Source organism: Hypanus sabinus, unplaced genomic scaffold, assembly GCF_030144855.1.
Source record: "Hypanus sabinus isolate sHypSab1 unplaced genomic scaffold, sHypSab1.hap1 scaffold_131, whole genome shotgun sequence".
NCBI lineage: Eukaryota > Metazoa > Chordata > Chondrichthyes > Myliobatiformes > Dasyatidae > Hypanus > Hypanus sabinus.
This window is the reverse complement of record NW_026779378.1, coordinates 440621-728978: the sequence shown is the minus strand read 5'-3', so window position 1 is coordinate 728978 and position 288358 is coordinate 440621. Positions and strand designations below refer to the sequence as shown.

Genomic DNA, 288358 nt, shown 5'->3' with positions numbered 1-288358 from the left:
ATGATAATATTTGTATACGCCTGCTATGTATTTTATTGGTCAGTAGTATGCTAAACATGATTACCATATATGTACTGTCTCTCATACTGTAATTTGCAGTTAAAAGTTTTCTCTTTTAGATCAAAATTTCCCTTTTTGGAGGGAAGTGTTACGATCCTGCGGTCGTTACTGAGACTGTTTCTTTCAGAGCGCTTGAGTGAGGCTGGACTATGACGTCAGTTACAAGAGGTCTGTGCAGATTAAGCAGAGAGAGGGGGGGGGGGGAGAGAGAGAGGGACTGTGGAAGCCGGTAGATTCAGCTTGTCGCAGCTGGGGTTTGTAACTCTCTCAAGCCCACAAGCGTGGGTTGATCATCGGCACGCAGTGCATAAAATAGAAGTGACTGTCTCTTCGTATAATCCATAAAATGGGATTCTTTGGGATATCCTGTGGGACGACTAATGTCTTGTCACTTGCCTGTGTATGTTGTGTGGTAACCCCGCGAAGACGATATTCCTCTTACAGATTGCTTTTGGTGATAAGTCCTCTGGAGATTCGGAGCGACTCGACAGACATGATCTTTGGTGACTCGTTTAACCAGCGTGGAACCTGTGGAATTCAACATGAACTGACCACTGTCTACATTCCACTCTGAATTACAAAGTCTTTCTACAATCATCAGTTATTATGTGCATTACTGAACCTTATTAACTTGCTATTTGAATCTTAAGACTTTAATAACTATTATTAAGCTTGATAGTTACACGTATATACACATAACGCTGTTAACTTTTGATTATCTAGTTAAGTAACTATTATATGAGCAGGTACTAATAAACATAGTAGTTTTAATTTTGAAATCTGTCTCAGTGTATGATCTCTTGCTGCTGATTCGCTTCTAAACCTTTACAATTCGTAACAGTAACTATGTTGTTCTGTGCAGCACCGAGAGAGTTTTGGAGTAGGATTGTCAGGGAAGCTCAAGTTTGACATTTGGAATCATCCAAAGTTCCACATTGCAGCAGGCGGTTTTCTGATGAACTCTGAGAAATTGCCGACACGGCTTACGTCACTGCACAGCCGGAAACATCCCGCTCCTCAAGGGCATGGCTGGTGGGAGAGCTTGTTCCGGTAATGGAAGACATCGCCTCCTATATTACACCCGTCAGTGCAGAAGACACAGATGATTGTAGGAAAATGGACAGAAGATGGTGAAGAGATTGATATTAAGATGTGAACACATCACCTGGACATATTAGGTTCATGGAACAGCAGAGCACAGGACCAAGTCCTGTGGCTCACTTTTCCTGCGCTGAACAAGATACCGAATGAGACTAAACTCTGATGGCTGTACATGACCCATCTCCCTTCATTCTCTGGATGCTCATGTGCTTTGACTGAATATTTACCGTTATGAGAAGCTAGAGGTTATATCCCAGTAGAGACAAACCATTGTCATCATCTCCCTTGTTGAAGTAAAAATTTGAGAAGGCAAGAGGAAAAACTGATGGATTAAAAAGGTGGTGGTTCACTTAAAACCATGCCCAGAAAGGAGCAGGAAGGCTGGTGAGTTATTCATAACTGGAATCAACTGGGTGATTAAAGTGAGTGCAGATGTAGAGGTAGGGATGACAGCAAAACCAGCAAACTCTACACATATAGACTTAGTCACGACACTGCAACAGGATCAGGACTTAGAAAAGGTACAAACAGGAGAGGATTCTGAAGATTATGGGAAATATCGATGGATACAGGCAAGGATTTGGATTATCCTTGATAGTGGTAAATTGTAGGTGCGGAATTGTGAAAGAAACCAAATGATGCTTTGACACCATAACATTTGTGGGCATCAAGGAGCAGATAGATCATAGAAACAGTTGCGGAATCTGTGTTGGTGGCCAAATCTGCGAGGATATGAACATTATTGCAAGAATTGTTTGATTTGTGCCCAGTGAGAAACCAGATAAATCGGCTAAGAAAGCCGTTTCAGGATACGCTCCATAGAGGGACCATGTGTAAATTTACTGGTTAATTTTGTTCGATCTTCACCTCCACCCTCTGGAGGACTGAACTATGTCTTCGAGATAGTGGATGCGTTCACTAAATGGGGAGAGACTTTCCCATCTAGATAATGAAAACCGCTGACGTAAAGAGACAGGATTTTGTTGGACAGAGTTTCTACCCGTTGGGGATTGCAAAGCGCTCTAGAATCAGTCATGGTCCCTCTACATCCATATGTGAGACTGTCTGGGGTAAAACTCAAGTTGGTATCTCTTATCGACCACAATAGAGTGCATTTGCTGAACGGATGAACAGAACTTTAAAGACAATGTTATCTAAAATGACATAGTTAGAATCCCTCTTTGGGCTAGATTTGTTACACACCGTGTATGATGTTATTGGAAAGGACAAATGCAAGCAGCGATTAATTGGCTCTATTAAGGAGGCTCATTATGATACCGTCCATAATAAGGGATGGAAGGAACAGCAAAGCTAAGCTTGTTTCCAGGGGTGAACAAAACAGCTGTTGTCGGAAATTGGACAGATGGTTAGGAACTCAGTGCATCAGCCAAGGCTCTTTAGAGCATCGCGACTTGCAGGGACATATGATGTCGCTGACAAAGCAAGTCCATCAGTATATCAAATCCAGACCCCCTCCAAACAAGTAGGAGTGATACCATATTAACCAACTCAAACCCCTTAGAGATAGTCAATGTCCTGTAGTAAGTAGCTGAGTTCCAGAAAACATATTGTCAATGGGAGGCCTGGACCGAGATGAGATGATGCTCTTGGATTTACGTTTCAGGCCATCGACGGTGATGTGGATGAAGGAGTTGGGTAACCACTACCAGATTACCCCCGGAGGGTGAGGATAATTCACATCTTTACACTCGCCCGAGCGAAGGCGGAGACTAAAAGAGAGAAACAGATGGGAGAACGTGTTTGTTCCGTCGTCTTCCGGAAATAACGTGGGGGATACATGATCTGATATGAATGGATTTTAACATGGCGTTAAGATTAGCCATGGTAGGACCGTTCATAACGTCAGAAGGTTTGGTATCCAGGGAAACTTGGCTTGTGGATTCAGGACTGACGCCCACAGAAGGCAGAAGATAGTTGTGGATGAAGCGTTTTCTCCCTGGCCTTTGGTGACAGGTGTCCTGCAGAGATTTATTCTGAACCCAGGGCTATTTGTCTTTTTATCAATGACTTGGATGAGGAGGTGGAAGGATGGCTTATTGTGTTTTCGATGACGTGGAGGTTGGTGAAATTATGGACAGTATAGAAGATTCTCACAGATTAGAACAGGACAGTGACAGGACACAGGACAGCGCTGAGAAGTTACAGAGGGAGTTCAACCCGGAAAATTACGGAGAGATTCATTTTGGAAGGGTGAATTTGAAGGCAGAGGTGATACTTTCTCGAGTCAACCGAGGGCCGCATATTGGTACGAGTTCCACAATGGAAACTGAGTGTCGGGACGTTCTTCAATAAGCCGAGGGCCGTTCATCGGTACGCGAACCACAATCGGCACGGAGCGGTGCACGGCAGGAGCAGAAAGAAGTGTGATTGACAGGTCAGCTTCACCACATCCGCTGTTCTGCACATACTTACAGTGACGCTCGGAAGGCAATATACCTGACAGTAAATCAGGAGAAAGAAAATACAACTTCCTGGCAAATATAAAACAGCCTGGGAATCTACGGATTTTGATCACAGGTCTCTGGAATATCGCTTTGGATCTTTTACAGTGTTTGCAGAAATACTTGCAGTGTATTTCATTGTAACATATGTCAGCTGTCACTGTGGTTTGCATCACTCAAACCGCCCGGAATTACTGAAACGAACGAACGAAAAGAAAGAGCGAATGTTCCCATTTAACAAAGAATTGTTCTCCATTACACCTGTCAGAACAAACTCCTTTCCTTTATTTCAGAAGCGAATATACTCCGTCAACTGTTACAAAATAAATCGACTTCAACATGAATGCCTAATTTAAAAGCAACACAGATTTAAAGAAATACCCTATCTAAATAGTTTAAATTGTTTTAAAGTAAATAGATTGCAATATCCCTTGAGGAGTCAAGTAAATGACACGGGAACAGTGAATAAAAATAGTTTAACGTAAGTGTTTGTGCATTTGGTTGTCAATAATGGCCCTGACGTGATCGCCACGCTAATTGTCTTAGTGGAATTGCTCTCACCTCAATAAAAATCTGCTAAACCGATCACCAGTCCATCTGAGCAGCTGAAACACTCCGTACAACTGAACGCTGCTTCTGACGGAATATGGGATATTCGACGATTTACTACATCGCGGCTATTTTCTATCCCACACTTGTGGCGGTTGGTGTCCCCGGTAAGATGCCGGAGCTGGTCACTTTATGTATGGTGCCGTCGTTACTCTGCTGCGGTATCCGCACTGTTACTAAGCACAGATGCCACCATCGGCTGAAACGTGTTTCCGGAATGGAGGATTTAAGCTTCTCATTGTTTTATTTTTATTTTCGTACTTTGATGGAAGTGACTTTTCTTTTGTTAGTTAGGTTCGTGCCGATATTGACATTGTTTCATAATTTCACCTCGCTAGGATTTCTGAAGACATGCCGGTCTCTGCTTTTCTAGGGCCGAGTCTCTATCAGTGCAGACACTTCCAACATATGACAATGTTGCAGCTGGTTTAAATGACGGTCCAGTCTATTTTCGACAAGTAGATGTGTTCTTACATAAGTCAGTAAATGATAAATTGTGTTTTGTATCTTTTCATTCCTCTTTCTCACCGCTGCAAACAATCCCTTCAAATGTTTCTCCCCTAATAATGGGAATGATGTTGTTTACAATCTTCCATTCACCGGTCCGTGAGTCGTTGAACGCGGATGCCTCGCTTTAAACTGTGGGAAGGTCGCCAATCCACTGACACTCACATCCGTCATTGTCCTCCAGCCGGAGTGCAGCGACCGAGACCGCACACACTGGATTCCCGCTTTCCACTTCCAAACAGACCATACCCTGCATAGCATCGGTAAAATGGGGACATTCAGGGAACTGACCATATTTCTACTATGTTTCCAAATTTCATGCAGTTAATTTAACGGCGATTGTGATCCTTTCTCGGGGAAAATGCGGACTCTCCAAATGCATCACCCGTTACCTGGTTGGAATGGCAACAGCGGATCTGATGGTGGTTATCGTTGCTGCTTTAGTGGAACAGACCAACAATATCTACATTTATTCTAGATTCCTGCTCATCACTCCTGTATGCGCTCTGACACTTGTATTTAAGGTTGTAACGACGGACTGTTCTGTTTGGTTTACGGTCAGTTTTACCTTCGATCGCTTCATCGCAATATGTTGCCGAAAGCTGCGGGAGCGATATTGCACAGAGAGGACAGCAACGGTTGTTATCGTGACCGTGGTTATAGTGAGCTGCGGGAAATGTGTCCCGTTATACTTTGCCCTTGAACCTTACGTCATCATTGACAACACGCCGTGGCGGTGCATCCGCACACAGGAATACGTTACTTCACCCTCGTGGAGAGGGTACACATTACTGCAGAGCATTTTAACACCATTGCTACCAATCGGCTTAATCCTGGTATTTAACGGGTTAACCGTAAGACATATCGTTGTGGCAAATAGAGTCCGCAGAAGGCTTCGGCACAGCAGTGACATTCAGAAAGATGCCGAGGTAGAAAAACGCAGAAAATCGATGATTTTGTTGTTTTCTATATCAGCTAATTTTATATTATTTTGGATGCCCTATGTAGCCCATTCCCTGAAATGGCAAACTCAAAACTATTTTTACCAGGACAGATATTTGAGTTCCCCGGTATACATCCTACAACAATTTGGGTTCATGTTACAATTTCTCAGCATGTGCACCAATACTTGTATCTATACACTGACACAGAGGAAATTCAGAGAGGAGCTGAGAAATGGAATGAAGTATGTGTTTACATTAAATGGCCATCTGTGTAGATAACGCCCGTGTCTAATGAAAATTCAGCGGAGTTTTCAAATAAAGTCGTTTTACAATGAACAGATTTGGCAAATATGCCATAAATTCAAATAATCATATACCTGCTCAACCGGAAATTGCAAAGTTGGCGGAAGATTGTTTGCTTCCTACACTTCAGGTAGGTAGCAATATAAACGTTCAATGCGCCAGGCGTGATTGTCACTTTGGTTGAAGTATGTTCCAAACTATCACAGACACTCGACTGACGCAAGGACAGAGATGGCTTCAGGAATTTCTGGGTTTTACTTTCTTCAAAATGGACAGGGTCGGGTAACAGAGTGTAAAGTGAGTGCGATGGGAAACCAGGGATAGTATCGCAGCTGCAGAAAGGGAGGACAACGTGGAGCGTTCGTTTTTAAATAGACTGGGAGACGAACACTGTTTCTGTTCTTCCTTTTGAAATGGGCGCGATCTCCCCATTTGGAGTATCCTGTACAGCCGCCCACAAGATTAACAAAAAAAAAACGCAACGGCAACAGTGAGAAACCGACCGGGAAGCGGAAACTGGAAATGAGCCGTTATTGGCACAGCAACTGCAACTTCCCTAATAGTCTTCGGCACATACCCAAGGTAAAATTTTTAGGAATGGCATAAATTCTCAGTTGTGTTCAGGAAGGATTCATGTCACTATAAGAAGAAAGGCTGACTGGCGAACATTCCATACCAGATCTAATATTAGAAAAGGAAACGGGTCAGGTGACAGATCTTTCCGCGGGTCCGCATTTCAGAACAACAGGGAGAATTCACCGACATTTACCTTGCACAGAGTTAGGACCAGGGAGCATGGGATCTATTTAATTGGGGGACAGCGATGTGTGGTGACTCCTGGCAGGAGCTCAGGAACGTACATTGGGAAATGATGCACTCGGGGTATTGCGCAACACATATGTGAGGATTGTTTAGGGAGCACTGACACGGGGTTCAGTAAGGCTTGTCTCAGTGACGCAGGGAAAGGACGATAGCGTAAAGTAACCCTGGGAGACAAGAAAGTTGGAACAACACATCAAGAGGAAGAAAGAACGATACTTACAGAAACGGAAGAAAGGATCAGGTAAGGCTACAGCAAGTCACAATGTAGACAGGAAGGAATTTAACAATGGACTTAAAAGACTTCCAGGGGATTTGAGAAATCCTTGACAAGTTGCACTGTGAAGAACAGGAGGAGGCTGGAGAGAGAGTGGATAGATCAGAGGTAAAAGAGGAATACTTGTATCTGGAGTCCAAAGAGGAGGGGAAGCTCCTCACTGAATACATTGATCAATGTGAACACAGCGTCAAAAGGCAGATATGCTAGAACATGCCGAAACTAAGAAAGGATGCGCTGGAAATTTGGAAAACATTATGATAGATGATTCCCCGATGCCGGAAGGGATATAGTCCAGGTAATTCTGGAAGGCGATCTCGGATATTGCTGCGCTTTTGGACAGGATATTTGTGTCTTCGCTGGCCACGGAAGTAGACCTAGTTGTTGGAGTGTGGAAAATGTTGTTCATTTGTTGACGAAAGATAATAGGGATAGTTTTTGGAATTATAGACCAGGGAGTCTTACATCGGTTGTGTGTAAACTACTGGAGGGGATTATTGAAGGAGGAACTTATGAGTATTTGGAGAGATGTAGTCTGGCTGCGGAGAGAAAACATGGCATGTTGTCCTTTATGAGTCAGATTGAATTATTTGAAAATGAAAATAAAACTAACAGATGAATCCGAACAGTCGATGTGGCTGCATTAATTATGGTCAGGAGTTTGATCAGTTCCCTATAGTAGACTCAATCAGAAAGTCAGGAGGCATGGGACCGAGGGAAACCTGGCTACGTTGATTCAGTATTGGCTTCCTAACAGAAGGCAGATGATGTAGTAGATAGAGTGAATTCTGGCTGGAAGATAGAGCGCAGCCGTGTTCCTCATGCAGAGTCGAAATTCTGCTGCAGTTTACAACTCTATTGCGAGTCTGCAGTTACAGTGCTCCAATAAATAGGGCTGAGGAAATAATCGATTTAATCTGATCACACAGCAGCACCTGGATAATTAATGGAATTAAGGGGGACGACGTCAGCAAATCGCTGAGTGATTGACTGCACCAGCGGGTTTTCTAAACTGACCTACCACTTACATATTACAGGGCAAATGCTACAATGACTTCAAAGCATCTTTTCCAATGGAGCCCTACAACGAGAAACCAGAATTTCAAAGTGTTCAGCAGCAGCTACTGGTGCTCACTACAAGAACCAGCCGTCCAGAATGGCAATCCGAATTCCCAATTCAAGTACACACCAATTTATCCAAATGCCAATTTACCTCTGAATCGTGGTTTTATCGTATCGGGTGTAGATACGCTCATATTTCGATCCTTTTAACCCTGAATCCACATGGCCGGTGTGGAATCCGTGTCTCCCTCTGAAATCAATAATAAATGAAACACGCAAAACTACACAAACTAAAAACGCAGCGAAGGCAAAGCAATAATCAGGCTCGCACTTGTCTCCCTTCAAACCCATCGCAGGCAATTGGAGAATACAGAATAACCATCCAAATTACCTCAGTGTTGCAAGGACAGAGGGATCGAACAGTATCAACGACTTTCTAGATCGGTCGGTGCTGTGTGACGCTGAAGCTCTAACCCAGATACACAGTCAGACAGCCATAGGAAACTACAGCACAGAAACAGGGTCTCCAGCCCGTCAGGTCAGTGAGGAATTATTTAAATTGCCTACTGCCATCGACCTCTCCCGGACCGTGGCCATCCATATCCCTCTCATCCATGTACCTATCCAAACATCTCTTAAAGATTGGCATCGGAATCTCAATTACCATTTGTGTTGGCAGCTCTGTCTACACTCTGACCACTCTCAGGCAGAAGAATTTCCCCCTCATGTTTCCCTTAAACATTTCACATTTCACACTTCACCCATGATCGTCAGTTGTATTCTCGTCCGATATCAGTGGAGAAAGCCCGCTTGCATTTACACTCTCTATACGCCACATAATGTTGTATATCTCTATCAAATCTCCCCTCAGTCTTCTACCCGCTCGGGAATAAACTGCTAACATGTGTAATCTTTCCTTTTAATTAAAAACATTCAGTCCGTCCCGGCATTAGCCGTGTAATTTTTTCTGCATTATTTTAATCATATTTTAATCTTTCTTGCACACACTATTCCAAATTAGGCCCCAATAAAGCCTTAAACAGCAGCAAAATATCGTCCCAACTCCTGTACTCAGTACTTTGGTCTATGACGGCCAATGTACGAAAAGTTTCTTTTATGACCTTGTGTAACAGTGCCGCAACTTTCGTTGAATTATGGACCTGCATTCCCAGATTCGTTTGCTCTGTCGTACTCCTCAGTGCCCTATTTCTCATTGTGTCAGACCCACCCTGGCTGGTCCGCCCAAAGGGCAACATCTAACACTTGTCTGATCTAAATCCCATCTGCCATTTTTCAGGCCATTTTTCCATTGGTCCAGATCCCGCCTCATGCTCCGGTAGTCTTCCACGCTGTCAACTACATCCGTAATGTTGGTGTCATCGACAAATTTGCTGATCCAGTTAACGACATTATTATCGAGATCGTGGATATAGATTACAAGTAACAACGGGCACAGCAACGATTCCTGCGGATCTCCTCTCTCCATTAGCCTCCAATCAGAGAGACAACCATCCATTACCACACTCTAGTTTCCCCAACATAGCCAATGGCTAATCCAATTTACTACTTCATCGTGAAAGCCAAGCGACTGAACCGTCCCGACCATCCTTCCGTGTAAATCTTGCAAATTCCTTGCTGAAGTCCCTGCAGACGCATCCAGTGCCTTGCTGTCAACACCATTCCTGGTTACTACGTCCTAAAGCTCTGTGAGATTGGTTAGACATGACCTACTACGCACTGGCCCATACTGACTATCGTTAATGTTCCTGTTTGTCCAGATACTTCCCTTCATACCCCATGACCAGCATAGTCTCAACACCGAGGAAAATTCATCATTACATAATACTTGGCAAGTCCCTTCCAAGCAAAGCTATCGAGATCATCCAGCGGTCGGTACTAATATATATATGGTCTGTTGTTTTTTTTTTATTCTCCTGCACTTTATTATCCAGCGCATTGAGAGAAGTCTGGAAAAGCAAGGTGTAATTAATTAATAATTAATTTAAATAATTTTAAATAATTAATCGACTTACTTAACTATAGCAAGATACGGTACTCTCGATCGAGCACAGTACATAGAATATTACAGCACAGTACATGAGGTTCTCATAGGCTTTCGACTAATGTAAGTTCGATCTAACACATCCCTCCTGTATCTGAATCAGAATCAAAGGTTTCAAAGGTACATTTAAAGAATCAGAACCAGATTTAATATCACAGACATACGTCGCAAAATTGTTAACTTTACGGCAACAGTACAATGAAATACAGGATAAATAAATATAGAGAAAACAAAACTGAGATACAGGTGGCAGCGGGGAAAAACGCTGTTCCTGAATCGCTGAGCCTGAGCTTTCAGGCTTCTGTATCTCCTTCCCGATGGTAACACTGTGTAGAGGGCACGTCCTGTTAGTGGGCAATGTTAATGATGGATGCCACCGTGACAAGAATCATTCCTTGTAACAATGATCAATGAAATACAGAGAATCTGTATTTACCAACAAGTATATTTTATTATTTCTACTAAAATCACGTAGATTTGCACACTATCTTCCTGTGTGCACACTACTGGAAACCCAGACACTCCATGAACAGTCAATTAAGAGAAAAGTTTTTACCCGGTAAAGAGTCTACGTTTATGTTTCCATAGAAACATAAAAAGCATAGAAAATCTACAGCACAATACAGGGCTTTCGGCTCACAACGTTGTGCCGAACATGTCCCTACCTTAGGAATGACTAGGCATACCTATAGCCCTCTATTTTTCTAAGCTTCATGTACCTATCCAAAAGTCTCGTAAAAAGACCCAATCGAATCCGCCTCCACTACTGTTGCCGGCAGCCTATTTCACGTACTCACCACTCTCTGAGTTAAAAAAAAACTTACCCCTCCGCTGTACTGACTCCCCAGCACCTTCAACATGTGTCCTCCTGTGGCAACCATTTCAGCCCTGGGAAAAAGCCTCTGAATATCCACACGGTCAATGCCTCTCATCATATTCCGATCCCCATGTATCCGATCTCCACGTGTCCGTGTGGTACTACTTTTCGACAATGGTTGGTCTCTGGCCGCTGGAGAATTATCACCCCGGCATATTTGAAGCTCCGGAATCTTATATTGTTCCTCATTAATTGAACCATTGGATTTCCAAACCATTGGCTCAAGGTCACCTGACCTACCTGGGTCACATGGTTACTGATCATTGTACAGAGCTACAACCAACATATTGTACCTGGCTCTGCCCACCCCAGCCTTGTGTATTCGTATCTTTACACCCTGACTGGTCCAAACCAGTTAAATGATGCAACCTAGACAGAGTCTAACGAGACTACCGATTGCTTCTTTGATATGTCTGGCATTTTACATAACAAGTAGCTGCTCCTCTGAGCATGGTCTCTGGTTTATTGCTCTGATTAGATTGTCCCTGGGTCAGGAATCAGTTCAGAGTCCAAGCCCTTCACATAACAAATGGCGACTTGTTTGAGAATGGTCTCAGGTTTAGCAGATCATTACCTGAAGCTCCCTGTGTCCACATTCAGTTCCTCTGATTAAATTATTCCAGTGTAAGAATCAATTCATAGTCCACAAAATGGGTCGGGGCGAGGCAGAGAGAACTGGCTTGTCTGCTTCCCCGGTGCTTGGTCAGTCTGTAGTTTCTATTGGTCAACAGTGTTTTATGAGCCATTCAATCTGACACGACTTTATCTTTCTCGGGTCTGCTGTCGTCGGAATGAACCAGGCTGGATGATAGAGGTTTTGCGGAAATGCCGAGGGCTGTAAGGGTCGAAGGGGTTTACAGAAATGCGGTATGATGTAGGGGTTGGAACGGTTTTGTTACGTACCCCGTAACGGGTTAAAAGAACCAGCATAAATAGAACACACCTGGAGTCTGTTATTGTTACAAACAAAACACTACTTATCAGTATCCACGTAATCTCGTAATATAAAACCAGATAAACCAAACAGATTAGCAGAGTTTATGCATAGGTAAGCGTGTAAATATAAAACCCCAAACATCTTCAGCTTAGGTGGTAAATGATACAGTCTTACGATGGTATAGGAATGACGTCAGTTCATTTCGTGATATTAAGAGGAGTAGAATTGAGGAGAGAGAGAGTGAGAGAGGTGATTTGTTTTCCAAGTAAGCTGATGTCGTTGATCGTTCCGTTGCGTTCCGAAGCCCTGTTAAAGTTTTGTGATCACACAAAAGAGTACCGCCTTCACGCAGTAAAGTTATCAAAGGTTAAACACACCGATAACATTCCACCGGCCACACCTTTCCGACACTGCGATCAAAACTCACCCTTTCGTGGGCACTGAAAGTTCATCCAGTGTCTATTTCTTCTGTATTTCTGTCCGTGTCTTCCGTGTGTCTGTCTGAAAAGCCAGCTGACCTTGAATATATCCCAAACATGCTGAACGCCAGCTGCCCATTATATAGCCCCGCCCTTACGTAGCCATGGCGACTCACGAGCTGCTCCGTGCTCTCTCTCTCTCTCTCTCTCTCTGAATCGATGTACACCAACTCTCTCTCTTTTTAAAGGCACAGTCCATATTGAATACACCTCAGCATCTCGTCACAGCTTTTACAGACAGCGAGGGGTGTCAGCACACTTCTCCACCGATGTGGAAATGCAATTTACTTGTAGTACCAAACCGGCATTTCTGTCTGTAATAAAATGAAACCCGTCTTGTGTCGGAGTGTTTTGCTAATAATGTTCGTGCAACATTATGCTGAGTGATCCTGAGTACCTGACTGCAGACCGCAGTCCCTGCACTATCATGGCAGAATATGGCATTAAAGGCAAAACTTTTGGCAGTGCGGAGGATCAGAGGGATCTGGTTCCGAGTCCACAGAACACACAAAGCTGCTACACAAGTTGACTCTGTGGTTAAGTTGGCATATAGAGCATTGGCCTTCACCAATTGTGGGATTGAGTATAAGAGCTGAGTGGCAATGTTGCAGCTATATAGGACCCTGGTCGGATCCCACTTGGAGTACTGTGCTCAGTTATAGTTGCCTCACTACAGGAAGGACATGGAAACCATAGAAAGGGTGCAGGGGAGATTTACAAGGATGTTGTCTGAATTGGGGAGCATGCCTTATGAGAATAGGTTGAGTGAACTCGGCCTTTTCTCGGAGCGATGGAGGATGAGAGGTCGCCTGATAGAGGCCTTGATAGTGTGGACAGTCAGAGACTTCCCCAGGGCTGAAATGGCTAGAATGAGAGTGCATAGTTTAAGGTGCTTGGAAGTAATACAGAGGAGATTTCAGGGGTAAGATTTTTTTTTACACAGAGAGAGGTGAGTGCGTGGAATGAGCTGCCGGCGGTGCTGGAGGCGGAAAAGATACGGTCTTTTAAGAGACTCCTGGGTGTCACATGCTTTGAAAAAGAGGGCTGTGGGTAAAGCCGAGGTAGTTCTAAGGTAGGGACATGTTCGGCACAGTTCTGAGGGCCGAGAGGCCCATATTGTGCTGTAGGTTTTCTATGCTTCTACTCAGAAGACGGCCACTGGGTTTTTCCCACCTTCCTTTAATTTGCTCTTACTAATCAATCCCAAATGCCGATTGGCCGCTAGTTGATTGGTCACCGATTGCCCTCGGACAGTGAGCCTTATTGAAGTTCCCTCCTCTCCAGATTTCCGATGTCCAGGTTGCCACTAGTGAAAGCTACCGGACTTACCTCTCAGTGATGACCGTCTCAATACCAGCAACATGACACTGGCAACCGAGTACATTGTCTTAGACATGACACCTGCCAAATCTAATGCCACTCCCCTTCGCACTACATATGGACTGCCGTCTATGTATGCATATTGATCTGTTGTCCCCACATGTTCATTGATCTCTTTCCCTCTCTGCAATGTAAATACTCCAGTTCAAGCCATCTCCTGCGTGTGTGCTTTTATTTGATATGTAGTTACACAGACACAGTGCAGGCTGACATTTGAGTACAGAAGTGATGACCATAAGTTTCTCCATTCCTCCAACCCTGAGACAATTTCAGATCTAGATTCTTTGTTGTTCTCACAGTTCCAGTCCAAGAAATACATTTGTCTCTTTCACATTTTGCAAGTGTCATGTAAGAAACGGCAAGAAGAAAATACACAAAAATAACTGTTACTAAAAATTTTATTGGTGGCTTATTATACAAATGCCCCAAGTGAACATGCTGTACCTATCTGCACGCAATGCAACAAGGACTGATCGCTTGGAATAACTTTACAATTGACTTAAATTGTGGTGCTCCTGGCAATATTGTAATGTCATTATGGCTGCAGTAATAATTAGGCTGAGTGATGACACCTAACAGCTTTTCAAACATTTGTAGAATGTAGAAAGGCACCAACTCTATGAATTAATGTATACTCCAACAGAATTTAGGAATTAAACCTCTTACATTGCACAAACAACTGATTAACACGTGCACAAACTGCATTACATTCCAACAGTTGCTACATTCTCTCATGACTCATGTGGTCCTTTCCGTGGATGCAGACTCCTGGGGAGCACGAGCACACTTCAGATTGGCATCATGCACCGCATCCCACATCAGTAGCAGTTCGAAAGGCCGAAAACGGTGCACTAGCAGCAACTCACGGTAATAGCAAGGATTGAAAGATTCATCTTGGGTTGAAGGAACCCTGACTCCAGCTGTCCTAAATCCGCTATGGGAGTGTGGGGCTAGTCCAGCCTTGGCCAGACACATCCCCAAAAATACATCATCAATGGGGTATAGTTCAAGGTCTTGGGCTATGTGGAAAATGATGTGAGCTGTATACACAGACATAAGTATGCCCGCTCCACCAATGTATGGTGGGTACGACTTGATGGTGGTCACTATTTCTGGCACATAATACTTGCTCGTCTTCTGGCGTTTGGGTCCAAACCCATAAATGAGACGGCCCACAAACAGGTGTTGGTGAACCTTCATGTCTAGCAAGTAATCAACCATGTTATCGGTATTGGCAAAGACATCATCATCTCCATTGAAGATGAATTTAGCACTGGGGCAAAATTCACTGACCCACTGCAGCAACTTGTATTGTTTGAGGGTGAGGTTGAAAAAGGTATCCAAGAAATCCCATTGTAGGATATCTCTGTGTTCTCTGTTTTCCATGGCTAACAGCTGATTCAATTTCCTACTTTCTTTTTGGTCAGGAGAGACACCAGAAATAAAGACTCTCTTAATTAGGACCCCATTGAATTCGCGTTCTCTGCCCCAGGTCTTCCTTATCATTTCCCGCCGATCCTGGTTGAAAGGGTGAGATTTGATGACCAGGAGCAGGAAGACATTCTGAGATTCTTCTCGACCACCACATTTGTCTGGAACATTTTGAATCATGTCAAATTCTCGACAGTGTTTATACATCAATAAGTTTTTTATGTGCTCTTTCTCTTGATGAAATGAGGACAGGTGCAGCAATGTCGTGTTCGCGTGGCACTTTGGCTTGAGCACTGATTCAGTTGCATCAGCTGTAACAACCTTGGGCAGGTCATTGCGATGAACAGATTCTGCAACATCAATCTCTCGACGTTGGTCATTATCCCAGAACACGAATAACAATCTCAGAGTAATAACAACACCCAGCACTACTTTCTCATAGAATCGCCAATGTCCGCTCATCTTTCACCTGAAGTAGAGAAAAATATGGATTAATTCAAAGTACTTTACATTTACATGATGCTTTAGAAGAATGGGAAGTATAAACGATAATGAGGTTCACTAATGCTTTGTAATATTGACCCCAAAATGGTGGTGAGGTAAGGAATAGGCAGAGCCCTACACGCTGCTGAAAGTTTAATTGACCTGAAGCATTCCATCCCAGCAGAAAAACAAATCTACCTATAGGATACCATCTCTGTCATTAAAATGAAAATCGCATAGTTTATTTCTGGGCCTTAAAGGTATATGATTCCAAAGGGTTTATTGAACCTCGCTTCACAGCTCTCGTCACTCCTCTCAGGGCTTAAACTGAGCTGGGCAAGACATAGAGCAATATAACAGAATGCAGGGATTTTGGCCCATGATGTTGCACTGAACTTTTAATCTGCTCCAAGATCAATTGATCCTTACTCTCTCAAATAGCTGTCCATTTTTCTCATCCATGTGTCTATCTAAAAGCCTCTTAAATCTCACTGATTCATCTGCCCTTATCACTACCCAGGCTGCGCATTCCATACAACCACCATTTTCTTTTTGTTAAAAAAAATACTTCTGACAAACCCCTATACATTTCTCTAATCACCTTAACATTATGCCCCCTCATATTAGTCATTTCCACCCTGGGAAAATGTTGTTGCCTCTCCATTCTATCTATGCCTCTTACCAGCTTATACGCCTCTATCAAATCACCTCTCCCCAATTCCCCACCCCCACCTTTACTCTGAAGAGTAAGTTCCCAGCTTGCTCACCATTCAGATTGAGTTCACAGGTTACTGATACTATGGAAGATGATGTATTATTGACCATTGATTAGTAACTGAATATATGGCAGTGCAGGGAAGGTAACGTGTTAGCATAGCTACTGCAAACATCTGATTTTCATTGTATTTTAACTCACAGCAGAACAGGGCAGATAGTTAGCATGATCCACAATGTGTATGTGTAAAACCTTGGATGCCAGGAGCCCTGAAAAGACACCAGTGTCTGATAGCAGAACGATGTGTACAAGTAAAAGTATTTGCACAGGGATGAAACTTGTGTCACTTTAGAATTAAGGAATACTAGAGTAATGCAGGCTAAACAGGCCATTCGGCTCAAATGGTCCATACCAACCACAGCATCCTCCCTGCTAGTCGCACATGTCTAGTTTGGTCCATAACTCTCCAAGCCTCTCCCTTCCATGTACATGTCCAAATGCCGGTTAAATGTTGCAGTTCAACCCACTTCAACCACTTCCTCTGGTACCATCTTCCGGGTACTCACTGTCCTCAGTGTACAGAGGTTGTTCCCAAGGTCTCTTTTCAATTTTTCCCCTCCTCTCCTATCTCTGTGACTTTTCATTTCGTGCTCTCCAACTCTCCAATAATGACGATCTACCTTATCAATAACCCTTATGATTTTAAACTTCTGAGGTCACCACTCATTCTCCAAGGAATAAAGGTCCAGCATGGCCAGCCTCACTGTAACCCAGACCCTCTAGTCCAGAAAGCATCCTCGTAAATTTCTTCTGCACCCTCTCCAACTTGACAGCGTCCTTCCTATAACAGGGTAAGCAAAATTGTAGATAATATTCCAAAAGTGGTCTCACAACAAATTATATTACTGCAAATAATCCCCCGCTCCTACACTCTACGCCATAGCTGATAAAGGCATGCATGCTAAACGCTTTTTTTTTTCTCACAATCCTGTCTTTTAGTGAACTATGCACTTGTCAGTGCCTTGCCATTCACTGTACAAGTTCTACTTCATCTGAATGTCCATCACCTCACATATAACCATATAACAATTACAGCACGGAAACAGGCCATCTCAGCCCTTCTAGTCCGTGTCAAATGCATACTCTCACGTAGTCCCACCGATCGGCACTTAGCCCATAACCCCCCATTCCTTTCCTGTCCATGTTCCTGTCCAATGTTTTTTTAAATGACAATATCGAACCTGCCTCTACCACTTCTACTGCCACCTTGTTCCACACAGCTACTACTCTCCGAGTAAAGAAGTGCCCCGGCGTGTTAAACCTAAACTTTTACCCCCAAACTCTCAACTCATGTTCTCTTGTTTGAATCTCCACTACTCTCAATGGGAAAAAATCCTATCCACGTCAACTCTATCTACCCCCCTCATAATTTTATATACCTCTATCAAGTCCTCATTCAACCTTCTAAGCTCCAAAGAGTAAAGATATAACTTGTTCAACCTTTCTCTGTAACTTTGGTGCTGAAACCCAGGTAACATTCTAGTAAATCTTCTCTGTATTCTATTTTGTTGACTGCTTTCCTATAATTCGGTGACCAGAACTGTACACAATACTCTAAATTTGGACTCAGCAATGCCTTGTACAATTTTAGCATTAAGCCCAACTCCTATACTCAATGCTGTGATTTATAAAGGCCAGCATACCAAAAGCTTTCTTCACCGCCCGATCCATGAGATTCCACCTTCAGGGAACTATGCACCATTGTTCCTAGATCACCCTGTTCTACTGCATTCCTCAATGCCCTAACATTTAACATGATTGTCCTATTTTGAATAGTCCTAACAAAATGTAGCACCTCACACTTATCAGTATTAAACTCCATTTGCCATCTTTCAGTCTACTCTTCTAACTGGCCTAAATCTCTCTGTCAGCTTTGAAAACCTACGTCATTATCCACAACGCCACCTATCTTAGTATCATCAGCATACTTACTAATCCAATTTACCACCCCATCATCCAGGTCATTTATGTATATGACAAACAACACTGGACCCAGTACATATCCCTGCCGCACACCACTAGTCACCGGCCTCCAACCTGACAAAGAATTATCCACCACTACTTTCTGGCATCTCCCATCCAGCCACTGTTGAATCCATTTTACTACTTCAATATTAATACCTAACGATTGAACCTTCCTAACTAACCATCCGTGTAGAACCTTGTCAAAGACCTTAGTGAACTCCATATAGACAACCTCCACTGCTTTACCCTCATCAACTTTCCTCGTAACCTCTTCAAAAATTCAATAAGATCTGCGGACGTCGCGTGCTGCCGTAGGATCAAGACGTTGGGAATCCAGCTCCCTCGTAAAAAGTAATGAAATAAGGTTTAAATGAAGAAGAGTTAACAAATATCTACTAGAAACTATTTATAAATAACTCAGTATTATCTTCTGATATGGCTCCAAAACCGAAACAGAAGAAAGCTACTACTTCGAAGACTGCGCAAATCGGCGTGGGAAAAGGCCTAACCGTATCGGCGAAGCCTCGGACTCAAGTTGGATCTCCTCCCGGCGAAGTGCATGGCACTTCTGTTGATGCGGGACAGGAATTTGCAGCAACGTCGGCGGTCTCTAAATGAAACGGCAAGAACAATGCATGCGCGAAGAAACAAGTGTGCATGAACAGATATCAGCAAAAGTAACAAAACTACAAATCCCAACTACGGCTAGAAGCGAACCTGGAAGTATATCGGAAGTGGAGTCAGACTCTGTGGGAGATTCAGAGGAAGAAGAAGAGGAAAAGATAATGGAGATTAAAGGAGTCATAAAAGATATCCTGATATATATATATATATATTATAAATGAATTAAAAGCTATAAGAAGGATGAAGAACACACTCGATAATGTGGTGGAAAAACAAAAGAAGATGGATAATAAAGTTGAAGAAAAGGAAGTAAAAGTGGAAGAAAATACTGAAAGAATAGATAAGATACAAGACAATAATCTAGCCTGGACAATAAAAAGAAAACGGATGTTGGAAAAAATAGTTGCGCTTGAAAACTCAAGTGCACGAAATAATATCAAAATTGTTGGTCTTATGGAGGGTACAGAGGAAGAAAATCCAATAAAATTCTTTCAAGAATGGATTCCGAAAATTTTGGAAATGAAAGAAGGAAGCCAAGTAATTGAAATTGAAAGAGCACAAAGAGCTTTAAGACCAAGACCTCAGCAAGATCAAAATCCGAGATCAATTTTGATAAAATGCTTAAGGGAGCAAGGTAAAGAAGTGATCTTGAAGGCAGCTACTCAAGGTGCTAAAAAGAGAAATGGGTCATTGATAATAGAAGATAAAATTTTTTTGTTTTATCCGGACATAAGTTACGATCTTCTGAAGAGGCGGAAGGAATTTAATCCAGTGCAAAAATATTTCTGGGAAAAGGGCTATAAATTTTTATTGAGCTACCCAGCAAAATTGATAATTTTCCTGGATAACAAAGAAAGAAGATTTTTCGTTGACTACCGGAAAGCAGAGAAACTTGTATAAGAATTACCTGATGTCCACGAAGAGGAGTAAAGAATTATAGAAATGAAGTGGACTAATGATGAAGAATGAAACAAGGTTGGACTTGACAGACATTTATAAGGGAAAAAATAGTTGAGTATGAATTGGGAGCAGAGACATTAATTATTTTCTTTTGTTTCTTCACTAATATATTTTCTTTTTTTTGCTGGGGAGGTGGAGGAGCTCCTGATCGATGGCTGCGAGTTTCACTTGTACAATCATGGCGATTGCCATGACCCGTAAGTGGGGGGGGGGGGGAAGTAATGTTGTGTTCGTTTTATTCGCAACATTAGTGAGGGAGTATTTTGGTTTTTTTTTCCTTATATATAAGTTACCTTTCTTCTATTTGTCTTCTTTTTTGCCTGGTTGGTTGGGGAGAGACTCATAGCAACATGGAGAATTAAAGAGTTCCCAATGTATTATGAATGATTAATTTACTTAATTTTTTAAGTTTTAATGTTAATGCACTTAATGGACCAGTGAAAAGAAAAAGAGTATTAACATATATCAAGAAAATGCAAGGATGTATAGCTTTTTTACAAGAAACACTTTTAATAGAAACAGAACAGAAGAAATTAAAGAGAGATTGGGTTGCAAATGTCATTGCAGCTTCATTTAATTCAAAATCGAGAGGAGTTGCAATTTTGGTTAATAAATCTTTACCAATTAAAATACAAAATTTAGTAATTGATTCTGTGGGGAGATATGTGATTATACATTGTAAATTTTTTTCAGAATTATGGACTTGTATAAACATTTATGCCCCCAATGAAAATGATGTAAAATTCATACAAGAAGTTTTTTTTTGAACTTGGCTCATGCACATGATAAAATATTAATAGGTGGAGCTTTTAATTTTTGTTTAGATCCAGTTTTGGATAGGTCAACTAAAGTTGCTACAAAATCAAACGTAATAAAACTAACTTTATTATAAATGAAAGATTTAAACCTGATTGATATATGGAGAAAAAATAATCCAAGAGAAAGAGATTATTCATTTTATTCAAACAGACATAAAACTTACTAAAGGGTTGATTTTTTTTATTTTCAAAAAATCTTCAAGATAGAGTGAAAAGTGTGGAATATAAAGCAATAATTCCCCTTGATAATAATGATAATGATGGATAAGGAGAAATCGATCTCTTGATGAAGATTTAATTCAATTTTATTAAAACGTCAAGACTTTTGTGATTTTATGAGAAAACAGAGTCAATTTTTTTTAATACAAATTTACATTCAGTTCAGGATAAAATTGTATTATGGGAAGCGATGAAAGCATATTTAAGGTGTCAGATTATAAGTTATACCTCTAAAATTAAGAAGGAATATTTGGCAGAAATAGATCAATTAGAAAAAGATATCATAAAGTTAGAAAAAGAATCTCAAAGATATATGACTGAAGAAAAACGAAGACAATTTTAAATAAAAAAAACTACAATATAATACACCAGACATATCGTACAGAAAAAGTAATTATCAGAACTAAACAGAAATATTATGAATTTGGTGAAAGATCTCATAAGATTTTTGCTTGGCAGTTGAAAACAGAACAGGCTTCTAAAACAATAAATGCAATTAGAACAAGTGTGTATATGGTCACTTACAAATTAATGAAACTAAAAAAAAATATATTGAACTATATCAATCAGAATCACAAAATACGATTACTGAGATAGATACATTTTTATCATAAATAACCCTTCCAAAATTAAATTTGGAAGAACAGAAAGGATTAGATATGCCCTTTACATTAAAAGAGGTTGAAGAAGCTTTAGGATCACTTCAGAGTAATAAATCCCCAGGAGAAGATGGTTTTCCTCCTGAATTTTATAAAAGGTTTAAAGATTGATTAATTCCTCCTTTTATGGAAGAAATATATCAAGTGGAAAGAATGCAGTTTTAACAGCGACTATAACTGTTCTGCCAAAAAAAGATAGAGATCTTTTAAACCCAACATCATATAGGCCTATGTTGAATACAGATTATAAAATAATAGCAAAATTTTATCTAAAGGAATATCTAAATATTTACCAAAATTATATATGGATAAACAGGTTTTATTAAAAACAGACAATCAATGGATAATATAAGCCATTTACTTAGTATAATTCATTTGGCACAAAAAAGAGAGAAAATGAGTGTGGCAGTTGCTTTGGATGCAGAAAAAGCATTTAATAGATTGGAATGGGATTTTTTATTTAAGGTATTGGAAAAATATGAGTTAGGAAAATCTTTTATACAATGCATTTAAACCTGAAATACTAATCCTCAAGCTAAAGTAGTTACAAATGGTCAGATTTCAACACCATTTTGCTTAACGAGGTCAACTAGGCTGCCCATTATCACCTGCTTTATTTGGATTGGCAATAGTACCATTAGCTGAATTAATTAGAACAGATTCAGACATTGGGGGCTTTAGAGTTAATCAAGAAGAATATAAGATTAATTTATTTGCTAATGATGTTTTGATTTATTTAACAAACCCATTGCAATCTTTGCAAAGATTATCTTTTAGATTGGAAGAATATGGGTATCAGGGTAGAAAGTAAATTGGGATAAAAGTGAAATTTTACCCCTTACCAAAGGAAATTATAATCAATGTCGATTAGTAACTCAATTTCGATGGTAATAAATGGGATAAAATATATAGGTATTAGAGTTGATAATGATGTTAAAAATTATATGAACAAAATTATTTGCCATTATTAAAAAAATAAAAGAGGATCTTGATAAATGGATTATGTTACCAATAACGTTAATAGGTAGAGTTAATGCTGTAAAAATGAATATATTTCCTAGATTGCAATATTTATTCCAAACTTTACCAATACAATTACCTCAGAAGTTTTTCAAGAACTGAATAGATATGTAAGGAAATTTCTTTGGAAAGGAAAGAAGTCAAGAATATCGTTGGAAAAATTGACATGTAAATTTGATTTAGGAGGGTTACAAATTGCAAGTTTTAAGAATTATTGTAAAGCAAATCAACTTAGATTTATTGCGTCTTTTTTTGATGAAGAAAAGCCAGCATGGATTAGAATAGAATTAGATAAGATAGGAGAAAACATACCAGATGATTTTAAATATAAATGGGAATCCAAATGGATAAGGGAAAAAATCTCCTATATTAAGACACTTGATTGATTTATGGAATAAGGTAAATATGGACGATGAGATAAAGAAATCTTTATTAGCAAAAAGAACTTTAATTCAAAATAGGCTTATTCCTTTTACAATGGATAATAAACTTTTATATAATTGGTTCCAAAAGGGGATTAAATATATAGGTGATTGTTTTGAACGAGGTATATTGATGTCGGTTGATCAATTAAAAAATAAATATAAAATATCAAAGAACACTCTTTTATGTTATTTTCAATTAAAGGATTATTTACGAGAAAATCTGGTCAAACAATGTTCATGCCAAAACCTAGTGAAATAGAAATATTAATTCAAAAAGTAAAAATTAAAAATACATCTTGTATGTACAATTTGATTAAAAAACAGACAATTAAATCAGGAATTCATAAATCAAGACAAAAATGGGAATCTGATTTGAATGTTAAAATTGATGGAAAAAACTGGTCAAGATTATGTTCTGATAGTATGATAAATACAATAAATGTTCGACTTAGATTAATACAATATAATTTTACATCAATGATATATAACACCACAGAAAATAAATAGATTAAATTCAAATATGTCTGACCAATGTTTTCGCTGTAATCAAGAAATTGGTACTTTTTTACATACTACTTGGTCATGTTTTAAAATTCAACCATTTTGGATAAATCTGAGACTTTTATTGGAACAAATTATTGGAGTACAACTCCCACATAGTCCAGTATTATTTTTATTAGGATACATTGAAGGGACAATACCGAAACTTAAATTGAATAAGTATCAGAAAAAAATTATAAAAATTGCATTGGCAGTAGCCAAAAAAGTTATCACAGTTACATGGAAATCTGATTATATTTAACTATGGATCGTTGGAATAATGAAATGCGTAGTTGTATTCCACTTGAAAAAATTACATACAATCTAAGAAATGAATATGATATATTTTTGAAAATTTGGCTCCCATACCTACAAAGGATGGGATTAAATACATAGGTCCTTTGGAGATAAAATTATAAAGTAATTGGGGAAAGTAAAAATAAAGATTAAAATTATTTTGAACTTCATGGAGCATGTGGGGATCCACCGGTATCCACGCAATCTTTCTCTTCTTCTTTCTTTTTTATCTTTCTTTAGACAAGCGTTAAGGGGGAAGGATTAAGGGGAGGGGAGAGGGTTAATATTATTTTTCTTTTTCTTATTATTTTATAACCTCATTTATTCTTTGTAAATTTCTAAAAATGTAATAAATGCTTTTTAATTTTTAAAAAATTCAATAAGATCTGTCAAACATGGCCTTCTACGCACCAATCCATGTTGACTGTTCCTAACCAGACACTGTCTGTCCAGATAATTATATATACCATCTCTAAGAATACTTTCCATTAATTTACCCATCATTGATGTCATAATTACAGGCCTAGAATTGCTAGGTTTACTTTCAGAACCCTTTTTAAACAATGGAACCACATGAGCAATACGCAATTCCTCCGGCACCATCCCCGTTTATAATGACATTTGAAACATTTCCGTCAGAGCACCTGCTATTTCTGCACTAACTTCCCTCAAATTCCCAGGAAATATCCTATCAGGTCCTGGAGACTTATCCACTATCCTTAATAGCGCCAGCACTTCCTCTTCTTTAAACAGCTCGGGTGTTTGCAAAGTAATGGTGATAGCGGGGTAACACACCGACGGGAGTAACGTAAATAGAACCGGTAGTCATGAAAGTCATCTGATTGATAAGGTTATTTATTTCCAGTAAGTGAACACTAATCTGATGGTGAAATATGTTGTACTCTTTTGGCTGTGGCTATGTCCAGTTTGCAATCTCCACTTAGCTGCTGCCTTGCCCATCATTGTAATGGCCCCATTGTGGACAAATATTTAAGTTTGCTTTATAAAGTTGTTGAGTGAGATCGGTGATGCTGCACGTTACCGGGACACGGTTAAATCTGGCGAAAGTGAATGGCCAGTGTTCAAAATAAAAGATTGTTCCAAAATCATAACTTTTTACCAGAGTTCACATGGCCCATCCTGCTGCTATGTCTTTCCTATAACCATATAACATATAACAATCACAGCACGGACACAGGCCATCTCGGCCCACAGCGATAAGTCCACAGCAATTTCTGCCCTCAGCTGTCACTGAAGTTTACAGTCTGACAGTACATTGGTCCCAAAGTAAACAATAAATTAATGCGAAATGACACCACCCGATCTGAACCAGGATGCGGGTCGCGGTTGCTCCCTGGAGCTGATCGATTTGTCGTGAGATACAGGTGCTCGGATTCGCTGGAAACAGAACCAGGAGCTCAGCACAGAGTAAACACGGAGACTGTACTGGGTGGGCAACTTTACGATGAGTTAATGCGTCCACTTGTGATGGCAGGAATTCTAGTTTTTCTGCCATTTCATTACTGTCTTTAAAATTATGTGGCTTTGCGGATCCGCCTGATTTTTCTGCAGGAGTGAGTGTGCTATTCTAGCAAAGACAGCAAGTATCTGTCAGTGATATTTAAAATAAAACTTGCTGATTTAAATGTCATTGGCTGTTGACAACAAATGTCTGTGTGCACTGTATTGTGTTCCTCCGGTACCCAGTAATACAGCCACTGACTCTATGTCCGTGGTCTCCTATTGCCGGAGCCCATTCGGTTCAATGTTCGACACGTTACGCGTCCAGTGATGCCTCTCCGCACAGTGCAGGAGTAACGTGCTTATTTGAGTTACTGTTGTCTTCCTGGCAGATTGAATCAATCCCGCCTTTCTCCACCGACCTCTCTCATTACTAAGACATTTTTGCTCTCAGAATTGCCGCAACCTGATTCATTTCCCAGCACCATTCTCCGCAAAATCTGGACTGTTGAACTTGACAATGCCAGGATTTCAGCAGTTCCTGCGATATTCAAACTGAACCGTCTGAAACAACAAACATTCCACCCTAAAATCATCCAGATCACATTTCATCTCCATTGTGATGTTTGCTGGAGACAGAACGGACCCTTTACGAAAGAACATGATAGGGAGAGACCGGCTGATAAAGCTGTGGGTTTAGTTAATGATTATCACCAGGAACTGACTGAATATTAACCAGGGTGTGTTCATTACTTACAGAACCCGTAACACAGCCTTACAGGGACAGGGTGGTAACAGAACCTGGAGCCGCGGTACAAGGTAAGAAGCGCTATATACTGAAATATAAACATCATAAAGATATTTAGACACTTTTATGAACACGAATGGGATTGATAACATATTGTGTTCACCGACATTAGAACTGTAGCGAATCTCTTTTAAATGAGTTAATAATTCCCTTCATCTAATTGAATGCATTGACTTGCTGTGGGGGGAGGCGATGTGAGGAGTTGATGGTTCCATTATATAGTCGGTTGCTGAGAACTGTTGTGGATCACAGCTGCAGTGTTGATTCGCTTCTGTCAGAAGTCAGTGGCGAGGTGGGAAATCAAGAGAAGGTTTACCAGACAGATATTTGTCCCTGCGAGTTTTTGTATGAGGAATCTGTTGTGATCTTGACTTGTGGTGTGACATAAAACAGGGGCTTGCACACATTACAGTTTTTTTTTAAACAACAATATACTTCATTGTATCCGCGGTAATTTGGTATAATGAGTGGGAACTTCGATGGGACAAAGTATCCCGCGGAGTTTGACAGGGATGTGTACAAAATAGTTCCTGTTGTGTGAGGATCTGAAACCAGGCACCGCCAGTTGAAGACAGTTGAGATGTTTTCCCTCTCTCTGTGGGTCCAGCGTGTCATGGCAATGTCCGTCCTCAATATTCAGGAGACAGAATATTCATCTCACAGTAAGGAGAAACGGCTCCGGTATCTGTAAATGTGCGGGCGGGGAAGCGCACCAGCGGGAGGAAAGTAAACAGACACATTCGTCATATTTTTATCTGATTAATAATTTTATCTATTTCCAGTAAGTGAACACTGATCTGTGGAAATATATTCTTATCTTGCTGTACTCTTTAGGGCGTGGTTATCTCCAGACCGTTGCTGCCTTGCCCATTATTATAGTGGCCCCATTGTGGACAAATATTGAAGGTTGCTTTATAAACGGTCCGACTCTGATGTCAGTGCAGCTGCAGCAGATGGGGTACAGTCACACCTGGCGAAAGCGACTGTCCACTGTTCACAAGGAAGAGTATTCCCAACCAGAGTTGACAGAGTCCGTCCTGCTGGTCTCTCTCTAATAAACCCATATTGAACTTTGCCCTCAGCTGTCACTGGGCTTTCCAGTCTGAGAATAAACTGGTCCAGAACTAAACAATAAATTAATTCGATCAGACCAACCGAAAGGAAACAGGAACCCTGGAGCAGACTGAATTGGAAAGAGATTCTGGATGTAATCTTTGTCACTGTGCACCGAAGTACAATCGTAAGCCGGTACCGAACGACACAATACAACCATTTGCCTGACTGAGGTTTGGTGTCCTTCAGTTCAAGCACTGGGGAGCGGGGTGTGGAGTTACATCCCGATCAGTGTGAGGTCCGGGTTGCTGAGTGTGATCTCAACTGAACGTTCCGCAGGGCGTACTCACTCACTGTTTGGGCCCAGGGAATTCACTGGGAACGGAATCAAGAGCTCGGCACTTGTTTATTTGTTTCGCTCTGTATGTTTTTGTGCTACCTTGCGCAAAGATAGAGTCTATCTTAAGACTATCTGAAATAAAACTTTCTGAAGTACATCTCACGGTCACCTCCTGTACCTAATAGTGTGGCCGCTGAGTGTATGTCCGTGGTCTTCTACAGCTGTAAGCCGCCCAGTTCAGTCTTCGCCATGTTACACGTTCAGTGATGCCTCTCTGCACGCTATTGTTGTAGCGTGGTTATTTGAGATACTGTCGTCTTCCTGACATATAGAATCAGTCTGGCCTTTTCCCTTCGATCTCTCTCATTCATAAGGAGTCTTTGCTCACGGAACTGCCGCAGCCTTACTTCTTTTCTGTGCTGTTCTCCGCAAACTGAAACTGTTGAAGGTGACAATCCCAGAAAATCAGCAGTTTCTGCGATATTATAAACTGCGCCGTCCGGCATTAACAACCATTCCACGTTCTAAGTCACTGAGATCACATTTCATCCCAATCCTGATGTTTTTGAGAGACCGAACGTACCCTGTTCCAAGGACTAGGAGAAGGAGAGACCCGCTGATGAAGCTCTGAGTTTAGTTAATGATTATCAACAGGAGCAGACTGAACATTAACCTGGGTGTGTTCATTGCTTACAGAACCCGTAACACAGCCTCACTGGGACAGGGTGGTAACAGAACCTGGAGCCGCGGTACACGGTAAGAAGCTCTGTATACTGAAATATAAACATCATAAAGCCCGTTAGCCACTTCTGTGAACACTTAAATGAGATTGAGAACGTATTGGTGGATTGAACAGTAGAACTGTAGGTGAATCGCTTTTGAAAGAAATAATAATTCCCTTCGACTAATTAGATCAACTTCCTGTGCATGCCCGGCAGGAAACTGGTGTAGTTGGAAGTGTTAATGGAAACGTCGCACTTTCAATGCAGTTGCGAATGAACAGCAAAGGCGAGGAAGGAGCTAGCTTCCAGATGTTGGGAACTGTCCCCGGGCTACAGTTTCCAGCAGGAGGCCGGCCTCTCCACACCCGGGGCTTTACTGATCGCTGACTGACGGAACCGAGGATTCGCTTTGTTTATTCCTTCGCTGGCGGGATCGACACTGTTACGAATGTGCCACACCTCTGAGGGGCAAAGGGTACAAAGTCGCCCCCTCCTTTTTGAGAATCGCAAGATCGCTATTAGTTCGGGTCTGGGACCCAGGAAATGAGTGAGAATCGACAAGGTTTGGAATGTGTCCTGGCCTCAGCGAGACAAAGCCACGGATAACGGCCATTGTCTCTGGGAGACGGAATTGTGTATTGAGTGCTGTACTATTCATTGAAGCCCTCAGGGGATGACCAGAGTGGGCTGGTTGAGGGATTGCATCATCCCAACCTGATGGACATCTGAGACCCCGTGAATAAGGATAAAAGAGGGTCTGGGGAACAACCCCTTCAGACGCACCAGGAGAAACGCTAGGAATCCCGTGACAGCCTTTAATAGCGTCAGCCGGTGGGGCTCGTGTGCGTCCTTTCCCTTGCCTGGGATTGGCGGCCTTACCATGGAAGAACGGCTTAGCTAAAGGAGAGGGCACAAGTGAACGGCCACACCAACGAGACTCTGACGGATCGAAATCATAAAAGGAATTGGCAAGGTTCTCCAAATATCTCTCTCTCTCTCTCTCTCTCTCTCTCTCTCTCTCTCTCTCTCTCTCTCTCTCTCTCTCTCTCTCTCTCTCTCTCTCTCTCTCTCTCTCTCTCTCTCTCTCTCTCTCTCTCTCTCTCTCCAACCAAAGGCTGCAGCCTGAGTGACTTTTATATTTCCATCGGACAATACATTATCCCCTGGACAACGATACAGCCACTTCTTATTGATTATTATTATACCCGCACTTTTAGATTTAGTATTGACGACGTATATTATCTGTATGTTTGCATTGATATTATTTTTGTGTATTTTTACCAATAAATACTGTTAAAAATCCTATCATCAGATTTCAAAGGACCTCTCTGTCTTTGCTGGTAAGTGACCCAGTTACGGGGTTCGTAACAACACTATCTGTCCATCCTAGGCGTCATTTCGGTCGGCAGCTACAGGGAGAGGGTGAATTTATGAGAACTACCCACAGTGCAGATTATAGCGAGGGGACGGGGGATTTAAAGAGCTGATGGTCCCATTATATAATCGGTTGTAGAGACCTGTAGTGGATCACCGCCGGCAGTGTTGATGCCCTTCTGTCAGAAGTGTGTGGGTAGGTGAGAGATCTAAAGAAGGTTTAACAGAGAGTTATCTGCATCTTGTGAGTTGTCCTGTGATGAAGCCTTTGTGATCTTGGCTTTTTTCAGTGATTGAGAAGAATTCGACATGACCTAAGTTTACAGGGTGGTCTATACATCGCAGTCTTTTTTTAAAAAAACAAGGTACTTGATTGCATCCATAGCAGTTTGGTAAAATCAGTGGGGTCTTTGATGAGAAATAAAGTATCCCGCGGCGTCTTGACAGGGACGTGAACAAAATAGTCTCTGTTGTGGGAGAACTGAAACTGGCTATCGCCAGTTGTAGACAGTTGAGTTGTTTTTTTTTCTCTCTGGGTCTAGTGTCTCATTGGAATGACCTCCTCAATATTCAGGAGAAGCACATTATTGCAAATAATTCAGTAATCTCTGCAGTGTAATGGTCCTTGAAGGACATGTGAGTGACATGTTACAGGTGAGAGGCAGGATTAAGGCGCTGAGATCCCAAATTGAACTAGGTCGGTCACAGTAAATTCAGCATATGAATTTTATTAAATCTCGTTTCAACATCCTCTGGCTGACAAAAACACATCCAGTGAATTTAATGTTAAAGGGATTTTCATCATTCAGTAAACATAGCACCCCCCCATAAACCCCCGCATCCCCGTGAGGCAACTTTCAGGGATCTGAACGGGAGGAACGCAAATAGACCCATTAGTGATAATTTTATCTGCTTGATCAGGTCACTTATCTCCAGCAAGTGAACGCTCATCTGAAGGTGAAATATATTTTTATCTTCTTGTACTTTTTAGGGCGAGGTTATCTCCAGATTGTAATCTCGACACAGTTGCCGCCTTGCGCATTATTTTACTGGCCCCATTGTTGACAATTGTTGAAATTTGCTTTATAAAAGGGCTGACTCTGAGATCAGTGGAGCTCCAGGCAGTGGAAGCACAGTTAAATCTGGTGAAATTGAAGGTCCAGAGTTCAAAAGAAAATATTATTCCAAAAGCATAACTTTTCACCCGACTTCACATTGCCCGTCCTGCTGCTGTGCCTTTCCAATAAGCCCACAGCGTTCTTTGCCTTTGGCTGTCACTACCGTTTTTAGTCTGAAAATAAATTGATCCTCAAGTATACAATAAATTAATGCCAAGAGAAAGTCTGCAGTACCTGGGAATCCAAACAACAAACACAAAATGCTGGAGGAACTCAGCAAGCCAAGAAGCATCTACAGAAAGGAGTACAGTCGAAGTTTCGGGCCCAAACCCTTCAGCAGGACTGGAGAAAACCAAAAAAAGAAAGATGTTTGTTCAGAGCTAGAAGGAGAGGGAAGGGGTTGGAGGAAGAAGCAGAAAGTGGTAGGTGAAACAGGGAGGGGGAGGTATGACATAAAATGCTGGGAAATTGATTGGTGAAAGTGATACACGGCCGGAGAAGTGGGAAAGGAAAGGACAGAATGCCAGGGGAAAAGAAAAGTACACCGGAGAGAGGCAATAGGCAGGTAAAGAGTTAAGGCCAGAGAGGGAAAGGGGAATGGGGAATGATGAAGTGAGGGGAGCTATTACCTGAAGTTTGTGAAATTAGTGTTGATGCTATCAGTTTAGAGGCTACCTAGACGTAATATAAGGTGTTGCTCCTCCAGTCTGAATGTCGCCTCACCACAACAGTGGTGGAGACCAGGGACTGACATGTCGGAATATGCATGGGAAATGGAATTAAAATGGCTGGCCACTGGGAGCTTCTGCTTTTTTCTGGCAGACAAAGTGCAGCTGTTCCACAACGCGGTTCTGCCGTAGGGTCTCGGCCCAAAATGTCGACTGCCCTGTTTTCCATAGATGCTGCCTAGCCCGCTGAGTTCCTCCAGCATTCAGAGCGTGTTGCAATGAATTAGTGTGATGACACCGACTGAACGGAGCCGGGTTGTGGGTCGCGGTTGCTCCCTGGAGCAGATCGAGTTGTGGACAGATACTGGATGTAATCTGTGTCACCGTGCACTGAGGCAGAATAGGAAGCCTGGACCGAACAGAACAATGGAATCATTTGCTTGAATCAGCTTTTGTGTCATATACTTAATGCGTTGTGGATCAGGGTGTGGAATTACATGCTGACTGATGTGAAGCCCAGGTTTACATGTGTGTATTCAACTGAATCTTGCTCACGGTGTGCTCACTTACTGTTTGCACCCACTAAGTTCAGGGACTCGGATTCGCTGGAACAGAAAGAGAAGCTCAGCACCAAGTACACACAGAGACCGTACTGGGTGGGGAACGTTGTGGTGTTTCAATACGTCCCTCGTCAGGAGAGGATTTCCATGTTTTTCCTGTTCGATATCGTCTTCAAAACTGTGTGGCATTACGGACATGGATGCTTTTTACTGTGTGTGTGTTTTTAAGGAAAACAGACATGCACCTGGCAGTGATATTTACAATGCAGAGATTACAGAATTAATGGTAATAATCTGCTTCTGCTGAATATTGAGGAGGGCATTCCAGAGACGGGAGTAGAGAGAGGGGGAGAAGAGGGAAGGGGGGACAGAGATATGGGGAGAGAGGGGCAGAGGGGAGAGAGGGGGGAGAGGGAGAAGGGGGGGGAGAGCTGGAGAGGCGGGGAGATGGGGAGAGAGGAGGGGAGATGTGGAGAGAGGAGAGGGGGGAAAGAGCGTAGAGTGGGAGAGAGGGGTGAGAGTGGAGAGTGGGGGCGAGTGCGGGGTGTTAGAAAGGGGGAGAGGGCGGAGAGAGGGGTGAAAAGCGTGGAGGGAGAAGAGGAGGGAGACTGTCTTCAACTGCTTTCAGTTCCTGCCAGAACAGGAACTATTCTGTCGACGTCCCCGTCAAGGCGCCTCGGGATACTTTATTTCTCATCAAATACCCCACTGATTTTTTCAAACTACAACGGATACAATCAAGTACATTGTTATTAAAAAAAAACTGCAACGTATACACCATCCGGTAAGCTTAGGTCATATCGAATTCTTCTGAATCACTGAAAAAAGCCAAGAGCACAGAGGTTTCCTCACAGGACAACACACACGGTGCAGATGTCTCTCTGTTAAAACATCTTTTGATCCACACATCTCTGAAAGAAGGGAATCAAGACTGCAGGCAGTGATCCACAAGAGGTCCCACCAACCGACTAGACAATAGAACCATCACCTCTTTACACCCCTCCCCACCGTCCCCTCCCCCGCTATAACCTGCAGTGTGAGTAGTTCTCATAATTTCTTGTCATTTAGCACAGGATACGTTCTGTCTCAAACAAACATCGCAATGGAGGGGACATGTGATCTCAATGATTTTGAGAGTGGAATGTTTGTTCACGCCGGACGGTACAGTTTTATAGACAATAGGTGCAGAAGGAGGTCGTTCGGCCCTTCAAGCCATCACCGCCATTCAATGTGATCATGGCTGATCATCCACAATCAGTACCTCGCTCCTGCCCTCTTCCCATATCCCTTGACTACGCTGTCTTTAAAATCTCTATCTAATTCTTAGTTGAAAGCATCCAGAGAACTGGCCTCCACTGCATTCTGAGGCAGAACATTCCGTAGTTCCACAAGTGTCTGGGTGAAAAAGTTTTTCCTCAACTCTGTTCTAAATGGCCTACCGCCCTACCCCTTATTCTTAATCTGTGGCCTCTGATTTGGACTTCCCCAACATCGGGAACATTTTTCCTGCCTCTAGCGTGTCCAATCCCTTAATAATCTTATATGTTTCAATCCGATCCCCTCTCGTCCTCCTAAATTCCAGTGTTCCAGTGAAAACACTGTCATTCAGGCGTGAAGAAAGTTTAACTCTCTGTGGTACAGGGAAGACCGATAGAACCAATGACGCGATGTAAACTCCATTAGCTGGGGTCTCGAAGGTCGACTGTTCTTTTCTCCATAGACGCTGCCTGGCCTGCAGAGTTCCTTCAGCATTTTGTTTGTCTTGCTCAGATTTCCAGCATCTGCTGATATACCTTGTTTCAGAGAGATCGGTGACGGGTCACTGCTCCGTTGGATATTTCATATGTCACTACCGGGGTGAAAAATGCTTTCTGTTCACATTCACTAGAAATCAGCCAGGAGAGTATTTCTGGTTGACGGCAAATACATCGTTTCTCTTAATCCATTTGGACAGTAATTGCCTCGTTAACATTAACGTGTCAGAACTCCCTTCTCCCACTAAATTCACTCCCGGTTTTGACCAAATCCGAGCCTCGCTCTAAATCCTGAATAGCTGTGCAGAATCATAGACAACACTTACCTCTGATGCTGTAACCGGCCGGCGTTCAGTGTGGTCCCGGGAAATCACAGCCCACTTCCCCGGTGACCAACAATGGCCCTGCACCAGTGTGCTCACTCTGTACGGAGAGTTGAGTCTGAGCTGCTGCTCCCGAGGCCGCTGGGCTGTGATGTGTCCGCCGCTCATTACAGATGGACAGGGCCGGGTGAGCCGGGGTAGAGCGGGACTGCCGCAGTCCGGGTCACACTAACTCTCACCGGCTCAGGACGGGTCTGACAGCGGGAGGAGGCGGGAGTGGTCACTCATTACAGATGGACATGGCCGGGTGAGCCGGGGTAGAGCGGGACTGCCGCAGTCCGGGTCACACTAACTCTCACCGGCTCAGGACGTGTCTGACAGCGGGAGGGGGTGGGAGTGGTCACTCATTACAGATGGACAGGGCCGGGTGAGCCGGGGTAGAGCGGGACTGCCGCAGTCCGGGTCACACTAACTCTCACCGGCTCAGGACGGGTCTGACAGTGGGAGGAGGCGGGAGTGGGGTCAATGTCGCAACCCTAAAGAGGAAAACAAACAGGCTGCGTTAACCTTTCTGTCCGGGTTTCCGTGTGGATCTCTCCTTTTTCTTTCATCGCAACCAGTGGGAAGGTCTGAACTCCGCCCTCTGTGTAAGAAAGTCTGCCTGACATGGATAGAGTTTCAGCTCAAACCTCCCTCGCCTGTTCAGGTACAGGGGCTGCATTTCTGCTGAAGTTAAAGCAAACACGTTCGACTATATATTTCTACGAACTGGAAAAAAACTGGTAGAGATGTTTGCATTTCCATCTGGACAACTATTGTCACAAGAACTCTCCCCGCCCACGGTTTCATTCCACACCGCGCTGGAAATACTTGCCGAATTTAATTCTCTTAAAAGTCATTTATTCCAAATGGCCAGAAGTTTTACCGAGGGAGGGAGTGACGCACTCACTGACAATCGTCACATACGTTAAAATGGTCGACAGGGAGGGAAGGACGCACTGATTGAAATGAGCATGGGGGAGGGGGGGAGCTGTTTGCCGATTAAAAATGGGAGCCTCACTCCCCTCTGTCCCCTGAACTAATTCTCACTAGCCTCATCCCTCAACCCCATCTACCCTGTCTATACCCCTCATGATTTTGTAGACCTCCATAAAATCTCCCCCAAATCGTCTGCGTTCCAAGGAACAAAGTCGTAACATATCCAATCTTCCCTTATAACTCAGGTCCCCCAATCGCAGCAACATCCTTGTAAATTTTCCTTGTATTCTGTCAACCTTATTTACTTCTGTCCTGTGGGTAGGTGACATAAACTGCAAACATACTCCAAATTAGGCCTCATAACTGTCTTATATCATGCAGTCACCTGTACTGAATACTTTAATTTATGAAGGCGAATGTGCCATAGATTTCTTTACTAACTTACCTGGGTGTGCTGCCACTTTTAATGAGTTATGGATCCGTATTCCCGAATGCCTTTGTCCTACCGCACCCCTCAGTGCCGAACCCTTCATTGTCTAAGACCCACCCTGGTTGATCCTACTGAAGCATAACAGCTCACAAGCCTGCATTAAACTCCATCTGCCATTGTCAGACATTTTTACTCCTGGCGCAGATCTCGCTGTCAGCTCTGTTAGTCTTCCTCGTTGTCAAATACACCCCGAACCCTGGTGCCATCTGCAAATTTGCTGATCCGGATAATCTAATTATCATCGAGATCATTGATAAAGTTGACAAACAACAACGGATATCAGCACCGATCCCTCTGGAAATCCACAAGTCACGGGTCTCCAGTCAGAGAGGCAACCATCTGCCACCACTCTCTGCCTTCCTCCTCTATGCTAATGTCTACTCCCATTTACTAAATCAACTTGAATGCCAAGACAATGAAATTTATAGGTCAACACCCTATGCGGGACCTTGCCAAATGCCTTGCTAAAGTCCATGTAGACAATATCCAGAGCCTTGCCTTCATCAACTTTCCTGGTAACATTCCTTGTAACCTCTTTGAAAAACTCAATAGATTGTCTAGAACACACAAAGTCATGTTGGATGTCCGTAATCAGTCTGATGACGGATGCTGCCCGACCTGCTGAGTTCATCCAGCTTGTTTGTACGTTTTTTTTTTCTTTACCAGGGCTTCAATACCACGGAGCAGAGCTATCGTTCGCCATAATTCCTTTGAATCTGATGGCATTGTGATCACCGGATGCAAACAGTTTCCCTACACAGACTTCTATTACCTCTGTCCTGTCTCAGTCCCCAATGGGAGATCAAGTATCACACTTGAGTCTTTGGGACTTCAATGTACTGATTAATGAAACTTCTGTGAGACATTTGTCAACTACATGAGTACATCTACAGTATGAGAGTTCCAGTCTGTATGTGGAGGGTTAAAATCATATTATAACAAATTATGTTTCTTGCAAAATTCTCTGACGTCTACTAATTTGATCCTCTAAATCCCTCAGACTCTTGGGTGGTCTATAAGATAGACCCATTAACATGTTCAAACAAATTTTATTTCTCCGATCTACCCATAAAACCTCACTAGATGAGTTCTCCCATCTGCCCTTTCTGCACACTGCCGTGACAGTTTCCCTGAGTGAAACCACCCCTACCCCTTTAATCCCTCACGCTCTGTCCTGTCCAAAACAACAGAACCCCAGAATATTGATCTGCCAGTTCTCTGCAAGCCAGTCTCATTAATGGTGACAATATCATAATGTCATGTGTTAATCCATGACCTAAGCTCATCTGCCTTTCCTTCAATAAAATACATCGTGGGAATGTTTTGGGTGTTTCCGCCAATTTCAGGACAGTGAGGAAATGGTGGGTGCTGTCTTCACACAGATTTACAAGGGATTTCAGCCACCCCAGAGAAACAGGAGTTGTATTCTGTGAATGCTTCAGAGATGGGGTCATTTTTGCTGCAGTTGGAAGTTTGAACATCCCTTAGAAGGCTAACAATTATACCAGTGCCCAGGAAGAGCAACTTCATGTCCCTGTGTGTCAGCATCTCTGAGGATCTCCAGGGCCCAGCATACCGATGCAGTTACAAAGAATGCACGGCAGCTATTACAAAACAGTGGCATCAACCATTAGGGATCTGCTTCACCAAGGAGATGCCCTCTTCTCGTTGGTATCACCAGGAAGGTGGTACAAGAGATTGAGGGCACACACTCAACTAGTCAGGCACCGCTTCCTTCCCTCTGCCATCCCATTTCGGAGTTGGCATGGAACACCGAACGTACTTCACTGTATTCATTTTTGCAATACTTATTTAATTTAACTTTTAGTAACAGATACTTATTGTAACTCGGTTCTGTTTTCTATTATTAGAAGCCGTGTTGGCTAAACAACTTTTCTCCCGCTTGCTTTCGAATCGTAACCCCTGATTCGGGAACTGTTTTTAACCTTGACATAAACTGTAGAGAATCTCAACCGTGCAGACAGGATAATGCAAGAACACAAATACCACGACCGACAGAGGAGACTTGAAATAGAGCGAATAACTTTTTGCGAAACACACTAAATGCCGGAGGAACTCAGCAGGCCAGGCAACATCTCGGAAAGGAGTCCTATCGAAGGATTTTGGCCCAAAACGTCGTCCGTTCACTTTTTTCCTAGATGCTGTCTGGCCTGCTGAGTTTCTCCAACATTTCGTGTGTGTTGCTCCGGAAACTGTAAATTTTCTCTTGTTTGCAAGTAACTTCTTGATCACTAATCCAAAACACAGGTAACGTGTCGGTTGGAAATAAAGATCGGAAATAAATATCAGATGCTGAATTATTCTCACCTTAAGAATGTTCAGTTTCCGTGTGGGTAGATTCTAACTTTACAGCGGACAGTCAGGCGAGGGTCATTTAGTAGCTTCGGGGGAGGAGGGGAGGTGGGGGTGCTAATCTGTGAAAACTCACAGCACGATTCTCTGTACCATACAAACCAGTTCGACTTTCCGCACTCACCTTCAACTTGAACAAAGCTAATTTAACACTGTTCAAATATTTCTATTACAGGGAAAAACAATAAAAACACCGATGATATAGAAAAGAAAGTTCAGCAGTGTATGCAATCTAAATTTCGACTTGTCTGAATTCCGATCGGACTTTAAGAGTGTTTACATATCTATTAAAAATACACAATTTAATTAAATAAATATATCTGCGGCATTGTCCACTGCGACGATCCGAACGGCAACATCTTAGGGTCGCTCTGTTTTCCGAATAGTTTTTCGTGTGTATGTGAGTGAGTGAGTGAGTGAGTGACAGGGAGTGAGAGGGGTGAGAGGGAGAAGAGGGACAGAGACGATTTCCCTGCCCCATGGGGACATTGCGCATATCACTGTCGGTGCGAAAGGCTTTTCTGCAGCGACGAGAACAACTGGAGAAGGTTTGCAATTGAAGGTAATCGTTTCTTTTAATCCATTTGGTCAATAATTAATTCGTTAATTTGAAGATTTCAGATTCCCCTTCTCCCACTGAATTCCCTCCCGGTCCCGACAGAAGCCGAATCCCGTTGAAAACGTTCCCTGATTCTGTAGAATCGGAGACAACACTTACTGTGATGTTGAAACCGGACCGAGTTCAGTGCGGTCCCGGGTGAACGGTGCTCACCGTGCACGCAGATTTCAGTCTGAGCCGCTACACCCGAGATCATTTGGTTATACAGTGTCAGTCGCTCATTACAAAAACACTCACTCGCCTCCCACCCGCCCCTCCCCGTTGTGCTCTCCTCCCAATCCCACACCCCGTCTACTTTTCCTCCCGCGCTCTCTTCCCCACCTACCCCGTTCACTCCTCCCCCTCCCGCTCTCTCCTCATCCCATGCTCTCTACTCCCCGCTAGACGCTCCTTCCCCTTTCCCCACTCTCCCCTTCCTTCTTTCCCTACACTCTACCCCGCTCTCTCGCGCCTTCGCCCCTCGTCCTCTCTTTCCTCTCCAGTTACGGCCTGTCTATCCCCTTCGCACCCCTCTTCTCTTTCCCCACTTTATACCCGCCCCTCCGGGTGGGGGGGGGTGTGAGAGGGAGGGGAAGAGTAGGGAGTGGGACGGCAGGGGTAATTAGTAGAGCAACTTTTGCAGGGGGATGCTGCGTAGCAGAGGGAGATGGATGGTGTTGAGGGAAGTGTTGAGAGAGGGGGATGTGTTGAGAGAGGGGGTGTGTGCTGAGACAGGGGAGTGCGGAGAGAGGGGATGCGCAGGGAATGCGGTGTGCGCGGGTACAGAGGGTGGAAGGAGGGGTGGGGTGTTGAAGGAGAGGGTGTGCTGAGAGAGGCGGTGTGCTTATGGAAGGAGGTGCTGAGAAGGGGTGGAGGGAAAGGTGGGGTGTTGAGGGAAGGGGTGTGTGCTGAGAGGAGTGCGTGGGGAGGGAGGTGCTGAGAGGGGAGTGTTGAGAAAGGGTGGAGGGAGGGGGTGTGTTGAGAGGGGGTATGTGTTGAGAGAGGGGGTGTGCTTGAGGACGGAGGTGCTGAGAGGAGGGTGTTGAGATTTATTCCCAGGGTGAGGATTTTCACTTCAGGACATCACAGATGTTCTTCTTCAAAGAATGTCGTTTCCTGTCTTCTACCACTGATGCTGCTGTCACCCGAATCTCCTCCATTTCCTTCTGCCTTAACAGTGATGGTCTTCCTCTTGTCATAAACTACCACCCAGTCAGGTTCTGCATCAACACAACATTCTCCACAACTTCAGTCATCTCAAAAAAGGATCCTAACACTAACGCTAACTCACCTACACTTCCGCAGTGATCCGTCCCCACTAATCTGCCTCCTGGCACTTATCTCTGTAGGCGGCCAGAATGCTACACCTGCCAGACTTTCCAAGAGAGGCAACACTTCACCTGCAGATCTGTTGGACTGAAAGATTGCAAATGTCACTCCGCTCTTTAAGATGCGAGGACCGTAAATAAAAGGAAATTATAGGCCAGTTGTCCTTATGTTAGTGGTTGGGGAGGAGTTGGAGTCTATTATTAAGAATGAGGTTTCGGGGTACTTGGAGACAAATGATAAAATAAGTCAAAGTCATCATGGTTTTTGTGGAGAGAAATCTTGCCCGATAAACCTACTAGAGTTCTTTGAGGAAGTAGCCAGCAGGGTGGACAAAGGGAAGACAGTGGGTATACTTTGCTTACATTTTCAGAAGACATTTGGTAAGGTGCCACACATGAGGCTGCTTAAAAAGCTAAAATCCTGTGGCATTACTGCAATAGAGGAATGGCTGGGAGGCAGAAGGCTGTCAGTGGGAATAAAAGAGGCCTTTTCTCGTTGGCTGCCGGTGACTAGTGGTGATCCTCAGGGGTCAGCATTGGGACCACAGTTCCACACATTATTTGTCAGTGATTTAGATAATGGAATGTATGGCTTTGTGGCAAAGTTTGTGGATGATACGAAGATAGGTGGAGCAATAGGTAGTGCGGATGAAGCAATGACTCAGACAAATTGGAAGAATGGACAAAAAGTGTCAAAGGGAATACAGTGTTGGGAAAAGTATGATAACACATTCTGGGAGAAGGAACAATAGTGCAGACTATCATCTAAATGAGGAGAAGGTTCAAACATCACAAGTGCAGAAAGGATCATGAGTACTCGTGCAAAGTTAATTTCCTTGAAGGTTCATTTAAAGGTTGAGTCTGTAGTGAAGAAGGCAAATGCAATGCTGTTCTTTATTTCAAAGGGAATAGAATATAAAAGCAAGGAGAAAATTCTAAGTCTTTATGAGACACTAATCGGGCCATACTTTCAGTATTGTCAACAGATTTGTGTCCAATATCTCAGAAACGATGTGTTGTCATCGTTGAGTGACCGCAGGAGGTTCATGAGGATGATTCCAGCAATGAAGGGGTTCACATATGAGGAGCATGTGGCAGCTTTGGGCCTGTACTGACTGGAATTAGAGGAATGCTGGGGGATCTCATTGAAACCTACCGAATGTTGAAAGGACCGGCGAGGGTTGATATGGAGAGGATGGTGGGTGTATCCAAACCTAAAGGAAACAGCCTCAAAATTGAGGGGTAACTGTTTCGAAAAGATGAAAAAATGATTTTTCTCTTTCGACAGAGAGTAGTGAATCTGTGGAATGCTCTGCCACATACTGTAGTGGAGGCCAAGTCTGTGGGATTATTTAAGGCAGAGGTTGATAGTCTCCTGATCGGTTAGGGCATCAAAGGTTATGGTGAGAAGGCAGCTGTATGGGGTTGAGTGGGATCAGGGGTCAGCCATGATGGAGTGGCGGAGCTGAATCGATAGGCTGAATTCTGCTCCAAGTCATATGGTCTGGTAAATGTCACAACCTGATTTTTTTTTTAAGAATCATGAAATAATTTTTTTAGAGACAACTGTAGATAATGTGAGTCTGAAAGAAAATGTTGTACAATTCTGGAAACTCACAGCAAGCAGGTAATTGATAAAGTTGCAGTTTCGAGACCATTGGTACTGTTCTTTATATCAGTTTTCAGATTCACTGACCTTCCCTGCAGCAGAGATAGCTTAGCAGAATACTAATATGAATGCTTTCACATCGGAATGAGATTGAAATGTTGAACCGGTTGGGTTTCGTTTTCGCAGAGTGACCACTCACTGGAATGTGGAATGTGCAAGGCCAGACAGCCGCTTACACCAGACCCTGGTGAAACTCCTGGTGTGGAATACAGAGACCAAAAACTGGAATCTCACCCTGGATTTGCTCAGTGATTTGTGATTAGCCACGTCTAACAACCTTTGGACTGTGGATGATTAAACAGTTAGTCTAATTATTCCGCCCAGTCACAGCACCTCTCTCACTCATCCACACCTCCTCACTGTCGTTCTCTTTCATTGAAACAAAGAAAGTCAACAGCACAATACAGGCCCTTCGGCCCACAAAGCTGAGTCGAACATGTCCTTACTTTGGAAATCACCTAGGTTTACACATAACCCCCTATTTTACTCAGCTCCATGTACCTATCTAGGAGCCTCTTAAAGGACCCTGTCATATCCACCTCCACCACTGTCACCAACAGCCCATTCCACGCACTCGCCACTCTTTGTACCTACTCCTGTCATCTCCTCTGCAGCTACTTCCAAGCACTTTAAAACTGTGCCCTCTCGTGTTAGCCATTTCTGCCCTGGGGAAAAAGCCTCTGACAATCCGCAGGATCAATGCCTCTCATCATCTTGTACACCTCTACCAGGCCACCTCTCCTCCTCCGACGCTCCAAGGAGCAAAGGCCGAGTTCACTCAAACTGTTTTCAAAACGCATGCTCCCCAATCCAGGCAAAATCCTTGTAAATCTCCTCTCACTCTTTCTATGGTTTCCAGACCCTTCCTGTAGTGAGCCGATGCTTTCTTCTACATCTCTTTCCTCCAATCCCTGCACTTACCTCATTCTGTTCCGCACACATCACCCTCACTCATCCTTTCCCAACAACCCTCGTGCTCACTCCACACTCGAAACCACTTCTGCCTGAAACCCGTTTCCCTCACCCCTCCCTCATTGATTACATTCTCACTCTCCATTTTGCTCCGCACATTTAAACTTACATCAGCAAAATTAAAGGGGTATTTAGCATGTTTCCTTTAACAGGGAAACATACACGTTTCATACACTGTGTCATGTCTTTGTATTAAAGTATTTCACATTTGTGAATAATGTCATGGAGTGATTTTTCTTAAAAGCATTGTGGAAAAAATACTTTTAAAACAACTGCAGATATTTGGGTTTGAAGTAAAAATAGTCAAATTCTGCAATCTCACAGCAACTAGGGCAGCAACTCTAATTGGTTACGTAGCTGGTTCAAGCCCATCCTTTAAGATAAATTACATATTCATTGGTTTATTGCTCTTCCCGGCAGAAGAAATAGTTAATAGTTAAACTATTAACTATTAACAGTTTAGCATCTTTGCATGTACAGAAATAGACAATAGACAATAGGTGCAGAAGTAGACCATTCGGCCCCTCGAGTCTGCACCGCCATTCTGAGATCATGGCTGATCATTCATTATCAATACCCAGTCCCTGCCTTGTCCCCATATCCCTTGATTCCCCTATCCATCAGATACCTATCTAGCTCCTTCTTGAAAGCATCCAGAGAATTAGACTCCATTGCCTTCTGAGGCAGTGCATTCCACATCCCCACAACTCTCTGGGAGAAGACGTTTTTCCTTAACTCTGTTCTAAATCACTTACCCTTTATTCGTAAACCATGCCCTCTGGTACTGGACTCTCCCAGCATCTGGAAAATATTTCCTGCCTCTATCTCGTCAAATCCCTTAATAATCTTATATATTGCAATCAGAACCCCTCTCAATCTCCTTAATTCCAGCGTATACAAGCCCAGTCTCTCTAACCGCTCTGTGTAAAACAGTCCGGACATCCCAGGAATTAACCTTGTGAATATACGCTGCACTTCCTCGACAGCCAGGTTGTCCTTCCTTAACCCTGGAGACCTGAACTGTGCACAAATCTCCAAGTGTGGTCTCACCAGGGCCCTGTACAAATGCAAAAGGATTTACTTGCTCTTGTACTCAATTCCCTTTGTAATAAAGGCCAACATTCCATTAGCCTTCTTCACTGCCTGTTGCTGTTGCTCATTCACCTTCAGTGACTGATGAACAAGGACTCCTAGATTTCTTGGTATTTCTCCTTTACCTAACTTTACATCGTCCATATCATAATCTGCCTTCCTGTTCTTACTCCCAAAGTGAATAACCTCACACTTATTCACATTAACTTCATCTGCCAAGTATCTGCCCACTCACCCAGCCTATCCAAGCCACCCTGAATTCTCCTAACATCCTCATCACATGTCACACTGCCACCCAGCTTAGTATCATCAGGAAACTTGCTGATGTTATTCGCAATGCATTTATCTAAATCGTTGATGTAATTCGTAAACAGCTGTGGTCCCAATACCGAGCCCTGTGGCACCCCACTAGTCACCACATGCCATTCCGAGAAACACCCATTCACCACTACCCTTTGCTTTCTATCTGCCAACCAGTTTTCTATTCATGTCAATATCCTATCCCCAATGCCATGAGCTGTGATTTTACCCACCAATCTCCTATGTGGGCCCTTATCAAATGCCTTCTGAAAATCGAGGTACACTACATCTTCTGGATCTCCCTTGTCCAACATCCTGGTTACATCATCGAAAAACTCCAACAGATTAGTCAAGCATGATTTGCCCTTGGTAAATCCATGCTGGCTCGGCGCAATCCTATCACTGCTATCTAGATATGCCACTATTTCATCTTTAGTAATGGACCATTGCATCTTCCCCACTACTATTGTTAGGCTGACAGGACGATAGTTCTCTGTTTCCCCCCTCCTTCCTTTCTTAAAAAGTGGGATAACATTAGTCATTCTCCAATCCTCAGGAACTGATCCTGAATCTAAGGAACATTTTAAAATGACTACCAATGCATCCGCAATTTCCAGTGCCACCTCCTTTAGTACCCTTGGATGCAGACCATCTGGAGCTTGGGGATTTGTCAGCCTTCAGTCCCATCAGTCTACTCATCACCGTTTCCTTCCTAATGTCAATCTGTTTCCTTTCCTCTGTTACCCTATGTCCTTGGCCCACCCATACATCTGGGAGATTGCTTGTGTCTTCACCAGAGAAGACAGATCTAAAGTACTTATTAAATTCTTCTGCCATTTCTCTGTTTCCCATAACAATTTCACCCAATTCATTCTTCAAGGGCCCAGTATTGTACTTAACTAACTTCTTTCTCTTCACATACCTAAAAAAAGCTTTTGCTATCCTCTTTTATATTATTGGCTAGCTTGCGTTTGTAACTCATTTTTTCTCCGCGTATTGCCTTTTCCGTTAAGTTCTGTCGTTCCTTAAAAAAATTCCCAATCATTTGTTTCCCCACTCTGTCATACTCCTCTTTTTTTTAATGCTATGCAATCTCTGACTTCCTTTGTCAACCACTGTGGCCCCTTTCCTCCCTTTCAATCCTTCCTTCTCCGGGGGATGAACTGATTTTGCACCTTGTGCATTATTCCCAAGAATACCTGTCATTGCTCTTCTACTGTCTTTTCTGCTAGGATATCTGTCCATTTTACGTTGGCCAGCTCCTCCCTCATGGCTTCATAGTCTCCTTTGTTCAACTGCAACACTGACACCTCCGATCCGCCCTTAACCTTCTCAAATTGCAGATAAAAACTTATATTAAGGTCACTACCTCCTAATGGCTCCTTTTCTTCAAGATCGCTTATCAAATCCTGTTCATTACATAACACTAAATCCAGAATATCCTTGTCCCTGGTCGACTCTCGTACAAGCTGTTCCAAGAATGCATCCCGTAGGCACTCTACAAACTCCCTATCCTGGGGTCCAGCACCAACCTGATTCTCCCAGTTCACCTGCATGTTGAAATCCCCCATAACTACTGCGACATTACCTTTGCCAGATGTCAATGTTAACTTCCTATTCAACTTGCACCCAATATCCATGCTACTGTTTGAGGGCCTATAGACAAGACCCATTAGGGTCTTTTTGCCCTTACTGTTCGTCAGTTCTATCTACACAGACTCTACTTCTCCTGATCCTATGTACCCCCTTGCAAAGTACTGAATCTCATTCCTCACCAACAGGGCCACCCTACCCCCTCTGCCCACATTTCTGTCCCTACGATAGCACGTATACCCTTGTACATTCATTTCATTGTACATTATACCCTTGTACATTAAATAGTTGAATAGAATTCTAAAGTGACTTTGTTTGCGTGACTGAGAGTGAAACTTCGAACCGGTTGGATTTGGTTTCAGCAGAAAATCCGCTCCCTGTTCTGAGGAATGTGCTGTTTAAAGACAGACCCTCACAGAAAAGCAACCCACACATTCTAACTCACTCAATGGTATTGCCTCTTCCCTCTTCCTTTCCAGTTCTACTGAAGGGTCTCGGCCCGAAACGTTCCCTTTGTATTCAGTTCCATACATACTGCCCGGATCTGCTGAGTTAATCCGGTTAGTAGCAGAGTGGAGCAGCGGAAGCGTGGTGGGTCCATAATCCAGGGGTCGATGGATCGAAACCATCCTCTGCCATATTCTCTACTTGCGCATCCTTGTGTTTCTGAACACCCACGCTCAGTCCGTCAGAGAAAGCAGGACCTCCCACTGGCCACACATTTTAATTCCACGTCCCATTCCCATTCTGATATGTCTGTCCATGGCCTCCTCTACTTCAAGATGAAGCCACACTCAGGTTGGAGGAACAACACCTGATATTACAACCTGATGGTATGACTATTGATTACTCTTTTTATTGAAACTGAATATTGATTACTATTGATTAACTTCTGTTAATGCCCCTCCTCTCCTTCTTTCCCCATACTTTATCTATCTAACATTTAGTTATTTAAGACGTGAGGGTACGCGAGGGCAGATCCAGGTGTGGGGGAGCACATGCGTGACGTTAGGCGCAAAGGTGAGTCTGTGTGACGTCCCCTGTAAGGGAACGCTCGCATTTAAAAGCACCTTAATTGGCATTCCTTATGATTTCAGTGGGACAACAACATTAATCACGGGTTTCATCACTGAATCCAGTGTTGTGGGATGTAAAGTCCCCTGTTATGTGTCCGGCTGTGCCGTGTTGTTGGTGGAGTGGGCAGCGTGGTGTTTGTCACGATTCGGGTCACAACACCAGAATTCCTAGCGGGGTCCACACACAGTGTATTAGTCAACAGAAATCTTCCCGTCCCTGCAGTCTTTGTCTCCCGGTTAACTCAACACCCTGACAGTGTGGACCATAGACACCCCTTCCTCTCAGAGTCAAGGGATCATTCAGACAGCTGATCGCTGAGAGGAATTATATTTATTGGTCATTAAAGTTGGCCCAGATTCGTTTGGACGGATTTGATGTGGAGTTCGGGGTGTCACAGTGAAAGGGCCGGACGGCCGAAATCTTTCCATTGTCCAAACATCCTTACAGGTGAGGCGACACTTCACCTGTGAATCTTCCGGGGTCCCCTGTTGTGTCCGCTGCTCCCGATGCGGCCGCCTCGACACTGGTGACACCGGCTCCTCCGCAGTTGTGCGGGGTAGGAGTGTTTTTTTTTTATCGGGGGTCGATATTATTGTTCACTTTTGTGCGGAGGGTTGGGTTTTGGGGTTTGATTATTGGGGTCCCGCTCTTCTTGATCCGGTGGGTGGGGTAGAAGTTTGATTTTTCTCTGTGAACGACTTTCATTCTCTTTCTTTGATTCGTGGTTCTCTGGAGAAAGAAAAAACTAAGCGTTATTTAGGGATACCTGCTTTAATAATAAACTAACCTTTGAACTATCCACTCCGAGCGGGACTTCCCGGTGTCCAAACATATTCATTCTGCTTTCCATTCCCTTTGCTACCCGGCCTGCTGTGTTCGGCCAGCATTTTGTTTGTGTTGCTTTGGATTTCCAGAATCTGCAGACTTTGTCGTGTTTGTGATTTACCTCTCCGTTGTCCCTCCCGCCTCCGGCCACTGATGGCGCTGTAAGGATCTCCGGCCACTGGTGGCGCTGTATGGATCTCCGGCCACTGGTGGCGCTATATGGATCTCCGGCCACTGGTGGCGCTGTGCGGACCACCGGCCGTCGGCGACGATGTGCAGACCTCCGGCCGCCGGTGGCGCTGGGGAGAAACGCTGCTGAACGCATGCGCGGTGCCGAGTGCCGTTGTTGTTGGCGGTTCTCCGATTCGAGCAGGGGTAAGTAGGGAATGATCCCGGTGTTGTGTAACTCGGGGGCCGGTTGCATTGGGAAAGGGCCGGGCCCGAGCTCTGCCGGACGGCTGGAGCAGGGGTGCAGTGGTAATGTTTTAGCTGTGGGGGTGGGGGGTGCGGGAGATTGCTTGATTGATAAGTTCGTGGCCTAAGTTGGAAGGCCTGAAGTTATACAGCTCTCGGTGCCTGCACGTGTAGTTCAATTCTTTGAGTGATTATGCAGAAAGTTTGAAGTTAATAACTTTTGTGGTATTTCTGTTTCAGATAATTGAAAATTGCTAGGTTTTGTAAAATTGACTCCTTCCACCTTAGGCCATGAACTTATCAATCACTTCCAGTTTGTGATATCCAATTTGTGTACATGCTCATTTCATTTACTGTGCAACTGCCTTGCCACATTCGTGCAATGAGCAGGTGCACAAATTTGATGTGACATACATAGGGCTTCCTATAATGGCAAGCAGTAAACCAAGGTGAAAGAAATATATGAATTCCAGAGCTCCACAGAAATATAGTGATAGCTAAGACATTAACAAGATTACAGCCTATCATTACATTTCAGTGTATAACTGGTAAAATTAACCATATAATACTTAATTTAATAATATGACAAAGTATTGCATGGTTGCACTTAACCGATTATCATAACATATAATTATCAAGCAAGTAAAATAACTTTGCTTTGAAGCCCAAGTGTTGTTAGTGAGAAAAATTTACTTTAGGATTACTGAGTAATCCACGGACCACCATAGATGTAGCCTTACTAATACGAGTGATTCGGAGCAGACGGCAGGGCCCGCAGCACTTAGCAGTGTTCCTCAGAGGTATGAAAATGACAGAAATAAAGCAATTCATTTTTTACACCTTTAGCCACCTAAATTGGAACCAAGTAATCAAGTATGAAAAAATAAACTCTGATGAACTATTGCAAAAGCCACGAATATTGCTGAATACTAGTCTCAAAAGTGGTAGGTTGGCAACTCTGCCTCGTACCATTTCTCTCGCAGAAATGGTTGGATGGGAAGTGTACCTGTGAGTGTCGATACAATATCCTCACACGTCGGGTGTTATGTGGTTCGACCTTTACAGGTCCTGTTTAGTCTTTAAATATATAAAAAGTTAAAGAAGTTTGAATCTTTACATAAATTATTATCACATTTATACAAATAGAAAATATCGTAGTTTGGAAGTGACAAATGTTAACGGGAGGGCAGCAACCATTTGGGAGTTTTGGAAATGCATTTCATCTCATTCATTGCCTCACTAAATTACTCTTTTTCCTATCAACACAAAGAGAAAAAGAGCCTCTTTCCCATCAGCTACAGTTGGTGGAGCGAGGCCAAGGGGTTGATCCGCTATTAATGATAGTTGAAATGACGTAAAACTACCTTATAGCCCAGAAATGTTTTTTTTTTCCATTTAGCTTGTAAAACAAAACTAAATTTATCCAGGTGTAGAAGAGGATTTTGGATGATTAGCTTGTGTATTTGATCAAAATCAGGAAGAAGATGAGCGAGCAGTGAATTTTTCTTTCATTGTTTTCAACTTCTAAACTTGGGTTTCTATGTTCATTCCTTGCTTAATATAGCTCCTTCCTGGAATCCAATGGTACCCGTTGGAAAGAGCAGGAAAATGCTTACACTTCTGTGCAGGTATTTCCCAGCTTCCTTGGACAATGGGTCGAGCGAGAAGGAATTTCACAAATACCTAAATAAAAAACAGTCACAGCTCCAGGATTTCACCAAAAACGATCAAATATCCTAATGTTATTACTGGTACTTTTCCCCACCAGCCAACACCCCAACTTCCCAACCCCCTGCTTCAGTAGAATTCCCTCTATTTAATATGTGGCTGCTGTTAAATTACCCACATGTTTATTTTGACTTTTTTACAGAGGTGTTGGAGCGGTGGTCCGGTGAGCTCTGGTAGCACTGCACCCCTGAATGTATGATCCCTTCTCCCACCTGGTTCCCTCTGCTCATCTCTGCTCATCTTGTTCAATCTCTGTGCAGTCTCCTAATCCCATCTTCCTGCTTCAGTGATTTACATCTCCCATCTGGGTCATCTTCGGTCCACCCTGTATCCCACCAGCTCAATGTTATATATCAGCAATCTTTCCTCCAACCTCTGTCTTCATTGTGAAGTGTTCTTTTGATCCTTTGGCCTCGCTGAGTCATTTCCAGAATCAGTTATTGTTAGCTGGAATGCCGGAGGGTCATCAGGTCCCGGTTCTGTTGTGCATTGCTGTGGAGGTGCTCGTTTATGAACAGTGACGGGCTGACACACTGCAGCATTTTGCTGGCAGCAAAGAGTACTGGGAGAGTTGGTGCTTGGGCTCTAATCCAGTTATCGGCTGTCCAGGCAGATGGAACTGCTGGTGTTTTAGCTTTGACTTTGGTTTGAGCTTCTTCAGATGAGGCTGAATGCTCGTCCTGCAATGAAGCAGAAATTGCGAGCAGCTGGTCATTGTTTGTGGGGAAATCCCAGATTGCACTACCCAGTGTGAGATGTGGGGACGATGTGTGAGACTCTCAGGGTCGGTGAGTGGCAGATTAAGCTCTGTGAGTCTGTGAGGTTGGGTCCTGGGATATCATAGTTTTTAATCCAGCTAAAGTGGAATCAGGGATCGATCTGTTTGGGCTTGTGAGGTGTTGATCGAGTATTTCTGGTCTGGGATCAGATGTTTGTTTCTGGAGTTCCTTTGGAAGCAATGGCTGCCAATCTGAGGAGAGGATGAGTTCCCATTCCATCCTCACAGGGAGAGGCTGTGAGTAAATGGGCTGTTCCATGTTTACAACGGTAGAAATAGACCCTGAGTCTGGTGTTCAAACTGTGTTTGGAAATCACCCCTCACTGTTACACAGTGGAAATCAGGCAGCTGCGCTGGAGATCTGCACTAAAAACTGAAAATGTTTGAACTCAATCTGATGAAATGTTATTAATTGAATTGTATTGTAAGCTGTTCCTTACCTGCAGAGTCTTTCTGGTAATTCCAGTTTCTTTTTATTTCTTGGTTTATATTTCATGAAATGGACCTGTTTTAACCTGGAAATGAAAATGGCTGTGATAGTTTGTAGGCCTCCGTTGGAGTCTCTGCAGGTCTCCCCTCTCCACGCCAACGATGTTGTCCAAGGGAAGGGCATTAGGACCCATACAGCTTGGCACCAGTGTCGTCGCTCAAGGACACACATGCAGCCTCTGCCAAGGCTCGAACTAGCAACCTTCAGATCACTGGACCAACGCCTTAACCACTTGGCCACGCGCCAGCACATGTGATAGTAGAACAGTAATGAAAGCACAACTTTTCCCTGTCAATTATCCTGGAACCAATTTTTCTGTTTTTCCTGGAAATGTGTTCAGTACAGTGTTCCTAACAAGGTTTACATGAATAATCTCAGGAACGATCGGTGTTATGAATGAGGAGCATTTGATGGTTCTGGACCTGTGCTCAATGGTGTTGAGAGGGACGGTGGGGGTGGTGGAGGGATGTATGGTTAATAAACCTACCGAATGCTGAAAAGCCTGGATACAGTGGACATGGAGAGGATGTTTCCATTAGACACAGAGTCTGTGATCTGACAACACAGTCTCAGAATAAAGATGCTTCCCGTTAAAACTCAGATGAGAAACATTTTATGGCCAAAAGATGTCTGATCTGTGGAATTTGTTGCCACAGAGGTTGGTTGAGGCTGCCATTTGGGTATATTTGTGACAGATTAATATATTGGTAATTGCTGAGTAGCTTCAGGGTTACAGGAGGAAGGCAGGAATGTGGTGTTGGAATAAAAATCAGCCCTGGTTGTGTGGTGGGCAGACCAGATGGATCGAATCACCTAATTCTGTTCCTGTGTCGTATGTCTTACCGTGACTGAATGATGGCTCCTTCTTATCCCATATCGTCTGTGTCATGTGAGGGACAATAAAAGATTGTTTACTGAGGTCATTACGTCTGCCTTCAGTGTTTAAATTTCAGTGAGTTTTGTTCTTAGTAACATTACACAGAAATGTTTAGTTCTCCTTTTCATTATTAATGTGCTTCATTGTCTCTCTGTTTAAAGTTCGACCAGTGGTGAGAGATTTATTTGAAGAAAATCCCCAACTGGACGCAAACCACGACTGAAGACGAGGGAACAGCAACAAGTGAACCAGCCCGAGGACTGAGAGCACCGACTGGAGAGAACCCATCTGACTCGCAGATTCCAGTGATTCAGTCAGGAGAAAGTTTGGTGAGTCTCATTTACTCAAACACTGGTCCTTTAGACATTACATACCTGTACAAAGGAAGGGAGGAAGTAGTTGGGAGTGAGACTGAATGTGCCCAGCAGAACCAGTTGTGCCTCTGTCAGACCCAGTTGCAATCAATCCAGGTCTGGTAATGTGCTTCCAGCAGCCCAGCCCTTTGAAACCACTCCCATTCCCTCACAGTGGTTACTCAGTAAAAGATCTTGCATCCTGTGAAGTCGCTTTTGGTCAGATCTGAGTGGGGAGAGGGAAAGAGAGGGGAGTGTTTTTACTGACTGTCTTTCAAAAACAGTATTTGTTTCAACTTGCTGCAAACTCTCTCCCCATACCCTGTACTTTCTCAACCAAAGTATTGACATAGATTACAAGTAGCAATGGGTGTAACCCCAGGGAACGTCACTAAGCATGGAACTCGAGTCCAAGAAACAGCCTCTCACCATCACCCTCTGCCTCCTACCACCCAGCCATTCCCAGACTCTGGGGCTCTGTAACAAACTCAATGTTAACAGCAAGATTAGTCAGTGATTAAGATGATGAGAGAATTGTGGCCTCCTGAAAGGACATGCGAGCTGAGCTGTCTGATTCATTGGACCAGATCCACCCTCGTTGACAACGTAATTTACCCCTTGCCCATCCACCCAGGTCATGTTACTTCCGATCACCCACAGTACCTCAACCACCCTCCGTTCCGCCAGTGGCCCCACACCCTTCTGACCATTCACCCCACACCGACACATAGACAGGCCCCCTTCACCCACGTCCACCCTCCCAGCTTGGGGAACCAGAGCAGACTGATCCTGTGATCCCGACACAGTGCAAAACTAACACCAGGGATGCAAGACTGGAGAGCCCGGAGCCTCCAGCTGTCCGGCTCGGTCTCGGCCCTTTCCCACTGCAACCGGCCCTGGATTTACACAAACCCGAGATTAACACCTTCCTCACCGCCACCTGAACAGAGGAAACACCCGCATCAGCTGGGGTTGAGCTGCAGTTGGTCCCCATATGAGTTAAAACTCCCCGCTGTCGGATCTGGAGACCAGAATCGTACGCGGTAAAACCATATAACAAATACAGCACAGAAACAGGCCATCTCGGCATTCCTAGTGCGTGCCGAACGCTTACTCTCAACTAGTCCCACTGACCTGCACTCAGCCCATAATCCTCCATTCCTTTCCTGTCCATATACCTATACAATTTTTTTTTAAATGAAAAAATCGAACCTGCCTCTACCACTTCCACTGGAGGCTCGTTCCACACAGTTACCACTCTCTGAGTAAAGAAGTTACCCCTCATGTTACCCCTAACCTTTTGCCCCTTAACTCTCAACTCATGTCCTCTTGTTTGAATCTCCCCTACACTCAATGGAAAAAGCCTATCCACATCAACTCTATCAATCCCCGCATAATTTTAAATACTTCCATCAAGTCCCCCCTCAACCTTCTATGCTCCAAAGAATAAAGACCTAACTTGTTCAACCTTTCTCTGTAAATTAGGTGCTGAAACCCAGGTAACATTCTAGTAAATCTCTGTTCTCTGTTGACATCTTACGTATAATTTGGTGACCAGAACTGTATATAGTGCTCCAAATCTGGCCTCACCAATGCCTTGTACAATTTTAACATTACATCCCAACTCCTGTACTCAATGCTCAAAGGTCAGCATACCAAAAGCTTTCTTCATCACCACATGAGCTTCCTCCTTCAGGGAAATATGCACCATTATTCCTAGATTTCCTCACACTGTCTACAAGCTTTCTCTATTTGTGAACTAACCTCTTCTCTCCTAGTCTCTTCAATCTGATTCCCATCCCCCCAACCATTCTAGTTTAAAGTCTCCCCAGTAGCCTCCACAGATCTCCCCGCCAGGATATTGGTCCCCCTAGCTTTCAAGTGCAACCCATTCTTTTTGTACAGGTCACACCTGTCCCAAAAGAGGTCCCAAAGATCCAAAAACTTAAATCCCTGCCCCCTGCTTCAATCCCTCAGCCACACATTTATCCTCCACCTCATTCCATGACTACTGTCACTACCACGTGGCACAGGCAGTAATCCCGAGATTACTACTTTGCGGACCTTCTTCTCAAATCCCTTCCTAACTCCCTATATTCTCCTTTCAGGACCTCTTCCCTTTTCCTACCTATGTCATTGGTACCTATTTCTACCACGACCTCTGGCTCCTCACCCTCCCACTTCAGGATATCTTGGACGCGATCAGAAGTTTCCCGGACCCTGGCACCAGGGAGGCAAACTACCATCCAGATCTCCTGACTGCATCCACAGAATCACCTATCTGACTCCCTAACTATCGAGTCCCCTATTACTACTGCCTTCCTCTTCCTTTCCCTCCCCTTCTGAGCCACAGGGCTGGACTCTGTGCCAGAGGCACGGCCACAGTTGCTTCCCCCAGGTAGGCTGTTCACCCCCCCCACCCCCCGCAACAGTATTCAAACAGGAGTACTTATTGTCAAGGGGTACAGCCACTGGGGTACTCTCTAGTACCTGACTCTTCCCCTTCCCCTCCTAACCGTGACCCACTTGTCTACCTCCCATGGCCCCGGTGTGACCACCTGCCTGTAACTCCTCTCTATCAACTCCTCGCTCTCCCTGACCAGACGAAGGTCATCGAGCTGCAGCTCCAGTTCCCTGGTACAGACCCTTAGGAACTGCAGCTCGGCGCAGATGTGAATGTCCGGGAGGCTAGGAGACTCCGGGACCTCCCACATCCGACACCGAAAACAGCAAGCTGCCCTCACACTCATAATTCCCAGCATGGAACCGTAATCCCACGGTGGATTTGTTCGGTGAGTTGTGAACATACGTGATTAATGACTCTGCAACTGGGGACTGGATAAATAGTTAATCTAACAATTCTAATCAGACACACAGTCTCCTTGCCTTTCTCCCTCACCCCTAGCTACTTACCCCACTTCCCTCACCACACCCTCCTCACAGTCTTCCTCATTGGGGCCCTCTACTCCAGCCCTCCCTTCTTGCTCCCTCTCTCCCACACTCTCAACTCTCCCTCACCCCTTCCTTATCATCGCCCCCTCAATCATCCTTGCTTCCTCACCGCCTCTCTCCCTCCCGCTTCTCTCTTCCCTATCCCTCTCAGTTGCACTGCTACTTGACCAGTCTCCCACTCTCTTTCACCCCTTTCCTCGCGCTTTCGTTTTTTGCCACTCTCTCTACCCTCTAGTAATAAATCGTACTCCTCTCTCTTGTTTCTCTTCATCTCCTCACTCTGTCATGCCTCTCTTCATTTCTCTCTCCCTCTCTCCCCTATCCATGTTTCTCTTACTCTTCCATTCTCTCTTCCATCCCACAATCCTTGTCCCTACCCCTATCACCCACCAACTCGATCTCAGTCACCCTCTGTCTTCCCCTCTCCATCTCCTCCTCTCTCATGCACCTCAATCAAACTCGTCTCTCTCACTCAGTCGCCTCCACCACTCTGTAACCTCTTCCATTTCTAGCTCTCTCCCTCTCTGTCTCTCTCCCTACATCCCACCCTCCCCCCTCTCTCAAACACTCTCCCTGCTGGCTCCCGTATCCCATAGTGTCTTCCCCTCTTTCTCACCCTCCAAATCTACCACTCACCCCACGCATTCTCCCTCTTCGCTCCTTGTCAGTCCCACTCCTCCTCCTCCTCCCCCTCTCCCCCGTCACACCCCGCGCTCTCCACCCCAGTATGCAAACGCCTGGGCACCACTGGTCAAACTTCCTGTTACTATGAATAGTTCAGTGAGTAGAAGGTGAACTGGTCTCCAAAAGTCATAAAACTGACCAGTCTTATAGAGTCTCTCGAGGAAGTTATCAGGAAAGTGGATGAAGACAAGGCAGTGGATGTTGTCTACATGGATGTTAGCATGGATGTCCCTCATATGGGAGGTTGGTCAAGAATGTTCAGTCATTCAGCATTCAAGATTAGACAGGAAATCGGATGAGACAATGTCTTTGGGAGAAGCCAGAGTGTGGTAGCAGATGGTTGCCTCTCTGACTGGAGGACTGTGACTAGTGGTTGCCACAGAGATCAGTGCTGGATCTGTTGTTGTTTGTCATCTATATCAGTAATCTGGATGATAGTGTGGTTAACTGGATCAGCAGATTTGTGGATGACACCAAGACTGGTGGTGTAGTGGACAGCGAGGAAGACTATCAAGGCTTGCAGTGCGATCTGGACCCCCTGGGAAAATGGTTTGAGAAATGGAAAATAGGTGTTCCACTTTGGTCTGACCTACCAAGGGAGGCCTTTCACAATGACTGATCGGGCACGGAGGAGTGTTGTGTAAGAAAGGGACCTGGGAATACAAGTCCTTAATTCACTGGAAGTGGTCTCACAGTTAGATAGTGATGGAAAGAAAGATTTTAGCCCACTGGCCTTCATGAACCAAATATTGACAATATATAGATGTTATGTTGACTTGTAGAAGACATTGGTGAGGCTTAATTTAGAGTATTGTGTGTAGTTTTGGTCACCTGCCTACAGGAAAGCTGTAAAAGAGGTTCAGAGATTTCAGAGAAAATTCACAATAAAGTTGCCAGGTCTGGAGGACTTGGGTTATAAGGCAAGATTGAACAGGTCAGAACTTTATTCCTTCGAATGTAGCAGATTGAGGGGAGATTTGATTGTGATAGAGAGGAATAGATAGTGGAAATGCAAGCTGGCTTTCTCCACTGAGATTGGGTGGGACTACAACCAGAGGCCAGGGGTTAAGGGTGAAAGGTGAAATGTTAAGGAGAACATGAGGGGAAACTTCTTCGTACAGACGGTCATCCGGGTGTGGAATGAGCAGCCATCAGGAGTGGTGCATGCGAGCTGGATTTCAACATTTAAGAGGTTTGTGTAGATACCTGGATGGTAGAGGTGTGGGAGTGGGCAGTTTAAATAGTTCAGCACAAACTAGATGGCCCAAAGGACCTGTTTCTGTGTTCAACACGAGTGAATCTGCAGATGCTGGAAATAAATAAAAAAACACGAAATGCTGGCAAAACTCAGCAGGTCAGACAGCATCTATGGGAGGAGGTAATAATGACATTTTGGGCCGAAAAACTTCATCAGGAGTGGAGTAACATGGAATGGTCGATGGGGGATAAGAAGTGGGGGGAGGGTTAAAGTAGAGAGCTAGGAAGTGATAGGCTGGAGGGAAATGGGCTGGGGGAAGGTGGAGAATTATGAGAAATAAAAGAAAAAGAAAGGTAGGTCTGGGGGGAGAGATTATAGGGAGGGGGGACAAAGAGAGAGAAAGAGAACCAGACTAAAATAATCGATAGGGATGGGGGTAAGGGTGGGGGGCAGGGGTATCAACGGATGTCTGTGAGTTGGATGTTCATGCCGGCAGGAAGGAGGCTACCTAGGCGGGAGATAAGGTATTGCTCCATCGAACTGTGTCTCCATCTTGATGGCAGAGGAGGCCAAGGACAGACATGTCGGAGTGTGAGTGGTCTATGGAATTGAAGTGTGTGGCCACAGGGAGATCCCGCCACTGCTGGAGGAATGAGCGCCGGTGTTCGGCGAAACGGTCTCGCAGTATGAGGCGGGTCTCCCCAATGAATAAATGTCCACATCGGGAGCACCGGATACAGTATATCACCCCGGTTGACTCGCAGGTGAAGTGGTGCCTCACCTGAAAGGACTGCCTGGGGCCTAGGACTTCATTAACTTCGCCTCCAACTTTCACCTCAAATTCACCTGGTCTATTTCCAACACCTCCCTCCCCTTTCTAGATCTTTCTGTTTCAATCTCTGGAGACACCCGATCCACTGACGTCTACTACAAACCTACTAACTCCCTCAGCTACCTAGACTATTCCTCCTCCCACCCTGTCTCCTGCAAAAATGCTATCCCTTTCACTCAATTCCTCCGCCGCATCTGCTCTCAGCATGAGGCCTTTCATTCTCGGGCAAAAGAGATGTCTTCCTTTTTTAAAGAAAGTGGCTTCCGTTCGTCCACTATCAATTCTGCCCTCCATTGTTCCTCCCATATTTCACGCACCTCTGCCCTCACCCATCCCCCACCAGCCCACCAGGGATAGAGTCCCCCCCAGTCCTCACCTATCACCCTACCAGCGTACAGATCCAACGCATAATCCTCTGTAACTTCCGCCACCTCCTACATGATCCCACCACCAACCACATCTTCCTCTCCCCCCCCCCCCCCCTCGGCTTTCAGCAGGGAACACTCCCTACGCGACTCCCTTGTCCATTCATTCCCCCCCAACCCTCCCCACCGACCTCCCTCCGGGCACTCTTCCCTGCAAACGGAATAAGTGCTACACATGCCCCCACACTTCTTCCTTCACCACTATCTCAGGCCCCAGACAGTCCTTTCAGGTGAGGCACCACTTCACCTGAAAGTCAACTGGGGTGATATACTGTATCCGGTGCTCCCGATGTGGCCATTTATTCTTTGGGGAGACCCGCCACAGACTGGAAGACCATTTCGCCGAACACCAGCCATCGGTCCTCCAGCAGTGGCGGGATCTCCCTGTGGCCACACACTTCAATTCCACAGACCACTCCCACTCCGACATGTCTGTCCTTGGCCTCCTCTGCCATCAAGATGGAGACACAGGTCGATGGAGCAATACCTTATCTCCCGCCTAGGTAGCCTCCTTCCTGCCGGCCTACCCTTACCCCCATCCCTATTGATTATTTTAGTCTGTTTCTGTGTTGTACATTTCTAGAAGAACCTGAAATATTACAACAATTCACTCTGAGCCCTTTTAACAGCTGTGCGAACCAACCATTCACCTCAGCAGGAATTTTTATATGGCGTTAAAACTGTGGCACTTTATGTTAATAACACATAAAAGAAAATCCCAGCTGCACATCAAGAAAAACTATTTGTGTGAGAGTGTTTCAGTTACTGTGGGGCCAGGCACCCATGCAGCTCAGTGGGAACAGGGAATAATACCAATGGAGAGAGTCAGACTGAGCCAAGGCACAAATTTGAGACGGCAGAAATGCCCCATTCTTATAGAGACAGGAAGAGCATCAGGGAATTGATGGTCATTCCAGATACCAGCACTCTGCCCAGTCAGAAGATGATTTCTCTCTCCAGCTTGGGATGTACCTCACTGTAACAGTGTGATACCAGATCAAACCTTGGCAACTCAAGTAATCTCAACTGAAATGTTGTCCTAAACCCACTGATGGATTTTGAAAATCTTTTTACAGGTTAAAAATGAGAAGGAATTTGTCTCCAGGAATCTCAAACTTGGTACGCCAGTTTTGCTGTCTCTGTCTAGATATTTAAGAAGTGGAGCAAGAGATTCAATCAACCATCCTTCCAGCTCAGACTGTGGGGAGGGATTCACTCGTGCATTTGACGAACTTGCATGCCCGTCATTTTACACAGGAGAAAGGCCGTTCACCCGCTCAGACAGTGGGAATGGATTCACTTGCTTATCACAATTGAATGTACATCAGCAAGCTCACACAGGGCAAGGCCAATCACCTGTTCTGTGTGTGAGAAGGGATTCAGTCGGTCTTCCCACCTGTGGTCATACCAGTCAGTTCACACTGGGCAGAGGCTGGTCATCTGCTGAATTTGTGGGGAAAGGTTCACTCGGTCATCTGATCTAATGGCTCACCAGCGAGTTCACATGAGGGAGCAGCCGTTCACCTGCTCAGACTGTGGGAAGAGATTCACTCACTCTTCCACCTTGTGGAAACACCAGCGAGTTCACACTGGGGAGAAGCCGTACATCTGCTCAATCTGTGGGAAGAGATTCACTGAGTCATCCACCCTACTGGTACATCAGCGAGTTCACACTGGGGAGAAGCCATTCACCTGCTCAGTCTGTGGGAAGAGATTCACTCAGTTAACCCACCTACAGAGTCATCAGCGAGTTCACACTGGGGAGAGGCCATTCACCTGCTCAGAATGTGGAAAAGGATTCACTGAGTTATCCAGCCTACAGAGACATCAGCGAGTTCACACTGGGGAGAAGCCGTTCACCTGCTCAGAATGTGGGAAGAGATTCACTCAGTCATCCACCCTACAGAGTCACCAGCGAGTTCACACTGGGGAGAGGCCGTTCAACTGCTCAGAATGTGGGAAGAGATTCACTCGCTCTTCCAGCCTACAGAGACATCGGCAAGTTCACTCCGGGGAGAAGCCGTTCATCTGCTGAGAATGTGGGACAGGATTCACTTAGTCATCCCAACTGCTGGTACACCAGTCGGATCACAATGAGGAGTGGCCATTCTTATGAATCTCTAGGTTTCGTTTGCTGTGGACTATCATTTTATGAGAGAGAAATGAAGAAGATGAATCAGTCTGACTTGCAGCTATTTTACATTGCTCGCAGCTTGTTTAGTTTAACCGAGGACATAGACACTCAGAGTCAGATGGGGATGAAGGAGGAAAAATGGAAGGATCGAACCCAGGGAACTAGTGGACAAGGGTCACTGTTTGGAATTTTTCTATGCCCACAATGGTGGGTTAATTATCAATTCAGCATACATCGAATGTGTGGTTGTTACCTTGTTTGATCCATAGGAGTGGATCTGTTTTGGGGTATCCTGTGAAGACCACTGATGTGTTAACCCTTGCCTAGATGTGGTGTGGTAATTCACTTGACTATACCTCTTGTGACAAGTCACTTTCGGTGATAATTCATATGTGGATTTGGAATGATGACAGATAAAATCTACAGCAACTATTCTCTCATTTTACAACCATGGAACCTGTGGAATTCAACATAATTGCCTTCTCTCGACATTTACCCTAGATTACAAATATCTCTCTCTCATCACCTATTCTGTGGATGAATTGAACATTCATACTTTACCATCTCAAGACTCCAAGCCTTGTTTCCCCCGAGAATAGTTTGGGAGCTATATTTACACACATGCCACTTAACTTTTGTTTATCTTCCTTAAGTTATTGTATAAGTAGATTCTATTAAAGATTGTTTTAACATCAAAAACAGACTCCAGGTGTAGTCCATTGCTGCTGGTTCATTTCTAAAGCATAACAATTCAGAGTAAAATTGGGGCCTGCAACGGGAATATGAACAGATTTGGGGGTGTATTGATTAGTTATCGATTTCATTGGGGAAATTCCTTTTGATTTATTTGTGTGTGGAAAATCAGCAGCAATGGATGTTGATAGATGTCAGGAAGCACTAGCCTCTGAGGCATTAGAGGACGCCGGTAGGATTGAGTTGTTGAGTCTTGCTAGAAGGTTAAAACTTGCTAAGGTGAAATCGACAATGAGGAGGGCTCAGATGCAGAGGATAATAGCTGAACATTATGTATCTGAGGGAGTGTTTAAAGTGGCAGAGTTGGAGTTTTTTCCTGAAAGTAAACCTCGTGAGCTTGAGCTCCAGTAGAAGTGAGAAAAATTAAAGATGGAGGCTGCGGAAAGGCAGTGGGAGCTTGAGACTAGACAGACAGAAAAACAGGGAGGAAGCAGAAAGACCGGCTGTTTGAGTTGGAAAAGATAGAGAGATTGCAGAAAAGGGGTCTAGCGTTAGACTCTAGTGTTAAGTTGAGGCCAGTCAAGAAGTTAAATTGGTTCCTCCATTTGACGAGGTAGAGGTTGATAAATACTTTCGGCTTTTTGAGAAGTTTGCTCAGAGTTTAAAATGGCCAAGAGAGGGTTGGCATATTCTCTTACAAAGTATAATTCAGGGGAATGCTTAGCAAGCCGATTCTGCTTTGACAGTTGATGAAGCAGCTGATTATAGAACATAGAATAGTACAGAACAATACAGGCCCTTTGGCCCACAATGTTGTGCCAACCCTTAAGCCCTGCCTCCCATATATCCCCCCACACCTTAAATTTCTCCATATACCTGTCTAGTAGCCTTTTGAATTTCACTATATCTGCTTCCACCACTGACTCAGGCAGTGCATTCCACACACCAACCACCCTCTGAGTGAAAAAACCTTTCTCTGATATCCCCCTTGAACTTCCCACCCCTTACCTTAAAGCTATGTCCTCTTGTATTGAGCAGTGGTGCCCTGGGGAAGAGGTGCTGGCTGTCCACTCTATCTATGCCTCTTAATATCTTGTATACCTCTATCATGTCTCCTTTCATTCTCCTTCTTTCCAGAGAGTAAAGCCCTAGCTCCCTTAATCTCTGATCATAATGCATGCTGACTAAACCAGGCAGTATCCTGGTAAATCTCCTCTGTACGCTTTGCAATGCTTCCACATACTTCCTATAGTGAGGCGACCAGAACTGGACACAATACTCCAAATGTGGCCTAATCAGAGTTTTATAGAGCTGCATCATTACATCGCGTCTCTTAAACTCTATCCCTCGACATATGAAGGCTAACACCCAATAAGCTTTCTTAACTACCCTATCTACCTGTGAGGCAACTTTCAGAGATCTGTGGACATGTATCCCAGACACCTCTGCTCCTCCACACTACCAATTATCCTGCCATTTACTTTGTACTTTGCCTTGGAGATTTCAGCTTCCAAAGTGCACCACCTCACACTTCTGAAGGTAGAAGCAAAAAGTAGTAAGGTGAAAAGTAAAAGTGGCAGGCAGGCAAATCCGGGGCAAAAATCAAAAAGGGCCAGTTTTCAACATAATTGTATAAGGGCTAAGAGTGTTTAAAAACAAGGCTGAAGGCATTGTGGGTCAATGCATGGAGCATTTGTAACAAGGTGAATGATTGAATGTGCAGATAGTTATTAATGAATATGATATAGTTGGGATCCCAGAGTCATGGCTCCAGGGTGACCAAGGATGCGAGGTCAACATCCAGGGATATTCAATATTCAGGAGGGATAGACAAGAAAGAAAAGGAGGTGGGGTAGCATTGCTGGTTAGAGAGGAGATTAATGCAATAGAAAGAAAGGAAATTGGCCTGGAGGATGTGGAATCAATATCAGTACAGCTGCATAACACTCCGGGGTAGAAAACGCTGGTGGGAGTTGTGTACAGGCCACATAACAGTACTAGTGTGGTTTCGGATGGCATTAAACAGGAAATCAGAAATGCATGCAACAAAGGTACAACAGTTGTAATGGGTGAGTTCATTCTACATATAGATTGGGTGGACCAAGTTGGTAAGGGTGCTGAGGAAGAAGATTTCTTGGAATGTATGCAAAATGGTTTTCTGAACCAAAATGTCGAGGAACCAACTCGACAGCAAGCCATTCTAGACCGGGTATTATTGTGTGATGAGAAAGGGTTAGTTAGCAATCTTGTCGTGCGAGGCCCCTTGGGTAAGAGTGACCATAATATGGTGGAATTCTTCATTGAGATGGGGAGTGACGTAGTTAATTCAGAAAAAAAAGTTTCTGAACTTAAAGAAGGGCAACTTTGAAGGTATGAGATAGGAATTAGCTAAGATAGACTGGCAAATGATACTTAAAGGGATGATGGTGGATATGCAATGGCAAGCATTTAAAGATCGCGTGGATGAACTACAACAAATGTTCATCCCAGTTTGGCAAAAGAATAAACCAGGGAAGGTAGTGCACCCATGGCTGACATCGGAAATTAGGGATAGTATCAATTCCAAAGAAGAAACATACAAATTAGCCAGAAAAGGCAACACACCTGAGGACTGGGAGAAATTCAGAGTCCAGCAGAGGAGGACAAAGGGATTAATTCGGAAAGGGACAAAAGATTATGAGAGAAAGCTGGCAGGGAACATAAAAACTGACTGTAAAATCTTTTATAGCCTTTTAAAGAAAACGATTGGTTGACAAATGTCAACCCTTACAGTCAGAAACAGGTGAATTGTTCATGGGGAACAAGGACATGGCAGACCATTTGAATAACAACTTTGGTTCTGTCTTCACTAAGGAGGACATAAATAATCTTCTGGAAATAGTAGGGGACCGAGGGTCTAGTTAGATTGAGGAACTGAGGGAAATGCATGTTCGTAGAGAAGTGGTGTTAGGTAAATTGAAGGGATTAAAAGCAGATAACTCCTCAGGGCCAGATGGCCTGCATCCCAGAGTGCTTAAGGAAGTAGCCTAAGAAACAGTGGATGCATTAGCGATAATTTTTCAAAACTCTTTAGATTCTGGATTAATTCCTGAGGATTGGAGGGTGGCTAATGTAACCCCACTTCTTACAAAAGGAGGGAGAGAGAAACTGGGGAATTGTAGATTGGTTAGCCTGACATCAGTGGTGGGGACAATGCTAGACAGTTATCGAAGATGTGAAAGCAGCACATTTGGAAAGAGGTGAAATCATCGGAAAAAGTCAGCATGGATTTGTGAAAGGTAAATCATGTCTGACAAATCTTATAGAAGTTTTTGAGGATGTAACTAGTAGAGTGGATGGGGAGATCCAGTGGATCTGGTATATTTGGATTTTCAAAAGGCTTTTGACAAGGTCCCACACAGTAGATTAGTGTGCAAACTTACAGCACACGGTATTGGGGGTATGGTACAGATGTGGATAGAGAATTGTTTGCCAGACAGGAAGCAAAGTGTGGGAATAAATGGGACCATTTTATATTGGCAAGCAGTGACTAGTGGGGTATTGCAAGGCTCATTGCTGGGACCCCAGCTGTTTACAATATTTATTAATGATTTAGACCAGGGAATTAAATGCAGTATCTCCAAGTTTGTGGAAGACATGAAGCTGGGAGGCAGTGTTAGCTATGAGGAGGATGCAAAGTGGATGCAGGCTGACTTGGATAGGTTAGATGAGTGGGCAGATTCATGGCAGATGCAAATTAATGTGGATAAATGTGAGGTTCTCCACCTTGGTGGCAAGAGCAGGAAAACATGGTGGCCAATTAGGAAAAGGGGAGGTACAACGAGACCTGGGTGTAATTGTACACCAGTCATTGAAAGTTGGTATGCAGGTACAGCAGGCGGTGAAAAAGGCAAATGGTATGTTGGCATTCATAGCACGAGGATTCCAGTATAGGAGCAGGAATGTTCTACTGCAGTTGTACAAGGCCTTAGTGAGACCACACCTGGAGTATTGTGTTCAGTTTTGGTCCCCTAATCTGAGGACAGACACTCTTGCCGTTGAGGGAGTACAAAGAACGTTCATCAGATTGATTCCTGGGATGGCAGGACTTTCATATGAGGAAAGACTAGGCTTATACTCGCTGGAATTTAGAAGATTGAGGGGGATCTTATTGAAATGTATAAAATTCTAAAGGGATTGGACCGGCTAGATGCAGGAAGATTGTTCCCGATGTTGGAGAAGTCTGGAACGAGGGGTCACAGTTTAAAGAGATAGGGGAAGCATTTTGGGACCAAGATGAAGAAAAAGTTCTTCACACAGAGAGTGGAGAATCTGTGGAATTCTCCGCCACAGGAAACAGTTGAGGCCAGTTCATTGGCTATATTTAAGAGGGAGTTAGATATGGCCCTTGTGGCTAAAGCGACCGGGAGTATGGAGAGAAAGTAGGTACAGGGTTCTGAGTTGGATGATTCGCCATGACCATGCTGAATAGCGGTGCAGGCTCAAAGGGCTGAATGACCTACCCCTGAACCTATTTTCTATGCTTCTATCATCCGAACATCAACTCCCTAATCATTCTGCATCACTTATTAATTCTTTTTTTAATTGATTATGGCTTAATTGAAATTTGGAGGCATATGCATCCTAGTGATAGAGAATACTCTTTTTTTTCCCCTCACATGTTCATAATAAATATTCGAGAATCGACTATTTTATAGTCAACCCTCGATTTATATTTAATGTTCAGAAATGTGAATATGATGCAATTGTTGTCTCTGATCATACTCCTTTAAACCTAATAATTGAACTGAAAGATGATGCTTCTACTGGACCACTTTGTTTTCCAGAACATTGTCAATGAAGTTCTGAATTTGTTGAGTTTATTGAAACTCAGAGTTTTTTTTATCTTTAATAATACAGGAAACGTCTCAAAGTTAGTAATTTCGGATACATTAAAAGACTATTTAGGTGGTCAGATTATTTCATATATAGCTAAGCTGAAGAAACAGACAAGAATGGAATTAGATAAAATCTCTAAACAAAGAATTAGATAACATCAGTGCTAACTCTCCAAATGTTGCTTTGTTTAAAAGAAGAGTTAAATTACAATCACAGTATAATTTATTACTAACATATCCTATTGAAGGATATTTGCTTAAATTGTAAAGTCAGTTTTATATTTTTGGGGATAAAAATACTATGCACTTAGCTTCCCAATTAATGGCAGCTGTAGCTAAGACAAATTTTAAAGATTCGTAAAAATATTGGAGATATATCATGTAACGATAAAGACATCAATAATATTTTTCAGGATATTTATTCTTTTCTTTATAGATCTCAACTTTCTGCAGATTCCTCCAAAGTGAAGGCTTTTTTTTACATAAGATTAAATTTCCTCAAATTACTGTTGAAGATCAACAGATGCCTGATGCACCAGTTATTGAGCATTTAATTCAGAAAACTATGTTGTTAATGCAGTCAGGTCAAGCTCCTGGACTTGATGTGTATTTGGTAGGATTTTACATAAAAATTGAAAGGTTACTTTCTCGTTACCTGTTGGAAATATTTCATGAATCCTTTGAGAAGGGTAGTTTACCTTTTTATGAAGCTTCTATTTCTTTAATCCTTAAGAAAGATAAAAATCCTACTGAACGTTCATCATATAGACCTATTTCGTTATTAAATGTGGATTTGAAAACTCTAAGATAATGGCTAACCACTTGGAAAATATTTCAACTAAAATTATCTCGATGGAGCCAACAGGCTTTATTAAAGGTCGTTACTGTTTCTCCAGTGTTCGGAGATTGATGAACATTATATATTCATCACTATCTAAGGAACCCCAATGTGTTATCTCTTTCGATGCAGGACAGGCATTTGATAGAGTTGAGTGGTCATATTTGTTTAAAATTTTAGGAAAAAATTGGTTTTGGTAATAATTTCAACAGGTGGATTCAAATGATTTATGAGAATCCTATTGCCACAGTTATTACTAATAATTTCAGGTCCTTTTTTTTCCCACTTTCAGTGGCACAAGACAGGGTTTTCCATTAAGCCCTTCATTATTTAATCTTGTACTGGAGCCTTTGGCCATAAAACTCCGTGAAGCTAAAAATATTCATGGTATTTCTATGAATTGAACCATACATAAGATTTCTCTTTACACAGATGATCTTTTGGTAAAAGATTTTGGTAAATTTTCAGGATATAAACTTAACTTCAATAAAAAGGGGATTGTTTCCATGAAATGCCACTGTGTTTAAATATAATGATATTCCATTTAGAATTGTTCATTCTTTTAAATCTTTAGGTATTATAATTACTAAATATATATCTTTATAAAGATAATGTAGTTCCTTTAATGGACTCCATGAAACAACTATTTTCTGGATGGAATCCACTTACTCTTGCTTTAATAGGTCGTATCCATGCCGTGAAAATGATGATTTTACTTAGATTTTTATATATTTTTCAAAATATTCCTATCTTTTTAAATAAAAAAATTGATCAAACTGACTCACTTATTTTGTACTTTATTTAGAAGAATAATTTAGAACAATGGTTTTTTATATTGAATTTTTTTATTTAAACCTTCAATAACTCATCCGATTTTTCTCCTGTGGAGAAATAAGGGGATCTGGTCTTGTGCAGATTTACTTTGTGATGGCCGATTGATGACTTTTGAAGAGTTAATTAGCAAATATTCTCTCTCATACACACTTACTGCAATATTTTCAGGTTTGACATTTTTTTACAACAATACTTATCTAAGTTTCTATATATGGCAGAATCTGATTTGTTGGATACAATTTTGAATTTGAATCCATTAGTAAGAGGTTCCATTGGTAGAATTTATAATTTATGTTTACTATAAAAAGATATCCTCTTACTAAAGATTAAACAAGATTGTGAGAGAGTACTTAATATGACCTTTGTTAATGAAGATTGGTTGCGAGTTCTGAAAATAGTAAATTCTTCTTTGATATGTGCCAATCACGGTTTAATTAAGTTTAAAATTGTTCACCGTTATAATTTAACAAAGGTGAGATATTCAAGATATTTCCTGACATAGACAATTACTGTGATAGGTGTAAAACTAAAATAGCCACTTTGTCACATATATTCTGGTCATGTTCTTCATTAAAATCTTTTTGGAAATCTTTGTTTTCTACAATTTCTAAAGCTCTGAAAATTAATTTACAACCTATTACATTGACTGTACTAATTGGAATAGTTCCACATCATATTCAGGGTATTGCATCTTCACATCAATGTGTAATTGCATTTGTTACATTGTTTGCAAGAAGGGCTATTTTATTAAAGTGGAAAGATACCTCTGTCCCTACATTAATTCAATGGTTTTCTCAAGTAATGTTATATGTCGGTTTTGGAAAAAAAAATGGAAGTAGAACTTTTGATCCTTGATTGGACTTTGAGAGAAGATGGGGCTGTTTTGCCAAATTATTTAATTTGTATTATATTATATGGTTTCCTTCCAATTTTATTTTATACAAGGATGAATTAGCAGTTAATGATTCTTTTTCTTTTTTTGTGAGAGAGAGAGAGAGAGAGAGAAAATATGAATATATGATGGTAAGATGTATTGTTGTGGGAGTTGATTCCTAATGTTTGTTTTCCTTTTTTCCTTTTTTGGTAGTTAGTGGGGTTCCTTTTTTTTAGTTAGTTGGGGTACTCCTTTTTTCCTTCATATATTTTGATAAGCTTTTTTTCTTCAGCTTTATTAATTGTATATATATGAACTTGTTGAAGTTTTGTATCATTTTATAGCTGTAGAAGATTATGCATCAATAAAAAGTTTCTAAAAATGAAGATTCATTATTTTTGTTAAAGGATTTATGATTTAATCATGATGGCATGAAGTCGATCTGGTGTTGAATTGAGAAGCGGCAAGACCTTTCCTGAAATGGAACAGCAGAACAAATAAATCGGAGAAATCTGTTACTTTCGCAAAAATACATGATATGAAACTTGAATTTGGTTCGCTTACAGATGACGGATGCTAACAGAAAGCTTGACATATCTATCTCTACTGTTCAAGAATCTCTGAAGAATTTGGACTTTCAATTTCATTATTTTTGTTAAAGGATTTAAGATTTAATCATGATGCAGGAAATCGATCTGGTTTTGAATTGAGAAGCGGCAAGACCTTTCCTGAAACACTTTTCAGATGCTCAGACAGACTACCCATCGAATTGAGAAGGAACAATAACAGTTAACAAACAAGAATTGAAGATGTCATCTATGGAAAAGAAACTTAATGAAGTCACATTGGAATTATCAAGAACAAAGAGAAATAAATGATTGATTTAGACAGCAAAGCGCGCCGGAAGAATTTTCGGGTTTGCCTGAAAATACTGAAACTGGTGACCTGTTAAATTTCTTCTGAGATATGCTGCATTCACTTTTTAGTGGGATCCTTGAAGTGAACCCTTTTCTCGACAGAGCACATAGAATTCCAAGATTTCGGCGTTTATCTGAATTACGTCCACGACCACTCATACTTTTCTTGCATTGTTATACAAGCAAAAAAGCTATAATCCGAGAGGCTAGAAAAGAGGACAACTAATCTACAATTCAACTGAAATTGGTATAGTGGAAGATTTTGCTCCTGAGATTTTTGCCGAAAGAAGGAAATACTGGGAAGTGATGCTTTTTTCTTTCTCAATAATAGAAGTTTTGAGACTTTTTTCTATGAATTGTTAAGAGGAGTCGTGGTTCCTTTTTTATATTAGCTGAGTGGTATACTCTACACGATTTTGACAGTGCATATTCCTTTTTTTGTACTTTTATTGAAATATACATTTGATAGATCTTCTCTGACTCTCAAGTGATCTCATCTGAAATGTTGTCCTTCACCCACTGATGGATTTTGTATATCTTTTTACAGTTTAAATCTGACCAGGAATTTTTCTGTGGGAATTAAAACACAACAAACCAATTGTGCTGCCTCTGTCTGGATATTTAAGAAGTGGAGCAAGGGATCCAATCAACCATCCTTCCTGCTCAGGCTATGGGGAGAGATTCACTAGGTCATCTGACTGACTGGCACGCACATCATTTTACATAGAGGAGAGGCCATTAACCTGCTCAGAAAATAGGAATTAATTCACTCGGTCATCTCATCTGAAGGTACATCAGCGAGTTCACACTGGGGCAAACCCATTCACCTGTGCTGTGTGTGGGAAGGGATTCAGTCTGTCCTCCCACCTGTGGACACACCAGTCAGTTACACTGCACGGAGGCTGGTCATCTGCTGAACTTGTGGAGAAAGATTTATTCGGTCATCTAACGTAATGCCTCACCAGCAAGTTCAAACTGGGGAGCGGCCGTTCACCTGCTCGGTCTGTGAGAAGAGATTCACTCACTGTTCCACCCTATGGAGACACCAGCCAGTTCACACCGGGGAGAAGCCGTTCACCTGCTCAGTCTGTGGGAAGGGATTCACTCTGTCATCCTCCCTATTACGCACCAGACAGTTCAAACTGGGGAGCGGCCGTTCACCTGCTCAGACTGTGGGAAGGAATTCAGTCAATCATCCAATCTACAGAGTCATCAGAGAGTTCACACTGGGGAGAAGCTGTTCACTTGCTCTGAATGTGAGGAGGCATTCACATGGTCATCTCACCTACTGAAACACCAGCGATTTCACACTGGTTCGAGGCCGATCACCTGCTCAGACTTTGGGAAGAGTTTCTCTCAGTCATCTCCACCAAATGTGCATCACTGAGTTCACACTGGGGAGTGATTGTTCACCTGCTGTGAGTGTGAAAGGGATTCTCTCAGTAATTAACCTTATGGCACCATTAACCTTGTGGTTCACAATAGGAAGAAGTTTCAGTAAGCTGTATACTGGATATTTGTCCATCCCCTTTGCTGAATGCAACTTTGAGACTGACTGTCGGTGCTGAACTCCGCAATTATTGCTGCGGCTCACCACACCCAGTTCTGCACCCTGGTCACTGGGCATGGGAAGAGTTTCTTCTGCTGCACATTCACCTTTAATGGAACTGGAGATTAATATTCTGGCTCTGAGACAAATAAATCAGTTCTATTTTGAACTCTATGTCTTCGGATTCTGTTGAATTTATAACACTGCTAATGTACAGTAGATGGTCAAGTCAGGCCAGCTGGACCCTGCCAGTGATTCTGTTCCAGGTGAGTCCTTTTAAATCCTCCCCTGTTGTTCACCTCTCGCTCTGCCTGTGGTGATGGTTTCCAAGCAGTCACCACTCTGTGGGTGAAGTGGTTTCCTTTGAAGTTCCTGCAGACTGAAGAAGTCGAGCTGACTGCAGTTCTGTCTGAGATGTTCTTCGCCCCTCAAATCTCTGGGTTGAGGAGGAATAACATTGGTAGTTAACCTCCTTATCCATGGCTCATTTCCACATTATGGGTCATTTTTCCTGCTTCTAAAGGGTTGTTGAAAGCGCACTTTCCTCTAAAGACTGAAAGCGGAATGGGGAACCATCTGTCGGATTTTCAACGGAGCAGGGTCAGAAACCAGAGGCAATTCTGCACAGGGAAGAGTTTGGGGCTCGGCGATAATCAGGGTAAAAACGTATGATGAGGAGAAGGGAATCAGCAGCAGGCGTGGCACCGAATGACAGATTAGTAACATTTGGAAGCTGATTGACAGAGAAAATAATTTGGTTGTCTGACTGATGACACAAACAGTACCTGTGGTGAGGTGCTCCAGTGGTCGAGTAACACGTGTGTGTTGGGAACGGTTTTATCTATTGGGGGAGTTGTTCCTGCTTGTTTATCCTGTAATGTTATATCTGGATGGTTATTATGGGTTGTCCTGTCTGAAATAATGTATTGATTATCATGTAATTTGTAAGATTTTGACTCTAAAACTGGTTCACGCTTGAATTTATGATGGCTTTTTGAAGTGATGGAGGTCATTCATCAGTACTTTAAAGCAATATTTTGGTGAATGATATTTGCCACTTGATTGTACTTTTGTAAGTAATCCGATTGAGTTACTGCTGCAGGATCCTGGTTTGTGTTGGATTGTGTCTGGTTTCTCTTGGCATTTTGTGCACTTACTGCCTTGTTTGTTTGTATTTCATGTATTTTTTTGATTTTTTTTTACATTTTAACCACCTTGTCCTGTATTTCTGCAAGGAATGTCTCTCTTTCTGGGAACAGTTTTCCAACTCTCAGTCAGGTGCACGATGCTTCCTTGTCACCATCCAGTCTGCTCAGATCGTTGGGATGTCTCCCATGGAGGGTCATACTCATTCCACTGGTTAATGTTTTCTTCGATAGTGATGATTCATTTTTCTGAGTTGGCTTCTCATGTACGTTTTCTGGTCTATATTTCTTATAACGATTGCATATACACACATGGAGTGCTGAATCCAGTTCATGTTTGTTGTCAGTTCACGTTGTTGGAAGTTTCATCTGACGGTTGTGTGATTGTTTTCATATGTATGATTTCTCTTCCTCCTTCTGTCCAAAGTCTAAGTGGGTTTGTGTGTAAATAGTCTTTTCTAAAGTTGCTATTTATCTTTTAACTTTGCTGATTGAAATGGGTCCAGGATATTTTTATTAAAGAAAAATCAATGTCGGTATTGATGAAGGTGTTTATTGCATTTGTTGTATTTGATAACTATTGTGCTCTGTTTGACAGGGTTTTTTTTAAGCCTTGAACTAAATTTTGCCAAAGTTTTCCCAGATACATGGGAATCAAGAGTCCCGATAAAGGGTCTTGGCCCGAAATGGTGATTCCCATCCTCAGATGCTGTCTGATATGCTGAGACCCTCCAGCACTTTGTGTGTAGTTCTCTAGCGTTTGCAGGTCCTCTTGTTTCCCAGATACTTATATATTTCTTGAAAGAATAAGCCAAAAACAAGCTGCTATCGGGGCTGTGTGGCTCTGTTGGTAAAATATTAAATAAAATCATTGGAAGGAGTTGGCATGGGGTTGGAAGGTGTAGAATCTCCTTGGGTTGAATTAACGAGCAGCAAGTGTAAATTAACTCCCTGATGGGGATTCTACAGAGACCTCCAAACAACAGTAAGTATGTGGTCCACAAGTTGCATTGGGAGATAGAAAATGCGTGCCAAAAGGGCAATGTTACAATGGTCATGGAGGATTGTCATGCAGGTGACTAGGAAAATTAGGATGGTGTTCAAGATGTTTTTTTAGAGCAGCTCGTGGTTGAGCCCACTTGGGGATCAGCTGTTCTGGATTGTGTGTTGTAATGAACCTAAATTAATTCGGTCACTTAAGTTCAAGGAACTCTTAAAGACAAGTGATCTTAATATGATCATATTCATCCTGATATTAGAGAAGGAGAAACTAAAGTCAGATGTGGAATAAAGAGAATTAGAGATGCACGAGAGAAAAAATGGTCAAAATTGATTTGAAAAGAACACTTGCAGGGTAAAAACGGAACAGCAATGGCTGGAATTTCTGGAAGAAATTGGGAAGGCACAGGATGTATACATCCGAAGGAGGAAGTGGAATTCTGAAGGTAAGGTGACCAAACTCTGGCTGATAAGAGTAATCAAACACAACATGAAAACCAAAGAGAGGGCATAGAGCAAAAATTACTCGGAAGTTAGATGATTGGGAAGCATTTAAAAACCAACAGAATGGAACTAAAATAATTAAGAAGGAAATGATGGAATACATAGGTGAGCTAGCTAGTAATATTCAAGAGGATGCCATATTTTTCTTCAGGTACATATAGTGTTAAAGAGAGGCGGAAGTGGACATCAGACCACTGAAAAATGATGCTGGAGAGGTAGTAATGTGGTGGGGGTGCACGGGAATGGCAGATGAACTGAATAAGTATTGTACATCACTCTTATCACTCTGCCAGGAATACCGAAGTCCCAGATGTCAGTGGGCAGAATGTGTAAAGTAACGTTACTCAGGGGAAGGTTTTTGGGAAACACAAAGGTCTGAAGTTAAATAGTTCATCTGGAACGGATAGCGTACACTCCAGAGATCTGAAAGAGGTGGCTGAGGAGATGTGGAGGTATTATCAATGAACTTTTGAGAATCGTTAAGGAAATTATATCCTGAGAAGATTCTTCCTTCATTACTCCCATTCTCCCAGTTTCACCTGTCATCTACCGCTTCTTTCATCCCTCTCAGCCCCACACTTCTTCCACTGACGGCTCATCTTTTTTTTCCCAGTCCTGATGAAGGGTCTCGGCCCGAAACGTCGACTGTTTACGATTTCCCATATATGCTGCCTGGCCACCTCGGTTCCTCCAGCATTTTGTGTTTGTGTTGCTTGGATTTCCAGCATCCACAGATTTTCTCCTGTTTTTGATAAAATAAAGGCGGGATCACGTAATATAGCAAGAAAACAGTCAGAAGTGAGAGGATTGGAAATTACGTAACCAACAGGAGACAACGAAAAAAAAGACACACAGGAGAGACAAGATGAAAAATTAAAGTAAGTGAGCCAATAATAGCAGTTATCAAGAGCTGTTCATACATATAAATAGTAAAAGAGGGCGAGTTGATATTGTACCGCTGGAAGATGATGCTGCCGATCGAGCAAAGAAATAGCAGCTGAACGTAACAAGTATTTTGTGTCATTCTTCACTGTATAAGACAATAAGACATAGGAGCAGAATTAGGCCATTCAGCCCATCAAGTCTGTTCTGCCGTTCTATCATGGATGATCCCGGTTCTCACTCAACCCTATGCACCTGCCTCCTCGGCATATCCTGTAATGCCCTGACTGATCAGCAAGCTTCTGGATTCTGCCTTAAATGTACCCACAGACGTGTCCCTCACCGCCGTCAGAGAATTCCACAGATTCACTGCTCTCTGACTGAATAAGATTCTTTTTAACGAAACTGAAAGGTCGCTCCTCAGTGTTGAGGCTGTGTCCTCTGTTATCGCAACCCCCACCATACGAAAAGTCCAGTCCTCATCCACCCTTTCTAGACTTTTCCCTCATTCGGTGAGTTTGAGTGCGATTTGCCACCCCACCACCCGCATTCATTAAACTTAGGTCAGTGCAGGAGTACAGGCCCAAGGATGGCAAACGCTCCTCATATCTTAACCCCTTCATTCCCGGAATCATCATCTTGAACATCCTCTGGATTCTCTCCAAAGACAGCACACGTTTTCAGAGAAATGGGTCTCAAATGCTCTGTGCGGCCTACAAGGGTCTCAAAAATACTAGCATCATCTCCTTGCTTATATAGACAATGGACAATAGGTGCAGAAGTAGACCATTCGGCCCTTCGAGTCTGCACCGCCATTTTGAGATGATTATCTACTATCAATACCCTGTTCCTGCCTTGTCCCCATATCCCTTGATTCCCCTATCCATAAGATACCTATCTAGCTCCTTCTTGAAAGCATCCAGAGAATTTGCCTCCACTATCTTCCGAGGCAGTGCATTCCAGACCCCTACAACTCTCTGGGAGAAGTTTTTCCTTAACTCTGTCCTAAATAGCCTACCCCTAATTCTCCAACCATGCCATCTGGTACTGGACTCTCCCAGCATCTGGAACATATTTCCTGCCTCTATCTTGTCCAATCCCTTAATAATCTTATATGTTTCAATTAGATACCCTCTCAATCTCCTTAATTCCAGCGTGTACAAGCCATCTTCCACTTTACTCTAAATAATTGCCAAGTTTGCATTTGCCTTCTTTACACAGGCTCGTCCCGTAAATTAACCTTCTGTGAGTTTTGCCCGATGATTCATATTCATATGTTGTTTGAACCTTCTTCCCCATCAGATAATAGTTCAGTATTGTTCCTTTTGCTAAAAAGCACTATCGTCCAATTACCAATATTGTATTCCATCTGCCACATTTTTGCTCATTCTTCAAATTTGCCTGTGTCCTGCTGCAATCACATTGCTTCCTCAGCCCTACCAACGCCTCCACCTATCTTTCACAAATCTGTCCCATAGCCCGAGCTTCGGACGGGGTCCACGTCCGGATTACCTCGGTTGTGTCGATCATAATTTTTCAACAGTGCAAACCAGGATCTAATTCTGACTTCGCTTGTTGTTTGTTTCTCCGATTCGTCTAACCACACAAGTTACTGGTAAAAAGAATCACATATCTAGCATATCCACTTTCCAAACAGACCTGATCATCCGGTGAGACTGACGGCACCAGCGGATCCCCCAAGAGTTTATTTACTCATTCAATCTTCTGATTTTTAATGGGGAATCCTGCCGGACAGATCTTCTGGAAAATTTTGAAGAAGTTACACGCAGGTTAGATTCAGGAGAATCGTTGGATGTTGTGTACTTGGATTTTCAGAAGGCCTTTGAGAAGGTGCCGCTCATGAGGCTGTTTAACCAGTTAATATTCAATGGCATAAGACCATGAGACCATAATATGTAGGAGTGGAACTAAACCATTTGTTACATCGAGTGTGCTTCGCCATTCCATCGTGGCTGATCCAATTTTCCTTTCAGCTCCAGTCTTCTGTCTTCAACCCACATCTACTCATGTCCTGAACAATCAGGAATCTGTCACACTGTGTATTAAATATACACATTAAATATTTGTCTGCACTGATGACTGTGGTAAAGAACTCCACTGATTCACCACTCTTTGGCTGAAGGAACTATTCCTCATCTCTATTTTAAAAGGATTGCCTTCCGTAAAATCCTCTGCACATCCACTCTATCAAGGCCTTTCACTATTGGATAGTTTTCAATGAGGCCACTCCTAATTTTTCTGAATTCCAGTGAATACAGACCCAAAGTGATCAAACATTCTTCAGATGGCTCGTCATCCAATCCTGGAATTACTTTCGTGAAACTGATTTGAGCCATCTCCAGTCAAACAAGGGGCCGGAAACAGCACATAACACTCCAGGTGTGGCCCCACCAGTTATATAACCATATAACAATCACAGCACGGAAACAGGCCATCTCGGCCCTCCTGGTCCGTGCCGAACCCTTAATCTCACCTAGTCCCACCTACCCGCACTCAGCCCATAGCCCTCCTTTATAAAGTTCTTTATAAAGTGTCCGCATTATCTTCTTGCTTTTATATTCTGGTTCTCTGGAAATCCACGCTGACACTGCACGCCTTCTTCACCCAGACTCAACCTGTAAATTCCCCTTTATGGACTGTCACACAGGACCTCCCGGGTCTCTTTCCCCCTGAGATTTGTGTTTGCATTTTCCCTCCGTTTAGAAAAGAATCAATGATTTCATTTCCCCTACCAATGTGCATGACCAGAGACGGTTCTACCTTCCACCTGCCATTTCCTTACCCATTTTCCTAATCTATGTAGGTGCTTCTGTATCCTCTCTACTTACACAACGCTCCCTGCCCATCCACCTCTCTTCATATCGTCTGCAAACATTGCAAATAAAAGCGATAAATTCCATCATTGAGATCATTGGCACAAAACGTAAGAAGAATCGGTTTCAACATGGAGCCTTGTGGAACCCCACTCTTCACCGGCAATCATCGTTTCGATTATTTGACAGTTTACCCAGGTTCATGGAAACGTAGTCGTTGTGTATGTTCACGTGCTGATTTAGTTCAGACAATAAAGGCACTTATCAATAAATACAAACTCCTTCTGTACCTAACTGATCATTATTGATGATGGGAAATCCTTGTAACACATTGTCTCAATTGTGACAGCTACATCTGCATCATCCGAAAGTCAGCACACAGTAGCATTAAACAATTAGGCTTACACAGCAATATTGATGTCAGTCTCCAGAACGCCATGATAGTTCACACGAACAGAGTGGCTAGAAAGTTCACACGAATTGAGAAGTAGGTGTGTGCGGTTTGCTCGTGCCTCAGGATTTAGCGGCTGGAGCTGATAGCAAGAGGAAAAAAAAACGTGCGGCTGCAATAATACCATTGATAATAATTTACCTGTTTACAAACGGTATAAAATTGTAGCATCATGCATCCCATAGCTATTCGACACTCACTTAGGTAATCACAATATAATTACAAAAGAGCAGAAAGTATGCCGTGAGGGTGTGAAAATATGTAAAGATAACTGATAATAGATTCTGTAATTCTGAATCAAGCCCGAATGAATATCTGAAAGCTTTCATGTTGTTATGTTGACTACCAAAGGTTATTTAGTTCTGCCCCACCCTAGAGAAACATGTCATTTGGACTGGATAACCGCAGAACATTAAACATAATGAAAGGTGCAATAGAGCGAGTAGAGCAGCAAGTTCCGATACTCCCCATGGATGGATATGAAAGATATAAACACCTGGGATATCAAAATGCAAGCAAATTAGATCATGGCGTAATAAATGGAAATAAACCACTTCAGGTCTTAAGAAAATGCGCCAGAAAGAGCTCAATAGTGAAAATATTACAAAGGCAACACACAGGTTTGCTGCAAATACATTATATTTGTTTATCAAAGCCTATCTGGAAAACTGATAAAGAAAAATAATAACTGAAATGAAAATTTTAGAAAACACTACATGCACTTGAAAGCAGGTACCTCGGACAGAGGCGGAAGAGAAATAACAGACGCAATAAGTTTACACACTACCCAGATGAAACTTAGAAAGTTAACTTTTCAGCAAGGAAGACAAGCTTTAGTAATCAACGCGAACATGTGGAATTCTGATATGGAGGCAACACCATTAAACTTAAATGAAAGTACAATATAGAAAAAATAATAATATTGTCACTTCAGAACAGAAAGTTATCCGATGGAAGAACATGACCCTCTGTGGAGAACATCCCGACGATCTGAACAGAGTCGATGTCGACAAGGAAACGGCGAAGGTTTGGCTCAGAGTTGGAGTCCTTTTCCCAGGAACGGTGCAACACAAGGTGGTGAACTCTGAACCAATATAAAATACAGAAGAACAACAAATTCAAGCCGACAATGTCACGAGAAAGCAGAAACAATCGACCGCAGCACAGGATCCTGCAGCAGATTAACTCAGTTTCATTACTGATACAGGTGAAATCAGGTGGCCAGCATCATTCACCAAATTCTTGCTTTAAAATGCTAACCCATAAAAGGCAGTAACGTTACTATAGATAGAACCTGATCCAGTTTTCAGCGTCGGAGTCCTACAATTACATTAAGGCCGGTTCATTATTACAAATAGGGCCAATACATGGCGCCCGTCCGTCAATCACCCCTCGTACCTCATCCTCAGCACGAACGACCCGGGTCCCACCCACGGCAAATTAGTTTAAACCCTCCCGAACAGCTCTAGCATACATTGTCTAGTATACATTGTCCCAATATGAATATTCACAACTGGTCTCATCCCAAACACACTATACAGTATTTTGAAACAGTTAGGCCTTCACAGCAATATTTATGTAAGTCTCCAGAAAGCCGCAACAATAAACAGCTCTAGACTGCTCCTAAAACTCCCCGCAATTAAGAAAATAAGTGCCCTCGGCTGTGCACATGCCGCAAGTTTGACCAGCTTGAGCTGAGAAAAAACAAACTTAAATAGTCATCAGACTGAAAAGCTTCATTAGGCGTGTTGTAGACGGGGTTGGTAATGCTGATTAACTCCCACTACACAAAACATCTCTCAATGGCGTGTTTCTCACACAACCTCTGGGTTGTCTACCCCGTCTGAACAAGCCCAGCTCCTGACCTTCACATGAGGTTTAACTGCTGAGCCCGGCGGAACCATTTCTATTGACAGGATGAGGAGCAGAGGCGGCTCACCATGGCTTCGGACGGATGGGGCTTGTCAGCCGGGGTTGGCACTCATCATGTGATGGAAAATTCTGTTCTCAAACCTACAACAAAACCCAGTCCTGGAGAAAGCTTCGGTAGCAAACTACGAGGAAATGTTGTGAACAACAACTACGTGGCAACAACGTGCTCTCTGTATACTGTTGCAATAGCTTTACATATTGGCTTGTGTACCAGGGAGACAACCCGGTCGCACCGTCCATGGTTAACACTGGCCAACGGAGGGTGTGAATAATAATGCAAAACAGTAAATAAATAAATAAACAAACTAATAGATAGATAGATAGATAGATAGATAGATAGATAGATAGATAGATAGATAGATAGATAGATAGATAGATAGATAGATAGATAGATAGATAGATAGATAGGTAAATAGAGGTCGATAGGACAGAAAATTAGATAACTTGATCAATGAATACATCGCAACAATATTAGGAGACCATGACTTTCGGAGCCATTCAAACTGTGTCCATGGTTGGGGAATCTGTTCAGTTTTGCGGTGAGTGAAGTAATCCGCGTTGTTTCAGGTGCCTGAAGGTAGGAGTGAAGAACTGTTCCTAAACCTGGTCTTGCGTCTCTTTCCAATGGCATCCGGGATAAAAGGGAATCAACTGGAAGGTGGTCGCTCTTGTTTGTGCCTTCTGCTTCCTTGTGACGTCACACGTTGTAGCTGTGTCGCTAGTTTCCTGTGTTTTCACCTGTCGGGTGTGCGGGGCTTTTCCTGTGATGGGATGGGATGCATCCATTACCTTGTGCAGGTGTTTCCGTTCTGCGGTATTGGTGTTCCCTTACAGGGTCGCCATGCCACCGAATCAATACTGCACTCCGTGCTGACATTTACAGCGCAGTCCAAGACCAGATTAGCAAACCAGAATCAGAAACAGGTTTATTAATGCCTTTGTCAATGTCGGGCCTGAGAGGTTGTGCCGGAGTGTCCCGTCTTTTGTCACTGTGAATGCGGTAGTAAATTGGATGCAACGCTGGCTTACTGCAAGTGTTCCCTTTCTTGTATCCACGGACCCCTCGGTTAACCGTAGGGCTCCATGCAATAAAAATATTGGAAACCCTGTCCTAGAGGCAGAATCCTGAGGGTGGTAGTAGGTAGTGGCCTCTCTAACTGGAGGCCTGAAGTTACCGGTGTACCGCAGGGGTTGGACTGGGTCCACTGTTGTGTGTTATATAGATCAACGATCTGACCGACAGTCTGATAGGCTGAATCTGCAGAGTTGCGTGTGATCCCGATATTGGATGAGTGGTAGACAGCGAGAGTGGCTGATGGTCTTGAATACAGGTCAGTGTGTGGTGTATCACTTGGAGGACAAACCGTGGTAGGATTTACTCTGTAAAAGGGAGCGCGTTGAGTACTGCGGTGTTACAGAGGGACCTGGGAAGACTGATCCATAATCCGTTGCAACTGGCGTCGCAGGCAGATAGGGTTGTAAAGAGAACTATAGGCTCATCGGCCTTCAGACATCGGAGCAACGAGTACAGGGGTTGCGATGCTATGCTGAAGTTGTATAGTTGGTGATGCCTAATGTCGAGTATTGTATGTGTTCTGGTCACCAACCTGCATGAACAATATCAATATCTTGACTGAGTACATAGAAAAATTAGAAGGATGATGCGGGGACATGAGGAGGGGAGTTGGAGGGAAGGATTGAGTAGGTTAGGAATAGGTTCGCATTCCCCCAAGCTTTGGAGTGAGAGGGAAGGTTTTTACGAGATGTTCCAGTTGATGAAGGGTATAGGTAGCGTAAATACAATCAGGTATTTTCCACTGAGGTTTGACTAGAGTAGTGAGCTACGGGTGAAAGGTGAAATATATCTGGGCAATATGCGGCGGAACATCTTCTTGAGGCAGCGAGAGTGTGGAACGGGCTTCCAAAGGAAATGGCGGAAGCAGGACCGATTTCAACATTGAAGAGGAGATTGGATCCGACACGAATGGGAGGGTTATGGACGACATGGTCCAGGTGCAGTGTCCACGGGACTAGGGGGAGGATCAGTTCGGCGCTGGAGGATGAGCAGAAGAGCCTGTTTCAGTGCCGGACTGCTCGATGACTCTGTGACCAGATGCCACTGCGGGATGTTCCCCAGCGGGGTAAGGGTACTTCCATCAGGCCGGGTGTGGCGTGGTATCAGTGTGGGACACTAACCATTTCTCTCATAGTCTGCTGTAGGCAGAAATAATTACCTCATTTTTTTTCTGCAATTCTTGTCAGTGAATTAAGCAATGAATGAGCAAAATTACATTTTATTCCACAAAGCTACTTGGAATTAACATTTGAATTCCGCGGCTCCAGTCTTGGCCTTGAACACGCTGAGAAACTCCTGTAAAAGAATCTATGAGGAGCCTGCACGATGCTGGAGGAACAAGTCATGTAGGCAGCGTCAGTGGAGGAAAATGGACAGATGACCTTTTGGGTGGAGGCACCTTATCTTCGCTTTCATAGAATCCATAGTATGCCTGTCCTCGAGGAGGAGAGCGCTGCACACAATTAACCATTTCATTCTCATGCATACACAAAGGGGTTCGACCGTTAGTGCCAGAATGCTCCCTGACATACCATTAATCCCCTTTCCCCGGCACCCAGATATAGAAACAGCTGTAATTCCAAGCTACTGTACGGCCAAAATCTCAGTTATTGATGCTGGTTTCAGAATGTTGCTTTCTTTCGAAAGCGTCTCCCTGGATGTTCCTAATGTCCACTGGCTGAATTGACGCAGAATTTTATTCTCATGCACATAGAAAGGGGTTCGACAATTAGTCCCAGGATCCTCCCTGATTTACCATCAATCCGCTTTCCCCGGCACTCAGATATTTGCGCGGCTCTAATCTGAAGCCAGTGCACGCCCGGAAGCTCAGTTACTGATGCTGGTTCATAATGCTGCGTTCTTTCCAATGCGTCTCTCCTTGGACCGTCATTCTGTTCCTGATGTGCTGTGGCTGAAGTGACGCAACTGGCCTGTTATGTTTCATGAAATGTCAAAGAACCCCTGTCCCCTGGTTCTCCATATTTCTCTGTCTAAACACGAGAACAGCGTGTTTCAGGAACAGCTCTCTTTCTATATCCTGATACCTCGCTGTGCACGCGTATTGATGTTCCACTGCGCTGTTCACCTCTGGTTAGCACCTTAATATGTACTTTTTCTGAAATCTAACTTCGAAAATCATCTGGTGCCTCTGTAATATCGTTACTGCTACATTTGCATTAAGACCGGTGTTGATACAATATTTTCTGTTTTTCACTGTCTGGTACAGCAGCGGACAATGTCTGTAATGCTGGGGTCATTGGTTTGCATTTCGCGCCGCATATCTGCCAACATCTGTGTTTGCGACTGACTCCGGTAACAGTGCAAACAGTGAGGGTTTGCGCCAGAAATCATTCATGTTAATGACCAGTAAAAAATAAATCACCGCAAGCAAAGTGACAGTGAATCACATGAAAGGTGCGTCATCACGGGGAATTAACGAGACAGAGACTCCACTCGCAATGTGAGTGTGGAATCAGCGCTGATGAGGTGGACTCACCCACAGGATTACAGACTACTGTCGTCACCATCGATGGTCAGATAATGTCCTGTCATTACACGGAGTAGCTTGACAACATCACATTTGGTGTTGCGAGCCCAGCATCGGCCGTCTCTTGAGGCTTCATGACAGGTGTTGAGTTCAGTTGAATGAAATAAGGCATGTTATTTCCCCACTGGCATTACGGTTCGTTAGAGCAGAGATATTTTTGCTAATTAGCGGTAATTAGCACCAGTCACTGTGCAAGTTGTTTTCATTGTTGGTGACCGATTTTTCTATAAAAGTACGTCATTCTGTGCTTCAGCTACATTGAAGACGGAAACATCCAGACGCGGTGGACTCTCAACAATGTGTGATCCGTGAAGAGTTTTACTCAGTAGCCGCAAAGGAAATTTGCTCTCTGGCTTTTGTTATAACTGTTTGAGTTTATTTACTGGCTATTTACAACATTTAAGAAATTTAGAAATTGACAACATTCCAAACAGAGCAGCCTTGGATCAACAATGTTTCCAGACAGGGAGATTTGTTACACAGTCATTATAATTGTCGGTATCCCGGGTAAGTACCTTTCGATTACTGATACGGAAGCAGAGACCTCACGCCTCGCTCAGCTACTGATGAGTGAGTGAGTGTGTGTGCCTGTCTGTCAGCTGCTGATTGTGCATCGGTGAACAGTGGCAGGCATGCCACGATGTTTGTCCAAAGGAGCAAATTATAGGAGACTAGCGCGATGTGCTGGGGAATTAGCTCAAATGGTAGAGCGCTCGCTTTGCATGCGAGAGGTAGCGAGATCGATGCTCGCATTCTCCATCGACATTTTGTATTCAGAGGATTCGTCGCATCAAATCCCTGAACTTGGATTTCACAAAAGATGTGGTTGGCACAGAGCGGGCGGAAAGTGCCTCTGTCAAAGGGCAGCGAGAAAATGTCGTAGGTTTGCTGATTGAAAGCAGGTAGGAGGAAAAGCTGGCTGGCACCTGTTGTTTCAGTAATGGATGAGCTGCAGGCGACGATTCAGGCATAAATCGGGTGAGTGGTTAGAAGGACATTGCCCTGGTTACTGGGTGAAAAGAGAAAGCTGAGTAACCTTTGATTTGAACGGGCGAGGACGATCAAAGAGCTGTGTTGGAATCGCAGTGTCCCTAGAATTGTCAGAAGCGCGGTGATAGGCGTCATCCCGTGGCCTGTGGCCCCCAGTGCTGGAAGGACGAGATAGTTGCCATAGGCAGGCTTTTGCCATCGGTCGACAGATGCCAGGCTGAAATCTGCATAATGATTGTCGGTAGGAGCCAACGTGGAGAAACTTGGTGTCGCTTTTCCTTCGATAGCTCAGTTGGTAGAGCGGAGGACTGTAGAGGAAACAGAGTCATCTTTAAGTCCTGATCCTCGATGGATCAGGACTTATTTTACGGCGCCCATCATCAATTCCATACCACAGCCTCGCCATGATTGAAACTCCCCCGCGAACGTGGCATTTGTGGACAAGGAGCTGGAATTTCTTTTACACCATGTTAACATCATTTTAAAATTATGCTAAAATGTTTCGACATCTTTGGTAATATAATAATGAAATAAACTGAATTTATCTGTATTAATGAATACAAACCATAAATGTGCTAAGCACTAATCGTACAACAGTTACATTGAAAAATTTTAGCTTCAACGTATGTGCATTGTCATTGTTTGAAGTTACAACACTGTCAAAGATGGTCACAATAAAGACAGAATAGAAGTCTTACTTTTAAGAAACCACCAACGTCGTCCCGTCAGGACATTTCACTGTTGCATCCTCCCTGTCAATTGTGACTGCCTGACAGTGTCTACGTGTGTTGTGTGTTATGTTTGGTCATCGTTTGACTTGCATATTACAGATTTAAAAAACATTACATGTGCCGAGCACTTTAAGACCGGGTAACAATGTTCTGCTCAGAGCAATGGTTTGTCCCCGAAGCAGTAAAATAAAACAGAGGGAAGGTTGCTGAGGTGCAAGATCTTGGTTTCAGAATCTGACCTTGCAATCGAATAGTAACTCAGACTTTCGGAAAAAAGCGTAGATGCGCACTTCAATTACACTACCCCTCTCCTTGGAGATACCGCGCTTGGAGTTCTGTGAACAGTCTTGGTCGCCCTGTGATAGGAAAGGCAGAAGTCCGCTGAAAAGAGTGCAGTCAGTATTTACAAAGATTTGCAGGGACTCGCGGGATTGAGTTACAGGGAGAGGTTCGGCCGAGTGGCATTTTATTGCAAAAGGCAGAAATGTAGTTGGATTCCGAGCGACGTTTCCTCACATAGAAGTTGCTGTGTGCATTGAACAGCCTGACAAAGGAAATGGGCCTTACAGAGTCGTTACTAATATTTGAAGTACACATGAATAGTTTGACGAATCTGATCCAATCACGGAAAACGGTATCAGATGTCCACGTCGGTCAGTATGGAGATATTGGACCGAAGGACCCGTTTCTGTGCTCCATCATTCTTGGACTCTACTCCTCGCTGCTGCATCGGTGAACGTGAAGAGATTAATGTGAGCATGCGCTACTGTCAAACGCTTTGTGCTGCGGTCACGTGTTGAAACAAGCAAAGCATTTTTTTACTTCCACTGATAACGTCCAGCAGAGATGAAAGATGGATTTTACCTCAATCGAACAAATGATTGCTGTATTTCTACAAAAAAAAATGCTTTTGATTTTCTTTAATCTTATTTTTGGTCTTTTTTCATTCACTGCAGTTAACCTTGTGGCCATCATCATTCTCAGCCGAGGAAACTGCGGTCTCTTCAAATGTGTGACGCGGTACCTGGTGGCGATGGCTGCGGCGGATCTAATGGTGGTGATTATCGAAGTCCTGTTCTACCAGATGGGTCGAGTATACAGATTTCCTTAAAGAGTCCTGGACAACGCTCCGTTCTGCCTTGTCCACTACGCCCTGTGTCACGTGACCGTTGACTGTTCCGTGTGGTTGACTGTCGTTTTCACTTTCGATCGCTTTGTGGCCATTTGCTCCGCTAATTTTAAAACGAAATACTGCATCCCAAAAATTGCGGGTTTGGTGATTGGCGCAATATCGATCGGTTTCTGTTTAAAAAACATACCATTTTATTTCGTATACATGGAATGGGCATCGTTGTTGGTGAGGGGTCACTGGGACTGTTTCGATAGGTCCGTACTTCTTTTCTCGGGATCGTTTGAGGGGTTTTATTGGGTGGACCGTCTGTTGAATCCGCTACTTCCTTTCTTCCTCATTTTGACCCTCAATGCTCTGACGGTCAGACAGATACTGGCGGTGAGCAGAGTCCGCAGGGGGCTGAAGGGACGGGGAAATTGTGGGAAACAGCGAGATCCGGAGATGGAGAGTCGGAGACAATCCATCATTCTGCTCTTCAGCCTGTCGGCGAGTTTCTTTCTCTGTTGGGCGACAACCACTCTGGTCTTCATTTTCATGCGATGCCTCTGCACAGACCTGGAAATGTCCATTCGGTTTTTTCAGGCACAGATTTGGGGATCTGTGATTCAGAATTTCAGCAGCTGCACAAATACTTTTATCTACGGAGTAACCCAGACAAAATTTAGAGAACAACTGAAAGGTCTTCTGCTCTCGCCGGCTACTTTAGTTTTGAAATATTTTAGGTCTGTACCGCTCAGATGATAGGATCAAATAATTTACAAATTTTGAAATAAAAAAACCTGCAGTGAAAGCATATTAGTGAATTGAACTGCCTGAAAGTGTTGCTGTTCCCAGCAGTTATGCCTTTATTTCTGAGGGAAAAAAATCCAAGTATAGATTGGATTGCTTGGTAATTTCCGTCCTGTAAAATATATTTTACCTTGCACGTTATATCACCCTGATGCCCGGTATTGAAAACACAAAGATCCACCGTCGAAGTGTCCATTTTCTAAACCTTCCTAGTGACCTGGCCGTGTCTGCCAATCCCGACGTCCATTTTCTTTCCTTCTCGTTCGGCGTTTTCCCTTTATTTAAAGTTCAGGTTTCTCTCGTATACCGGTATGTTGCTGGGAGAATAATTGCCCTTTCTCTGTCTGGCTGAAGCTTTCCAGTTTCAGCAAACATCGAATCCTACAGTACAGATGCGATGTAGTTCTTCATCGGCCCAACTTGTCTCTAATCTGACAACATATCGGGACACATTTCCTATTGGCCTGAGAGTATTTTCAAACTGTAAATATAAGTTAACCTTGCTAAAGCAGGTTTGCAGCACGGCCGTTTACAGTAATGATGAGGAAAACATGGGGAAAACAAGAAACAAGTTAAAAGAATTTTCGTTTTATAATTTCAATAATGTTAAAATGTATAACTTCACAATTCACAAGAGTGGGCTCCATCATCTCCACCCCTCTGACTCTCAACACATGAGCCCCTTAGGGCTGTGTACTAAGCCCCCTCCTTTACTCCCCATATACCCATGATTGTTTCGCTACCCACTGATCTAATCTGCTAATTAAATTTGCTGACGACGCTAAATGGATTGGACTTAAACAATAACGAGGTGGCCTCCAGGGAAGAAGTCATCTCCCTGACAGTGTGGTTGCAAGGAAACTAGCTCACCCTCAATGTTGCAAAAGCAAAGAAGCTGGTTGAGGATTACAGGAGGAATGGAGGCGGGATAATCCCTGTTGACATTATTGGATCTGGGGTCGAGAGGGTTAACAGCTTTAAGTTCCTCGGCATCCACATCACCGGGGAACTCACGTGGTCTGTGCACACCAGGTGTGTTGTGAAAAAGGCACAACGGCGCTTTTTTTTTAGCTCAGACGGTTGTGGAAATTTGGTATGGGCCCCTAAATCCTAAGAAATTTCGAAAGGGGCAAAATTGAGAGCATCTTGACTGGCTGCATCACTACCTGGCATGCGAACTGTACCTCCCTTACTCGCAGGATTCTGCAGAGTGTGGTGCGGACAGCCCGGCACATCTGTAGTTGTGAACTTGGCGTGACTCAGGACATTTACAAACACAGGTGAAAAAACGCGTCCAAAGGATCATTGGGGAACAGAGGCACCCCAACCACAAACTGTTCCGGCTGCTACCATTCGGCAGCATCAAAGCCCAGACCAACAGGCTCCGGGGCAGCTTCTTCCACCAGGCCATCACACTGATTAACTCACGGTGAGTTTAGCAGTATGAAGTGAGATCTCGTGGCAAACTACCGAACATTGAAACCTCTCAATACAGAGGATTTGAAAGGACGTTTCCTACAGTGGGATAGTCTAGGACCAGAGATCAACGCCTCAGAATCGAAGGACATCCAATTAGAACACAGATGGAGAAAATTTCTTCAGCCAGAACGCAGTGAATCTGTGGAATTCTTTGGCTGTGCAGCCCAGGATATTAGTTATACTTCAGGCGCAGTTTGCACGATTAAAGACGACGAGGAGAATCCAGGAAAACAGTCTTGAAATGGATAATAAACGAGTCATAATGGAATGGCGGAGCGGTCCAGATTGGTAGAATGGCCAATGTCTGTATCGCGAATATTTTCGTGTTATTTTGCTCATCGTTGAGGAGACTGTAATAATGGATTCGAAAGTAGGAAATACGGGGCATTGCCAGCTAAGTGCGGAATGTAAATGGAAAAGCCCACATGAGGGGGCAGAAGTGGGGTCAGTAACAGAGTCTGTTGGGATTTCAACTTCTCGCAAAGGCACTGCGTGTTCCTGATCAGGTTAAATGAAATAATTCAAAATCAGAGTCATGATTTGTACCCCGTGACTGCCATTGCCACACACAAGAACGACCTTGATGAGGCTTGGAACTGTTTGGGGAATCCTGTGGAGATCACTTATGTATTAAACCTTGCTTGGGTATGTGGTGTGGTGATTCACTAGAAGAAGATTTCCCTAAAAGCAAACACGAGGAAATCTGAACTTCAAACAACAACACACACAAAATGCTGGTAGAACACAACAGGCCAGGCAGCATCTATAGGGAGAAGCGATGTCAACGTTTCGGGCCGAGACACTTCGTCAGGACTAACCGAAAGGAAAGATATTAAGAGATTTGAAACTAGTTGGGGGGAGGGGAAATGCGAAATGATCGAAGAAGACCAGAGGTGGTGGGATGAAGCTAAGAGCTGGAAAGGTGATTGGCGAAAGTGATACAGAGATGGAGAAGGGAAAGGATCATGGGACGGTCGGCCTCAGGAGAAAGGAAGGACGGGGGTAGATGGAGAACAGGTAAAGAACTAAGTATGACAGGGATGTAAGAAGGGGAGAAGGGACATTAACGGAAGTTAGACATTTTAATTACACGTCCCATTCCCATTCTGATATGTCTATCCATGGCTTCCTATATTGTCAAAATGAATCCAAACTCAGGTTGAAGGAATAATACTTTATCTACCGGCTGGGTAGCCTCCAACCTGATGGCAGGAATATTGTCTTCTCTAACTTCCGTTAATGCTCCTCCTCCCCTTCTTACCCCATCCCGGACATACTTAGTTGTTTGCCTGTTTTCCATCTCCCTCTGGTGATACCCCCTCCTTTCCTACTCCCGAGGCCTCCCGTCCCATGATCCTTTCCCTTCTCCAGCTCCGTATCAGTTTCGCCAGTCACCTTTCCAGCTTTTAGCTTCATCCCACCCCCTCCGGTCTTCCATCATTTCGCATTTCCCCCTCTCCCCCACTACTTTCAAATCTCTTTTCTTTCGGTTAGTCCTGACGAAGGGTCTCGGCCCGAACCATCGAGAGCGCTTCTCCCTATAGATGCTGCCTGGACTACTGTGTTCTACCAGTATTTTGTGTGTGTTGTTGATCCCTGTGACAAGTCACTTTCGGTGATAATTCGTACGTGGATTTGGAACGGCGACGGGTAAAATCTACGGCGACTGTTATCTCATTTTACCACCGTGGTACCTATGGAATTCAATGTAATTGCCTTCTCTCTGTATTTGCCCTGGATTACAAATATCTCTCTCCCATCCCTTATTCCGTGAATGAACTTAACTTTCACACTTTGCCATCTCAAGATTCTAAGCATTGATCCAAACAACCCCCCACCCCACCATCCAAAACCGAGCTCAATATTTTGGGAGTTCTATGTACACATACATATACACACTTATCTTGCTTAAGTTATTATATTGTAAGTAGATACGAATAAAGATAGTGGTTTTAGACAATAGACTATAGACAATAGGTGCAGAAGTAGACCATTCGGCCCCTCGATTCTGCACCGCCATTCTGAGATCATGGCTGATCATTCACTATCAATACCCAGTCGCTGCCTTGTCCTCATATCCTTTGATTCCCCTATCAATCAGATATCTATCTAGCTCCTTCTTGAAAGCATCCAGAGAATTGGCCTCCACCGTCTTCCGAGGCAGTGCATTCCACACCTCCACAACTCTGGGACAAGAAGCTCTTCCTCAACTCTGTTTTAAATAACTGACCTCTTATTCTCAATCCATGCCCTCTGGTACTGGACTCTCCCAACATCTGGAACATATTTCCTGCCTCAATCCTATCAAATCCTTTAATTATCTTAAACGTTTCAATCAGATCCCCTCTCAATCTCCTCAATTCCAGCGTGTACAAGCCCAATCTCTCCAATCTCTCTGCGTAAGACAGCCCTGCCATCTCAGGAATCACCCTAGTGAATCTACGCTGCACTTCCGCAATTGCCAGAATGTCCTTCCTTAAACCTGGAGACCAAAACTGTACACAATATTCCAGGTGTGGTCTCACCAGGGCCCTGTACAAATGCAAAAGGATATCCTTGCTCTTGTACTCAATTCCCCTTGTAACAAAGACCAAGATTCCATTTGCCCTCTTCACTGCCTGTTGCACTTGCACATTCATCTTCATTGACTGTTGAACTAGGACTCCTAGGTCTCTTTGCATTTCTCCCTTACCTAACTCTACACTGTTCGGACAATACTCTGCCCTCTTGTTCCTGCTTCCAAAGTGGATAACTTCACATTTATTCACATTGAATCGCATCTGCCAAGTATCTGCCCACTCACCCAGCCTATCCAAGTCTCCCTGTATTCTCCTAACGTCCTCTTCGCATGTCACACTGCCACCCAGTTTCGTATCGTCAGCAAACTTGCTGATATAGTTTTCAATGCCCTCATCTAAATCGTTGACATAAATCGTAAAGAGCTGTGGCCCCAATACAGAGCCCTGTGGTACCCCACTAGTCACCTCCAGCCAGTCCGAGAAACACCCATTCACAGCTACCCTTTGCTTTCTATCTGCCAACCAGTTTTCTATCCATGTTGAAACCCTGCCCTCAATGCCATGAGCTCTGATTTTACTCACCAGTCTCCTAGGTGGCACTTTATCGAATGCCTTCTGAAAATCTAGGTACACTACATCCACTGGCTTACCCTCGTCTAACATCCTTGTTACACCCTCAAAAAACTCCAACAGATTAGTCAAGCATGATTTGCCCTTGATAACATCAAAAACCTGTTCGTCAGAGTAGAAATAGGAGGATATTCCAGATGAATACGTGGCTTGAAAACTGGTGCAAGGGGGAGGGATTCAAATTTCTGGGGCATTGGAACCTGATTTGGGGGAGGTGGGACCGGTATGTCTGCGCCAGGGTTGGACTGGAACCAATGTCATAGGGGGAGCATTTGCTACTGCTGTTCACGAGGATTTAAACTAATGTGGCAGGGGTATGGGAACAAGTGCCGAGAGACAGAGGGGTGTAAAATGAGGGTAGAAGAAAAAGTAGTAAGGTGAAATGTAAAAGTGGCAGGCAGGCAAATCCAGGGCAAAAAGCAAAAAAGGCCACTTTTCAACATAATTGTATAAGGGCTAAGAGTGTTGTGAAAACAACCCTGAAGGGTTTGTGTGTGAATGTGAGGAGCATTCGGAACAGGACAGATGAATTGAATGTGCTGATAGTTATTAATGAATCTGATATAGTTGGGCTCACAGTGACATGGCTCCAGGGTGACCAAGGATGGGAGCTCAACATCCAGGGATATTCAATATTCAGGAGGGATAGACAGGAAAGAAAAGGAGGCGGGGTAGCATTGCTGGTTAGAGAGAGGATTAATGCAATATAAGGGAAGGTCATTATCCTGGATGATGTGGAATCGATATGGGTAGAGCTGCATAACACTAAGGGGTAGAATACGCTGGTGGGAGTTGTGTACAGGCCACCTAACAGTAGTAGTGAAGATGGAGATGGCATCAAACAGGAAATTAGAAATGCGTGCAATAAAGGAACAGTAGTTATAATAGGTGACTTCAATCTACATATAGATTGGGTGAACCAAATTGATAAAGGTGCTGAGGAAGAGGATTTCTTGGAATGTATGCGGGATGGTTTTCTGAACCAGCATGTCGAGGAACCAACCAGAGAGCAGGCCATTCCAGATTGGGTATTGAGCAATGAGGAAGGGTTAGTTAGCAATCTTGTCGTGCGAGGCCCCTTAGGTCTTGTCGTGCATGACCATTGTTACGAAGGATGAACAGCTTTGATGGACAGAAGGGTGCAGGGTTGCCCATGTCCCCTCCTCTGGGAAAAAATCACAAACTGTTACTGTTACCACGCTGCTCATGAGAGGGAATGAGAGAGAGACACAGATAAGAGGAAAACAATTTGGAACTTCTGCTGCTGATAACACCGGGGGAGTGAGACCATATTATGACTCCTGTAAGACTCACGGCTCCGGAAAGGGCTGTTTACTTGGTACTATTCTGTTCATTAGAATTCCTCAGTGGTCAGCCGGAGTGGGCTGGTTTGATGGGCTAAGCCATTCAAAACTGATTGACACCTGAGACCCCGTGAGAAGGGATAAAAGTGAGGTCTGGGCAGACACCCCTCAGACGCACCAAGAGACACACTAGTGAGCACTGCTTAAGTGTTGGAACTCAAGAGAAAAGTGGGGGCATCTGAGACCGAACGGAAGATCGGTCAATTTTAACTCACAGTGTTTATATCGAGGCTGGTGGGGGCTTGTGTGTGTGTGTCCACTCTTGCCTGGGTGACGAGTCAACCATAGAAGAACGGTCTAGCTAAAGGACAGAGGGATCATACCTGAATGGCCATAACAACACATCAACGGATCAAGAAAATAAAGGAAGGTTTGAATGACTGCAGCTGCCACTTCTCTCTGTCTGTCTCTCTCTCTCTCTCTCTCTCTCCCCCCCCTCTCTCTCTCTCCCTCCCCAACGATTATGACAACACATCGAACACAAGAACCAACAACTACCTCAGCCTACATGAACTGAACTGAACGTTATACTCACATATGATAATTCCTTATCCCCTCGACAACGATAGAGCTTGTTTATTATTGATTATTATTATACCCACACTTTTAGGTTTAGTATTGCTAACGTGCATTATCTGTATATTTGCATTGTTGATATTTATTCATACATTTTACTAATAAACCCTGTTTTGAAAATAGTGCCAGACTCCAACGGATACTTTTATCTTTGCTGTTAAGGCACCCAGTTACGGGGTACGTAACTCCATAATATGGTGGAATTCTTCATTCAGATGGGGAGTGACATTGTTAATTCTGAAACAAAGGTTCTGAACTTAAAGAAGGGTAACTTTGAAGGTATGAGACGTGAATTAGCTAAGATAGACTGGCAAATGATACTTAAAGGGTTGACGGTGAATATGCAATGGCAAGCATTTAAAGATCGCATGAGTGAACTACAACAATTGTTCGTCCCAGTTTGGCAAAAAAAAACAGGGAAGGTAGTCCACCCGTGGCTGACAAGGGAAATTAGGGATAGTATCAAGTCCAAAGAAGGATCATATAAATTAGCAGAAAGAAGCGGCACATCTGAGGACTGGGAGAAATTCAATGACCAGCAGAGGAGGACAAAGGGCTTAATTAGGAAAGGGAAAAAAGATTATAAGAGAAAGCTAGAAGGGAGCATAAAAAACTGTCTGTAAAAGCTTTTATAGATATGTGAAAAGAAAAAGATTGGTCAAGACAAATGTAGTTCCCTTACAGTCAGAAACAGGTGAGTTATCATATGGAACAAAGATATGGCAGACCAATTGAATAACGACTTTAGTTCTATCTTCACTAAGGAGGACATAAATAATCTTCCGGAAATAGTAGGGGACCGAGGGTCTAGTGAGATGGAGGAAGTAAGGGAAACACATGTTAGTAGGGAAGTGGTGTTAGGTAAATTGAAGGGATTAAAGGCAGATGAATCTCCAGGGCCAGATGGTCTACATCCCAGAGTGCTTAAGGAAGTAGCCCAAGAAATAGTGGATGCATTAGTGATAATTTTTCAAAACTCCTTAGATACTGGATTAGTTCCTGAAGTTTGGAGGGTGGCTAATGTAACTCCACTTTTTAAAAAAGGAGGGAGAGAAAAACCAGGGAGTTATAGACCTGTTCGTCTGATGTCGGCTTTGGGGTAATGCTAGACTCGTTTATCAAAGATGTGAAAGCAGCACATTTGGAAAAAGGTGAAATCATCAGATAAAGTCAGCATGGATTTGTGAAAGGAAAATCATGTCTGACAAATCTTACAGAATTTTTTGAAGATGTAGCTAGTAGACTGGATAAGGGAGAGCCAGTGGATGTGGTATATTTAGATTTTCAAAAGGCTTTTGACAAGGTCCCACACAGGAGATTAGTGTGCAAGCTTAAAGCACACGGTATTGGGTGTACGGTATTGATGTGGATGGAGAATTGGCTGGCAGACAGGAAGCAAACAGTGGGAGTAAGGACCTTTTACAGGATGGCAGACAGTGACTAGTGGGGTACCACAAGGCTCAGTGCTGGGACCCTCGTTGCTTACAATATATATTAATGATTTAGATGAGGGAATGAAATGCAGCATCTCCAAGTTTGTGGATGACATGAAGCTGGGCGGCGGTGTTAGCTGTGAGGAGGATGATAAGAGGTTGCAGGGTGACTTGGATAGGTTAGGTGAGTGGGCAAATTCATGGCATATGCAATATAATGTGTATAAATGTGAGGTTATCCACTTTGGTTGCAAGAACAGGAAAACAGTTTATTATCTGAACGGTGGCCGATTAGGAAAAGGGGAGGTGCAACGAAACCTGGGTGTCATTGTACACCAGTCATTGAAGGTGGGCATGCAGGTACAGCAGGTGGTGAAAAAGGCAAATGGCATGTTGGCATTCATAGCAAAAGGATCTGAGTACAGGAGCAGGGAGGTTCTACTGCAGTTGTACAAGGCCTTGGTGAGACCGCACCTAGAATATTGTGTGCAGTTTTGGTCACCTAATCTGAGGAAAGATATTTTTGCCATAGAGCGAGTACAGAGAATGTTCATCAGATTGATTCCTGGATGGCAGGACTTTCATACGAAGAAAGACTGGATCGACTAGGTCACTAGGCTAATATTCACTGGAACTTAGAAGATTGAGGGGGGATCTTATTGAAATGTATAAAATTCTAAAGGGATGTTGGGGAAGTGCTAGATGCAGGAACATTGTTTCCGATGTTAGCGAAGTCCAGAACGGTGTCATAGTTTAAGGATAAAGGGGAAGCCTTTTAGGACCCAGATGAGGAAAAACGTCTTCACATAGTTAGTGGTAAATCTGTGGAATTAACTGCCACATGAAACAGTTGAGGCTGGTTCATTGGCTATAGTTGAGGAAGTTAGATATGGCCCTTTTGTCTAAAGGGATCAGGGGGTATGGAGAGAAAGCAGGTACAGGGTTCTGAGATGGATGATCAGCCATGATCGTACTGAATGGCGGTGCAGGCTCGAAGGGCCGAAGGGCCTACTCCTACACCTATTTTCTCTGTTTCTATAACCAGACTCTAGGTTCAGTCTGTTCCTGCTGTTGCGTTTCTAAAGTGTTATTTTTCCTAACAAAATGCTAGAATCTATCCTGCCATACCCTGTGATCGGAGCGTATAACTCTTACCCCACCAGGTGCTGTATTCAACTAAACCTCTTGTCATGCCAGCTAACAAAAACTGATTCTTGGAAAACTCAGTGAGTTAGAAGGTGCAAGATAATACTTTATAATGAAGTCAAATGTTACAGGAAACTTTACTGATACACTGTACATCTTTGACTGAGTCAAAGTAAGAATGATAAAGCTCAATTGTTTAAGCACATATAGTGTACCGTTTTTTTTTTTTATTTTCGGGTGCAGTACTGCTTTGTAACCGGGAACACACACGCAGCATCCACCCAAATGTGATTTCTTAAGTTTGGCCGGGTGGGCAGGAGTGGGGGGTAAAGCTTTCAACTCCTAGTTTAAGCTGATAGCCGAAGCAAGAGTTACATAAGGTTAGATGAATAAGCGAATCGCTTCCCAAATTCACAGTAGGTGAACAGTCTCTCCCCGGTATCAAGTCAGTGATGCACATTTGGTTGATTTGGCTGAGAGAATCTCTTCCCAAAGTCCGAGCCTCTCCCCAGTGTGAATTCGCTGGTGTCTCAGTAGTTGAGACGACCAAGTGAATCCATTCCCACAGTCTGAGCAGGTGAACGGCTTCTCCCCAGTGTGAACTCTCTGATGTACCTTCAGTTGAGATGGCCAAGTGAATCGCTTCCCGCACACGGAGCAGGAGAACGGCCTCTCCCTGGTGTGAACTGCGTACCAGAGGGAAATGGAGTACATTCAAACAACTAAATATATCAGGGATGGGGTAAGAAGGGGAGGAGGGGCATTAACGGAAGTTAGAGAAGTCAATGTTCATGGCATCAGGTTGGAGGCTACCCAGCCGGCATATAAGGCGTTGTTCCTTCAAACTGAGTTTGGATTCATTTTGACAATAGAGGAGTTTATGGATAGACATATCAGAATGGGAATGAGACGTGTAATTAAAATGTCTAACTTCCGTTCATGCTCCTCCTCCCCTTCTTACCCCAATCCTGACATATTTAGTTGATTACCTGTTCTCCATCTGCCCCGCCACCTTTCTTTTTCCCGAGGCCTCCTGCCCCATGATCCTTTCCCTTCTCCAGCTCTGCATCACTTTCACCAATCACCTTTACAGCTTTTAGCTTCATCGAACCACCTCCGGTCTTCTCCTATCATTTCGCATTTCCCCCTCTCCCCACTACTTTCAAATCTCTTACTATCTTTCCTTTCGTTTAGTCCTGTCGAAGGGTCTTGGCCCGAAAAGTCGACAGAGCTTCTCCCTATAGATGCTGCCTGGCCTGCTGTGTTCCACCAGCATTTTGTGTGTGTTGTTGTTTGAATTTCAGAGGACCTCGTGTTTGTCACAGGGATATCGTCTTCAAGTGAATCACCACACCACATACCCAGGCAAGGGTTAACACAAAAGTGGTCTCCACAGGATTCAGCAAACAAAATCCACTCCTGTGGATTATTCCTGTTGACAGGCACCCATTCGGTGTGCACTGGATCGATAATCAAACCACCCTTGTGGGCACAGGAGAGTTCCAAACAGTGACCCTTGGCCATTAGTTTCCTTGTCTAAATCCTTTTGTTCTCTTTCTTTGTCTCCTTCTGACTGTGTCTGTGTCCTCGCTTAAAACTAAACAAACTGGGAGTAATGAAAACAATCTGCAAGTCAGACCGTCCCGCCTCCTTGATCTCTCTCTCTGTAAAAATCAAAAGTCAGCTGAGAAAGTCAGCGGCTGACGTCATTGTTAGTCCCCACCTCACTCAGGCTCTCTCTTAAAGTGACAGTCCACAGCAAACGAAACTTAGGGATTCATAACACATCCCCTCCCCCCAAATAATTTATTTTTGTTCTAAAAGCGAAAAGTTTTAACTGCAAGCTGCAGTATGTAAAATAATGAATGTACGGTTACCATGGAACACATTGCAGAATCGTATACAAATACCAGATTCTGCTTCACTATTAAAATTGTAAGGTCAGCATCTGGAAAGACAATCGGCAATGATATTGTCCGTGCTTTTCATATGCATTATCACAATACCATATTCTTGTAAAATCAGACACTAGTTTAACAATCATCTGGTTTTGCCCTTCACCTGAATCAAAAACACCAACATATTATGCTCAGTATAAACTACCAGAGGTTTCTTCTCAGGACAAACATCGACATCAAAATGCCCCTAAGTCAAGGTGAGTGACAACAACTCTTTATCTAAGAACCATAGAACATTACAGCACAGAAACAGGCCTTTTGGCCCTTCGTGGCTGTGCCGAACCATTTCTCTGCCTAATCCCACTGACCTGAACCTGGGCCATATCAACCCAAACCCCTCTCATCCATATATCTGTCCAAGTGTTTCTTATATGTCAAAAGTGAGCCCGCTAAGGTGGAATAATTTATTTGCTGCTCGTTGAATTTTCGCGAAAAGTAAGCTACAGGATGTTCAACATCTTCATCATCTTTCTGTAATAACACTGTCCCGGCAGCTTCATCACTGGCATCCACAGCTATAGAAAACGGCTTTGTAAAGTCAGGTGCCCTGAGCACAGATTGATGACATAAAAATGGCTTTCAATCGATCAAATGCCTCCTGACAAGGCTCGGTCTAAGCAAACTTTCACCCTTCTTCAGGAGATTAGTCAGAGGAAGGGCGATATCAGCAAAGTTCTTGCAGAACGTACGATAATATCCATCCATTCCCAAAAACCTTCGAAGAGCCTTCTTACCAGTCAGAATAGGAACTTGAGAAATTGCCTGGACTTTTGCCTGAACAGGGGCCCACTTGCCTTGACCTCCAACAACACCAAGATAGGTCACAGTGTCATGGCCAAATTCACTCTTTGCCAAGTTAACTGTAAGGCTGGCCTGGGAAAGCCTGTCAAACAGCTTCTCCACTGGAGTGATATGTTCTTCCCAAGTGTCACTCCCTGTGACTAGGCATCAATATAGGCATCTGTGTGTTCTAACCCTCGAATTACAGAATCAAACATACCCTGGAATGATCCTGTACTATTTTCCATTCCAAACAGCAAAACATTGTATTAATACGACCCAAAAGGTGTCACAAATGCAGAAATTTCTCTCCCTCTGTCCATCAATGGAACACACCAATAACCTGTCAACAGATCAATCTTTGTAAGAAATTCAGCCTTTCCAACCTTATCAATGTAATCATCCACCCTAGGGATAGGATAGGCATCTGTTTTTGTTACTGCATTTACCTTCCTACAATCAGTGCAAAATCTAACACTACATCAGGTTTGGGCACAATATCGCAAGGTGAGCTCCAATCTGATGCTGAAGGATTGATAATACCATTTTCCAGCATATAGTCAATTCCTTGCTCCAGCAATTTACACTTTTCTATGTTCATGCGATATGGGTGTTGTTTAATCGGTTTGGCTTGACCAATATCTACATCATGTACTGCGAAGGTGGTTTGCTTGGGAACATCGGGAAATCAATCTTTAAACTTCAGAATTAATTTCTTCAGCTGTTGTTGCTTTGGCTGCAGATGAGCCAACTTGTTATCAATGTTTTCTGGAACAACCGAGTTCATTAGCCTAACTGGGACCATGTTTGGCTTGTGAAAAGTCTCAGACGAGTCAATCGTTCCATTCTCAGGGTTGCCAGATTCATATGTTTTGACAACAACACTCACAGATGGTGCCTGCTTATCAAAACAAGGCTTTATCATATTTACGTGTACCAGCTGTGTTAGCTTACGTCGGTCGTGTGTTGTAATAACATAATTCACATCATTAAATTGAGAGACTATTTCATACAGTCTATTGAATTTCACCTGAAGTGGATTCGTCAACATAAGGCAAGCACCTTATTCCCCACCCGGTATTTTCTTTCACAACCCTGCTTATCAAACCAACACTTCATTTTGTTTTGAGAAACCTTTAAGTTTTGTCTCGCTAGACTACAGGATTGTTGTAGTTTATTTTTGAACTTCAAAACACAGTCACAAGTTAACATGTACATCCCCAGCAATCCACCGCTCCTTTAACAAGGTCAAAGGTCACCTCACTCTGCGACCAAATACGAGTTCAAATGGAGTAAAGCCCAATGATTCCCGAACCGACTCTCTTCCTGCGAACGAACACAAATGTATTCCTTCATCCTAGTCGTTTCCATTTTCAACACAGTATGTCTTAATCATTGTTTTGAGGGTAGAGTGAAATCTTTCTAAAGCCTCTTGTGATTCCGGATGGTATGTAGATGATGTAATTTGTTTTGCTCCCAGTACATAAACTACCTGCTGGAATAACCCAGATGTAAAATTACTTCGTTGATCAGACTGGATTTCTTGAGGCAAATCAAATAAAGTAAAAAAAAACTCGGTAAGAGCCTTCGCCACAGTTTTAGCTTTAATATTTCTGAGAGGTATTGCCTCTGGGAATCTGGATGCAGTACACATAACACTTTGTAGTTACTGATGGCCAGCTTTAGTCATTGGCAATGGGCCAACACAATCCACTATAACATTGGAAAAGGGTTCACCGAATGCAGGTATAGGCCGCAGTGGGGCCACTGGGATGACCTGATTAGGTTTACCAACAACTTGACAAGTGTGACAAATCCCAGCATTAATTTCTGGTTTACCCTGGTTATCCCTGCTACTCTGTTGGAAACTCTTATTCGGGGTAAAATTAACCTTATGAGTTAAAGCAAACTGATCTGCTAATCTAGCAGACTCCTGCATAGTGGCAGCATCATTTCCATCTAAATACGTCTTTATGTCATTAGGGATGCATTTTTTGAATTCTTCAATTAAAACCAACTCTTTCAAGCTGTTAAAATCATCATTTACATTTTTATATGTGCAACAGTTTGCAATACACACAAATTTCTCATAAGCAAATTCCATATAAGTCTGGTTCACAGATTTCCTCAAATTTCTAAACTTTTGCCTGTCTGCTTCTGCGATCAACTCGTAAGCTTTGAGCACAGCCTGCTTCATGAGGTCATAATGTGTGGTGTGTGGCCAGCTGGTTAAGTTGTTGAACTCGCGATCTGAAGGTCATGAGTTCGAGCCTCAGCCGAGGCAGCGTGTGTGTCCTTGAACAAAGCACTGAACCACACACTGCTCCGGCACGTTTATAGCCCAGTGGCGATGATTGGGGGGTGGGGGTGGGGGGGGGGCGGCGCATAAATAAATAAATAATCAGCTGCTGCAGCAACTGTCAAAGCTGTATAGACTTGTTAAATAAATAATCAGCTGCTGCAGCAACTGTCAAAGCTGTATAGACTTGTTAACCCTTCCCCTTAATTACACTTTGTAAGAGAATTTTCTGTCTGCTTTTCTGCCTCTCTAGCCTGAATCTGCCTCTGCCTTTCCGCAGACACCATCTTGAATTTTTCTAACTTCTACTGGAGCTCAAGCTCACGAGGTTTACTTTCAGGAAACACCTCCAACTCCTTCACTTTAAACACTCCCTCAGACACATAATGTTCAGCTATTATCCTCTGCATCAGTGCCCCCCTCAAAGTCAATTTCACCTTTGCAAGTTTTAACGTTTTAGCAATACTCAACAACTCAATCCTTCTAGTGTCTTCTAATGCCTGAGAGATTGACCCTTCCAGATATCTATGAAAATCCATTGCTGCTGATTTTCCAGACACAAATAAATCAAAAGGGATTTCCAAATGATATCAATAATAAATCAATCCTTAAATTTGTTCATTTCCCAGACGTAGCCCCATTTTGTTACAAACCGTAACACTTATAAATGAACCACCAGCAACAGATTACTCCCAGTGGCCACATATTTTAATTCCACATCCCATTCCCATTCTGATATGTCAATCCATGGCCTCCTCTGTCAAAACGAATCCATACTCAGGTTGGACGAACAGCTAGGTAGCCTCCAACCTGATGGCATGAACATTGACTTCTCTAACTTCTGTTATTGCCCCTCCTCCCCTTCTTACCCCATACCTGACATATTTAGTTGTCTGCCTGTTCTCCATCTCCCTCTGGGGCTTCCCCCCCCCCCCAACACTTTTCTTTCTCCCGAGGCGTCCCGTCCCATGATCCTTTCCCTTCTCCAGCTCTGTATCCCATTCGCCAATCACCTTTCCAGCTCTTAGCTTCATCCCACTCTCTCAGGTCTTCTCTTATCATTTCGCATTTCACCCTCCCCCAACTACTTTCAAATCTCTTACTATCTTTCCTTTCAGTTAGTCCTAATGAAGGGTCTTGGCCCGAAACGTCGACAGTGCTTCTCCTTATAGATGCTGCCTGGTCTGCAGTTTCCCATCAGCATTTTGTGTGTGTTGTTTGAATTTCCAGCATCTGCATATTTCCTCGTGAGTGTTATGTGTATATATGTGTGTAAATATAACTCCCAAACTATTGAGCTCAGGGCTTGGAGTCTTGAGATGGTAAAGTATTTAAGTTCAGTTCAACCATAGAATACGTGATGAGAGAGAGATATTTGTATTTCCAGGGTAAATGTTGAGAGAAGGCAATTCTTTCGGATTCATGGTGGGAAAATGAGAGAACAGTTGCTGTAGATTTTATCCATCATCTTTACAAATGTACATAAGAATTATCACCTAAAGTGACCTGTCATAAGGGGTATCATCTTCAAATGAATGACCACACCACAGCCAGGCAAGGGTTAACACATAAGTGGTCTCCACAGGATATCCCAAATCAGATCCACTCCTATGCATCAAATGAGGGGACAACAACACATTCGCTGTATGGTGAACTGATAATTAACCCATCCTTATGAGCATAGGAAACTTACAAACAGTGACCCTTGGCCACTGGTTTACTGGTTTTGAACCTTCCATTTTTCCTCCTTCATCTCCTTCTGACTCTGAGTGTCTGTGTCCTCGGTTAAAACTAAACAGGCTGCGAGCGATGTAAACAAGCTGCAAGTCAGACTGATTCACCTTCTTAATCTCTCTCTCCCTCTTGAAATGAGTCCACAGCAAACAAAACCCAGGGATTCATTACAATGGCCACTCCCCATTGTCAACTGACAGGTGTGCCAGTAGGTGCAATGACTGAGTGAATCCCTTCCCACATTCTCAGCAGGTGAATGGCCTCTCTCTAGTGTGAACTCCCTGGTGTCTCTGTAGGTTGTAAGAGTGAGTGAATCTCTTCCCACATTCTGAGCAGGTGAACGGCTTCTCCCCAGTGTGAACTCGCTGGTGACTCTGTAGGGTGTATGACTGAGTGAATCCCCTCCGACAGACTGAGCAGGTGAACGGCTTCTCCCCAGTGTGAACTCGTTGGTGACTCTGTAGGGTGGATGACTGAGTGAATCTCTTCCGACAGACTGAGCAGGTGAACGGCTTCTCCCCAGTGTGTACTGGATGGTGTTTCTGCAGGTCAGATGACTGAGTGAATCCTCTCCCACATTCTGAGCAGGTGAATGGCTTCTCCCCAGTGTGAACTCGCTGATGTCTCTGTAGTGTGGAAGAGTCAGTGAATCTCTTCCCACATTCTGAACAGGTGAACGGCTTCTCCCCAGTGTGAATTCGCTGGTGTCTCTGTAGGGTGGAAGAGTCAGTGAATCTCTTCCCACATTCTGAACAGGTGAACGGCTTCTCCCCAGTGTGAATTCGCTGGTGTCTCTGTAGGTGGGATAACAGAGTGAATCTCTTCCCACATTCTGAACAGGTGAACGGCTTCTCCCCAGTGTGAACTCGCTGGTGACTCTGTAGGTTTGATAACTGAGTGAATCTCTTCCCACAGACTGAGCAGGTGAACGGCCTCTCCCCAATGTGAACTCGCTGATGACTCTGTAGGGTGGAAGAGTCAGTGTATCTCTTCCCACATTCTGAGCAGGTGAATGGCTTCTCCCCAGTGTGAACTCGCTGATGTCTCTGTAGGGTGGATAAATGAGTGAATCTCTTCCCACAGACTGAGCATGTGAATGGCTTCTCCCCAGTGTGAACTCGCTGGTGTCTCTGAAGGGTGGAAGAGTCAGTGAATCTCTTCCCACAGACTGAGCATGTGAACGGCTTCTCCCCAGTGTGAACTCGCTGGTGTCTCTGAAGGGTGGAAGAGTCAGTGAATCTCTTCCCACAGACTGAGCATGTGAACGGCTTCTCCCCAGTGTGAACTCGCTGGTGTCTCTGTAGGAGGGAAAACTGAGTGAATCTCTTCCCACAGACTGAGCAGATGAACGGTTTCTCCCCAGTGTGAACTCGCTGGTGAATATGTAGGTGGGATAACTGAGTGAATGTCTTCCCACAGACTGAGCAGATGAACGGTTTCTCCCCAGTGTGAACTCGCTGGTGAATATGTAGGTGGGATAACTGAGTGAATGTCTTCCCACAGACTGAGCAGGTCAATGGCTTCTCCTCAGTGTGAACTCGCTGGTGTCTCTGTAGGGTGGATGAGTGAGTGAATCTCTTCCCACAGTCTGAGCAGTTGAACGGCTTCTCCCCAGTGTGTACTGGATGGTGTTTCTGCAGTTCGGATGACTGAGTGAATCCTTTCCCACATTCTGAGCAGGTGAATGGCTTCTCCCCAGTGTGAACTCGCTGATGTCTCTGTAGGGTGGAAGAGTCAGTGAATCTCTTCCCACATTCTGAGCAGGTGAACGGCTTCTCCCCAGTGTGAACTCGCTGGTGACTTTGTAGTTGGGATAAATGTGTGAATCTCTTTCCACAGACTGAGCAGGTGAACGGCTTCTCCCCAGTGTGAATTTGCTGATGTACCAGTAGGCGGGATGACAGTGTGAATCCCTTTCCACAGTCTGAGCAAGTGAACAGCTTCTCCCCAGTGTGAACTCGCTGATGTACCAGCAGGGTGGATGACAGAGTGAATCCTTTCCCACAGACTGAGCAGGTGAATGGCTTCTCCCCAGTGTGAACTCGCTGGTGACTCTGTAGATTGGATAACTGAGTAAATCTCTTCTCACAGACTGAGCAGGTGAACGGCCGCTCCCTGGTGTGAACTTTCTGGTGAGCCATTAAGTCAGATGACTGAGTGAATCCTTTCCCAGAAATTCAGCAGATGACCTGCCTCTGCCCGGTGTGCTGTGAACTGATTGGTGTGTTCGCAGGTGTGATGTCCGACAGAATCCCTTCTGACACACAGAACGTGAATGGCCTTGCCCAGTGTGAACTTGCTGATGAACCTTCAATTGTGATAACCGAATGAATCCATTCCCACTGAGTAGGTGAACGGCCTTTCTCCTGTGCAAAATGATGTTCTTGCCAGTTGGTCAAATGATCAAGTGAATCCTTCCCCACAGTTTGAGCAGGAAGGATGGTCAATTGAATCCCTTGCTCATAAATATCTAGACAGAGACAACCAAACTGGTGTGCTGTGTTTGAGCTTCCTGGAAACGAATTTCTTCTCGTTTCTAACCTGTAAAAAGATTTACAAAATCCATCAATGGGTTTAGGACAACATTACAGGTGAGATAACTTGAGTTGCCAAGCTTTGATCCGGTACCACACTGTTACAATGAGGTTCAACCCAAGTTGGACAGAGAAATCATCTTCTGACTGGGCAGAGTGCTGGTATCTGGAATGACCATCAAACTCTCTGATGCTCTTCCTGCCTGTATAAGAAGGGGGCATTTCTGCCATCTCCAATTTGTTACCGGCTCAGTTTGACTCTCTCCATTGGTATTATTCCCTGTTCCTGGTGAGCAGCATGGGTGCCTGGCCCCACAGTAACTGAAACACTCTCACACAAATAGGTTTTCTTGACGTGCAACTGGGATCTTCTTTTATGTATTATTAACTTAAAGTGCCACAGTTTTAATGCCACATAAAAAATTCCTGCTGAAGTGACTGGTTAGTCCACACAGCTGTTAAAAGTACTTAAGAGTGAATTTTTGTATTATTTCAGGTTGTTGTCACAATCATAGAAAATTTCAACACAGAAACAGGCCCTTTGGGCCATCTAGTTTGTGCTGAACTATTTAAACAGCCCACTCTCACACTTCTGCCATCCAGGTACCAATACAAACCTCTTAAATGTTGAAATTGAGCTCGCATGCACCACTTGTGCTGGCTGCTCATTCCACAGCCAGATGACATCTGTGTGAAGAAGTTTCCCCTCATGTTCCCCTTAACATTTCACCTTTCACCCTTAACCCATGGCCTCTGGTTGTTGTCCCACCCAATCTTCGTGGAAAAAGCCAGCTTGCATTAACAGTATCTATGCCTCTCTATCACAATCAAATCTCCCCTCAATCTTCTGCATTCCAAGGAATAAAGTCCTGATTTGTTCAATCTTTCCTCATATCCCAAATCCTCCAGACATGGCAACATCCTTCTTGAACTGAACCTTCTTGACCAACCTCCCATATGAGACATTGTCAAGTGCCTTGCTAACGTCCATGTAGACAACATCCACTGCCTTGCCTTCATCCACTTCCCTGATAACTTCCTCGAGAGACTCTATAAGATTGGCTAGAGCCATGCTGTCTATCCTTTATCAGTCCACACCTATCCAAATACTTACAGTATATACTTGGTTGCTGCACACACATTCCAATAACTTTCCCAGTTCTGATGTCAAGCCCACCAACGTATAATTTCCTAGTTTATTTTTACAGCCTTTCTTGAACAACAGAACAACATTGTCTGTCCTCCAATCCTCCAGTACCTCACCTGTCACTAAGAATGATTTAAATATCTGTGCTAAGGCCCCAATAATTTCTGCACTTGTCTTCCGCAGGGTCCAAGTGAACAACTTGTCAGGCCCTGGGGATTGATCCACACTAATTTGCCTCAAACCCCTCCACCTCTGTAATCTGTACAGGGTCCATGAAGTTGATGCGGCTTTGCCTCACTTCTATAGACTCTGTGTCCATCTCTTGAGTAAATACGGATGCAAAAAAAATCTCCCCAAGTCTATGCTATCCTTTCACATGGATTACCATTCTGATTTTCCAGAGAATTAATTTTTTTCCCAATCTTTTTGCTCTTAACATATCTGCAGAATCCCTAAGGATTCTCCTTCACCTTGTCTGCTGGGGCAACCTCATGTCTTCTTTTATTTCTTTCATGAGTGTTCACTTGAATTTCCTGTATTTCATAAGTACCCCATTTGTTCCTATCTGCCTGTACCTGGTATGCACCTCATTTTTATTGATCTGGGAGAGGAAAGCCAAAGGGGTGATAGATCTGCATGGTGGGAGGTGGGGGTAAGGAGGGTTAAACTAAAGTTGCAGGTGAAATGGGAGGCTGAATAACAGAACAGATTGTAGAGAGGTTGTGGAGACAGATGTTGTTCAGGCCTCAGACAAATTTCAGGAATGAAAAAGTTGAGCATGGTGCAGTGAATATGCTGAGCCCTGTATATTTCAATACAGGGAGCAGTGCAGGAAAGGTGGATGAGTTCAGTGCATGGATCAACACCTAGATTCAACACTAGGACCTGGCAACTGTGTATTGGGACAGGCTGCTTTATGGCAAAGGTGTGCTTGGTAAATGGGAGGCTTCAAAGCAAAATTTTGAAAGTAGTAATTAGGTATGTCAGAATAAAAGGTAAAGATAGAAACTGAAGGGAAACTTGGATTGCACGAGATATTGAGACCCTGGTAAAGCACAAAATGGAATTGCATAACAGGGATAGGCAGTCAGTTTCTTATGGAGTATAAGAAATGCAAGAGAACACATAAGAAATCAATCAGGATGGCTAAAAGATGGCATGAGGTTGCTGACACAGAAAAGGTGAAGGATAATCCTCAGAGATTCTAGTGATAGATTAAGAGCAAAAGGATTGCAAGGCACAAAGTTGGTCCTCTGGAAGACCAGAATGGCAATCCACGTGTGGAACCAAAGCAGATGGGGGAGATCTTAAATATTTTTTCCATCTCTCTTAACTCAAGAGATGGACAAAGGGTCTTTGGGAGTGTGGAAACTCGGCATTAACCATTTGAACCCTGGGGAAAAAACACTCCTCTGGCCACTCACACGCTCAATACCCCTCATCATTTTATACACCAAAAAATGTCTCTAAATATAAACAAGGAAATTATACATTGCACAATCTACTTTCCACGATTCAGTACATTTACACAGGTGTGTAAAAAGGGCCCAACGAATATCAGTGACAAAAAGGCCCAATTCACCAGAACCACAAACTGTTCCTGCTGCTATCATCCGGGAAACGGTATCACAGCAAAAGGGCCAACAGGCTCCGGGACATCATCTTCTACCAGGCCATCAGACTGATTAATTCATGCTGATACAATTGCATTTCGATGTTATATTGACTGTCCTATGCACAAACTATCTATTATAAATTACTATAAATTACACATTGCCCATTTAGATGATGTAAGGTAAATATTTCTACTCCTCATGTTAATGAAATATGTAACTAATAAAGTCAATTCAATTCACCCTCTCCACTATCTGTTCTGTCATTCTGGCTCCCATTCCCCCTACAACTTATTTTAACCACATCACCCCCTCCCCTGATCACTACCACTAGCAAGTCTTACCACTAGGATATTCGTCCCCTCTTGTTCTGTTCCTCTAACTAACGAATCCCCTATCAGTCTTTTGACTTTCCTCTGCCAGGTAATTCCCCCCACAGCTTCTGAAGTGGTCCACCTGTTGTTGTGTAAAATGGCCACAAGAGTACTCTGCGATGCCTATTTAACCTCATTCCCCTTCCTGACTCTCACCCAGTTTCCTGTGTCCTGCACCTTGGGAGTAACTCACCTCCCTTCATGTCATATCTATCACCCCCTCCAACTGCTGGATGATATGGAATTCACCCATTTCAAGCAGCTCATTGAAGTGCAGGGTTACAAGTTGCAGCTGGATGCACATCTTGTAGGGGAGGGCATCAGGGACACTGCAGGTCTCCCCTCCTTCCCTCGATTAACCCTCTAATTTGTAATAACCAGTCTGCAGATAAATCTTGTACTGTGTATTTTTTACCCAGTGACAAGATGTGCACAGTGAATTTTATATAGAGAGGTATTCATTTTCACAGCTAGCAAATCACTGTCAATAGGAACTTTGATCTCCTCTGGGTTTGATCGAGTTCATCTGCATTCTCACACAACCTATGTAGCAGGCCTGTAACAGGAAATGCAGGAGTTTCTCACCAAAGCTTTTACACATTGTCCATATATGGTTTGCTTGCTAAATTACACTTTAAGAGGTCAGATTTCCAAATATCACTCCACTTCTTCCCACTTGCAAATTCTCCAGCAACTTTTGCATCACCAAAATGCAAACAGGCATCACTAGTTTCTGTGTTCTACATAAATATTCCCCCTGAACCCGTCCCCAATGACTGACGGTGGTGAACTCAGTGAATGAAATCCCAATGAATACGAAGGGAAGGGCAGTAGTCTTTCTGTCTCACCGGAATATGGCACATTTGTGATGTGAAAGCTACTTGTTGCCCAGGGCAAAGGTGTTTGATATCATTATGTACCCAGAGAGAATGGGACAAAACATGTTCTCACCGGTAGAAAAGTCCAGAGCAAGAGGAGGTAGAGGAAGCAACACACACAAAATACTGGAGGAGCTCAGCAGGCCAGGCAGCATCTACGGAAAAGAGTACTAATGCTGAGTTCCTCCGGCATTTTGTGCGTGTTGCTTGGAATTCCAGCATCTGCAGATTTTCTCTTGTTAGTGATTGGAGGTAGAACAAAGGTGATTTTCTCAACTGCTGATGTAAAAGATTTTGTTCCCTTTCTCCGAGTTCCTAATCCTTGCGTTTAGATAGCTGGAGCTCAGCTCTGGCTGAGAGATCCATCGGTTCCCATTCCATCATCAGCCGGAAGCTCCCCGGGGCCCGTGTACGGATCGTGGAGCTGAGAGAGAGGGAAGAGAGCAGGACTGTCCCTGGATTGCTGCCCACGGTGTCCGAAATTCTGAGGAATTATCCCGAAGTCGGTATTTAAGATAAAACACGGTTAATCGCTCTTACCTGCAACCGACATTTTCAAATCCTTCTGTGCACTGCGCGCATGCGTGAAACTCGGGGACGTCCTCAGCCTGACGCCTGCGCATTTCATCGGCGCTTCAGCGCCGGCGAAATTCTGAACGAATTGCCCTATGGGTAATCACGGTGCCATTAAACATTTCTGCAAGCACCCGTTCAACGTCCATACCTCATTTTTTTTTTATCTTGGGTATAGAAAAAATCTGCAGCTGTTTTAACGCAGAAAGCAGCTCCCATAAGCAATATACTCAATATCAACGTGTATCTAATGCCAAAGTAAAATGCAGATATAAAACACAGGAGATTCTGCAGTTGCTGGAAATACTGAGAAAACATTTTCTATGTATTCCTCTCCAAAATTTCTGCCTTATCTGTTGATTTCCACCTGTGTTTTGCAGAAATTAACCACCTTTTTTTTCGATCAACCAGTTTCCAAATGCTTCTAATCTTTCACTTTTAACCACATCGTGCTGGTCTTATTCGTCCTCCTCCTCTGGACACCATCTCTGCCTGGAGCCCCTGACTCAGGCTGGCAACTCTTCGGTTTCTGACTCTGCACCATCGAAGATTCACTCGCTAGTCTGCTGTCAGACTTTCGAGGTGCATTGCTTTGCGAGACCACAGGTTCGTTTACTGTGAGTGTCGCTTTATGTGGCTGAGTGAGGCGGGGCTGTGACGTCAGACACAAGCTGCGGCAGCCTGAGGGAGCGGGAGCGGGAGAGGGAGAGGGAGACAAGCTGTTGGAACTTCAGCGTGTGACTGCTATAGACTGCAACTCTTCCATGCCCAAAAGGTTGGGTTGATCTGATCATCGGCACGCAGTGCACAACGGAAGTGTGACTGTCACTTCGTATCATCCATCTGTGTGGATTTGCTGGAGTATCCTGTGGTATCACTTTTGTTGGCCCTTACCTGGAATCGGGGTGTTCTGTGGTAACCACTTGAAGACGATATTCCTGTGACTGTCACCTGTTGATATTTCTAAGTGGATTTCGGAGCTAATCGACGGATAAGATCTTTGGCGACTGTTATTTCGTTTACCCAGCGTGGAATGTGTGTGGAATTCTTCGTAATTGCCTTCTCTCTACATTCCCTTTATTAGTAACTACGCTATACAGCAATATAAATGCAGATATATCAAACAGGTTAGCAATGATTGTGTGTGTGTGTGTGTGTGTGTGTGTGTGTGTGTGTGTGTATGTATGTGTGTGTATCTGTGTGTGTGGAAATAGGAAAGCCAAGCTTCTTCACGCCTCGGGGTGAATGGATACCGTCTTCCGGTGATGAGTGAAGTTCGGTTCAGTTCGTGGGATTGAGTCGAGTAGTGCTGGAGAGAGAGAGAGGGAGAGGTTTGAGTCTTCAGGTAAGCTGACGCCGTCGATAGTCCCTTCGTCCTCCGAAATCCTTTGGAAGTTACCGACTGTGACACTACAAACGGGACCGTTCTTCTGTGGTGGAGTTATTAACCCAGGCGAGGGATGGACACACGAATAACTCCCCACCGGCCACAGCCTTTTCACACTGCGAGAGCCACTGATCGATGCTCCGGATCGATCTTCCAAAGCCCAACTTTTTCTGTGGACACAACAAAGCTCATTCAGTGTCCAAAACCATGTGTCTGGAGGTCTATCAGCGGACCTCCTACTTATCTCATCGTGCTGAGCCCCAGCTGTCCATCAAACAGTTCCTCCCTTCTCTCTCTGTAAGAACACAGAAGCTGACAGTGTCCTTGTAAAAGTGTCAACAAGCTTGCAGAGAAAGCATAACACCATCTCCGAGCACTCACTCACTCTCTCTCTCTCTCTCTCTCTCTCTCTCTCTCTCTCTCTCACTCTCTCACTCTCTCACTCTCTCTCTCTCGCTCTCTCGCTCTCTCTCTCTCGCTCTCTCTCCCTCCCTCCCTCCCTCTCTCTAACAAGGTGTTCGGTATTGAACAACTCCCTCTCTCTTTTCAAAAACACAGTTCATAGGGGTAATTCAGGACCCCGTCACAATACTAATAAAGATAATTGTTTTAACATCGAAACCAGACTCCGTTAGTGATCTATTGCTGCTGGTATGTAACAATTGCAACAACCCAGCTGTCTGAGGCATAGTCCTTTAAAATTGGTGAAAATGACCCAAAACGTTGAAAAGAGCAGGGAAGAAGGAGTTTAACCAACTTCGTCGGGAGCCCTGAACAACGTCACAGCCACAGTGAGCTCATCGTCTTGTTCAGCCCGGAGAAAATCATGCAGGAAATTCATGCAGGTGGATAAGATGATGAGAGGCATTGGTCGTGTGGATAGCCAGAGGCTTTCCCCAGGGCAGAAACGGCTAACACGAGGGGGAATAGGGTTAAGCTGCTAGGAAGTAGGTACACAGGAGATATCAGAGCAAAGTTTTTTAAGCAAAGAATGGTGTGTGTGTGGAATGCACCGCCAGCAACGGTGGTGGAGGCGGATACAATAGGGTCTTTTAAGAGACTCTCAGATAGGTACATGGAGCTTAGGAAAATAGGTGGCTATGTGGTAGGGTAATTCTAACCAATTTCTAGAGCAAGTTAAATGGTCGGTACAACATTGTGGGCCAAAGCATCGGTAAAATGTAGATTTCTGTGATTCTATGAAATTCAAGGGAAATCTCCTATCCCACTGAGTGGTGACTAGTTGCAACCTGTCATCTCAGGGAGGGTGAGAGGAGAACAGCAGGGGTAGATTTTTCACATACTGATATGGAACAGAAACATAGGTAGGGACCAGCTGGGCCGAGTGGCCTCTCAAGCGAGACACGGGATTTGATACAAACTGATTTATCATTCACAGATCCACAATATTAAACACCAGTCTAGTTTAAGGCTAACATCAGCAGAACAGACTCCTCCAATGCTCAGTGACCAGGGTTCAGTCCTGGGTGCGATGAGCAGCCGCAAGAACTGCAGAATCTGACAGTAACAGTCCCTCAGGAACCTGCAGCTGCCTTCAGTCACCGTGATGGTTAAACATTTAACACGGAGCTGATTTGAACTTCCTCCCTGATGTGAAGTTTCTGGTGTTGCAGCAGCTGGGATGATTGAGTAAAACTCTTTGCTCACTCCGGACAGAAATGTGGCCTCTATTTATTGTGAACTCACCGGAGCATCACAAGGTGGGTTAACTGAATGAGTCTCTTCGCACACACGGAGCAGGTGAACGGCCGCTTCCCAGAGCGAAGCTGTTGGTGTATCTGCGATGGCCGACTGAATCCCTTCCAAAATGAGAGCCAGTGAATGACGTCACACTGCTATAACGTCATGGCGATGTATCCAATCACATCACGGACATGGACACGTGTTCGGGCTCTCCTTGTCGCGAGTGGGGCGCTGTCTTCTCCAGCATCTCCGTCTCCACATTCAAGGATCGGCGGCAATCAAGCGCTGGTGAACTGACAGATACAGCGGCATTAACGAGCTGTTGTGTTTGTGAGTCCCAGCATGAAAGTCGTTCAGAGAGAAAAATCAAACTCCCACCCCAACCCCAGCTTAAAAAAAGAACGGCATCCCGATCATCAATCTACAAACCCCACCCCTCTGGACAAAAGGGAACAATAACATCGAGCCCCCCCCCCCCCAAAGGAAACAACCCTACCCCGCACAACAGCGGAGGAGCCGGTGTCACCAGGGTAGCTGAAATCTGGAACTCACTGCCCGAGGTGGTGGTCCCTTCACAACATTTACGAAGAGAATGAACATTGAAACTGCCGAGATACAGTCGGCTGTGAACCAAGTGCTGATAAATGGGACCAGTGTAGACAGTGAGTGGATGGTCAGAACAGGTATGGCCGACCAAAGGCCTGTTTCCGTGCTGTGTGATCCACCGCTCCGGACATGGTAAATTAACGATTTATTAACAATCACCGCAAGGATGGTTTTCTGATTCAGTCTGAAGGTTATGGTACATTCAGCTCGTCATCAGACCTGAAAAATCATGTCTTCCCGCAGCTGGTTCCTCCTGTTGGTGTGTCCTCTTTCGTCCACCTCCAGGGAAGCTGCATCACCACACAAACTCCTCACTTGAGAATACACACAGTGTTTTCTGTTGACTAATATGTGTGTGGACCCCGCTGGCAATTCTGGTGTTGTGACCCGAATCGAGACAAACACCACGCTGTCCACTCCACCAACAACACGGCACAGCCGGACACATAACAGGGGACTTTACATCCCACAACACTGGATTCAGTGATGAAACCCGTCATTAATGTTGTTGTCCCACTGAAAAGTCCATTAAGGTGCTTTTGAATGCCAGCGCTCGCCCACAGGTGACGTCAGACACAGTTCCCACGCGCCTGACGTCACACATGGGCTCCCCACACCGGGATCTGCCCTCACGTGCGCGGTGTCTTACGTCACCCACGCGCTGCTGTGCTCGAGCTTTATCGGTTTAACGGCTGGGACCAGCCCCTCCCCCACCGCTGTCAACAGAGGATTCAGGAGCTGCGCTATTCCTATTGGTGCGAAGCGATGTCAATCACAGGTTACAACCAATCCCGGAGGCGGACAAGCCGAGTGGGCGTTACCCCGCTGAGTCCGTCACCCGCTCAAGCGCCGACCGCCTCCTCAGAGCGGAGAAAACCTCAAAGTAAATGTCCGCTTTCTGATTTATTTCCATTTCCCTCCGAGGGAAGTTGGGGCGTTTGTGAAGCGTCTCCTGCGGCCGGAGTCTGATGTATCGCTGAGGTAGGAGGAGACCCCTCGGCCCGTCGGTTCGATGCCGGTTCCCCGGGGAGGGATTTTATTGACAGGATGAGGATGCTGAGAGAGGGGGCGGACAGGATGTTTGTCCCGGTGGGGACAGGAGGGGCTCATCTGTGGAAATGTCTGAGCCCACGGTGGTGTCGAGCAGAGGGATTCACCACATTAGGGGCAAACACCGGCAGACTGTTGCCCTGCAAGCGGGGACAATGGTCCGGGCAAAGTGACAATAATTTGTGCTTTGTTGAGATTGTACCTGGAATATGGTGTAAAATCCCGCTCCTCATACTAACACGGGTTATACAGACCAAAGAACAAACTGCCGGAGGAACACAGCATCTGTGGAGGGAAATGGACCGTCAACATTTCGGGCCGAGACCCTCCCTCTGGACTGAGAGTGGACGGGAAATAGTCAGAGAAAAGAGGTGAGGGGTGGGGATGGGGCAAGAGCTGGGGAGTGAGGTGGATCCAGGTGAGTGGGAGGTGGAAAGGTGGAAATAGTAACAGGGGTGGGAGGTGAGTGGTTGGGGCAACACGAGGCTGCAGAAGATGGAAATTAATTCCACAGAGGATTATCAAAGAGGTTAGAGAGTATTTGTTATAGAGAGTGCAATGAAGATTCACCAGACTGATCACTGGAGTGGTGGGGTCACCATATGAAGAAAGATCAAATGTGGTAACCCTTTCATTTTGAGAACCGAGGACTGAGAGGTGAACACATTGAAATGTACAACATCATGACCGGTTGAACCAGGAATCTCAGTCTCTGAAACAGGGATGGACTGTCCGGGACTGAGATGAGAGGAAATGTCCCCATTCCGAGGGTGGTAAATGTCTGTAAAACCCCTCCACAGAGGGCGGTGAAAACTCAGTGATCGTCCTCACGTAAAACAGAGGCCGGCAGATGTGTGGAGACCGAAGGGATGGAGGAAACGAGGACTGGGCAGAAACATGTGGCTGAGATGGGAGAGCAGACGCAATCTTGCTGATGGTTAGAGGGGCTGAATGGCCTGCTGTTTCTCACTTGATATTTCAGTGTTCCTGTCCAGCAAGGCTCCGGAGGAATGCGAATACAAATTAGTGTTTATAAACACAGAACTGATTTAAATGAAACGTGAAAATTTCCTGTTTGGGTCTGAATTATGTTTTGGACCTGGATGGGAATGAGCCGCTGACTCTGTGACCTGGAGGTGGAGGGAAAGGGATCGGGGAAGATATGGTGTGAAATAATAATCATGTCTCTGGGGTGAATATGGAATAATGTGGGGAATGCAGTGGATGAGTCGGGCAGCGTGTGAGGGGCGAGGAGCAGAGTCACCAGATCAGAAGGGAGACCCTCCACCCTTCACCTGATCCCGTTTCCCGTTCACGTTTCTCTGCAGATCTGCAGCCTCGGGTCACTGCTCTACGTGTGCGTGTAGCTTCACCTTTCCCCGTTCAGACAAGTCAGTGAGATCCGGATCTGTCACGTCCTCTGTTGTGCGTGGACAATGTTTTTTTCTCTGCAATACTTTCTGCATGTTTCTTGCTTAAAATTACAACTGTTAAAATCTATTGTTATGAATTAGGTTCTACTGCTGCCGCAGGGACAATGAATTTCATGTCATATGCCGGTGCTATTAAACCTGATTCTGATATTGATATGGGAGACCCACCACCGGTCACCTGTTCCCAGTTACCGCAGATCGTAATGTGAGATTGAAGCATTTTCCATACAGTTGCTTTCCACAGAAATGACAACAGTTCAGTTTCCTTCTGAGGTTCCTGAGCAGAAGCTCAGTCTGTCTAATATTTCCACACAATTAAAATGGGGAATTTGTTTATTATCATCGTGTACTGATTGATTGGCCTAATCTCAAAACCGCTAACAATCAATCAAATGCCTTCTGACAAGGCTCGGTCCAAACAAACTTTTCACCCTTCTTCAGGAGGTTGGTCAGAGGAAGAGCGAGAGCAGCAAAGTTCTTACGATAATATCCATCCATTCCCAGAAACCTACTAAGAGCCTTCTTAGCAGTCAGAATAGGAACTTGAGAAATTGTCTGGACTTTTGCCGAACAGGAGCCAACCTGCTTTGACCTACAACATAGCCAAGACAGGTCACACTGGCATGGCCAAATTCACTCTTAGCCAAGTTAACTGTAAGGTTGTCCTAGGAAAGCCTGTCAAACAGCTTTTCTACTGCAGATATATGCTCTTCCCAAGTGTCACTCCCTGTAACTAAGTCATCAATATAGGTATCTGTGTATTCTAACCCTCGAATTACAAAATCAGTCATTCTCTAAAATGTTCCTGGAGTATTTTTCCTTCCAAAAGGCAAAACATTGTACTCATACAACCTAGATGGTGTCACAAATGCAGAAATTTCTCTACCTCTGTCCGTCAATGGAACACACCAATACCCTTTCAACAGATCGATCTTTGTAAGAAATTTGCTTTTCCAGCCTTATCGATGTAATCCCTGGGGATAGGATAGGCATCTGTTTTTGTTACTGCATTTACCTTTCTATAATCAGTGCAAAATCTAACAATACCATCAGGTTTGGGCATAATAATGCAGGGTGACTCCAATCTCATTTTGATGGCCTAATAATACCATTCTCCAGCATATACTCAATTCCCTGGTCAGCCAATTTACACTTTTCTACGTTCATGCAATTTGGGTGTTGTTTAATCAGTTTGGCTTGACCAACATGTACATCATGTACAGGGACCATGGTTTGCTTGGGAACATCGGGAAATAAATCTTTAAACTTCAGAATTAATTCCTTCAGCTGTTGTTGCTTTGGCTGGGGATGAGACAACCTGTTAGCAATGTTTTCTGGAACAACCGAGTTCACTAGCCTGACTGGAAACATGTTTGGCTTGTGAAAAGTCTCAGACCAGTCAATTGTTTCATTCTCAGGGTTGCCAGATTCATTTGTTTTGACAACACACACAGATGGTACCTGCTAGTCAAAAAAGGCTTTATCATGTTTATGTGTACCACCTGTGTTAGTTCAAGTCAGTTGGGTGTTTTAATAACATAATTCACATCATTAATTTGAGAGACTATTTCAAACGGTCTATTGAATTTCGCCTGAAGTGGATTCGTCAACATAAGGCAAGCACCTTATCCCCCACCTGGTATTTTCTTTCGCAACCCTGCTTATCAAACCAACACTTCATTTTGTTTTGAGAAACCTTTAAGTTTTGACTCGCTAAACTAAAGGCTTGGTGTAGTTTATTTTTGAAATTCAAAATGTACATCTCCATCAATCCACCATTCCTTTTAACAAGGTCAAAGGTCACTCTGCGACCAACTACAAGTTCAAACGGAGTAAAGCCCAGTGATTACTGTACTGACTCTCTTTCTGTGGACAAAAGCAAATGTATTCCTTCATCCCACTCTTATAAATTTTCAACACAATATGTCTTAATCATTGTGAGGTCGAGTCCATTTTATCATTCATTTGGCTTATAACCACAGACAGGAAGCCGTCCTTCAGCCTGGTGTTACGCACTTTACGGCTTTTGTATCCCTTCCCCGATGGGGGAGTGGGTTTGCAGCCAGACTGTCCAGGTTATGAGGTTCTTTGTGTCCATGGCCTGCTTTTCCGAGGGAGGGGAAGTGTAGGAAGAGTCCATGGAGTGGAGGCTTGTTTCTATGATGTTCTCTGCTCTCCACAGTTCTCTGCAGTTCCTTGCAGTCATGGGCAGAGCAGTTGCCATACAAAGGCATGAAGTATCGACAAGGAGCTCAGAGACCTCGGCCTTCACCCTGCCTTGTGTAGCTGGATCCGGGACTTCCTGTCAGATTGCCGGCAGGTGGTAAGAGTGGGCTCCATCTCCTCTGTCTCTCTGACCCTGAGCACACATCACCCATAGGGATGTCACTTTGGCCCCCTCCTTTACTCTCTGCGCACCCATGACTTGTGTTGCCACCCACAGCTCTAATCTGCTAATTAAATTTTGCTGACAGCAGTACATTGATTGGCCTAATCTGAAATACTGATAACAATCAATCAAATGCCTTCTGACAAGGCTCGGTCCAAACAAACTTTTCACCCTTCTTCAGGAGATTAGTCAGAGGAAGAGCGATATCAGTAAAGTTCTTACGATAATATCCATCCATTCCCAGAAACCTTCTAAGAGCCTTCTTAGCAGTCAGAATAGGAACTTGAGAAATTGCCTGGACTCTTGCCCGAACAGAAGCCAACTTGCTTTGACCTACAACATAGCCAAGACAGGTCACACTGGCATGGCCAAATTCACTCTTAGCTCAATTAACTGTAAAGTTGTCCTAGGAAAGCCTGTCAAATAGCTTTTCTACTGCAGAGATATGCTCTTCCCAAGTGCCACTCCCTGTAACTAAGTCATCAATATAGTTATCTGTGTGTTCTAACCCTCGAATTACAAAATCAATCATTCTCTGGGATGTTCCTGGAGCATTTTTCCGTCCAAAAGGCAAAACATTGTATTCATACAACCCAGAAGGTGTCACAAACGCAGAAATTTCTCTACCTCTGTCCGTCAATGGAACACACCAATACCCTTTCAACAGATCGATCTTTGTAAGAAATCAGCTTTTCCAGCCTTATCGATGCAATCATCCACCCTAGGGATAGGACAGGCATCTGTTTTTGTTACTGCATTTACCTTTCTATAATCAGTGCAAAATCTAACACTACCATCAGTGAGGGGGGATTTGATCAAGGTATTTAAAATTTTGAGAGGGATAGATAGAGTTGACGTAAATAGGCTGTTTTCATTGAGAGTAGGGGAGCTTCAAATGAGAGGACATGATTTGAGAGTTAGGGGGCAAATGTTTAAGGGAAACAGGAGGGGGTATTTCTTTACTCAGAGAGTGATAGCTGTGAGGAATGAGCTTCCTGTAGAAGTAGTAGAGACCAGTTCAGTTGTGTCATTTAAGGTAAAATTGGATAGGTATATGGACAGGAAAGGAGTGGAGGGTTATGGGCTGAGAGCGGGTAGGTGGGATGAGGTGAGATTAAGGGTTCGGCACGGACAAGGAGGGCCGAGATGGCCTGTTTCCGTGCTGTGATTGTTATATGGTTATATCAGGTTTGGGCACAATAATGCAGGGTGACTCCAATCTCATTTTGATGGCCTAATAATACCATTCTCCAGCATATACTCAATTCCCTGGTCAGCCAATTTACACTTTTCTACATTCATGCGATATGGGTGTTGTTTAATCAGTTTGGCTTCACCAACATCTACATCATGTACTGCGACCATGGTTTGCTTGGGAACATCGGGAAATAAATCTTTAAACTTCAGAATTAATTACTTCAGCTGTTGTTGTTGCTCTGGCTGCAGATGAGCCAACATGTTATCAATGTTTTCCAGAACAACCGAGTTCATTAGCCTAACTAGGACCACGTTTGGCTTGTGAAAAGTCTCAGACAAGTCAATTGTTTCATTCTCAGGGTTGCCAGATTCATATGATTTGAGAACAACACACACAGATGGTGCCTGCTTGTCAAAAAAGGCTTTATCATATTTATGTGTATCACCTGCGTTAGTTCAACTCAGTTGGGTGTTTTAATAACATAATTCACAATAATTAATTTGGGAGACTATTTCATACTGTCTATTGAATTTCGCCTGAAGTGGATTCGTCAACATAAGACAAGCACTTTATCTCAAACCTGGTATTTTCCTTCGTGAGCCCTGTTATCAAACCAACACCTCATTTTGTTTTGAGAAATCTTTAAGTTTTGTCTCGCTAGACTACAGGCTTGGTGTAGTTTCTTTTTGAACTTCAAAACATAGTCTAACAAGTTAACATGTACATGCCCATCAATCCACCGTTCCTTTTAACAAGGTCAAAGGTCACTCTGCGACCAAATATAAGTTCATACGGAGTAAAGCCCAGTGATTCCTGTACTGACTCCCTTTCTGTGGAAAAAAGCAAATGTATTCCTTCATCCCAGTCTTTTCCATTTTCAACACAATATGTCTTAATCATTGTTTTGAGGGTAGAATTAAATCTTTCTAAAGCCCCTTGTATGGTACGCAGATGATGCAATTTGTTTTGCTCCGAGTTCAGAAACAACCTGCTGGAATAATCCAGATGTAAAATTACATCCTTGATCAGACTGGACTTCTTTAGGCATATCGAATAAAGTGAAAATCTTGGTAAGAGCCTTCACCACAGTTTTAGCTTTAACATTTCTGAGAGGCATTGCCTCTGGGAATCTGGATGCAGTACACATAATAGTTAGCAGATACTGATGGCCAGCTTTAGTCTGTAGCAATGGGCCAACACAATCCACTATAACTTTGGAAAAGGGTTCACCGAATGCAGGTATAGGCCACTGGGGTGACCTCATTAGGTTTACCCACAACTTGACAACTGCCTTTTGGAAACTCTTATTCAGGGTAAACATAACTTTATCAGTTAAAGCAAACTGATCTGCTAATCTAGCAGATTCCTGCATAGTGGCAGTATCATTTCCATCTAAATACATCTTTATGTCATCAGGAACGCACCCTCTGAACTCTTCAATTAAAACCAACTCTTTGAAGCTGTTAAAATTATCATTTACATGTTCAGATGTGCACCAGCGGTCAAGACACACAAATTTCTCAAAAGCAAATTCCGTATGTCTGGTTCACAGATTTCTTCAAATTTCTGAACTTCTGCCTGTCTGCTTCTGGGACCAACTCACAAGCTTTGAGCACAGCCTGCTTCAATAGGTCATAATGTGTCATGAATAGGTCATGACCATGTGGCTACAGTGTTGAACTCGTGATCTGAATGTCATGAGTTCGAACCTCAGCCGAGGAAGCTTGTGTGTCCTTGAGCAAAGCACTGAACCATACACAGCTCCTGCACATTTATAGCCCAGTGGCGATGATTGGGGCAGCATAAATAAATAAATAATAAGCTGCTTCAGCAACTGTCAAAGCAGAATAGGCTTGCTAAGCCTTCCCCTTAATTACACTTTGTAAGAGAAAGTTCTGTCTGTTTTTCTGCCTCTCCAGCCTGAAACTGCCTCTGCCTTTCCGTGGCCTCCATCTTTAATTTTTCTCACTTGTACTGGATCTCAAGCTCACTAGGTTTACTTTCAGGAAACACCTCCAACTCCTCCACTTTAAACACACCCTCAGATACATAATGTTCAGCTATTATCTTCTGCATCTGTGCCCTCCTCATTGTCAATTTCACCTTAGCAAGTATTAACATTATAGCAATACTGAACAACTCAATCCTTCTGCTGTTCTCTAATGCACGAGAGTGCACACTTCCAGATATCTATCAACATCCATTGCTGCTGGTTTTTCACACACAAATAAATCAAAAGGGATTTCCCCAATGAAATTGATAATAAATCAATCCTTAAATTTCTTCATATCCCAGACGCAGGCCCCATTTTGTTACAAACCGTAATGCTTTAGAAACGAACCAGCAGCAACAGACTCCACCTAGTGGCTACGCATTTTAATTCCACGTCCCATTCCCATTCTGATATGTCTATCCATGGCCTCCTTTACTGTCAAAATCAAGCCAAACTCAGGTTGGAGGAACAACACCTTATATACCAGCTGGGTGGCCTCCAACCTGATGGGGTGAACATTGACTGCTCTAACTTCCGTTAATGCCCCTCTTCCCCTTCTTACCCCATCACTGACATATTTAATTGCCTGTTTTCCATGTCTCTCTGGTGCTTCCCCCCCCCCCACCTTTCTTTCCTCTGAGGCCTCCTGTCCAATGATCCTTTCCCATCTCCAGCTCTGTATCACTTTCGCCAATCACCTTTCCAGCTCTTAGCCTCATCCCACCACATCCGGTCTTCTATCATTTCGCATTTCACCCTCCCCCCACTACTTTCAAATCTCTTAGTATCTTTCCTTTCAGTTAGTCCTGACGAAGGGTCTCAGCCTGAAACGTCGACAGTTCTCCTTATAGATACTGCCTGGCCTGCTGTGTTCCATGAGCATTTTGAGTGTGTTGTTTGAATTTCCAGCATCTGCAGATTTCCTCCTAAGTGTTATGTGTATAAATGTGTATAAATAAAATTCCCAAACTATTGAGCTCGGGGGAAACAAGACTTGGAGTCTTGAGATGGTAAAGTATGAAAGGTCAGTTCAACCACAGAATAGGTGATGAGATATTTGTAATCCAGGGTAAATGTTGAGAGAAGGCAATTATGTCATATTCCACAGGTTCCATGGTGGTAAAACGAGACCAACAGTTGCTGTAGATTTTATCTGTCATCCTTCCAAATCCACATACTAATTATCACCCAAAGTGACTTGTCATGAAGGGTATCGTCTTCAAAAGAATTACCACACCATAGCCAGACAAGGGTTAACACATTAGTGGTCTCCGCAGGATACCCCAAATCAGATCCACTCCTATGGATCAAATGAGGTGACCACCACACATTCGATGTACGGTGAATCGATAATTAACCCACCCTTGTGAGCGAAGAAAAGTTCCAAACAGTGACCCTTGGCCACTAGTTCCCTGGTTTTGATTCTTTCCATTTTTCCTCCTTTGTCTCCGTCTGACTCTGAGTGTCTGTGTCCTCGGTTAAAATTAAACAAGCTGCACACGATGTAAACAAGCTGCAAGTCAGAAACATTTGCCTTCTTAATCTCTCTCTCTCTCTCTCCACAGCAAACAAAACCTAGAGATTCATAACAATGGCCACTCCCCATTGTGAACTGACTGGTGTGCCAGTAGGTGGAATGACTGAGTGAATCCTTTCCCACATTCTCAGCAGGTGAACGGCCTCTCTCCAGTGTGAACTCATTGATGTTTCTGTAGGGTGAATAACTGAGTGAATCCCTTCCCAGACTGAGCAGGTGAACGGCTTCTCCCCAGTGTGAACTTGCTGATGTACCAGTAGGGTGGATGACAGAGTGAATCCTTTCCCACATTCTCAGCAGGTGAACTGCCTCTCTCCACTGTAAACTTGCTGATGACTCTGCAGGGTGGAATGGTCAGCGAATCTCCTTCCACATTCTGAGCAGGTGAATGGCCTCTCCCCAGTGTGAACTCACTGATGTTTTTGTAGGCTGGATAACTGAGAGAATCCCTTCCCACATTCTGAGCAGGTGAACGACTTCTCCCCAGTGTGAAGTCGCTGTTGTCTCTGTAGGCTGGATAAATTAGTGAATCCCTTCCCATAGACTGAGCAGGTGAACGGCTTCTCCCCAGAGTGAACTCGCTGATGTACCAGTAGGGTAGATGACAGAGTGAATCCTTCCCACATTCTCAGCAGGTGAACTGCCTCTCTCCACTGTGAACTTGCTGATGACTCTGCAGGGTGGAAGAGTCAGCGAATCTCCTCCCACATTCTGAGCAGGTGAATGGCCTCTCCCCAGTGTGAACTCACTGATGTTTCTGTAGGCTGGATGACTGAGAGAATCCCTTCCCACATTCTGAGCAGGTGAACGGCTTCTCCCCAGTGTGAACTCGCTGATGTCTCTGTAGGGTGGATGACACAGTGAATCCCTTCCCACAGACTGAGCAGGAGAGCGGCCTCTCCCCAGTGTGAAATCGTTGATGTACCAGTAGGGTAGATGACAGAGTGAACCCTTTCCCACAGACTGAGCAGGTGAATGGCCACTCCCCAGTGTGAACTCGCTGATGTACCAGTAGGGTAGATGACAGAGTGAATCCTTTCCCACATTCTGAGCAGGTGAACAGCCTCTCCCCAGTGTGAACTCGCTGATGATTCTGCAGGCTGGATAACCGAGTGAATCCCTTCCCACATTCTGAGCAGGTAAACGGCTTCTCCCCAGTGTGAACTCGATGATGTCTCTGCAGGTGGGATAACTGAATGAATCCCTTCCCACAGACTGAGCAGTTAAATGGCCTCTCCCCAGTGTGAACTCGCTGATGTATCTGCAGGTTGGATGACTGAATGAATCCCTTTCCACAGACTGAGCAGGTGAACGGTTTCTCCCCAGTGTGAACTCGCTGATGTCTCTGTAGGTGGGATGACCGAGTGAATCTCTTCCCACAGACTGAGCAGGTGAACGGTTTCTCCCCAGTGTGAACTCGCTGATGTACAAGTAGGGTAGAGGACTGAGTGAACCCTTTCCCACAGACTGAGCAGGTGAATGGCTTCACCCCACTGTGAACTTGCTGGTGATTCTGTAGGTTAGCTAACTGAGTGAATCCCTTCCCACAGACTGAGCAGGTGAATGGCTTCTCCCCAGAGTGAACTCACTGATGTACCAGTAGGGTAGATGACAGAGTGAATCCTTTCCCACATTCTCAGCAGGTGAACTGCTTCTCTCCACTGTGAACTTGCTGATGACTCTGCAGGGTGGAAGAGTCAGTGAATCTCCTCCCACATTCTGAGCAGGTGAATGGCCTCTCCCCAGTGTGAACTCACTGATGTTTCCGTAGGCTGGATAACTGAGAGAATCCCTTCCCACATTCTGAGCAGGTGAACGGCTTCTCCCCAGTGTGAACTCGCTGATGTCTCTGTAGGGTGGATGACACAATGAATCCCTTCCCACAGATTGAGCAGGTGAATGGCCTCTCCCCAGTGTGAACTCGTTGGTGACTCTGTAGGGTGGATGACTGAGTGAATCTCTCCCCACAGACTGAGCAGGTGAACGGCCTCTCCCCAGTGTGAACTCGCTGATGTACCAGTAGGGTAGATGACAGAGTGAACCCTTTCCCACAGACTGAGCAGGTGAACGGCCTCTCCCCAGTGTGAACTCGCTGATGTACCAGTAGGGTAGATGACAGAGTGAATCCTTTCCCACATTCTGAGCAGGTGAACAGCCTCTCCCCAGTGTGAACTCGCTGATGTTTCTGTAGGCTGGATAACCGAGTGAATCCCTTCCCACATTCTGAGCAGGTGAACGGCTTCTCCCCAGTGTGAACTCGCTGATGTACAAGTAGGGTAGAGGACTGAGTGAATCCTTTCCCACAGACTGAGCAGGTGAATAGCTTCACCCCACTGTGAACTTGCTGGTGATTCTGTAGGTTAGCTAACTGAGTGAATCCTTTCCCACAGACTGAGCAGGTGAACGGCTTCTCTCCAGTGTGAATTCGCTGATGTCTCTGTAGGTCGGATGACTGAGTGAATCCCTTCCCACAGACTGAGCAGGTGAATGGCCTCTCCCCAGTGTGAACTCGCTGGTGACTCTGTAGGTGGAATGACTGAATGAATCCCTTCCCACAGACTGAGCAGGTGAACGGCTTCTCCCCAGTGTGAACTCGCTGGTGTACCAGTAGGGTAGATGTCTGTGTAAATCCTTTCCACACTCTGAGCAGGTGAACGGCTTCTCCCCGGTGTGAACACGCTGGTGTGCCATTAGATCAGATGACTAAGTGAATCCTTTCCCAGAAACTCAGCAGTTGACCAGCCTCTGCCCAGTGTGAACTGACTGGTGTGTCCACATGTAGGATGACCGACTGAACCCCTTCTCACACACAGAACAGGTGAATGGCCTTGCCCAGTGTGAACTTGCTGATGTACTTTCAATTGTGATAACCGAGTGAATCCATTCCCACTGTTTGAGCGGGTGAAAGGCCTTTCTCCTGTGTAAATTACAGGCGTGCAAGTTGGTCAAATGTCCGAGTGAATCCCTCCCCACAGTCTGAGCAGGAAGGGTGGTCAATTGGATCCCTTGCTCCACTTCTTAAATATCTAGACAGAGACAACAAAACTGTTGTGCCGTGTTAGAGCTTTCTGGAGACGAATTCCTTCTCATTTTTAACCTGTAAAAAGATTTAACAAAATCCATCAATGGGTTTAGTGCAACATTTCACATGAGATTACTTGAGTTGTCAAGGTTTGATCTGGTATCACACTGTTACGGTGAGGTTCAACGAAAGTTGGACGGAGAAATCATCTTCTGACTGGGCAGAGTGCTGGTATCTGGAATGACCATCAATTCCCAGAAGCTCTTCCTGTCTCTATAAGAATGGGGCATTTCTGCCGTCTCCAATCTGTGACCTGGCTCAGTTTGACTCTCTCCATTGGTATTATTCCCTGTTCCCACTGAGCTGCATGGATGCCTGGCCCCACAGTAACTGAAACACTCTCACGCAAATAGTTTTTCTTGACTTGCAGCTGGGATCTTCTTTTATGTATTATTAACTTAAAGTGCCACAGTTTTAATGCCACATAAAAATTCCTGCTGAAATGACTGGTTGGTTCACACAGCTGTCAAAAGGGGTTAGAGTGAATTTTTGTATTATTTCAGGTTCTTGTCACAATCATAGAAAATTTCAACATAGAAACAGGCCCTTTGGGCCATCCAGTTTGTGCAGAACTATTTAAACAGCCCACTCCCATACCCCTACCATCCAGGTACCAATACAAACCTCTTAAATGTTGAAATCGAGCTCGCATGCACCATTTGTGCTGGCTGCTCATTCCACAGCCAGATGACCGTCTGTGTGAAGAAGTTTCTCCTCATGTTCCCCTTAACATTTCACCTTTCACCCTTAACACATGGACTCTGGTTGTTGTCCCACCCAATCTTCATGGAACAAGCCAGCTTGCATTATCACTATCTGCGCCTCTCTATCACAATCAAATCTCCCCTCGATCTTCTGCATTCCAAGGAATAAAGACCAGATTTGTTCAATATTTCTTTATAACCCAAGTCCTCCAGACATGGCAACATCCTTGTGAATTTTCTCTGAAATCTATGAACTTCTTTTACAACTTTCCTGTAGGTAGGTGACCAAAACTGTACACAACAGTCCAAATTAGGCCTCACCAATGTCTTCTTGAAGTCAACACAACATCCATCTATTGTTATCAGTAATTTGGTTCATGAAGGGCAATGGGCTGAAATCATTCTTTCCATCCCTATCTACCTGTGATACCACTTTCAGTGAATTAAGGTCTTGTATTCCCAGGTCCCTTTCTTCTACAACACTCCTCCGTGCCTGACCATTCACTCTGAAAGACCTCCCTTGGTAGGTCAGACCAAAGTGCAACAACTCACACTGGACTGCATTAAATTCCATTTTCCATTTCTAAAACCATTTTCCCACCTGGTCCAAATCGCACTGCAAGCCATGATAGTCTTCTTGCACTCCGCTGAACCCCCAGTCTTGTTGCCATCCACAAATTTGCTGATCCAGTTAACCACACTATCATCCAGATTACTGATATAGATGACAAACAACAACAGATCCAGCACTGATCCCTGTGGCAACCACTAGACACAGGCCTCCAGTCAGAGAGGCAACCATCTGCTACCACACTCTGGCTTCTCCCAAAGACAGTGTCTCATCCAATTTACTGTCTCATCGAGAATGCTGAGTGACTGAACCTTCTTGACCAAACTCCCATATGAGACATTGTCAAGTGCCTTGCTGAAGTCCATGTAGACAACATCCACTGCCTTGCCTTCATCCACTTCCCTGATAACTTCCTCGAGAGACTCTATAAGATTGGCGAGAGCCATGCTGTCTATCCTTTATCAGTCCACACCTATCCAAATACTTACAGTATATACCTGGTTCCTGCACACACATTCCAATAACTTTCCCAGTTCTGATGTCAAGCCCACCAACGTATAATTTCCTAGTTTATTTTTACAGCCTTTCTTGAACATCAGAACAACATTGTCTGTCCTCCAATCCTCCAGTACCTCACCTGTCACTGAGGATGATTTAAATATCTGTGCTAAGGCCCCGATAATTTCTGCACTTGTCTTCCGCAGGGTCCTAGTGAACAACTTGTCAGGCCCTGGGGATTGATCCACACTAATTTGCCTCAAACCCCTCCACCTCTGTAATCTGTACAGGGTCCATGAAGTTGATGCGCTTTTGCCTCACTTCTATAGACTCGGTGTTCATCTCTTGAGTAAATACGGATGCAAAAAAACCCTCCCCAAGTCTATGTTATCCCTTCATATGGATTACCATTCTGATCTTCCAGAGAATTAATTTTTTCCCTTGCAATATTTTTGCTCTTAACATGTCTGCAGAATCCCTGAGGATTCTCCTTCACCTTGTCTGCTGGGGCAAACTCATGCCTTCTTTTATTTCTTTCATAAGTGTTCACTTGAATTTCCTGTATTTCATAAGTACCCCATTTGTTCCTATCTGCCTGTACCTGGTACGCACCTCCTTTTTATTGATCTGGCAGAGGAAAGCCAAAGGGGTGATAGATCTGCATGGTTGGAGGTGGGGGTAAGGAGTGTTAAACTAAAGTTGCAGGGGGAATGGGAGCCTGAATAACAGAACGGGTATTGGAGAGGTTGTGGAGACAGATGTTGTTCAGGCCTCAGACAAAGTCAGGAATGAAAAAGTTGAGCATGGTGCACTGAATATGCTGAGCCCTGTATATTTCAATACAAGGAGCAGCGTAGGAAAGGTGGATGTGTTCAGGGATGGATCAACACCTGGAATTATGACACTAGGATCTGGCAACTGTGGACTGGGACAGGCTGCTTTATGGCAAAGGTGTGCTTGGTAAATGGGAGTCCTTCAAAGCAAAATTTTGAAAGTAGTAAGCGGGTATGTCAGAATAAAAGGTAAAGATAGAAACTGTAGGGAAACTTGGATTGCAAGAGATATTGAGACCCTGGTAAAGCACAAAATGGAATTGCATAACAGGGAGAGGCAGTCAGTTTCTTATGGAGTATAAGAAATGCAAGAGAACACATAAGAAATCAATCAGGATGGTTAAAAGATGGCATGAGGTTGCCGTCACAGAAAAGGCAAAGGATAATCCTCAGGGATTCTAGTGATAGATTAAGAGTAAAAGGATTTCAAGACACAAAGTTGGTCCTCTGGAAGACCGGAATGGCAATCCACATGTGGAACCAAAGCAGATGGGGGAAGACCTTAAATATTTTTCAAACTCTATTTACTCAGGAGATGGACAAAGGGTCTATGGGAGTGTGGAGAAGCGGCATTATCCATTTCAACCCTGGGGGAAAAAACACTTCTCTGGCCAGTCACACGCTCAATACCCCTCATCATTTTATACACCAAAAAATGTCTCTAAATATAAACAAGGAAATTATACATTGCACAATCTACTTTCCATGATTCAGTACATTTACACAGACAGGTGTGTAAAAAGGTCCCAACGAATACCAGGGACAAAAAGGCCCAATTCACCACAACCACAAACTGTTCCTGCTGCCACCATCCAGGAAACGGTATCACAGCAAAAGGACCAACAGGCCCCGGGACATCATCTTCCACCAGGCCATCAGACTGATTAATTCATGCTGATACAATTGCATTTCAATGTTATATTGACTGTCCTATGTACAAACTATCTATTATAAATTACTATAAATTAAACATTGCCCATTTAGATGATGTAAGGTAAATATTACTATTCCTCATGTTTATGAAATATGTATTTAATAAAGTCAATTCAATTCACCCTCTCCACTATCTGTTCTGTCATTCTTCAACTTATTTTAACCACATCACCCCCTCCCCTGCTCACTACCACTAGCAAGTTTTACCACGAGGATATTTGTCCCCTCTTGTTCTGTTCCTCTAACTAACGAATCCCCTATCAGTCTTTTGACTTTCCTCTGCCAGGTAATTACCCCCACAGCTTCTGAAGTGGTCCACCTGTTGTTGTGTGAAATAGCCACAAGAGTACTCTGCGAGGCCTATTTAACCTCATTCCCCTTCCTGACTCTCACCCAGTTTCCTGTGTCCTGCACCTTGGGAGTAACTCACGTCTCTTCATGTCATATCTATCACCCCCTCCAACTGCTGGATGATATGGAATTCACCCATTTCAAGCAGCTCATTGAAGTGCAGGGTTACAAGTTGCAGCTGGATGCACATCTTGTAGGGGAGGGCATCAGGGACACTGCAGGTCTCCCCTCCTTCCCTCGAATACCCCTCTAATTTGTAATAACCAGTGTGCAGATAAATCTTGGGACTGTGTATTTTTTACCCAGTGACAGCTAGCAAATCACTGTCAATAGGAACTTTGATCTCCTCTGGGTTTGATCGAGTTCATCTGCACTCTCACACAACCTATGTAGCAGGCCTGTAACAGGAAATGCAGGAGTTTCTCACCAAAGCTTTTGCACATTGTCCATATGTGGTTTGCTTGCTAAATTACGCTTTAAGAAGTCAGATTTCCAAATTTCACTCCACTTCCTCCCACTTGCAAATTCTCCAGCAACTTTTGCATCACCAAAATGCAAACAGGCATCACTAGTTTCTGTGTTCTACATATATATTCCCCCTGAACCCGTCCCCAATGACTGACGGTGGTGCACTCAGTGATGGCAATGCCAATGAATATGAAGGGAAGGGCAGTCGTCTGTCTCCCTGGAGACTGGCACATTTGTGATGTGAAAGCTACTTGCTGCCCAGGGCAAAGGTGCTTGATATCATTGCGAACCCAGAGAGAATGGGACAAAACATGTTCTCACCGGTAGAAAAGTCCAGAGCAAGAGCAGGTAAAGGAAGCAACACACACAAAATACTGGAGGAGCTCAGCAGGCCAGGCAGCATCTATGGAAAAGAGTACGAATGGTGAGTTCCACCGGCATTTTGTGTGTATTGTTTGGATTTCCAGCATCTGCAGATTTTCTCTTGTTAGTAATTGGAGGTAGAACAAAGGCGATTTTCTCAACTTGTGATGTAAAAGATTTTGTTCCCTTTCTCCTAGTTCCTAATCCTTGCATTTAGATAGCTGGAGCTCAGCTGTCTGTGAGATCCATCGGTTCCCATTCCCTCATCAGCCGGAAGCTCCCCGGGGCCCGTGTGCGGGTCGTGGGGCTGAGAGAGAGGGAAGAGGGCAGGACTGTCTCGGGATTGCTGCCCACGGTGTCCGAAATTCAGAGGAATTATCCCGAAATCGGTATTTAAGATAAAAACACGGTTAATCGCTCTTACCTGCAACCGACATTTTCAAATCCTTCTGTGCACTGCGCGCATGCGTGAAACTCAGGGACGGCCTCAGCCTGACGCCTGCGCATTTCATCGGCGCTTCAGCGCCGGCGAAATTCTGAACGCATGGCCCTATGGGTAATCACGGTGCCATTAAACATTTCTGCAAGCACCGGTTCAATGTCCATACCTCATTTTTTTTAATCTTGGGTATAGAAAAAATCTGCAGCTGTTTTAACGCAGAAAGCGGCTCCCATAAGCAATATACTCAATATCAACGTGTATCTAATGCCAAAGTAAAATGCAGATATAAAACACAGGAGATTCTGCAGTTGCTGGAAATACTGAGAAAACATTTTCTATGTATTCCTCTCCAAAATTTCTGCCTTATCTGTTGATTTCCACCTGTGTTTTGCAGAAATTAACCACCTTTTTTTCGATCAACCAGTTTCCAAATGCTTCTAATCTTTCACTTTTAACCACATCGTGCTGGTCTTATTCGTCCTCCTCCTCTGGACCCCATCTCTCTCTGGAGCCCCTGACTCAGGCTGGCAAATCTTCGGTTTCTGATTCTGCAGCATCGAAGATTCACTCGTTAGTCTGCTGTCAGACTTTAGAGGTGCATTGTGTTACGAGACCGCAGGTTCGCTTACTGTGAGTGTCGCTTTAAATGGCTGAGTGAGGCGGAGCTGTGACGTCAGACACAAGCTGCGGCAGCCTGAGGGAGCGGGAGCGGGAGCGGGAGAGGGAGACAAGCTGTTGGAACTTCAGCGTGTGACTGCTATAGGCTACAACTCTTCCATGCCCAAAAGGTTGGGTTGATCTGATCATCGGCACGTAGTGCACAACGGATGTGTGACTGTCACTTCGTATCATCCATATGTGTGGATTTGCTGGAGTATCCTGTGGTATCACTTTTGTTGTCCCTTACCTGGAATCGGGGTGTTCTGTGGTAACCACTTGAAGACGATATTCCTGTGACTGTCACCTGGTGATATTTCTAAGTGGATTTCGGAACTAATCAACGGATAAGATTTTTGGCGACTGTTATTTCGTTTACCCAGAGTGGAATGTGTGTGGAATTCTTCGTAATTGCCTTCTCTCTACATTCCCTTTCTTAGTAACTACGCTATACAGCAATATAAATGCAGATATATCAAACAGGTTAGCAATAATTGTGTGTGTGAGTGTGTGTGTGTGTGTGTGTGAGTGTGAGTGTGTGTGTGTGTAAATAGGAAAGCCAAGCTTCTTCACGCCTCTGGGTGAATGGATACCGTCTTCCGGTGATGAGTGAAGTTCGGTTCAGTTCGTGGGATTGAGTCGAGTAGTGATGGAGAGAGAGAGAGGGAGAGTTTTGAGTCTTCAGGTAAGCTGACGCCGTCGTCCTCCGAAATCCTTTGGAAGTTACCGAATGTGACACTACAAACGGGACCGTTCTTCTGTGATGGAGTTATTAACCCAGGCGAGGGTTGGACACACGAATAACTCCCCACCGGTCACAGCCTTTTCACACTGCTTGAGCCACTGATCGATGCTCCGGATCGATCTTCCAAAACCCAACTTTTTCTGTGGACACAACAAAGCTCATTCAGTGTCCAAAACCATGTGTCTGGAGGTCTGTCAGCGGACCTCCTACTTATCTCACCGTGCTGAGCCCCAGCTGTCCATCAAACAGTTCCTCCCTTCTCTCTCTGTAAGAACACAGAAGCTGACAGTGTCCTTGTAAAAGTGTCAACCATCTCCGAGCAGTCTTTCTCTCTCTCTCTCTCCCCTCCCCCCTCTCCCTCTCCCTCTCTCCAACAAGGTGTTCGGTGTTGAACAACATCTCCCTCTCTCTTTTCAAAAACACAGTTCGTAGGGGTAATTCAGGACCCCGTCACAATACTAATAAAGATAGTGATTTTAACATCGAAACCAGACTCCGTTAGTGACCTATTGCTGCTGGTACGTAACAATTGTGCTGTCTGAGGCACAGTCCTTTAAAATTGGTGAAAATTACCTAAAACATTGAAAAGAGCAGGGAAGAAGGAGTTTAACCAACTTCGTCCGGAGCCCTGAACAACGTCACAACCACAGTGAGATCATCGTCTTGTTCAGCCCGGAGAAAATCATGCAGGGAATTCATGCAGGTGTATGAGATGATGAGAGGCATTGGTCGTGTGGATAGCCAGAGGCTTTTTCCCAGGGCTGAAACGGCTAACATGAGGGGGAATTGGTTTACGCTGCATGAGAGTAGGTACAGAGGAGATGTCAGAGCTAAGTTTTTTAAGCAAAGAGTGGTGTGTGTGTGGAACGCACCGCCAGCGACGGTGGTAGAGGCGGATAAAAAAGGGTCTGTTAAGAGACTCTTAGATAGGTACATGGAGCTTAGGAAAATAGATGGCTATGCGGTAGGGTAATTTTAAGCAATTTCTAGAGTAAGTTACATGGTCGATACAACACTGTGGGACAAAGTATCGATAATATGTTGTAGATTTCTGTGATTCTAGACATTCAAAGGAAATCTCCTATCCCACGGAGTGGTGACTAGTTGCAACCTGTCATCTCAGGGAGAGTGAGAGGGGAACGGCAGGGATAGATTTTCATATACTGATATGGAACAGAAACATAGGCAGGGACCAGCTGGGCTGAGTGCCCTCTCAATCGAGACACGGGATTTGATACAGAACTGATTTATCATTCACAGATCCACAATATTAAACACCAGTCTACTTTAAGGCTAACATCAGCAGAACCGACTCCTCCAATGCTCAGTGACCAGGGTTCAGTCCTGGGTGCGATGAGCAGCCGCAAGAACTGCAGAATCTGACAGTAACAGTCCCTCATGAACCTGCAGCTGCCTTCAGTCACCGTGATGGTTAAACATTTAACACGGAGCTGATTTGAACTTCCTCCCTGATGTGAAGTTGCTGGTGTTGCAGCATCTGGGATGATTGAGTGAAACTCTTTGCTCACTCCGGACAGAAATGTGGCCTCTATTTATTGTGAACTCACCGGAGCATCACAAGGTGGGTTAACTGAATGAATCTCTTCACACACACGGAGCAGGTGAACGGCCGCTTCCCTGTGCGAAGCTGTTGGTGTATCTGCGATGCCCGACTGAATCCCTTCCAAAATGAAAGCCGGTGAATGACGTCACAGTGCTATCAACGTCATGGCGATGTATCCAATCAGATCACGGACATGGACACGTGTTCGGGCTCTCCTTGTCGCGAGTGGGGCGCTGTCTTCTCCAGCATCTCCGCCCCCACATTCAAGGATCGGCGACATTCAAGCGCTGGTGAACTGACAGATACAGCGGAACTAACGTGCTGTTGTGTTTGTGATTCCCATACACAAATCCTTTGACTTTCCTACACTGCTAAAAGCTTACAAAGCACGTCGGTGGGTGAAGGACAACATTTCCACTCAGATTATTTAGTTTCCATGGTGTCTTCTGAGAAAAACACTGTCACAACTCAAAACAACTTGGGGGGACAAGACTTCATCTTCTAACTGGCCACAGTTCCGGCATCAGGAACAATATCAAACTCTCTGCTTCCCTCTCTGTATCAAAATGGATCATTCCTCCCCTTCATCAGTCTGTGACTTGGCTCAGTTTGTCCGTCTCCTTCGCGTTCTGAGCATGCGCCACACACCCACTGAGATCACATTTTATTTACACGGCTGTGACTAGAGACTTTCTGATTATTATGTCCCTCCCGGCATTTGACGGTGGTAAACTCAGAGTTAGCAATGGTATTGAACATCGGGAGTAGGTGATTAGGCTTTTTCGTTGGAGATCGATAAACTGCCGGTAGTGTGTGTCTGGATGAGTGGGTCGTTTTCACATTGGAAGGAGGTAGCGTTTGGAGTACCCCAGAGATCAGTCCCTGACCACAGTTGTTCACAGTTTAATGTCCTGGCGGAGGCAGCGAGATGTGAGATGTCCCAGTCTGCTGGTGAGGCAGAAAGAGTGGAGTTGGGGGAGGGGAAGCTATTCACATGCAATTTCGTAGCTTTGCAATCTGTAAATAGTGCACTGTGGGGCTGCAGTGGCGGGTTCCAATCTGCTAATTAGATTTGCTGACCACACTACATTGATCGGCCGAATCCCAAATAATAACGAGGCAGCCTACAGAGAAGAAGTCATCACCCCGACACAGTGGTGTCAAGAAAACAACCTCTCCCTCATTGTGACAAAAACAAAGGAGCTGGTTGTGGATTACAGGAGGAATGGAGACAGGGACCAAACTCAACATTTCCAAGTCTGTTATTGACACAAAATGCACATTTTAATACTGATCATGACACAATGTGTTTTAAATATTGTTAATGACGTAAAACATGTTTATAGATTGTTACTGACAGAGAATCGTATAATTCTTGTTCCGTGTGTTATCTGAATGTACTTGCCTGTGATGCTGCCACAAGTCAGTGTTTCTCTGTCCCTGTACCTTCCCGTACGTGTGCACTTGGCAATAAATTCAACAGGACCTGAGAAATCTCAGTGAGATTTGATTAGTGATGATCATCTTGGCAGCTCGGTAGGTCGAATGTATGAGACAGTACACCGTTAAATGCAAAACCCTGAACAGTGTTGATGATCAGAGGGATCTTAGACTCCAAGTGCATCGCTCCCTGAAAGAGACTGCACAGATTGATCGGGTGGTTAAGAAGGCAAATGGCATGGTTGTCTGTATTAGTTGAAGCATTGAATTCAGAAGTCGGGAAGTTGTGTTGCGCCTGTTCCGAGCCTGCGGTCGGACTGTGACTGTTTCTTTCAGAGCGCCGGCGTGAGGAGGCGGGACTATGACGTCAGTCACAGTCTGACAGCGCTGACTGAGGACTGAACCATGAGAGAGAGAGAGAGAGCGAACTGCAGACAGGCAGTCGGCCAGTCTAAAGAGAGAGAGAGAGACTGGAAAAGCTGATCGCTTCAGTTAGTCGCAGCTGAGGCTTGGAACTCTCCTATGTCCACAAGAGTGGGTTGATCATCGGTACACGGAACCACAACGAATGTGTGTGGCTGTCACTTCATATATTCCATAGGAGTGGATTGTGGAATATCTTGTGTTAACCCTTGCCTGGGCATGTTGTGTGGCAAACTCTGGAAGACGGTATTCCTGTGACAGGTCACTTTCGCTGATAACTCGTATGTGGACGGATTCAACGGATAAGAACTTCGTCGACGGTTATTTTGAAGTAACGGCCTTTTCTCTACGTTTCACCCTGGATCACAAATATCTCTCTCCCATCATTTATTCCGTGGATTACTGAACTTTCCTACTTTACCATCTCAAGACTCAAGCTTTGTTCCCTCAGGCTCGATAGTCAGGGAGTTATATTTACACATCTATAACACTGCTAACTTTGCTTTATTTCGTTAAATTACTATGTTATAAGTAGATACTAATAAAGAGAATGGGTTTAACATCAAAACCAGACTGCACCGTGAACTCTATTGCTGGTGGTTCGTTTCTACAACGTCACAGTTCGTAACACAGTTTTATAAAACTAGTTAGACCACATCTGGAGTGTTTCATACAGTTCTGGCCGCCCCCATTCTCGGAAGGATGTCGGGGCTTTGGAGAGGGCGCAGAAGAGGTTTACCAGGACACCTTTGTAAATGGTTCTATTACCGGTATCTATAACTTGTTGATTGAGTCTAGACAAGACTTCTTTGATAAAATAAAAAGAGCTTGGGTGGATGACCTAAATTGTCAGATTTCTGATGATAGATGGAATAGAATTCTTAAACGGGTTAATAAATCATCTGTCTGTGCTCGGCATTCTCTTCTACAATATTAAGTGGTTCACAGAGCATACGATTAAGAACAGAAACTCTCCAGTTTTTACCAGAATGTTTCTCCACTTTGTAATAAATGCAACTCTGCTGATGCCTCGTTAATTCATATGTTTTGGTTTTGCCCTACAATTGAAAAGTTTTGGCGGGAAGTATTCCATACCTTTTCACAACTTTTTTTGGGTCCAATTTGACCCAAATCCCGTTACTGCCTTGTTTGGTATACCTATCTTTTTAACTAAAAAATCTTTCGACCAAATTGACTCTCTTATTTCTTCCTTTATTTGGAACAATAAGAGACCAAGAATTAATAAGTATAATTTACAAAAATCTAAAAAAGATGGTGGTCTTGCACTTCCTAATTTAAGACTGTATTATTGGGATGTGAATATTAGACAATTATGCTTTTGGTTATACTGGCTTGATAAGAAACAAAAATCATTATGGGTTGATTTGGAATTAAAAGCTGTTAAACAATTTCATTTAACTTCAATATTAGCAGCTCCATTACCTTTACAGCTCTCCAAAATTCCAAATTTCAATCTTTACCCGGTTATTAAACTATTCCTACGGATTTGGGTTCAGTTTCGTAATTTTTTAAATTTGAAACAATTTAGTTGTCTAGTTTTTTATATCGAAACTTTTCTTTTAAACCTTCAACAACTGACCCCATTTTTCTCCTATGGAACAATAAAGGGATCCATTCTTTTACAGATTTATTTTGTGATGGTCGATTGATGTCCTTTGAAGGGCCAATTGACAAAATTTCTCTCGCTCATACACATTTTTTGGAATATGTTCAGTTTCGACATTTTTTACAACAATGCTTACCTAAGTTTCCATATTTACAAGAATCTGATTTGTTAGATACCATTTTGAAATTGAATCCCTTAGAGAAAGTTTCCATTGGCAGAATGTATAACTTATTTTTGTTACAAATGAGAACATATCACTAAAGATTAAACAAGATTGGGAGAGAGAACTTCATATGATCTTTGTTAATGAAGATTGGCTTCGAGTTTTGAAAAATGGAAATTGTTCTTCTATATGTGCCAACCATTGTTTAATTCAATTTAAAATTGTTCACCGTTATTATTTAACAAAGGAGAGACTATCTAAAATATTTCCTAGTATAGACAAATGCTGTGATATATATAAAACTGAAGTAGCTACTTTGTCACATATGTTCTGGCATGTTCATCATTAAAATCGTTTTGGAAGTCTTTATTTCCAACAAGATCTAAAGCTCTGAAAATGAATTTACAACCTAATAGGTTGACTGTTCTATTTGGTAAAGTTCCACATCATATTCAGGGTATTTCATCTTCAGATCAACATGTAATTGCATTTGTTACACTATTGACAAGAAGAGCTATTTTATTAAAATACAAAGATACTTCTTCCCTTGCATTAATTGAATGGTTTTCTCAAGGAATCTTATGTCTTAGTTTGAAAAAAAAATAGGAGAACTTTTGATGCTCGATTCGATTTTGAGAGAAGATAGAGTTCTTTGCCAAATATTATCATTTAATTTCAATTATGCTATATGGTTTCCTTCCAATTTTATTTTATTATAAATATGAAATGGCGGTTGACGATTCTATTTTTATATTTAGATGATGGTTAAACGTATTGTTCCGGGGGGTTGATTCCTAATGGTTTTTTTCCCTTTTTTGTTGTTAGGGGGTTCCCCCCTAGTTAGATGGGGTTCTTTATTTCCTTCCTTTTCCTATATATATTTTCCATTTTTATATTTTACGATTAGTTTTTTCCTTCAACTTTATTAATTATATACATATTAATCTATTGAAGTCTTGCTTCATTCTGTAGCTGTAGAAGATTATGTACTAGTAAAAAATATTCTAAAAATGAAAAATGAAAATGACAAGACAACAATGTAACAAAGCATTATAGCTGCAGAGAAAGTGCAGTGCGGATAGACATATGGTGCAGGGTCACGTCGAGTTACATTGTGAGGCCGAGTCCATTTTATCATTCATTTGGCTTATAACCACAGACAGGAAGCCGTCCTTGAGCCGGGGGGTTCGCGCTTTAAGGCTTTTGTATCTCTTCCCCGATGTGGGAGCGGATTTGCAGCGAGGATGTCCAGGTTGTGAGGGTCTTTGAGTACGTGGCCAGCTTTTCCGAGGGAGGGGGAGTGTAGGGAGAGTCCATGGAGTGGAGGCTTGTTTCTCTGACGTTCACTGCTCTCCAAAGTTCTCTGCAGTTCCTTGCAGTCATGGGCAGAGCAGTAGCCATACCAAGGCGTGAAGTATCGACAAGAAGCTCAGAGACCTCGGCCTTCACCCTGCCTTGTGTAGCTGGATCCTGGACTTCCTGTCAGATAGCCGGCAGGTGGTAAGTGTGGGCTCTCTCACCTCTCTCTTTCTCTCTCTCTCTCTCTCTCTCTGACCCTCAGCACACATACCCCACAGGGTTGTCTTCTTCCTCCCTCCTTTACTCTGTGCAACCATGAGTTGTGTCGCCACCCACAGCTCCAATCTGCTAATTAAATTTGCTGACGACACTACACTGACTGGCCTAATCTCACATAATAACGAGGCAGCCGACAGAGAAGAAGTCATCACCCCGACACAGTGGTGTCAAGAAAACAATCTCTCCCTCATTATAACAAAAACAAAGGAGCTGGTTGTGGATTACAGGAGGAATGGAGACAGGGACCAAATCCAACATTTCCATGTCTGTTATTGAGACAAAATGCACATTTTAATATTTGTCATGACACAATGTATTTTATACATCGCTAATGACTTAAAACATATTTACAGATTGTTACTGACAGAGAATCGTATAACTTATGTTCCGTGTGTTATCTGAATGTACTTGCCTGTGATGCTGCCACAAGACAGTGTTTCTCTGTACCTGTACCTTCCCGTATTGGTGCACTTGTCAATAAATTCAACAGGACCTGAGAAATCTCAGTGAGATTTGATTAGTGATGATCATCTTGGCAGCTCGGTAGGTCGAATGTATGCGACAGTACACTGTTAAATGCAAAACCCTGAACAGTGTTGATGATCAGAGGGATCTCAGACTCCAAGGAGGCGGGACTATGACGTCAGTCACAGGCTGACAGCGCTGACTGTGGACTGAACCATAAGAGAGAGAGCGATCTGCAGACAGGCAGTCGGCCAGTCTAAAGAGAGAGAGAGAGAGGGAAAAGCTGATCGCTTCAGTTAGTCGCAGCTGAGGATTGGAACTCTCCTCTGCCCACAAGAGTGGGTTGATCATCGGTACACGGAACCACAAAGAACGTCTGTGGCTGTCACTTCGTATAATCAATAGGAGTGGGTTGTGGAATATCTTGTGTTAACCCTTGCCTGGGCATGTTGTGTGGCAACCCCTGGAAAACGGTATTCCTGTGACAGGTCACTTTCGCTGATAACTCGTATGTGGACGGATTCAACGGATAAGAACTTCGACGGCGATTATTTTGAAGTAATGGCCTTTTCTCTACGTTTCACCCTGGATCACAAATATCTCTGTCCCATCATTCCGTGTATTACTGAACATTCCTACTTTACCATCTCAGGAATCTAAGCTTTGTCCCCTCAGGCTCGATAGTCTGGGAATTATATTTACACATATATACACTTAACACTGTCAACTTTCCTTTATTTCATTAAGTTACTATACACTAATAAAGAGAATGGTTTTAACATCAAAACCAGACTCTGTTGTGAACTCTATTGCTGCTGGTTCGTTTCTAAAACGTTGCAGCTCGTAACACAGTTTTACAAAACTAGTTAGACCACATCTGGAGTGTTTCATACAGTTCTGGTCTCCCCCATTCTCGGAAGGATGTCGGGGCTTTGGAGAGGGCGCAGAAGAGGTTTACCAGGACACTGCCTGGATTAGAGGGCATGAGCTATAACGAGAGGCTGGACAAACGTGTTGTTTTCTCCAGAGCGGCGCAGGCTGGGGTGAGACTGGATTGACGTTTATAAGATGAGGAGAGGAATAGATAGAGTGGACAGACGATATCCACAGATCTTTCCACAGACTAATGTGCAGTTGGAGTCTCTGCCTGGGGGGGGGGGGGGGGCGGGGGGGTGTCACCAATCCCGACACGTGATCCCGTTTGCCCCTCCCATTTAACCGCAGATGCCGCGCGTCTGTTTCAGAGGCCCCGCCTCCCGATGATGTAACAATCTCTTCGCGCATGTTCACAGTCTCCGGCTGGACGGTGTTATCCTCTCCGCTCAGAGTTGAAGTAGGTCGGCTGTGTTATCGGGAAAGACTTTCGACTCTTCCGTCGGGATCACTATCTGCGGGCCGAAGATATCACTTTCCCATCGGTGAGTATTGAGACCGATCCCGAGCGGGGAGATCCGATGTTGGCCGTGAGCCCCGAACTGAGGGCCAGGAATTCATTTGTTTCCCAACTATCTGGGCTCGTCAGAAATGTGTCAACTCCACTTAATCTGCATTGAACGATCCAAACCAGGAGCCCAGGCTGTCTGTTTCTGCAGAATTTAAATGTAAGTCCCGCCGACAGGTCACGTGAGACTGTGTGCCGCAGATTCGCCCCGCCCTCCGCTTTGTGATGCAAGGTCACGTGGTGTGGTTTTGGCCACCGAGTCCCATCAACTTCCCGAACTCGCCCCGCTTCCAGAGGCTCCTCGCATTTGTCCTGGAGCTTTCTGGCTGTTGTGTCTTCTCCCGGACTGTGCTGGGTGAGAAAGGAGAACGTCCCAGGTTGTGGGAATCTTTGATTTCACTGCCTGCTTTACCGAGGACTGATCTGGATCCAAAGGACTGTGCAGATCCTCGCAGTTACCATGCAAAGCGTGAAGTGTCCGGATGGGAAATTCTCTATAGTGTGTTGATAAAAATTTGGTGAGGATCAAAGTATATATAACAAAGTGCTTGTTGTTTCTTCTATCTTTGTCATTTTTGTATAATTAATTCAGTAGCTGCGGTGTGTTCTGACGTCTCTGGACCGGCTTTTCCGTGTTTACAACAGTAGAAATAGACCCGTGAGTCTGGTGTTCAAACTGTCACCAGTTTGTCACTCGGTGGAAATCAGGCAGAATCTCAAGTTGCACTAAAAACTAAATGTTTGAAGTCATTCTGACGAAACGTCATTAACCTGAATTGTAAAGTTTGTTCCCCTCCCCGCAGCTGTTCCTTACCTGCTGAGTGTTTCTGGTAATTCCACTTTCTTTTTATTACATTTAACCTGGAAATGGAAATGACTCGATCTGTGATAGTAGATCAGTAAAGAAAGCAGAACTTTTCCCTATCAATTATCCTGGTACCAGTTTGTCTGTTATTGCTGGGAATGTGTTCAGTACAGTTGTTGCTAACGAGGTTCACATGAATAATCTCAGGAGTGATCGGCTTTATGTATGAGGAGCATTTGATGGTTCTGGACCTGTGCTGGATGGAGTTCAGAGGGACGGTGGGGTTTGTGGAGGCGAGCTTTGGTTAAGTAAACCTACCGAATGCTGAACAGCCTGGATACAGTGGACATGGAGAGGATGTTTCCATTAGACGGAGAGTCTGTGATCTGACAGCACAGTCTCAGAATAAAGATGCTTCTCGTTAAAATTCAGTTGCGAATTTTTTTTTGCCATTAGGTGTCCGAAGTGTGGAATTTGTTTCCACAGAGGTTGGTTGAGGCTGCGATTTGGGTATATTTATGACAGAGATTAATATATTCATGATTGCTAAGTGGCTTCAGGGTTACAGGAGGAAGGCAGGAATATGGTGTTGGAATAAAAAATCAGCCATGGTTAAATGGTGGGACAGACCAGATGGATCAAATCACCTAATTCTGTACCTTATGTCTTACCATGACTGAATGATGGCTCCTTTTTATCCCATATTCTTTTGTATCATGTGAGGGACAATAAAAGATTCTTCACTGAGATCATTATATCTGCCTTCAACGTTTAAATTTCAGTGAGTTTTGTTCTTAGTAACATTAAGCAGAAATGTTTGGTTCTGCTTTTTATTGTTAATGTACTTCATTATCTTTCATGTTAACGTTAGACCTGCAGTGAGAGATTTATTGGAAGAAAACCCACGACTGAAGATGAGGGAACAGCAACATGTGAACCAGCCCGAGGATTGAGAGCATCAACTGGAGAGGACCCATCTGACTCGGAGATTCCAGTGATTCAGTCAGGAGAAAGTTGTGTGAGTCTCATTCATTCAAACACTGGTCCTTTAGACATTACATACCTGTACAAGAGAAGGTAGGAAACAGCTGGAGTGAGACTGAAGGCCTCTGTCAGACCCAGTTGCAATCATTGCAGGTCTGGTACTGTTCTTCCAGCAGCCCAGCCGTTTGAAACCAATCCCATTCTGTGGAAGTCAAATCCGGAGAGAGTCACTCAGAGACTGTATTAGTACAAACTCTTTATTCTAAGTACCCGGGGCTTACTCAGTTAGCCACTCCAACAGGAATTCCCACCCAATCCACTAACTGACTAACAATTCCCCTTCACCACAGATATATCCATCCAGATACTCCGCACACAAGACAGGCTGGAACCAAAGTTATTTACTACATGACAGGCTGGAGCCCCTAAAGACAAATTACAAAATAGTCATAATGGCTTACACACGCAGAACAGACTGACGCTGTCCTATCTCTGCGCATGAACACACAAGGAGATAAGCATCCTGAAACCATAGCTAGCTACCCTGAAGAAGAAATATGGCTCAGCATGGCTTAGTACATCTATTGATCATCAGCAGTTTCTTTCAGAAAAACAGGCTGCTATTTTTTAATGAAGTGTTAAACCATACTTCATCATTCCCTCCTTTTTGATCATTACATGAGCAACAAAACAGTAATTTTTTTACAGAGAAAGCAACCAAGTACAGCTTTGACTTCTCAGTGAGAAAAACTGCATTCAACAGTAACTATAACAATGATATGTACAACTATTAGGACGTAATGCAATATCATGCCCCACATATTACAAACAGGCCTTTGAAGATCACCATTTCGACCCTTCCGTGAACCCGTGTAAATCCTGCCCTACTTTCTTGATGCTGTCAATCTCCTAGGCAGTGTGCTCGGAGAGAGATGTAGTGTTATTAGACACATCAGGGATAAAGGTGCAGCATTCTGTGTCAATAATAGCACAGGTTCCCCCTTTCTCAGCTGGGATAAAATCTAAAGCCGTACGATTCTGTAGGACTGTTTGCCGGATTGCAATCATTTCAGTGGGTATTTCTGTTACTTGGGCCTGTGTTTCTGTTAGGGCCCCTGCAGTATTGTGGCCAGCTCCTCAAGTGCTGTAGCCAAATTGACTGTCTCTTGTGAATTCCCGGCCACTCCATAGGAGAGAAAAACTATCATCAAAGATCGCTCAGTTTCAGTTATTCCTCTCCGCTGCTGGGCACCTGCAAGTACAGCCACGATGCATGTTTCCCAGTGTAGGAAATTCTGTTTGGTGGGGGCCTGAGATACACCTGTCAAAACACTGTGTCTGTCAGGGCCCCTAGTTCTACCCATTTGGCATAAGTGTGACAGAGACAGAAAAATCTTAACTGGATGCTGGGGTGAGCCCTCTCAAAGACATAAACACTAACACCACTATTACGCACCGGTAATGGTTTAAATGAACCAGCAGCTGTAGACAACACCTGGAGTCTAGTTTTGATGTTAAAAGCGCTGTCTTTATTAGTATCTACTTGTATAACAACTTAAGCAAAATAATCTAAAGTTAAAAGTGATATGAGTACACATATGTGTAAATATAACTCCCAAACCACTGAGCTCAGGGAATACCAAGCTTAAAGTCTTGAGATGGTGAAGCATAAAAGTTCAGTTAAGCCATGGAGTAAATGACGAGAGGGATATTTTTAATCCAAGGTGAATGTCGAGAGAAGGCAACTACATTGAATTCCTCAAATTCCATGGTGGTAAAACAGGATAACAGTCACTGTAGGTCTTGTCCATCGTTGCTCTAAATCCACATACAAAATATCACCAAAATTAGCTTATCACAGGGATAAGTCTTCAAAGGGTATGACCACCCAAGCAAGGGTTAACGCACAGCTAGATTCCTCAAGGTACTCCCAATCCAGATCCAACACACAAAGTATTACCGTCAGTGATTACCACAGAATATCCCTTCTCACAAGTGTTTACCACAGAACACACCCAAATCCTGCTAAGGGTTAACAAAAGTGGTAGCCGCGAGATACTCCAACAAATCCCCATTTGGATTATACGAATTATCACCAGCAGTGATTGATCACAGGGGTATCCTCTTCAAGTGAATTACCACACCCAGGCAAGGGCTAGCACGAGTGGTCCTCACAGGATACTCCCAAACCAACAGATCCACTCCAAAGGATCAAACAAAGTGACAATCCCACATTCGGTATACAATGGATGAATAATCCTTGCTTCAATGAAACAAACTGGGAAGTGTAAACACGCTGCGTGGTCAAATAGTTCCAGCGTGCGTTCGTGTTCTCTCTCTCCCCCCCTCTCTCCCCCCTCTCTCTCTCCCCCCTCTCTCTCTCCCCCCTCTCTCTCTCCCCCCTCTCTCTCTCCCCCCTCTCTCTCTCCCCCCTCTCTCTCTCCCCCCTCTCTCTCTCCCCCCTCTCTCTCTCCCCCCTCTCTCTCTCCCCCCCAGAAAGCTGCCGGCTGACGTCACTCAGGCACTATCTCTTAAAATGACAATCCACGGCAAGAAACCTAGAGGTTCATCACTCTCCACTATCAACCAATACAATTTCCTTTAGTCTGAGAGAGTCCTTCTACTTAGTTCCTTCAGTAACATCTTTGCAGTCTCTTCAATGTATTGCCCCTCCAGTTTCACGGTCATCGGAGTGGTCAGTAACACTTCATATGGTCCTCTCCACCGAGGTCCAACTTTCCCTCAGTCCCAGTTCCTGATCAGGATAAATTCCCAGGTTCTATGGTGGGATAGTCACTCCTCTCTGCTGGGTAGTTCTCTTCCTTGTAAGCCTGTCATACCTGTGAATGTAACGCTTGGAAAATTTTGGTTAGTTGGCATATTTATTTCCCCATCTCTTCCAATATCTAATTTTGCTGGTAGGCTTTCTGGGAGCAATGGTGCACAAGGTCTTGGTCCCCAGGATATCCTCATGGGCCATCCATGAATGTTTTGAACAGGTGACAACCCCGCTTTCCCCTATGGGGTAACCCTCGTGGAATCGGGCTAACGGTAGGCCCTTCAACCAAGTGAGTCCAGCCTCCGCCGTTAGTTTGGCCGATTTACTCTTCAGAGTGTCTTTGGCTCTTTCCACTCTGCCAGCGGCCCGTGGGTGGTGTACACAGTGGAATTGTTGCTTGATAGCTAGTTCGTTACATACCCCTTCGTTTACTTTCACCACAGAGTGTGGGCCATTGGTAATTCAATAAAATCAATTTGTAGACAGAAAAACGTCCACCTGTCAAGGGACTCGTACCCGCTGTGCAGGGTGCAGGCTACCAACCATTCCCTCCTTTCCCAGGGGTGGTAAATCATGTATATAATCAGCCAATATTGGTAAAAACTGTGTAGGAACACAAACCTGTCCCGCTGGGGTAATCCAAAAAGCTAGGTCTTGGTCTTTCTGGCATCCCATCTGTGACCACAGTTTGCGCTCTTCCTCAGAGGCGTCCCCCTGAAAATTATTTACCTCCCTCATGTCTGGCAAACCCATTCTGCTTTAGTCATGGAGGGTTGCTTGACGGGGAACCCGAGGAAGCTACAACTACTGAGGATAGTGCCGCACTTTTCACTGTTTGATCTGCTGGAGCATTGTGTTTAGTGACACAGTCGGACAAGCGAGTGTGGGCTGCACATTTCATAATAGCCAAAACTCGAGGTAGCTGTACAGCGGTGTGTAAGTTGTTTACAAAGGTGGCATTACTAATGGGGTGGCCAGAGGAAGTCAGGAATCTCAATGTTCCCAGAGAGCCCCGTAGTCATGTACAATCCCAAATGCATAACGGGAATCTGTGTAAACGTTCCCAGCAACAGAGCACGAGTCAGAGCAAACAGCTCAGCCTTCTGGGCGGAGTCAGATGCTTCAAAAGAAGCTTGCTGAACAATTTCACTGTCTGTCACTATCGCATAGCAAGAATATCGTTTCCCTGCTGGATCTACAAAAGAGTTTCCATCCTCATAAAATTGCTTCGGGCTAGAGGGGGTATTGCAGAATGGATGGGAGAGTCTGTCCTTCTTTCACTGTGATCCGGACGGGCTAGAGGGGGTATTGCAGAATGGATGGGAGAGTCTGTCCTTCTTTCACAGTGATCTGGATAGGGGGACAGTTGGTGCGACCGACTTCATGGCCTGAATTTGCTCAGAGATGTGGTACAGCATCTTGGGATCGGTCAATATTAAAAGAATGTCTTACCAGATGTCCCGTTTTCACCTCAGACTCCTTCCAGTATCGGAGTTGGACCACAGCCAAGTCTTGCCAGTCTCCCTCGGTGCTGGAGGCTTGTTTCAGCAAGGTGTAGGCAATGAAATCTGGGCTCTTTGGCTTGAACCCAGGGCAAACACTAACAGCGGTATGGGGAACCACCAGTTCTGTCTGTCGCCAAAGGAAATCCGGAAATTCGGCCAGTAATGCACTGCCCACTTCTCCTTTAACCTCTCCAATCACCATGACTGGGAACTTCTGTCCCTCGAGGGGTGCATAACATTGGCTTTCCTCAGCTGAGCACCCCGTAGGGTCATAGCACAGAGTCACGTAGGGGTCGACCACTGGCAGAAGGGGTTCAAATGCAGTGGAGTCCAGATTAGGTGCCCACAACAAGGGGGGTCGGAAATTGGGGAAGCTGTCAGTTGTTCACCTGTCACAGGGTGACACCATTGCCTGTGCAGGGAATCACAACTTCCAACAGACAGAGCAAGTCTCACCCTGCTGGATTACACCCCCGACTGCGGGGTGCTGACTGTAAATGAAACCTCACAATGGTTCCCGTGGAATTCCACCTCCAGTGGCTGGTTATGTGAATACGTACATTCCATGCCTTCAAACCCAGACAGAGTGAATGTTGCGTCTGAGAACTGCAATCCCTTTTCCGATACTATTTCCCGATTGAGAGTGGTTGTAGGTGCCCCCATATGAATCATATACGGAACTGGAATAGCAGCAACTGTCAATATTACATTGGGCTCTTCCTGAGGTGTGGTACTCACGGTAGGAAGCATCCTTGCTTGTCAATTTCTAAATGGTTTGTTGTCCCCACCTGTCCCGTGGAAGGTGGTTGTTCCCATTTCTGTTCCGCAGATATAGCCTGCTCACATCCTTCTTCCCACTGAACATATTCACCTTTAATATTCTTTTCATATCTTTATTATTATTATTATTCAAAAATAGCACAAGAGCATTGAAGTAACAACACTTACAATGCCTCATAAAAGAGGAAATTATCTTAAGGATTGAAAATTTTGTAAATTAAAAGAAAGAAAAGTGAGGGGGAAAAAAAGAAACCCATTGGAGGTACAACCCCGGAGCCGTGCGTCATACAAAAAGCTTCTAAAAATAAACATCAAACCGCCAAAAAGAAAGAAAAGATATATCAAAAAAATTTACATTTAGATCGTGGAGGAAATCTATCAGTTAACTGAAATGATAATAATGAACAGATGAGCCCCATCTGTTCTCAAAATCAAATAAAAGTACAAAGGTTCGACTTCTAATTTTCTCCAAGACACAGCATCACCTGAGAGAGCCATTGTGACAAAGTAGGAGCTGATATATCCTTCCATTTCAACAAGGTGGCCCTCCTAGCTGTCAATGTAACAAACACCATGGATATTTTGAGGAATTATTCCAAAAAGCATAGTCAATTTATTAGGTTGTAAGTTGATTCTGAGTGCTTTAGAAATTGTCGAAAAGACTGACTTCCAAAACTGATTTAATATTGAACTTCACCAGAACACATGTGTCAGTGTGGCTATCTCATTTTTACATCTATCCCAATACTTGTCAACATTGGGAAATATTTTCGGAAGTCTCTCCTTCGTCAAATGGTAATAATGGACAATTTTAAATTGAATCAGTGAATGACTAGCACAGATCGAAGAAGAGTTAACCAGCTTCAGAATCCATGTCCAATTCTGCCATATAAAAGAGAAATTGAGTTCCTTCTCCCAGTCCCGTTTAATCTGAAGTAAAGGACGCTTATCCCTTTGTAATAATAAATTATAAATTCTTCCAACAGAACCGTTCAACGAGGGGTTCATATTCATAATAGTATCTAACAAATCAGCCTCCAATATGTAAGGAAAATTATTTAAATATTTTTGTAAAATATGTCGAACTTGAAGATATTGTAAAAAATGTGAATATAAGAGAGAATACTTATTGACAAATTGTTCAAAAGACCTCAATCTGCCTTCTTTAAATAAATCCAAAAACAAATTAATACCTTTATTTTTCCAAAGTAAAAAAAAAATTGCAACACTCCAAGAAGGTTTAAAAAAGTAATTATGATAAATTATACTACAAAGTTTAACCTTTTTAAGATTAAAAAAATTGCGGAACTGGATCCAAATTTGTAAAGAGTGCTTAACCACAGGATATAGGTTTAAATTAGCAACGTTAGCTAATTGTATAGGTAACTCCGAATAACGAAGTTAAATAAAACTGTTTCACAGCTCTCGGTTCCTGGTCTACCCATATTGGCTGTTCATTCCTATCAACCCAATGTAATCAGAAGGACATACACCGCGTTAACAGCCCAATAATACATTCATAGATTAGGCAAAGTGAGACCACCATCCTTTTTCAACTTTTGCAAATGACATTTACCAATTCTTGGTCTTTTATTATCCCAAATAAAAGATAGAATAATAGAACCAATCCGATCAAAAAAACTTCTTAGTAAACAAAAACAGGAATATTCTGAAATAAATATAAAAATTTTGTTGGGCGGAAGCAGACATTTTGCGTGCTTCTTCTGGAATAATCCCAAAAATTGCTGTAAGTGGATTAGGTTGAACATCCACATCTATAACTTTAGATAATATTCCAAACACATCCCTCCAAAAATTGTTTAAACTTGCACCTGACCAAAACATAAGAGTAGCTACTTCTTCAGTACATCTGTCACAAATAGGGCTTATATTAGAAAAAATATGAGCCAATTTATCTTTGGACATATGGGCCCTGTGTACTATCTTAAACTGAATTTAGATATGGCATGTGGAGATAGGTGAATTATTGACTAAATAATAAATTTTACTCCACTGATTATCTGAAAGTGAATGTTGAAGTTGTACTTCCCAGGTGCGTTGAACCCTATCATTAGGCGACATGCGAGCATTCATTAACTGTTTATAAAGGATTACTATTAATTGTTTTTGACAAGGTTTAAACTGAAAAATAGCATAAGCCAAATTTAAAGAGCAGGCCAAGGGGTAAATTGGTTAAAAAATCACGTAAAAAATTCCCAACCTGTAAATATCTGAAAAATGTGTATTAGAGATATCATATTTGTCCATTAACTGTGAAAAAGACATTAAACAGTCTTGTAAAAACAAATCTAAAAAAATCCACTAAAGGAGGAAAATTGGCTTTATAAAGATCCTGATATTTTTTAGTAATTATAACCCCTAAATATCTAAAAGAATCCATAACTTTAAAAGGAATATTATCATATATAGAGACAGATTCATTTAAAGGAAGTAATTCACTTCTACTAAAATTTATTTTGTATCCTGAAAGGTCTCCGATTTAGTCATATAATTTTAGCAAAGCAGGAATAGATTATTCAGACTTGGATATCTATACCAATAGATCATCAGTGTAAAGAGAGATCTTGTGCATGGTCTCATTCACAAAAATCCCATGAATATTTTCGGCTTCACAAAGAGCAATAGCAAGGGGCTCGAATCTTAATTTACATAACAAAGGACTTAATGGACAAGCTTGGCTTGTCCCCCGTGATAGCTGAAAATAGGAGACCTACAGTTATTAGTGATAACAACAGCAATAGGAGCTTTATATATCATTTTTATCCAATTATTAAAATTAATACCAAAACCATTTTTTTCTAAAGTATTAAATAAATATTTCCATTCAATTTAATCAAATACTTTTTCAGCATCCAAAGATATAAGGCATTGTGGAGTTTTAGAAGAAGGTGAATGTATAATGTTATATAATCTCCGAATATTTGAGAAAGAATAATGACCCTTTATAAAGCCTGTTTGATCTTTAAAAATGATTTTACCCAAAATACTCTCCAACAGATTGGCCATTATCTTTAAGTGAATATTAGTATCAACATTCAATAATGAAATAGGTCTGTATGAGGCACAATCAGAAGGATCTTTATTCTTTTTGAGAATTAAAGAAATAGAAGCTTCATAAAAAGTAGAGGGTAAATCACTTTTCACAAAAGATTCTTTAAACATCTCCAACATATACGGAGAAAGCAATTTTCCAAATTTTTTATAAAATTCTACAGGATAACCGGCAAGTCCCAGGGCCTTACCAGATTGCCTTGAGAAAATAGCTTCATGAATTCTGGATTCAGTAATTTAGGCATCCAGAGTTTTTTGATCCTCAACAGAAATTTTAGGGAAAGCAATCATTTGTAAAAAAACACAACATTCATTTCAGAAGAGTCCACTGGACATTGAGATTTATAAAGTTCATTATAAAAGTCTTGAAAAATCTTATAAATTTCTTCATAATCCCGAGCCAGGGTACCATCTTTTCTACGAATTTTCAAAATTTGCCTCTTGGCTCCAGCTGATTTTAATTGAGATGCAAGTAGTTTATTATTTTTATCTCCAAACATATAAAATTGGGTCTTTAACTTAAATAGATCAACTTCAATTGAATGCGTTAATAATAGGTTATATTATGATTGAAGTTCCACCCTTTTTTTAAATGTCAATATTAGGGTAAGTCACATAGATATTATCTAAATCTTTAATTTGTTTTGAAATTTTATCTAATTTTGCTTCAGTCTGTTTTTTAAGTTTAGTTGAATAAGAAATAATCTGACCACCTAAAAATGCTTTGAATGTATCCAATATAATTAATTTAGACATACCACTTATATCATTAAAAAGTAAAAAATTCTTTAATCTGGCTTTTGATAAAACGGATAAAGTCAGAGCTTTGCAATAAAGTCTGAGACATGTGCCATGGTGGACGGCCAAAAATGTCATCATCAAATTCAAAGGACAAACTCAAAGGCGCATGCTCAGGTATAGCAATAGCGTCATATTCACAGTTTTTAACATTAGGCAAAAGACAGGGATCAACTATAATATAATCAATCCTTGAATATATTTTATAAACATGGAAAGAAAAACAATATTCTCTGTTATCAGGGTGTAAATGCCTCCATAATTCGATCAACACAAAATTGGTCAAAAAAGAGTTAATAACTGATGCAAAATGATTTGGAAGTCATTGATTAGTTGAGCTCTTATCAGTCATAGGATTTAAGCAACAGTTAAAATCCCCACCCACTAACAACATATACTCATTTAAATCTGGCAGTAAAGCAGATATTTTTTTTTTAAAAAAGCAGGATCATCTAAATTAGGACCATACAAATTAACCAAAACAACCATTCTATTACAAGTCACTCCTTTAACAATTAAAAATCTACCATTAGAATCTGACCTAATGAGGACCATTATCCTCTTGAGTAAATATATTAGATTTAATAAAGATAGACACACCCTTACTTTTGCTCTGAGAAGTAGCATGGAGCTGTTTTCCATTCCACCAGCGAAAAAATCTATTTTGATCTCCTGCCTTGTTATGCGTCTCCTGAGCAAAAATTATATCAGTTTGGAACCGATTAATAATTTTAAGTCTTTTTTGTTTAATAGGATAATTCCAACCACGTATATTCCAAATGATTACATGAATCCATTTAACTGCCATACTATAATTTTATTCTAATTTACTTTATACATGTGCAGAACACATACCAATACGGGATTATCAAAGATGGCAGTGATGAAGAATAAAGCCAGATAGAAAACACGCATGCTCTGGAACCACCCAATGGGGAAAAAAAAAACTCCTAACTTTAAACCCACCCACCCTCCCAAAAGCCTGAAAAAAAGGCAAGTGAACTAAGATAGATGCAAAGACATGGGCCACTCTGTTGTTCTCATCTCTGCCTCCCCCCAGCCAGTACATAAAATAAATAAAATGACCTTGCAAGAAAGACAGTAAAGTCTCAACAAAGGAGAGTGTTTACATTCTATCATGTGTTAAACAGTAAAAGAACCAAAATAACATAATCTCTTATAGAGAATAGCCAGCCCCATCTTAAGTTTAGCTTTAAATCCCTAAGAAAACTTTAAATTCAGTTATAGGGCGCTATAATAAAACAGATGAAAAAAAGTTAATAGTATACTTAACTGATCTAAATTGATGGAAATATTAATTAGTAAAATCATAGTAACTTAACCCTCCCAGATAAATATATAAAAAGAAACCCTGTTGGTAGAAAAAAAAACTACCAGTTAGTAATTTAAGAAATAACAAAAAAAATCAAACCAAATATTAGATAAAAGGAACAAATCCTATTGTCCTCTTTTCTCAGTCAAATATGTAATTAACCATTTAAACAGTCAAACTTGATCCGTAAATGTTCTTTCCAAACAAAAATCCAATAGGATGTAATGATGAGCAGGTTTTCTTTTCTTCTTTTATTAATCTGTCAATGAAATATCCAAATAGCCTTCATATATCTTCTTTTTGTAGTGTGAGTAATATACAGATAAACAAACAGCTTTTCAGATAGTTCATTCAGTAGTAACGTCAGTGGTGGTGACTGGTATAGCCTGGACAAAATCCAGCTCGACTTTTGGGTCAAAGAAAGTACATGGGGAAGAATTAGGAGGAAAAACTTTCATTCTTGTCGGGTAACTCAAAGAGGGGAATCGTTTCTTATCATATGCTTGTTTCATTACCAAAGCAAATCTTGCTCTTTGTTCCATTACTTCTTTTGGATAATCTTCGTAAAAACGGAGCTCAGACTCACTGAATCTGAAAACTCTGTTTTCTTCCCTGTCGCATTATTTGATCTTTTATTTTAAAGTGATGAAAACAAGCCAAAACAGATCTTGATCTGGTTGAGTCTTTAAATTTCGAAGTGGACAGCCTGTGTGCTCTTTCAATAGCAAGTAGCTGTGATGAAATAGTCAGAAATAGATCATGAAAGAGCTTACCAAAGTAAACAATTATGTCTCCATTTTCAGCTCCTTACTGCAATCCAATGATTCGTATGTTGTTTCTGCGAGACCTAGTTTGCAAATCAATAATCTTATTAACGATTTTTTTCCAAACAGGTTATAGTTTCAGACGGTTTTTGCTTAGTTAACTTCAATTCCTCTTCATGATTAGTAACTTGAGTTTCCATATCTTTAAGTTTTCCCAGAAATAAGTTCATTTCATTATATTCTTTTCCAGTTGATCTTTAATTGCCTTATTCTGATCTTGAATTGTTTTCAGTGTCCGAACAATATCTTCAGTCCATGATGGCATTTCATCAGATCTTTCCTTCGATGTCTTTCCTTTTTCATTACCTTTGTCAGTAGGTTCATGCAGATTCTTCCCACTTCTCGTAGACATAGACATGTCACTCCCCTTCAAGAATCAGCAATTAAAAATTTGAAATTCAAAATTTAAGCTGTGAGCGGGAGAGAAAACTAAGAGCAGCACAGAATTAGTGCTACTCCATCGACAGACAGAGACAGTCTCCATTCACCTGTAATATTAGTTCTCTTCGGGGTTGATAGGCATTTGAAAGCCCTGGTCCAATGATATGTCAAAGCTCATTGCATTCAATTTTGGTCATTGTCAGGCCAATCCATATTATTTGTTAATGCTGTTGGCTAACTTAGTTGGTAAGCATTGGAGCAGTAAGACATTAAATTGGGGGGGGGGGGGCAGATTCCCATCATTAAAGGCTTGGTCTCCTAAGAAAGTGCTTTAGCAGGCCACAAAACTCATACAGTGTCGATATGCCAGACATGGGTTCGGGATTCCATGTTTCCCTATCAGTTGTAACTTTAGACTGACATTCCTGCCTTTCTCTCCTATGTAGACCGGCCTTGGTTTGCTTACGTTGTTTTTCCTGCTGTTGTTTTCGGCGCCCATCCATCCATTCATGCTCTGTTTGTAACGTCTCCCAAACTTTGGTGTTCCTTCTGCAGTACTTACCTCTATCCTAGTGGTCGCCAAGCTGTTGATTGTGATCGACTAGTCTGCTTTTGAGATTTCCTCAGTAGATCCTGGGAAAAGGGAAGAAAGGAAGAAACTGTTTAGAGATTGTTCCCGGGTTGTGGGGTTTTAGTTCCATTTTTTCTACATGCGTGTAACTCCCCCGCACTACACAGTATACTTCAGTGGTCCCCAACCACTGGGTCGCGAGGAAACAACATGAGTCAGCTGCACCTTTCCTCATTCCCTGTCAGCCCACTGTTGAACTTGAGTGCACGCGAGGTCATCAGTCGCCGAACCGCAGTGACACTCTCATGCCAGAGATCACCAGTTGGCCTCGGGCGGCCGGTGGGAAGTGCCGTCACTACTGGCCTGGAGTGCTGCCTCTAAACCTGTTTAGCACACTGAATGTTCGTGGGGAATCTGGTGCTAAAATATTCGCCGTCGACCTAATTCGGGCTCAGCGTTTCATAGGTATCAGAGCAGCTACCATGCTGTGATCTGATGAAACAAACTTTTGTCGGCTGATAGGTCCTACAAGGGGGGGGCGGGCGCGTGCCCTGTTACACTCCTTGCTCAGTCGGTCACTCTCTCCAGACTGTCTACCACGGCCCCAGCACAGGGACCTCCGGCCCTGACATTGTCCTCTCAACCAACCCACGACCAACCAAACCAAGCCAAGGCATCTGGTGGAGGGCGGGCAGGAGGCTGTCCAATGAGGCAATGAAGCCCTCAAATCTGCTTCGGTACCCCGAGTCCAAGCACCCTGCACTTAAATGCAAATGTGTTGAGTTTTTTCAGCGGAGAAAACGTGAGCAGCACGGGACAGAAGCTAAGTGCCGAGAGGCGCGAAAACGATATTACGGAATAGACTGATCATAAGGAACCTGCTTCGAGTATCGCTGTATCCCTATCGTGGTTCACACCCCCACCCACCCCATCCCCCGTCAGCCGGTCCGCAAGAATATTGTCAATATTAAACTGGTCTGCGGTGCAAAAAAAGGGCGGGTGCCCCAGTGTTTATACATTATTTCTACTTCCAGGTTGTGGGGTTTTATTTCCGGTCTTTTCTGCCCTCCTGTGCATGCGTGTAACTAATTGATCTGGGTCGATCTTGCATTTTAGTAAGGCCAAGGTAGGGGATCTTGGGCTTAAAATGGTTGGTGACCACGACTCTATCCCTTTATCACATGCATTATTCCTCCAACTTGCTGATAATATACTGTTCCACTTTAAAGGTATTTCACATATGGAATTTATTCCAGTTAGCCAAGGATTTCCTTCTACGCCACTGTGTGGTGTTGGGAAATCATGTACAAGGCAAGTTACAGCAGTAGTTTGCCATTGCCTTCTGCTGGGTGAGTTGTTTTGTTCACCAGCTCTAACCCAGCACAGATGAAACAGTGTAAGGGAGTCGGCTGGATTCGAACTCGGGACCTCTTGCCTCTAAGTCCAACGCTGAAGCCACTATGCCACCAGTGGCATAGCCAGCAAAGTTCTGCTTTACAACTGCCTTTTCCTTCCATTCCCTTTTCAACAATTTCCACTTCTTTCCTCAATTCATTATCCAAATCAAATTTACTGCTTGTTCTCATGAGATAATAACCCAGGCTCCTGCACCCTCCCCCATCCGTGGCCACATTTTGTTCCCCAATTTCTTATTCAGCACTGCACTCAACATTCACAAATATTTTTCCTTGTCTGAAGAACTCTCACACAAATTGTGTCGGGCTGCTGCTGGCCCACTCGTATCAATCGTCTGCAATTGACCAGTGGTCTCTAAGTAATTTATTGGGCACAAAGGCTCCTGCTCAATAAACAATGAGATAAATGTACCCGGCTGGCACCTCCTGCTTAATGGATGAATTTACCTGGCATGTCTGCCTCCTGGCCACTTAGTAAAATTTTGCCTACCTTATACAAATCTCCCAACAAATTCTTTCCTGATCCTGTCAAGTTATGTGATCAGCCTTGAGTGAGGCACCGTACGTCCAAAGGAACTAACGGTGAGTGACAAATACCCATTGGGCTTCCTTTCGGTCTCCGCAGTCCCCGGAGTGGTCCAGATGCTTACTCAGCCCGTCTGCTTGGCACTACCTATATTGGGATGCTGTTCATGATGCCAAATGTTAAAGTTGAATCTGAATAAAACTCAGGAGACCAGCTTCTTATCGACGCCATGGTTTATTGTGCATTCAAATGCCTGCAGGAGTTTTGAGACCCAGTTGTCAAAGGGGAGCACTGCCACCTTCTGACAAGTCGAATGACTTGGGTTACAGCCATATATTTATAAATAGTACATCCCATACATTAATATTGCAAGATGTTATTTGAACTGGCACACACACTAAGTGTGTTGATGCAAAACTTAATTACTTAGATAACAGAGTTTGGTTTTAATTATAGATGGGTGGACTGTCCAGTCCTTATCAGTTATTCCCTTTGCAAGGCCCTGACTTAATTACAAACAGATGTTCATTCCTGTCCCTATCAGTGAGTCCTCCTCCAAGGATACTCACAACAAGGATACAATGTATAATCTTATCAGCTCTCAATGTGTCTCTCTGCAAGCCACAGAGAACGGGTAATGAGTCTGTCTTAGCTAAACGCTGAAGACGGAGTTCACCAGTTCAAAATTCCTATTCATTCCAAATTATTCTTTTACCCAGAGGTTACACAGGTTCAAAATGAATTTTTTATATACCCTTAATTCGTCAGGAGGGTTCAGGGGAAATCTTTCTTTCTTTCTTTTTCAATCTTTTTATTAAATTTCATATATAAAAAAAAACAACACAAAATAATGAATAGATTACAGATTCAATAAACTTGAGATTACATTAGTAATAGGATAATAATATCCTATTAAAACATCCATCAACAAAAGGTGCATAAATCAATCAAGTCTATGTAAATATATATGAAAAACAAAAATAATCGTCGAAAAAAGAGAAAAAAAAAATTGAAATTATATATGAGAAAAAATATATAATGAAAAAAATACTAAACTAACACTAACATGGGCAATAATAACACTTTATAAATATATAAAGGTGTCAAGAAAAGAACTCCAGAACTCCATACCTGAACAAGTATAAGTAGAGAAAAGGATCTGAAATAAGCCAAATTAATTCATATGAAAGTGTCGAATAAATGGTCCCCAGGTTTCTTCAAATTTAATTGAAGAATCAAAGATAGTGCTTCTGATTTTTTCCAAACTCAAATAAGAAATAGTTTGGGAGAGCCACTGAAATGTAGTAGGAGGATTTACTTCTTTCCAGTTTTGTAATATAGACCTTCTGGCAATTAATGTTACAAAGGCAATCATTCGTCTGATTGAAGGGGAAAGTTGATTGCCATCTTCATTTGGTATACCGAAAATTGCAGTAATAAAATGGGGTTGTAAATCGATATTCCATACTGAGGAAATGACATCAAAAATGTCCTTCCAATAGTTATGTAAAGTGGGACATGTCCAAAACATGTGAGTCAATGAAGCCACTTCTAAGTGACATCTGTCACATTGAGGATTGATATGCGAATAAAATCGGGCAAGTTTATCTTTAGACATATAAGCTCTATGTACAATTTTAAATTGTATTAAAGCATGTTTAGCACAAATAGAGGAGGAATTAACCATTTGTAAAATTTTTTCCCATTTATCTGTTGATATATTACATCGAAGTTCTTTTTCCCATTCTTGTCTAATTCTATCCGATATTTCTGGCTGTATCTTCATAATCATGTTATAAATAAAAGCTACTAATCCCTTCTGACAAGGATTAAAAGTAAAAATCAAATCTGAAAAATCCGATGGAGTTGAATTAGGAAAAGATGGAAGAATTTTATGTAAGAAATTTCTAATTTGTAAGTATCTAAAAAAATTAGATTTAGGTAATTCAAATTTGTTGGATAGTTGATCAAAGGACATCAAAGTACCTTCAAAAAAAAGATCACGAAAACATTTTATACCTTTCCTTTTCCATATACTAAAAGCTTGATCTGTCAATGAAGGTTTAAAAAAAAAATTACATAAAATAGGGCTGTCCAAAGCAAAGTTTTTCAGATTAAAGAATTTGCGAAATTGAAACCAAATTCGTAGTGTATGTTTAACAACAGGGTTAGATATCTGTTTATTGAATTTGGCTAAATCAATAGGAAGAAAAGAACCAAGAACGGAAAATATAGAATATCCCTTAACCTCACTACATTCCAAATTTACCCACTGTGGGCACACAGGTGAATCCAAATCTAGTTTCCAGTACATTAGGTTACGAATATTATTCGCCCAATAATAAAATCTAAAGTTAGGTAAAGCTAGACCACCATCTTTTTTAGACTTTTGTAATTGCCTTTTGCTTAACCTAGGATTTTTATTTTGCCAAACAAATGAGGAAATCTTTGAATCAATATTATCAAAAAAAGATTTAGGAATAAAAATTGGTAAAGCTTGGAATAAATATAAAAATTTCGGTAAAATCATCATTTTAATAGCATTAATCCGACCAACTAATGATAAAAATAAGGGAGACCATCTAGTAGTAAGTTGCTGAATTTGATGAAGCATAGGTAAAAAATTCAGTCCAAATAAATCTTTATATTTCTTGGTGATTTTTATACCTAAATAGATAAAGTTATCAGTAACAACTTTAAATGGCATCCTATCACTCAATAAAGTTTGCGCGTTTAAAGGGAATAACTCACTCTTATCTAAGTTTAACTTATAACCAGAAAAACTACCAAATTGAGCCAACAAGGATAAAATAGCAGGAATAGACCTACTAGGATTAGAAATATATAACAACAAATCATCAGCATAAAGCGATAATTTGTATAACTTCTCATTACGGGTAATACCAAAAATATTAGGAGACTCACGAATAGCAATAGCTAAAGGTTCTAATGCAATATTAAATAATAAAGGACTTAAAGGACAACCTTGTCTCGTACCACGAGATAATTGAAAAAAAGAGGATCTATAATTATTTGTAAGAACAGAAGCAACAGGTTTATAATATATTAATTTAATCCATGATATAAAATTAGGACTAAAATTAAAGTTTCTCAATGCATTAAATAAATATGTCCATTCAACTCTATCAAAGGCTTTTTCAGCATCTAATGAGATAACACATTCTGGGGTTGTAGATGATGAAGTATAAATTATGTTAATCAATTTTCTAATATTAAAGAAGGAATATCGATTCCTAATAAAACCAGTTTGATCTTCTGAAATAATCTGTGGTAATACCTTTTCTAATCTAATGGCTAAAATTTTTGTAAGAATCTTAGAGTCTACATTTAATAATGATATAGGGCGATAAGATGCACATAAGGTAGGATCTTTATCTTTTTTAAGAATTAGAGAGATAGTAGCTTCATAAAACGATTGAGGTAATCTCTTCTTAACAAACGCATCATTAAAGATTTCACATAGCCAAGGAGAAAGCAATAAAGAAAAAGTTTTAAAAAATTCTACAATAAAACCATCAGGACCAGGAGCTTTCCCTGAATTCATTGATGAGATAGCCTCTCTTATTTCATCCATAGAAATAGGAGCATCAAGCAAGCTACAATCTTCATCTATCAGTTTAGGAATATTCAAATTATTAAAAAAATTATCCATCGTAAACCGGTCACCGTCAAATTCTGATTGATATAAAGATTTATAAAAATCTTGAAAAGTGTTATTGATTTCTTTATAATCAGTAGTTAAATTACCGTCTTGTTTACGAATTTTAATAATTTGTCGCTTAGTCGAAATAGCTTTTAATTGATTAGCTAACAATTTACCAGTTCGATCACTATGAATATAAAATTGAGCCCTAGTCTTAATTAATTGATTCTCAATTGAAGAAGATAATAATAAACTATGTTCCATTTGAAGCTCAACTCTCTTCTTATAAAGTTCTTTGGTAGGAGTAACAGAATAAATCTTATCAATTTCTTTAATTTTATCCACCAATAAAGCTATATCTGAATATCTTTGTTTTCTTTTACCAGCGGAATATGAAATAATTTGTCCACGAATAAAAGCCTTGAAAGAGTCCCAAAGTATTCCTTTATCAATCTCTTCATTATAGTTTGTTGAAAAAAATAAGTCAATTTGTTGTTTTATGAAGGTAATAAATTCTGGATCTTGAAGTAAAGTAGCATTAAGTCTCCAAGATCTAGTATTGATAGAAGAATCCGAAATCTTGATAGATAACTTCAGAGGTGCATGATCCGAAATAGCAATAGAATCGTATTTACAATCAATAACATCTGTTAATAAACGATGATCAATAAGAAAGTAATCAATTCTAGAATAACTATGATATACATGTGAAAAAAAAGAAAATTCTTTACCTTTAGGGTTCAAAAACCGCCATATTTCAGTAATTCCAGAATCAACCATAAAAGAATTAATAAGTAAAGCTGATCTATTCGGAAGGGTTCGAATAGGTTTAGATCTATCCATCGAAGGATTCAAACAACAATTAAAGTCTCCACCCATAATCAACATATATTCATTCAAATTAGGAAGAGAAGTAAATAACCGTTTAAAAAATTCAGGACAATCAAAGTTTGGAGCATAAATATTAACTAAAACAACTTTCCGATTAAAAAGTGAACCAGTTATCAACAAAAATCTACCCTGTGGATCAGAAATAATTTCATAATGTGTAAACGAAATTGAGGCGTCTATAAAAATAGACACACCCCTAATTTTAGCGGTACAATTTGAGTGAAATTGTTGACCTTTCCAGAACCTAAAAAAACGTTGATTATCCTCCCTCCTAATGTGGGTCTCCTGTGCAAAAATAATATTAGCGTTCAATCTATGGAATACTTTAAATATTTTTTTACGTTTAATCGGATGATTTAAACCATTAGTATTCCACGAGATAAAGTTAATAGATTTATCCATCATACCAATATTAATTGTGTGTATCATAAAAGGTTAAAAAAACACATAACCCACAATTTAGGAAGAAGGAAAATTGATTCAGGAGCAACCGGAGATCCTGACACCTCAACAATATTAACAATTTAAAGTCAGCCCATAAACTAAAAGCAAAAAAATAAAAAGCAAAAGCATGAAAAAAGATCCCTCCCCCCTCCCCCCACCCTTTGAAAGAAAGCCAAGCGGCAGGCGCATAAACTAATACTAATATTACCCCCATTTCAAGATGGCAGCTCCATAAGAAAATTTTTTAAGAAAAAACTATATAACACCCCAATTAAAATATAGAGTTGCAAAAAAAAATATATATATATATATATACCTACATATATATATATATATATATATATATACATACACATACACACCCATATCAGACAAATCAAAAAAAAAACTAAAATAGTAAAACCAGAAAGATCATTAATAAAAAAAAAATGCACATTAAAGTTTAAAAATGTGATACACCTTTAAAAAAGAATTTCCATATTCAGATACAAAGATGACGTTTCACAAGCCAAGACTTATGGGAAGAAGAAACGACATTTTGAGAAAGCCATATTACAAAATATGAATATAAATTCAGCAATCTAATGAGAAAATATAGTAAAAAAAGTTATCAAAATAGAATATTTTTATATAAAAAAAAAGATTTAACAGACACTACAACATATTTAAAAAAAAAACTAAAGAAAAAGAATTCAAAACCTTTGTTCCATTTCTAAATACAGGCAAGCAAATAAACGCTTATAAAAAGTAAAGACTTATGGGAAGAAGAAACGACATTTTGAAAAAAATAATTCATTATTACAAAATACAAACGTATATAAAAAAAGGATATTATAAAGATTAAAACAGCATCTATAAGCGATAATAATAGTAAAAAAAAAGACCCAGACCCATAGTTCAAAATAAGAAGTTATAACCCAACTTCCAGGGTTAAAACTTAAAATGAAATAACATCCTCTCTCCAAAAAAAAAAATCTTCAATGTAACTCATAGTTCAAGTTGCACTAGAGGATCGATATTCTTCAACAAATTTCTTCGCTTCTTCAGGAGTGATAAAAAAGTGTAGACTGTTGTCGGGCAGCACCATTCTAAGTTTCGCTGGATACATTAAAGCTTGTTTAAAACCAAGCGAATGAATCTCTGCCATCACTGGTTTAAAAGCGATCCTGGCTTTCATAACTTCATACGAGTAGTCTTCAACTATTCGAAATGAATAATTTCTGTAGGAGATCATACCTTTTTTACGAGCTAATCGAATTAGAAGCTCTTTCTCACGAGGATAATGAAGGCGAACAATCACCGCTCGTGGTTTATCAGACACAGACGAAAGCCTCGCAACTCTATGAGCGCGGTCAATAACAGGTTCATTTTTCAAACCTTCACCACCGAAAATTTCCCACAGTAATTTAGAGAAAAATTCAGTTAAATCACCGGACTCAACTTTTTCGGGAATTCCGATGATGCGCAAATTCTGTCTGCGAGAACGATTTTCAAGATCAGTAATTTTAAACTTGTACTGATCTAAAGTTTTAGCAGTCGACTCTATCTTCTTCTCTAACACTTCAATTGTACGTGCTTTTTCACAAATTGATTGTTCAAGAGTCGCGATCTTATTTCCATGCTGTTGAACCTCTAACGCCTGCGACTGAAACTTAGTTTCAAGCGATTTAACAACTCCTTCAAGATCGGATATTTTCGAAGTAATCCTCCTTTCCAAACTTAACAGTTTACTGTCCAATTTACCTTCTAGTCTGCCTTCCAGAGCCGCAAATTTAGCATCCAGTTTATTGTCCAATTTACTTTCCATAGCCGCAAATCTAACATCCAGTTTAGTGTCCAAAAGACCAACAATTGCGTCGATGGATAAAGGATCCTTAGCCGATTTCTTACTTGTAGCCATTTTAGGTTTGACAAGATTAGATCAACTATTATTTTAGGAAAAAAGGGTCAATCAAAGGTAGCAACTCATATGATTAAGTTCGAAAAGGTCTAATTAAAGGGTGATTATAGTTAAAAAAATAAAGAGCGCCTAAAAGGCAGATGCTTACGTCGCCATCTTGAAACTCCACCCCCCCGGGAAATCTTTATGCCCAATATAGAAACTGGTGTTACCTGTGTGTATTGTGGCAATGCAAGAGGTGCTGGAGAATTTGTAAGTGGGAAGAAGTGGAGTAATATTTGCAAATCTGACTTTTTAAAGCATAATTTAGCAAGCAAACCACATATGGGCAATATGCAAAAGCTTTGGTGAGAAAATCCTTCATTACCCGTTACAGGCCTACTACATAGGTTGTGTGAGAGTGCAGATGAACTCGATCAAACCCAGGGGAGATCAAAGTACTTATCAACAGTGATTTGCTAGCTGTGAAAACAATTACCTCTCTGTATAAAATTTACTGTGCACATGTCACCGAGTTAAAAATAGTGCACAGTACAGGATTTGAGTGCACAGTGGTCATTACAAATTAGAGGGGACATTGGTGGGAAGGTGGTGAGACCTCCAGTGTCCCTGATGTCCTCACCTACAAGATGTGCACCCTGTACGTTAAGGAGATGGAACCTGAAATGGATAAATTCCGGATCATCTGGGAGTTGGAGAGGGTGATAGATATGACATGAAGAGAGGTGAGTTACACCCAAGGAGCAGGACACAGGAAACTGGGAGAGAGTCAGGAAGGGGAATGAGGTTAAATAGCCATTGCGGAGAACTCTTGTGCCCATCAAACACAACAAAAGGTAGACCACTTTAGAAACTGGTGGTGAAGGGGATTACCTGACAGTCAAAGGGGTGATAGGGGATTCATTAGTTAGGGGAACAGAACAAGAGGGGACTGATATCCAAGTGGTAAGGCATGCTAGTGCTAGTGAGGGTGAAGCGGGTGATGTGGTTAAAATAAGCTGTAAGGGGAATGGGAGCCAGAATGACCAAACAGATAATGGAGAGGGTGAATTGAATTGAATTGACTTTATTAGATACATACTTCATAAACATGAGGAGTAGAAATCTTTATGTTATGTCTCCATCTAAATGTGCAATGTGCAATTTATGGTAATTTATGATAGATAGTTTGTACATAGGACAGTCAATATAACATCGAAATGGAATTGTATCAGCATGAATTAATCAGTCTGAGGACCTGGTGGAAGATGATGTCCCGGAGCCTGTTGCTCCTTTTGCTGTGGTACCGTTTCCTGGATGGTGGCAGCAAGAACAGTTTGTGGTTTTGGTGAATTTGGTCCCTGATTTCCTTTGGGCCCTTTTTATACACCTGTCTGTGTAAAGGTACTGAATAGTGGAAAGTTCACCACTACGGATGTGCTGGGCTGTCCGCAACACTCTCTGAGGTTTCCTGCAATTAAGGAAAGTACAGTTCCCATATCAGGCAGAGATGCAGCCAGTCAGGGTGCTCTCAATTGTTTCCCTGTAGAAAGTCCTCAGAATTTTGGTCCCCATCTCCAACTTCTTCAACTATCTGTGGTGACAGAGGTACTGCTGTGCTCTTTTCACAACACAGCCGGTATGCACAGACAACGTAAGGTGCTTTGCGATGTTTATGCCAAGGAACTTAAAGCTGTTCACCTTCTTAACCCCAGATCCATTGATGTCAATAGGGGTTATCCTGTCTCCATTCTTCCTGTCGTCCACAAACAGCTCCTTTGTTTTTGTGACAATGATGGAGGGTTTGTTTCCTTGACACCAGTCAGATGTTCAGATCATAGATAGATTCAGCAGTTAGATGGTTGAGCCTGGTGCAATGAATGTGCTGAGCTGTGTATATCACAATGCAAGAAGCATCGTAGGAAAGCCAGATGAGCTCAGGTCGGGAATTATGATATTGTAACCAATATTGGGACTTGGTTGCAGCCAACAGTCTGAGGGATTTAGAGGAACAAATTTGTAGAGAGATTGCAGACCATGTCAATAAACAAAAAGGTTGATTCAGTAACTGATTTTAACTTTCCATATATCGACTGGGACTCCTAAACTGTAAAGAAGTAGTTGAGGTAGAGTTTGTCAAATGTGCCCTTAATCAATATGTAGAATTCCTGATGTAGAAGTGTGCAATAACCTGTTAGGAAATGATCAGGGCTGGTGACAGAAATTAGTGATCATAATGCCATGAGATTCAAAGTAAATATGGAAAAAGAGAGGTCTGGACCACGGGTTGAGATTCTAAATTGGAGAAAGGTCAATTTTGATGGTATCAGAAAGGATCTGACAAGTGTGGTTTGGGACAGGTTGTCTCCTGGCAAAGGAGTACCTGTAAGTGGGAGGTCTTCAAATGTGAAATTTTGAGGATGCAGAGTTTGTATGTGCCTGCCAAAATGAAAGTTGAAAGGTAACTGGTCCAGGGAACCTTGCTTTTGAAGAGAAATTGAAGCCTCGTATATTTTGTTCCTCTAAATGACTCAGACTGTTGGGTGCTACCGAGACCCATTAATGACTACAAGTCATGATTCCACACACTGAGCTCATTTGAATTTCTTTGTTGTTTTCTTTTGGTTTCTCAAAGCTTCCAAATATTTTTTGTTCTTTTGTTTGCCCTCTCTTTGACATTTATGTTGGCTTTGGCTTCTCATTTTAGCCACAGTTGTGTCCTCCTGTCTTTCTATTGCTTCCACTTCTGCAGAATCACTCAGGTCCTGAATTGCTCCAGAAACTCCAGCCACTGCTGCTCAATTGTCACTCCTTCCCTATCCCTTTCAAACAAGTTTGGCCAGCTTCTCTGCCATAGAAACACGGAGAAGTTCAGTGAAGAAACAGGCTCTTTGGCCCATCTAGTCAATGCCAAAAAAGCATTTAAACTTGCAGTGCGATCTGGACCAGCTGGCAAAATGGTTTGAGAAATGGAAAAAGGAATTTAATGCAGACCAGTGTGAGTTGTTGCACTTTGGTCTGACCAACCAATGGAGGTCTTTCACAGTGACTGGTCGGGCACGGAGGAGTGTTGTACAGGAAAGGGACCTGTTGTAGAAGAAAGTCCTTAATTCTCTGAAAGTGGTATCACAGTTAGATAGAGACGGAAGGGAAGATTTTAGCCCAATAGCCTTCATGAACAAAAGTACTGACAACAATAGATGGATGTTATGTTAACTTGTAGAAGACATTGGTGAGGCCTAATTTGGAGTACTGAGTACAGTTTTGGTCACCAACCTACAGGAAAGATGTAAGGACTTTGAATGAGTTCAGAGAAAGTTAAGGGTGAAAGGTGAAATGTTAAGGGGAACTTGAGGGGAAACTTATTCACACAGACAGTCATCCGGGTGTGGAATGAGCAGCCAGCTCAAGTGGTGCATGCAAGCTCGATTTCAACATTTCAGAGGTTCATGTAGGTACCTGTATGGTAGGGGTATGGGAGTGGGCAGTTTAAATAGTTCAGCACAAACCAGATGGCCCAAAGGGCCTGTTTCTGTGTTGTAATTTTCTACAGGAATGTGAAATATTACAAAAAATCACTCTGTATTTTTATCAGCTGTGCGGACCAACCATTCACCTCAACAGGAATTTTTTATATGGCATTAAAACGGTGGCACTTTAAATTTATAATACATAAAAGAAAATCCTAGATGCACATCAAGAAAGAGTAATTGTGTGATACAGTTTTTGTTACTGTGGGATCAGGCACCCATGCAGCTCAGCAGGAACAGAGAATAATACCAATGGAGAGAGTCCAACTCAGCCAAGGTACAAATTGGAGATGCCAGAAATGCCCGATTCTTATAGAAACAGGAAGAGCATCGGGGAATTGATGGTCATTCGAGATACCAGCACTCTGCCCAGTCAGGAGATGATTTCTCTGTCCAACTTGGGTTGTACCTCACTGTAACACTGTGATACCAGATCAAACCTTGGTAACTCAAGTAATCTCATCTGAAATGTTGTCCTACACCCATTGATGGATTTTGTAAATCTTTTTACAGGTTAAAAACAAGAAGGAATTTGTCTTCAGGAAGTTCAAACATGGCACACCAGTTTGGTTGTTTCTGTCCAGATATTTAAGAAGTGGAGCAAGGGATTCACTCGATCATCCTTCCTGCTCAGACTGTGGGAAGGGATTCACTCGATCATCCTTCCCATTCAGACTGTGGGGAGGGATTCAATCGATCATCCTTCCTGCTCAGACTGTGGGGAGGGATTCACTCGGTCATTTTACCAACTGGCAACCCATCATTTTACACAGGAGAAAGTCTGTTCACCTGCTCAAACAGTGGGAATGGATTCACTCAGTTATCACAATTGAATGTACATCAGCACATTCACACTGGGCAAGGCCATTCACCTGTTCTGTGTGTGAGAAGGGATTCAGTCAGTCTTCCCACCTGTGGACACACCAGTCAGTTCACACCACACTGGGCAGAGGCTGGTGATCTGCTGAATATCTGGGAAAGGATTCACTCAGTCATCTGACCTAATGGCACACCAGCGTGTTCACACTGGGGAGAGGCTTTTCACCTGCTCAGAGTGTGGAAAGGGATTCACTCGGTCATCTACCTTACTGGTACATCAGCGAGTTCACACTGGGGAGAAGCCGTACACCTGCTCAGTCTGTGGGAAGAGATTCACTGAGTCATCCACCTTACAGAGTCATCAGCGAGTTCATACTGGGGAGAAGCCGTTCACCTGCTCAGAATGTGGGAAGGGATTCAGACAGGTATCCCATCTACTGAGTCATCAGCGAGTTCACACTGGGGAGAAGCCATTCACCTGCTCAGAATGTGGGAAGAGATTCGCTCACTCATCCAACCTACTTAGTCATCAGCGAGTTCACACTGGAGAGAGGCCATTCACCTGCTCAGAGTGTGGGAAGGGATTCACTCGGTCATCTCAACTGCTGACACACCAGCAAGTTCACACTGGGGAGTGGCCTTACACCTGCTCAGAATGTGGGAAAGGATTCACTGAGTCATACACCCTACTGGTACATCAGCGAGTTCACACTGGGGAGAAGCCGTTCACCTGCTCAGAATGTGGGAAGAGATTCACTCAGTCATCCAATCTACAGAGACATCATCGAGTTCATATTGGAAAGAAGCCGTTCACCTGCTCAGAATGTGGGAAGAGATTCGCTCACTCATCCAACCTACAGAGTCATCAGCGAGTTCACACTGGGGAGAAGCCGTTCACTTGCGCAAACTGTGGGAAGAGATTCACTCGGTTAGCTAACCTACAGAGACATCAGCAAGTTCACACTGGGGAGAAGCCATTCACCTGCTCGGTCTGTGGGAAAGGATTCACTCAGTCATCCCAAATACTGGAACACAAGTCAGTTCATAGTGGGGAGTGGCCATTGTTATGAATCCCTAGGTTTCATTTGATATGGACTGTCATTTTAAGAGAGATTAAGAAGGTGAATCAGTCTGACTTGCAGTTTGTTTAGTTTTAACCGAGGACACAGACACTCAGAGTCAGACGGAGAGGGATGAAAAATGGAAGGACTGAAACCAGGGAACTAGTGGCCAAGGGTCACTGTTTGGAAATTTCCTTTGCTCACAAGGGTGGATTAATTATCCATTCACCGTACATCGAATGTGTGGTTGTCACCTCATTTAACCCATAGGAGTGGATCTGATTTGGGATAGACTGTGGAGACCACTTATGTGTTAACCCTTGCCTGGGTGTGATGTGGTTGTTCATTTGAAGATGATACCCCTCATGACAAGTCACTTTCGGTGATAATCACAACTCACTTTCGGTGATAATTCGTATGTAGATTTGTAAAGATGACGGATAAAATCTACAGCTACTGTTCTCTCATTTTAACACTGTGGAACCTGTAGAACAGACAGACAGACAGATGTACTTTATTGATCCTGAGGGAAATTGAGTTTCGTTACAGCCGCACCAACCAAGAATATTGTAGAAATATAGCAATATAAAACCATCAATAATTAAATAATAATAAGTTAATCTTTGCAAGTGGAAATAAGTCCAGGACCAGCCTATTGGCTCAGGGTATGTCTGACACTCCGAGGGAAGATTAGAAAAGTTTGATGGCCACAGGTAAGAATGACTTCCTGTGATGCTCAGTGTTACATCTCGGTGGAATGAATCTCTGGCTGAATGTACTCCTGTGCCTAACCAGTACATTATGCAGTGGATGGGAGTTATTGTCCAAGATGGCATGCAACTTGGACAGCATCCTCTTTTCAGACACCACCGTCAGAGAGTCCAGGTCCACCCCCAGAACATCACTGGTATTACGAATGAGTTTGTTGATTCTGTTGCTGTCTGCTACCCTCAGCCTGCTGCCCCAGCACACAACAGCAAACATGATAGCACTGGTCACCACAGCCTCGAAGAACATCCTCACCATCGTCTGGTAGATGTCAAAGGACCTCAGTCTCCTAAGGAAATAGAGTCGGCTCTGACCCTTCTTGTAAACAGCCTGAGTGTCCTTTGAGCAGTCCAGTTTATTGTCAGTTTGTATCCCCAGGTATTTGTAATCTTCCACCATGTCCACACTGACCCCTTGGATAGAAACAGGGGTCACCAGTGCCTTAGCCCTCCTCAGGTCCACCACCAGCTCCTTAATCTTTTTCACATTAAGCTGCAGATGATTCTGCTCATACCATGTGTCAAAGATTTCCACCATAGCTCTGTACTCAGCCTCATCTCCCTTGCTGTTCGACATAACTGCCTTCCCTCGACATTTACCCTGAATTACAAATATCTCTCTCATCACCTATTTTGTGGATGAATTGAACTTTCACACTTTACCATCTGAAGACTCCAAGCCTTGTTTCCCCTGAGCTCAATAGTTTCGGAGTTATATTTACACACGTATATATACATAACACTGTTAACTTTTGTTTAACTTGCTTAAGTTACTATTTTATAACTGGATACTAATAAAGATTGTGGTTCGCATCATAAACAGACTCTAGTAGTAGTCTGTTGCTGCTGGTATGTTTCTGAAGCATTACAGTTCATAACAAAATGGGACCGGCATCTGGGATATGATCAAATTTGAGGATTGATTAATTATCGATTTCATTGGGGAAATCTCTTTTGATTTATTTCTGTGTGGAAAATCAGCAGCAATGGATGTTGATCGATGTAAGGAAGCGCCAACCTCTGAGGCATTAGAGGACGTCAGAAGGATTGAGTTGTTGAGTCTTGCTAGAAGGTTAAAACTTGCTAAGGTGAAATTCACAATGAGGAGGGCACAGATGCAGAGTGGAATAGCTGAACATTATGTATCTGAGGGTGTGTTTAAAGTGGAGGAGTTGGAGGTGTTTACTGAAAGTAAACCTCGTGAGCTTGAGCTCCAGTACAAGTGAGAAAAATTAAAGATGGGAGGCTGCGGAAAGGCAGAGGCAGTTTGAGGGTGGAGAGGCAGAAAAACAGACAGAAAATTGTCTCAAAGTGTAATTAAGGGGCAGACTTAGCATGCCTATACTGCTTTGACAGTTGATGAAGCAGCTGATTATTTATACTGCACCAATCATCGCCACTGGGCTATAAACGTGCAGGAGCAGTGTGTGGTTCAGTGCTTTGCTCAAAGCCACTCACGCTGCCTTGGCTGAGGCTCGAAAACATGACCTTCAGATCGCTAGTTCAACACCCTAACCAGCTGCACACGCACCACACATTATGACCTGGTGAAGCAGGCTGTACCCAAAGCTTGTGAGTTGGTCCCAGAAGCAGACAGGCAAAAGTTTAGAAATTTGAAGAAATCAGTGAGCCAGACTTATATGGAATTTGCTTTATGAAAAATCTGTGCATATGTTGACGAATCCACTTCAAGTGAAATTCAATATTATGTTATTACAACACACGACTAACATAAACTAACACAGGTGGTACACATAAATATGAAAAAGCCTTATTTTGACAAGCAGGCACAATCTGTGAGTGTTGTCAAAATATATGAATCTGTCAACCCTGAGAATGAAGCAATTGACTCGTCTGAGACTTTTCACAAGCCAAACATGGTCCCAGTTAGGCTAAGGAACTCAGTTGTTTTAGAAAACATTGATACCAAGTTTTTTTTCATCTGCAGCCAAAGCACCAACAACAGCTGAAGGAATTACTTCTGAAGTTTAAAGATTTATTTCCCAATGTTCCCAAGCAAACCACTGTCGCAGTACATGACATAGATATTGGTCAAGCCAAACCGATTAAACAACGCCCATATTGCATGAACATAGAAATGTGAAAATTGGCTGAGGAAGGAATTGAATATATGCTGGGAAATGGTGTTATTAGTCCTTCAGCATCAGATTGGAGCTCACCCAGCGTTATTGTGCCCAAACCTGATGGTAGAGTTAGATTTTGCACTGATTATCGGAAGGCAAATGCAGCACCAAAAACAGATGACTATCCTATCCCTAGGGTGGATGAAGTTGGTAAAGCTAATTTCTTACAAAGATTGATCTGTTGACAGGGTATTGGTGTGTTCCATTGACAGACAGAGGGACACCTCTGCGTTTGTGACACCATCTGTTTTGTATGAATACAGTGTTTTGCTGTTTGGAATGAAAAATGGTCCAGGAACATTCCAGAGAATGAATGATTCTGTAATTCGAGGGTTAGAACACACAGATGCCTATATTGTTGACTTAGTCACAGGGAGTGACACTTGGGAAGAGCATACCTCCGCAGCAGAGAAGCTGTTTGACAGGCTTTCCCAGGCCAGCCTTACATTTAGCTAAGAGTGAGTTTTGCCATGCCACTGTGACTTATCTTGGCTATGTTGTAGGTCAAAGCAAGTGGGCTCCTGTTCAGGCAAAAGTCCAGGCAATTTCTCAAGTTCCTATTCTGACTGCTAAGAAGCCTCTTAGAAGGTTTCTGGGAATGGTTGGATAAAGTTCAGCAAGAACTTTACTGATATCACTCTTCCTCTGACTAATCTCCTGAAGAAGGGTAAAAAGTTTGTTTGGACCGAGCCTTGTCAGGAGGCACTTGATCGACTGAAAGCCATTTTTGTGTCATTAGCCTGTGCTCAGGGCACCTGACTTTACAAAGCCATTTTCTATAGCTGTGGATGCCAGTGATAAAGCTGCCGGGACAGTGTTATTACAGAAAGATGATGATGATGTTGAACATCCTGTATCTTACTTTTCGAGAAAATTCAATGAGCATCAAAGAAATTATTCCACCTTAGCGGGCTCATGTTTGACATTTCAGAAAAACTTGGACAGATATATGGATGAGAGGGGCTTGGAGGGTATGGCCCAGGTGCAGGTGAGTGGGACTAGGCAGAAAAATGGTTCGGCAGAGCCAACAAGGGCCAAAACTGTTTCTATGCTGTTATGTTCTGTGGTTCTTAGAGAAAGAGTTGCTGTCACTCATCTTGGCTTTGCGGCATTTTGATGTCGATGTTTGTCCTGAGAAGTAACCTCTTGTAGTTTATACTGATCACAGTCTGTTGGTGTTTTTGATTAAGGTAAAGGACAAAACGAGATGATTGTTAAACTAGAGTCTGATTTTGCAAGAATATGGTATTGTGATAATGCATATGAAAAGCACGGACAATATCATTGCCGATTGTCTTTCCAGATGCTGAGCATACAGTTTTAATAGTGAAGCAGAATTTGGTATTTTCATACGATTCTGCAATGTGTTAGATGATAACCATACATGCATTATTTTACATACTGTAGCTTGCAGTTAAAATTTTTCTCTTTTAGAGCAAAAAGAATTTTTTTTTTGTGGAAGGGTTATGAATCCCGAAGTCTCGGTTGCTGTGGACTGTCAGTTTAAGAGAGTGCCTGAGTGAGGTGGGGATTAACAATGACGTCAGCCGCTGACCTTCTCAGCTCACTTTTGATTTTTGCAGAGAGAGAGATCAAGGAGGCGGGACTGTCTGACTTACAGTTTGTTTCGTTCTAAGCGAGGACACAGACACTCACAGTCAGAAGGACGCAAAGAAAGAGAACAAAAGGATTTAGACAAGGAAACTAATGGCCAAGGGTCACTGTTTGGAACTCTCCTGTGCCCATAAGGGTGGTTTGATTATCGATCCAGTGCACATCGACTGTGTGCCTGTCACCGCGAATAATCCACAGGAGTGGGTTTTGTTTGGAGAATCCTGTGGAGACCACTTACGTGTTAACTCTTGCCTGGGTATGTGGTGTGGCGATTCACTTGAAGACGATATCCCTAAAAGCAGACACGAGGAAATCTGAAATTCAAACAACAACACACACAACATGCTGGTGGAACACAGCAGGCAGCATCTATAGGGAGAAGCACTGTCGGCATTTCGGGCTGAGACCCTTCGTCAGGACTAACCGAAAGGACAGATAGTAAGAGATTTGAAAGTAGTGGGGGGAGGGGAAGTTCGAAATGATAGAAGAAGACCTGAGGGGGTGGAATGAAGCTAAGAGCTGGACAGGTGATTGGCGAAAGTGATAGAGAGCTGGAGAAGGGAAAGCATCATGGGACGGGAGGCCTCGGGAGAAGGAAAGGAGGGGGTGTAGATGGAGAACAGATAACGTAAATATGTCAGGGATGGGGTAAGAAGGGGAGGAGGGGCATTAACGCGTTAGACATTTTAATTACACGTCCCATTCCCATTCTGATATGTCTGTCCACGGCTTCCTCTATTGTCAAGATGAATCCACACTCAGGTTGGAGGAACAACACCTTACATACCGGCTGGGTAGCCTCCAACCTGATCGCATGAACTTTGCCTTCCCTAACTTCCGTTAATGCCCCTCCTTCCCTTCTTACCCTATCACTGGCATATTTAGTTGTTTGCCTGTTCTGCATCTCCCTCTGGTGATCCCTTCCCCCTCCTTTCTTACGCTCGTGGCCTCCTGTCGCATGATCCTTTCCCTTCTCTAGCTCTGTATCACTTTCGCCAATCACCTTTCCAGCTCTTTCCTTCATCCCAACCCCTCCGGTCTTCTATCATTTCGCATTTCCCCCTCCCCCCACTACTTTCAAATCTCTTACTATCTTTCCGTTCGGTTAGCCCTGACGAAGGGTCTAGGCCCGAAACGTTGACAGCACTTCTCCCTATAGATGCTGCTTGGCCTGCTGGGTTCAACCAGCATTTTGTGTGTGTTGTTGATCCCTGTGACAAGTCACTTTCGGTGATAATTCATATGTGGATTTGGAATGGCGACGGATAAAATCTACGGCGACTGTTAACTCATTTTACCACCGTGGAACCTATGGAATTCAACGTAATTGCCTTCTCTCTGTATTTGCCCTGGATTACAAATATCTCTCTCCCATCCCTTATTCAGTGAATGAACTAAACTTTCATACTTTACCATCTCAAGACTCTAAGCCTTCCCCCCCCCCCACCCCAACCCACCACCGAGCTCAATAGTTTGGGAGTTATAATTACACATACATATGCACACATATCTTGCTTAAGTTACTATACTGTTAGATACTAATGAAGATAATGGTTTTAACATCAAAAACGTGGTAGGAGGACATTTCAGATGAATACGTGGCTTGAAAAATGGTGCAAGGGGGAGGGATTCAAATTTCTGGGGCATTGGAACCAGTTCTGGGGGTGGAGGGACCGGGATAAACAGGACGGTCTGCACCTGGGCTGGACTGGAACCAACGTCTAAGGGGGTGCGTTTGCTACTGCTGTTCAGGAGGATTTAAACTAATGTGGCAGGGGGATGGGAGCAAGTGTAGAGAGACAGAGGGGTGTAAAATGAGGGTAGAAGCAAAAAAGTAGTAAGGTGAAAAGTGAAAGTGGCAGGCAGGCAAATCCAGGGCAAAAAGCAAAAAGGGCCACTTTTCAACATAATTGTGTCAGGGCTAAGAGTGTTGTAAAATCATGCCTGAAGGCTTTGTGTGTCAATTTGTGTGACAATTTTGATGAATTGAATGTGCAGATATTTATTAATGATTATGATATAGTTGGGATCACAGAAACATGGCTCCAGAGTGACCAAGGAGGGGAGCTCAACATCCAGGGATATTCAATATTCAGGAGGGATAGACAGGAAAGAAAAGGAGGTGAGGTAGCATTGCTGGTTAGAGAGGAGATTAACGTAATAGAAAAGAAGGACATTAACCTGGCCGATGTGGAATCGATATGGTTAGAGCTGCATAACACTAAGGGGCAGAAAACGCTGGTGGGAGTTGTGTACAGGCCACCTAACAGTAGTAGTGAGGTTGGGGATGGCATTAAACAGGGAATGAGAAAAGTGTGCAATAAAGGGACAGTAGTTATAATGGGTGACTTCAATCTACACATAGATTGGGTGAACCAAATTGGTAAGGGTACTGACGAAGAGGATTTCTTGGAATGTATGCGGGATGGTTTTCTGAGCCAACATGTTGTGGAACCAACAAAAGAGCAGGCCATTCTAGATTGGGTATTGAGCAATGAGGAAGGGCTAGTTAGTAATCTTGTCTTGCGAGGCCCCTTGTGTAAGAGTGCCCATAATATGGTAGAATTCTTCATTAAGATAGAGAGTGACATAGTTAATTCAGAAACAAAAGTTCTGAACTTAAAGAAGGGTAACTTTGAAGGTATGAGACGTGAATTAGCTAAGATAGACTGGCAAATGATACTTAAAGGATTGACGGTGGATATGCAATGGCAAGCATTTAAAGATCACATGGATGAACTACAACAGAATAAACCAGAGAAGGTAGTGCACCCGTGGCTGACAAGGGGAATTAGGGATAGTATCAAGTCCAAAGAAGAAACATATAAATTAGCAAAAAAAAAAAAAAAAAGCGGCGCACCTGAGGACTGAGAGAAATTCAGAGACCAGCAGAGGAGGAAAAAGGGCTTAATTAGGAAAGGGAAGAAAGATTATGAGGGAAAGCTGGCTGGGAACATAAAAACTGACTGTAAAAGCTTTTATAGATATGTGAAAATAAAAAGTTTGGTCAAGACAAATTTAGGTCCTTTACAGTCAGAAACAGGTGAATTGATCATAGGGAACAAAGACATGGCAGACCAATTGAATAACTACTTTTGTTCTGTCTTCACTAAGGAGGACATAAATAATCTTCTGGAAATAGTAAGGGACCGAGGGTCTAGTGAGATGGAGGAACGGAGGGAAATAAATGTTAGTAGGGAAGTGGTGTTAGGTAAATTGAAGGGATTAAAGGCAGATAAATCCACAGGGCCAGATGGTCTACATCCCAGAGTACTTAAAGAAGTAGCGCAAGAAATAGTGGATGCATTAGTGATAATTTTTCAAAACTCTTTAGATTCTGGATTAGTTCCTGAGGATTGGAGGGTGGCTAATGTAACCCCGGTTTTTAAAAAAGTAGGGAGTGAAACACCGGGGAATTATAGACCGATTAGACTGACATCGGTGGTGGGGAAAATGCTAGAGTCGGTTATCAAAGATGTGATAACAGCACATTTGGAGTGAAATCATCGGGCAAAGTTAACATGGATTTGTGAAAGGAAAACCATGTCTGACGAATCTTATAGAATTTTTTGAAGATGTAACCAGTAGAGTGGATAGGTGAGAGCCAGTGGATGTGGTATATTTAGATTTTCAACATGCTTTTGACAAGGTCGAACACAGCAGATTAGTGTGCAAACCTAAAGCATACGGTATTGGGCGTATGGTATTGAAGTGGATAGAGAATTGGTTAGCAGATAGGAAGGAAAGTGTGGGAGTAAACGGGACCTTTTCAGAATGGCAGGCAGTGACTAGTGGGGTACCGCAAGGCTTAGTGCTGGGACCCCAGTTGTTTAAAATATATACTAATGATTTAGACGAGGGAATTGAATGCAGCATATCCAAATTTGCGAAAGACACGAAGCAGGGCGGCGGTGTTAGCTGTGAGGAGGATGCTAACAGGATGCATGGTGACTTGGATAGGTTAGGTGAGTGAACAAATTCATGGCAGATGCAATTTAATGTGGATAAATATGAGGTTATCCACTTTGGTTGCAAGAACAGGAAAACAGATTATTATCTGAATGGTGGCCGATTAGGAAAAGGGGAGGTGCAACGAGACCTGGGTATCATTGTACACAAGTCATTGAAGGTGGGCATGCAGGTAAAGCAGGCGGTGAAAATGGCAAATGGTATGTTGGCATCCATAGCAAAAGGATTTGAGTACAGGAGCAGGGAGGATCTACTGCAGTTGTACAAGACCTTGGTGAGACCGGATCTAGAGTATTGTGTGCAGTTTTGGTCCCTTAATCTGAGGAAAGACATTCTTGCCATAAATGGAGTTCAAAGAAGGTTCACCAGATGGATTCCTGGGATGGCAGGACTTTCATATGAAAAAGACTGGATCGACTAGGCTTATACGCTCTGGAATTTAGAAGATTGAGGTGGTGTCTTATTGAAACGTATAAAATTCTAAAGGGTTTGGACAGGCTAGGTGCAGGAAGATTGTTTCCGATTTTGGGGAAGTACAGAATGAGGGGTCACAGCTTAAGGATAAAACGGAAGCTTTTAGGAACGAGATGAGGAAAAACGTCTTCACACAGAGAGTGGTGAATTCTCTGCCACTGGAAACAGTTGAAGCCAGTTCATTGGCTATATTTAAGGGGAAGTTACATATGGGCCTTCTGGCTAAAGGGATCAGGGGGCATGGAGAGAAAGCATGTACAGGCTTCTGAGTTGGATGATCAGCCATGATCATACTGATTGGCGGTGCAGTCTCGAATATGCCGAATGGCCTACCCCTGCCCCTGTTTTCTATGTTTCTATAGTAAGGGATAAAATTGGTTCTTTAGAAGATCAGTGTGGTCGATATTTATGGAACCAAAATAAATGGGAGAGGTATTATATGTTTTTTTTTTTTGCATCTGTATTTACTAATGAAACTGCACTGGAGTCTATGGAAACAAGGCAAACAAGTGGGGAGGTCATGAAATTTATGCTGATTGAAGATGAGGTGGTTCTTGCTGTTTTCAGGCAAATCAGAGTAGATAAATTCCCAGGACCTGAAAGGGTATTCCTCGGACCTTGAAGGAGACTGGTGTTGAAGTTGCATGAGCCCTGGCAGAAATATTTAAAATGTCGATATCCATGGGTGAGGTGCCGGAGGATTGGACGTTAAATCATGTAGTTCCCTTGATTAAAAAAGACTCAAAAATAAGCAGGGAAATTATAGGCCCGAAATTTTGACATCGGGAGTAGGTAAGTTATTGGAAGGAATACGAACAGATAGGATCTACAAGTATTTCAATAGACAGGGACTTACTAATAAAAGTCGGCATGGCTTTGTGCATGTTAGGCCATGTTTAACCAAACTATTAGAGTTTTTCCAGGATGTTACCAGGAAAGTGGAGGAAGGGAAGGCAGTGCATATTGTCTACATGGACTTCAGTAAGGCCTTTGACAAGGGCCCGCATTAGTTAGGAAGGTTCAGTCCCTAGGTATACATGGAGAGGTTGTAAATTGGGTTAGACATTGGTTCAATGGAAGAAACCAAAGAGTGGTAGTGGAGGATTGCTACACTGAATGGAGACCTGTGACTAGTGGTGTGCCAAAGGGATCAGTGCTGGGTCCATTGTTATTTGTCATCTGTATCAATGATCTGGATGATAATGTGTCAAATTGGATCAGTACATTTGCTGATGATACAAAGATTGGAGATGTAGTGGACAGTGAGGAAGGTTTTCAAAGCTTGCAGAGGGATTTGGACCAGTTGAAAGAATGGGCTGAAAAATGGCGGATAGAGTTTAATGCGGACAAGTTTGAGGTGTTGCTCTTCGGAAGGTCAAACCAAGGTAGAACATACAAGGTAAATGGTAGGGCACCGAGGATTGCGGTAGAACACAGGGATCTGGGAGTACAGATGCATAATTCCCTAAAAGTGGCGTCAGAAGTAGATAGGGTTGTAAAGAGAGTTTCTGGTATATTGGCCTTTATAAATCAAAGTATTGAGTATAAGAGTTGGAATGTAATGGTGAGATTGTATATGAGACCGAATTTGGAGTATTGTGTGCAGTTTTGGTCACCTAATTACAGAAAGGATATTATTAAGGTTGAAAGAGAGCAGAGACGGTTTACAAGGATGTTGCCGGGAGTTGAGAAACTGAGTTACAGAGAAAGGTTGAATAGGTTAGGACTTTATTCCCTGGACCATAGGAGAATGAGGGGTGATTTGATAGAGGTGTATAAAATTATGATGGGTAAAGATAGAGTGAATGCAAGCAGGCTTTTTCCACAGAGGCCAGGGGAGAACCAAAAAAACAGAGGTCATGGGTTAAGGGTGAAGGGGGAAAAGTTTAATGGGAACATTGCGTGGGCTTCTTCACGCAGAGAGTGGTGCGAGTGTGGATTGAGCTGCCAGATGAAGTGTTGAATGCGGGCTCACTTTTGTCATTTAAGAAAATCTTGGACAGGCAGATGGATGAGAGGGGTTTGGAGGATATGGCCCAGATGCGGTCAGTGAGACTAGGCAGAAAAATGGTTCGGCACAACCAAGGAGGGGCAAAAGGCCTGCTTCTGTGCTGCAATGTTCTATGGTTCTATGGTTCTATATGGGATTAAATTACCCATATACCCAACCATCTCCAAAAGCAAATGGTCAATAGTTATGAGGGATTTCAGCGTGTAAATTACTGTGGGAGAATCAGAGTGGTCCTGGATAGCCAGAGAAGGAAATCGGGAATTCGGATTTCTTATCCCACTGTACCAAACTCCGTCCACAGTCCGGTATTGGTGTCTGGCCTAATAGAGAGAGTGGAGGCGAAGGAAGACGGGAGTAGGAAACGGAGGGAGGCACAGATGTAGGGAGAGTGGTTAGCGAGGGAGCAGAGAGGAGTACGAGAGGGGTGATAGCGGTAGCAGGTTAACAGAGTGGTGAGATGGCAGCGGGAGGCACAGGGAAGCGGAGGGAGAGAGCGGGATATAAGGAAGGAGGCAGAGAGCGGCGGGAGCAAGAGAGAGGGAAGGAGGTGGGGAAAGGAGAGGGAAAGGGAATGAAGGAGCAGAGGTAGAATGGTGTAGGGAGAGAGTTTTGGGCGGAAGGAGATCAATGGAACGAGAGGGGATTGCGTGAGTAAGTGAGGAGTGAGGGTGAGAGTGCGATAGAGAGAAAGAAGGGGAGGAAAGGAACAGCGGGGGCCAGAGTAAGAGACCGGCAGGGGAGGAAGGGTCAAGGAAAGAAGAAGCGTGGGGAAACTGGGAGAATGGATGGAAAGCGGACGGAGAGAGTAGGTTATGCGAATGTTCTTGGTGTTTACGGATTGTGGCGATCTCGCACGAATGTTTCTATGATCCGTGATTTTCGCCGTTTCTTGCCTTTTGATTTCAATGGAGAGTGGGGTTTGAGTCGATATTTTTGTTCTGTTTTCCGTGGGCAGTGGGGCTGGGGGTTGGCGATCGGTCTGCTGTTATACGACAATTAAAACGACACGGACTCGCATTATTCACAAAATCTTACGAGCATACTTTGACTGTGAAATCATCACAGAATTCGGACTCGGCCATTGCAGCCGCACCGTGCACGATCGAGCGGTTGCAAAGCTATGAAAAGGCATGTCAATTGTCTCCCCTGTCCCAGCTCCAGCCCGCAGTGAAACAAAACAGGCCAGTCCAGTTGGGTAATGAAGCCCCAGCCTGGGCAATCTCCGCAATATAGAGTTCCCCTCCTGCTGGCAACACCTCGTTAATCTTGTCGAAACTCTTTCCACTTTAAACACGTGACGCTCTCAGTGCGTAATGAACTGAAGCACCGAGGTGACCGGATATTTCACCGCACTGATCACCTGCTCCCTGAATTTCGACTGAGTGACCGCGTAAATAAATGTGTTTGTGCAGCAGCTGAAATTCTTCAGCAAGGCTCCAACGAAGTGAAAGATCCATTCAGAATCATTGAAATTGTATCCTATTCCTGAGGTCTCAGAATACATGGAATTAACAACGATTGTCATCCACAGGAGGATGAAGCTCCCGGAGAGAGTGAAAAGTAAAACCACAGACCTCCTCCGGCTCTCCATCTCCGGGTCTCTGCTCTTCTCCCCCTTGCTCTGACCCCTCAGCCCCTTACGGACACGACTGGCCACAACAATGTGCCTGACCGTCAGAGCGTTGAGCAGCAGAATCACAACGAAAGGGATAAACGGATTTAAAACGATGTCGAGCCAATCGTATACTACCCACCCGAGGTCAGTGAAAGTATTGTCCTTTAGTATACAGAACCACGGCACATTGTTGATTATCTGTCCGGGTTCCCAGAGGAAGTAGCGGGCAACACTTCTCAGAAAGGACAGCACGCCGGTTGTTGTGAGAACCACAACAGCAGTTTTCCCGGTGCAATATTTTGTTTTCAGCTTCGGACAGCAGATGGCGACAAATCGATCAAAAGTGAAGGTGACGGTGAACCAAACAGACCAGTATGTGGCTGTTTTCCTCAAAACTTCTATAACCCTGCAGGCAGGGGTAATTTTCATCAAATTCCACGGAAAGTAGTAAATTAAGACTTGACGCACAAGGACCTCTATGACTACGGTCAGCAGATCCCCCACTGCCATGGCCACCAGGTAGCGAGTGGTGCAGGTAGAGAGGCCGCACTTTCTCTGGGACAGGATCACAATCGCCGCTAAGTTCACTGCAGGGAGAGAGAAGAGAACAGACACCGGTCATTATTAAACTCATTCTCCCGGAAAGGACACAGGTTCGTGTTTCAGCCTGAGGTGAGGAGAGATAAATGCGGTGCACGGCTGCTCATCGAACACCAAACATGGGTCACACTGTCTCTGACCTGCTTTCTTTAAAGTGGAGATAGGGCGATGAGTCGATAATTGTGAGATGAGGCCTAATTATTGACCAATTATAGAATGCGACTGTGACAGGTTCCAAAGGGAGAAGTGAAACACAGGAAAAGGGGTTCAATCTGATCAGTGACACAGAGACTGAAATTCAAAATGCAAACCCCTCCCAGTCACACCGTCCCGGAGACCTGCCTGTCCGCAACACTGGGACAACATGGACAAGCTGCCAGTAAAACTTCCTAGTCAACCTTCCCGGAGATTTGCCTGCTCCCAGCCCTGGGACAACTCTGGACAGGGTGTCAGTCAAGGAACAAAGATTCACTCGGATTCGTCACTCAGAAACACTCAGCACCGCCAAGTATAACTCTCCCAGTCCCACATTTCTGTCCCCTGCTCTGGCACCACTCTGGATAAAAATTCCAACAAATGCGACAACAACATTGGAGTCGGTCCCGAGATTTGGACAAGAGAGGTTTAGTCTCGTTTGTCATTAAATAAGAACAAATTCAGAATGTTGATTTTGGAGACTCCATATCACTGGCGGTTGTCTCTGCAACGATCCCCAAGTGAGAATCCCGGAAAAATCCCATAAACTGGTTCACACCGGTTAACAGACAAAAAAAAAGACACGAATTGCTCCGCTCACTCACCAGGAACTCCAATGACGACAATGAATACGTTCAATACTTTATAGGCACTCAAGAATCTGTCCAACAATACAGACATCCTGTCTGGCCGGTGATTTGTCCCCGTGTATCACAGGCGATCTCTCGGAATGAGGTGCTGCGGCAGCGCATTCCCGGGGTTTAATACCATTTTGCGACTCCACAGGGGCGAGTTCAACACATTTAAAAATAAAGATGTCTAAACATTCTTCAACCATATTACGTCACACAAGTGCAACCCCACGGTGCACCACTGTGGTTAATTTAGGTAATTAATTGTGAAACTGCCAACTGTGGAAATTATGATGGTATTCCCTGTGGCAACTAGCTACTGGCATTCTTCCAGCAAAGGGGATAATTTTCCAAACACCATCTGTCTCATCTCTCCAACTCATGTTGTGTCGGTGCGACTCTTGGCAATCGGTTCAGGAGAACGACTGAGTTTTACAGCGAACATCCTCACATCTCACTCCCGATTACCAATAATCTTACTTAGATCTCACTCCCGATTAGCAGTAATCATTCTCAGTTTTCACTGCCGATTACCAGTAACCAGTCTTGGATCTCATTCTCGATTACCGGTAACCGTCCTCAGATCTCACTCCCGATCACTAGTATTTGGTCTCAGATCTCACTCCCGATCACTAGTATTTGGCCTCAGATCTCACTCCCGATCACTAGTATTTGGTCTCAGATCTCACTCCGGATTACGAGTAATCTTCCTTGGATCACTCCGGATTACAAGTGCCCGTCTTCAGATCACTTGCTATTACCAGTGACCGTCCTGAGATCTCACTCCAGATTATCAATAACTTGTTTGTGTGAAGTGTACCGCACTCTGTCCTGGTTCAACAACATGTCCACGTTCACAACCATTTCTCTGAAATAAAAAAAGTTTCTGCCTTTTATCTTTCCTCCTGCATAGAAGTGAGAACGGTAAATAGAGGAACAGACCCTTCGGCCGACAGTGTCTGCGTGAACCATGTCGCCACACTAAACGGATCTCATCTCCCGGTCCCTGATCCGTCTCCCTACACCCCCTGCCCGTCCACGTCTCAACTCTCACAATGGTAACCTCGGGCCTCCGGGTTCTCTCTTCTCAGAAGCTTTTTGACCATCTCTGTGAATTGTTGGAACCAACATAAGCGTCTGAACTATCAAAGGGGTCACATCATTTACAGTGTTCTGCCGCTGTAAATATGTCTGACGAATAAAGGAACCATTCGTCTGACTCAAAATTATCGAAAAGGGTTATGCGATTGAAATTGTGCTGTATCACCTATTCTGGGTGCTTTTGATAAGATAAGTGCTGGCAGGATTTTTTCCCCACTGAGGCTGGGAGAGACAGGAACAGGAGGTCGCATGTTTTGGGTAAAAGACGTAAAATTTCAGGGGAACATGAGGGCAAATTCTTCACTCACAGCGCGCGCGACAGCAAGACGAGTTTCCGGCGGAAGTGGTGGATGTGGGTTTGACTGTATTGAGGAGAAGTTTGGATAAGAGGAGTCTGGTTGTGCTGTGGTCCAGGTGCAGTCCTGGGGCTCGATACGGTGGAAAGGAACAAAAGCGTCTCTTACTTTATAGTCGAATCCTGTGAGTCTGAATAAGGGGAGCTGGTGGGGAACCGGGTGTGTCTGTTGTCGAGAAGGAAGCGGAGCGCTTTAAAACCTTCGTGGTTGTCGGGGTGGTGGTTGAAATGTTTCGGTACTGGGGTGTCATGCCCAGCGAGGCGATCGTGTCCAGGGATTTTAATCTGTTTAATAAATCGACACCATGTGAAGAGTCATAGATGTGAACGGGATTGCATTGCACCGAGGGGGATAAAATGAAGTCGCAGTTCACATATCAGGTGGGCGACACTTTACCTCTGAGTCGGCCTGTGTGGTATACTGCGTCCGGTGCTCCCGGTGCGGCCTTTTATATATTGGTGAGACCCGACGCAGACTGCGAGACCGTTTCGCTTAACACCTTCTCTCTGTCCGCCAGAGAAAGCAGGATCTCACAGTGGTCTCATATATTAATTCCATTTCCCATTCCCATTCTGATAAGTCTATCCATGGCCTCCTCTACTGTCAAGATGAAGCCACACTCAGGTTGGAAGAACAACACCTTATATACTGGCTGGGTAGTCTCCAACCTGATGGCATGAACATTGATTTCACTGTATTGCATTGATGCACCACCTCGCCTTCTTACCCTATCCCTTGTTTATTTATTTATTACTTCATCCCTCCTTTTTTTATCTCTCTCTGCCTCTCTCATAATCACTCTTTGCATGTTCCCATCTCCACCTGGTGCTACCCCCCCCCCTTCTTTCACCCTAGGCCTCCCGTCCCATGACACTTTCCCTTCTCCAACTCTGGTCCTTTTGTCAATCACCTTTCCAACTCTTAGCCTCACCCTTCCCCTCCTGTCTTCTCCTTACATTTCCGATTTCCCTCTCCACCTCCTATTTCAAAACTCTTACTATTTTTTCGTTCGGTTAGTCCTGACGAAGGGTCTCGGCCCGAAACGTTGACTGTACTTCTTCCTATAGATGCTGCCTGGCCTGCTGCGTTCCACCAGTATTTTGTGTGTCTTGCTTGAAAATCCAGCATCTGCAGATTTTCTCCTGTTCACAGTCTACAGACACGAGTTGAGTCGGACAAGAGCAGGCAGAGACAATCAACCAAAGCGGACAGTGAGGTGTGTGGATCCTTGTGTTTATGACGTGGAAAACAACTGCTGTATCTCCCTCCAACATTCATTAAACTTAAGAAAGATACACATGGACACACTCGCTCACAGAAATATACACACAGCCTTGAATAGAAACACACAAATACACACACACACACACACACACGCACACGCACACGCACACACACACACACACACACAAAACTGTACTTTCAGATTTATCTTTCCAGCTGTCCACGTGATCGGTTGTTACAAGAATCTTCCCTTGTAATAATGATCAGTGAGGCACAGAGAATCTGTATTTGCCGACTCGTAACTTTTATTGCCTCTACTAAAAATCACGGGCTTCACAAGCTATCACCCTGTGTGCACACACCCAGAATCCCTGACCCGCCCTGATCAGTCTATAAAGAGAGAAACTATTGCACCTGTAAGGAGCCTGCGCTGGCCAAGCGTTCCTCGTGGTCCTGATCTCCACCCGTCCGTGGGGTCTTCCTTATCGCGATGGTTGGTCTCCGGTTTCTGGAGACTCATCAGCCCTACTCTTGCCATGTTCCTTTTCAATCAAACTGATGGATCTCCTTCCCATTGGCTTAAAGTCACCTGACCCACCTGGGTCACTTTCTTACTAGTCATTGTACAGGGATACAACCAACATTGTTTCATGTCTCTGCCCAACCTGGCCTTGTGTATTTCAGTCTTTCAACTCGGAATCATCCAAACCATTGATGACGCGGGGTAGTCGGAGCTTTGTGACATTGTAAATTGCTTCTTTCGTAGGTTTGGCATTTTGCACAACAAGCAGCTACTCATCCGCGAATGGTCTTAACCTGAGGTTCCTTGTGTCCACATTTAATTGCTCTGTTTATATTGTCCCAGAGCAAAATCAGTTCAGAGTTAACGTCCTTTGCATAACAAATATCTACTTGTCTGTGAATGCTCTCAGATTTACCAGTGTATTACCTGAAGTTCCTTGTGTCCACATTGAATTGCTCTGTTCAGATTGTCCCAGAACAAAATCAGTTCAGAGTTAACGTCCTTTACTGCACAGGACCGACAGAAGCTGCAGAAGCTGTAAATTTAGTTGGCTCGATCTTGGGTACTAGCCTACCAAGTACCCAGGAATTCTTCAAGGAGCGGTGTCTCAGAAGCCTCCAGCACCCAGGAAACGCCCTTTTCACACTGTCACCATCAGGTAGGAGGTACAGAAGCCTGAAGGCCCACACTCAGTGATTCAGAAACAGCTTCTACCCCTCTGCCATCGGATTCTTAAATGGATATTGAAGACTTGAACACTACCTCACTTTCTAAATATATATTATATCTGCTTTTTGCAAGACTTTTATTCTATCCAATCAACGTATACTGTAATTGAACTACTTATGTATTAATATTATTATTATTTTATTATTTGTTTCATCTTTTATATTATGTATTGCATTGAACTGCTGCTGCAAAGTTATCAAATTTCACAACACATGCCAGTGATAATGAACCTGATTCTGATTCGGAATTGATCAGTCTGATGGCCTGGTGGAAGAAGCTGTCCCTGGCCTGTTGGTCCTGGCTGCGGTACCGTTTCCCGGACGGTGGCAAATGGAACAGTGTGTAGTTGGGGTGAATCGGGTCCCCAATGATCCTTCGGGCTATTTTTACACATTTATCTCTGTAAATGTCCTGAATAGTGGGAAGTTCACATCTACAGGTGTGCTGGGCTGTCCGCACCACTGTCTACAGAGTCCTGTGATTGAGGGAGGTACAGATCCCATACCAGGTAGTGCTGCAGCCAGTCAGGATTCTTTCAATTGTGACCTTGTAAAACGTCCGCAGGATTTGGAGAGCCGTGACAACGTTTATCAACCGTCTGAGGTGAAAGAGGCGCTGTCGTACCTTTCTCACTCCACAGCCGGTCTATACTGATCATGTGAGATCTTCTGTGATGTGGATGCCTAGAAGCTGAAAGTTGTGTACCATCTCAAACCCAGAGGCATTGGTTGCTCCAGTAGTCCACACCCATCTCCTTTGTTTTTGCGACATTGAGGGAGTAGTTGTTTTCTTGACACCACTGTGTCTGGGTGATGACCTCTCTGTAGGCTGCCTCATTATTATCTGTGACAAGGACAAACATTGTACTATCGTCAGCAAATTTAATGAGCAGATGGGAGCTGTTGGTGGCGACATGTCATGGGTGTACAGAGAATGAAGGAAGGGGCTTAGTACACAGCCCGGAGGGGCTCATGCTGAGGGTCAGAGGGGCAGACGTGAAAGAGCCCACTCTTACCACCTGCAGGCCATCTGACACAAGGCAGGGTGAAGGCGGAGGTCACTGAGCATCTCCTCAAGCCTGGAGGGAATTATGGTGTTGATTGCCGAACTGTAGCCCAAGAACAACATTCTTACATAAGCATTTCTTTTCTCCAGATGTGTAATGACGGTGGGTAGAGCTGTATCAGATTTTGATCGGTTGTGCCTATAGGTTGATTGTAGGGTGTCCAGTGTGGGTGGGATCATGCTGCTGATGTAGTCGATGAACAACATCTCAAAGAACTTGCTTATTATTGAGCTGAGTGCGACAGGACGCCGTAGTTCAAACATTTTACCTTGGTCTTTTTAGGGACAAGAACAATGGTGGATGTTTTGAAGCAGGAAGACTCTCTACACTGGGAAAGGGAGAAAGTCAAAATATTTGTAAGCATACCTCCCATTTGTGCGGCTCACACTCTGAGTTTAGCCCGCCTTCATCCTGTCCAAGTCCCATACCTCTCTTACATACAATTTGTCCGCATACTCTCATTCGCACACACACAATCCCATCGCCGTCTGACATACACTGACCCATTTCTCTCTCTGCCTGTCTCACACTTTCTCTGACCTACTCACTCTCTCTCCGACCTACTCTCTCTCTCTCTCTCTCACAAACAAACACACACACACACGCGCGCACACACGCACACTCACACACACACACACACACACACACACACACGCGCGCGCGCGCGCACACACGCACACTCACACACACACACACACACACACACACACACACACTCAGAGATTGTCATGTACCACAGTGGTCCTGACTGAATTTTGACTGAAGAAAACACATCAGAGTGGGGGCTCAGCATCCATAGGACAATAAAACAGCGGGACAGAATTAATCCATTTGGCTCAACGAGTCTGCTTTGCCTTTTCATCATGACTGATCCACTTTCCCTCTCAGCCCCAGAGTCCTGCCGGCTCCTCTGTCCGTTGACGCCCTGGACACGCAGGAATCCATTTTCCACTGACTGAACTATAAACACACCGGCCTCCACAACGGCCCGTGGCAACGAACTCACCACTCCCCGGCTCCAGATGCGTATCCATGGATGCACCAAGTGGTGGGAAAGATATGGGATGTAATTTACAAAGGGAGATACGGAACCATGTCCAAAGAGAAATGGTTAATGGTTCTGAGTGATTTCAATGTGTCAATATGTGTGGGAGAATCGTGGTGGTCCTTGATACCAAGAGAGGGAATTCCGGAATTCTAGTTTCTATTCCCACTGTTCTGAACTTCGGCCGCAGTCCGGTATTGGTGTCTGGATTAATAGACAGGGTGGAGGCGAAGAAGACGGGAGGATGAAAGACGGGGAGGCACAGATGGGCGAGAGAGTGGTTAGCGAGGGAGCAGAGAGGGGTACAAGAGATGGATGATAGACGTAGCAGGGTAACAAAGGAGTGGTAACAAAGCAGCAGGAGGCAGAGGGAAGCGGAGGGAGAGAGTGGGAAAGAAGGAAGGAGGCAGACAGCGGCGAGAGCAAGAGAATGAGGAAGGTGAAAGGTGAGGGAAAGGGGATGAAGGAGCAGAGGGAGATCAAGCGAAAGAGAGAGGGGATTGCGTGAGTAAGTGAGGAGTGAGAGTGTGATTCAGAGCAAGAAAAGGAGGAAAGGAACACAGCGGGGTGAGAGTGAGGGGCCGGCAGGGGAGATAGTGAGGTGTAAGAAACACGGGGAGGGAGGGTCAGGAGAAGAAGAACCGTGGGAACGAGTAGGAGAATGGGTGGAAAGGATACGGAGAGATTGTGTTATGCGAGAGGCGAGGCAGAGAGAGGGAAGAGGGGCTGAAGGACAGAGTGGAGGAGGACACCGTTGGGGAATATGGAAGAAACCTTTGCAATGGCTATTTGACTGCAAAAGCCTCGCCTAATAAAATTGCATTGATACGATGGTGTCTATTTCATTTTTCGTTAGATGCTGGTGGTTACCTTACTGGGGTGGCCAGTGTTTCCTGTGCGGAGGGGTTGCATGGGGTGGGTGGGTGTGGAGGGTGTGGTTTACTGCTGAGCGGTTTGGTCTCGTTAATCTCCAGAGTCCTCTCTGCTGTCCCGGGATCTGATCGGCGGATTTCTTCCTCTTTTTCCTCTGTTCCGATCTCCTCCGAATCTCTCAGCCTCTCTTCCTACCTCTTTCCTTGCTCCCTTTCTTTTGCTCTGTTTCTCTCAGCCTCCCTCTTTCTCTCCCCTTTTGTGGTGTCTCACTTTTCGTTGACGAAGGAAGATGTTTCCGTGTTTCCGCATTACGTGTTGGACATAATGGCGTTTATGGTGAGTGGTGATTCCACATTAATGGTTCCCATGTTCCATATTTTTTGCACATTTCTTTCGCTTTTGAATTGCCAAGGAAGTGGGGTTAGGGGTCGATATTTTTATTCTGAATTGCGCGGGGCAGGGGGTTTGCAGTGTTAGCGATCGGGATTCTGTTCCTTTCTGTGCGGTGTGGGGATTATGTTTCACTCCGAACGTCTTTTCTATTCTCTCCTCGTCTTCTATCTCGGTAGGTGCATGGATGGTAACGGGTGTGGAAGGCTATTGTCCCGGTGCACGCCGAGAGGACAAGGCGAGAAAGCAGGTCGGCACAGATTGGAAGGACCAAGGCGTCAGGTTGTGAGCGTGCAGTTCGATAATTCTACATCCTCCCCCTCAGTATGCTTCCAAGTAACGTTCGATAACGCTGCAGTCTCTCCCTCAGAATCCTTTCCAGTAACTTAACTAGTCCTGATATCAAGTGGGTCGAGAGTACCCATCCGGCATTTAGCATTTATCATTGGCTTTCCGGAATCTTGCTTGTGGGTGGGGAGAACCCAAATGTATTGGTCAAATCCGCAGTATACCCATTTCCTCCCTCTCAATAATGTTCAGTAAATCCCGCCTGACGCTGGAAACATATCCCGCTCAATGCTCTTTCAGAGACCCAACACGACCTCCTCCTGAACGACCACATACTCATACAAACTTAAAAGTCGTTTTGTATCCTCATGGTTTTGTCTGCTTGCAGGATCGTGAAGTTTTGGTCATACACACCGACGGCGGGGAAATAGCTCCTTCCGCGCATGTGCAAAGCGACTGAGGTATATTCGAGACAATTCCTGTCCCGGGGAGTTGGGTCAAACGCAGGCTCTTGTTTTCTCACATTTTATTTATTTATTTGTTTATTTTAGTGTCATTTTGTATCTTTTCCCGAGACTGATGCGGAAAAAAAGAACAAACAACCTGCACAGCACAGTAAAGTTAAACCTGACCCATAATGCGTTGCAATTCTTTTTTCACACTCATAGTGGTGAGTGTCCGGAATGAATTGCAGGAGCGATGGTAGTGGGGGAGGCGATGGAGGGTATTGGAATCCACATCAATATGAGGGAAATGGAGTGATGTGGACCTTATGTGGGCAGGCGGGATTGGTTCAGCTCGGCATGAAATTACCAGTTCAATTGGTTCAGACACGCAGTGATCGGAAAGGCCTGTTCCCGTTCTGCCCCTTTCCGGTTTGGTGAGACCACAGCTGGAGAACCGAGTGAATCTCTGGTCGCCCGCCTCAGAAAGGACGGAATTAACCGAGACGGGCGCGGTAAGGATTCAGGATTTTTGTTGCCGGGACGGGAGGACTCGAGTCAGGAGGAGACTGGGCTCTAATCCTAAAATATGACTGTGGTGTAACAATGATTGTCCTCTCCATCGCAACAAGTCCCACTGACACGGAACATTTGTGGGGCAAAGTAAACTGAGGCAAATGACACAAGCTGTTCATAAGAGGAAATGATCGACATCATTCACAAAATCCATCACAGAATTGTTGTGTTCACTTTACGAGGCGGTGCCTGACCTAATGACGAAAGTGTAGACCGACTGGTTTTGGTTTGTTTGGAATCACAGTAAAGGACTCCGACTTTTGTTATAAATTAAAAGGTCACGGACATGTTTTACTCGCAAAATCCTACCAGCCTGCGTTGACTGCAGAATTCATCGCAGAATTCAGACCCACCACGACAACCACACGGTGCCCTAAGTCCCGACTGCAAAACTACGAAAATACATGTGAATTATCCACCATCCCCATCTCCAGCCCCGCATTGACTGTGGGTAAAAACTACAATTAAGGCAGGTGTCATGGTCCGGTCCGTGAAATCTGCATTCCAGTTCACGTCCTGTTCAAGCTCCTTATTCCAGGTTTCCCGGGTTTCCTCAGTTTCCTTTGAAGCAGCTGATTCTTGTTTGGGCTGGCTTCATAAATAGCTTCAGGAATTCAGCCTCTGGCTGCTGGATTCTTCCTGTCCAAATACCTCCCACCCCGACCCCTGACTGTATCCCTTCCGTTCACCTTCCTCCTGGAGCCGAGTCTAGCTTTGCCGTGACTTGTCTCGCCTCGCCTCGCCTGGAGCCTTGACTTGCCTTGCCTCACATCGCTTCGCCTCGCCTCGCCTCTGCCTTGGGTCTTGCCTCGCCTCGCCTCTGCCTGGAGCCATGCCTCGCCTCGCCTTGCCTGTGTCTGGAGATTGGCCCTGTTTGGAACTATCTGTCTGAGTCCACGTCTTTGCGAGGTAGATCCGGCCGTTTTGCCGCTACCTAGCGTTGGGAACTGTCTCGTCGTATTCAGCGTTCTGTGTTTTGAGTCCTGGCCCTACGTCTTGTACCCAAGGAAGCGTCCCGGCTCGGTGTTCTGTGTTCCCGTCATGTCCTTGTGATCGTCCAGCACAGGAGTACCTTGCCCAGCCCGGTGCTGGGATTCCCTCGTCCTGTGCTGGAGTTCACTCGTCACGTCCAGGTGTCTCTCTTCCCGCCCTGTGCCTTTCCTCCTCCTGCAGCCACGCCATGGCCTCGCCTGGTTCGAGTATCCGAACCCGGGTCAAGACCCAGGTTCTGTGTCCTTGTCCAGTCTCTGTCTCGGAGTCCAAGGCCAGGCTCCTAGTTCCCAGTTCAATGTCCTTGTTCTGCTATCCTAGTCAAGTCCTCATGTCAGGCGCTGTCGGTCAATGGGACATCCCGGAATTAACACAAGGGAGATCAGTTGGTGAATGTGAGGATCTGGAGCCCGGACTGAAGACACTGCTGCCGCCTCCAGACTCCGCTCAGTGCGCGGCCTGAGTAATGAACTGCATCACCGAGGTGACCGGATATTTCACCGCGCTGATCACCTGTTCCCGGAATTTCGACTGAGTGACCGCGTAAATAAATGTGTTCGTACAGCAGCTGAAATTCTTCAGCAAGACTCCGACGCGGTGAAAGATCCATTCAGAGTCATTGAAATACACGAATCTAATTCCTTTGATCTCATAATACAGGAAATTTAACACCCACGTCATCCACAAGAGGATGAAGCTGCCGGAGAGGGTGAAGAGTAAAACCACAGATCTCCTCCGGCTCTCCATCTCGGGGTCTCTGCTGTTCTCCCCCTTGCTCTGACCCCTCAGCCCCTTCCGGACACGACTGGCCACAACAATGTGCCTGACCGTCAGAGCATTGAGCAGTGGAATCACCACGAAAGGGATGAACGGATTTAAAACGATGCCGAGCCAATCGTATACAACCCACCCGAGGTCAGTGAAGGTATTGGCCGTGAGTCTACAGAACCACGGCACATTGTTGATTATCCGTCCGGGTTCCCAGAGGAAGTAGCGGGGAACGCTTCTCAGAAAGGACAGCACGCCGGTTGTTGTGAGAACCACAGCCGCAGTTTTCCCGGTGCAATATTTTGTTTTCAGCTTCTGACAGCAGATGGCGACAAACCGATCAAAAGTGAAGGTGACGGTGAACCAGACAGAACAGTCTGCGGCTGCGATTCTCAGTACCTCCGTAACCCTGCACACAGGGGTAACATGGAGAAAATTCCACGGAAAGTAATGATTTACGACAAGACGCAAAAGAACCTCTATGACTACGGTCAGCAGATCCCCCGCTGCCATGGCCACCAGGTAGCGAGTGGTGCAGGTAGAGAGGCCGCACTTTCCCCGGGACAGGATCACAATCGCTGCTAAATTCACTGCAGGGAAAGAGAAGAGAACAGACACCGGGCATTATTAAACTCATTCTCCGGGACTGGACACACGTTCGGGATTCAGCCAGAGATCAGGATACTAGATGCGGTGAACGGCTGCTCATCCAACACCAAACATGGGTCACACTGTCTCTGACCCGCCTTCTTCAATGTGTAGATAAGGCGATGTGTCAGTAATCGTCGGGGTTATACACGAGCTGCACGAACAACAGCGATCGTTATTTAACGCGTTTCTAGTCGCTGGCGGGGTCGGTTTCGCTTATTTCCAAGGATTGACCAAGCCTCTGGAAACTCAGCACCTGACGGGGCAGAAACAGTTTCCACGGGGCGAAAACACACACAAATTGCTGTTGGAGCACATTAGTGTTCCCGATAGTGGACAGATACTCAAAATATCCTGCCGAGATATTTATTCAGGCCGAAGGGTGCGCCGAGCTATGTCGGGAATCTGAGAGAAAGCCGGGACAACATATTAACCAGATGCCGAGTGGCTCCGGTAATGGATTAATTCGACAGCGCAGCTCCTTTCGACAACTCACGTCAGTAGAACCGTGGACTCAGTTTAATTAAATCAGGCCCAGTTATTTACAAACAGGCAATATTATGCGACTGTGACAGGTTCCACAGGGAGAAGTGAAACACAGGAGCACGGGTACAATCTGATCTGAAACACAATGACTGAAATTCAGTCTCTGGAAGGGTCTCTTCACGTCACACCGTCCCGGAGTGCTGCCCGTTCCCAAGACTGGGACAACTCTGGTAGCGGTGCCACTGAAAGTCTGCTCGTCTCTCCTTCCTGGAGAGCTGCCTGTCCCCAACGCTGGGACACCATGGACAAGGTGCCCTTAAAACTTCCCAGTCACAACTTTCCGGGAGATTCCCGGCTCCCAACCATGTATTCACTCCGGTCAATAACTTATTAACAGTCAACACCACAATGTATGACATTCCTAGTCTCACATTCCCGGAGAGCTGCCTGTCCCCAGCATTGGTACCACTCTGAACAAAATTCCATCAAACTTTCGAGTCGATCCCGTGAGTTAGAGGAGAGACAGGGGTTTAGTTCAGTTTATCATTAAATCTGATAAATCATAATATTGGAGAGTCCGGACCGATATCACTGACGGGTATTACTGCCCCAAGCATCAAGGTGGTAGCTTGTAAAATGACCCACACTGCCTCACACCGGTTTACAGACAGAAGTACCAAACGCGAATAGCTGTGCTCACTCACCAGGAACTCCAATGAGGACAATGAACACGTTCAATATTTTATTGACGGGCTGGAACCTGTCCAACAATGCAGGCATTTTCTCCGGCGAGTGATCTGGCCCGAATATCTCTCTGAATGAAATGTCGAGGCTGCACATACCTGGGGTTTTTAATGCCTTTTTGCGACCCCACGGGGTCAGGTTTCGACAGATTTAAAAATAAACATTTAAAAACAATTATTTACAATCGAATTGCGTCAGCCAAGTTCAATCTCTGGTTGCAACACTGTGATTAATTTAGTGAATTAATTGTGAAACTGTCAACGATGGAAATTGTGATGTGACTAAGGGTTTATAAATATCGATTGGCATTCCTCCAACAAAGGGGATACAGTATGGTTTCACAAACCATTAGACCCAACTCTCCACCTCACCTTGCGTCACTGCGAATGTTGTTCATTGGCTAGCAGACAGACTGAGAGTAAAGCGGCCTCTCCACTCTAATTCTCCACCAAATGTAATGACAGCTCATCTCACTGTAACCTCATCTCCCACTCCCGATAAAAGAAACCATCCTCAGCTTCTTCGAGATAAGTGTACCAAACTTTGTCCTGGGTCATAAACTTGTCTACGTTCATCACCACTGAGAGAAATGTTTGCTCTGAGAAAAGATACTACTGCTTTCTGTTTATCCTACATAGAAAAGAGAAAGGTAAAGAAGGAGAATAGACCCTTCGGCCCACAGTGACTGTGCCAACCATAACGTCATATAAAACGGAACCAAGCTAATAACTCTTGACCAGCCCACTATACTCCCGGTCTGTCCACGTGTCAACACTCACAACAGTAATTCTGGGTTTGTGGGACCTAAATTCTCAGAAGCTTTTTGACCATCTGTGTGGATTTGTTGGAATCACTAAAAGTGACTGAACCTTCAAAACTGTCTCATCAATTGCAAAGTTCTTTCACTGTAAATCTGTACTTCAAAAGGACCGTTTGTCAGTCACAACATCCTGAATTGCAACATTGTAGCTTTTGAAATGTACTAAATCAGCTGCTGCTGCCATTGTCAACAGGATTAAAGCGCCTTGACGTAATTTAAGTTTGAGAGTTTCGGCAAAGAGTGTGTCCAGGACAATGTCTGTTTGTGGTGATGATTAAACACTTTCATATCCACCAAGCTGCAAAGTGTCTTCAGTGACTCTCTCACAATCAGAATATTTGAGGCTCTTTCAGGACCCACCCCTAAACCTAATGCGTGGCCACCAAACTCAGCCGTGTGAGGGAATGACTGTGTGTAGAAAACCACGACGGAGAGCTGGAGGGACGGATCAGAAAGTGTACTTGTGTATGTGAGCTCTCCACAGCACTGTATCGGTCCCTAAACTAATCACACTGCCCCCTCTTTCTCCAGAGCACTCTCAGTCCCTCGACTAATCACACTGCCCCCTCTTTCTCCAGAGCACTTAATCAGCCTCTAAACTAATCTCAACGCCCCCTCATATTCGCAACCCTATATCGGTCCCTAAACTACTCCGACTGCCCCGCTCTGTCTGTCGACGTCACCATATACGTCATAAACTCATCCCACTGTCCCCTCGCTCTCCACAGAACTGTATCGATCCTCAAACTGGTCCCATTGCTCTGCACCATCTTCAACGCTCCGAGTTGATCGACACTGTCTGTACCGACAGCCCAGAGCCAATTCCCAAAATAATCCATCGGCAACACTCTTTCGGCACAGGTGGAGAGACAAAGAGAAAACTGCGGAGCGATGGGCAGAATGGCGTCGGGGAGAAAGAGGGTGCAGGAAGCGAGAGGGTGGGGGTGAAGGGAGAAAATTGTGAGAAAGATAGGAGGTATGAGAGCGAAAGAGAGAGAAAGAGAGGAGAGAGAGATGTGAGAGATAGAACAGCGGAGTGATAGAGAAGGGGAGAGAGAAGTGGGAAAGAGAGGGGAGAGACAGGGAGCGGAAAGAGAGTGAGAGAGAGGAGAGACGGAGAGACAGGGTGGGGGATGAAAGGGCATAGAAAAATCGATCTAAGAAGAGAGGGTGGAGGGAGAGAAAGCGAAAGGGAGAGATGCTGGAGTCAGAGAGAGGAAGGGTGATAGAAGGAAAGAAGGAGAGTAGAACCAGCAGGCTCGAGAGAGGGGGAACGAGATAGGAGAGAGTGGGGTAAAGGATAGGGGAGGGGAGGTGAGGGAGCGATTAGATGATGGAGAATGAGGAAGGGGTAAAATAGAAAGGAAGTGCCAGCGATAGTGCGGTATTGGATACTGAGAGGAGGGAGGAAGATGCGAGGGAGAGAGTTGGGAAAGGAAAGAAAGCGGGGCGAAGAGGGAGGACAGAGGGGGAAGATGGGGGAGAGAGAAGGATGGAGTGAGGTAACGTGGGATAAGTGTGAAATAAAGGTTGTATGGTGGAGGGAGAAAGTGAGGTAAGGACATCAGTAAGGGAGGTCGGGCTGCTGAGAGGTGTGGAGAGCTGGGAGAAAAGCAGAAAAGGGTGAGATGAAGGAGAGGAGCGAGTGGTAGTGTGAGCGAGGCGAAAAGGAGAAATAGACAAATGAGGCATGAGGCAAGGATGGGAAGAGAGAAGGGAGAGTTAGAGGGTGAGATGATGACCTGGGACTGATATTGATGGACGTGTCGGGAGGGGAGATACGTGGGGGGGGAGGTTGCTCTGATCTGCAAAAGCAGGTGTTAGAGAGGAGAGAGAGAGAGAGAGAGAGAGAGAGAGAGAGAGAGAGAGAGAGAGAGAGAGAGAGAGAGCGAGAGAGAGAGAGAGAGAGAGAGAGAGAGAGAGAGAGAGAGAGAGAGAGAGAGAGAGAGAGGGGGGGTGCAAAGAGTGAGGAAAGACAGACTCCACGATTATTTAGTGGGGACTCTCGCTTTATTGGCAGTGAGTCCTTGTGCTTCGGACAGTGATTTGCTTCGCGTTGCCGATCAGCCACGTCTCCGACGGTCGCTTCCTACCCCATGTCTAACCACTTGTTTCTGTCTCTACGCGGGAATCTGCCTTTTACACCTCTGCTGTGTTCAGTCGTTGCCCCGCTCACCGTGACCGACTCTGCCGTTCCTCCGTACCTGTCTCAAATCCTGCCAGCGACCACCGTGACACTACCTGACTTTCACACATCACCCAGAAATCTGCTCGTGTCTAAAATGCACTCAGCCTCCGCCTGTACACTTGTTCGCTAATGCAAATATCGAATCAGACAATCATGTGGTAGCAGCTCAAAGCATAGAAGGTCAGGAGGTTTCGTTCTTGATGAGTACAAACTTCAGAAAAGGGAAGAAATATAATTTCACTAAGTTTGACCGTAGAATGATTTGTGCTGACAGAAGGGGTGGTTTGAGAATCTCTGAAACGAATAATCTCCTGGGATTGAGACGCATGACAGTAACTCAAACTAACAAATGTGTAACGGCGGTGCGCTGAAGAGCATCTCTGAACTCACAGACGGTCGGCAGGTTCAAAAGGTGCACTTAATGTCGGGGAAATGGATACAATATACATCCTGAAATTCTCTTTCTTCGGGAATATCCACGAAAACAGAGACCTGCACAGAAGAACGAGTGACAGATAACACGTAACAACAGCAAAGGCCCCCCCCATCCCCAGTACCCCTCTCCCACGCACAAGTGGCAGCAAAGCAACGAATTGCCCTCCCCACTAGCAAATGAAAGCATCAGCCCCTCCCACCGATCGCTCCAGCCTGCAGCAAAGCATCAATAAAGAGACAGATTTGCAGTATCCCGAAGACTACTCGTTCACCCGGTATTCAATATACCACAAGCACTCTCTCCCTAATAAGGGAAAAAGAGGTGTCCCGGTTTCACAGCGAGAGGGTAGAGATGACAAACAACTGGCAGATTCACGATGTTAAAGGTCTATTACGTCACTTTCCCCGAGCTCTGTGCTCGGAGTGCAGGCACCAAAAGGTCGCAGCTCTCCGTCCTCACAACCCCCGGCAGCCAACCAGCTGCTCCCGATGTCCCGTGTTCTCCCGTGACTTTTCAGTCAGGGGCGAGGGCTCAGAATGAGCACGTCCCCGGAGCCAGGAAATCCCGGAACCCTGAAGGCGCTCGTCGGGATATCAAAAACGGCCGGTCGTGAAACCCTGAGAGTCGGTCCCGTACCCGCAAAGAACGAATGTCTTCAAAAGGACCCCCACACCCCGGAAAGGAATAAAATGAGATATCGACGATAGAAATAAAGCTGTTTCCGAAGATGCAGGTTAATGAGTCGCCGTTTAGCGTCATCATAACTTCACCCACCTATTTCACACGTCGAACCTTGGGGTAGATGGGCGACAGTAGCAGAGAACAACGCCAACTACCACTCCTGTACCCAGTAAAGTGGCCACTGAAGGTATATTTACCGGTTCCCTGTACTGTTTCTCTCAGATTCATTACCTTATGAGTAAAGCACGTTCTCCTCATCTCCGTCCTAAAGCAATGCCCCAAATGTCCCAGCAGACACCCCTGTGAAATTCCACGAATTACAGTCCTCCAGCTCGAATAAGACCCTTCCATCACTGCACACTGTGTGCCATGGACAAGTCGGTTCCGAAGTAAAGAGCCAATTCTCCTAGTTACCTGATTTTTTTTCTTTTCTTATATAGAGATTCTGGCCATTCATCGGGGATCTCGCTTATGCCTAGAGGACACGAACATGCCGGTCAAAACCGCAGCAATCCTGTCCCTTGCATCCTTCAATAACCCGGGGAACATCCCATCAGGTCCTGGAGTCCTTCACATTAATACTCATAGGAGGCCAAACATTTTCTCCAGCCTGATCTCTGAACACTGTAACGTGTTTATCCACTGAGCACTGAGCTCCTGGGCCTCCGTGTCCTTTTCCTCGGTAAATACTGAAGCAAAGTACTCATGAAGTGCCTCACGCACATTCTCCACAGACAAGCAAATGTTCCCCCTTTATGTCTGAGTGATCCCACCCTCTCCAGAGTTATCCACTTGCTCTCCATGTACGAATGAAAAGCCTTGGGATTCTCCTGAATCCTACTTGCCAAGGACATTTCATGTTACCCCCTTGCTTTCCTAATACCACTCCTTCTTCTTTACTCTTCAAGTGCATCGTCTGAAGCTTTACCTTCTCTTCCTTTTACTTCTTCACTGCATTCATCACCTCTCTGGGCATCTAAGCTTGTCCTATCTTTCCATCCCCGTCCTTCAGCTTAACGGGGACACACCATTCCTGTAGTCTCTGTTATTGCTCTTCCAATATTCTCCGTGTGTCTGATGTGGAATTGCGTGAGAAAAGACCTTCCCAAAAGAACTCTTCTCAGTTAATGCTTAATGCGTTCTACTCCAATTTGAAACCATTCCGGAAGCATCATTCTAAACCTTACCTGCAGCTGTCGTGAGAGTTAGTGAGATGTGTTCACTAATCTCTAACTGCTCCCCGACTGAAAGGTCAGTCACCTGGCCAGGCTCGTCACCCAACACCAGGTCCAGTTGGACCGCCCACATATTCATTCAATAAACTATCCTGCATACACTGAACAAATTCAGCTCTATCTGAAGCACTTGCACGCAGAAGGTCTCAGGTCATATCTCCCAGTAGTAAATGGGACATCGACGGGCAGAGAGGGAGATAGATTCTGGAAAGCTGGAATAATAAGAGGAGTGTTTTGGTGCGAGATTTTAATTTCCCAATTATTGATTGGCATCGCTGTGTAGCAAGGGGGATAGGTGGTGTGTAGTTCCTCAGCTGAGTTCAGGAAGGTTTCCTGAAAAAAGATATAGATAAGCCTGCAAGAGGAGAGGCTGCACTTAGTCTGGTATTGGGAAACAAACCCGGTCAGCTGTCAGGTCTCTCAGAGGGAGAGCATTTTGGAGATAGTGATCACAATTCTATCTCCTTTACCATAGCACTGGAGAGAAATAGGAACTGATAAGTTGGCAACGCGTTTAATTGGAGTGAGGGGAAATATGAGGATATCAGGCAGGAACCTGGAAGCATAAATTAGGAACAGATGTTCTCAGGGAAACGGAAGGCAGAAATGTGAAAAATGTTCAGGCGATATTATCGTGGATATCTACATAGGTATGTTCCAATGAGACAGGGAAAGGATGACAGGGTCAGGAACCGTGGTGTAGTAAGGCAGTTAAAGATCTAGTCAAGAAGAAAAGAAAAGCTTCCGAAAGGTTCGAAAACCTACGTAATAATAAAGATCATGATGATTATACGTCAAGCAGGAAGGAGCTTAAGAATGTAATTAGTAGAGCTGGAAGGGGCCAAGAGAGCAGAAATAAAGGAAAACACAAGGCATTCTACAAGTATGTGAAAAGCAAGAGGACAGGGCGTGAGAGAACAGGACCAGTCAAATGTGATAGTGAAAAACTATGCATGCAACCGGAGTTTACAGCTGAGGTACTTAATAAATACTTTGCTTCAGTATTCACTACTGAAAAGGATCTTGGCAAATGGTTAATCATTAGAATTTTGCTCAGGACCGACCAGTTTTTTTTAGGGGGAGGTCTTACGTCCCCGTATGTTTCTTGTGAATGTCACATGACGATAATTTAATTGAGTATCTGGTGAGCGTGATGTAATGGTCTTGTGATTGTGTAGTGAAGTATTTTCCCGCCAGTGAGAGGTCACATCATGCAATTTTCCCGCCAGTGTGAGGTCATGTGATGGCCGGTTTCCAACAGGTATAAAACGGGGAAAGCCTGCTGCGACGCAGGATTTTTTGTTGGGACGTCGTTTAAGTCGTCCGTTACTCCGTTATGCTGTGTCCTTGGTTTCATGACGCTGTTTTGTTTTAAACTGCAGTTTTGATTCTTACTGTAAGGTACATTGTCGTTGTGCCTGCAGTATTGAAAATTACTGCCAGTTATGGTGATGTAGCTTCGATTTAATTTCAAAGTCCAATGATTGGAGAGTGAAGATTTACCGAGAAATGGAAACCCGAAAGAGCGAGTAAAGTTGGTGTCATCGTCGGTATTACAGGATCGACCTTATTTAATCCTCGTTCGGAAGGTAGTAACCTGCATCCGAGATAGTCCCTGCATTGTGAAAGCAGAAAGGGTTGGACGCAGCCTTTCGCCAAGTGATTAGGTCAGTTCCTTTAAGCCGGTGATATTTCCTTCGTCATAAATCGTTCGAGCAAGGCATATTTCGGCTGGGATCAGCAGCAACGTCACGTGGTCGAGGAATTCGTTACTTCAGGAAAGTCTCTCTGATTTGACTGTGTAAATGTATGGACTTTCGCTCTTAGCACTTTTAAGAACTGCGTTCGCATTTATCGCTTTAAGAACTGTTCGAGTTTTCGTATAGCAGTTAACTTCTGGTTAAGTTAGTCATTTGTTTACTTCTCATTTTTATTGAGAGGTGTTTAATAAATGTTTTATTGGTTTATAATAAACCTATCTCAATTTTATTTTCATTGCTGCTGTATCGTCACAATTGGGTCTGATTTCAAAAGGGAAAAGCCCGATTCCTTTGTTTGATTGGTTTGTGGATGTTGTTCACCAACAATGAATATTCACGACTTTCCGTTATCACCAGACACTGAGTTATTAGCGAAAGCGAAAAAGAGTGATGTACCTGAGATTGCTAGCAGGCTGGAAATTAAAGGTATTTTGAAGACAACAATAAAGTCTGTAATTCAGAGAAAAATCGCCTCACACTATATAGAGTCGGGTGATTTTGATGAAGCGGTTTTAGATATGTTTCTTCAGATGCAGTTACTCATTGAACAAATGAAGACAGAGGGATGTAAAGCTGACATGGAGCGATGTAGGTTAGAAGCTTAAAATAAAAAGAGAAAATTTGAACTTGTGATGACGGAATTAAGGTCCGGTGATCAGACTTCTGGTTCAAGGAAAACGCTTGTTGTTAGTCAGGAAATTAAATTTGTTCCTCCATTTAGTGAAACTGAATTAGAGAAATATTTTTGAACATTCTGACATTCAAACAATCTGAAGCTGTTGCTCTGATTTCAGAGTGGTTGAAGGAGAAATGGCCAGTGATGTTACAAAGTGTAATAAAGGGTAAAGCACAACTGGTTTATGCAGCTTTAATTGCTGAGCAAGCACCTGATTATGATATTTAGAAGCAGCTATACTGCAGGCGTATAAACTGTTTCTGGAAGCATTTAGAGAAATATTCAGAAATTTGAAAAAGATCTGTGGAAAATAAAACTGATGTGGAATTTGCTTACGATCAAGCTGTGTCAAAGAAAGTCAAAGTAAACCAGAAATTAATTCAGAAGTTAGTGAGAAAGGTCAGGATGAACGAAAATATGTGAAGGAAAGACAGTGTCGTCCCATTTGTAATTATTGTATGAAACCTGGTCACGTATTATCCAACTGTCTCCGATTGAAAACGAAAGAGAAGGAAGCGGTCCCAGATGATTGTGTGCAACATACTGAAGCACCCGTAAATTCACAGGGTTCGATAAATACAAATGAAGCTTTGTCAGGGTTTGACTAAGTCAAAAGGGGATATGAGCATTTTATAACTGAGGGATTTGTATCCTTGAAAGGGGGATCCACTCCGGTGCCAGTAAAAATCCTTCGAGACCTGGAGCTTATCCATCACAGATATTAGACAGTGTGCTAAAAAAATAGGGTGGGATGTTTTAATGTTGAGAGTGTGGCTGTATAAATCTGCAGAGTCTTCGTTGCTGTCCAGGCAGCTAATTCATTTTTCATTTTTTCCCTGTTTCCGAGTCTTCCGAAAATCTCTCCCTTCCTCTCTATATCTATCCTCGCTCCCTATTCCTCACTTTCTACCCGACCTCTCTTTTTCTTACATATTAAAGTAGGAAAATAACAGGTGCAGGAGCCGTTCACGTGGTTGGTCGAGCCTGCTCGGCCATGCAATAAGATCCCGGTAGATCTGGCCGTGGAAACGGGTACACCTCCCTTTCCTGGGCCTGTGGCCACGTGTCGGAGAGCGCTGGGCTACTCGGTTGCTCTGGCGCTTGTGTTTGCTAATTGTTATCTGTGCTGTGGCCAGTGAGTGCCGGTGCCTTCCATTTAATGGTGTCCAGTGACACGAATCCGTCACCCCTGTCGCTGTGAGTCTCTCTCGGGCAGGCGGGCAGGCTTCTCCTTTCATTGACGAAGGAAGGTGCTACCGTGTTTCTGCGTTATGCATTGCACCATTGCCTTCATGTACTGTCGACTTTCACACTTTTATAATTTTTTTATATTTTGGGTTTTTCACCTATTGCTTTCCCTCTCGTTTTGCGAGTAGACGGCTGCTTAGCAATCGACGTTACTGCTCGTTTATCGCGGGGGAGGCGAGATTTGGGCTCGATGTTTTTGTTCGGCTGTGTGCGTGGCGAGGCGGTTGGGGCTCGTTGATCGGGATGCCGTTCCTATTTGTGAAATGGGGAGGAGGGTGGGTCACTCAGGACGGCTTCCATCTCCTTTATTCGTCTGACCATCTGGACAGGTGCATGACGGGAAAGAGTGTGTCAGGCAGTTGTGCCGGTACCGGTCTATGGTACTCGGCCAGAATGCAGGTCGGCACTGACTGGAGGGGGAAGAAGGTCTGTTTATTTGCGTGTACCTCTGCATCCTTTCCCAAACATTCCTCTCCAGTAACGTACCTACCCTTGACATGAGGTGGGTCTATGTTTTTCAGGAAGATCCATCCTGCTTCTGAATTAACAATAATATTTATTATTGGCTCTTTTGGATCTTACCTGTGGAAAATGTGAACCCAAATATATTGGTCAAATCCTCAGTATATCCATGTCCTCCCTCTCAATAATGTGCAAACAATCCCGTCAAGGCGCTGGAAACATAACCCGCTTGATGCTCTTTAAGATACTTGACGCGTCCTCCTTGGTGCCCTTGTACTTAGACAAATTCAGAAGAAGTTTGTATGCCTGCACAGTAGTAAAGGTTTGGACATACACTCTGACAGCCGGGAAAGGACCCCCCAGCACATGTTCAAAGCAACGGAGATACATTCAAGCCAGTTCCTGTCCCAGCGGAGATGAGTCAAACGCACGGAGTTGTTTTCGAATGATTTATTAGAAACTTAGAAACATAGAAAGATAGACACACAGAAAACCTACAGCACAATACAGGCCCTTCAGCCCACAAAGTTGTGCCGAAAATGTCCCTACCTTAGAATTTCTAGGCTGACATATAGCACTCCAATTTTCTAAGCTCCATGTATCTATCCAAAAGTCTCTTAAAAGACCCAATCGTATCTGCTTCAACAACGTTGCCTACAGCCCATTCCACGAATTCACCACTCTCGGAGTGAAAAACATACCCCTGACATCTCTTTTGTACCTACTGCCCAGCAGCTTAAACCTGTGCCTTCTTGTGGCAACCATTTCAGCCCTAGGAAAAAGCTTCTGACTATCCACACTATCAATGTCTCTCATAATCTCAAATACCTCTATTAGGTCGCCTCTAATCCTCCGTTGGTCCAAGGAGAAGAAGGCCGAGTTCACTCAACCTATTCTCATAAGGCATGCTCCCCAATCCAGGCAACATCTTTGTAAATCTCCTCTGCATCCTTTCTATGGCTTCCACATCCTTCCAGTAGTGAAGCGACCAGAACTGAGCATAGTACTCCAAGTGGAGTGTGACCAGGCTACTATATAGCTGCAACATTACCTGTAGGCTCCTAAATTTAATTCAACAATTGATGAAGGCCAATACACTGTACGCCTTCTTAACCACAGATCAACCTGCGCAGCTTGTTTGAGCGTCCTCTGGACTCGGAACCATTATCCATCTGATCCTCCGCACTGCCAAGAGTCCTACCATTAATACTATGTTCTGCCATCATACCTGACCAAGCAAAATGAACTACCTCACACATAGCTGGGTTAAACTCCATCTGCCACTTCTCAGCTCAGTTTTGCATCCTATCAATGACCCTCTGCAACCTCTGACAGCCCTCCACACTACCCACAACACCTCCAACCTTTGTGGCATCAGCAAATTTACTATCCTATCCCTCCACTTCCTTATCCAGGTCCTTTATGAAAATCACGAAGAGTAGGGTCCCAGAACAGATCCCTGAGGCACTCCACTGGTCACCGGCCTCCACGCAGAATATGACCCCTCTACAACCAGTCTTTACCTTCCGTGGGCAATCCTGTTCTAGATCCAAACAGCGAAGTTCCTTGGGAACTCATGTCTCCTTACTTTCCAAGTAAGCCTTGTATTGTATGCCTTATCAAACGCCTTCCTGAAATCCATATACACTACATCTACTACTCTTCCTTCATCAATGTGTTTAGTCACATCGTGAAAAATAATTAATCAGTCTCGTAAGTCCAGTGTTCTGCTTGACAAAGCCGTGCTGACTGTTCCTAGTCATATTATACCTCACCAAATGCCCCCATAAATCCTGCCTCGCAGGATCTTCTTCATCAACTTACCAAACTCTGAGGTAAAACTCACTGGTCAATAATTTCCTGGGCTATCTCTACTCCCTTTCTTGAATAAGGGAACAACATCCGCAACCCTCCAATCCTTCGGAACCTCTCCCGTCCCTTTTGATGTTGCAAAGAATATCGCCAGAGGCTCAGCAATCTCCTTCCTCACCTCTCACTGTAGCCTGGGGTATATCGCATCCGGTCCCGTCGACCTATCCAACTTGATGCTTTCTAAATGCCCCAGCACATTCTCTTTCTTAATCTCTGCATGCTCAAGCTTTTCAGTTTGCTACAAGACATCACCGCAATCATCAAGATCCTTTTCCATAGTGAATACTGAAGTAAAATTTTCATTAAGTACTTTTGGTATTTCCTCCGGTTCCATGTTACACTTGATAGGGCCTATGCTTTCCTATTCTTTCACGTCTAATGCTCATGCTCTTCACATACTTGTAGAATGCCTTGTGGTTTTCCATAATCCTGCCCGCGAAGACCTTATTCTGGACCCTTCTGGCTCTCTTAATTTCCTATTTATTTGTTTGTTTTTAATTTAGTGTCATTTTGTATATTTTCTCCATCTGCTGCTGGGAAAAAATCCACCCATATGACACAGTAACTTCAAACCTGACCCATAATATTTTCATGAGATGTGCGTTGCAAATCTTTCTTTTCATGCTCGTAGTGGTTGGTGTCTGGCAAGAATAGCCGTAGTCATGGTGGAGGCAGAGGCGATGGAGGGCATTTGAATCCACATGAATGTGGGGAGAGTGGTGGGATGAGAAACGTCTGTGGGCAGAAGGGATTGGTTCAGCTAAGCATTAAATTACCAGTTCATTTGGTTCAGAACAACGCACTGAGCAGAAACACTTTCTGGTTTGGTGAGACCGCGGCTGGAGCACCGTGTGAATCTCTGGTCGCCCGCCTCAGAAAGGACGTAATTAACCGAGACAGGCTCAATAAGGATTCAGGACTTTTGTTACCGGGATCGGAGGCTCGAGTCAGGAGGAGACTGGATAGTGACTATGCGCTGATCCCAAATCTCAGCGTCATGGAAACGATTTTAGCCTCTCCCTCTAGAAGCCCCAGTGTCATGAAACATTTTCAGTGAAATGTAATGTGGGCCAAATGACACAAGCTGTTTGTAAGAGGAAGTGTTCGACATTATTCACAAACTCCGTCATTGAATTGTGATCGCTTTCCGAAGCGGGCCCCGATAAAGTGCAGGGACTGTAGGACGACTACATTTGGTTTCTTCGTAACGGAATCGAAAGGCTGCGGCTCTGGTTAAACACATCAAACAACTCGCACTCGTTTTATTCACAAAATCCTACGAGCATATACAAACTGTGCACTCATCCAAGAATTCGGGCCCTGGCCACTGCAGTCGGACGGTGCACATTCTGCCGATTGCAAAACTATGACAATACGGATCACGGCAGGTCATTCGAGATGGACCATCAAACCCCAGCCTGGCCAAGGACAGTTCCCCTCCTCCTGCCAACATCCTCGTTAATCTTTTCGATACTCTTTCACTTTAACTACATTTTGAACTCTTATCCACACGCACATAAGATGGTGCAGGCTGGGTCGATGGAGGATATTCGAAATCACAGGAATATAAGAAAAATGCAGGGATGTGGACCTTGTGGGGGCAGACGGGATTGGTTGAGCTCGGCATGAAATTACCAGTTCAACTGGTTCAGACACGCAGTGATCGGAAAGGCCTGTTCCCGTTCTGTCCCTTTCTGGTTTGGTGAGACAACAGCTGGAGAACCGAGTGAATCTCTGGACGCCCGCCTCAGAAAGGATGTAATTAACCCAGACAGGCGCGGTAAGGATTCAGGTCTTTAGTTACCGGGACGGGAGGACTCGAGTCAGGAGGAGACTGGATCGTGACTGTGCTCTGATCCCAGATAAGACTGTGGTGTAACGATGATTGTCCCCTCCGTTACAACAAGTCCCACTGTCACGAAACATTTGTGGGGCAAAGTAAACTGAGGCAAATGACGCAAGCTGTTCGTAAGAGGAAATATTCGACATAATTCACAACTTCAGCATAGAATTGTTGTGTTCACTTTACGAGGCGATGCCTGACAATGCCGAAAGTGCAGAGAGACTGGTTTTGGTTTCCGACCTTTGTTATAAACTGAAAAGCACGGACATATTTTACTCGCAAAGTCCTACAAGGCTGCGTTGACTGCGCACTCATCCCAGAATTCGGGCCCACCACTACAAAAACACGGTGCACTGTGTCCCGATTTCAAAACTACTAAAATGCATCTGAATTGGCCAACTTTCCCATCTCCAGCGCAGCATTGACGGTGGGTAGAAATTACAATCAAGGCAGGTCACTCCTGAATGAGAATATGGACCCAGGCTGGCCAAACTCTTTAACACAGTTCTCCCACCCCCACTCCACTTCCTTGCATCATCCACACACACACACACACACACACACACACACACACACACACACTCACACACACACACACACACACACACACACACACACACACACACACACACACACACACACACACACACACACACACACACACACACACACACACAGTCCTCCCGGAAATAGCACAAGGTGAGATCAGGCGGTGAATGTGAGGATCTGGAGTCCGGACTGGAGACACTGCTGCCGCCTCCAGACTCCGCTCAGTGCGCGGCTTGAGTAATGAACTGAATCACCGAGGTGAATGGATATTTCACCGCGCCGATCACCTGCTCCCTGAATTTCGACTGAGTGACCGCGTAAATAAATGTGTTTGTGCAGCAGCTGAAATTCTTCAGCAAGGCTCCGACGTAGTGAAATATCCATTCAGAATCACTGAAATATATGAATCTTATTCCTTTGATCTCATAATACATTAAATTTAACATCCACGTCATCCACAGGAGGATGAAGCTGCCGGAGAGGGTGAAGAGTAAAACCACAGACCTCCTCCGGCTCTCCATCTCCGGGTCTCTGCTGTTCTCCCCCTTGCTCTGACCCCTCAGCCCCTTACGGACACGACTGGCCACAACAATGTGCCTGACCGTCAGAGCGTTGAGCAGCAGAATCGCAGCGAAAGGAATGAATGGATTTAAAACTATGTCGAGCCAATCGTATAATATCCATCCGATGTCAGTGTAAGTATTGGCAGTGAGTTCACAAAGCCACGGTACACTGTTGATTATCTGCCTGGGTTCCCAGAGGAAGTAGCGGGGAACGCTTCTCAGAAAGGACAGCACGCCGGCTGTTGTGAGAACCACGGCCGCAGTTTTCCCGGTGCAATATTTTGTTTTCAGCTTCTGACAGCAGATGGCGACAAACCGATCAAAAGTGAAGGTGACGGTGAACCAGACCGAACAGTATGTGGCTGTGTGCCTCAGTACCTCCATAACCTTGCATACAGGGTAAATCCTGAGAAAATTCCACGGCATGTAATAATCTAAGACTTGACGCAAAAGGACCTCTATGATTATGGTCAGCAGATCCCCCGCTGCCATGGCCACCAGGTAGCGAGTGGTGCAGGTAGAGAGGCCGCACTTTCCCCGGGACAGGATCACAATCGCCGCTAAATTCACTGCAGGTAGAGAGCAGAGAACAGACACTGCTCATTATTAAACTCGCTGTCTGGAATGGACACAGTTTGTGTTTTCATCCAGAGATGTAGATATGGTGACCGACTGCTGTTCTCACACTAAACCTGGTCCACATTGCCCCTGACCTGCCTTCTTAATGTGGAAATAAAGCGATATCTTTAATCGTCGGGGTTAAACACGAGCGGCATGAACAGCAACGATCGGTGCTCACCCCGGTTCCAGTCTGCGATTTACAGCTGACGGGGCCGAAACGGTTTTGCGTGGATCAGAGGGGTTGTGGGGGTGTCGGGGGTGAATCTTATTAAAACCTTTCCAGATACAAACAAGGTGGAAAAGATACTTCCCATGGTGGGACAGTATTATAGGATCAGCCAGGATGAACGGCGGACTCGATGGACCACATGGTCTTTTGTTATCCAAAGGGAGACAACACACACAAAATGCCCGGGGAACTCAGCAAGAACAGCCACATTGAATAGACACTCGAAATATCCGGCAAAGGCCTTTCTTCAGGGCAAAACGGGGCAGTAGTTTACGTCGGGCCTCTGAGGGAAAGCCGGGACAACACAGTAACCAGATGCCGAGTGGCTCCGTTAATGGATTACTTCTACAGCGCAGCTCATTTCCACAACCCCCGTCACCAGATCCGTGACTCAGGTGCAGGAGATCAGACCGAATAATTGACAAACAGGCAATAGAATGCGACTGAGACAGGTTCCACAGGGAGAAGTGAAACTTGGGACCGCAGGTTCAATCTGATCAGTAACACAATCTGAGAAATTCAAAATGCAAACCCGACGCAGTCACACCGTCCCAGGGTGCTGCCCGTCCCCAAGACTGGGACAACTCTGGAGACGGTGCCACTGAAAGTCTCCGAGTCTCTCCTTCCTGGAGAGATGTCTGTCCTCATCACTGGGACAACGTGGACAAGGTGCCATTAAATCTTCCCAGTCACACCTTCCCGGAGGATTCCCGGCTCCCAGCACTTGCACAAGAAGGACTATCGGTGACAGGTTCCACAGGGAGAAGTGAAACGCGGAGCAGGGATTCAATCTGATCAGTGACACAGAGATAGTGAAATTCAAAATGCAAACCCTTCCCGGAGCTTTGCCTGCTCCCAGTCCTGGGACAACTCTGGACAGGGTGTCAGTCAAGGAACAAGGATTCACTCGGATTCGTCACTCAGAAACACCCAGCACTGCCAAGTATAACTCTCCCAGTCCCACATTCCTGTCGCCTGCTCTGGTACCACTCTGGATAAAATTCCAACAAATACAACAACAATACTGCAGTCGGTCCCGTGAGTTGGAGAAGAGAGAGAGGTTTAGTCTCGTTTGTCATTAAATAAGAAAAACAATCAGAATGTTGATTTGGCAGACTCCATATCACTGGCGGGTGTTTCTGCAACGATCCCCAAGTGAGAATCCCGTAAGCTTCCCATTAGCTGGTTCACACCGGTTAACAGGTAGAAATAACAAACACGAATTGCTCTGCTGACTCACCGGGAGCTCCGATGACGACAATGAACAAGTTCAATACTTTATAGACACTCAAGAACCTATCCAGCAATGCAGGCATCCTCTCCGGCCGGTGATTTGTCCCCGTGTACCAGAAGCGATCTCTCGGAATGAGGTGCTGCGGCAGCACATGCCTGGGGTTTAATACCTTGTGCGACTCCCCAGGGACCGAGTTCAACACATTTAAAATTAAAGATGTTTAAATAATTTTCGACCCGATTTCGTCACACAATTGCGACACCACTTTGCATTACTGTGGTTAAGTTAGATAATTATGAAACTACTAACAATGGAAATTATGATGGTATGGCAAATAGCGCCTGGCATTCTTCCGCAAAGTGGATAATTTTCCAAACACCACCTGTTCCATCTCTGCAACTCATGTTGTGTCGGTTCGACTCTTGGCCATCGGTTCAGCCCGACTCAGTTTTACAGCAACCATCCACAGATTTCACTCCTGATTATCAGTAACCGTCCTCACATCTCACTACCGATTACCAATAATCATTCCCAGTTTTCACTGCCGGTTACCAGTAACCATTCGCGGATCTCACTACCGATCAGCAGGAACCATCCACAGATTTCACTCCTGATTATCAGTAACCGTCCTCACATCTCACTACCGATTACCAATAATCATTCCCAGTTTTCACTGCCGGTTACCAGTAACCATTCTCGGATCTCACTACCGATCAGCAGTAACCATTCCCAGTTTTCACTGCTGTAATCATCTTGTGACGATTTGAAGGGGCGTAAATTGCTAACGGCGTTCTTCCAGCAGAGTGGATATTGTTAACAATGCCATCTGACCCAGCACTCAACCTCAGCTTGTCTCGCCCAACCCTTGTTCAACGGCTGAGCAGACTGGCTGAGAGTAAAAGCGCCTCTCCACTCTGATTCTGCACCAGTTGTAATCACAGCTCATCTCACTGTGACCTTATCTCCCACAGTGGGCATTGTCAGCTTGTTTTTATGAAGTGTACCGCACTCAGTCCTGATTCAAGAACATGTCCACGTTGTCCACCAATTCTCTGAAATAAAAAAAAATGTTTCTGCCTTTTATCTTTCCCCCTGCATAGAAGTGAGAACGGTAAATAGAGGAACAGATCCTTCGGCCCACAGTGTCTGCGTGAACCATGTCGCCACACTAAACGGATCTCATCTCCCGGCCCCTGATCCATCTCCCTACACCTACAAATAGCGCCTGGCATTCTTCCAGCAAAGTGGATAATTTTCCAAACACCATCTGTCTCATCTCTCCAACTCATGTTGTGTCGGTGCGACTCTTGGCAATCGGTTCAGGAGAACGACTGAGTTTTACAGCGAACATCTCACATCTCACTCCAGATTACCAATAATCTTACTTAGATCTCACTCCCGATTACCAGTAATCATTCTCAGTTTTCACTGCCGATTACCAGTAACCAGTCTCGGATCTCATTCTCGATTACCGGTAACCGTCCTCAGATCTCACTCCGGATTACTAATAATCTTCCTTGGATCACTCCGGATTATAAGTGCCCGTCTTCCGATCACTTTCTATTAACAGTGACCGTCCTGAGATCTCGCTCCACATTACCAATAACTAGGCTCAGATCTCATTCCCGGTTTCCAGTAACCATTTTAAGCGGTGTAAATTGCAAACGGGGTTCTTCCAGCAGAGTGGATACTGTTAACGATGCCATCAGACACAGCATTCAATCTCTGCTTGTGTCGCCCGATTCTTGTCCATCTGCTGAGCAGATTAACTGAGAGTAAAAGCGCCTCTCCACTCTGATTCTGCACCAGTTGTAATCACAGCTCATCTCACTGTGACCTTATCCCCCACAGTGGCCATTGTCAGCTTGTTTGTGTGAAGTGTACCGCACTCTGCCCTGGTTCAACAACATGTCCACGTTCACCACCATTTCTCTGAAATATTAAAAAAAATTCTGCCTTTTATCTTTCCTCCTGCACAAAAGTGAGAACGGTAAATAGAGGAACAGATCATTCGGCCGACAGTGTCTGCGTGAACCATGTCGCCACACTAAACGGATCTCATCTCCGGTCCCCCATCAGTCTCCCTGCACCCCCTGCCCGTACACGTGTCAACTCCCACAATGATAACCTTCGGCGTCTGGTTCTCTCTTCTCAGAAGCTTTTTGACCATTTCTGTGAATTGGTTGGAACCAACATAAGCGTCTAAACTATCAAAGGGGTCACATCATTTACAGTGATCTGCCACTGTAAATATGTCTGTCGAATAAAGGAACCATTCGTCAGACACGGAATTATCGAAATGGGTTATGCGATTGAAATTGTGCTGTATCACCTATTCTGAGTACTTTTGATAGAGTAAATGCAGGCATGATTTTTTTTTCCACTGAGGTTGGGCGCGACAGGAACAGGAGGTCGCATGTTTTGGGTAAAAGACGTACAATTTCCGGGGAACTTGAGGTCAAATTCTTCACTCAGAGCGTGGCGCGACAGCGGGACGAACTAAAGTTTGGATAAGCACATGGATCAGAAGGGTCTGGTTGGGCTGTGGTCCAGGCGCAGTCCTGGGACTCGGTACGGTGGGAAGGAGCAAAAGCGTCTCTTTCTTTATTGTCGTGTTCTGCAACTCTGAATAACGGGAGCTGGTGGGGAACCGGTTGTTTCTGTTGTCGAGAAGGAAGCGGAGCTCTTTACAACCTTCTTGGTTGGTAGGGATGGTGGTTGAAGTGTTTCGGTACTGCGCAGTCATGCCCAGCGAAGCGATCGTGTCCAGGAATTTTAATTTGTTCAAGAAATCGATACCATGTGAAGTGTCATAGATGTGAACGGGATTGCACTGGACCGAGGGAGATAAAATGATGTCCCATTTTACATACCATGTGAGGCGACACTTCACCTGTGAGTCGGCCGGTGTGGTATACTGTGTCCGGTGCTCCCGGTGCGGCCTTTTATATATTGGTGAGACGCGACGCAGTCTGCGAGACCATTTCGCTGTTCACCTACGCTCTGTCAGCCAGAGTAGGCAGGATCTCCCAGTGGCCACACATTTTAATTCCACGTCCCATTCCCATTCTCATATGTCTATCCATGGACTCCTCTATTGTCCAAATGTATCCAAACTCAGGTTGGAGGAACAACATCATATATTCCCACTGGGTAACCTCCAACCTAATGGGATGAACATTGATTTCTCTGTCTTGCGTTGATCCATCTCCTCGCCTTCTTACCCCATTCCTTGTTTTTTTTTTAAATTATTTATTACCTCCCTCTCCTTTTTTCTCTCTCTCTCTGCCCCTCTCACAATCACTCTTTGCCTGTTCCCATCTCCCTCCGGTGCTCCCCCCACCTTTCTTTCACCCGAGGCCTCCAGTCGCGTGACCCTTTCCCTTCTCCAGCTCTGAAGACCTTTTGCCAATCACCTTTCCAAAACTTAGCTTCACCTCTCCTGCTCCTGTCTTCTCCTATCATTTCGGATTTCCCCCTCCATCACCTTCTTTCAAAACTCTTGCTATCTTTTCTTTCAGTTAGTCCTGACGAAGGGTCTCGGCCCGAAACATCGACTGTACTTCTTCCTGTAGATGCTGCCTGGCCTGCTGCGTCACAGTATACGGACACGAGTTTGGTCGGACAAGAGCAGGCAGAGACAATGGACTAAAGCGGACAGTCAGGTGTGCGGATCCTTGTGTTTATGACGTGGAATGGCTGCTGATGTGTCTCCCTCCCTAATACATAAAATTAACCCAGACACACACCGGCACACTCGCTCACACAAATACACATACACCCCGAGACAGATACCCGCACCCACACATAGTCCCGCATACTATCACCCACACACAAACACTGCCACACACGCTGAGGAAGACGCAGAAACAGTCACACACTAACTCCCAGACAGAAAAACGTGAAGACATGAACCTAAGGAGACACACACGCATGTACACAACAGCACAGAGACATGCAGGCCCAGGTAGTAACACACACACACACACACACACACACACACACACACACACACACACACACACACACACACACACACACACACACACAAACACTCACACACGCACACACACACACACACAACTGTACTTCCAGATTTATCTTTCAGGCACTCCACGAGATTCTAGAAAGTGAGGTCAGGGAGTCAAGTGGAACGTTTATGGACAGGAGCTCCATGATTGTGATCTCATGATTTTACCCATGCTACGCACTAGTGACGTGTTAAGTAAAAGGTCGGATAGTTTAATACGTGGTTAAGGATTTGGTTTAGGAGGGAGTGCTTCAGAATTTTGCATTATTGCGCTCTTTTCCCGGGAGTGCCAGAACTGATAGTGGAGAGCATGTGAAGACGGATTTTGTGATGAACTCGGACAGGGTCCGGAATCAGAAGCACGATCATTGTGAGACGAAGATTCTGAGTTGCGAATATTTCAATGCAAGGGACATTGCACGAAAAGCGATGATCAACACCCACAATTTATGGCAATATTTTGTTTTATGTGCTGTGTATGATATATTGTATTGTGGGTACACCGTTGCCCGGAGGAACGCTGAGGAAGACGAGTGGGCAAGATATGCCAACTGATGGAGTGGTGTCGCAGCAACAACCTTACACTCCACATCAGTAAGACGAAAGACCCGATGGTGGACTTCAGGAAGGGAAGACGAAAGAACACACACCAATCCTCATAGAAGGATCAGAAGGGGAGAGAGTGAGCATTTTCAAGTTCCTGGCTGTCAGGATTTCTGAGGACCTAACCTGGTCCCGACATATCGATGCAGCTATAAAGAATGAAAGTCAACGACGGCACTTCATTGGGAATTTGAGGTGACAGAGGCGCCGTTGTGCCTTTTTCATCGCACAGCCGGTATGTACAGATCGTGTGAGATGCTCGGTGATGTGGATGCCGAGGAGCTTATAGTTGTTTAACCTCTCAACTCCAGAAACATTCAGTGCTCCAATAGTCCACAACCATCTCCTTTGTTTCTGCGATATTGAGTAGTTGTCTTTTTTTGACAGCTGTGTCTAGGTGATGACCTCTCTGTAGGCTGCCTCATTATTATCTGTGATAAGGCCAAAGAGTGCAGTATCGACAGCAAATTTAATTAGCAGATGGGAGCTGTTTTGGCGACATGTCATGAATTTACAGAAAATAAAGGAGGGGGTTAGGACACAGCCCCGAGGGGAACATGTTGAGGGTCAGCAGTTGAGAAGTAAGGGAGCCCACTCTTACCACCTGCCGGCCATCTGACAGGAGGTCCAGGATCCGGCTGCACAAGGCACGGTGAAGGCCGAGGTCTCTGAGCTTCTCGTGAAGCCTGGAGGCAAATGACGGAGTTGAATTTAGTCCGATAACGGCATTCTCACATAAGCATTCCTTTTCTCCAGATGTGTAATGACGGAGGGTGGAGCTGTGGCTATTGCGTCAACTATCGATCGGTTCTGTCGGTAGGTGAATTGTAGGGGGTCCATTGTGGGTGGTACCATGCTGCAGATGTAGTCCATGAACAATCAAAGCATTTGCTTATCATTGAGGTGAGTGCGACAGGACAACAGGCGTTCAGACATTTCAGGGAAAAGAACAATGGTGGATGCTTTGAAGCAGGAGGGCACTCTACACTGGGAGGGGGAGAGATTAAAAATATCTGTAAACACACCTCCTAGTTTTGCGGCGCACATTTTGAGTTTAGTCCGCCTTCATCCTGCCCAAGTCCCATAGCTCTTTCAAATACCCTTTATCAGCATTCTCTCACTCACACTGTTGTCCGCACACACTGTCCCATCGCCAAATCACGCAATGGCCACAGCTCTGCACACCATCCTTACACATCTGGAGAAAAGGAAGCACATGCACTGACCCATCTCTCCCTGTTTGTCTGTCTGCCTGTCTGTCTCCCCCTACTCTCTCTCTCTCTGTCTCTCACTCACGCACACACTCACACGGACAGTGGTTAGAGAGGGAGCAGAGAAGGGTATAAGAGAGGCATGCTAGAGGTAGCAGGGTAACAAAGGAGTGGTGAGATGACAGCGGGAGGCGGAGGGATGCGGAGGGAGGGAGTGGGAAAGGAGGCAGAGAGTGGTGGGAGCAAGAGAGTGGGTAGGAGGTTCGGGGAAGGAGACAAAGAGGTAATGAAGGAGCAGAGGGATTATGGAGTAGGGAGAGAGGGTGTGGCGGAAGACCAAGGGAAAGAGAGAGGGGATTGCGTGAGTAAGTAAGGAGTGAGAGTTTGAGAGTGTGATAGAGAGAATGGAGGGGAGGAAATGAAGAGCGGTAACGAGAGTGAGAGACCGGAAGCGGAGGGAGTGAGGAGTAGGAAACACGGGGAGGGAGGGCCAGGGAAAGATGAATCTTGGGAAAAAGTGGGAGAATCCATGGAAAGGGGACGGAGAGAGTGTGTTATGCGAGAGGCGAGACAGAGAGTGGGAAGAGGGGCTGAGGGAGAGAGTTGGGAAGAGAGCGAGAGGGAATACCGGAGAAACCTGTGCAATGGCTATTTGACTGCAAAAGCCTCGCTTTAATAAAATTCCCTTCATATGATTGGATTTTTTTTCTTCTCCCTTGGATGTTGGGGGTTACCTTTGTGGGGTGGCCAGAGTTTCCGTGCGGAGGGGCTGCATGGGGGGGGGGGGGGTGGATGTGCAGGGTTTGGTTTACTGCTGAGCGGTTTGGTGTCGTTAATATGCAGAGTCTCTCTGCTGTCCCGGGACCTGATCGGCTGATTATCTTTCACTGTTTCCTCTGTTCCGATCCCCTCCGAAGCTCTCAGTCGCTTTTCCTATCTCTGCCCTCGCTCCCTATTACTCTCTTTCTCCCCAGCATCCCACTTTCTCTCCTCTAACTCCCTTCCACAATAAACGGAAGAGCTGGTGTCCGTCATCTTCCCTGTCGATCCTGCTCCGCACTGCAATAACATCCAGGCAGACTTTTTCCATTGATACAGCGCCACCTACCGTCCCTGGGTCTCTGCCACGTGTCGAAGAGCGTTGGACTTCTCCGTTTCTCTAGCGCCTACATTTGCTAATTATTTTCTTAACGAGTGTCGTTAAGTACTGGTCAAGTTAATTGAGACGGACACGCCTCTCGCTGTGCCAGGCGTGTCGGTTTATCGTGTGGTGTCTCAGTTTTCGTTGACGATGGAAGATATTTCCGTGTATCTGCCTTATGTGTTGGATGTAATGGCGTTAATGAAGTGTGGCGATCTCGCACTAAGGTTTCTATGATCCGTGATTTTCGCCCATTTCTTTCCCTTTTAATTTCAAAGGGGAGTGGGGTTTGGGTCGATATTTTTGTTTTTTGTTCCGTTTTCCGCGGGGCAGTGGGGTTGGAGTTGGCGATCGGTCTCCTGTTCTACTACAATTAAAACGGCAGGGAATCGCTTTATTCACAAAATCCAACGAGCATACATTAACTGTGCAATCATCCCAGAATTCGGAAGTTGCCTTTGCAGGCGGACGATGTACGATGTACAGATCGGAAAATTATGAAAAGGCATGTCAACTGTCTCCCCTTTCCCAACTCCAGCCCGCAATGAAACAAAACAGGCCAGTCCCGTTGGGTAATCAAAGCCCCAGCATTGCCAATCTCCGGATAAAACAGACCCCTCCTCCTGGCAACATCCCCGTTAATCTTGTCGAAACTGTTCCCACTTGAAACACTTGTCGCTGTCAGTTCGCGGCGTGATTAATGATCTGAAACACCGAGGTGACCGGATATTTCACCGCGCTGATCACATGCTCGCTGAATTTCGACTGAGTGACCGCGTAAATAAATGTGTTCCTGCAGCAGCTGAAATTCTTCAGCACGAGTCCGACGTTATGAAAGATCCATTCAGAATCATTGATGTTGAATCCTATTCCTGCAATCTCATAATACACAGAATTTATAACAATCGTCATCCACAGGAGGATGAAGCTGCCGGACAAGGTGAAGAGTAAAATCACGGACCTCCTCCGGCTCTCCATCTCCGGGTCCCTGTTGTTCTCCCCCTTGCTCTGACCCCTCAGCCCCTTACGGACACGTCTGGCCACAACAATGTGCCTGATCGTCAGAGAGTTGAGCAGCAGAATCACAACGAAAGGGATGAACGGATTTAAAACTATGTCGAGCCAATCGTATACTATCCACCCGAGGTCAGTGTAAGTATTGGCCTTGAGTTCACTGAACCACGGTACATTGTTAATTACCTGTCCGGGTTTCCAGAGGAAGTAGCGGGGAACGCTTCTCAGAAAAAAAAGCACGCCGGTTGTTGTCAGAAACACGGCCGCAGTTTTCCCGGTGCAATATTTTGTTTTCAGCTTCTGACAGCAGATGGCGACAAACCGATCAACTGTGAAGGTGACGGTCAACCAGACAGACCAGTTTGTGGCTGTTTTCCTCAGTACTTCGATAACCCTGCACGCAGGGGTACTTCTCAGAAAATTCCACGGGAAGTAGTAATTTACGACATGACGCAAAAGGACCTCTATGACTACGGTCAGCAGATCTCCCGTTGCCATAGCCACCAGGTAGCGAGTGGTGCAGGTAGCCAGGCCGCACTTTCCGCGAGACAGGATCACAATCGCCAATATATTCACTGCAGGTTGAGGGAAGAGACAAGACAGCGGGCATTATTAAAATCATTTTCCGGGAATGGACACAGGTTCGGGTTTCAGCCAGAGGTCAGGAGACTAGATGCGGTGAACGGCTGCTCATCCAACACCAAACATGGGTCACACTGTCTCTGACCTGCCTTCTTCAATGTGGAGTTAAGGCGATGCGACGGTAATTGTCGGGGTTACACACGAACGGCATGAACAACAACGATCGGTACTCATCCCGGTTCCATTAACCGTGACTGCCCAGACCACTGGAAAGTCAGCATCTGACGGGGCCGAAAGAGTGTCCGCGGATCAGAGTGGGGATCTCATTCAAACCTTTCGAAGTTAAATGACCGAGACAAGAAGATGTGGAAAAGCTGGTGGGAGAGTCCAGGACGAGGGCACTGCCTGAGGATAGAGGGGCTCCCATTTATAACAGGGATGTGGACTAATTTCTTTAGCCAGAGGGTGGTGAATTTGTGGAAATTGTTGCCACATCCAGCTGTGGAAGACGGGTGTTTCTACGGTACAGTTTGATAGGTTCCTGATTGGACATGGCATCAAGATTGCGGGGAGAAGGCCGGGAGCTGGGGTTGAGGTGTAGGGAAAAAGGGATCAGCCATGATTGAATGGCGGAGCAGACTCGATGGGCCAGATGGCCTATTTCTGCTCCGATGTCTTATGGTGTCCAAAGGCAAACAATACACACAAAATGCTGTGGGAACTCAGCAACAATCGCCACACTGAAGAGACACTCATTGTATCCGGCCGAGGTCTTCCTTCGGGGCAAATCGTGGTTCCCGTTTACGTCGGGTCTCTGAGGGAAAGCCGGGACAACATAGTAATCAGATGCCGAGTGGCTCCGTTAATGGATTACTTCGACAGCGCAGCTCCTTTCGGCAACCCACGTCAGGAGATCCGTGGATTCAGGTTCAGGAGATCAGGCCCAATTATTTGCGAACAAGCAATTGAATGCGACTGTGAAATGTTCCAGACGGAGAAGTGTAATACAGGACCAGGGGTTCAATCTGATCAGTAACACAGAGACTGAGAACTTCAAAATGCAAACCATTCCAAGTCACACCGTCCCGGGACAACTCTGGGGGCGGTGCTACTGAAAGTCTTCTCTTCTCTCCTTCCAGGAGAGCTGTCTGTCCTCAACCCTGGAACAACATGGACAAGGTGCCATTATAACTTCCCATTCACACCTTCCCGAAGGATTCACGGCTCCCAACACTGGGATAAAATGGACAGGGCGGCATTAAGGGGCCAAGTATTCACTCCGGTCAATAATATTCCTAGTCTCACATTCCCGGAGCGCTGCCTGTCCCCAGCATTGGTACCACTCTGAACAAAATTCCATCAAATGCGAGAACAACGTTCAAGTCAATCCTATGAGTTAGAGGAGAGACAGGGGTTTAGTTCAGTTTGTCATTAAATCTGATAAATCAGAATATTGAAGAATCAGGATCGATGTCGTTGATGGATATTTCTGCCCCAAGCATCAAGGGGAAGGCTTGTAAAATGACCTCAAACAGGCTCACACCGGTTAACGGACAGAAAGCCAAACGCGAATATCTGTGCTCACTCACCAGGAACTCCAATGACGACAATGAACAAGGTCAGTATACTGTCCACTCGCATGTTCCTCTCAAGTAATGCAGGCATTTTCTCTGGTCAGCGGTTTGTCCCCGTGAGCCATAGGCGATCTCCCGGAATGAAATATCAAGGCTGCACATAACTGGGGTTTTAATGGCATTTACCGACTCCAAGGGGACAGGATTTAACTGGTTTAAAAATAAACATTAAAAAAAATTATTGACAATATGATTACGTCAGTCAATTGCAACCGGTGTTGCAACACTGTGATTACCTCAGTAAAACTGACATTGGAAATTGTGATGTGATTTAGGGTTGTAAATTCCGAGTGACATTCCTCCAGCAAAGGGGATATTGTTTCAAACCCCATCAGACCCAACTCTCCACCTCACCTTGTGTCAGTGCGACTCTTGTCCATCGGCTGAGCAGATTGACTGAGAGTAAAGCGGCCTCTCCACTCTGATTCTTCACCAATTGCAATCACAGCTCATCTCACTGTAACCTCATCTCCCACTACCGGTACAATAAACCACCCTCAGCTTGTTCGGTTGAAATGTATCAAACTTTGTGCTGGGTCGTAAACATGTCTACATACATCACGACTGAGAGGAATGTTTGCTCTGAGAAAAGAAACTTGGGGTTACTGCCCCCCGCACCCGGTGTACTACACTAATGGGTCTGAGCTACTCATACTGGTACAGCAGCGTCTCAGCTCCAGGCGGACGGATGTCATTCTGAGAGTGTGCCTGGTCCCCACAATCTCCTCACTCCCCATCCCTATCCAGGCTGCTCACCGCCTCCTTCCACCCCACATACGGGCACTCTCGTGACCCCCACCATTCTGCATGCTCTCCTTGAACTCAGAGACAAAAACGACAAAAGAGAAGCTCATACACTGTATAATATCAGACCTGCGCCCACAAAGGTCTCTAACAAGAGAAGGATTGGGAGTGGAACAGAGCAATCAACACGGGGTGAAGCTCCCTACGCACCATTCCATCAAGCACTCCCGGGATCATACAAAGACTGAATCTCCGCATGCATCTTTGCATCACGCACTCCTGGGGCCAGACACAGTGAAGCTCCCTTCACACCGTCCCACCACTCACTTCCCGGATCAGACATCGTGTGAATCTCCCTCCGCGTCCTCCCGTCACACACTCCCTGGATCAGACACAGAGTGAAGCTCTCTTGAAACTGATCTCCCATCACACAATCCCCAGATCAGATACAGTGTGAAGCCCGTTACACACTATCCCATCACACTCTCCCCGGATCGGACACAGAGTGAAGCTCCATCCCTATCATCCCATCAGACAGTCACGGGGCAGAGAGACAGAATTCCCATCACACCATCGCAGGATACACACCCAGTGTCATACATTGAGAAAAATTTACTCCACGTCGTCCAATCACAGAATTCCTGGAACAGACACAGGGTGAATCTCCTTCCGCATCGTCCCATCACACACACTCGGGTTCACAAACAGTGAAACTCCTTCCGCATCGTCCCATCACACACACTCGGGTTCACAGCGTGAATCTTCTTCCGCATCGTCCCACCACACACACTCGTGTTCACAAACAGGGTGAATCTCCTTCCGCATCGTCCCATCACACATACTCGTGTTCACAATCAGAGTGAAACTCCTTCCGCATCGTCCCATCACACACACTCGGGTTCACAATCAGTGTGAAACTTCTTCCACATCGTCCCATCACACACACTCGTGTTCACAATCAGAGTGAAACTCCTTCTGCATCGTCCCATCACACACACTCGGGTTCACAATCAGAGTGAAACTCCTTCTGCATCGTCCCATCACACACACTCGGGTTCACAATCAGAGTGAAACTCCTTCCACAATGCTCCATCACACAGCCTACTCAGACAGAGAGTGAAGCATCCTCCACACCGCTCCACCACATATTCCCGGGATCAGACACAGAATGAAGCTCTCTCCACACCGCCTCTTCACGTACTCAAATGGTCAGACACAGAGAATTCACTGCACAACTTCGCTCTCACTCTCAGGGTCAGGCATTGAGAAAATCTCACTCCGGGCCGTTCCATCGCAAAAGTCCGGTGTTAGATATAGGGTAAGGCTCCCTCCACGCCATACCGTCACAGTGCCAGACACTGAGAAAATCTCCCACAGCACCAACCGACGTCAAACACCCTGGATCAGACACAGTGTTAAGCTCCCTCTACACTTTCCCATCAAACACTACAGGTGTCAGCCACAAGGTGGAGCTCCCTACAGACCATCCCATCACAAATTCGACGGATCACACACAGAGTTAATCTCCCTCCCCACCGTCCCATTACACACTCCCGGGGTTAGAGGCAGAGTGAGGCTCCTTCCACATCGTCCAATCGCACAAACCTGGAGTCAGACACAAAGTGAAGCTCCCTCCACACCGTCACATCACACCTCACATGTTCAGACATTGAGAGAATCTTCCACCGCACTACCCTACCTCACTCTGCCCAGGTCAGACACGGTGTGAATCTCACTGCACAACGTCTCATCACAGTGATGCTCCCTCCACATCGTCCCAATGCAGACTCCAAGGATCAGACATTGAACGAAGCTCCCGCCGCACCGTTGGATCAGACACTCCCAGCCTCAGACAGAGTGAATTCCCGCCACACGATTGCTTGATAGACTCTCAGGGTCAGATATTGAGAACATCTCACACTGGACCGTCCCATTACAAAATCTCGGGACTCACTGGTGCCGGTGGGTTGGAAAAGGAGTTTGGAAGAGAGGATGTTGAAGCTGGAAGGTGTTTTCCCACTGATGAGATTGATGTGGGTTGTTCCAAGAGCACGAATCACAATATCCAGGTTACCGGGGATATCCCCTTCAGAAAGGTCGCGGCGACTGAGCCCTGCAGAAGTGGAGGATGTTCTATAGTATGTTGAAGAAAGCTAGGACCATCACCAAGTCCCGAAGCCCCTATGCGTCCCCAATAGTAGTGACCCGAAAGAAGAACGGAAAGGTACCGATGGGTGTGACTGGCAGAAAAAGAGGCTTTGAAGAAAGAGAAACAGAAAAAAAGGGTGTAATCATGGTAAGGTAGAAGGGCTTGAGTGCGTGTACTGCAATACACGAAGCCCCGGGAACAAAGTTAATGAACTGAGGGCTTGGATACATACTTGGAATTATGATGTAGTGGCCATTACAGAGACTTGACTGGCACCAGGGCAGGAATGGATTCTCAATATTTCTGGATTTCAGTCCTTTAAAAGAAAGGGATGGGGTGGGGGAATGGGAGGAGGGGTGGCATTACTGGTCAGGGATACTATTACAGCTACAGAAAGGGCGGGTAATGTAGCAGAATCCTCTTTTGAGTCAGTATGGGTGGAAGTCAGAAACAGGAAGGGAACGGTTACTCGATTGGGGGTATTCTATAGCCCCACTGGTGAAAGCAGAGATACCGAGGAGCAGATTGGGAGGCAAATTTTGAAAAGGTGCAAAAATAACAAGGTTGTTATCATGGGTAACTTAAACTTCCCTAATATTGGTTGAGACCTGATTTGTTCCAATAGTTTATACGGGGCAAAGTTTGTCTAATGCGACGGATTCTGACTAGGGGGAATGCCATACTAGATCTAATATTAGGTAATGAACCGGGTCAGGTCACAGATCTCTCAGTGGGTGAGCATCTGAGGGAGAGTGACCACCGCTCCCTGGCCTTTAACATTATCATGGAAAAGGATAGAATCAGAGAGGACAGGAACACTTTTAATTGAGGAACGGCAAATTATGAGGCTATAAGGCTAGAACTTTCGGGTGTGAATTGGGATGATGTTTTTGTAGGGAAATGTACTATGGACATGTGGTCGATGTTTAGGGAGCTCTTTCAGTATGTTAGGGATAAATTTGTCCCGGTGAGGAAGATAAAGAATGGTAGGATGAAGGAACCACGGGTGGCAAGTGAGGTGGAGAATCCAGTCAGATGGAAGAAGGCAGCATACGTGAGGTTTAGGAAGAAAGGATCAGATGAGACTACAGAGGAACAGGGTAGCAGGAAAGGAGATTAATATGGGGCTGAGGAGAGCATGAAGGGGGCATGAGAAGACCTTGGCAAGTTGGGTGAAGGAAAATCCCAAATCATTCTTCAATTATGTGAAGAACAAAAGATTGACAGGAGTGAAGACAGGAACGAATAGAGATAAAGGTGGGAAGATGTGCCTGGAGGCTGTGGAAGTTAGCGAGGTCCTCAATGAATACTTCTCTTCGGTATTCACCACTGAGAGGGAAATTGATAACGGTGAGGACAATATGAGTGAGGTTGATGTTCTGAAGCATATTGATATTAAGGGAGAGGAGATGTTGGAGTTGTTAAAATACATTAGGACGGATAAGTCCCCGTGGCCTGACGGGATATTCCCCTTGCTGCTCCACGAGGCGAGGGAGAAGATTGCTGAGTCTCTGGCTACGATTTCTGTGTATAAACGAGCTGGATAAACTCAACAGGTCGGACAGCAGTCGTTGAAATGAGCAGCCAACGTATCAGGCCTAGACCCTTCGTCAGGACTGAGGAAGGAGGGGGCAGGGGTCCCATAAAGAATGTGGTGGCAAGGTGGAAAACCAATCAGAAGAAAGATCAAAGGGTGAGGGGTGGGAAGCAGGGAGGAAATAGACAGGAGAGGTGAAGATGGAATGTAAGGGGAAAGCACTACGGGTAGTAGAAGAAGAATCTTGAGAGAGGTGATAGGCAGCTAGAAGATGAGCCAAAGTGAAAGTGTGATAGGGGAAGGGAGAGGGAGGGAATTACGGGAAGTTGAAGAATTCGATGTTCATACCAAGGGGCTACAGACTACCCAGACGGTCTATGAGATGTTGCTCCTCCAACCTGAGTTTGACCTCACCATGGCAGTAGAGCAGGACTTGTACGGACATATCCGAATGGGAATGTGAAAGAGAGTTGAAGTTGGTGGTGACTGGAGGTCCTGTCTCTTGAGGCGGATGGAGCGAAGGTGCTTGACGAACCGATACCCCAATCTGCGTCGGGCCTTGCCGATGTACAGGAGGCCGCACCGGGAGCACCGGATGCAATAGATTACCCCAGCAGACTCGCAAGGGAAGTGGTGCCTCACCTGGAAGGACTGTTTGGGGCCCTGAATGGTGGTAAGGGAGGAGGTTTAGGGACAGGTGTAGCACTTGCGCTTGCAGCAATAAGTACCAGGTGGGAAATCTGTGGGGAGGGACGTGTGGACCAGATAGTCGCGGAGGGAACGATCCCTGTGAAAAGCAGAGAGGGGTAGTGAGGGAAAGGTGCTTATTGGTGGGTTCCTGTTGAAGGTGAAAGTGAAGAAGTTGCACAGGATAATATGCTGGATCCGGAGGCTGGTGGGGCGGTAGGTGAGGGCAAAGGGAACACAGTCCCTGTTGTGGTGACGGGAGGATGGGGTGAGGGCTGAAGTGCTGGAAATGGAGGAGATGCGGATGAGCGCATCGTTGATGACGGCGGAAGGGAAACCCCGATCCTTAAAGAAAGAGGACATTTGAGATTTCCTGGAACGGAAAGCCTCATCCTGGGAGCAGATGCGGCGGAGACGAAGGAGCCGGGAATCGGGAATAGTATTTTTACATTTGGCTGGTTTGGAAGAGGTATAATCAAGGTAGTTATGGGAATCAGTGGGTTTAGAGATGGGGAATGTCAGACAATGACCGGAGATGGAGAATGAGATAAAGTGGGAGGTGTGGGGAAGTCTGCTTGGGTGCGAATGATGAGGGTGATGTCCATAACGATTACTTTACATCAATATTTACCAAAGTGATTGATGTGCAGGATGTGGAGTTTAGTGTCAAGAGGATTAATGGTCAGGCATTTTAAAGTACAGCAGGGGTGTAGTGCTGGGTAACTTAAATAGCAATAAGTTAGATAGGTCTCTAGAGCCTGATGGGATACACCCCAGGCAATTGAGAGGAATGTGAAGAGATTGCTGGGGCTTTGACCAAAATCTTTGTGTCCTCCATAGACACAGGCGCGTTCCTGGAGGACTGGTGAGAAGCTCACGTTGCTCCATTATTCGGGAAAGAAACATGGGATAATCCTGGAAACTATCCACCGATAAGTCTCACGTCAGTGGTACGGAAGGTGCCATAGAGAATTCTGAGAGATAGGATTTATGAGTATTTGGAAAATCAGAGTCGAATTAGTGGGGCTAATTGTGTCTTACTACATTGATAACGGGCCGGTGAAGATTGATGAATGCAGAGCTATTGTTGTTATTTCAACACATTTCAGAAAGGCATTTCACAAGGTCGCACGTGGGAGGTTCATCCAGAAGGTGAGATGCCTGGGATCGGTGATGAACTGGCCGTTTGGATTCAGAACTGGCCTGCCCATCGGAGACAGAGGATGGTGGTTGAAGGGATCTATTGTTGCTGAAGCTCTCTGATCAGTGATGTTCTGCAGGGATCAGTACTATCAGCTCTGCAGTTTGTGATGCATATAAACGATCTGGCTGAAAATGTACATGGGTATGGAAAGGAAAGATAACTGTCAAAGAATACAGCGAGATGTACTGTGACTAGTTTGGAGACTGCGATGGATAGTGGGGATAGGGTGTGACTGCGATTAATTCGGGGCTGTGTGAAGAGTGAGATCGTGTGATTAATTTGAGGACTGACACAAGCCTGTAGGTAATGATCAGGACAACGGTGTTAGTTTGGAGACTGACACGAGGCTATGGGGCACTGGTGGTACATTGAGAATACTTTGGGTCCGACACGTGTCTGGCGGATTATTTTGCGGACTGACGCAGGACTGCGGGTTCAAAGTGTGTTCCCGATTTATGAAAGGAGACTGCTGGAACAGAGTGAATCACAATAAAATATTATTATTATATTCTTCACAAGTCTTCTGTTTGTGTTATTCCATAAATAGTTAAAGTGATCTATCGAGTTAACCTAAGACCACACAGCGAACTCCTTCATCACTATCGTGCAGCTCCCCCTAATGGCCCAACGCCGCATTACCGCACTCTTACTCCACACTCCCTTTGAGCTCAGGACAACGGAATCCCGAGCCCAGGAGCACCGCCTACCCCACGTGCCGGGAATCTGGGAATCCCTACCCCACTCACCACTTTCCCTGTCGCTGCTGGCGCCATGAATTAGCTCCACGGAGGTCAGATATATCTACATCCTTCGACCCACTTTGTTCGACCCCTCTGGCGTCAGGACTTTTATCTGCCCGGACCATCAGCTCCTCCCTCTCGCCGGGGCAGAGGAAGCAAGAGCCTGCTCTGACCCCTCCGTTCGTCTGGATGGTCGCACACCCTCCGGTAAAAGTCTCCGCCACCTGCCGGCAATCTGAATGCGAGATGAATATCCGAAACTTGCCGGCAATGCGGGAGGTGCGCATGCGGCTGTTTGATAGCGCTGGGTGTGTCGACTGGATCTCTTGCGCGTATGAGGCGGATTCTTCGCGCGGGTTTTTCAGTGTTCTGCTTTTCGTCTCGGGTGGGTTCGATTCGCTCCCACACTCTAAATTGCCTAGTCCTACCAGTAACATAACTCATTCCAAGAGTTTCATCGACAGCTCCGCTCATACGTAACGTGAGGCGGGGGATGCTGTCTCCGTGATGGGGAGGGAGGGGGAAGATCGCGAAGACACGGTTGAGAAACGAGAGATCGCTGATACGGTGTGGGAAGGAGTGTGGACAATCAGGCGGGGTAGGAGAGGTCAGCGAGATGCTTGTCTCAGAGAGATTTAGAATGGAAGCTCTGTAATCCCAGAACGCACTGCAGGAAGGACAGTCCTGTAATCGCTTGGTGCATTAATGGACAGTTCTCTGACTGATATTTCCTCCCCAGGTCTTATGATCTCCCGCCCCTCTATATCCACCCTCTCTCCAACCCCTCAGGCCACCAGTACCTGAACCTCCACCTCTCTCCCTCCATTGGCTCCCCAATCCCTGTCCCTCCCTCCCACCTCTCCCTCCCACGAGTTTCTCTCCCTACCCGCAGTCGCTGCTACCCCACCCATCACGCACCCCCCGTCTAGGGGTCTCCCCTTCCGAGTTCTCTTCCAATCTCCCTCCTCAGCCGATTCCCAAATACCTCTCCTCACACCAGGTCTCTGGACTTCCCAGGCCTCCCTCCCTCCCACCCCCCCGTCTTCTCTAAACCCCGATCTCTCTCAACTTCACCGACTCACCTCGAAACTCACCCCCGTCTAGGGGTCTCCCCTTCCGAGTTCTCTTCCAATCTCCCTCCTCAGCCGATTCCCATATACCTCTCCTCACACCAGGTCTCTGGACTTCCCAGGCCTCCCTCCCTCCCACCCCCCCGTCTTCTCTAAACCCCGATCTCTCTCAACTTCACCGTCTCACCTCGAATCTCAACCCCGTCCAGGGGTCTCCCCTTCCGAGTTCTCTTCCAATCTCCCTCCTCAGCCGATTCCCATATACCTCTCCTCACACCAGGTCTCTGGACTTCCCAGGCCTCCCTCCCCCCACCCCCACCCCCGTCTTCTCTAAACCCCGATCTCTCTCAACTTCACCGTCTCACCTCGAAACTCACCCCGACCCTCCGTCCCAAGTCTTTGCCTCATCTCTCTACCCTAGTTCTGTCATACAATTCTCCCTCTACCCCGCCCACACTCTGTCTCCCTCCGTTTCCCTCTGCCGTTTCTCCTCTCCTAGAATCTCGGCTGCGTCTCTCTCCCGCGTCTTCTTCTCAGACTCTCGCTGCCGTCTCTCTACATTCCCCATTCTATTTCTTCTCCCACCCGTCTCTCACATTCTCTCTACCCCATCTCTCTGTAACCCCGGCCTCTCTCTCTACCTACCCCAACCCCCCGCCCTCCCCAGGACTTTCCCTTTGCCATTCTGTTTCTCATCCAGTCACTTTTTCCGCTTTTGACTCTGCACAGTCCCACTCTCCATCCGCGTTTCCCCTCCCAGCTATCTCCCTCCCGCTTTCTACAGACAGCAAGCTCCCAAATCTGATCTCTCTCCCCATCTAATATCATTCTCCAACCCCTATTCTCTCGCCACGCCAGATCCCTCGACTTCCCCCGACTCCCTCTCCATGGTCTTTCTCTACCCTCCTCTTTCTCTCGCTACCGCCCCAGTCTCTGTCCCCGTTTCTTTCTCCCCAGTTCCTCTCTCCCGTCTCTGTGGCCAGAGTCGACTCCTTTCCCGGATAATACCTTTTCACTCCATTGACTGTCAAGGAGTGTCATGGAGTGACGATGGCGTATGAACCTACGTGCTCGTTTTGTTGAAATAATAAAGGTTTTTGCAGGTAAACACAGATTCTCTGTACCTCACTGATCATTATTACTGGGGGTGATTTTTGTAACAGTGGCGTCCATCATTAAAGTTGCCCACCAACAGGACACGCCCTCTACACAGTGTTAGCATCGGGATGGAGATACAGAAGCCGGAAAGCTCCCGCTCAGCGATTCAGGAACAGTCTCTCCCCCTCCGCCACCTGCAACCCAGCTTTTTTTTCCCCCTCTAAACTTATTTATTCTTTAGTTCACTGTATTGTACAGTAAAGGTAGCACATTCTACTACATATCCCGATGATACTAAATCTGGATCCGATTCTGATTCAGTTGCAGGGGAGTGGGGTTATGGTTGTTTGAACTTAAATTAGTTAAAAGGCTGTCAGAACCTCGTGAGATGATGGGCTGTATTATGCTGTAATATTCTCTCTTCAATGGTTTATCTCGTGTACCGTATCTTACTATTTAATTCCAATCAATTAATTATTTAAAGCTACGACGCCTTCCTTTTCCAGATGACTCCCAATGTGTCTGATAATACTGCAGGAGAATTTAACAACAATCGGCCATAAATGTGAGTGCCGACCTCTGGATGATATCGATAGTTTAGCTTGCAAAAGACTCGTCTAGAACTACAAAATGAGTAATAGGGTATGAAGGGAAGTTTCTGCACAAACAGGAACATTAGCGATAGTCAGGATGGGCCAGTGCGGAGCAGGTCATGTCTAACTTTACAAGGGCAGTAACCTGGAATGGTTTTCAAGGCAGTGGATGCCGTCTAACAGGGACTTCAGCGGGAATTCCTCAAGGTTCCGTATGGGAGAATGCTCGAGAAGGTTCAATCGCATGGCTTTCACGATGAGGTAGTGAGATGGATTAGCTGCTGCTGGGTGATCAGATTATGTCGCTTATTTCCCTCAGCCCAATTTCTCGGAGCACTGTAACTGCAGAGTTCAAATAGAGTTGTAAGATGTACCACAATTTCGACCCTCTTTGCGGAACACGGCTGCCCTCTGTCTTCCAGCCAGAATTCACTCTGTCCACTAAATCATCTGCCTTCAGTTAGTAAGCCAAATCTGAATCCACGCTCCCCTGTTGCCCTGGATCCCATGCCTCTGACGTTCTGAATGAGTCCACTATGGGGAACTGAGCAAACGCCTGACCAAAATTAACGCAGCAACATCGACTGATCTGATTAATATGTTCGTTTTATTTTCAGTTTTTCAAATAATTCAATCTGACTCATAAAGGATAACATACCATGTTGTCTCTTCGTAGCCAGACTACGTTTCTCCAAATACTCATGAATTCCTCCTTCAATTATTCTCTCCAACAGTTTACCCAACTACTGGTGGAAGACTCACGGGTCTATAATTCCAGGAAGTATCCTCATTATCTTTCGTCAACAAAGGAACAACATTTGCCATGCTTCTGTCTTCTAAATCTTCTTCCGTGGCCAGCGAAGACCCAAATATCCTGTCAAGAAGCGTAACAATATCTTCACTCATTTTCCGAAATCACCTGGACTATATCCCTTCCAGAACGGGGAATCATCTATCATAATGTTTCCCATGTTTTCACCGCATCCTTTCTCTTAGCGTCGGCATGATCGAGCATATCTGCCTTTTGACGCTGTGTTCACATTGATCAATGAATTCAGTGAGGAGCTTCATCAACTCCTTGGACTCCAGCCTTAAGTTTTCCTTTTTTACCTCTGATCTATCCACACTCTCTCCAGTCTCCTCCTGTTCTCCACAGTGCATCTCGCCACGGCCTTCCCTACCCCCTTTCTGACTCTAAAGTACATTGTTAAATTATTTTCTGTCTACATTTTGACTCGTCATAACCCCACCTGATCCTTCCTTCCTAAACCTTAAGTATCGTTCTTCCTCTTGACGAGTTGTTTGAAAGTTCTTGTCACCCATGGTAACTTCACGCCGTCATTCTTTCTCTGCCTGACAGAGACAAGCCTATACCGAACCCCAGGTAAGTGCACCCTAAACAATCTCCAGGTATCTGTCGCACACATCATTTCCCATTGTACGTTCCCAAGTTCCTGTCAGGTAGCACCATACATCGCAGAACCATTATTAAATACATTCCAACCCCCTTACCACCCCCCGGCCCGATCACTGTGTAAGGTAAATGAGGGGAGTTCTGCCCTGTCGTTCTGAAGCGCTGATTCGCGGAGAGATCTGTCACCTGATCCGTTTCCTTTTCTAATATTAGATCCGGTATGGACTGTTCGCTAGTCCACCTGTCTTCATATAGTGACCTGAATCCTTCCTGGACACAACTGTGAAATTATGCTATACCTAAACCTTTAAACCTGGGGAAGTGCCAAATAATATTGTGGGAGTTTTAGTTTTCCTTTCGAATAACATTGCACATGTCCGTGATCCGCTTCCGGGTCGTTCCTCACTGTTCCCTTGCTGTATTATTTTTAAACTGGTGGACCGCTGTACAGAATATTCCTTATAGGGAGATCGCGACCTTCATGTTTCTGTGTTCGTCTCCCGGTCTATCAAAAAACGAACGCTCCACGTTGTCCTCCCTTTCTGCAGCTGCGATACTGTCCCTGGTTTCCCACCGCACCCCCTTTACACTCTGTTACCCGACCCTCCCCATTTTGAAACATCTAAAACCCGGAAAGTCCTGAAGTCATCCCTGCCCTTGTGACAGTCGAGTGTTTGAGACAGATTGGACCGTACTTCAACCAATGTAACAATCACGCCAGCAGCATTGAACATTTGTATTGCTACCCACCTGAACTGTATGAAGTCAGCAATCTTCCGCCAATTCTGCAATTTCAGGATGTATAGGCATATGATTGTTTGAATTAATGACATATTTGCCAAACCTGTTCATTGTAACACGGCTTTATCTGAAAACACCACGGTATTGCCATTAGACGCGAGCGTTATCTGTACAGATGGCCATTTAATGTGAACACATACTTCATTCCATTCCTCAGCTCTCCTCTGAATTTCCTCTGTGTCAGTGTATAGATGCAAGTGTTGGTGCACATGCTGAGAATTTGCAACATGTACGCAAACTGCTGTAGGATGTATACCGGGGAACTCAAATATCTGTCCTCGTAAAAATAGTTTTGCACTTGCCATTTTAGGGAATGGGCTACAGAGGGCATCCAAAACAATATGAAATTAGCTGATATAGAAATCAACAAAATCATCGATTTTCTGCGTTTTCCAACCTCGGCATCTTTCTGATTGTCGCTGCTGTGCCGAAGCTTTCTGCGGACTCTATTTGCCACATCGATATGTCTTACGGTTAACCCGTTAAACACTAGAATTAATCCGATTGGTAGCAATGGTGTTAAAATACTCTCCAGTAATTCGTATCCTCTCCACATGGGTGAAGTAGTGTATTCATATGTGACGGTGCACCGTCACGGCGTGTTCTCAATGATGACGTAAGTTTCAATGGCAAAGTAAAACGGGGCACTTTTCCCGCAGCTCAGTATAACCACGGTCACCATAACCACCGTTGCTGTTCTCTCGGTGCAGTATCGCTCCCGCAGCTTTCGGCAACATATTGCGATGAAGCGATCGAAGGTAAAACTGACCGTGAACCAAACAGAACAGTCCTTCACTGCAACCCGAAATACAAGTGTCAGAGCGCATACAGGAGTGATGAGCAGGGATCTGGAATAAATGTAGATATTGTTGGTCTGTTCCACTAAAGCAACAACGATAACCACCATCAGATCCGCTGTCGCCATTCCAACCAAGTAACGGGTGATGCATTTGGAGAGTCCGCATTTTCCCCGAGATAGGATCACAATCGCTGCTAAATTGACTACAAGAAATTTGGAGACATAATAGAAATATGGTCAGCAGCCGTTCCCTGAATGCCCCCATTCTACCGATCCTACGCAGGGTATGGTCTGTTTGGAAGTGGAAAGCGGGAATCCAGTGTGTGCGGTCCCGGTTGCTGCACTCCGGCTGGAGGACAATGACGGATGTGAGTGTCAGTGGATTGGCGACCTTCCGACTGATTTGAGGGAGGAATCCGAGCCCCACGATTCACTTACCTGTGAGCAGTCGATCGCTCCTGTAAACAACACCATTTCCATTATTAGAGGTGAACGTACAGACGGGATTATTTGTAGCGGTGTCAAAGTGGCATCATGGAGATATAAAGCACGAGTTCTCATTTATTGACCCACAGAAGAACAGTCCTATGTGTTGGAAATAGACTGGACCGTCATTTAAATAAGCTGACAAGTTGCTATAATGCCGGAGTGTCTGCACTGATACAGACTCGGAACTAGTAAAGCATAGACCAGCGTCACGTCAGAAAGCCTAGCGAGGTGAAATTATGAAACAACGACAATATCGACACCAACTGAATTGATAAAAGCAGAAAGCACTGCTATCATAGTATGGAAAATGGAAATGAAACCATTAGATGCCTGAAACCTCCATTCTGGAAACACTATTCAGCCGACGGTAGCATCTGTGCTCAGTAACAGTGCGGATACCGCAGCAGAGTAACGACGGCACCATACATAGAGTGACCAGCTCCGGCATCTTACCGGGGACACCAACCGCTACAAGTGTGGGATAGAAAATGGCCGCGATGTAGTAAATCGCCTTATATCCCATATTCCGTCAGAAGCAGCGTTCAGTTGTACGGAATGTTTCAGCTGCTCAGATGGACTGGGGATCGGTTTAGCAGACTTTTATTGAGGTGAATGCAATTCCACTGATGCAATTAGCGTGGCTTTCACGTCAGGGACATTAGTGACAACCACTGCACAAACAATTTCGTTAAACTATTTTTACTCACTGTCCCCGTGTCATTAATTTAACTCCTTAAGAGGTATTGCAATCTATTTACTTTAAATAAAATATGATGTGAATTTTCCATGTTATTTTCCATGATACCTGGCTTCAGCTATTTAAATAGGATATTTTTTATATCTGTGTTGCTTTTAAAGTCGGCATTCATCCTGAAGTCGATTTATTTTGTAACATTTGACGGAGCACATTCGCTTCTGAAATTGCGGGAAGGAGTTTGTTCTGGCAGGTGAAATGGAGAGCACTTCTTTATTAAAGAGGAATATTCGTTCATTCTTTTCTTTCGTTCATTCCAGTCATTCTGGGAGTTTTGAGTGATGGAATGAACAATGACAGCTGACGTGTATTACAATCCAATTATATTGCACTCCGCTTATATTCCTCCGAACACTGTAAAAGATCCACAGCGATATTCCAGATGCCTGTGATCAAAAATGGAACGTGTCCTCGGGAGATTAGCGAAGGCTGTGGGCAGTTTAAGGAACAATGTTTTCAAGCGCAAACATGGGGTGTTTGGCAGGAACCTGACCTCCTCCAGCGCATGACCTGACCACCCCATACCCGTGACGCGCCATGCAGTCGATTTAACTTTAAAGATTTTCTCAACCAGCCACAATTCTACCAGTACTTCGCTATCCATTCTATGTTTGAACAAAAGTAACAAGTAAAATCTGTGAACATTCCGCCGGTTTTCATGCTATTATTTGCCACGAGGTTGTCTGTTTTTCTCCCGATTTGTTTTCAGGTGTATTGTCTTTCATACAAACATAGAAACATAGAAATCGTACAGCACAATTTAGGCACTTTGTCCCAAAGTTGTGCCAAACATGTCCCTACCTTAGATATTACTATGGTTACCCATAATCCTCTATTTTTCTAACTCCATGTACCTGTCCAAAAGTCCCTTAAAAGACCCTATCGTATCCACCTCCACCACCGTAGCTGGCAGCCGATTCCACACACTCACCACTCTCTGCGTAGAAAACTTACCCCTCACATGTCCTCTGCACCTACTGCCAAGCACCTCAATCCTGTGTCCTCTTGTGGGAACCATTTCCGCCCTGGGAAAAAGCCTCTGACTATCCACATGATCAATGCCTCTCATCACCCTGTGCACCTCTATCATGTCACATCTCATCCTCCGTCGCTCCAAGGAGAAAAGACCGAAATGACTCAACTGTATTCATAATACAATTGCCACTATATGTACGTGCAGAACAGTGGATGTGGTCAAGCTCACCTGTCAGTCACATTTTCTTCTGCTCCTGCAGTGCACCGCTCCGTGCCGATTGTGGTTCTCGTACCGATGAGCGGCCCTCGGCTTATTGGAGAAAGTCTCACCACTCTGTTTCCATTGTGGAACTCGTACTAATGTGCGGCCCTCGGTTGGTTCGAGCAAGTAATCCCTCTGCCTTCAAATCCACTCTCCCAAAGAGAATCACTTCGTACCTTTCCGAGTTGAACTCCATCTGTAACTTCTTAGCGCTGCTCTCTGTCCTCTTGTAATCTGTGACAATTTACTACACCATCCATAATTGCACCAACCTCCACATTATTCAAAATACAATAATCCACCCTTCCAGCTCCTCATCCAAATCATTCATATAAAAAGAAATGCCGGGGGTCTCAAACTGATCAGTGCAGGACACCACTGGTCACCGACATCCAGGGAGAAAACGCTCCATCCACAACTACAGTCTGCATTCTGTGGGCGTCAGTCCTGAATCCACCAGCCACCTCTCGCTGGATACCAAGCCTTCTGACGCTATGAACGGTCCTACCACGGTTAACCGTATCAAATGACTTATTAAAATCTATTTATACCTGATAAACTATTCTACCTTTACCAATGTGCTTTGTCATATCCTCACAGAATTGAACCTGGCAGTGAGCTATGACCTGCCTCTCACAAAGACATTTTGACTCTCCCAAATCAGGTTCTCCCAAACCTCGCAAATTCGATTTCTAAGAATGTTCCCCAATAATTTGCCCGTCACTGAAGTAGGTCCCCTGATACTACAAGTGCGGCAGCGATAACGTAAAGGTAATCGCCAAGGGCGCAGGAATCTCTTCCTCTGCTTCCCACAGTAATCTGGGGTTTCTCGCAACAGCACAAGAGGACTTATCTATCCGAATGTTTTCCAAAGGTTCCTGTGCATTCTGTTTTTTTAATCTCGCCCTGTTGTCGCACGTAAGCCCGTTTGACGCTTCCTCACATACGCCAGGATCTCTCTCACCGGTGAAAATTGAAGTGAAGTCCTCATGAAAGACCGGTCCCACCTCCACCGGCTCCTCCCATATGTTTCATCTCTATCCCTGACTGGTCCTACTCTCACTCTAGTCATCCTCTTCTTCACACACATCTAGAATGTCGCGGGTTTTCCTTAATCCTGCTGTAGGCCTTCTGTAGAGGTTTCAAGTTCTCCTCATTCCATTCTTCAGTTCGTCCCTGGCTGCCTTGTAACTCTACAGCCGTGTCCGATCCTAGCTTTCTAAACCTGGTCAGCTTCTTTCTTTCTCTTGACCAGATGATCCACATCTCTGTCAAACATGGCTCCTTCATCTATCCTGAACCCTATGCAAGTGCTGTCTAAAATACCTTCTCATTTCCGTTGTGCATTTTCCAGGGTGCTTCCGTTCCCAGTTTCAGCTCTGAGATTCCAGCCTAAAACATTATAATTCCAATTAGCCAATTCATTAATTTGGAAACTTCGGGCTGTTGGGAGTGGGCAGTGCTGTTAGTTCGGGGACTGACATAGGTTTGTGGGGAGAGATCGGGGTAACGGGATTCGTTTGGGGACTGACACGCGGGTGTGGGGAGAGAGAAGGGCAATGTGATTATTTCGGGGATGACATAAGTTTGTGGGGAGAGATCGGGGTAACGGGATTCGTTTGGGAACTGACAAGATGGTGTGGGGAGAGAGCAGGGCAGCGGGATTAGTTTAAGGACTGACAGGGCTCTGGGGAATAAGCTGGGACTTAACGCGGCAATGGGGTTGGTTTGGGGTGACACGAGGCTGGGGAGATAGCTAGATGGTGGCAATAATTTGGTACTGGCACAGGCCTCTAGGATTAGTGCGTGTCCCCGTTTACGAAAGGTGGGTGCTAGTACAGAGTGAAGCACACTAAAATACGAATTTTACTGTAAAAATTTTAGTATTTATCAAAAGTGTTAGGTTCTGTGTTGTTCCATAAATAGCTAAAATGACAAATCGAGCTACCCGCACCCCCCCCCCCATCCCTCCATCCAGTAGCTCCCCCTAACGGCCCAGTCCCGCATTCCCATGCTTTCACTCCAGCCTTCCTTTGACCTCCAGGCTACGGAATCCCCGAGCCCAGCAGCACGGCCAAACACACGAGTGCTCTGACTTCTGATCACCCACCCACCGGACAGGCTCTCCCCCGTGGATCACGGAGTGAGGTAAATCTCCAACCTTCCCTCATCTTTCTACAGTTTCTTCGGCCTCAGGACCTATCGACCTGAAACACCGCAAGCGAGGCCCCTCTGTATACACACTAGGGATGTTCCCGCTCCTTCAGCACCCTTACCGCCTGGAACAGTACTGCATACTGGAAAAAGGGCTGGCTGTATCCCATCCGCGTCCAACCTCCCCCACCCCCCCCCCCCCCGGGGTACTCCACCTCTCGCCGGCAGGCAGACACGGTCCCGATCGGGAAGGAGAAGGGGCGCCAAAGAGGGCAGGAAAGTCGATTTCAGCGGAGGGTTGCAGAGACAGTGAGGGTCAGGTCGGAGAAGGGAAGGGAGGGCGTCATGCAGAAGAGGGTAGGCGGGAGAGGAAGGGAGGGTCGTCGCGAAGGCGGGTTAGAGAAGCAGATCGCGAGATGGGGTGGAGCAGCGGGTCAATCTGACAGGGAGGGATGGAGTTGTTACATACCGCGTAACGGGTTAAACAATCAGCAGAAATGGACACACCTGGATTCTGAGTCTTCCGTTATAAACTCTATTTTATCAGTAACTACGTGAATAAAGTAATATAAAACAAGATAAGGTGAACAGGTTAGCAAAGTATATGCATATATACAGGTGAGTAAATAAGTTTCCCCAGCTCAGGTGATTGGGTGATACAGTCTCACGGTGGGATGGTAAGTAATCAGTTCAGTTCTGGAATTTGGTTTGAGTAGAGTTGGAGAGAGAGAGTTCGAGTGTTGGTTTGTCTTTCACTGCCGATGCTGATCCTTCACGTCGTTCTACTTGCTTCCGAAACTTATTTAAAGTCACCAACTTGTGGCCACAGAAAGGGGACCGTTTCCACGGTAACGCAATCCACCCAGGCCAGGGTTAAGCACACTGATAGCTCCCCGCCGGTCACCCCTCTGTCCACACTGCGAGCAAAACCCCACCCTTGTCGTGGGCACACAAAGCTCACCAGTGTCCTCCTTGCCTCAGGAGTCGTGTGTCTCCTGTGGTGTGTCTTGTGTGTCTCCGGTGTGTGTCTGATTAAAACAATAACTGACCTTGTATGTATCTCCAAGTGCTGAACGCGAGCTGTCCATCACATAGCTCCGCCTTTCAGTTTCCAAGGCAACTCACAGACATTCTGTCTCCCTGCTGCTGAATTATCAAACAAGCTGTTCGCTCCCCCTCTCTCACTCGTTTAAAGGAACAGTCCACTTTAGAATAGTCCTTCAGATCTCGTCACAGTCTAAACATAGCTACAAGATCTGTGATATATTCGCAAATTCTTAAGAAAGTTTTGTTTATATATTCTCAGCTGACGGCGGAAATTGCAAAATCTTGCAAAATTCCATGGACGTACATGCATGTGTAAGTCACGTGAACCTTTCCCCGCTCCCATTTTACCGCAGATATGCCTTGTTTCCGAGGCTCCGCCCCCAGCTCTGATGACATGAATTACAGTCCTGACTTTCCTTCAGTTCTGTGTTGAAGCGGGTCGGCGGCGGCGGCGGATCGTCTGTAGGGTCCGGATTAGGAGACGACCATCACCCCCAGAGTCGGGAATCCGGCGGAGGGTTCACTGTCCGGGCGTGAAAACAAGTTCTCATCGGTGAGTACCGAGGCCCGTCCCGAGTGTGGACGTCTGATGTAAGGTAATGCACCCAGTTAACTTCCCCGATCTGGCGGCCTCTCTGCGCTTGCTGGACAGAACCTGCCGGGGTCGGTCTGTATTGTGGGACCTTCACAACATACCGACTGAGATGAGCCGCCGCTCAGCCCCTCTTGCCCTGGTCCGGGGAGTGTGATGGGGCGGTGATACCGAGACCGCACTCATCCATTGGGGTCTATCCCGGGAACTTTACCTTCATCACCCGGCCCCACATCGGGTCCAAACTTCACCGGGATCGATAGCCGGTGTCTACAATGGAACAGCTTCTGCACTGCTGAAGATCTGCAGAACTGGAACTGCCAGCAGATTTATTGCACCTCGAATGGGGTTAAAACAGCAACTGGCATTTTAGTTTAACCGTTACAGAATGTCAGAGTGTTCAGTATTCATTGTGGTCATAAGGGAACTCAGAGCATGTGATGTTGAGAATGTAACTTCCTTTTTTTGTTTAGTTCTGGTGGGCCTCTTCCTCAGTCACCAGGGAAACAGCCCACCACAGCTTCAAGGAGTGTTGAAGATCTTTATCACTCTACACAGCCCTTTAGCAGAAATTCAGTGGCCACAGGATCCAGTGTGGATCCGAGGATGATTTGAGCATTTACTGTACGGAATATATAATGTCTGTGCTGGAATGAACAGATGACTAATGAATGTTGGGATTGTATTTATGCAAATCTTTTTTAGAATGTCACAAACATCTTGTAATCGGTCACTATTTGTGAATCAAAAAAAAGGAGATAAATCTCTATACTCTGTTTCCAGGCCTATATTTACGATTTAATATTGAAATATATTGTTCCTGTTCCACTAGAGGAAAAGTGGCGGCCAGCTGATTTGGTGTAAATTTCACTCAACAATATAATAATCAATAATATGCCCAGAGACATGATGAAATGTATCCGGGGCCATTTTGTAAATCACGGAACGAAAGTCAACTCGACCCCCGTCCAGACAATGGGTTCCTCAGGTTACAATTCTGTCATGGGTTGGTGTAGGAGTGTTATTTTTTTTTTTGAACTGGGAATAGCTGAGGCACTGCACGGCAGAAAAGCCCTGGGAGGGCTGGGCCATTCGTTATCATCCTGGGATGAGGAGTCCAGGAACATGGAATTGCCAATGTTTGGTGTTCGCCCGATCTTGTTGCTTCTACATCTGGAACTGGACATTCCTCCTTCAGCGATGAAGCAGACGGGTCACAGGTTGCAGGGAATTCTGATTACTGTGTGAGACAGGGGAAAGTTGTGTGATCATCTTGGGGTAGGTTGGGACCCTGTGAGGATGGGTCCTGGGATATCACACAGGTTTTGATACATGTATAATGGACCCGTCGTTCAAGCTGCCCATGAGTATGAGGTGATGCGTTAGTATTAATGTTCTGTGCTCAGATGTTTGGTTCTGGAGTTCCTTTGGAAGCAAAGAAGGGAATAATTTGCCACTCCTTCCCTCACAGTGACAGGCTGTGAGTTAATGGGCTGTTCCGTGTTTGCAGCAGTAAACCCGGGGTTTAGTGTTCAATCCGTGTTTGGGAAGTCCCTCTCACTGTCCCCTACAGGCAGCTAGTGGGACTCAAATAGAAACTGCAGAAGGAGAAGATAAAGACAGACGCATTGATATTACAGAAGTACCAGCATTGCAGTGGTGTACAGGGAATTACCGAGGCAGGAGAGGGGAATTGGCCAGAATCACTCGCAGGGATGGCAGCAGAGCAGCAACTTGTGGGAAGTTGGAGGATTGTTGACGTTGTAAAAACAAACAAAAGGCAACAAAAGTTGTTAAAAAAGCAGAGGTAGTATACCAAAGTAAATGAGCCAATAACATTAAAGAGGTTCCTAAACGTTTCTTCAGATACATAAGTTGTAAAAGAGAGGCACGACGGGATATCAGAACGCTGCAAACTGGGGATATAGTAAATGGGACAAGGAAAGGCGGACAAACTGAAGAAGCATTTTGCACTGATCTTCATTGAGGAAGTCACTAGCAGTATATTGGAAGTTCAGGGGGAATCAAGTGTGTGAAGTTACCAGACCAGAGAGAAGTTTCTTGGTAAAATGAAAGGTCTGACATTAGGTATGTCACCTGGACTTCATGGCGGGTACGACAGAATGTGGTCTCAGGGTACTTGGAGACCCGTCATAAAATAGGCCATAGTCTTGTCTGACAAAACTGATCGAGTTCTTTGAAGAAATAACAAGCAGGATAGACAAAGGGGAATCGGTTGATGCTGTGTATTTGCATTTTCAGGTCTTTGTTACGCTTCAGCACGTAAGGTTGCTTAACAAGCTATGAGATCATGGTATTACAAGAAAGATACTAACATTGATATAGCAGTGGTTGATTGCAAAGGGCAAAGCGTCGGAATAAAATGAAGCTTTTCTGGATTGGTCCCAGTGACAGTGATTTTCCACAGGAGTCTGTGTTGGGACCGATTCTTATACGTCATATGCTAATGATTTGGACGATGGAATTCATGGCTTTGTTGCAAAGTTTGCAGACAGAACGAAGATAGGTAGAGGGGCATGCGGTTTTCAGGAATTAGAAAATCTACAGAAGGACTTGCACAGTTAGGAAATTGGGCAAGGAAATGCAATAATGTGTCGAGAAATGTATGGTCATGCACTTTGGCAGACGAATGATTAGTTATTTTCTAAGTACAAAAGAAAACTGAGGTGCAAAGGGATTTAGGGGTCGTTGTGCAGGATTCCCTGAAGCTTAATTTACAGGTTGAGTCTGTGGTGAGGAAGGGAAATGCGATGTCAGCATTCATCTCAACAGGACGAGAATATAAAGCAACGATGTAATGTTGAATCTGTATAAAGCACTGCTGAGGCAGCACTTGGAGTATTCTGAGCAGGTCTGGGCCTCTTAATTTCGAAAGGAATGTGGTGAAACTGCAACGGGTTCAAAGGGTGTTCGCAAAAGCGATTCCACGATTGAATGGCTTGTCATGTGAACCGCGTTTGATGGCTCTGGGCCAGTAGTCTCTGGAATCCAGAAGAAACAGTGGTAACTTTATTGAAATATATGGAATGTTGAATAGCCTTGATAGTGTTGATGTGGAGATAATGTTTCCTCTGGTGGGATACTATACGAGCAGATAACCCTACTTCAGAATACAGGGCCCCCTATTAGAACATGGCGAGCAGGGATTTATTTTACCAGAGAATGTTGAATCTGTGGAAGTTTTTTTTTTGCCGCAAGCAGCTATGCAGGTCATATTTTTATATATATTTAAGACAGTGGTTTATTGGCTCTTGAATGGTGAGGGCATGAAAGGATTTGATGAGATGGCAGGAGATTGGGAATGTCAGGAAAACTGGACCAGCCATGCTGAAAATGTGGAGCAGACTCGATGGGCCAAACGGCCTAATTCTGCTCTTCTATTGTATGGTCGAATGGAGATAGGACATAACTTAGAACATAGAATAGTACATCACCGGAACACGCTCTTTGGAATCAAATCTGGAATCATTTTCCTGAACCACCTTTTAACCCTCTTCATTCCAAACATCCTTTCTCATGTTAGCGGCCCGAACCTGCGCACAGTACTCTCAGTGTCGCCTCATCAGGACTCTATAAATTCTCAACAGTACCTCCTTTTTTTATTATAGTCCTCTTGAAGTAAATGCAAACATCACGTTTACCTTCTTCATCACTGGCACCGCCTGTATAATAACCTGTTGGGAAAACTGCTCAAGCACACCCAAGTCTCTTTGCGCCTTAGTAATTTTTTTTTTTAATTTCGAAATTTTGGCCCAACCTGTCCATGATCTCCACATAATTAAAATGGGAAATCTGTTTATTTTTATCTTGTACCGAGGCGCAATTAAAATATTGTTTTGCATACCATCCATACTGATCAATAGAGCACAACAGAACATTGAGATTATATAGGGTAAGTGGAGCTACAGAGTGTAACAAAGCATCATCGTTTCAGAGAAACCAAAGTGCACTTTGGCATACGGTGCAAGGTCACAGCAAGTTACATTGTGAGGTTAAAGTGCATCTTATCCTGCTGGGGTCCATTCAGTATGCTTAAGGCAGCAGAATGAAAGCCGTTCTTGAGTAAGGTGATTTGTGTTTTCCAGTGAGTGCTTAATCTTCGTCCCAGGTGGAAAGCGAGAATGTCCAAGACTGTGAGGTTATTCTGCCTGCTTTACTGATACAACAGGAAGTTCATACACACCTCATGGTGGGCAGTCTGGTTTTCGCGATGTCGACAGCTCTCTGCAGTTCCTGGCAGTCATGAGTAAAACAGTAGCAGTACGAACGCGTAAAGTACCCTCTTGGGATACTTTCTATGGTAGGTTGATGAAGTTTAGTGAACGACAATAGTTAAATGCCAAATTTCCTTTTGTTAGTTCCATCTCTGTCATTTTAGAATCTTTTCCATGCAATAGTAGGTGTTGTAAATTTATTGACTGTGTATTGTTGGAGGACCACTTGTGATTGAGCTTGATCCCTTCTCCCACCTGTTTCATTCAGTTTATTGCATGCCGATTTTGTTCAATCTCTGTCCAGCCTGTATCCCACCACCACAATGATATATATCAGTCATCTTGTTCAACCTCTGTCCAGTCTGTATCCCACCACCTCAATAATATCCCACCACCTATTAGCACCAGCTAAATGATATATATCAGTAATATTTCTTCCAATCTTTCCTTTAATTGTGAAGTACAGTTTTGCACCTCTCATAGCAATGGATCATCCCGGACTCGATTGTTGTTAGCTAGAACTACCAGCGTTTTAATGGAATAAACACAAAGCAAGGTAAATCAGACATTACAATACTTGTTTCACGGTTACAAATTTTCTGCTGTGGTAATCTTTGTGATATTGAAACTCACAACACATGATGTGAAGTTTGTTACTTCGCCTTTTGTTTATTTTCGGTTCCTTATCTTCTGACTGTGCCTTGCATTTGTAGCTTCTGAAAGCAGCTAACGGTGGAGTCATTTTCAAAGAATTGTGGATCTGTATTCCATGTCAGTTTCTTTTGTCACTTAGACAGACCATTGGGATTCACTATATCAGTTATCGAACATAGAACATAAACTAGTACAGTGCAGTACTGGCCCTTCGGCCTTCAATGTTGTGCAGACCCTTAAGCCCTGCCTCCCATAAATCTTCCACCATAAATGCCTCCTTATACCTGCCCAGTATTCTCTTAAATTTCACTAGTGTATCTGCCTCCACCACTGACTCAGACAGTGCATTCTACGCACCAACCACTCTCTGGGTGAGAAAACTTCCTCCTACATCCCCCTTGAACTTCCCACTCCTTACTTTGAAGCCATGCCCTCTTGTCTGAACAGTAGTCCACTAGGGAAGAGACGCTGGCTGTCCACTCTATCTGTTCCTCCTAATATCTTGTATACCTCTATCATGTCACCTCTCATCTTCCTTCTCTACAAAGAGTAAAGCCCTAGCTCCCTTAATCTCTAATCATAATGCATACTCTCTAAACCAAGTAGCATCCTGCTAAATCTCCTCTGTACCCATTCCAATGCTTCCATATCCTTCCTATAGTGAGGAGACCAGAATTGGACACAAGTGCTGCCTAGCCAGAGATTTATAGTGCTGCCTCATTACCTTCCGACTCTTAAACACTATCCCTCGAATTATGAAGGCTAGCACCCCATAAGCTTTCTTAACTACGCTATGTACCTGTGAGGAAAATATCAGGGATGTGTGGACATGTACCACCAGATCCCTTTGCTCCTCCATACTACCAAGTATCCTGCCATTTACTTTATACACTGCTTTAGAGTTTGTCATTCCAAAGTGTACCAGCTCACACTTCTCCGGGTTGAACTCCATCTGCTACTTCTCAGCCCACTTCGGCATCCTACCAATGTCTCTCTTCAAATTTAGACAGTCCTCCACACTATCCACAACTCTACCAACCTTTGTGTCGTCCGAAAACGTGTAAACCCACCCTTCTACACCCTCATCCAGGTAGTTAATAAAAACATCTTCCTCAATATACCCGTCTGTTCCTTGCTTCCTAAAGCTCTGATATGCTGCCTTCTTCCACCTGACTAGATTTTCCACCTCACATGTCACACATGGTTCCTTCACCCTATCGTTCTTTATCTTCCTTACCGAGCCAAATTTATCCCTAACATCCGGCAAGAGATCCCTAAACAATGATCACATGTCCATAGTACATTTCCCTGCCAGAATACATCATCCCAATTCACACCCGCAAGTTCTAGCCTTATAGCCTCACAGTTTGTCCTTCCCCAATTAAAAAAAAACTTGTCCTCTCCGATTCTATTCTTTTCCAGGATAATGGTAATAGCCAGAGAACGGTGATTACTGAACCGATATGCTCACCCACTGTGAAATCTGTGACCTGACCCCGTTCGTTACCTAATACTAGATCCAACATTCGCCCTCGTCGGCCTGTCAACATACTGTGATAGGAATCCGTCCTGGACACACTTAACACACTCTGCCCCGTCTAAACCTTTCGTTCCTTGTCTAGATGAGCACGCTGATCTTCAGGAGATTTTGTTTGACAGTTAATTGACAGTAAAGGAACCAAACGTTTTCTCAATAAATTATCCTGCCACCAAATTGTCTGTACTTGTAGAAATTTGCTCATTACAGTTATTGTTTACAAAGTTCACAAGAATGATTCTGGAATGGAAAAGGTTTTATATATGAGGAGCATTTGGTGTGTCTGGGACTCTTCTGAATGGAGGGGTGGCGACTCTGGGAACAGAATCATCAATGAAATCCTGAGGTCTGCATAGAGTGGATGGGGACAATATGTTTTCAACTGTAGGTGAGTCTCGGATCTACGGTCGCAATCTCAATCTATTCAATTGTATCTGGGGACCTTCCCTGCCGTCACTCTGTCCAGTAGCGGGATCTGAATTGCACCTGTTTCAATGTCTGGGATTAATCCACACACAGGAATTTGATGACATTTTTAGACACATTTTTGTACAAAGAAGGAAACTTCATGGTTATCACCACAATGCATTGCGTAAGGACCATTTTAAATATCCCATAGTTGACATTTGGAGCAGACAGAGCGCATCCAAGAATGTATTTTGATTTCGGAACAGTTTCAGCGCTGCTGGAAGATCAGCAGAGATGGAAATACCAACAGATTTACTGAATACACCTCGAGGCAGGGTTGAAACAGCCACTGGAATTTTAGCTTCTCCGTTACAAAATGGCTGAGTGTTTGGTATTCATCTTCCTCATAATGAAACTCAGAGCATGTGAGGTTGAGTCTGTTAGTTCCTATTTTGAGTTAGTTCTGCTGAGCCACTTCCTCCATCACCAGGGTAACAGCCCACCAGAGCTACAGAGTGTTGAACATTTTTATCGCTCTCTGGTCACCGTCCTTCAGTGGCCTTAGGAGCCGGTGTGGATGCGAGGAAGCCTTGAGCATTCACTGTATGGAGTATATGATGTCTGTGTTGGAATGAAGAGCTGACTAATGGATGGAAGTAGGGATTGCATTTATGTAAATCTGTTCAGAATAGCACAAACATCTTTCAGTCAGTCAATATTTGTGCATCAAAAAGAAAACAAAAACCTGCATTGTTTCCAGTGATTTATTTCCAATTTTATATTAAAAGCATTTTGTTATTATCTTTTCTACGAGAAACGTGGCGCCGAATTGCGCTGCTCCAGATGCCGCTCAGCAATAACTTAGTGAACAAATGTACCCAATTTCCCTGCTGGCGACAAGTTAAGATACTGCATATTCACACCCGCTGGTGACCATAGCCCGGGTTCCCCACCCAGTTAAAGCATCATCAGGTTCCCATTCTGTTTTGAGCTGGAGGGTGCGTTAATATCAGAACGGGGGATAGCCAAGACACTGCAGTATATTACCGACAGGAAAGTGTCCTGGGAGAGTTGGTGCTCGGGCTGTAATGTGAGATGGTATGAAACTGGCAGTGTTAGGGTTTGGCGTTGGCCCAGGATTGAGCTTCTACAGATGGGGCTGGATGTTTCTCCTTCTGCAATAAAGCAGTTTTCCAGTCCGGCGGGTGGATATAGGTTGTAGGGCATGAGCTATAATGAGAGGTTGGACAAGCACTGTGCTACAGAGGAATAAATTTAAACTGAGAGTAATTCTCAGGTCCATTTCCCAGGAAATATTCCTATATAAAACCTGGGTTGTTTCTCTAGAGTGTTGCAGGCTGTGGTGAGTCTTAACAGATTTCTATAAGATTATGAGAGGCATAGGTAGTGTAGATAGACAATATCTTTATCCCAGGGTTGAAATCTCTGATACCGGATGGTATACATTTAAAATGTAGGATTGGTTCATAGGAGGTATGAGAGGCAAGTATTTTTTTTACACAGAGAGTGGTGTGGCTGGAATGTGCTTCCTGCGCTGGTGGTAGAGGCAGATATATTGGGGATTTGTAAGGGGTGTTTAGATTGACTCGTGAATGTGAGGTAAGTGAAACGATTGGCATTGTGCAGGCAGTCATTTGGACATTTGATGACGAACTTAAATGGTTCGGTACAGCATTGGGGTCGAAGGGCCTGTTCCTGTGTTGTACTGTTCTAGGTTCTGTCTCTCTTGTCGAGTGGTTTCGGGGTAATGGTGGTAAAACAGTGAGTGGGATCAGCAGGTCAACTGGAGCCCATTGTGGAAAACGAGATCACTCACTTCTCTCGGCGAAACAAAAATGCAGAGTGTGTTTTAATGGTGACTGAATGAGGTGCAGTGGGTAGAGAGAGAATTCAAATGTACATTGTATTTATTGTAAGCGTTATTGAATATAATTTAATCCATCTCTTCACCAGCTCATATTCCTTTCCTTTTCCTGATCGCTCTCTGTCTCCATCTCTGGAGATAGATTTCCAACCAACTTATTTTATAAACCTATAGATAACTTTGGTAATCTCGACCGGACCTCTTCCCAACTAAACACCCGTAAAGTGTTCTTTCCTCTTCCCAGTTTCTTTGCTTCCGCCGCTTCTGTTGCCAGGATGTGGCTGTCCTCCCTCCGCTATTGGTGTAGTTCTCACTCATGTCTCCTCCATTCCCCGTAGTTCGTCCTCACCACATCTTTTACCACCGTAATAGTGATAGAGTTCCGCTTGTCCTTACCTACCACACCTTCAGACTGTGCAACTTCCAACATCTCCGAAGAGATCTTACAACTAAACATACCTTAACCTTTCTCGCCCTCCCAGCCTCTTGTTTCAAGAGGGATCACTCTCTCAACAATTGCCTTGCTCATTCATCCCTCCTCCCTTTCTGCTCACCAGCTTATTACTTCCCCCCGGGTCTCCTCTTTCCCTTTTTTCTATTGACAATGTTCCTATTCTTTCTTCACCAGCTCCTGACCTGTCCATCACTTGACTTCATCTGTGACATCCAAGCTCGCCTCGTTCTCCTCCCGAAACTTTTTATTCAGGTATCTTCCCCCTCCCTTTGCAGTAATGAAGACTCTTTGCCCAAAATGTTTACTCTTTTCCGAGGATACTGTCTGTTGTGCTAAATACCGCCAGCATTGTGTGTGTTGCTTTGGATTTCCAGCATCTGCAGGCGTTCTCGTGATTAGGGTAATTATTTGGACTGGAGATAGTAACTTTGTTGGAGTAAAATCCGGCTCCCCGTAAATACGGGTTATACAGACCAAAGAACAAACTGCCGGAGGAACTCAGAGGGTCGGGCAGCATCAGTGGAGGGAAATGGACTTCAACATCTCGGGCCGAGACCCTCCCTCTGGATTGAGAGTGGACGGGATATAGTCAGAGAAAAGAGGTGAGGGGTGGGGATGGGGCAAGAGCTGGGGAGTGAGAGGTGGATCCAGGAGAAGAGGGAGGTGGGGAGGTGGAAATAGTGACAGGGGTGGGATGAGAGGGATTGGGGCAGCACGGGGCTGCAGAAATGAATTTAATTCCTTGGAGGATTATCCAAGAGGTTAGAGAGTATTTGTTATAGAGATTCACCAGACTGATTCCTGGAGGAAGATGAAGATCAGTGAAGGACAGAGGCCAGAAGATGAGTGGAGACCCAAGGGATCGAAGAAATGGTAATCAGGCCATGTGTCTGAGATTGAGGAGCAGCCGTCATCTAGTAGATGGCTTAATGGCCACCTGTTGCTGTTTCTCACTTGATGTTTCAGTGTTCCCGTCCAGTGAAGTCCCGGACGTAGTTTTTCGTGGCCCCGCCCCCTCTTTCACAGTCCCCGGATGGGCGGGGGTTTTCTGTCCTTTCTGTGTTGAAGCAACCCTAACGGAGTTGGTCCGGGTTGTGGGACCTTCACGCCGAACCGCAAGAGATGAGCCGCCGCTCAGTCGCTGTTGCTCGGGTCACAGGAGCGGGATGAGGTGGTGATGCCGGGTCTAGTCCATCCGTTCAGTTGTACCTGGGGAACTTTATCTCCATCACCCGGCCCGGTGTCGGAACCAAACTTCACCTGGATCGATGCCTGGGGTCGACAATAGTTTTACAGCACATTGAAAGCGGCCATTTTGCCTTTTTGTAGTCTTTCAGACAGAGAAGTTTAACCAGAGCAATCGCTCTGGAGACCCCTCCACGTGTATGAGTAGTTCCATCTTTCCCCGTTCAGAAAGGACAGTGAGATCCAGATCTCTCACGTCCTCCCGGGGGACTGGGAAGTTTATTTCCATCTTCTTTCCATTGCTATGGCTAGCCGACATGCAGCCAATGTTTCCCGATATATGGCCCTATTAATGCGAGAATTAAGACTTTTTTCATTTATCTGAGTTTCTCGGAAATGTGAACACTCCCTCCAGAATTTCCAAAGGAGCTACCCAGGCTGTCACACACGGTTAAAATTGGGAATCTCGTTTTTTTTTCACAAACGAACCGAGGGACAGTGAAAATCCTGTCTTTGCCATCACCCATATAGATCAATACATCACACCAGTACATTGAGGTGATAAATGGTTAAATACGTTCACAGAGAAAGTAGAGTACAGGTAGATATATGGTGCAAAGTCACATTTAGTTAAACTGTGAGGTCAGGGGTCTATCTCATCACACTGGGGAACATTCATTTCGCTTCTAACAGCAGAACGGAAACTGTCCTTGAGCCTGGTGTTACGTTTCAGTTTTATTTTATTTTCGATAAAGAATGGGAGACTGAGAAGTGAGGGGGATCTTATGCTGGCTGATAGCATACATGCATTCACCTGAATTATACCACAATAGGTTTGTATACCTCGAGCAGGGCTTCCCAACTTGGGGTCCAGAGGCCCCACCGTTGACGCATAGCATAAAAAAGGCTGAGAACCCCTGCGAGCATCTCTCCTGATTCTCATGTTCTCCAAGGTATCAATTTGTAATCGGTTCAACCTGCCCCTGTAACACAGTTCCTTAAATGACAGCAACATCCGTGTCTGCCAGGCCTCCTGCACCGGCCTGTCACAGGGTCCGAGGGAAACCTTGTCAGGCCCTGGGGATTTATCCATCCTAATTCTCCTCAAGGCCGCAAACACCTGTGGTGTTATCCGTACACAATCCATGACTTGACTGGATTTCCTCATTTCTATAGTCTCTATCTGTCTCCCAAGTAAACACAGGCGCAAAGATATCATAAACGATCTCTCCCATCGCTTACAGCTCAATGCGTAGGTAAGCACGCTGATATTTAGAAGATACTTCCTAACTGTTAGCGGGGCGGGGAGGAAATAACAGGTTATCTCAATAATTTATCCTACTCCCACTTTGTCTGTTATTCGTGAAAATTTTGTTATTGTTTGCAAGTGATTCTGGTCTGCAAACCTTTATCTATGTCGAACTTTTGGTGTCTCTGGGCCTGTTCTCAATGGAGGGGTGGTGACCCTGGGAACAGGAACCTCAATGAAATCCTGAGATCTGGATAGAGTCGATGATGACAAGATGTTTTTCAACAGTAGGGGAGCCTAGAACCTGAGGTCACAATCTCAATCCATTTAATTGTATCTGGGAACCCACCCTTCCATCATACTGTCCAGCATCAGGATCTGAATTCCTCCTGTATCAATGCCGGAGGATGATCGAAGTTATAAGATATTTGTAGACACAGGAATATGATGAAACGTTTAACCACTTAACTGAACAAGGAAGGAAACTTAATGGCTATTACCACAATGCATTGTGTGATGCCATTTTTAAATATCCCAAAGCTGACATTAGTAACAGACAGGCCGCATTCAACAAATGTGTTTCGATTTTTGGACCAGTTTCTGCACTGCTGGAAGTTCTGTAGATATGGGACTACCAACAGATTTAATTGATGCACTTCGAGGCAAGGTTAATCCAGCCACGGAATTTTAGCTTCCATATTACAAAATAGCTGACAGCTCCGTATTCATCTTTGTCATAATGAAACAGAGCATGCGAGGTTGAGTTCCTTATTTCCAATTTTCAGTTAGTTCTGCTTCCTTCATCACCAGGGTAACAGACCACCAGAGCTCCAAGGAGAGTTGAACATTTGGGCTTTATTGAGATTGTACCTGGAATATGGTGTAAAACCCAGCTCCCCATACACACACGGGTTATATAAACCAAATAACAAACTGCCGGAGGAACTCAGTGGGTCGTGCAGCATCTGTGGAGGGAAATGGGCCGTCAACGTTTTGGTCCGAGACCCTCCCTCTGGGCTAAGAGTGGACTGGAAATAGTCAGAGAAAAGAGGTGAGGAGTGGCGATGGGGCAAGAGCTGGGGAGTGAGGTGGATACAAATAACGGGGGAGGTGAGAGTTGGAAATAGTATCGGGGGGTGGGAAGTGAGTGGTTTTGTCAATACGTGACTGCAGAAGATGGAAATTAATTATATCGAGGATTAGCAAAGTGGTTGGAGAGAATTTGTTTTAGAGATTCACCAGCCTGTTTCCTGGATGGAAACAGAGATCTACAGATGTGTGGCGACCGAAGAAATCGAGGAGGAACATATGGCTGAGATTGGAGAGCAGCCGTAATCATGTTGATTGTGTGAGAAACAGCACCTCCTGGTGTTTCTCACCTGATGTTTCAGTGTTCCTGTCCAGTAAGTCTCCAGAGGAATGTGAATAGATATTAGTGTTTATAAATATAGAAGTGGTTTGAATGAAACTTGCACAATTCCTGCTTTGGTCTGAATTGTGTGTCAGACAGGAATGAGATATGAACACATAACTCTGACACTGGGCGATGGCGTGTGTGGAGCTAGAGGGACGGGGAAGATACACAGGGAAGCTTTAAATGTAGTTGGTGTAAATATGAAATAATATGAAAAATGTGTCAGGCAGCTTGTGAGGGGCGAGGAGCTGAGTCACCAGTTCAGGTGGTAGACCCCCCCCCCCACATCATGCGTTCCAGCTTGTCACTCCCATTTCAAATGCAGATCTGCAGCATCTGCGGGTTTTTCCTTCAGAGGCCCCGCCCCGCTCTGATGACTATCACTTTGCAGATACTCCAGTCTCCAGATGAGCGGTGGCTTTCTTTCCGTTCGTGTTGAAACGGTTTGCCGGCGGGGAGCCGCGTGACGGACAGCTGCCTGCGGCAAATAGACCAAGTTTCCATCGCTCATTCCGGAGAGGAAAACGCGAACGACAATTTTTCATCGGTGAGGGGACAGACCTGATGTTGGGCAGTGAGTCCCGTTAATTTCCCCGAACTGATGGCCTTGTCCCGCTTCCTAGATACATCCGGCCAGGGTTGCTCAGTATTGTGGAAATATTACACCGAATCACCTCAGATGAACCGTTGGTCTGGCTCCAGCAGTGGTTGAGGTGGTGATGCCGGGACTCAATGCATCCGTTCAGTTGCACCTCCAGAACCTGTTTCCAGCCACCCCAGTGATATATATCTCTGATTACACCACCCTGAGTGAGATGTGGGAAAGGTGTGCATGGATCTCTGTGTGAGCTGTGTCCCTGTGAGGTTGGAGCCTGGGATCCCACACGTTTTGACCCAGGTAAAATAGATGTGGGGATGAAGTTGCCCCGGTTTATGAGATGTTGAACGAGTATTTCTGTTCTGTGCTCAGACGTTTGGTTCTAGTGTTCCTTGGGAAGCAAAACAGAGAATGAGTTTCCATTCCGTCATTCACAGGAAAAAGTTTCTAAATACGCTCTTTTGTGGTTCCACCAGTAGAAATGGAGCCGGGGCTTCATTGTCCCATCCATGTTTGCAAATTTCGCCTCACTGTCTATCGGCCAGTGGGAGTCGAACAGAAACTCAAGACGCTGAAGATGGAACAGAACATGGAACAGTACATCACAGGAACAGGCCCTTCGGCCACAATGGTGTGCTACACCAGCTGAAGAGTAAATCAACCCCCTCCCTCAAAATCTAGGATTGGTGGGGGGGGGGGGTGGGGTTGAAATTAGGGCGGGGGTGATTATTTACCAACTGAATTACAACAAGCCCGGATACATTGGGAATGGAGAGTATGTCTGGATTAGACGGAGAGTCTGGGATCTGAGAGTGCCACCTCAGAATAAAGAAGCTTCACTTTAAAACTGAGATGAGAGACATTACTTCAGCCAAAGGTTGTTTGATCTGTGGAATTTGAAAATGTGATGGAGGCGATCGCTGGTTTTATTCATGTTCTGGCTTGCTAAATAGGTTGAGAATTATAGCAGGAAGCAAGAATACGGTGTTGGAAAGTAATCCTCCATGATTGATTATGGAACAGACTAGAATGACTTTATCAGATAATTCTCCTGTTATATATTATGACTTGTATCTTATATCATGACTGAATGATGACTTCCTTGTATTCCATCACAAATAAGAGAAAATCTTCAGATGCTGGAAATCCAAGCAACACCCACAAAATGCTGGAGGAACTAAGCAGCTGGAAGAGAGGAACATTGACATCCAGATGCTGACTGGCTTGATGAGTTCCTCCAGCATTTTGTCTGTGTTCCTTTGTACCCCATGTCAGGCTTTGTAAAGTCTGAGGGACAGTTACAGATTTCTTCACTCGGATCATGACATATGCGTTCAGAATTGAAATTTCAGGTTAATGCTTTGTTCTCGTTTGTTTTAGTAACATACTTCATTCCTTCTTTCATTGAAGTTAGACCTGCGGTGAGAAGTTTATTGGAAGAAACGCCCACAACTGAAAACGAGGGAACAGCAACAAGTGAACCAGCCCGAGGACGGAGATCATCAATTCAACAGAACTCTTCTGACTCGGAGTTTCCATTGACTCAGTCAGGAGAAAGTTTGGTGAGTCTCACTTAACCAAACACTGTTCCTTTAGACATAACATTTCTGTACCAAGGAAGATAGGAAATAGCTGGAGTGAGACTGAATACACCGAGAAATAGCAGTTATGCCAGTTGCAATAATCACAGATCTGCTAATGAGCTGTCAGCATCAGCTCTGTGAAGCCACACACATTCCCTCATATCGTTTGCTCATTTAAACTTGTCACTCCTCATGTTTCCTTGCTTGTCTGTGTTACGTCATAATAATCTCAACATGCTTTGAGAATTTCCTCCCTTTATAAGATGCCGCAGTCGTTTCCTGCTGTAGTGATTGCGGAACTGTGGAATTACCATGAACTGCAGCAACATGTCGTTGACTCCTCTGTCTATTGCAAGCTGCAATGATATACTTGCCCTCGAGTATATCGCCTTGCAAGCCTCTGTTAAGAGCAATCCCTCTGGAAGTCAGATGTCCCGGCACCGCATTTCATTCAGTCTGAACTAGCAAATGTCAACCAATAATTTACATATACTTAAATTAATCAAACACTTTTCTGCTAATAAGTTCTCAGAACCTATGAATCTGTGATTAAGCAGAAATAGGTTTTATAATTAAGTTATGTTCCAATTTAATCCTGTATCAAAGCCATGGGTTATACCTGTACTTGAGTTGAACGAATGTACTTGCAGCCAGGACTACTAGAGCTGCCGGAGTCGGTTTAACCTCAGTATGGGAAGCAGCGTGTTGGATCAGATGATGGAGGAGTTGATATAAAGGTAGATGCAATGTTCAGAGAGCCTGTGGAAAGATTGGCTGTGGAGAGGGCATCGCAGCAACAGTTTCCCCTCCCCCCCCCACTCACCCTCTCACCCTCCTATTCTTTTGCCAGTATTGATCGCGGGAGTTAGGAACTCTTTCTACTCACTGTCCAGAGAAATTAAAGCCTTTGATTCCATTCAAAGCTCTGTTTGTCTATAAAGAGTGGCTTTGAAGTATTATCGAAATGAACATGGGAGAATGCGTAACGAAAGTTTAAATCGGATCAGCAGCATGTTCGGTAGGCCGAGTGGTCTACTTATGCACTTGGTGTGTTGATTAGAAAAATTCTGACAGTTTAATTAGTGTAAGCCAATGTAAGTTCAAGTGAAAAGAAATCATACATTGATTAAGTATATACATCAAGATTTGTGTGTTAATGTTGTATCCCAGCAGGTTGCAGATCGACCATGACACAATCGGTGAGCTGGTCCGCACGGTACGGGACCGAGGGACGCGCTCCCCGTTCCCTGTTACTGACTCTACAGTCTCCCCATCTACCGCGCGCCCTCTCGCGGAGCTTCGTCAGTTTCGGCTGATGTTGAGACGATTTCAGCATGCTGCGCGTGCCCGGTATCTCTCGTGAAGTGACGTGACATTTACTTGTCTCTCATTGGTGACACCAAATACCAATTTAGTATACCAACCAATGGGGATATGGGTTTCGTCATTAAGGGGTTTCCTTAACAATCAGTTGGCGGAGCTGTAAGGGCGACGGATTGAAGTGGGAGTTCAGGGGATTTATCTCCTCAGTATGAGCAAGGATGGAGAAGACTTCAGCATATTTTTAGTGGACACCGATAAAGTGTTGCCTGCAAGTGCGGAGTCGGGGTGATTTTGACAGCAAGTCACGATCTTACTATCTGACACGGTGGGCTGGAGGGACCCGGTGGCTGCCTTTTGTTTGAGGTCTCTGGGTTTAAACGGCGGAGTAAACAGACCCACCTCGGGCCAGCAGGCTGTCCCAGTGGGTGTTGTGTGGTCAGATGCTTGGAGTATGGTTGCTCCCTGTCTGCATTAGGGACAAAATGCAACAAGTCTGTTATTGACTGAAAACATCTATATCCATTCTTTTTTTTTGTTTATGATACAATCATTGTCCAATTTATGTTCAAGTTTAATAGTAATTCAAAACATACATGAAAACACATGAACACAGCCAAATACAACCGCGTTAATGCACACAAAGCCTCCTTGCTGGAAACTGCCTCTCTAAGATACCCCAAGGGCATAGGCATTTTCTGATTAATATTATCTATCCATCGTAGCCTCAGTCATCCTCTCCTTCTTTTGCCTTCTGTTTTACCGAACATGAGAGTCTTCTCTAAGGAATCCTGTCCCCTCATGATGTGATCAAAATAGCTGAGCTTTTCAAGCTTCCTCGTGAGCAGTCTGGCGTATTTCTCCAAGTATTGACTTGTTGGATCTTCTTGCTGTCCAGCGAACACTTTCCCCCAACATCCAAGTTCAGAGGCGTTGATTATTTTGTATTCAGCCTTATTAATACTCCAGCTGTTACAGCCTTACATCACAACTGGAAATACTATATACTTGACTCTGCGGTCCTTCGTAGACAATGTTATGTCTCTGCACTTCAGTATTTTATCTAAATTTGCCATTACTACCCTCCCCAGAAGTAAGCGCCGTTTAATACGCTGCATTTACCATCATTTTCAATCTTTCTTTATTGATTAAAAAATTTATATGAATAGATACGAATCAGAGGTGAAGTTATATCAAATACATTATAGAATAAACGTACAAACAAAGAAAATGATATACACTGTCAAAATCATGTGTAATATAATATTAGGCTATTATATATAAACAGAGAACCACAACTCCTCTTGACAATTCATACAAAAAAAGACTGGAAATGTTCTCTTTATAGGAGAGAAAAAAAAACACTAAACAAACTAAAAACTAAAACAAAAAAAAGGGGGGAACTGGGCAGTCCACTTGAGGACAAGATTACAAAAAAAGAAGAAAGCGTCCTTCTGGTCAAATCTGAAACTTCACGGAGGGAGAAAGAAAAGAAAGAAAAAAACTAAAAAAAAAATTAAAAAAGATAAGGAATTAGATCTTCTGAAAATATTGAATGAAAGGTGGCCAGGTTTGTTCAAATTTGAAAGATGTATCGAACGTCCGACTTCTAATTTTCTCCAGGTTTAAACAAAACATAATGGAGGAGAGCCAGAAAAAAACAGTAGGTGGATTAGGATCCTTCCAATGCAACAAAATAGCTCTCCTACCCAATAAATTTGAAAAGGCTATCACCGTTACCATCTATAGACATCTTTGAACCAGGGACGAAAAAATCCGTCTCTGCTTCCACTTCCTTTCCATTTAGTACCACAAAGTTAATAGGACTGGCTGGTCTTCTTAATATTGAGCAAGAAGCCAGCTTTCAACTTTCTTCTTTCACTTTCATTAGAAGCTTCTTCAGATCCTCCTCACTTTCAGCCATTAGAATCGTATCACCTGCATATCTGAGGTTGTTAATATTCTGTCTGGAAATTTTCACTGCAACATTTTGAGTCGCCTGGACCAGCATTCCTCATATGTTCAGCAAATAGATTAAATAAGCTGGGTGACAGTATGCAGACTGGTCATACTCCTTTCCAAATCTTGAACCAATTTGTTGTTCTGTGTCTGGCAACTGTTGCTTCTTGATCTTTGTACAAATTTCTCATAAGGCAGAACAGATGTCCAGGTATTCCCATTTCTTTAAGTATTTGCCATAGTATATTATGGACCGCACTGCTGAAGGATTTAGAGTAGTCAATAAAACATAGATAAATACTTTTCTGAAATTCTCGCGATTTCTCCATTATCCAGCGTAGGTTAGCAATTTGGTCTCTGGTACCTCTGCCTCTTCTAAAAGCAGCTTCTATCTGGCAGTTCGTGTTCCATATATTGCTAGGGTCTTGCTTGCATAATCTTTAGCATTACTTTTCTAGCACGTGAATACTTGACATTTCCATTCTTGGATTTTGGGATAAAAACGGATCTTAATCCAGCCTAAAAGTCATTGTTGTTTATATTTTCCCAGATCTGCTGGAAAATTGCATGCAACACTTTTACAGCATCACCTTTTAGAAATTTCAACAATTTTACTGAAATCCTGTCACATCCTGCAGCCTTATTATTGGCAATGTTTTCTATCACCCATTCGACTTCGCTTTCCAGAATGTCTGGCTCTAGATCGATGAGGGAGTCATTGCTAATGTCTTCACTGTTGGATCTTTTTGCAATTCTTCTGTGTGTTCCTGCCAACTCCCTTTGATGCCCTTTGCTTCTGTAAGGTCCTTCCCTTGTTTGTCTTTTCCTATGCTCATTTTACATGAAATGTTCCTATGATATCTCAATTCTTCTGCAACAGATCTCTTCTTTTTTCCAATTCTGTTGGCTTCTTCAGCTTCAATGCATCGCTCCTTTAAGTAAGTTTCCTTATATTTCCTTGCTATCTTCTTGAAATTTGTGTTCAGTTGAAGGTCTTTGTACCAATCTCCATTTACTGTCTGGAATGTTGGAGAGTGAGCAGTGACCTTACAAAAATGTTTTAAATTTGAAGGACAGAGGAACTGAATCATACGTTTTTATTTGTGTAATTCAGGTCATTGCCAGCAGGTGAGGCTTTCTTCCACCCGGACGTCAGACAAGCAAGCGACAATCAACCAAAGTCAGTCAGAGTTAGAATGGACACAGGTATGTTCACTGGGCTCTTTCTCATTAAATCTGTCATCATGGTACACGTGTAGTCAAATCATCAATAATTCAGAGGGATAAACTTGGCCGATAAAAGGGCAGAAAGAAAGTACCATCAAACGGAGTCATTGTTCCAACTGGTAAGGAGTCCATGAGCATTGGAACAATTCACTAGGTCCAGCGCAGGGACCTAACGAGGGGAATGATCGAATCGCTCTGCTCACCACACAGATCTTCACCTGAGTGAAAGGAGAAGGAGCCCCTGAATAAGGTGGGAGTGGGTAACACTCAGATAGGAATACAACAGCGGGCAATGTAACAGTCAAAGGAACAGATAGAATTTCTGTCAGCATTTGGTACGCCCTGATGTGGGAAATGCCTCCGACAGCCAGTGAGAGAAACAGAAGGTGTTTTCTGTTTGGAAGGGCAATGGTGAATTCTCCCCAGATTAACGGGTTGTTGTACAATGGAGGTGAGGGGAGTTCCCGGTGTTTGTTTTCTGTGGCCGAGTTAAAGGACGTTATATTGAGGGAGGACGGGCTGGGGGCAGAAGACAGTGAACAAGAGAAATTGTACACAGGGAATCTGGGGCCGGGGGGGGGTGGCTACTGAAGCAATGAAATGCTCTTGGCGAATAGGATTAAAGTAAAACAAAATAATAAGTGGAGAGGGCATCGTACAAAATGCTGGAGGAACTCAGCAGGTCAGGAAGCACCTACAGAGAAAAAATAACCTTCAATGTTTCGGGCTGAGAATCTGTAAGTTGATTTCAAAGTCGCCTTGGGTACATAAAATGGAGTCAGCACGAGAGGAGCGTTGTTCTGGCTGAAGGTCTGCGACTGGTAGTGTTCGCAAGGATCACTGTTTCGCCATGCGTCTTGTGTGTGAATCAAATAGGTTAATCATATGATGTACTGGGTGGACTTATTCGTTGATTTACAGAGTTGGAGGAGATGAATAAATTTGGGACTGTTGTTAAAGTGTTCGGCATCCAGTTAGAAATAGGAACAGAGAGTCACCAAGTACAGATAATTCAGGCAAATGTGAGAAGTTGCATTTTGAGAGGTCAAATTCGCGAGCAATGTGCACGGTGAATGTTGGGACTGATAATAAGATTGATGTACTGTCGGGTCCTGTGATGGGTGTGCACAGCTCCCTTAAGGTGGCAACACAATTGGTAGTGTGCTAACGATGAGTTGAGGTATTTGTTAAAGTTAGACTGTAACTGGATACGCGTTGGTTAAGAGACAATTTCAGTATTGTGCGCAAATCGAGAATGATGTGGAGGGTCTGTAGAGGGTGTAGACGAATTTCACCACAAAAACCTGAGGTAACAGGTCTGTTTAGATGGTAAAGTTTAAAGGGGATTTACGATGCAGGTTTTCCACAGAGAGTGATCGGTGTCTGGAATGAGCTGCCGAGGGTTGGACTGGAAACAGATACTCAGCAGCGTCTGAGAGGCGTTTGAACTCATGAGTAGGCCGGGAACGGGGGACATTGACCGTGTTCCTGAAAATGGGATTGGTTTAAAATGGCATCGTGTCCGCATACGCATGGTACATCTACTATTTTATGTTCTATGACCGACTACAGATCTGAACTCCGCCATCTCCGCCTTCCTGTCAAATTGTGACGATCACCAACTGTTTCGGTTGACGAGATTCTACATGGAGCGACTGGAGCAGGCGATTAAGGAGGGCGTGGAGGGAGTCAGCTTCATGTTAATGGGCGAGGATCACTTCACCGGGCAGGAGTATCACGTAAGTGGAAGGGACATACACTGACTGTATATTCTACTGAATCTATCACAAACCGACAGAACGGGTGTAACGACACCTCTGGGCTGTAAAAATCCTGTACTGCTTGTGGTCAACATCAAGAAAAGAGTTTTCATCTGCGAAAAACCCTGAACTTTTATTAACCAACACAACCTTCTCTCCAGTTTTCTGATCACATTCATTTACAGACAGATTAGGATACAGGCAATGATTGACTGGTGAATTTAGTGATGTGACACTTGACGGACATTGCAAGTGGACAGATAACCACTCAACACCACTCATCACATCATGTTCCCAATGTTCGACCTTAATGGCCACTGACCAGTCTACGTTCTCCTGATGACCCACGGGTTTCCCACAAATCAAATATATAGTGACTTATTTCTCAGCTCATTCTCAGTCTACCTTCAACCCCATCGTCAGTTCAACACTGACTGTCGTCTCTCATTTGAACTGCTGACCCTTTTTTTGATCAATATCCCAACATGCCTCATGGTTCTGTTACCTTCTGTTCCTTGTGACTTCCAATTTGAGTTTGTAATTACCATAGCATATACTGTTAACATGGGAAGTGCAACATTAGTGCCACTGAAAATATTCCAAACATCTACAGCTAACATAGAATTACAAGAAAACAGCTTTCTAATGGTCCTAGTGCTACTGGAGTGCGTTCACCTATTACCACCCAGAATTAATATTAGTGAAGAGCCAGACACCATACTGAACACGACATTCCACGTGAGGCAGCTGATAATTTCAGTCTAAACTTCTTACTCAACATTACCACCGGTCGGCTTTGGTCTGTCACACATACACAATAGTCCTGAGTTTGCTGGCTGCTCCTCACTGCCAGTTTCCAGCTGTTGGCTGGCACTGGACCCCTCGTGGAGCCTGGCAGTGAAGGGTGAAGCTGCTGCGGTTCACCAGGGATTACCCTGGCAAAAATCAACAGTGGCCCGGCCATAGTTTCACCTAGTCATAGTCATCAAACACTACAGTACAGCAACAGGCTCTTCTGCCCATCTAGCCCACACCGACCTATTATCTGCTTAGTCCCATTGATCTGAACCCGGACTGGAGATATCCAAAACTCCCCCATTGAATGAACTTATCCAAACTGATCTTAAATAATCAAGTCGAATGTACATCGACTAATTAAGATGGCAGCACGTTCCGCGCTCTTCAGCAACCTCTGAGTGAACAGGTTCCCCTTCATTTTGCCTTTCACCTGTCATCATTACCCTATGATCTCTAATTCCAGTCTCACTCAACCTCAGTAATAAATGCATTTTCGCAATAACTCTCTGTATACCTTTTATAAACTTGCATATCTCTTTCACATCTCTCATGGTCCTCCTACACTCTATGGAATAATGTCCTAGCCTATTCACACTTCCTCTATATCTTAGATCCTCAACTCCTGGTAACAATCTGTATTTTATTCTGCATTTGTTCAATCTTATTGATATCCTTTCAGGAGGTAGATGTACACATTGCTTCAATTTAGCCTCTGAAACATCAACTTCGACATAATATCCCAACGTCTGTATTCAATATTTTGATTTATGAAGCCCCATGTCCAAAAAGCTTTACAACGCCATCTACCTTCGATAACACTTTCAAGAAATTTTGGATCTGTATCACTTTGCAGTATCTCATCACACTTCCTACTCTTGTCATTGGTACCAACGTGGACCAAGACCTGCTCATCCTGCCCTTAAGGAAGTTTCAGTGTCGATACGAGATATCACTGACCTTGGTAACACACCATCCAAAAATCCTGTTCTCGTAAATAGAATCTCCAGTCTATTCTCCTGATCATTGTATTCCCCGTCAGTGCATCTCAGCACTTCTCATCCCTTCCGAGTCACAAAGCCAAACTCAGAGCCAGAGGCATAATCACCGTGGCTTTCCTCTGCGAGGCCATACCCCGAAACAGAAAGCCGTATCCCTGTTACAAAGAGTTTCCTGTAGTGGCTGCCTGTTCCCTTCCCCCTCCTGACAGTCACCCAGTTCCCTGTGTTCCGGGCCTTGTGTACAGCTCCCTCCCTGTATAGCCTGAGTCAATCTCTCAGCCTCCGGAATGATCCTGAGTTCACCCAGCTCCAGCTCCGATTCCTCAGCACAGTCTGTGTTAAGCTGCAGCTGGATGAAATTCCTGAAGGTGTAGTTATCGGGGACACTGAACGTCTCCCTGTCTTGCCGCATCCTGTAGGAAGAGCATCCCACTATCCTGCCTGGCTTTCCCACTGTTCTATCCGTGAAAAAGAGAAGGGAAATATTACCCAAGATCAACCCAAGCCTCCGCCTCTCCTCAATGAACCCTCTCTGACACAAAGCATCAATAACCTACTCTATCTCTGGCTCACTCACACTATGACTGCTCTGTTTAAACCTTGCCAAGTGGATAAGTACCCCACAATCTGTGGCGTTCAGAAAGTCATCATTGGCCATGCTAACTTCTTTTAATTTCTTTTTCCTGCTGCGAACAATTGCTGTCAGTGATCTGTGACGAGCAGAATGTGCTGGGTCTGTCCATGTTCAGGGTAGATTTGAACCCATCCCTCCGTTCCTCAATATATTCCCCATTGTTCATTACAGAGCGTGACTGAGCTCGCGAAGAAGGGAAACCGAGCGGGCGCTTCCAAACTCCTCCTGGATCTGGTGATGGAGAGAGGCTCCGGGGCCCGGAAGGTGATGTGGGAATCCTTTGTGAAACTGCACCACCATTTACCGAAGCTGAGCAGAATATTGAATGAAATACGGGAGCGAGGTACGGTGTACAATACACTGTGTGTTACAGATGTAAATGCTGATGAGTTTACAGTATTACACAGAACAGACTTCATGCAGGTAAATCTGTTTGAACAGGTGACGGCCAGTTCGCCTACATGGACACTGAGCGGGATTTCTCTGAAGTGCCCAAACATCTGAAAGGTAAGTGATGGAACGGAAATCTGAAAGTCTGTATTTCACACTGAGAGTCTGAATACGTCTCTGTAGAGGCCTGTTTAGAGATTGTCAGTCTGGGAGACAGGTTTTTGTTGTTATTTCACACTGAGAGCCTGAATACGTCTCTTTAGAGGCCTGTTTAGAGACTGTCAGTCTGGGAGACAGGTTTTTGTTGTTATTTCACACTGAGAGTCTGAATACGTCTCTTTAGAGGCCTGTTTAGAGACGGTCAGAGTCTGGGAGACAGGTTTTTGTTGTTATTTCACTCTGAGAGTCTGAATACGTATCTTTAGAGGCCTGTTTAGAGACTGTCAGAGTCTGGGAGACAGTTTTTGTTGTTATTTCACACTGAGAGTCTGAATACATCTCTTTAGAGGCCTGTTTAGAGACTGTCAGAGTCTGGGAGACAGGTTTTTCTTGTTATTTCACACTGAGAGTCTGAATATGTGTCTGTAGAGGCCTGTTTAGAGACTGTCAGAGTCTGGGAGACAGGTTTTGTTGTTATTTCACACTGAGAGTTTGAATACATCTCTTTAGAGGCCTGTTTAGAGACTGTCAGAGTCTGGGAGACAGGTTTTTGTTGTTATTTCACTCTGAGAGTCTGAATACGTGTCTGTAGAGGCCTGTTTAGAGACTGTCAGAGTCTGGGAGACAGGTTTTTGTTGTTATTTCACTCTGAGAGTCTGAATACGTGTCTTTAGAGGCCTGTTTAGAGACTGTCAGAGTCTGGGAGACAGGTTTTTGTTGTTATTTCACTCTGAGAGTCTGAATACGTATCTTTAGAGGCCTGTTTAGAGACTGTCAGAGTCTGGGAGACAGTTTTTGTTGTTATTTCACACTGAGAGTCTGAATACATCTCTTTAGAGGCCTGTTTAGAGACTGTCAGAGTCTGGGAGACAGGTTTTTCTTGTTATTTCACACTGAGAGCCTGAATACGTCTCTTTAGAGGCCTGTTTAGAGACTGTCAGTCTGGGAGACAGGTTTTTGTTGTTATTTCACACTGAGAGTCTGAATACGTCTCTTTAGAGGCCTGTTTAGAGACGGTCAGAGTCTGGGAGACAGGTTTTTGTTGTTATTTCACTCTGAGAGTCTGAATACGTATCTTTAGAGGCCTGTTTAGAGACTGTCAGAGTCTGGGAGACAGTTTTTGTTGTTATTTCACACTGAGAGTCTGAATACATCTCTTTAGAGGCCTGTTTAGAGACTGTCAGAGTCTGGGAGACAGGTTTTTCTTGTTATTTCACACTGAGAGTCTGAATATGTGTCTGTAGAGGCCTGTTTAGAGACTGTCAGAGTCTGGGAGACAGGTTTTGTTGTTATTTCACACTGAGAGTTTGAATACATCTCTTTAGAGGCCTGTTTAGAGACTGTCAGAGTCTGGGAGACAGGTTTTTGTTGTTATTTCACTCTGAGAGTCTGAATACGTGTCTGTAGAGGCCTGTTTAGAGACTGTCAGAGTCTGGGAGACAGGTTTTTGTTGTTATTTCACTCTGAGAGTCTGAATACGTGTCTTTAGAGGCCTGTTTAGAGACTGTCAGAGTCTGGGAGACAGGTTTTTGTTGTTATTTCACTCTGAGAGTCTGAATACATCTCTTTAGAGGCCTGTTTAGTGACTGTTAGAGTCTGAGAGACAGGTTTTGTTGCTGTGGCTGGAGGACACGAAGCAATTTGCATTTGTCACAACACCTTTTCTGTGGGGCCGAGTATCTGGAGATTTGACAAAACTGAAGCCAAACCATTCCAATTGGAACATCCAACTCCAGCAAGGGAAATCTCGCACCTCTGATCCAAAGTGGAGCCGAGATTTGTTGTTATTCCTCCATACGAACATGACATGGGAGCAGAATTCGGCCATTCAGCCATTCAGTCTGCTCCGCCATTCCATCATGGCTGATCCCCGATTCCACGCAACACCATACACCTGCCTTCTCGCCATATCCTTTGATGCCCTGACCGATCAGGAACTTCTGCCTTCATTACATCCATGGACTCGGCCTCCACTGCAGTCTGAGGCAGAGCCTTACAGACAGTCATTATTCTCTGGCTCAAAGAGTCCTCCTTACCTGTTGTAAAGGATCGCCCCTCAATTTTGAGGCCCTGGCCCCTAGTTCTGGATGCACCTGCCACAGGAAACATCCTTTCCACATCCACCCTATCTGGTCCTTTCAACATTCTGCAGGTTTAAAAGAGATTCCCTTGCATTCCTTAATATTCCAGTGAGTACAGGCCCAAAGTTGCCAAAACACACCCCATATGTTAACTCCTTCATTCCCGGAATCATCCTCCTGAATCTCCTCGGGACTCTCTCTAATGACCACACATCTTTTCAGAGGTACTGAAAAGCTGTTGACAACACACCTGCAGTGCAGCCTGACTATACAGTCTTGTAAAGGCTCAGCATTTATATTCGATTCTCTTTTTTGCCACCTTTACCACAGACTCGACCTTTAAACTAATCTTCTGTGAGTTTTGCTCGAGGCTCCGATGTCCCTCTGAAGTCGCTCTGCACCTCTGATTCTTGGAACTTCTTCCTATTTAGTTAATAGTCCGCTCCTTTCACCAAAATGCATTATCATACATTTCCAACACTGTATTCAATCTGCCACATTTAGCCCATTTTTCTAATATGTCTCAGTCCTGTTGCAATCGCACTACCGACCCCTCCACCTATCTTTGTATCATCCGCAAACTTTGCCACAAATACATACATTCAATCATCTAAATCATTGATAAACAATCTGAAAGTCAGCGGTCCCAATACTGATCCGTGCGGAACACCACCGGACACTGGCAGCCAACCAGAAAAGGCCCCTTTTATTCCCACTCGCTGTCTGCTGCCTGTCAGCAATTCCGCTGCACAAACCAGTATCTCTCCTGTGACGCCATAGATTTTATCTGGTTAAGGAGACTCATGTGTGGCAGCTTATCAAATGCCTTCTGAAAATCCAAGTAAATGGCATCCACTGACTGCTTTGTCCACCCTGCTTCTTACTTCCAGGATGAATTCCAACAGAAACCATGCTAACTTATATTGTCATTAGTCTCCAAGTCCATCGAAACCTCAAACTTAATAAGAGACTCCAACTCTTTCCCAGTCGCTGAGGTTTGGCTAACTGGCCTATAATTTCCCTTCTTTTGTCTTCCTCCCTTCTTAAAGAGTAGAGTGACAATAGCAATCTTCCAGTCCTCCGGGACCATGCCAGAATCAAGTGATTCTTCAAAGATCATGACCAATCCATCCGTCATCCCTTCAGCGACCTCTCTCAGATCTCTGGGACGTAGTCCATCTGGCCCAGGTGACTTTGCACCTTAAGAGTTGCCGAGATGTTTTTCTTTTGTAATAGCAATGGCACTCACTCCTACTGCCTGTCACTCGCAGACCACTTCATGCTGCTAGCGTCTGGAACAGTGAAGATATATGCAGAGTGCACATTCTCCAGTGTTCCAGCATGGACTCTCACCTCTCTTTTAATCTTTATATAACTGAAAAAAGTGTTTATTATCCTGCTTTATATTATTGGCTTTTCTGCTCTCATATTTCATCTTTTCCTGCCTCTGTAATTCGCTTTATTCCATTGCGATACTGATACTGTAAGTTATGCCTCTCCCTCTCAATCTGTATTATGAATTCACTCATATTATGATCACTATCTCTTAATGGTTCTTTTACATTAAGCTCCCTCATCAGATCAGGGCTATTACACAACACCCAATCAAAGACGTCGTCTCAAGCACAAGCTGCTCTGAAACCCTATCTCGTGGGAATTCAATAAATTCCCTCTCTTGCAATCTGATTCCTGACGTTTGTTTGATTTTCTTATTCCCCGTGCACATTGAAGTCCTTCATTACAACTGCGTCATTGGCTTTAACACATGCCTTTTCCAACTCAACTTTGCAATCTCAACCCCACACATTCGCTATTTTCAGGCCAATATAGGATCCCCATAAAGCTTTTTTTTAAACTCTTACAGTTTCCTACCTCCACGCACAAAGCTTCAACATTCTCTAACCCTATGTCACCTCTTTCTGCAGATGTGATTCCACCTCGAACCAGCACAGCCACATCACCAACGCCTATGCCTTCCTGCCTGCCCTTTCGATAAGACGTAAATCTTCTAACGTTAAGCTCCCAGCTATGGTCTTCTTTCAGCCACGACTCAGTGATGCCCACGACATCATACCGACCAATCTCTAATTGCACCAGAAGTTCGTCCACCTTATTCTGAATATTGAGTGCATTTAAATATAATGCGTTTAGTCCTGCATCTCCACCCTTTTGAATGTTGTCGATGTGGTACAATTTAACAGTTTGCTCCGTCTGTATTTGAACCCAGTCATTGGCTTGTCCACCCTAACATTCATGTTAAACCCATCATCTACTTGTAAAACTGCTGGTTCATCCACAGCTTTATCATCCTAGTTCCAGTCCCCCTGCCATTTCAGGTTAAAACACCTAACAGCCCCAGTAAATCTGCCCGTAAGAATATTGATCCTTATCGGATTAACGTGCAACCCGTGCCTTTTGTACAGGTCCTACCTACCCCGGAAGTGGTCCCAATTATCCAGAAACCTGAATTCCTGCCCCCTGCTCCAAATGCTCTGCCACACATTTCTCTGCCACCTCATTCTATTCCTATTGCCACTGTCGGGTGGCAAAGGCAGCAATCCTGAGATCACTACTTTTGAGTTCCTGCTCCTCAGCTTTTTTCCTAACCCCCTGTGTTCTGTTTTCCAGACCTCCTCCCTTTTCTCTTCCCTACGTTGTTGTTACCAATGTTTGTCACAACTTCTGGCTGCTCAGCCTCCCTTCTCAAGATATTCTGGACGCGTCCAGAAACATTTCAGACAATGGCACCTGAGAGGCAAAGTACCATCGGTGTCCACAGAATCGCCGACCTGCCCTCCTGACTTTAGAGTTCCCCATTACCGCTGCCATCCTCTTCAGCTTCCTGCTCTTCCGCACATCATCGGGGAATTGCCTGGGTTCATGTACCAGCTCCTCGGAGAATTAGAGACTGTAGACCAGTGCGGGGTGTGTCACATCGTGACAAGCTCAGCCTGGAAAAGGAAACTGAAATTATGTTCCTTTTCTGTGGCTCAGTACTGACAGTTTAATCCTAAAGGAGTGTCAAGAACATGGGTTCCATTGTGAGAGAAGTAAAAGTCAGTAGAGCAAGTAAATGCCCCCCCCCCCACTGTTACCCTCTGTAGGGTTGCACAGTTCAGCAGAAGCTGAGCAGTGAAAGCAGTGAAACCACCCGCTCCACACAACACTCTCCTCTCCAGAATCACGTGTGCACTTGTTGCTCGCTGGAACACCGGGGAATCTGCAAACTACCAACAGAGGGGAGAGTGGATACAGCGGATCTGAATCAGATCAGAAATGTTTCTGGGCCGTTGTTCAGTTTCAGACACTCTAATCTCTGATCTCCGAATTTCACCCAAACAATGTCTTTCACAAGAATTTTTTTATTTAAAGAAAATATGTTGCATGCTCCATGTTCATCAGGTCAGGCATTGACAACCTATTTCTGTCTGTCCTAAGATGTTCGAAGGAAACACATGGAGACTCTGCGGACACAAACTGAAACACTGAGAGTGAACACGATCCTGATGAGGGAGAAGGTGAAGGTTTTCCAGCTGGTTGATAGATACGCTGAGCTCACGGTCATTTCTACTGTTCGAGATCGGACACTGGTGGAACATGAGCTCCTGGCAAGAGGCAGAGAACACGAGGAGTGGAGAGAAAAAGGTCTCCGTGGTAAGCTAGAAAAAATCCGGACTGATCAGTTATTCAAGAGGAGTTTTGTTCAGAAATTGAAAAGATCTATCTTTAGAAACAAATCAGGGATGTCCGCAGCAGTGGCCGGAGTCCCAGGGATCGGGAAAACAACAATGGTACAAAAGATTGTTTACGACTGGGCCGAGAGGAAGATATACCAACAATTCCAGTTTGTCTTCAGTTTCAAATTCCGGGATTTAAACACCATTAACTGCAGAATAAACCTGAAGGAACTGATTCTGGATCAGTATCCTTACTTTGGGAATATCCTGAGAGAGGTCTGGAAGAACCCAGAGGGATTGCTGTTTATATTTGATGGTTTGGATGAATTCAAACACAGAATCGATTTTGCTGACAGTCGGAGAGATACAGAACCCAAGCACCAGTGTCCAGATCCCGAGTGGTGGTGCGAAGTGTCTGACATTGTGTACAGTTTAATCCAGGGCAAGCTGCTCCCAGGGTGTTCAGTGCTGGTGACCACCCGCCCCACTGCGTTACATTTATTGGAAAAGGCCGATATCAGTGTCTGGGCTGAAATCCTGGGATTTGTTGGTGAGGAACGGAAGGAATATTTTATCAGGTATTTTGAAGATCAGACGGTGGCCGAAGCTGTTTTCAATTATGTGAAGGAGAATGAGATCCTGTACACCATGAGCTACAACCCCTCCTACTGCTGGATCCTCGCTCTGGCACTGGGCCCCTTCTTCACACAAAGAGTCAGGGACCCACAGCGAGTTCCCAAGACCATCACCCAACTGTACTCCTACTATATTTACAACATCCTGAAAAACCATGGTCGTGAGATTGAGAACCCCCGTGATGTGTTACTCAGGGTTGGTCAGATGGCCTTCAGAGGAGTGTCCGAGAGGAAGATTGTGTTTACAGATGGAGATTTGAGCAAGTACAATCTGCAGCCTTCCCAGTTCCTGTCTGGGTTCCTGATGGAGCTTTTGGAGAGAGAGGATTCTGCCCAAAGCGTGGTCTACACATTCCCACACCTCACCATCCAAGAGTTTGTAGCTGCAGTCGCACAATTCCTGAATCCACATTCCGGGGATATCCTGAAATTCCTCACTGAAGCCCACAACACAACAGATGGGCGATTTGAGGTATTTCTCCGTTTTGTTGCTGGTCTCTCCTCCCCAATGACAGCTCGGGGCCTGGAGGAGTTTCTGGGTCCATTTCCTCATCAAACAACCTGCCGGGTGATTGACTGGGTGACGGAGGAGGTTAAACGCCAGAGTGGAAACACTTGGAGTGAAGCTGGTAAAAGGAGCCTCCTGAACACATTGCACTACCTGTTTGAGTCTCAGAATCGTGGACTGGCTCAGGCCGCTCTGGGATCTGTGGAAAAACTTTCATTCCGTGGAATGACACTGACCCCGATGGACTGCGCGGTCCTGTCTCATGTCATCGGACTTTGTGATGCAATAAAACACCTCGACCTGCAGGACTGCCACATTCAGTGTGAAGGAATCCAGCAGCTGGGACCCGGGCTGCACAAGTGCCAGGAGTTGAGGTAACTTGGTTTGTCTCTCACTCCGAACTGTGAAACTGTTCCATTATGTTGTTTCAATTGTAAAGGGATTTCGGTAAATTTGTAGTAAATCAGATTGTGAAGAATTGTGACAAATGCCCAGGGGATCAGTCAGTAATTCCCCAAGGACGGGAGGGTTATGTGGATCCTTGTGAAGGGATGTTGGAGACTTCATCAGATCAGTGAACAATGACCATTGGTTTAATGGTAGTAAATCACAGGAATGACCGTGTTTCTCGCTGCCTGTGACACGTCCCTTGACAATGTTCCTTCTCACTGTTACTGACACCCAGACCAACACTGACTGCAGCAGGTGGGTCAGAGATTCACACCCCCTTCCCGTTGAGGGACAAGAGACCGTCAGCAGACTGTCCCAGTGAGAAGGAAAGAAATACCATTGTGAGATTGTCCTCCCCTGCCCTTCCCCGTGTGTGACTTTGCTCACTTCCAGATACGCAAAGAGCGAGGGCGCATCTCCTCTGGGCCTCTGTTCAGACACAACACACACGTACAAAAAATTGTCTGCGTCCTCTCGTCTTGTAGGATTATCGTTTACACTTGGAATCCTCCTGTGGGACCTCTCATTCCAATCTCCCTTCCATTCTTTGGAATATAGCCACCATCCCCATTCCTCCTGTGGGCTCTCTATTACTCTTTCCTCATCCACCTGTGGGATGTCTTTTCCAAACCCCCCACCCTTCCTGTGAGATCTCTCCTCCCCATTCCTCTTCCTCCTGTGAGATCTCTCTTCCCTATCCCCTTCCTTCTATGCATTTCTCTTTCCCATCCCTTCCTGCTGTTGGAACTCTCTTCCCCATACCCTTTCCTCCTGTGGGATCTCTCCTCCCCATCCCCCATCCACCTATGGGATCTCTCTTCCCCATCCCCCTTCCTCCTGTGGGATCTCCTCACCCCATCCCCCATCCACCTGTGGGATCTCTCTTCCCCATCTCCCTTTCCTCCTGTGGGATCTCTCTTCCCCATCCCCCATCCACCTGTGGGATCTCTCTTCCCCATCTCCCTTTCACCTCTGAGATCACTCTTCCCCATCCCCCTTCCTTCTATGGATTTCTCTTCCCCATCCCCCTTCCTCCTGTGGGATCTCTTTCCCCCATCGACTTCTTCCTGTCGGATCTCTCTTTGGCATGCCCCATTGTCCTGTGGAAATTCTCTTCCCCGACCCCCTTCCTCCTGTGGGAACTCTCTCCCACATCCCTCCTCCTTCTGGCCGATCTCTCAACCCCTTCCCCCTTCATCCTGTTTAATCTCTCTCTATATACCCCTTCCTCCTGTGGGATCTCTTTTCCCATGCCTCATCCTGCTGTGGGATCTCTCTTCCACACTCCCATGCCGCCTGTGGGATCTCCCTTCCCCATCCCCTTTTTCCTGTGGGATCTCTTCCTCCTTTGGGATATCTCTCCCCCATCCCCCTTCCTCCTTTGGGATCTCTCTTCCCCATCCCCATTCCCCTTTCACCTGTGGGAACTCTCCTCCCCATAGAATCATAAAATCATAGAACACTACAGCACAGAAAACAAGCCATTCGGTCCTTCTAGTCTGTACCAAAACCTTATTCCGCTAGTCCCATTGACCTGCACCCAGTCCATAACCCTCCAGTCCTCTCCCATCCATGTATCTATCCAATTTATTCTTAAAGCTGAAGAGTGAGTCCATATTTTCCTCATCAGATGGCAGCTCGTTCCACACTCTCACCACCCTCTGAGTGAAGAAGTTCCTCCTAATGCTCCCCCTAAACCTTTCCCCTTTCACGCTGAAGCCATGTCTTCTCATATTTATCTCTCCTAATCTATGTGGAAAGAGCCTATTCGCATTTACCCCGTCTATACACTCATAATTTTGTAAACCTCTATCAAATCTCCCCTCATTCTTCTATGATCCAAGGAATAAAGTCCTAACCTGCTCAATCCTTCCTTGTAACTCAACTCCTGAAGACCTGGCAACATCCTAGTAAATCTCTGCACTTGTTCAACCTTACTGATCTCCTTCCTGTAGTTAGGTGATCAGAACTGCACACAATACTCCAAATTTGGCCTCACCAATGTCTTAGACAACCTCACCATAATATTCCAACTCCTATACTCATTACTTTGATTTATGAATGCCAGGGTGGCAAAAGCCTTTTTTACAACACTGTCCACCTGTGAAGCCACTTTCAGGGAATTATGTATCTGAATCCCCGGATCCCTCTGTTCCTCCGCACTCTTCAGTGCCCTACCGTTTATCGTGTATGTCGTACCTTGATTTGTACTTCCAAAATGGAACACCTCACACTTGTCTGCATTAAATTCCACCTGCCATTTTCTGGCCCATTCTTCCAGTTGGTCCAGATCCCTCTGGAAGCTTTGAAAGCCTTCCTCGCTGTCCACAACGCCTCTAACTTAGTGTCATCCGCAAACCTGCAGATCCAATTTATCACATTATCATCTAGATCATTGATACAGACTACAAACAACAATGGTCCCAGCACAGATCCCTGAGACACACCACTAGTCACAGGCCTCCAGTCTGAGAAACAATCATCCACTACCACTCTCTGTCTTCTCCCACACAGCCAATTCGAATCCAGTTTACAACCTCTCCATGGATACCTAGTGACTGGATGTTTAGAAATAACCTCTTATGTGGGACCTTGTCAAAGGCCTTACAAAAGTGAATGTAGACAACATCCACAGCCTTTCCTTCATATGCATTCTTGGTAACCTCCTCGAAAAACACTACAGGATTCATTAAAAATGATCTACCACACACAAATTCATGCTGACTATCTTTAATCAGCCCTTGGCTGTCCGAATCCTTGTATATCCGATCTCTCAGAACAACTTCTGATAATATACCTATTACTGATGTCAGGCTCACTGGGCTGTCCCGTCTACGCACAGCTGTGATATTCCCCTGACAGGTAATGTCACTTCTCATCCTTTCATCCCTCCCCCCATCACGTCTGAAACAATGGAAACCCGGAACATGAAGCTGCCAGTCCTGCCCCTCCTGCAAACCAAGTCTTACTAATAGCAATAATGTCGATATCATCGTGCCAATCCACGATCTAAACTCATCTGCCTTACCTGCAATACTCCTTGCATTGAAATAGATGCACCTGAGAACATTTCTATCACATACAAACCATTGATATCTGTCTATACAAGCAGTCCTCGCATGACCCTTATCCTCCACCACCTCACTATCTGCTCTAACACTCTGGTTCCCCTCCCCCTGCAACCTTGTTTAAAACCCCGGGAGCAGAACTTGCTAACCTACCGACAAGGATGTTAGTCCCCTCCAGTTCAGGTGCAAACTGTCCAATTCGAACTGGTCCCACCTCCCCTGGAAGAAAGCCCAATTGTCCAGAAACATGAGCCCCTCCCTCATGCACCATCCCCTCAGCCACGTATTTAGCTGCATTATCTTCCTATTTCTAGCCTCACTAGCACGTGTCATGGGCAGCAATCCTCCTGTGAGATCTCGCTTTCCCATCCCCCTTTCATCCTCTGGGATTTCTGTTCCCACTCCCCCTTCCTTCCAACTGTTGGATCTCCCCTCAGAATCCACATTCCTCCCGTGGATCCCTCATCCCCATCCCCCTTCCTCCTGTGGGATCTCTCTTCCACATCCCTCATCCTGCTGTAGGATATCTCTTCCAAATCCCCATTCCTCCTGTGGGATTTATACTCTCCACCCTTTTATTCCTATGTGATCTCTCATCCCCATCCCATTTCCTATTGTGGGATCACTCCTCCCCGTCCCCCTTCCTCCTGTGGGATCTCTCTTCCGCGTCCTCCTTCCTCCTGGCCGATCTCTCAAGCCCTTCCCCCTTCATCCTGTTTAATGCCTCTCTCTCCGCTCCCCTTCCTCCCTTGGGATCTCCCTTCCCCATCCCCTTCTTCCTGTGGGATCCCCTCCCCATCCCCTCTCCTCCAGTGGTATCCCTTCCCATCCCCCTTCCTCCTGTGGGATCTTTCTACCCCATCCCCCTGTGTGTTCTCTCTTCCCCATCCCCCTTCCTCCGGTGGGATCACTTTTCCCCTTCCCCTTTCTTCCTATGGGATGTCTCTTCCCCATCCCCCTTCCCCCTGCGAGTTCTCTCTACCCGTTCCCACATCCCCCTGTGGGTTATCACTTCCCCATCTCCCTCCTGTGTGATCTCTGCTCCCCATCCCCCTTCCTCCTGTGAGGTCTCTCTTCCCCATCCCCTTTCCTCCTGTGGGATCTCTCTTCCCCATCCCCTTTCCTCCTGTGGGATATCCCTTCCCCATCTCCCTTCCTCCTGTGGGAGCTCTCTTCCCATTCGTCCTTCTGCCTGAGTGAACTCTCCTCCCCACACCCCTTCATAGAATCATAAAATCATAAAACACCAGTGCACAGAAAACAAGCCATTCGGCCCTTCTGCTTTGTGCCGAATCTCTATTCCGCTTGTCCCATTGACCTGTACCCAGTCCATAACCTTCCAGTCCTCTCCCAACCATACATTTATCCAATTTATTTTTAACACTTAAGAGTGATTCTGCATTTTCTACATCAGATGGCAGCTTGTTCCACACTCTCACTACTCTCTCAGTGAAGAATTTCCCCCTAAACCTTTCCCCTTTCACTCTGAACCAAGTCCTCCTGTAATTTATCTCTCCTAATCTATGTGAAAGAGACTATTTGCATTTGCCCTGACTATACCCCTCAGAGTTTTGTAAACCTCTTTGAAATCTCCCCGCATTCTTCTATGCTCCAAGGAATAAAGTCCTAACCTGTTCAATCTTTCCTTGTAACTCAACTCCTGAAGACCGGGCAACATCCTAGTAAATCTTCTCTGCACTTGTTCAACCTTACTGATATCCTTCCTATAGTTCAGTGACCAGAACTGCACACAATACTCCATATTTGGCCTTACCAATGTCCTGTACAACCTCACCATAACATTCCAACTCCTATACTCAACTTTGATTTATGAATGCCAGGATGCCAAAAGCCTTCTTTACAACCCTGTCTACCTGTGACGCCACTTTCTGGGAATTATGTATCTGAATTCCCAGGTCCCTTTGTTCCTCCGCACTCCTCAGTGCCCTACCATTTACTGTGTATGTCATACCTTGATTTGTCCTTCCAAAATGCAACACCTCACACTTGTCTGCATTAAAGTGGTGAATAGTGGTGTGCCTCAGGGATCTGTACTGGGTCCAATCTTGTTTGTCATATACATTAATGATCTGGATGATGGGGTGGTAAATTGGATTAGTAAGTATGCAGATAATACTAAGATAGGTGACATTGTGGATAATGAAGGTTTTCAAAGCTTGTTGTTCAGAGATTTAGGCCACTTAGAAGAGTGGGCTGAAAGATGGCAGATGGAGTTTAATGCTGATATGTGTGAGGTGATACATTTTGGTAGGAGTAATCCAAAAATGACATATATGGTAAATGGTAGGGCACTGAGGAATGCAGCAGAACAGAGTGATCAAGGGATAATGGTGCAGCGTTCCCTGAAGGTGGAATCTAATGTGGATAGGGTGCTGAAGAAAGCTTTTGGTATACTGGCCTTTATAAACCAGAGCATTGAGTATAGGAGATGGGATGTAATGTTAAAATTGTACAAGGCATTGGTGAGCCCAAATTTGGAGTATTGTGTACTGTTCTGGCCACTGAATTATAGGAAAGATGTCAACAAAATAGAGAGAGTACAGAGTAAATTTACTAGAATGTTACCTGGGTTTCAGCACTTAATGAAAAGCTAGGTCTTTATTCTTTGGAGCATAGAAGGTTGAGGGGGGACTTGATAGAGGTATTTACAATTATGAGGGGGATAGATAGAGCTGACGTGGGTAGTCTTTTTTCCATTGAGAATAGGGGAGATTCGAACAAGAGGGAATGAGTTGAGAGTGAAAGGGCGAAAGTTTAGGGGTAACACAAGGGAGAACTTCTTTACTCAGAGAGTAGTAGCTGTGTGGAACGAGCTTCCAGTAGAAGTGGTAAAGGCGGGTTTGATTTTGTCATTTAAAAAAAAATTGGATAGGTATATGGACAGGAAAGGAATGAGGGTTATGGGCTGAGTGCGGGTAGGTGGGATTAGGTGAGAATAAGCATTCGGCACAGACCAGAAAGGCCGAGATGGCCTGCTTCCCTGCTCTAATCGTTATCTGGTTATATGTCATATGTTATAAATTCCATCTGCCATTTTCTGGCCCATTTTTCCAGTTGGTCCACATCCCTCTGCAAGCTTTGAAAGCCTTCCTCGCTGTCCACAACGCCTCTATCTTAGTGTCATCAGCAAACCTGCTGATCCAATTTATCACATTATCATCCAGATCATTGATTTCGACAACAAAGAACAATGGTCCCAGCACAGATCCCTGAGACACACCACTAGTCACAGGCCTCCAGTCTGAGAAGCAATCATCCACTACCACTCTCTGTCTTCTCCCACACAGACAATTTGAATCCAGTTTACAATCTCTCCATGGATACCTCGTGTCTGAACCTTCTGAACTAACCTTTTATGTGGGACCTTGTCAAAGGCCTTACTAAAGTCCATGTAGACAACATCCACAGCCTTTCCTTCATATGTATTCTTGGTAACAACCTCGACAAACACTACAAGATTCATTAAACATGATCTAACATGAAAGCCATGTTGACTATCTTTTATCAGCCCTTGGCTGTCCAAATCCTTGCATATCCGAACTCTCAGAACACCTTCTGATAAATTACCTGTTATGGATGTCAGGTTCACTGGCCTGCAATGACCTGGTGTACTTTTGGAGCCTTTTTCAAACAACGGAACAACATGAGCTACCCTCCAATCCTACGGCACCGCACCCCTGTCTGAGGACATTTTAAATATTTCTGCCAGGGCCCCTGCAATTTCTACACCAGTCTCTCTCAAGGTCCGAGGGAATATCATGGCAGTTCCGGGGGATTAATCTACCTTTATTCACTGTAAGGCAGCAAGCAGCTTCTCCTCTTTAATCTCTATATGTTCCATGACACTACTGGTTGTTTCCCTTAATTCCATATCCGCTATGCCAGTTTCCTGAGTAAACACTGACGCAAAAAAACTGTTTAAGATCTCCCCCATCTCGTGAGGCTCCACACAGAGACGACCACTCTGATCTTCTAGGGGACCAATTTTGTCCTTTACTATCATTTTACTCTTAATATACTTGTAGAAACCGTTCGGGTTTACCTTCACATTATCCGCCAAAGCAACCTCATGTCTTCTTTTTGCCTTCCTGATTTCCTTCTTTAGTATTTGCTTACATTTTCTATACTCTTCAAGTACCTCATTTGTTCCTTGTTTCCTATAGCTGCTAAACACCTACTTAAGCAGATCGCCAATATCCCTTGAAAACCAAGGTTCCCTCTGCCTGTTAACTTTGCCTTTAATCCTGGCAGGAACATGCAAACTCTGCACTCTCAAAATTTCACCCTTGAAGGCGTTCCACTTACTGAACACATCCTTGCCAGAAAACAACTTATCCCAATCCACTCTTCCCAGATCCTCTCTCATTTCCACAAAATTGGCCCTTCTCCAATTCAGAACCTTAACTGGCGGACCAGTCCTATCCTTATCCATAATTATCTTGAAACTAATGACATCATGGTCACTGGACCCAAAATGTTCACCTACACATACTTCTGTCACCTGACCTGTCTGGTTACTTAATAGGAGATCAGGTACTGCACCCTCTCTCGTTGATACCTCAATATATTGATTTAGAAAACTTTCCTGACACATTTGACAAACTCCACGCCATCTAACCCTTTCTCAGAATGGGAGGCCCCGTCAATATGTGGAAAGTTAAAATCCCCTACAATTACGACTTTCTGTTTCTTACATCGGTGTGCTACCTCTCTACAGATTTGCTCCTCGAATTCTCTCTAACTACTGGGCGGTCTATAATACAACCCTATTAGTGTGCTCACACCTTTCCCGTTCCTCAGCTCCACCCATATGGCCTCTGTAGACGAGCCCTGCGGGCTCTCCCGTCTACGCACAGCTGTGATATTTTCCCTGACTGGTAATGGCACTCCTCTCCCTTTCATCCCTCCCCCTATCACATCTGAAACAATGGAAACCCGGAACATGAAGCTGCCAGTCCTGACCCTCCTGCAAACCAAGTCTTACTAATAGCAATAATGTCGATATCATCGTGCCAATCCACGATCTAAACTCATCTGCCTTATCTGCAATACTCCTTGCATTGAAATAGATGCACCTGAGAACATTTCTATCACATACAAACCATTGATATCTTTCTATAGAAGCAGTCCTCGCATGACCCTTATCCTCCACCACCTCACTATCTGCTCTAACACTCTGTTCCCACTCCCCCTTCCTTCCAACTATTGGATCTCTCCTCAGCATCCCCCAACCTCCAGTATGATCTTGCTTCCCCACCCACTTCCTCCTGTCTCGTCTCTCGTCCCCATGCCCCATCATCCTATGGGATCTCTATTCCCCATTCCAATTCCTTCTGTGGGATTTCTCTCCCCCATCCCCCTTCCTCCTGTGGGATCTCTCATCCCCATCCCCCTTCCTCTGGTGGTATCTCTCTCTCCCATCCCCCTTCCTGCTGTGGGATCTCTCTTCCCCATCCCCCTTCCTCCTGTGGGATCTCTCTTCCCCATCCCCCTTCCTCCTGTGGGATCTCTTCCCCAACCCCCTTCCTCCTGTGGGATCTCTCTTCCCCATCCCCCTTCCTCCTCTGGGATCTCTTCCCCAACCCCCTACCTCCTGTGGGATCTCTCTTCCCCATCCCTTTAGCTTGGGTGGGTCTATTTCGCTGTGTCCCATTGACATTTCTGCATTTCGGTCAGAAACACTTTTCTCTCCATCAGGGAATGGGACAGTATATGTGGGGTTTAGAGGGTCACACTGACAGACGAAATTACCGACATTCGGTAAATACCCTGGAGCTGGGCAGTGAGGGACATTGACAGTGATGGGAACTCCGATCAGTGATTTACTGGACAGTTTAATGTTTCCTGAAATATCCGAGTGAGAGAAATTCCCCCAGACCCACGGTTTGAATCACTTTGTTTATCAATCTGTCTGTTTGCGTTTAGATTTGGGCGGAATGACCTGGGAGATTCAGGAGTGAAACTGGTGTCTGCGGCTCTGAGGAACCCGGAGTGTAAAATACAGATACTGTGGTAAGTACCAGACTGTGGGAGATTGTGTTTACAGTCACTGGGTGTCTGACACTGAGAATGAATGTGATCAGTTGACACATAGAAAACATACAGGACAATAAAGGCCCTTCGGCCCACAAAGCTGTGCTGAACATGTTTCTACCTTAGAATTACCTCGGTTTTACCCATAGTGCTCTATATTTCTAAGCTCCATGTAACCATCCTGGAGTTTAAAGTTTTCGCCTCCAGCAGCCCATTCTTAAAACTATGCCCTCTCGTGCTAGCCATTTCAGCCCTGGGGAAAAGACCGACTATCTACACGATCAATGCCTCTCATTATCTTGTACACCTCTATCAAATCACCTCTCATCCTCCGTCACTCCAAGAGAAAAGGCCGAGTTCACTCAAACTGTTCTCATAAGGCATGCTCCCCAATCCAGGCAACATCCTTGTAAATCTCCTCTGCACCCTGTCTATGGTTTCCACATCCTTCCTGTAGTGATTGCTACCCCATTCCTCTTCTACCTGTGGGATCTTTCTTCCACATCCCCCTTCCTCCTGTGGGATCTCTCTTCCACATCCCCCTTCCTCCTGTGGGATCTCTCCTCCCCATCCCCCTTCCTCCAGTGGGATCTCTCTTCCCAATCCCCTTCCTCCTGTGGGATCTCTCTTCCCCATCCCCCTTCCTCCTGTGGGATCTCTCTTCCCCATCCCCCTTCCTCCTGTGCGATCTCTCCTCCCCATTCCCCTTCCTCCTGTGGGATCTCTCTTCCCCATCACCCTTCCACCTGAGGGATCTCTCCTCCCCATCCCCCTTCCAAAAGTAGGATCTCTCGTCCCCATCCCCCTTCCTCCTGTGGGATCTCTCCTCCCCATCCCCCTTTCTCCTGTGGGATCTCTCTTCACCATCCCCCTTCCTCCTGTGGGATCTCTCTTCCGCATCACACTTCCTGCTGTGGGATCTCTCTTCCCCATCCCCATTCCTCCTGTGGGACCTCTCCTCCCCATCCCCCTTCCTCCTGTGGGGTCTCCCCTCCCCGTCCACCTTCCTCCTGTGGGATCTCCCGTCCCCGTCCACCTTCCTCCTGTGGGGTCTCCCCTCCCCGTCCACCTTCCTCCTGTGGGTTCTCCCCTCCCCGTCCACCTTCCTCCTGTGGGATCTCCCGTCCCCGTCCACCTTCCGCCTGTGGGATCTCCCCTCCCCGTCCACCTTCCCCCTGTGGGATCTCCCCTCCCCGTCCCCCTTCCCCCGTGGGGTCTCTCGGACCCGTCCCCCTTCCCCTTGTGGGGTCTCTCTTCCCCGTCCCCCTACCACCTGTGGGATCTCTCCTCCCCGTCCACCTTCCTCCTGTGGGATCTCTTCCCCGTCCCCCTTCCTCCTGGGGGATCTCTCCTCCCCATCCCCCTTCCTCCTGAGGGATCTCTCCTCCCCGTCCCCCTTCCTCCTGTGTGGTCTCTCCTCCCCGTCCCCCTTCCTCCTGTGGGGTCTCTCCTCCCCGTCCCCCTACCACCTGTGGGGTGTCTCCACCCCGTCCCCCTTCCTCCTGTGGGATCTCTCCTCCCCGTCCCCCTTCCTCCTGAGGGATATCTCCTCCCCGTCCCCCTTCCTCCTGAGGGATCTCTCCTCCCCGTCCCCCTTCCTCCTGTGGGATCTCCCCTCCCCGTCCCCCTTCCTCCTGTGGGATCTCCTCCCCGTTCCCCTTCCTCCTGTGGGTTCTCTCCTCCCCGTCCCCCTTGCTGCTGTGGGATCTCTCTTCCCCATCCCCTTCCTCCTGTGGGATCTCTCTTCCCCATCCGCCTTCCTCCTGTGGGGTCTCTCCTCCCCGTCCCCCTTCCTCCTGAGGGATCTCTCCTCCCCGTCCCCCTTCCTCCTGTGGGGTCTCTCCTCCCCGTCCCCCTTCCTCCTGTGGGGTCTCTCCTCCCCATCCCGCTACCACCTGTGGGGTGTCTCCTCCCCGTCCCCCTTCCTCCTGTGGGATCTCTCCTTCCCCCCTTCCTCCTGAGGGATATCTCCTCCCCGTCCCCCTTCCTCCTGAGGGATCTCTCCCCGTCCCCCTTCCTCCTGTGGGATCTCCCCTCCCCGTCCCCCTTCCTCCTGTGGGATCCCCTCCCCGTTCCCCTTCCTCCTGAGAGATCTCTCCTCCCCGTCCCCCTTCCTCCTGTGGGATCTCCCCTCCCCGTCCCCCTTCCTGCTGTGGGATCTCTCCTCCCCGTCCCCCTTCCTCCTGAGGGATCTCTCCTCCCCGTCCCCCTTCCTCCTGTGGAGTCTCTCCTCCCCGTCCCCCTTCCTCCTGTGGGGTCTCTCCTCCCCATCCCACTACCACCTGTGGGGTGTCTCCTCCCCGTCTCCCTTCCTCCTGTGGGATCTCTCCTCCCCGTCCCCCTTCCTCCTGAGGGATCTCTCCTCCCCGTCCCCCTTCCTCCTGTGGAGTCTCTCCTCCCCGTCCCCCTTCCTCCTGTGGGGTCTCTCCTCCCCATCCCGCTACCACCTGTGGGGTGTCTCCTCCCCGTCCCCCTTCCTCCTGTGGGATCTCTCCTCCCCATCCCCCTTCCTCCTGAGGGATATCTCCTCCCCGTCCCCCTTCCTCCTGTGGGATCCCCTCCCCGTTCCCCTTCCTCCTGAGGGATCTCTCCTCCCCGTCCCAATTCCTCCTGTGGGATCTCCCCTCCCTGTCCCCCTTGCTGCTGTGGGATCTCTCCTCCCCGTCCCCCTTCCTCCTGTGGGATCTCTCCTCCCCGTCCCCCTTCCTCCTGTGGAGTCTCCTCCCCCCGTCCCCCTTCCTGCTCTGGGATCTCTCTTCCCCATCCCCTTCCTCCTGTGGGATCTCTCTTCCCCATCCCCCTTCCTCCAAGATGCTATGGTTAAAGAGATAGAATTGCGATCACTATCTCCAAAATGCTGTCCCACTGAGAGATCTGACACCTGACCAGGTTTGTTGCCCAAAACCAGATCAAGTACAGCCTCTCCTCTTGTAGGCTTATGTAGATATTGCTTCAAGAAACCTTCCTTAACACACTTCACAAACTCCACCCCATCGACACCCCTCACTCTAGGGAGATGCTAATCAGTAGTTGGGAAATTAAAATCTCCCACTTCAACAACCCTGTTATTGTTACTCCTTTCCAGAATCGGTCTCCCTATCTGCTCCTCGATGTCCCTGTTACTGTTGGGGGTGGTCTATACAATACACCCAGTAGAGTTATTGACCCCTTCCTGTTCCTAACTTCCACCCACAGAGACTCACTCACACACAGACAATCATTTATTTTATTCATCATACTCCTCGCATTAAAATAGACACATCTCAAACCATCGGACTGAGTGCCTCCCTTCTCTATCACCTGCGTATCCTCCCTTTCACACTGTCTCCAAATTCTCTCTATTTGTGAGCCGACCTTCCTCTCCTCCGTCACATCAATTTGGTTCCCTCCCCCCAGCAATTCTAGTTTAAACTCTCCCCAGTAGTCTTAGCAAACCTTGCTGTCCGTATATTAATATACGGGATTCAAGTGCAACCCGTCCTTTCTGTGCAGGTCACACCTGCTCCAAAAGAGGTCCCAATGATCCAGAAATCTGAATCCCTGCCTTCTGCTCCAATCCCTCAGTCACGCGTTTATCCTCCGCCTCATCCTAATCTTATTCACACTGTCACGTGGGACAGACAGTAATTCCGAGATCACTACCTTTGAGGTCCTGCTTCTCAAATTACTTCCGAACACCCTGTAGTCTGTTTTCAGGACCTCTTCCCTTTCCCTACCAATGTCACTGGTACCAATATGTACCACGACCTCCAGTTGTTCTCCCTCCCACTGCAGGATATCTTGGACGTGATCAGGAACATGCTGGCCCTGGAAACTGGGAGGCAAACTACCATCCGAGTTTCTTTACTGCATCCACAGAATCGTCTGTCTGACCCCCTAACTATAGTCCCCTATCTCTGCTGCCATCCTCTTCCTTTCTCCACTCTCCTGAGCCACAGGGCCAGACTGTGCCAGAGGTGTAGCTGTTGTTGCTCCCTCTCCAGCAGTACGCAAACCGGAGTAGTTATTGTCAAGGGGAACAGCCACTGGGGTATTCACTAGTACCTGCTTCTTGCCCTTCCCTCTCCTGACTGTGACCCAGTTCCTCGGTCTCCCGTGGCTCTGGTGTGACCACCTGCCTGTAACCCCTCTCTATCACCTCCTCGCTCTCCCTGACCAGACGAAAGTCATCGAGCTGCATCTCCAGTTCCCTAACTCGGTCCCTGAGGAGCTGCAGCTCGACACACCGGGTGCAGATGTTGCCGTCCGAAGGCTGGGAGTCTCCAGGATCTCCCACATCTAACACCGAGCACAGAAAACCAGCCTCACACACATACTCTCTGTCCGTATTGTAAACAGATAACCTACCTCACCTCGACCCTTTATCGCCGAAGCCCCATTGAGCCAAAGCCTTCCTACTCTGTCTCCCGCTCCTCTGACGCTCGCTCTGTAAATCTGTCTTCCTTTTAAACTCTTCTCGCTGTTCTCACTGGCCGACTTGCACAGTAGTGCTGAAGAAAAAAATCATTAGTAATTGTCTTACTGATAAACACCGGGGATTTCTACCGTCTCCTGCCTCTCTGTGTCCTTCACCCTCACTCTCTCTCATCTCCAGACTGTGTGAGATTGTGTTTACAGTCACTGGGTGTCTGACACTGAACATTAATGTGATCAGTAATTGTGTTACTGATAAACACCGGGGATTTGTACCGTCTCCTGTCTCTCTGTGTCCTTCACCCTCACTCTCTCTCATCTCCAGGCTGGGGGATGTCGGTCTCACAGATTCTGGTGCCGAGGATCTCGTCTCCGCTCTCAGTACAAAACCATCACTGACGGGGCTGAACCTGAGATCAAACTCGCTGACAGACCGATCTGTCCCCTCTCTCCGCCGCCTCATACAGACCCTCCCGAGTCTGGAGTGGATCTGGTGAGTGTTTGTGTTAATGTTCAATGTGATAAAATATCAGCGGATCCGCGGGTTTTCTGGTGATCTTTGTCTGTGAGTGTTGTTGAAACATTAACCCCGGTCCCCTGTTACTGACACTGTTGTGTAATCTGTTTATTTCATCTTTATTCTCCCATCTGTTTCAGGCTGTGGGACAATCCGTTCAGTGAGACCGGGGAGAAGGAACTGAGATCTCGGCGGGGAGTCAGACCCGGACTGAGAGTGGATCTGAACATCTGAATGTGGGGAATCGGTTCAGTGAGACCGGGAGGAAGGAACTGAGATCTCGGCGGGGAGTCAGACCCGGACTGAGAGTGGATCTGAACATCTGAATGTGGGGAATCGGTTCAGTGAGACCGGGATGAAGGAACTGAGATCTCTGCAGGAACCTAGACCCGGACTGACAGTGCATCTGTGATCCTGTGAACATCTGAATGTGTGAACATCCCCGCCCGCGGGATGGAGACATTTGGCCGACTCCCCGCCCTCCCCTTTAACTCCCGCCCTTACCTTTAACGGCCGCGCGCCGGGGCTGATTCCCAACGGTTTTAACGGAACCGGCTTGGACCTCGCGCTGTGTGCGTCGCTCGCAGCGGTCCCGCAGTGACGTGTTTCCGCCTGTTGTCCGGCGGGGCAGCTTCCGCCGGAAGTGCGTGTTGGAGACTCCCCCACGTGGCGCCCCGGAGAATGATCCGTCTGCACCATTCCATCACTCAATGAATCCCACCC

At 44.6% G+C, this 288358-nt stretch overlaps 5 protein-coding genes, 1 non-coding gene and 1 pseudogene across 13 annotated transcripts; 3 read left to right on the top strand and 4 right to left on the bottom strand.

Annotated features, from left to right (window-relative positions):
- Window positions 1-14617: 14617 nt before the first annotated feature.
- Window positions 14618-15772, bottom strand: LOC132386787 (N-acetyllactosaminide beta-1,3-N-acetylglucosaminyltransferase 3-like). The gene has a single exon (XM_059959123.1). The coding sequence runs from the start codon at window positions 15770-15772 to the stop codon at window positions 14618-14620; it is 1155 nt and encodes a 384-aa protein (XP_059815106.1).
- Window positions 15773-47921: 32149 nt separating this feature from the next.
- Window positions 47922-190383, top strand: LOC132386791 (gastrula zinc finger protein XlCGF8.2DB-like). Of its 5 annotated transcripts, XR_009509666.1 has the most exons (4): window positions 141563-141689; window positions 143389-143535; window positions 189076-189149; window positions 189682-190383. XR_009509666.1 is itself a non-coding variant. In XM_059959134.1 (3 exons), the coding sequence occupies exon 3, from the start codon at window positions 168898-168900 to the stop codon at window positions 169780-169782; it is 885 nt and encodes a 294-aa protein (XP_059815117.1). In that variant the 5' UTR covers window positions 141563-141689; window positions 143389-143535; window positions 168407-168897; the 3' UTR covers window positions 169783-169789. The 5 variants fall into 5 exon arrangements, 3 of the variants coding, with proteins under 3 accessions (XP_059815119.1, XP_059815117.1, XP_059815118.1); XR_009509667.1 differs by lacking the exons at window positions 141563-141689; window positions 143389-143535; window positions 189076-189149; window positions 189682-190383 and adding exons at window positions 47922-47946; window positions 52020-52187; window positions 66443-67595; XM_059959134.1 differs by lacking the exons at window positions 189076-189149; window positions 189682-190383 and adding an exon at window positions 168407-169789.
- trnaa-ugc (transfer RNA alanine (anticodon UGC)) lies at window positions 84075-84147 on the top strand. The gene has a single exon. It is a non-coding gene; the product is annotated as a tRNA-Ala (tRNA).
- On the bottom strand, window positions 96464-97125 carry LOC132386792 (zinc finger protein 664-like). Its single transcript, XM_059959137.1, has one exon. It carries the CDS (start codon window positions 96889-96891, stop codon window positions 96619-96621), a length of 273 nt encoding a protein of 90 aa, XP_059815120.1. The 5' UTR covers window positions 96892-97125; the 3' UTR covers window positions 96464-96618.
- LOC132386786 (zinc finger protein 208-like) lies at window positions 101362-131087 on the bottom strand (annotated as a pseudogene).
- Window positions 190384-191906: 1523 nt separating the features above from the next.
- LOC132386783 (probable G-protein coupled receptor 139) lies at window positions 191907-196294 on the bottom strand. The gene is made up of 2 exons (XM_059959120.1): window positions 196005-196294; window positions 191907-194756 (listed from the first exon to the last, which is right to left on the bottom strand). The coding sequence occupies exons 1-2, from the start codon at window positions 196138-196140 to the stop codon at window positions 193846-193848; spliced, it is 1047 nt and encodes a 348-aa protein (XP_059815103.1). The 5' UTR covers window positions 196141-196294; the 3' UTR covers window positions 191907-193845.
- A 45147-nt stretch (window positions 196295-241441) lies between these two features.
- Window positions 241442-287994, top strand: LOC132386780 (NACHT, LRR and PYD domains-containing protein 3-like). 4 transcript variants are annotated; one of them, XM_059959115.1, is made up of 11 exons: window positions 241442-241746; window positions 251133-251210; window positions 256815-256966; window positions 261381-261472; window positions 263066-263232; window positions 265855-266026; window positions 266125-266190; window positions 271752-273507; window positions 282598-282684; window positions 287444-287611; window positions 287776-287994. In XM_059959115.1, the coding sequence occupies exons 4-11, from the start codon at window positions 261463-261465 to the stop codon at window positions 287867-287869; spliced, it is 2520 nt and encodes an 839-aa protein (XP_059815098.1). In that variant the 5' UTR covers window positions 241442-241746; window positions 251133-251210; window positions 256815-256966; window positions 261381-261462; the 3' UTR covers window positions 287870-287994. The 4 variants fall into 4 exon arrangements, with proteins under 4 accessions (XP_059815098.1, XP_059815100.1, XP_059815101.1 ...); XM_059959117.1 differs by lacking the exon at window positions 251133-251210; XM_059959118.1 differs by lacking the exon at window positions 241442-241746 and having other exon boundaries at window positions 251070-251210.
- The last annotated feature ends 364 nt before the right edge of the window (window positions 287995-288358 follow it).

Bases quoted from the DNA above. Each gene is read 5' to 3' on its own strand.
- LOC132386780 (XM_059959117.1), top strand. The intron at 266,191-271,751 runs GTAAGTGATGGA...GTCTGTCCTAAG, and splicing joins AGTGCCCAAACATCTGAAAG to ATGTTCGAAGGAAACACATG. The intron at 287,612-287,775 runs GTGAGTGTTTGT...CATCTGTTTCAG, and splicing joins CCGAGTCTGGAGTGGATCTG to GCTGTGGGACAATCCGTTCA.
- LOC132386792 (XM_059959137.1), bottom strand. From the start codon at position 96,891: ATGTACTCCATTTCCCTCTGGTACGCAGTTCACACCAGGGAGAGGCCG.
- LOC132386787 (XM_059959123.1), bottom strand. From the start codon at position 15,772: ATGAGCGGACATTGGCGATTCTATGAGAAAGTAGTGCTGGGTGTTGTT.
- LOC132386791 (XM_059959136.1), top strand. From the start codon at position 168,898: ATGGCACACCAGCGTGTTCACACTGGGGAGAGGCTTTTCACCTGCTCA.
- LOC132386783 (XM_059959120.1), bottom strand. From the start codon at position 196,140: ATGTGCAGCCTCGACATTTCATTCAGAGAGATATTCGGGCCAGATCAC. The intron at 194,757-196,004 runs GTGAGTGAGCAC...CTTTCCCTGCAG, and splicing joins TGTCCTCATTGGAGTTCCTG to TGAATTTAGCAGCGATTGTG.